General features: G+C 44.3%; 4 protein-coding genes, 2 long non-coding RNA genes and 1 pseudogene across 12 annotated transcripts; 4 read left to right on the forward strand and 3 right to left on the reverse strand.

Annotated features, from left to right (window-relative positions):
* The first annotated feature begins 3031 nt into the window (after nt 1-3031).
* On the forward strand, nt 3032-52169 carry Kdm1a (lysine demethylase 1A). 2 transcript variants are annotated; one of them, XM_048443266.3, is made up of 20 exons: nt 3034-3489; nt 8762-8927; nt 22412-22471; nt 27352-27485; nt 29102-29180; nt 29877-29969; nt 30703-30809; nt 32575-32656; nt 34348-34442; nt 41289-41431; nt 41988-42078; nt 44102-44236; nt 44875-44948; nt 45446-45557; nt 46887-47019; nt 47928-48115; nt 48457-48571; nt 50119-50246; nt 50765-50911; nt 51695-52169. In XM_048443266.3, exons 1-20 carry the CDS (start codon nt 3139-3141, stop codon nt 51878-51880), a joined length of 2619 nt encoding a protein of 872 aa, XP_048299223.2. In that variant the 5' UTR covers nt 3034-3138; the 3' UTR covers nt 51881-52169. The 2 variants fall into 2 exon arrangements, with proteins under 2 accessions (XP_085546602.1, XP_048299223.2); XM_085690476.2 differs by lacking the exon at nt 22412-22471 and having other exon boundaries at nt 3032-3489.
* Luzp1 (leucine zipper protein 1) lies at nt 34463-127113 on the reverse strand. 6 transcript variants are annotated; one of them, XM_085690474.2, is made up of 5 exons: nt 127011-127113; nt 73689-73790; nt 59198-62372; nt 57498-57662; nt 34463-35323 (listed from the first exon to the last, which is right to left on the reverse strand). In XM_085690474.2, exons 3-4 carry the CDS (start codon nt 62258-62260, stop codon nt 57507-57509), a joined length of 3219 nt encoding a protein of 1072 aa, XP_085546600.1. In that variant the 5' UTR covers nt 62261-62372; nt 73689-73790; nt 127011-127113; the 3' UTR covers nt 34463-35323; nt 57498-57506. The 6 variants fall into 6 exon arrangements, with proteins under 6 accessions (XP_085546600.1, XP_085546599.1, XP_085546597.1 ...); XM_085690473.2 differs by lacking the exon at nt 34463-35323 and adding an exon at nt 38890-41063; XM_085690471.2 differs by lacking the exon at nt 34463-35323 and adding an exon at nt 67025-67081 and having other exon boundaries at nt 56928-57662.
* Nucleotides 125704-129086, forward strand: LOC146894114 (uncharacterized). The gene is made up of 2 exons (XR_015002194.2): nt 125704-126121; nt 127248-129086. It is a non-coding gene; the product is annotated as an uncharacterized LOC146894114 (long non-coding RNA).
* Nucleotides 129087-148348: 19262 nt separating this feature from the next.
* Htr1d (5-hydroxytryptamine receptor 1D) lies at nt 148349-150318 on the reverse strand. Its single transcript, XM_048443122.2, has one exon. It carries the CDS (start codon nt 150280-150282, stop codon nt 149161-149163), a length of 1122 nt encoding a protein of 373 aa, XP_048299079.1. The 5' UTR covers nt 150283-150318; the 3' UTR covers nt 148349-149160.
* A 32028-nt stretch (nt 150319-182346) lies between these two features.
* Nucleotides 182347-202111, reverse strand: LOC146894115 (uncharacterized). Its single transcript, XM_087907013.1, has 3 exons — nt 202007-202111; nt 186397-190069; nt 182347-184114 (listed from the first exon to the last, which is right to left on the reverse strand). The coding sequence occupies exons 2-3, from the start codon at nt 186832-186834 to the stop codon at nt 183188-183190; spliced, it is 1365 nt and encodes a 454-aa protein (XP_087763139.1). The 5' UTR covers nt 186835-190069; nt 202007-202111; the 3' UTR covers nt 182347-183187.
* Nucleotides 200021-200126, forward strand: LOC148121664 (Nuclear RNase P; annotated as a pseudogene).
* Nucleotides 200247-201517, forward strand: LOC148121665 (uncharacterized). Its single transcript, XR_015738054.1, has 2 exons — nt 200247-201129; nt 201182-201517. It is a non-coding gene; the product is annotated as an uncharacterized LOC148121665 (long non-coding RNA).
* Nucleotides 202112-218596: the final 16485 nt, after the last annotated feature.

Consider the following 218596-nt stretch of genomic DNA (forward strand, 5'->3'; position numbering starts at 1 on the left):
TTACCCCCACACCACCTCCCACACTCAACTTCCCATACATCTCAACATTCCACGAATAAAACACCCACCACCATGTTAGAAAGAAGTGACTTACGTAAAAAAGGTGTTCCATGGAGGGGGCATGGTGGGGAGTGTGAATTGTAGCTTGAGGGCTGGCTTGTTGGGGTTTCTGTCCCACCCAGTACCCCAACAAGCCAGCAAGTCCCAAGGAAAATCACACGGAGTCTACATTAGGTTATAAACTGATTGGCCCATAGGGTCAGGCTTCTTGTTAACTCTTATAACTTATATTAACCCATTATTCTGATCTATGTTAGCCATAATGGCTCAGTACCTTTTCCAGCGGGGGCAGCTTACATGTTGCTTCTTCAGTGATCTGCGCAGGAGTGCCTGAGAGAGAGCTTCTGCTTCCAGAATACTCCCAGTCTCTTTGCTCCACCCCTACTTCCTGTCTGGCTTTCCCGCCTATACTGCCTGCCTGGCCAATCAGCGTTTTATTAAAATATGATTGACAGAATACAGACAATTCTCCCGCACCATTTCCCTCTTTTTTTTTTTTAAACAAAGGAAAATACCCATAATCCATTTGTTGGGAATGTGGGCGTAGTATTTCAGGCTACTTCCTGCTGGTTGGGGGCGCTGATAGTCTTAAGGGGACCTAAAGAAAATTTAGAGTTATAATCAAGTCATGACTGGAGTATCCTGTGAGTCTCGATCATCTCAGGCAGCAGTCTTGGATCAGTTCTGGATGTAGACCTCTGTCATCTGGGCCATCTGTTCCTATCGGAGATTTTTCAGGCGGCCTCCCTTGGTCAAAGGTGATTATTCTTAACTCTGAATAAATCCAGAGTCTCTCGTTTTCTGTGGAAACAAAAGCAAAATCTCTTCTCCAAAGTAACATACCTTTTGACTTCAGTTTTGAAGCCAAGGTATTTTCAAAATTCCTATCTTGGGTTAGTTCAGCAGCATTTATAAACAAAAATCTTTTAGCAGTTGTTGCTCCTTCCTCAGCAATCAAACAATTTAAAGAGAGCATAAAAGCATACAGTATGAAGATTATCTGTGCATTTTCCATCTTTATGTGGCTTTATTTTAACCTCTATTTCTTTTATTTTTACTTTTACTTTTTGAGACAGGATCTTTGTATATCTTTGTCCTGGAATAACACTGTAGACCAGGCTGTCTTTGAACTCACAGAGATCCTCCTGTCTCTGCCTCCCCAGTGCTGGGATTAAAGGTGTATGCTACCACACCTTGAACTCACAGAGATCTGTCTCTGCCTCCCAGGCATTGGGATTAAAGGCGTGTACTACCACACCTTGAGGTCACAGAGGTCAATCTACCTCTACCCCTTGAAGTCACAGAGATCAATATGCCTCTGCCTCCCAGGCATTGGGATTAAAGATGTGTACCACCACACCCAACTACTCTCTTTCTTTCCTTTTAACTTTAAGAACTTTAACTTTTAGCCTGCATATACACACTGTAAACCATTTAGAGGTTTTCTTCCTCTTTGAATCTCTCTTTACTGTATATTTTTCTTTTTCTGACCACATGAGCCATTAATTTACTAAGCAATATGGAGAGCCGTGGCTTTGACAGCTAGATCCAGCTCATTCCTTAGCATTTCAGCCTCAAGGCTGAGGTACCAGCCAGAGCTGTGTTCACTGCCACAACTCTATGGCGTTTCAAGGTCCTTGCCAGCAAGCAAGCTGCAGCATTCTGCTCACAGACCACACTCAGTTGGACTGCCTGCCTGAAAGAGTCAGAGTTTGCTCTGGCAGGACAGCCCAGAAAGACGGCATTTTAAAACAGCGCAGCTTTTTTTTTTTCCTGCTACGGCTGAAACCCGAAAAGCATGCATTCAGTTTTTCACCAACACCGTTTAAGTGTTTCGTGGCAGGACCTCTTAATGAGCTACAAAGTTTTGCAGCTAAAGCTGAGTCAGGAAGCCTCCCTTAGATGAGAGTGCTTGCTTGCTCTAGCAAACAGAGCAGTCCTGAGAAATTGCTGCTACCAACAAAACATGCTTTACTCTATTCGTTCCCAAGCTTTCTCAAGCTTTCTGTGGATTCAGTTATCCACGTTGGCGCCATATGTAGTGAGGGGCTGCAGGGCAGGCCTGCTTTTCTTCTCACCCGGCTCCCGCACGGCTAGCTTAGTCCCAGAAATAATAACACACAAGTTATATTCATTTAAGCACTGCCTGGCCCATTATCTCTTAGAGAGTTAGTTACTGACTAACTCTCATATCTTGATATTAACCCATTTCTAATAATCTGTAGCACCACGAGGTGGTGGCTTACCGGAAAAGATTTAGCATGTCTGACCTGGTGGCTGGCTCCATGGCGTCTGGCTCATAGCCCTCTTCCCAGCATTTTGTTCTGTTTACTCCGCCTACCTAATTTTCTGTCCTATCAAGGGCCCAAGGCAGTCTCTTTATTGACCAATGAAAATAACACAATAGACAGATAACCCTCCTCCATCAGTGAATGTGGACGGAGTCCTGACCCAAGAAACAAAATGAACAAGGCTTGGCGGCAAGAGAGAGTCTCACTTTGACTCAAACCAGGATTTCCTCATTTCTTCAATTTTATTACCGTGGAAATTCGTGCACTTTTCATTTTCCCCCAGTCCAAGCTGGGTGGTTATGAAGTCCCCCTGCGCTCGGGATAACCCAGGGCCATATACAAGCAAGGCAAGTGCTCTAAGGTTGAGTAACACAGCGTAGGATAATTCAGCGACCATTAATTAAGTCGTCCTTCTGGGCGTTGCCCCCGTCTCAATTAGGTGATAAACTCTCCGAAAGCCAGAACTCCATAATCCAACCCTTGCCCTGCAGTTAGATTTAATGGTATTAGCCGCCTCCCTACCGCAGGGGGCGCTCTACGTCGGCCTCACTCCGGCTCCGCTCTAGCCTCCAGGACGCCGCTCTCTGGCCGCGCGGAGGCCGGGCGGGGGCACGGCTGCGGCTTTTTGTCCTGACGCGGCGGGAGCGCGCAGGGCGCGTGCGCACGCGGAGGTGTCTGGCTTCTCCCGGAGCGTGTGAGGTGCGGAGCTGCGAGGCTAGGCGGCTGCGGACCCACGGAGCGGCAGTCCGAGCGGCCCCTGCGGCCCGCGGCGGCCAGGCGGCCCGAAATGTTGTCTGGGAAGAAGGCGGCGGCGGCGGCGGCAGCGGCAGCGGCGGCGGCGGCTGGGACGGAGGCCGGGCCCGGGGCGACGGGCGGCGCCGAGAACGGCTCTGAGGTGGCCGCGCCAACCGTGGGCCTGGCGGGCCCCACCGACGTCGCCACGGGCGCGGCGGGCGAGCGCACGCCTCGAAAGAAGGAGCCTCCGCGGGCCTCGCCGCCCGGGGGCCTGGCCGAGCCTCCGGGGTCCGCCGGGCCTCAGGCAGGGCCCACGGCCGGGCCCGGCTCCGCGACGCCCATGGAGACGGGGATAGCCGAGACCCCGGAGGGCCGACGGACCAGCCGGCGCAAGCGAGCGAAGGTGAGGCCGGACCCAGCCGCCGGTCCCCGGGGCCAGGAGTAGGGGTGGCGGGGGAGGGGAGGCCGCCTTTGTGCGGGGACCCGGCTGTCGGGCACGGGAGGGTGTGACCGTGATCGTCTGACTGGGAAAGATGGCTTCCCGACGCGCTGGTCCACCTGTGCGGCCGATGCGTATGGACAACGGGCGGCTGGTCTGGGTGCACGCGGGAGCTGGAGGTGATGCTCGAGAGTCAAGGGACATGAAAAGGAAGGGACTGTCTCTTTGTTTTTGAAAAGGTCCTGCTGTACGCCAGGTTCTTAATTTTTTTTCCACACAGTGGTCTTTTGGCATTGGTCCTTTTTAAAAAAAAAAAACCAAAAAACAAAATAACATTTAATTACTGTCTGGGCTCGAGTGGAGCTCATAGGACCGCTCGCCTGAGTCGGTTTTTGTCCCTTCCACCATGCCCAGGAATCGAACCGAGGTTCTCAGGCTCGGCGACACACGCTCTCTCGGAGCCTCGGGTAGACTTGCAGACGTTGAAGCGGATGAGGAATGCTCCTACCAGTTGGTCACCGTGCAAATGCAAAGATAAAGATTTGGCATCAAATCCAACTCTATACACAGATAACCTCTGTCTCACACCTCTGCGCCAGATGGTGCAATTGGCACGCGGCCAACGTTTTCGGTTTTTTTTTTGGTTTTTTTTTTCCCCCAAACACCACTGAACGGGTGTTGTTAGCTTCGTTTTAAGAGTGAGTAAACTGAGGTTTACAGGTGAAAAGTTTGGTGTTTTGACAAGGTGTCATTTGTGACTGAAACGAAGAACCACCTGGCGGCAGTGACATTGCCAGGCTTTGGTGTGGCTTTGTTTACTGCACAGACTTTGGCGTTTTCTGCAGAGTTCTTAATCCGATAGGGGAGACTAGGAACACGTGTGGCTATATAATGAGTACACGAAGTGGTCTAAGGATGTATCTGGATGGCACAGCACTTGCCTGGTGTGAGGCCTGGGATTTCCCTCCACAGCCTTGCCAAATAGATACTTGAGTACAAGTGTTAGAATCGTAACCTCTCCTTATATGTTGTTTTCTCCTGCTGAACTAAGGAATTGCATGTGCTAGACAGGGTCTCTACCACTGCACTATATCCCCTTTTTGTCTTGAAGCTAAGTTGCCCGAATTAGCCCTGAGTTTATTTTGTGGCCTCGACAGGGCCTGGATTTGTGATGTCCTCCGTCAACCTTCCAAGTGACTGCATGTATTTTATTTTTGTGTGGGTTTTTGTTTTGTTTTTATCAATTCAGTTGAAGGTGTGACCAGAAACAGATTTGAGGTAATTCACGTGCCAATGTTGTTTTTTAAATATGTATTCATGAGACAGAATCAGCACCACATTCAGTTTAGAATGTTTTCTCTGGTTTCTCTTGTTTCCCAAGGACAACTGTGTGGAAGCTGTCTTTTCTCACACCCTACCTCCAGCCCCTTGGCAGCCACTACTTGCTGATTATATGGAGTTGCCTGTTCTGAACATTCTGTATGGAGTCTCTGGATATGTGGCCCTTTATTTTTGCCATTAGTATGGGTTTGCCATCATTTATTCATTTGGACATTGGGGGGGTTGTCTTTTTTTTTTGCTATTCTGTATGATTTATCTATGAATAGTATGTTCAGCATGTGAGCATACGTTTTCAAGTCTTGTAACACCTGGGTTATAATTCAGGTGTGAATTCACTTTTCTTTTGTGAGGAGATGCTACCAAATGGTTTTCTAAAGTCGTGTCTACAGTTTCACCTTTTATCAGCAATGAATGTGGGTTCATTTTCTCCATTATCTTTGTCAGTATTTAGCATTGTCTTACTGTAGACATCTTTGTAGATCTGAAATGGTATCTCATTGTAGTTTGGCAAGCATTTCCTTAATGGCTAATGTTGAACATGGTTGGGGTTTGATTTTTTGTTTTTGTTTGTTTTGTTTTTCAAGACAGGGTATTTTTTGTATAGTCCTTGCTGTCCTGGAACTTACTCTGTAGACCAGGCTGGCCTCAAACTCACAAATATCTGATTGTCTCTGTTTCCCAAGCTGGTTTTTTTTTTCTTTATTTTTCTTTTTTTGCCATTTGTGAGATTTTTTTTTTTAAGAGCAGCTGAGGGTGGTCTTAAGTCTTACACTCAGTAGTTGTTGAGGATGACTTTGAGTTTCTGATCCACCTGCCTCCACCTCTTAGTACATCTGAGTCATTTCTCCATTCCCCTTAAGTGGATTTTTAAATTGTTTTATAGCCGGTTGTGGTGGCACACGCTGGTAGGATTTGCTGAAGGAGGCAGAGGCAGGAGGATCACAAATTCGAGGCCAGCCTGGACTACAAATTTGGTCTGGAGAGATGGCTCAGCAGTTAAGAGCACTGCAGGCATACATGCGGACAGAATACTGAATACTGTACACATAATAAATAAATAAATCTTAAAAAATTGTTTTATAGCAAGATTTATATTTTTAATTTCAGATGTTTTAAACTTTGATGAGGTTCAGTTTATGTATTTGCCTTGATCTTCTGCCCCCAGTGTGACCACCTTGGGAATACCTTTCTGGTCCCATCATTTTGTCCCGTTGATGTAGTTTTCTATCCGTATGCCACCAACACACTGCTCTAGTTACTGTGGTTTTGAAAAAGATTTTTGAAATCAAGATGTGTGACCTCTTCAGCTTTGTTCTTTTTCAAGATCATGTTGATTTTGTTCTTTTCATAGGAATTGTGGAACTACTTTATTAAATTCTTTAAAAAAAAACCCATAAGCACATGTGCATTCGAGTGCGTGTGCATGCTTTCGTATACACGTCTGTGCATTCGGGTGAATGTGTATGTATGTTTGTGATTATATAGAGGAAGAGGTTGACATCAGTTGTCCTTCTCAGTCATTTCTCTGAATTATTTTTAATCTTGTATCTTTCTCTGTCTTTGAGCCTATAGCTCACTGATTTGACTAGATGACTGTGAACCCCTAAGATTGTCCTGTTTCTGATTTTTACTGACTGAGCCATTGTCTTTGTAATTCTCTTGGACTCAATTCCTGTTTTCCCATCTCGATTAGCTTTTTTCTTTATGTGCATATATGTATCATGCTTGTGTGCTCATGTTTGTGTGAATGCGGAGGCTGGGGTTGATATAGAATGTCTTCCCTTTATCTCTCTCCGCTTTATTTACTAAGGCAGGGTTTCTGATTGAACCCCAAACTTTGGTGATTTGGCTCTGTCTATTTTACTGCAAAGATGTGCTGTATCTCCTGATTACTGGAATTACATGTGGGCCACCACTTCTGGTAACCTTTTATGTGAGTGCTGGGGGTCTCTGGTCTTCATTTCTGTTTACTATTTGTGCTTTTATCCCAGGAGCCATCTTCCCAGACTTGTGATATCAGATCTTAAACTTTCAAAAGAAATATGAGATTTGTGTTTATTTTGGGGACAATTAGAAGCAAGAGATGACTCAGTGGTTAAGAGCACTGACTGTTCTTCCAGAGGACCTGGATTTGATTCCCTTAACCTGCGTGGTGGCTCACAATCATCTGTAATTCCAGTTCCATGGATCCAATGCTCTTTTCTGGTCTGTGTGGACACTGTATGCATGTGGTGCACAGAAACACTTGGATGTGAAACACCCACAGCAAAAAAAAGTAGCAATAACAAAGAGGTGAGAAATTTTATGCATTCATAACCAGACTTGAGAACTAGTGTGAACCATAGCTTCAGTGGGTGGTTATCCATTTAAGGAGTAAAAGACAAGCTGATGAGTGTGGCCCTGCTGGCCAGCATTGTGGGGAAAGGTGGGAACAGGAGCTCTCTGAGGTTTATTGACTGCTAGCCAAGCTGTTGGTTTAGTGAGAGACCTTGTCTCAAGGGAACAAAGCAGAAAGTAATAGAACAGGACACCCAGTTTTCTCCTTTGGCCTTAGAATGTGCAGGAGTACATACACCTGTGTATATATACACTGCATAGAATTTTTTAAAAAGGAAGCTGAGGCTAGTGTAGAAAGGCTTTGCTTTAAGAGTTTTGAGGTATATACAGACAATATAACAGTGTTTTGTTGCTTTGATATTTGTCTAGTATGGGGGCGCCTCTTTTAAAATAGCGTGTTTTTATATAATAAAAATTAGGTTGGAGTTTTGTAAAGGTGTTACTGAAGATGGCAGGATCAATGCCTGGGCCTGACAGTAGACCTAACAAACTAGACCGTATAGCATGATTTCTAATTGTTCTTAATAATAAAAACTCAGAGTTAGATACTAGGGGTGAAAGCTGAGAGATCAGAGAAGCAGTGCAGCCAGCCACTAGAGAGACCTTTTACCTCTACCAATGCTCAAACCGAAGGAGCAATCCTGTCCTCAGATTGCCTCCTCAACTGCACCTCAGACTGCAGCTGTCTCCACCAAACCTCAGACTGCGTTGAACTCTTGTCTCCTCCTACCTTATATTTTTCTCTACCTCATGTCTCTACCTCCCTAGTGCTGGGATTAAAGGGGTGGGATCCCAAGCGCTGGGATCACCTTTGTGTGAACTCTGTCTCTCTTTTAGACAGATTCAATCTCCTGTAGCCCAGGGTGGCCTTGAACTCACAGAGATCCCTCTGCCTCTGTTTCCTGAGTCCTGGGATTAAATGTGTGTGCCACCACTTCCTGGCCATAAGTGGTTTAGCTCTGCACTCTGATCTTCAGACAAACTTTATTTGTTAAAACACAAAATATCACTACAAGGCTGGGCCATCTGTTCTCAGTACTTGTCAATTTAAAGAGGCAAATAATAGCAAAAGGCAGGAAAAAACACAGTGGGAAGAGAAACTAATGCCTAAGCTACATTCACAGTATTCTAAGACATCTTTTTGTAGGCTGCTCATGGAATAACCAACCTGTGTAGCTCAGGTTGGTTAGCCTTGAAATTAAAAGTCACCAGGGTGGTAATGTGGCACCCTATCTGGCTCACTAGTTAACTGTATTTTGGGATGAAGGCTATTTAGTTGAAACTTTAGTATGTGAGCATATAATATACACATTCAAAAAATCTTGGAAGAGAGCTTGAGTTAGATGTGTGACCAGTATAATGATGTAAGTTACAGATTGGGGTAAACCTGAACTGACACTATATTCTTTCTTGAGGCTTTTTGTCTTTAATAACTATTGTAAGTTGTGCTTGATCCTTGTGAAGTTTGAAATCAATTAATTTTCATTAATGGTTCCAAATAGAGTCCCTGATTGATTCTCATTGTATTTAGTTTTTTTCTGGTATCATTTCCACTTAGGTTGAATACAGAGAGATGGATGAAAGTTTGGCCAACCTCTCAGAAGATGAGTATTATTCGGAAGAAGAGAGAAATGCCAAAGCAGAGAAGGAAAAGAAGCTTCCCCCTCCACCTCCTCAAGCCCCACCTGAGGAAGAAAATGAAAGCGAGCCAGAGGAGCCATCTGGTGAGTTGTAGCGACCAACCATGGTTTGTTTTATCTTAGAAATAAGAATCAGTTGTTTTGTTGTTCATATCTTGCGGTGTTGTTTATGTCTTCGTCTTTGACTTATATTCCGATTCTGGGGCTCTTTGCTGTGTCTTCATGTTGTGTATACATGTATATATGTGCACATGTATGCCTAGTGTTGTTGATAATTTTTTGTGTTTATCAGAAAATGAAGGGAAGGCGATAGATAATATAGCAATGTATGTTGGTTAGAATTAGGAGAAAATAAATGGTTAGAGAAAATACAGAATGTCAAATCCACAGAGCCAGTCCTATCAGCAACAACTTGAATTCACAGCTTAAAGTTTTGGTTTTTCAGTGTTTTGTTGTTTTTGTTTTTATTTACATATACTTGTTAGTAAAAACTTTTTTTTCACTGTGAACTTATAAAAACATTCTGATTAAAAGGACCAGGCCTAAGATCTTGTAATTTTTATTATTGAGCAAAAGGAATGATATAAGATAAGACTTGTGGGGCTGGTGGAGGTTTTCAGTCAGTTAAGTGCTTGCTGGGCAAGTCCCAGGGCCTGAGTTCAATCCCCAACACCTGTGTAAAGCTAAGTGCTGAGTAGACAGAGAGAGACACGGTGATCACTGAGGTTTGTTGGCCAGCTAGCCTAGCTGAATCTGCCAGCTCCAGGTTCAGTGAGACTCAAAAAATAAGACCACATGATTAAGGAAGACAGGCACCGTTGAACTCTGGCATCTTTATACACACTAACACATGTGTGCATCTGCACAAACTCAGAAAAAAAAAAAGACAATGAAGAGAAGACTCTGATTATTGGAATTTATACTGTATAAGCTTCAGATAACCTTTAAAAAAAACTCGCAATTGTTGTCAGGCTTGAATCCTCTCTTTCTGAGGCTGTCCTAACCAGTTCTGGTTTGTTTTGGAAAGACAGTGTGAAACAAGAGTCTTAATTAGTACTTTGTGTTTTCTGCCCTGAATAACATTTCATTAGCTCATTTTGACTTTGAGAAATGACAGCATTCCTCTCTTTGAAATGACTTTTTAAATTTCTATTAGCTGCCTACCCCACATTTTACCAGTTCTTTTACTCCTATACCTTTAAAATAGGGTGCTTATTTCAGGCCCCATCTGCTTTCTCTTGTGTTACTTTCAGAGTTAACCAGATTAAAACTCAATTCTGACAACTTCTAGCTTTTGATCTAGCATCTTTTTATTTTTTATCCAGGGTGTTTCTCCTCTTTGGTGTTTTTGTAAAGCATTTTTTAAAAGTCTACTATTAATGCTGGTACTCCACTTGAGAGTATTAAAAGTCAGTTGTTAATGTAAATTTAGGTTTAGAGCTTAAATTCTGACTAAAGCTCTTAGAAATAATGTACAATTGAAATAAAATATTATAAAAATATTTTTTGAAAAAGAGAAAGATTAAATTCTAAATTAAATTCATCCCAGTATCCAGGGGTTTTCCTAAAACTTTCTTAAAATAATTTACCAGGCAACTCCTTATTTGAAGGCTTATAGTCTGTGCCTTACTTTTTTATACATGCCTCTTGAGGCAGCAGAGCCTTCGCCATACTTCAGCAACACCCTCTCATTATCACAATTTCTTCGTGTCCTTCCCAAATCTTGTATTTAGCTTTCTTTGTTCAGTCTGAGTCTCCTTCTCTTCTTTTTACTCCTAATACAGTCTTTTTGAGTCTTATCTTTTTCCTCTATTTGCTGGGCACTTGCTATTGAAATGCTTGCTATTCTCGTGAGACTACAGATCCTCAACTTAAGAGTTCTTAAGTATTGTACAGTGATGATCTGATATGTCAGAGGTTATTTTTTTTTGGTGTGATATTCTGTGGTCCCAGTAGATATGATTTATCTTAAGTACCAACTTGAGATACGCTTTCTTTGTCCTTTAAAAATGTAAACCAAGTCTTGGTTTTTATGTGTTTTTGTTTTTATAAGAGAGTTTTAGTAAATAAATATCAGGCACTGGTTCTGCAAAAATGTCTTGAAGGGTTTGGGATTTGGAGGCACTGTCTTTACTCCATTATGTTGCAGCAATCCAGTGCTTCTGTATAAATTAGGATTTGAGTTAAGAAAACAACTCGAAGTTGTCTAAAATGTTCTAAGTGTTGCTTAATTTTATTCTTACCTACTTTTAAATTTGTTTACAAAATTTTGCTTTGTTTTCTAAAGTGTTAATGGGGGGGGCTTTGTTATTTATAAAAGCCCCAAGGTGTTCCAGAGATTGATCAAATGATTTGACTGGAGAAGTTCCTTTAGATGAGAATTGAATAAGGAAACTGGAAGGCAGATTGGAGCCATACTGTAGAGAACTTGACTTGACTGATAATCTGGTTGGAGGAAGTACCTAAATTATTTTGTTTTTTACGGAATTGGGATCGAACCCAGGGCCTCCAGCTAGCCAGATGCGTATTGTACAAGTTATTCACCAGTGCTTCCCAGTCTCGCCTGGAGGTCATTTAGAGTACGAAAGTAGTACTGAGTTGTTGTAGAAAAGTCAGTCTGTGGAGGGGACTAAAAGCATAGAGAGAGATGGACATTGAATAGAGAAAAGTGTGATGAGAGTTGATTTGTAGTGGAGTGCCTTTCTCATGCTAAGTGATACTGCATTCAGCCTTCACAGTTAATTTTTTAAGATGAAAATAGAGGTGTTTTATTTGTTTCATGTTGTTGAATTAAGTTTAATTTATTGGGAGGAAGTTCTCTATTTGGATTTAAACATTGCCCGCCTCCCCAGTTTTTTGACATTGCACTGTGACATTGTAGTCCTATTAAAAGCATATGGGTAAATACAGATTTTTAAATATTAACTGTTGCTTATATTTAAACCTATATTATTTTGTTTTTTTCAAAATGTCCATGTTGTTTATATTTGGTTTAACAAATGATGGTTCTGTTTAATTTCCTAGTTTCTTTTCTGTGAAGATTAAACTGTTGATATTTTGTTTGTGTTCTGATAAATAAAGCTTGCTGAAAGGTCGGAGACAAAGGAGCAAGACACAGCCAACTCTTCCCTTCTCCTCAACCAAAAAAGGGTTGAGCTCCTGTCTCCTCTCGCCATATATTCCTCTCTCCACCCAGCCATATTGCTTCCTGTCTGTCTGTGCAGACCTCTAGACCCCTATGGTTAACTAGTGGCTAGCTCTGCCCTCTGATCTTCAGGCAAACTTTGTTAGAGCCCAAACAAAATATCACTTCATTAAACTTTGTTTTTGTTTTTTAAGTCTTGTGACCTGATTGGGAACAAAGTGCATTTGGGTTGCATGTATTGGTTAGTGGTGGAGCTTCTGTAATAGGCGACTCATTCAGTTGATCTTCAGTGGTTCAGCTCCTCGGTTGAAGGAGCTTCTTATAGAAATATACTTTATTTGGAGCTTGACTCAACTTGTCTCATGTACTTCAGATCATTCCTTGATATTCCTCAGGCCTTACCCTGTTGACTGCTCTGCTGCTGCTAAGCCTTTTGTGTACAGAAGCATCACTTGTCCCCGTCTTACTACTGCCTTACTAGTTGCTGACTTTACATTTATAGTAGAGTACTCTGCTTTAGGAACATGGTATTCTATTTTGAGTAATAAGTAGCTTTGTTGTGCATAGCTTGAGACATTTCAAAATAATAAGCAAAAGCACATTTAAAATAGACCACTAGATGCTTTTTCAAGGCTTCTTCAAGTTAATGAGTGTGTGAGCTGTTTTTGCAGGGGCTCCACTTAAACCACTGCTCAATTCTCAGGTTAGTTTTATTAGACATGATTAGTGGATTAGCAGTTATAATCTACCTGTTAAATATGAGAAGAATTATTTTATCTTGCGTACATTCTTTTTTAAGCCAGATGAAGATCTCTTTGCAGTACAGTCAGTTCTTTTGTACTTTGGGAATGTATGTGTTTGGGTGAAAAAGCTGTTAAATTAGCAAAATTAACTTATGTGATAATTGGTATAACAAAATTTTTGTGTGCTTTAAATAATTTGGGGGCCCTTGTATTAAACTGTGGGCTTAAAGGTTTCTTAAAAATTCAGTTTGGTTTGGAAGTGTAGTTCGGTGGTAGAGCACTTGCTTAACATTTTAACAAAAGGCCCTGGGTTTGTTCCCTAAAGAACAACAACAAAAAAACTAAAATAAACAAACAAACAGACAGAAAAACCCTCTAAAATAAAATGTACATAAAAGAATATCCAGGAGCTAGGCAGATGGATCAGTTAATAAAGTGCTTGCCTTGCAAACATGAGTACCTGAGTTCAGGTCCCAAACTGCCCAGGTACAATGGTTTATATCTTTATTCCAGCACTGGGGAGCAAAGACAGAATTCTTGGGGCTTGACAGCAGTGTAGATGAATCAGCAAGTTCAGGTACAGTGAGACAAAAAATACGGGGAAGACTGCTGGGCATATTAATGGATACCTTTAATCCCAACACTCTGGAAGGTGAAGCCAGGTGGATCTCAGTGAATTCAAGGCTAGTCAGGGCTGCAAAGTGATGAGCCTTATCCCCTCCACCCCCCAAAAGAAATGGAAGAAAGGAAGAACAGTTGAGGATGATACACACATACACCCAGAAAATAAATTAAAAGTATACACAACCTGTATTAGTAAAAATACTGAATAATCCAAAATAAATATAGAAAAAGTATGAATGGAAGAATTTAATTCCAGTGACATTGGATCACAAAGCTATTATAATGAAAATATATGACAAAAATTGATAAACATTTGATTGATCTGTGTAACAAAAAACTAAAAGGCATGATATTTTGTATTAGTGTGTGTTTCAGAGGACAGTTTGTGAAAGTCAGTTCTTACCTTCTACCATGTAGGTTCAGGTACTAAACTTAGGTTGTTAGGCTTGGCAGCCAGTGCCATTATCCAGTGAACCATCTCCCTGGCCCTGGAAAAGAGCTGGCAACTGATTTCCTACTTGGTTAGTAATAGGACCTCCTGTAGCCCAAGCTTGTTGTGGACTCACTTTGTTGAGTCCAAGGTTGTACTTGTGACCCTCTTGCCTGTACTACCAGGGGCTGGAATTGTAGGTATATATCATCACAGTCAACTGGTTTTCTGAAAGAGAAGACAGAGGCCAGTGAAATTGCTCATTGGATAAATATCTTGCTGTCCGTGCAAACCTGGTGTGATGACCTGCTGTTAACCTACCTGGTCTACAATAATGAGTTCTAGGACAGCCAGAACTATGTGGAAAGATCCAGTCTTTTAAAAAAAGAAAAAGAAAAGGAAACCTAAAGCAAACGAAACCCTAGAGAGACTTGAAAGAAAAATGTAGAGTGTAGGATTGGTGTACAAGTCAGAGGCAAAATTTTTAAAAAGTACAGTGGAACTGGAGGGTGGTCCACGCCTTTAATCCCAGCACTCAGAGCAAGGTGCAGGTCAGATCTCTTTGAATTCCACCCAGGCCAGCAAAACAAAAACAAAAAACATTCAAGGAGCTGGAGATAAGGGCTCCTTCTGCAGTGAATCTCTGAGTCTGAGGGCAGCCCGGTTCACAGAGCCAGTTCCGAGATGGCCAGGGACAGAAACTCTGTCTAGAAAAACAAAACAGAAAAGGTAAAATAGGGACATTCTTGCAGTATTTCCTTATTCACTTGATTTAACACACACCAACTAATTGTACAATTATAATCCTTTGTTGCAGGTGTAATTCTGGAGTCTAAGGATTCAAAAATAAGACTAGATCCTCCACTACAGTATTCAGTCCAAAGGGCTACAGATACTAGCAGCTGACTTCGCTGTAGGAGTGAAGCGGCACAATTATAAGTATTTAAGGAAAAGTGTAGTGAGAATTTAGACGCTCATTTTATTTTCTAAAGTGGTAGGTAAAATTGTATGAAATTTGTATCAGATTATGTGTATAATCTGCTTTGAAGTGATGTATATTTGTAGAGTGTCAGTCTATCAAGGTAGCCTGTGTATTACCTTGATGAATGAGATCATTTTTATGAGAATACCTAATACCTACTCTTGGCATTTTTTCAAGAATATTCAGCTTTTTTGTTATTTATTATAGTCACCATGTTGTTTAATAGATTTTTTTTTAATTTTATTTTTTTAAATCATGGCAGGATTTCTCTTTGTAGCCCTGGCTATCCTGGAACTTTCTCTCTAGTCCAGGCTGGCCTCAAGCTCAGATTTGCCTGCCTCTGCCTCCTCAGTGCTGGGATTAAAGGCGTGTGCTGTCACTGCCTGTCTGTTCCACAAATCTTTCAGAAATTGTTTGCAAGTTAATGTTTCTGCTCCAGATTGGATTTTGGAAATTTTACATTAAACATGAAGAACCACTGTTAGGCTTTTGTGAAGTAGTTTTAGATTCTTGATTCTGAACTGCTAATTGATTTTGACTGTTAAGAAGAACCATTGAATCCTGTGTTTGTCCTTAGAGAGATTGCCCTGCTTTCTTAATGAATGAGTTAATTTAATTGTCTATTTAGTTTCGATTTTTCAAAATAATGATTTAGCTAATAGTTTTAGCCGAGCAACTTTATTGTTATGATTTGAATTCTCTTTGCTACCATTATTCATTTGATCACATTGTAGTACAGCAATGGGGTAATTTGTCTATGAAGATTTTCCTCGTCTGCCAAATAAGGCTTTCAGTGAAGATTCCATTGGGAAAATGTAAACACTACTATTATGTATGAACATGTATTAAATACAAGGTTGAACTAGGAATCGGACAAACTGATATTTTAGTCAGAAAAAAAATGAGGTCAGCTATATAGATCTTTTTAGAAACTGGAAAGTGATCGCAATACCACATTGTCAAGTATGTGCGACTATGGAGTAGAGTAGTAAACATCTAGTATGGAATGTTAAAGCAGTACTTTTAGTCATGGCCAGAATAAAGTTCGGTATTGTCCATTTTAAAAACAGGTCAATAAGAAAAATGGCTTTGTTTTTTACTGCATAGACACCTAAATCTTATAGATAGCAATATAACAGAATCTGAATTAAATGTCTTCTTTGGAGCATTTTGAAACCTACACTATGAATCAAGACTTTGCACAAAAATAGGGGACAGGAAAATCCCCACTCTGGATTGTGAGTAAACAGTGTGTGGAAATAGTCTGTTGATTTCTGAGAGGTTTGCTTTCCTTAGCAGCACTGTGTATCGACTTCTTACTTTGTCTCCATGGTTCTGACTGCTGTTCTTTCTGGCATCATAAAGTTCAGACAGCTCCTGTTTCAGCAGAGCCCTTTCTTAGTTCTGGACATTATGAAGGTTTTAGTTATGTTTTAGTTAATTTTTTCAATGATGATTTAACTCTGGGATTACTATTCCGATTGAAACCCATGCATTTTATTTATATTGTTGCTCAAATACTGACCATCATTAACAGTGTTAAAAGACTTCTAGTGTGCTTGAAGATTCTGGTTATTTTTGGCTACCTCTGTGAACTAGTTTACTTTGTTTTGCATTTATTCTGGCAAGCATAGATCATTTATTCTGTACAAAATTGGGTCAAACAGGTAGTAGGAAAGAACTGTATTGAGTTTATTTAATGATGCTTAATTTTTTATTTATATGTATGAGTATGTGTCTCTCTATATATACATGTATGTTTGATTGACTGAAGACCAGAAGAGGGGGTATCAGATCCCTTGTAAGTGGAGTTACAGGCAGTTATAAGTCACTTAATGTGGGAACCCTTATCTCCGGCCTCTTGAATGTTTTTTTGTTTGTGCTTGTTTTTGTTTTTTTTGTTGTTTGGGTTTCGTGTGTGTGTGTGTGTGTGTGTGTGTGTGTGTGTGTGTGTGAGACAGGGCCTTTCTATGTAACCTTGACTGACCTGGAACTCACTATGTAGACCTGGAATTCAGCCTGCCTCTGCTGGGATTAAAGGCATGCCATCATGTCCAACTTTTGAATGGTATTTTTAAAGCCACTTCTTAAAATGGAGATAGCAGAAAGGTAGAACAAAGCAGTGATGGTTACTCTCAATTTGTATATTTTTACTTATGTGCATAGGCCTATGTGGTACAGAACAGGGTGAGTGTGCAGGAGTCAGTTCTCTGTACCCACTATGTGGGTCCCTTAGATAGAACTCGGGTCCTCACATGTAGCAGCAAGTACCTTTACTCACTCAGCTGTCTTTCTGGCCCACTTTCTTCATTTTTAACCTTTTGTTTGGTTATTGTCTCCGTTAACTGGTTTGTTTTTTAAGTATGGCTTTGCTGACTCTTCTGTAAGTTCAGACTTTCTGAACCTCTTTTTACTTCCAGGTAGTTTTAAAATCTTGAGATTCATTGTTCCTTCTGGTTTTTTTTTTATTCCTTAATTTTCAGCCATCTTTAGAATGCTTCAATTTCAGCTTTATCTCATTCCATTTTATCTATTGCATTACCATTCTCCTGAATTAAAAGAGTGCTCTTTAAAGCCCTTTTTCCTTTCTATGCCCTCATATGCACAGCCTTTTTAAGTCTTGTCCACTTACTTGTTTTGTTACAAGTTATTTCACTTCACATGTAAATAATTTTGCTTACATTTAATTGCATTTCCTTTCTCTAGGTCATTCTTCCTCCAAGACATCTGTTACAAAGTGATTATATCAGTTTAATTAAAATACAGTTTGTTTTACTGTGGGTTTTTTGTTTTTGTTTTTGCTAAAGATCAGTTTGCTTCCATTAGTGCTAAGGTCAAGTTTAGTTTTCAATGTGTCCCAAGATTTTGACATTATGATTTGATATTACTGTCTACAAAGTTTACACTGGAAAACCATATAGTTGAGTCACAAAAATAATTGTGGGAAACTCTTATAATGTTTTAAATAAGTTTTTAAATAAGTTTATCAGCTTTCTGGGACCTCATTCATAGCTCTTCTCTGCCGAATGTGATCTGTTGGCTATAAACTGGACATATCTAGAAGTTGGCCATCTCTGCTTGATATTCCCATTACTATTCTAGACCATCTCTTTAGCTAAGTGTGTGCTGTGCTGACCTCTGCACATACCTCATCTGATTTTCGCTGGCCTCTGAATGCTTTGCCCTCTCTGTCTATCCAAATGCCTTGGAACCCGTACAGAAACTCATTCCTGATCCTCAAGTCTGTTAGTTTAGTTCATTTTTTTTTAAGTTGCTTTGTGGATATTTTTTATTTTTCTCCAGACAGATTAAACTCTTTTAAAGCAGGAATTCTACCCTATCTTTGTATTGGTGCTCAGCTGTTTTGGGATAAGTATCCATTAAACATCAAATTATGAAATTATTAATCATGAAATCCCACTGATTTAAAAATTAAGTGGATGAATGTAAAAGGTAACATACAGTGTAAGAATTGATGGGAACAGCTGGGCAGTCTTTAATCTCAGCACTCCGGAGCAGAGGCAGGTGGATCTCTCTGAGTGGAGGTTTGTGAGTCCAACAAAGAGTTTTACTTTTTTGTTTTTTAACTTTTGAAATGCTTGTTTCTTATTTCCAAGCTGATTGTCACAGTCAACATGAAATGACTACATTGACAGTTGTTAATCTTTCAAAAAAGTAATTTCTTCCAAGAAGTTTAGAAGTTTATAAAGATATTTAGAATGTAATTCCAAGAAACTAGTCAGGATAGGAAGTTTTGGTAATCAGCATACTGGGGATTTTCACCTCCCTGTATTTGAATATTTGAAGGTCAGCTGACTTCTGTTTAAGATGCTGGAAAACTGGTCACTAGGGTATTTGAATCAAGGTAAGGAAGCATCTAGTCAGTGGTGGAACTGGAGCACAGCTGCTACAGAAGATACACTAAAGACTTAGTCTCGATTTCGAGAAGCTGTGCACACGTGACCTGAGTCATGAGTCTAAGTGCTTGAGGAATTCTTTTTTGCATGTTTGTGCACTTGTGTGCTCATATAGTGGTTGAGATGAAAACTGAAGGCAGTGCCATCAAAAATGCTGCTTTTGAGTACTTTCATTGTTTATCTTAAATTTGTACATATTACAGATAATTGCTTGCTTGCTTTCACATGTCAGGAGAGTCCTGAGCTGAGAATCCCAGATCAGATGAATAAGACATTTTATGTATGATTTGTTAGCTGAATGGAAAGTTAGCTCTTAGTGTTTGTATCTGTGCTGTTATGAAGAAAATGATGAGCTGCGTGTGACTGCCTATGATTATAGTTTCAACTCTGAAACTTGTAAAGTTGTATAGACCCTGACTCATAAGGAAGTTCATTCAGAATACTAATAAAGATACCTGGCAGGGCTGGGGCTGTAGCTCAATTGGCAGAGTGCTTTCTAGATGAAAGCAGGAGCAGTTCAAGGCCATCCTCAAATGTGTACCAAGTTCAAGGCCATCCTGGCATATATGAGAGCCTGTCTTAAAAAATAAAAAGGTGTCTGGGCTGGGGATATAACAGTCGGGCAGTGGTGGCACACACCTTTAATCTCAGCACTTGAGAAGCAGAGGCAGGTGGATCTCTGTGAGTTTTTGGCCAGCCTGGTCTACAGGAGCTAGCTCCAGGACAGGCTCCAAAGCCACAGAGAAACCCTGTCTCGAAAACAACAAAACAAAAACAAAAAAACCGTGATGCAATGCTTGCCTAGCATGGGTGAGGCCATAGGTTCAGGTCTGAGCACTACAAAACAAGCAAGGAAACAAAACACTTGTGGGATTAGGCATGTAGCTCAGTTGATAATTGTAGCTGTTCATTTAGTAGTGATGCAAGTATAATTCAAGCACTTGGAAGGGAGCAGCAGGTAGGTCAGAAATTCAGCAAATGGATACATGAGATCATGTCTTGTGGGGGGGGGAGGAAGATTCTCAGCTCCTTTGAGAAGTGGGTAAATATAGCACAAATAAATACATTATGGTTAGAAAATAACTACAACTTTTCACTTCTAAACAAATTAAACTTTCAGCCAAGAGATAAATCTTTCTAAAACTTATTAAACATGTTTTAGCTTTGTCTTTCATCAGTTCTATTTGTTTTTTGTTTTGTTTCAAGACAGGTTTTTCCTTGCCTGGCCTGGAAATCACTGGTCTCTAACTCAGAGATCCACCTGCCTCTGCCTTCTGAGTGCTGAGATTAAAGACTGCCCAGCATTTTCCATCGGTTCTTATCTTTTACATTCATTCTCTTAATTTTTTGCCTAAGTAAACCTTAGTATGAAAGAGCTTTTAAAAATACTTTCAGGATTTTGATAGCTTCCAAATTTCTCATATATTCTTTTTTTTAAATCTGAGTTTTCGGTTTTTTGTAAATATTTATTTATTCATTATGTATACAATATTCTGTCTGTGTGTCTGCCTGCAGGCCAGAAGAGGGCATCAGATCTCATTTCATATGGTTGTTAGCCACCATGTGGTTGCTGGGAATTAAACTCAGGACTTTTGGAAGAGCAGGCAATGCTCTTAACCGCTGAGCCATCTCTCCAGCCCTCTCCTATATATTCTTATCAATAAACAGTATCTCTTTTTAAGAATAGAATTTTCTATGTAGCCAAGGCTGGACTTGAACTTGGCATCTTCCAACTTCAGCCTTCCATGTAATTGGAGGTTATAGGCATGCACAACTTACTTTACCTAGCTCAATCAGTGTCTTTATAGGAATTTTTAAAATGAAGTTTTAAAAGCAGAAGCAAGAAAGACTGCCCTTCCTTGTTTTTTTGCTATATTATTCTTTGTAGTACAATACTCGGGAATAAAAAATATGTATCTTTTTTTGTTGAGTACCATTAATAGTAGCAAAACAAAAGACGAGCTACTTGTAGCTTAAACAGATTTGCTTATTGTATGGCATCTAGTTAGAGAAAAGGAAATGATAAGAATAGGAAGGGTGGAATAATTGAGGCTCAATGGCCAGTTGAAAGTGCTTTTGCTTTTCTATTTGATTTTTTTTTAAGTATGAAATGTCTCTACAATAAGAAACTTTATTTTTGCTAAGTTGAGAACAGATAATGTTCTACTCTTCTTTCTTCTTTCTTCTGGTATTTTGAATTTCTGAGTATTCTGAGTTTCTTTGTATAGCCCTGACTGTCCTGGAACTCACTATGTAGAAAAGACTGGTCTCAAACTAGGGGAATTCACCTGCCTCTGTCTCCTGAGGGCTGGGATTAAAGGTGTGCCCCACCACTGCCCAGCTTAAAATGTTATTCTGAAACTGTATTTTACTGTTTACTGTTATGAGCTTTTTTTCTCTTACTTTTTCTAAATATGATTTAATATTCTGATCTACGTGGTTCTGTAGGGGAAACTAACCACCACTTTTAGGAATAAAAGATCATACCAAGAGTGAACATTTCTGGTTTAAATTGTAGGACCTGTGTTCCCAAGATTAGTTTGCAGATTAGGTTTAGCATTTCGGTCTTCTCATCATGCTTCTGTGCTGTTTCCTAGGGGCTCAACATAACTAATCATATTTATCTAAGAACCTTCTAGAACCTAGTGGTTCCTTTAGATGAGCATAGGAAAATAATCTTTAAAACTGTTGTCTGCCATCAACCATCACATTCTGTTGTCAAAAGTCACTGCTTGTGTTTCATAGATCTTAAATATTTTTTGAGGACTGTAACTTTTTTACAACTCAGTGCTGGACTCTGCTGTCATGTGGGGATAGTTTAAAATAAACTGTCCATTGAAGCTTGTTTCAGTTCAGATCAGTGTGAGATTGTGTTTTCCTACTTTGAAAGACCATACTGTGATCTTCTTGCAGTGTACCAGGAGCCTGAAAGCTCATGATCATGGTGTCTGTCTTGGTGATAGATTGTACAAGACAGTTGTTGATGATATTTTCTGATTGAATTTAAAGCTTTGATTCTTGAAGTTCTCCACAGTACCATCAAGGGGATTTTTGTTTTGTTTTGTTTTTTTAAAGCTGGACTTAGTATATAACTTAAGGTAGAATTTCCCCTATCATCCTCCCACAAGCATGTCTGTCTGCAGCTTGGCCTCTTGTGTCTTCACTGAGGAAGCACTGGCATATTCAGTCCTTCCTATCTTCTGTTTATGGTTAACAAAACTACTGTTGGTGCTGAACTTTGAGTTACATCCCCTACTTTGATGAGGACAGTTTTTACTAAGATTGTCAGTCATTTGCTTGTTGTAGTTTTAGATAGAAAACCAAAGAGACTTTGGTGCTGAATTGTTGCAGTTTCAGGTCCCTGTAGTCCTTGTCAGTCCTGTAGTCTTGAACAGTCCTTCAACAGTTACTTAAAAGACATTGGAATCCATCTCCCATCCCATCCAGACTTACTTAACAAGACTGGCAGCAAGAATTTAGGAATTAGAAATACCATGTACTTTGCTCAACTACCTTTCAACAAGGATCAGCATGTGAAGTTGAAAATTCCTGACCAGAATATGAAAAATGATGTAATACCCTGGGCCTTGATTCCAGAAGGAGTGCTCTGATATGGGTTTACTAGTTGGTGGTAAATTTTTGAGTCGCCAACTATTAGGCCTTTATGTCCAGATAATATCTTAATTTATGGAGTAAGGTCCCTGAGTTCTCCTCTTTCCTTCCACAGGGCAAGCAGGAGGACTTCAAGACGACAGTTCTGGAGGGTATGGAGACGGCCAAGCATCAGGTGAGGGTGGCATTAGATGCTTGCCACTTTAGCAAGAGCCGCCAAGTCAGGGAGTAATTGATGCTTGCAAGTGTTTTTGGCTATGGTATTCTCATTGTAGCCAGAAGCACAGCAGTAATGTAACCCACAGGACAGAGTAGTATAAGTAGAGAGCTTAGCCAGAACATAGGCAGGCAGACTCTGTTGAAGTCCTCAGGCCGATCTCAGCCCTCCATTCTTCATGTTTTTGAGGAGATGGCGGGTACTTTTCTCGGGAGTCATGGGACCTTTAAAGAGAAACACAGCACTAGACACAGACAAGAAGCCATGGACTCAAGTCTTAAAGCTGATGTATTCTAGGACTAGACTCTAGGTGGCATCTTACAGGTGTGATTGTTGGTGTTGAGTACTTTTTTCAATTAATAGTATGTAATCTCTTTACAGTTGAATTATTTTGTTCTAGGGCAAAAAAAATCACCCTTTAAAAAAGCATATTCAAAGGACTTTCTCTTCTCAGATCAAACTATGGATTTTTACTTCTAGGAAAAAGTAAAGGATTTATAGGGCCATCATTTGGAACAATTAAGCTTATTCCAAGAATGGAAATAACATGTTTGTGTTTCATCCTTTTTGTCTTTAAAGAGTGTGTGTGTGTGTGTGTGTGTGTGTGTGTGTGTGTGTGTGTGTGTGTGTGCCAGGGCCCGAAGCTGATTTATTTAGACTCTTGGCTAAAATTGGAATACTTATTGCTTACTGTTGAAGGCTGTCGTCTCTCATTAAATATAGATTATTTGTCTGTTGCAGTTTGTGTCTAGCAGGCTCAGGACATATTTGTGTTTTATTTTGGATCAGGGGTAGTTCCTTGGAGATAGAGCAGTTGGTAGTTAGTGGTCAAGGAGATTTGAATTGTTGGAAGTGGAAATCTTTCCATACTGACCCAAGGACTAGAGGTTTAGAATATCCTTACTGAATGATGCAGGAGATCTTCTTTGAAACACGATTGGGGACAGCCTCTAGAGTCTTAATCTCAAGGAAACCAAGTTTTCTTGTTTTTTGTTTTTTGGTTTTTTTATGAAATGTTCTTTGCTTAAATAAACAGATAATGTATTGCTGGTATAACAACAAACTGTCAAGTGAAACTGTAGAGCAGGTTCTGGCTGTTGCCAGGAGGGAGGTGAATGTTGTGGACCCTCCAGACCCTTCCTTAGGTTAGATCTTGTCATGTTCAGAAACATGTATACACACATGATATAATCAGAATTTAAAACATGCCTAAGTCATCAGCATTCTTCTCCAAATGAAGCCAGCCACCCTTGAGGGTTTTTTTTTCTCGTCAGCATTGTGTCGTGGTTTCTTAAAATCCATGTTGCTATGTGTCTTCTAAATCTTAGAGCTGGGAGGGGCTTCCTGCCTTCAAACAGTAGTGTCCTATATCCCTGTTTACGCATAAGAGCCCGAAGGAAACCCAAAAAAGCTTAATGAGCTGGCCAGCCGTAAACCAGCAGCTATGAAAAGAACCCAGGGGCTTCTTAGAGTATAGACCCTAAAGTTAGAAAATGTAAGTATGAGAACTCATGACTGCTTTTTTCTTCCTGTCTTTACTCTTTATTTTAAAATCATTGTAGGACTTGATACACCTCTGCTGATTTTAAGAAAAGACTTTATGTAGATCCCATCAGGCTTTTGTTTTCACTTTAAGCCTGGATTCTCTTATTTAAAGAACTATCAGAGGCAAATGATACGTGGAGGCCTTCTTTCTCTAACTTCTCTGTTACTAGTCAAAATGCCATTTATATCTCATAAAAATTAGGACAAAATGATTTTGTGGCATAAAATACTCAAAGTTCTACCTCCCTCCTTTCTTCTTTTCTAGTTGACTCACCCTGCGAAATCTAGGTTGTTTAAGAAAAGAAGGTTTTGTACGTTTTCAAGGACAACATCAGATGATCAGAAAAGACATTATACTTCAGCGTGATTGCAGTCTGGAAGGAAAGCCATTCTAGAGCTTAACTGTGAGGGGTGGGAGACAGGACTGAAACTAGACAGACTGGGACTCTTTAAAAATGTAAACAGCATCTTTGTGACATTCTAAATTTCTAGAATAATAAAGTGTGTTAAGCTCACCCAAACATGTAAGTGGAAACTATTCCAGAGCCAAGTGCAAATAACTTCTGAATTCTGTGGTTACTTAAAGAAACAGGACATTATCCAAGTCAGCAGGTTTCCTATAAAGGAGCTAGATCTGTGTGAGTTGTGAGAGTTTTGATTTGTCTTGTTGGCAGTACTGAGGAGTGTGCCAAGCTTGCACGTGCCCATGGTGGGTCTGTGCTCTTGGAGAGTCACCTCAGCACTCACTGAGTGTTCCTAGAGGCTGCGTTAACTTGAGAACTTGGTATTGCAATGTCAGTTCAGGAAGATAAAACTGTTCCAGATATGTTTTTTTTTTTAAAGATTTATTTATTTTACATGCTGTGTTTTTTTTTAAATATTTATTTATTTATGATGTATACAATAGTCTGTCTGTGTGTATGCCTGCAGGCTAGAAGAGGGCACCAGACCCCATTACAGATGGTTGTGAGCCACCATGTGGTTGCTGGGAATTGAACTCAGGACCTTTGGAAGAGCAGGCAGTGCTCTTAACCTCTGAGCCACCTCTCCAGCCCTGTTCCAGATATGTTAATACCACCTTTTTAGTTTCTTTAATTGTGTTTGTATAATAATTTTGATTTCTGATTTAGAGAACTACTTTGAAATTTCCATGTCAAGTAAATAACTTAATTGTTACATACACCTCAGATGCCCAAAGGTAGCCACGTGTATAAGAATTTGTTTTGTTTTCTCTAAGAACACTTGCATCTTGGAACCAAATGTCATGAAATTTTGGGGGATTATTTTCCACATAGTTTTTCCTGCCATCATTAAAAAATTATCCATTGTAGAAATGTTAAGTAATTGGCCACTTTTTAAGCATACAGGATATAATAGTATAGCTAAGAAAGAAAATGATTTTTAGCAGGCTAGAAAAAGGTTGTGTTGATGTTTTGTTTGGGTATGTGGTGGGGTTTTGCCATAGCCCAGGTTGGCCTTAAATCTTATGATCCTCATGTCTTAGCCTCTGGAGTACTGGCATTATGACACACCGCTGTGGTCAGCTGAGAAATGGAATTTAATGAAGATTTGAGAGAAATCGTTCATTTTCATGATAATAGTATACACATGGACTAGACAGTATTTGGTTCAAGTACTAAACAGTAATGAGTAGATAACTGTTCATTATAAGGATTTAAGATATTTGTGGTTTGATTTTTTTTTTTCAGTTGTTTTGGTTTTGGGGTAGCAGTCAGGGACATCAAACTGTATAATTTTAGAAAATTTTGCCCGCTAACACTTCTTCACCTCTACCATCACCTCTTTCTCTTGTAATATCATGTGCCACCCGAAGCAGTGTAGTTCTTATTTTATCCCCTAAGGAATATTTAATTGTTCTGACAATCTTTGGTTTTAGGTTGGATTTAGTTAAATAGGATTGTTGGTTTTACTTAGTAATGTGCAACACATGATTTTTGCCTTTACCATATGGTGGTCGATAGTGCTTCTTTCTGAGGACAACTGTTTTTAATGTGTGGCCTTTGTCAGCACTGGGCAGTTTTACTTGGCCTTTTTGTTAACTGGTAGTTTAAGTAGTGATTGTCATTTGAATGTCATTATGGAAACAGATCCCTTAGAGTAGCTACAGTCTTCAAGTTAAATTTGTACCTACTGTGTTTTTTAATTCTAGTCTTTACTAATCCCTTTAATCATTGCTTCTAACTTCTTGTTTTAAGATCATAAAATATTAAATATAGGTACTTTTGTCTTGCTTTGCTTCCTACTATAGTACTTAACGATACTGAATTTAGAAACCGTGTCTTGTCCCTTTCCTGTTTTTGAAGTAGGCTGGCTGGGGATTGAACCTAGGGCTAGCTAGGCATGTGTACTACTCTTGAACTGCACCCAGGCCTATCTGGCTGTTGAAATGCCAGTTTAGTGTTTTTAAGGTGTTGGAATTGTAACCCCAGGGTGTGCCTGGCTTCCAGGAATCCCTTACAAAGATGAGTTTTCCTGCTAGCATATAAAATATTTAGAAGTCAGTTAGGATAATTTTAGAATAACTCATTTTGTGTGTAGTGTATGAGCTCACTCCATTGTATGTGTAAGCAGCTGACAGAAAAAGTAAATTCTTGGCCTTCCGACTTAACCATTATAGTTTGCTTAATTCTCCACCCTCTTGCCAACTCTCCATAATAGGGACTAATGCATCCTGCTCTTGATGAGATCGTGTATTTTTCTATTTTTGAGTTTTCAACCTTTGACTTTCCGTTCCATGCTGCAATCGTTCCATGCTGCAATCTCAAATGAAGGCTTGTGACTACATTATTTACTCCTTGCCTCTGTTAGTGTACTTTAATTTGTTTTTTTCTTTAAATTTTATTGTATGTTATCGATGATGCTCATTTTAATTAGAATATAATTTAGTATTACCTGTTCGATGAATGAAAATATTCTAAATGACTTGTTATAAAGTAATTCATTAATAAACTTTAAACTTGGAGATGTTAAGCTTGAAATAGTGCCTTAAATTTTAACCTTTGGGGCAAAATTTATTTATTTATTTATTTATTTATTTATTTGGTTTTTCGAGACAGGGTTTCAGGCTGTCCTGGAACTAGGTCTTGTACACCAGGCTGACCTCAATGAGGCAAAATTTAAAAAACAAACAAAACACTTTTAAGGTAGTATCAGTCTATGAATTAGGCAAAGCTTTACAGATCCTCTTCAGGCAGAAGAGGAGTTAGAGATCTCATCATCTCTGCTCTGTGCCCACTTGCACTGTTCTAGTGCTCCTCTGCTTCCTTTGCCAGGTGTGGAGGGTGCAGCTTTTCAAAGCAGACTTCCCCATGACCGGATGACCTCTCAGGAAGCAGCTTGCTTCCCAGACATCATTAGTGGGCCCCAGCAGACACAGAAGGTTTTTCTCTTCATCAGGAACCGCACAGTAAGTATCTATGCCTCCTTTCTTTCATTTGGATTTTGAAAATTACCTATGACTTTTATAGGGAATATAGAAACAAAAAAATAGGACAGAAAAGTTTTGTATTTTTTTTTGTCCTGTATATAACCATTGCCAGAGATAAATTGTTTTTCCTTTGGGTATTTAAGATTTATTTTTATTGTTTTTGATTTTGTGCATGTGTGCTTGTGTGAGTATTTGCATGTCCGTGGAAGCTGGAGGTATTGGATGTCCTAGAGCTGGAGCTCTAGGCGGTTGTGAGCCATCTAACATGAGGAGTTTCATTTCTATACATTGGGATTTTGTGTGCATGCATTTTTTAGGATCCTTCTCATGCCTCATTAATATATTAAGACTATACATTGAAGCATAATTTGTCTCAACTCTTGGGGTGGGTTTGGGAGGGGAGAAGTGCTGGACAAAGATTGATGTCAGTGTTGTAGTTTCTGCCTAGCAGTTGCTTTCTGCTGCAGTGATGGTGTCTATTCCTTGACTTTTGGCTACATCTGCCTTCTGACTTGAGGACTGAAGTAGAGCTCGGACCTGAGCTTTATTTATTTATCCTAGCTCAGGATGGAAAGAGGAAGGAGCTGAGGTTGAAGAACTTGAGCCATGAATACGGAGTGATTGTATTCTTCTTTGATTGTAGCCCTTCAAGAAGTGGAGTGTCTATGTAGCGCTAGCCATATCCCTTTGTAGTTGGTTTATTTATAATCTAACCAAATTAAATTCCTTGTTTAGGACTTAATTTACAGAACAGGGTTGGTTTTTTGTTTGCTTGTTTGTTTTAGCAGAATTTAAATATGGTATTCATCCTGCTGTGTATTTTGTAAATATTTGTGTGTATATGTATGTGTATGCCTGTTCACTTTGAGAATTCCTGTTAAAGCTCACTGAGAACCATTGGCTATACCATAATCATTTCATTCTTCAATCTGCAGGCTTTGAAACAATTCAGTGTTCCTATTTGCTTCTTAAACATACTACTCTCTTGACCTCACAGTGTGTTTATTTTCTCCTGTATCTCTGCCATGTAGTCATATGCTTTCCAACTGGCCATTATGTGAAGTCCTCTTCGTCCTTTTCCTCTAGGAGTCTTCTGTACATTCACTGCATTATCACACTGCAGACCTTACCTCCTCTGAGCTTCCCATCTTGTACCCCCTCTTGGTGGTCTTAGAATTAGACTCTTGGTGTGGTCTATGTTTGTTTTTCATTGGGCCCCATTCACCAACTCATTTAGCTGTACAACCCAGAACTGAGGAATCATGACCGATACTTTTGGCCCCTGAATGATTATAATGATTTTTATCTGCTCGGTATCTGGAATTACATAAATCCCAAACTTAAATCCCGGCTGCTTCCTACTGATTGATTATTAGGCATCTTTTTTCTTTAGACCAAATAGTCTCCAGCTTCTATTGAAATTCACTAATTTGGTGCGGCTTTGTATCAAACAATAGTTTCCTTGTCAGCATTGTAACCCTCGCTCTTTATATGAAAATAAGAAACTCATAGTTAAAGTCTTAAAAGGTGATTTTACAACTGATCAGGTGATTTGTCTGTGGGCATGTAATACAACTTATGTCATTTAAATACAGTTGCAGTTGTGGCTGGACAACCCAAAGATTCAACTGACATTTGAGGCTACTCTCCAACAGTTGGAAGCCCCTTACAACAGTAAGTACTGTGCTTGCTGGAGAAGCCCTTCAGGGGCCTCACAGCTTTATTTCATCTTGTGATGTGCATAAATGACCTTTATAAAGTTCCATTTTTGTTTGTTTTCCTGATTTGTAGATTATATTGGTGCAGATTTCTAAATGCTTTTCCAAATCTATTATCTCACTTGGATATGTGGAATACTTTCGTATTTGATTGGCTAGTTACCTGATTATCCTTCTGTTTACCACCAACAAAGTCTTAGGAAGTTTTTCCTAAAATATATGAACATTGTTCATGCCTTGCAAAGGTTTGTTCTCTATTTTATCTATAATGTAATATCATTTTAGAAATGTCAGTTTAGCCAGGAATGTGAGCACATGCCTATGACCTAAGCATTCAGGAGGTGGAAGCAGGAGGATCAGTATTCAGGGAAAGCCTCAGCTATGTAGCAAATTTGATACCAGCCTCAGCTTCATGAGATTCTGTCTCCAAACAGCAATTCATGCTCCTCCCTCCCAAATTTAATGTCTGTGTTGAACATTTTGTACTATGTTATAGCCTAGTAGTTCTGTGACTTAGTTTGCTAAAGGCATCACATGATCAAGGGTCACATGAGTTGTGTGTAGTGTGACTTCACATTGGAGAAAAAAGCGTTAGAAGACATTCCTGTTTAAACTGTGGGAAATATAAACATGTTTTTCATTTACTCCGCAGGTGACACTGTGCTGGTCCACCGCGTTCACAGCTACTTGGAGCGCCATGGTCTCATCAATTTTGGCATCTATAAGAGGATAAAGCCCTTACCAAGTAAGGGTTCATCCACCAAATGATCTAAGTGGTTTTTAGTAATACTTTTAGGCCTGTGTTTAGTATTCATGATGCTGTGACATTTTACTTTTATTTATAAGGTTCCACTAGTGAAAATATTCCCAATCTCATAAGTTAAATTTAAAGTTAGGTAAATCTATATTTCCTCGGATTTCCTGTTTGAAAGGTCTTAAGGAAGATATTAATTTCCAATTTTTAAAAATTGGAATTAAAAAGCTGTTAGAAATGTGAGAGGTCTGTTACGCAAGCAGGGGTTTTGAGGCTTTCCTCCTGTGAGTCTTTTCTCTTCCTAAGTATTTGCCCTTTTCATGCTGTTTGAATAATGTCTGCCAGGGATCTAAGAGACAAAGATATTCTGAAAACAAGAACTTTTCAGGAAGGAATACTAAGTTAAACAGAAGTAAACCCTTAAAGAGAATGGCTCACTAGTACAGTTGTGAGTGGGTAAGCGGGCCTTCCAGAGGTTAGACCACAGAATTTCACATTCCTGATTAATACAATTCAAGCTTGGTTATAGGCTTATAGTGTTGAATTAATTTTTACAAGTTTCAGATATTTGTTGTTTTCACAGTTTCTGCAGTTTGAAAGTAACTGAATTGTTTAAGACATTATGTTTAGAAACCAGATGTTTTCATGAGGGAGAAAATACAAACTCCAAACTACAACAAAATACTCTAAATTTTTTTTTGTTCTTTTTTCCCCTCCTTTTTAGCTAAAAAGACAGGAAAGGTGATTATTATAGGTTCAGGTGTTTCCGGCTTAGCAGCAGCTCGACAGCTACAAAGTTTTGGGATGGATGTCACACTTCTGGAAGCCAGGGTAAGAGTTAGACTTTGGGAGTAGAGGCCTGACCTAATGGAAACATGATAAGAAGTACCTGTTGCAAATTAAAGAACTGGACAATTTGTGTTTACCGAAACTGATTTCTGTGGTGTGATAGAGTATCTTTGAGTACTGCATAGTGGGTAAAGTTGCACCTGTAGCTTTTACTTACATTATGATTGTTTGGTGCTGGGAATCAAACTTATAGCCTTACACATAGTAGCTAAATAAATATTCTACCATTGATCTAAGTTTAGGTAGAGTATTTTTAACAATAAATCTTTAGAAAATGATCATTTTTTTTTTACCATTAGCACTCTTTGTCTTTTTCTCTGTTTTAAAATTTGTAATTATGTGTTTTATGCGTGTGTCTGTGTGGATGTATGCACATGTGAATGCAGCTTCCCAAGGAATACAGAAGGCAGCATCAAATCTCCTGAATTTGATTACAGTTGGTTTTGAGTAATCCAGTGTGGGTGTTGGGAACTGAACTCAGGTCCTCTACAAGAGCATCCAGTACTCTTAACCAGTAAGCTGTCTCTAGCCCCTAAAGTTAGCCTTTCAATTTGGGGTGTTTATAAACTTTTTGTAGGCAACAATACCTTTTTGGTGATAAATTATATTGTTTGATAGACAGGGAAAAGGAATTAGCTTAGGTAGAAACAGTCTTTTAGAACCTGGTAAAACCAAGAGAATTGGTTATATTGATTATTATGCCTGCATCTTGAAATGGAAATTAAAGGTAGAAAGGGTTGTTGGCACATCCCTTCAGAAAGCTGTTACAAAAATGGTTTTCATAAATAATTTTTTATATTTTATCTTCCAGTGGCTTAAAGATTTTTATTTAAAAATATGGATGAAGCCTTACTTATTAGCAACCTAAACATTTTCAAAATTTTATAAAATCCTTAGAATATTATATATTTCACTCAAAATTACTTTTCATAAAGTGTTAATTTTTTTTTACTTCTTAAATAGAGTAAAGGGATGCTTTACAGGTCATTTGTAATTGTTCCCACGTGGATTATATTTTAATTTGTTAGGTTTTGTTTTGCTTTTTTTGTTGTGTTTTTGAAGTTTTCAGAAAGTACTTTGATACTTTCCATAATTTTATCACTATAGCTTGGTAAAGATTTTCTATTCTCAAAACTTAATCGCTAGACATAAGCCTAGGCCTGTTGAGGAGCAAAAGCTAAGTTAACAGTTTATGTTCAGTACACATGGTTCCTGGGCATCAGATTGCTTGGGAGAAGGCATTTATCAGAGAAGTCATCCACCAAAAGATCCAGTTACAACAGCTAGTATACTTGTAGTACAGACAACTTGGACTTATGCGAGCCCACCGGTTTAAAACCAGCCAGTGCAACTTGGTGAAATACCCCTATTATAAGTGACTGTAGTAAAGTGCAAGCATCAGAGCGTGGTGGTAGAAAGTTGATGTTTAGTGTTAGAATTTATAAGCGTAGATTTCCACTGAGTGGGCCTTGTGCATCCTGCACAGTTAGAACAGCTGGGCAGGGTGTGTAACCTTCCCGCTGTCAGCCTTGTTTCACGTCACTTCTGGCATTCATGCAGTTTCCATCTTTCTTTCCCTCACTTCAGGTTATAATTGGTTTGTGTTTTGTGCACATAGTGCTGTTTATTGATAAATATAAACTCAATACATTTCTTCTTGTATTATGGAAAGAATAAATCCTGGTGTACTGACTTATTGTGGTTAAAACAGAGTAAATGACTGTGGTCATTTGATTTCTAAAAACAGGACCGTGTAGGTGGACGAGTTGCTACATTTCGAAAAGGAAACTATGTAGCTGATCTTGGAGCCATGGTAGTAACAGGTCTTGGTAAGTAGTTCTAGTTTGATATTGCAATACACAATCTAAGACAGATAGACCTTAAGTTTAAACCAATAGTTAGATACTGATTATGGTGTCGTGTTAGTTTTCCTCGCCAGTAACACACCACAGACTGTTATAGGGACACACACCTTAGACAGCCATAGGGAGACACCTCAGATAGTCATAGGGACACATCACAGACAGTGAGTCATAGGGACACACTATAGTCAGTCATAAGGACACATCACAGACAGTGAGTCATAATGAAAGAAATTAAGCCAGGCCTGGTGGTACCCCTTTAATCCCAGCACTCAGGAGGTAGAGGAAGGTGGATCTCTGTAAGTTTGAGGCCAGCCTGGTCTACAAAGCAAGTTCCAGGACAGTGAGGGCTCTTATACAGAGAAACCCTGTCTCAAAAAACCAGAAACGAAAGAAAGTTAATTTTCCTTATAGTTGTGGTAGGTCAAAGGGACAATGATCTGATAGACTTCTTGCAATAGCCTTGAGGTACTTTGGGTCACATGACAAGACACTGGGACTTTAGGTTTGCAGGTGCCTTTAGATTTCACTCTTCTAAGTCTGGTAAGATTCAATCAAGGGACTCAAGCTTGTCTATCTTATTGTTTATTTGTTTGTTTTTGGTTTTTGAGACAATGTTTCTCTGTGTAATCCAGCTGTCCTGGAACTCACTCTGTAGATCAGGCAGGCCTTAAAGTAGGAATTAAACTCCAGGTTGAGTTTTGAGGGGTGAAGTATATTCAGTTATAGCAGGTCCTTAGTCTCCTGTTAGTAGGAGGCAAATTGCCTAATATCCATTCTGAAGACTAAGAAATGTAAATTGTACATTTTTCCTTTGGGTGTCTTTTTTTTTTAATTCAAAGAAATTATCCTAAGGAGAAAAAGACAAGTGAACAATGTTGTGTTTGGATCATTTCTAATATGACATTGTTTATAATGACACAGCATTAGAAACCACATTAGAAGATTAAATTACTATATAGTAAAGCATGTATATATCCACCAAGAATTAGGTAGCTCAATAGCATAACATCATGTTTACAATGTATTCTAAGTTAAAACTTTAATAGAGTGGGTTATAATTCTTTTATGTGAAGTCTGTAATGTTATACTCAAATCCCAGAAGGATTAAAATGTTAATTTAGAGGATTATGAGTAATTTATTTAACACTTTAGGGTTCCTCTGTGTACCCCTGGCTATCCTGGAACTCATCCTATAGACCGGGCTGGCCTTGAAGTCACAGATAGATCTGCCTGCCTTTGCCCCCCAAGTACTGGGATTGAAGGTGTGCACCACCACTGCCCAGCTAATTTAACATTTTTCTTGTTGGTCCTAAGATTTTTTTTTACTGTGAGCTTTAAAAAAGAAGTTGTAATTGATATCCTGCGTTTTCAGCTGTTTTACTCATTTATTTTGGTAAGGCTGCTGGGGATCCAGCTCAGTGCCCTGAACATGGGAGGAGACAAGCTCTGGTACTGAGCTTGGTCCTTAGCCCTTGCTTATTCTATGGGGTGTCTCAGTACATAACCCGAGCAGGACTTGAACACTCTATTCTCCTGCCTCAAAAGTGCCACAGCACTGGTGTAGGCCACTAAGGCTGGATGTACCATTTTTTATTTTGAGTAAAAAAATTTTGACTTTTCAAGGATAGTCTAAATTTGTTTGAGTTTTCTTCTAGGAGGGAATCCCATGGCTGTTGTCAGCAAACAAGTAAATATGGAACTGGCCAAGATCAAGCAAAAATGCCCACTTTACGAAGCCAATGGACAAGCTGTAAGTTGATGACAAACAGAGCTTTTCAAAATTTCTTTTATTGATTTGGAAATAATTTCAGGGGAATCTGTTACTGAGCATGACATGAATATACAGACTGAAACAGTTGGCATTTTCCTGGCTGTTTTCTTAACTCTGAGCTATAGAGGAAGGGATGATGGTATATGTGCAAACTCACTTGCCTGCTTAGGCATTTGTCTTAAGTATTTACTGAAGGCTGGCCACGTACTTAATTGGCCCTGGCTACTTGTTTCAAGAGACTGGAATTAAACCTAACTCTTCATATTTTTGTTCTCTGCCTCCATTGTGTGCTTAAGCTCTGTGTGCTTTGTCACTTCGCTCTGTGTGTACAGGTAGACTGAGGCTCCTGACAGACCAGTAAGCAGCCAGAAGTAGAGGTCAGTTAAGGTGTTTATGGTCAGAAACCTAGGAGCTTCTTGTCCTTGGTGTGAGAGTATCAGGAACCTGGTGAATGGTCTGAGAAGTGTCAGTGGGTAAGCCATAGTCAGGCAGGCTTAGGCTGCCCTGGCAGTTCTGATTTTGCAGGCATGCATGAAATTCAAAAGTTTGTGTTTAGCAGAAGTTTGACCAACTCCCCTGTCAGGATAACAGTTCATTGTCTGAGAGAGACTGTAAATAAGCATATTGTTAACTTTGTATTTTGAGGAAGAAAAGTTTGCTATATATTGCATATGCCATGGTTTAGTTATTGTTACCAAAGGTAAATACTCCCCACTCTTTTGAGTTTTTTTGTGATGCTCTCAAGGAATATCCTTATTTATCCTAGGTACTTTGGGTTTTTATGGCTTGATGTTCAGGAAATACTTTGGGTCAGATCCACCAACATGTCCAGATTTCTTTCCAGAGCTTGGGAGAAACACCTAACAAAATAAGCAGAGTAGAATGAGAGGTGGAATATAGTAGAAGCTAACTTATTTGATATAAAATTGAGAACTGTTCTCTACTTCATTCTATTGCTACTTTTTTGGAAATAACCTCCCTCTAATTTTTATTATGGAAATTAAAAATATTACAAAAGAAGGATAGTATAATGAACTCCCATTTTTCCAGCTTGTTTAATTTGTCCTGTTTCTTCTTTGGAGAGAGAGGATCTGAAGAATCTATTACCCAAAAGCCTATCAGCAACACTATGTTGAGGCAGATTTGCTGAGGGTTAGGTAGAACCAGCTGCTCCAGAAGGGTGTGTGGAAGCGGCTAGGGCAGTGTGAAAGGGGAGGGAGCTCGTTTGTGAGGTGCAGGGTAAGACTTCAGCCTGTGGTTGTATATTGGCGCTGAGGAAGGTGAGTAGGTGCCAAGGTTTCGAGAGAAGGATGAGCTCATCCTGGTGAGGCAAGAAGACAAGCTTCACTGTCGGGCTGCCTTGCTGTAGAGGTGTAGGGAGGAGAGTTTGGAGCAGGGAAGTGACAGGATGAGATAGGTGTTTGAGGGCAATAGCAGGAAAGAGCCTGGCTGGGTTAAGGAAACAGGCAGCAATAGTAAAGAGATACCCGGAGAAGTGTTAGACAAGCTTTTTTTGTGACTGGCTCCTGAGCCTCCTACTTGAGCCACCCAAGTGCTGAGACAACAGGCCTGTGCTATGCAACACAGCTTAGCTGACATTTTTTGTTTGCTATGTTCAGGATGGGACCCAGGCCCTCAGGCTTCTAGCAGTTGCTCTGTCACTGACCCTTAATGCTCAGTGCTCTGTCTTTTGTGAGTTTGTTTATTACTGGCAATTGATTTTTGTGTTCTTAAAATAGTATACCTACTAGCAAGTTCTCCCTAAGCCTGGTCACCAATCTCTTCTGTCACAGTATAGGATAAGATAAACAGCTTGCATAAGGGCACAGATATGTGCTGCTATATTACAGAAGGTTGCTCATTATGTTCCAACTTAAGCTCCGTGTCTGAGGACCAGCCTTTTTGGTGAGCATTTGATAGTTTAAACAAGGGATATGCAAGGTTTTTTTTTACCCAATTTTGGTTTTTTTTTTTTTTTAAGATTTTTTTATTTTATGTGTTGGGGTGTTTGCCTGTATGTATGTCTATGCACATTGTGTTTCTGTTGCCGATGGAGGTCAGAAGAGGGTGTTGGATCCCCTCTTACTGTAATTACAGATGGTTGTGAACTATCATCTGGGTGCTGGATATAGAACCTGGGTCCTTCACAAAAGCACATCTCTCCAGCCCAGGGCATGTTTTTTTTTTCCCCCTCAGTCAAGGTATTTGTATTTGGTGCTATACCCAAGTGATGATTCTTTAGGCATTTTAGTTTTGGAAAGAGCTCTTCATAGCTTTTCTTCCTTTTGCCTTATACAAGAAGCCATGCTAATGTCTCTTTTCTGTCTCCAGTGGTATAGCTCAGTGAGAATGTGGAACTGTTGACTTGTAGACTAGCTAAACTTAAAGGACAGGTACAGAGAGCCTTGTTTATATGCTTATAAATACAAATGATGCTTTGTGGCTTTAGAAATATAAAGAATTAAGTGAGTAGTAGTTATTTTCTCATTTTGCAGAATGGAAAGCTGTAACTCCCTTTATTTCCCTAAAGCCACTGTGGTCAATACCTGAGAAGCATTTGTTGCTTGAAGTTATAGCTCAGATTCCCATGCCTGTTCTGTTACACCTGACTGATTTCTCAGGAAGATAGATGGGGCAGGGCAAGGGTGTGCACCACCATGATCGCCTGTGTGATTATTTCTGCTTTAAAATAGCTCCCTTAGGCTGTGAGTGGTGGCACACACCTTTAATCCTGGCACTCAGCCAGGTAGATCTATGAGTTCAAGCCAGGTTTACATAACAAGTTCCAGGACAGACAAGGCTACATAATAGAAAGACCCTGTCTCAAAACAAAAACCTAAACCTAAAATAGTTTCCCTCGGAGCCAGCAAGGCCCATCTAGAGTAGAGATTACTCAACCATTGAGATTTCTAGATTTTAAGAAATCCCATTTCTTAAAAATGAGATTCTATGTTCTTTGTGCACAACCTCAATCAAAATTGGCCCAGCACAGTGTCAGTCCTGTAATTCCAGCTGCTTCAGAGGCTGAGACAGAAAGATCCTAAGTTCAAGACCAGTCTAGGCAATTGAAGTAGACCCTGTCTCAAAATAAAAGGACAGGAATGTATTTAGCCCAGTGGTCTAGGGTTCAGTCCTTAGTACCACAAAGGAGGGTAACAATGTGATGGTTCTGTTGCTAGTACATAGCACTTAGGGGGCAGATTTAGGTGGAACGTTGTGAGTTTAAGTCCAGGACTACAAAGAGAAACTCCATCTTGAAAAACTAAAATGAAAGAGAGAGAGAGAAAGAGAGAGAGAGAGTGAGTCAGTCAGTCACAGGCAGTGTTTGCTTAAGGACACAGCTCCGTACCCAGCCTCTTTTCACTATAAGAAGAAAAAGTAATATAGGTGGTGTTTGTTACTATTTATTTTTTGTATCTGTGTGTGTACATGTCTTGGGTGTGAGTGTACATAAGAGGTTGGTGTTGTCTCCCTCTCTCACTGTCCACCTTATTTTTGAGACAGGATCTCTCCCGGAACCTGGAGCTCACTGACTGAGCTGTTTTGGCTGGCCAGCAAGCCCTAGGGATTGTCCTGTCTTTGCCTCCCCTGCACTGGATTATGTTTTTATGTGAATTCTGGGACTCTGAACTCAGGTCCTCCATTTGTGTGGCAGGCACTTTACAAAACTTAAGCAGCTTATCTCCCTAGCACCTGTTAAACTATTAAAACATAATGACAATAATCTCTAAGATAGCTCACTATTCTGTGTGGTCCTACATGGGCAGCTAGACTGTTGAGCTTCTGTCTTTGCCTTGACAGTGAAAGTTTTAATTGTTGGATATATAAAATGGAGCATTTGTAATTGGCCTTTTAACAATGAATTCAATATCTTAATGCATTAAAATCACATTTGGGTTTTCCCTGAGCAGCACTGGTTTGCCAATGGACACATATGCTATTTACCATCTTCCATATACTCATTTTCAATTGGAATGTTAAAATTAATGGAGAACAGCCCGACTTCAGCACTTCCCCCTGGTTGCACTGGCAACATTAGCATCACTGTAATTGCTCACCTGGGCAGAAATGGATGGGCCTGGTTGCTGACTGCCTCACATAATCTCATAAAGCTGAGCTTTGGGTCTAAGTGGGTACTGGGCATACAGTCTTGTCATCCGGTGTCGGTCAGACGTGGCAGTACTCCTTTGGTTTGAGTTTTATTTGTTTGATTTTGTTGTTACTGTTCTGTGTTTTCTGTTTTTTTGAGTTTTGTTTTTGTTACTCACTGCTCTCTCACCACCACACCCCCTGCCTTTTTTTAAAATTACCCCACCCCCTGACCATTTCTATGCCTTGACTTTCCCATTTTGGTCTCTGTACAGTCTGTTCCTTATTTCTCCAACGGTTGCAGCTGCTAAGCTAACAGAATGCTTCTGTCATGCTGTGTGTTTAAAGCCTTGATTTTTATTGCTGTCATACAAAACTAAACTTGACGTGGCTGTTGGGCTGTTATTTACAGTTTATTTCTCCCTCTGCTGCACTGGTTAAAAGGACACTGTCAAGGTATTTTTTTCATAATTTTTCAAATCATTTTCCTCACTGTTTACAGTAACCCATTAAAAGCTTAACACTTAAATCTTTTCCTTTCAATGATCCTCTCCATCACACATTCACACTGGTTTGTTGTTGTAGAGTTGCGCCTATATGTTGGGATGGTGCTGTTTGAGTTTTTGTCATTGAAAGCGCATGTAAAACATCAGTTTTTTTTTGTGGGGAGTGTGGGTGGGAAAGGGGGAAGTGTAATGAATCAAGCAGGCTGCTCAGAAATATAGAGGGAAGAAACAAAAGGTCAATTTGGTCCCTCTAACCTTGACAGTGTCCCTTTAAATATTTCTCTACCACTACCCTAGACCCAGTTACTGAACCTGAGTGCTGGGTATCTCTCGGTATGAATTTTCTTATGTGACTGTCACCCTAACTGCAAAGATTAAAGCTTGTCTGAAGCAAGCCATCCAGTTGGCACTAGAAGAGCTTTAATCTGTCCCATTTGCGTTCTCGTGTTTTGGCACATTCCGCCCCATAGTAGAGGCATATGTGGTCTAGTCCTTCTTGCTTGAGCATCCTCTTGTGAGCATTTTTAGAAACCTGCAGAGAAACATTCCAGGGAAAGCTGTCTTGCAGTTGACATTGCACAGTTATGTAGAGTTTGTATTGAAGTGTGATTGTCTCCTCTTTTGGAAGGAGAGCTAACTGTAGAGTACTAGAACCATCTTCTGTAGCGCATTGCAGGGTTGCATTGGGAATAGCAAGTTCCTGGGCAGGACTTCATTCTGAGTTACTCTGTACATGGCCATCACATCTCTGAGAAAAAGTAACTGATGAGAATGTGAATGAAATTCATGGCAAGAAGGTTTCTGAACAGCTCTAATCGGTGCAGTCAGAGCAAGCAGAACCATCACCAAAGAGCTCTTCTTTCACTGTGGAAATGGGTCGACCAGATAACTCTGATCACCAGCCCCTGTGACTACCGTAATGCATGTGACACCAAGCATCTAAAATCTGGTTCTCTGCCTCATTTCTCTACACAGATTGCTGGAGTTTAGATTTCTTTTAGGCTGGAAGTAGATAATTCTCTGAGAGCCTCCACTGTCCTTGAGGCATTAAGCATGACTCTGATTGTCACTTGTATCTGTTGTGTTCACGGATCCAAAGCAGGCTACTTCTGCCCTCTTCCCTTTCTCTTTTAGTAAAAGTTATCCTGTTTTGACAGGTCATCTTTGCCACACTAGTGGCCCATCTCATGGGGTTACCTGTGAGGGGTATCGTCTAGTGCTTTCCTCCTCCATGTACTTGCAAGTGCAAAGTGGAAGTGTTTGCACTGAAAGTGGCCTCTTATATGGTGATCTTGTCAGTAGTTAATTCCTACCAAACACCTCAGGCATGGTGTTTTCTAGAGCTTTGTTTTCTCATTCCCTACTTCGGTTGATTGCAAAGTCTGTATTTTAAATCCCATTTTCCAACTAGTGCCCAACCCTGGCAAAAGATGCTTATCTTAGACATGCCTTGTTGTTTCTCGCTGTTGGCATGACTCCAGCAGTGGGACTGCAGTGCAGATAGAATACTTTGAGCAAAGCTGAGATATAACAGAGGAATGACGAACTGATGCTGTCAGTAGACTGCACAGAATAGTCTAGGTCAGCCGGAGGACTGCGTCGGAGTGTGCTCCTTCCCTCTATCACAGCAAGGAGCCAGACCTTCTGGTAACTCAGTTATTCCTAGTCTAAGAGCTTTGACATTCAACTCTGAAGATGAGAATCCATTATTACTATGTAAAAGAGTAAGGTGTTCATGCGTTATTGTTAATGCCATGAATTTGACTTCTCTTTCCTTCTGTCCCTTGAAATTCTTTTCATCTTTGAACAGATAACTTGAGCCTCCTCTTCTCATTTAGCTCTTATTTTAGAAGGTCTTCAAGGTGTGTGATCATAGTCTTTGTCCTCTGGGACTCTTCTAGTGTGTCCTTGCATGTCAGCCCAGCTCAGTGTACCTGTGCTTCATGGAACTGCAGCTAGTGCCAGTGCAGGTCTTGTGGCTGTTACTATAGGTTGAGTCTTTGCTCTGAGGGAACAAGTGGGAGAGAGGGAAATATTTCAGGCCTGAAACATTTCATATCTCATTTAAATGGATTTAACCACTTCATAGAAAAAGTCAAATCATTGTCCTCAAAGGTTTTCCTTTGAAATACATATTTTGGCCTCTTAAACTGTAGAACATTTTTGTGTGTTCATGAATGACTGGGAGTAGTTTGATAAGGACCAACTCTGCTATACTTCATATTTTCAGGTTCCAAAAGAGAAAGATGAAATGGTAGAACAAGAATTTAACCGGTTGCTAGAAGCCACTTCTTACCTTAGTCACCAGTTAGACTTCAACGTCCTCAATAATAAACCTGTATCCCTTGGCCAGGCATTGGAGGTTGTCATTCAGTAAGTATTTAGAAACTGTTTATCATATTGTGAATTCCATTTACAGATTGCTGTTTATTCTTTAAGTTTTTCATAAGTCTTATTTGAGCTAATTTTTACATATATTCATATGAATGTTTAAATTCCAAAGTCAGAGCTGGAGAGATGGCTTAGTGGTTAAGAACACTGGCTGCTCCTTCAAACAATCTGGGTTCAGTTCCTAGCACCCATGTGGCAGCTCATAACAATCTGTCACTCTAGTACCAGAGGATCTGACATTCCCTTGCCTCCTGCCTCTGCAGGTACATGAGACACTCACAAAATAAAAATAAATTTTAAAAAATAAAATGAATTCCAAAATAAAACATTTAAAATAATTATGGCATCCCTAAAGCCAGTTTCAGGTCTAAAATGAATGTTATTTATCTTGTAGGTCAGGAAACAAACAACCAGCTAACTTTCTTGTCTGAATATTAGACAGTCAGTGGGCTTTGGTCCTCAGATGTTTACGACTGGGCACATGTTTGGGTGCTATAGAGCTGACTCTGCAGCTGGGCCACTTGCGTTGTCTTTACAGGCTACAGGAGAAGCATGTCAAAGATGAACAGATTGAACACTGGAAGAAGATAGTGAAAACGCAGGAGGAGTTGAAAGAGCTTCTTAATAAGGTAGAGTCTGCATTCATGGTTACTACAGCCCAAAAGGTGAAAACAGGGGCACTCCTTCCACTAAGGAATGTTAAAGGCCTTTCTGGAGTTTCTCTCCATGGAGAAGCATGGCCCGGCCGGCCCCCTTACCCTTCCTAACTACAGCTGATTGTCAGCATTTTCTACTGAGGTCTGCGGTTAGAGCAAGATCAGCTGTACTGGAGCCAAGTCACCATTGATGAAGAAGTCTCTCGAAATGTCAACATTTCTGCTTCCATTCCCTGACTGAGGTTTCTGTCATCACTTTCTGAGTTCCAGGTTCCAGATAATTCAGATACAGTTGTAGTTTTCTTATCCTACCAACTGTAAAAGATGTCAGTTTAGGGAGAAATGATTCATCAGCTGGGGAGGGGCGGGACCTCCCTCTTGTTAAGCTTCTGTCACTAGGAGCCCACCTCTGTATAGACTGTGGCAAGGATTGAAGAGTGGTTGATAACTGAGAGTTAGCAGACATCTGTGGGCCAGACTTCAACACCCTGCTGGTACCTGAAAAAACTAACGTTAGGAATGAATCACATAAAGTTCTTTGTGTGATGATCTGACCTTTTACATGTTTAAAAAAGAAGGGAATAAGGGGCTGGAGTGGTGGCTCAGTGGTCAAAAGCACTGACTGTTCTTCCAGAGAACCCAGGTTCAATTCCCAGCACCCGTGTGGCAGCTCAAGACTGTTAGTAACTCCAGTTCCAGGGGTTCTAACACCTTCACACAGACATACATGCAGGCAGACACCAGTGCACATAAAATAAAAGTAAATTTAAAAAAGGAACAAAGCTGGGCATAGTGGTGAACCTATGTTATTTCAACACATAGGAGGCTAAGGCAAGAGGGATTGTGAGTTTAAGCCGTGGGCTACATAGTGAGTTCTTGTCTCAAAAGCAAAACAATGACAACTGTTTTCCCAAAATAAACTTAAGGGGCTGAGGAGATGGCTCAGAGGTTAAGAGCACTGGCTGCTCTTCTAGAAGTCCTGAATCAATTCCCAGCAACCACATGGTGGCTCATAACCATCTGTAATAAGATCTTGCGCCCTCTTCTGGCCTTCAGGCATACTTGCAGGCAGAATACTATACATAATAAATAAATCTTTTTTTTTTTTAAAAAAAAAAAAAGGAAAAACTTTGTTTTGGGCTGGAAAGATGACTCAGAGGTAAGAGCACTGACTGCTCTTCCAGAGGTCCTGAGTTCAATTCCCAGCAACCACATGGTGGCTCACAACCATCTGTAATGAGATCTGGTGCCCTCTTCTGGTCTGCAAGCATACATGGAGGGTGAACACTGTGTACATAATAAGTAAATAAATCTTTTAAAAAAATAAATTGATGGTAGGTTGTTTTATGTATTTTTTTTCTCTTTAAAAAATATTTATTATGTATGTATGTATGTATACAATATTCTGTCTGTGTGTATGCCTGCAGGCCAGAAGAGGGCACCAGACCCCATTACAGATGGTTGTGAGCCACCATGTGGTTGCTGGGAATTGAACTCAGGACCTTTGGAAGAGCAGGCAATGCTCTTAACATCTGAGCCATCTCTCCAGTCCCTATGTATTTTTTTTTCTTAAGTGGAATACTCTTTCCCTCTCTGTTCTTTTGTAAGACAGGAATCTTAGTTATCTGATAATGTTGGTGGAAACCTCTGTTAAACTTTTTTTCCCTCCAAATAGCATGATATAGAACCAGGTATTCAGAAATTCCAAGGATCTTTTATAACATTGTATAGGGAGAGCCAATGCCAAGGGCATGTGTTGTTTGGAAATGGATTACACTGCTATCTACCCTGAAAAAATTTATCTGTCTGTCTTGGCTGTCTACCTATCTATGTGACAGATTTCTCTGTGTAGCTCTGGCTAACCTGGGAACTCTCTCTATAAACCAGTTCTTGAAATCACAAAGATCTACCTGCCTCTGCCTCCCAAGTGCTGGGATTAAAGGCGTGTGCCACCATTGACTGCCTGGTATGAAAATTTTTTACTTTTTCATCTTAGATGGTAAATTTGAAGGAGAAAATTAAAGAACTCCATCAACAATACAAAGAAGCATCGGAAGTGAAGCCTCCCAGAGATATTACAGCAGAGTTCTTAGTGAAAAGCAAGCACAGGGACCTGACCGCCCTCTGCAAGGTCAGTGCCACTCTTCCCTGAAAAGAAGTGTAGAGGTGGTAACCCTAAGAAAAGACAAAGCCTGTAGTCCATGGAGTGTGCTATGTAGAAGATGGTTTGGAACCTAAAGAGCCGTGGAGAGATAATTCCTCAGTGTGGGGTGATTCCTCAGTATGGGGTGAGATTGCTATTTCCTTCACAGTTGTTATCCTGACATGTGGAGTTTGAAGTTACACTGTGGTTTCAGTATCTCACACAGTGCCCCCTAGCACCTTGACCCTCGTAGTCCCCTCATCTACAGCGTGGAATTGGTGATACATAGCTTGGAGAATCCTTGTGAGACTTAATGAACTGTTTGTAAGGAATTCCCCACCAGGGCCACTAGAGGAGCTGAGAGCATGGTAGCTTCTGTGATTTTGCTTGCCTGTTGGGAGCACACCAGCGTGTTTACCCTTTTACCTCCTGCCCCATTTTATCCCAGATTCATAGCTTGTTTCAACAACAACAAAAAAAACCCTGAGGTTTGACCCAGCCTTCAGTTGAATCAATCACACCTTGTATATGTGATCTAAGCAGGAAGTATGTCACATATAATTTAGGTAAATACCTGACCCTGAGGCTAAATCACATTAATTTGTTTGTTTACTTATTTCTGTTAGGAATATGATGAATTAGCTGAAACACAAGGAAAGCTAGAGGAAAAACTTCAAGAATTGGAAGCAAATCCCCCAAGGTAAGGAAAGGAAACCAGACATGTAGAATGACAACTTCTCTCTCTCTCTCTCTCTCTCTCTCTCTCTCTCTCATGTTCATTTTGGAAGGAAGATGACAAAACAGTGAGGTTTTACTTACAGATATGGTGCTGTGGTCGGGCTTGTGTCAAGATGTCTCTGTCTAAAATTAACCCTTCTCTACAAAACCTGGTATTGAGATAAAGCTTTCCTGGATGGAAATTGTCTTTGGGTGTGATTTTAAGAAAGGTTACTATTTTACACTCAAAAGATTCAGGAGACTAGAACTTTATTTCTACTGGGGTTCAGGTAGTGATGACATGCTCTCTGAGCGTCAGGGACAGAGAGCAGTTAGTAACACGGGAGAGAGCCTGTTCGTTGACATATAAGGCACAATCTGAGTCCCAGCTTAGAGTCCAGATTGGCTGAGACCATCCACGTGAACTCATGGAGACTAGCAGAGATGTCTTTTTAACACTCTGCTCCCTTATTTTTTCAGTGATGTATATCTCTCATCAAGAGACAGACAGATACTTGACTGGCATTTTGCAAATCTTGAATTTGCCAACGCCACACCTCTCTCTACCCTCTCTCTTAAACACTGGGATCAGGTAAGTGCTCTTGATCATTTATTTAGTTGATATGCACATATTTGAGGACTACTGTGTGTGTGTGTGTGTGTGTGTGTGTGTGTGTGTGTGTGTGTGTGCGTGTGTGCGTGTGTGCTCATAAATAGCTTCAGTAGGAGATAGTATTTGCTCACAGTGAAATTCACACATCTTGACCAAGCAGCTTGATGATTTGTGAAGCTTGCTTTGCCATGATCTACCACCATAGTTAGGATATAGAACATTTTAGCGTGGTGTTGTAGTCCACTCCTGTCATCCCAGTGCTTTAGAGGCTAGGGCAGAAAAATTAAAGAGTTCAAGGTCAGCATGGCCTACATGGTGAGGGCTTAGTCTTTAAGAAACCAAAACAAAAGATACATTCATTATCCTGAAGTTTTCTTTTCCCCTTTTGCACATAACCCCTCCTCCCAATCGTGCTTCAGCTTGTTCTATGGTTTCATTGTATGTTGTCTTTGTGTGATTGACTCGACTCACCTTGAGGTAGTGTATCCCTTTGTTTTTTATTACAATCCCATTGTAGAGATAAACATAGATTGTTTATTCATCACTGGTGCACTGATGGGGTTATATGTGTCTTTGGGGTACTGTTAGTGAAAGGACTCTTAATGTTAAGAGTGAGCTGGGTGGTGGTGGCACACACCTTTAATCCCAGCACTAGGTAGTCAGGCCAATCTCTGTGAGTTTGAGGCTAGCCTTGTCTACAAAGTGAGTTCCAGGACATCCAGGGCTACACAGAGAAATAGAGAAACCCTTCTTTCCAGTTGAAAAACTGGAAAGAAGAAACAAAAAAAAAGGTAAATGGATCTGCTTTTGTGCTTTCTAGTTGTCTGTGTCTCTGTGGATGGCCTGGACTTGGTAGTAGAGTATTGTGCCAGTAATTATCTAGGAATGATTAAAAACTTCTTCCAGGAGATTAAAGACAGATCAGTCAGTAGTTTTTACTTAGGCTTAGGAACTGTTTAGTTGTGGTCTTAAAACATTGTTTGGGGCTGGAGAGGTGGCTCAGCAGTTAAGAGCACAGCTGCTCTTAGAGAGGACCTGGGGTTTGATTGCTAGCACCCACATGGCAGTTGTCGGTCACTCTGGTCCCAGGGTATCCAACACCCTCTTCTGGCTTCTGCAGACACTGCATGTGTATGGTACATAAGCTATTTATTTAAGCACACCCATGTGCATAAATAAACATTTTTAAAATTGACTCGTCTGCAAGCTTGTACTCTTCAATACTATCATAGAGAATTCAGTGCAAATGACATAGCGTAAATTTTATTTAAAAAGTGTGGTAATAGACCCTTTTTTTGTCCTTGTTAGGATGATGACTTTGAGTTTACTGGCAGTCACCTGACAGTAAGGAATGGCTACTCATGTGTGCCTGTGGCTTTAGCTGAAGGCTTGGACATTAAACTGAATACAGCAGTGCGACAGGTTCGCTACACAGCCTCAGGTATGTGTCTGGACTGTAGGAAGGTAGATAGAGCACAGAGCACTTTCCCTGAAAGATTAGTTTTTTACAACTTTTTTTTTTTTGTAACTTGATTGCATGGTCCATGAGTGTAAACTTTGGTAAATTGCAATACCGTCTTCATTCTGTCTCTCCAGAAAGTGGGCCTGGGTTAGCTATCATACTTAAGACATGCCATATTCTCAAAGAATTCATAATTATATTTACAATGAGTTGATCTAAAAAGATGTATGCATATATAGGTGTATGAGCATTCATATAAAAACATACTAGGGCTAATCATTAAATCCCATTCTTTTTTTTAATATTTATTTATTATGTATACAATATTCTGTGTGTATGCCCGCAGGCCAGAAGAGGGCACCAGACCCCATTACAGATGGTTGTGAGCCACCATGTGGTTGCTGGGAATTGAACTCAGGACCTTTGGAAGAGCAGGCAGTGCTCTTAACATCTGAGCCATCTCTCCAGCCCCATTACAGCCCATTCTTTTGTGGAGTGTATTCTATGTTTTACTCTCATTGTTAATAAATTTGTATTACTATTTAAAAAACAGCATTAGGTAAAATAATAGTGACATAATTCTGATGTCAACTTAGAGGTCAAGCTAAGTATTACAGTGTGTCTCCGCAGTGTAAGGTTTTGTGCCACAGTCTTTAAGTTGTCACCCTTAGTGAGCAGGTGACCACTTGAGTTCAGTATATTGCTAGTGTAGGATGGGGCCATCAAGACTTCCTTATTGACTAAGGGTTTAAATCCTGGCAGCCTTAGGCTCACTTCTGTTTTCTTGTCTTAAAAATTAAATAGCATGTTAATCCTGTTAAGCCACCATAATTAGTTCCCTCGTTGATTCCATCCGCATCGCCAGTAAACTTTCCTTCTTTCTCTAGGATGTGAAGTGATTGCTGTGAATACACGCTCCACAAGTCAAACCTTTATCTATAAGTGTGATGCAGTTCTCTGTACCCTTCCTCTGGGAGTGCTGAAGCAGCAGCCACCAGCTGTTCAGTTTGTGCCACCTCTTCCTGAGTGGAAAACATCCGCAGTCCAGAGGATGGGGTTTGGCAACCTCAACAAGGTGATGTGCTCTCCCCTTTCTGTCAGTGTTCAGCAGCATCAGTGAGGAATGGGGTCGGCATGTAGCTGTGCCTGAACCCTCAGCCGTGATTCCAGGCCAGAAGCCTGGCAGTTTATGTAACTCAGTGCCTGGTTCTATTATATAACATTCAGGTACTTAGTCTTGTTATAAGCCTGCTGAAAGTTGCAAATCCATCAGAAAATGTAATGGGGGATTCCTCTTTCGCACTGAAAGGGGATTAGGAGTGGTTAATAAGTCTAAGAATGATCTGAAAGGCCACAGCGATGCTTACAGAACGTCTTCTCTCTGAGGCTAGCTCATATGCTTCCTTTCTGTGGTAGGTGGTGTTGTGTTTTGACCGGGTATTCTGGGATCCAAGTGTCAATTTGTTCGGGCATGTTGGCAGTACGACTGCTAGCAGGGGTGAACTCTTCCTCTTCTGGAACCTATATAAAGGTAACTGTTTGCTAGTGGATTGTTTTATATATATATATATATACTCTTATAGAAACATAGAATTAGGAATAGTGGGAGGTTTTTTAATTTTTAAAACATTTTTATGTGCATTGGTGTGAAAGTGTCCAATTCACTGGAATTGGAGTCACAGACAGTTGTGAGCTGCCATGTGGGTGCAGGGAATTGAACCTAGGTCCTCTGCAAGAGCAGCCAGCTCTTAACCACTGAGCCATCTCTCCAGCCCCAGGAGTTTTCATATATATATATGCCTTATTTTTTTTCCTTAACTGAAATTCCAAATGAATGAATGAATGAATGAATGAATGAATGAAAATCCCTTCAAAGTGTTTTAAAGAAAACATGTAAAAATGAAGAAGCATCACACCCAAAAGGCACAGGCCAGGGGTTATATTCTTCATTCTGATAGCCCTCAACCTTAGATCACTTCCTTAAAATGTTTATGTTCCTATCTCCCATACTATTACTTTATAATCAGTTGATTAACTAAAGCACTAAATAAGTGTATTTAATACCCAGTGAAGAACAAACAGGTAGTTTCTATGCAGCAGTTATAGGCCACTGCTTAGCAGTACAGGCATGTTTCTGACTCAGTGTCATTCCATACACATTCATACACTGAGGTGGTACTGTTTTTTCCCCATTCTATCCAGGCTATCTGGTTCTGACAGCACCAGTCTAATGGTATTCCTCTCTGCCCCAGCATTCTTTATCCACCACCCATGACCTTGTCCAGACCACTATTACCTCCCATAGCTGTTGCTAATGATTACTGATATTCCTATTTCTGTTAATTGCTTTGCATTTGTTGATTGCTTTTTATTGCAAGAGGGAAACAGATTTACCAAGGCTACATTCCTTCCATGTATGCTTGCATGCCAGAAGAGGGCACCAGATCTCATTATAGATGGCTGTGAGCCACCATGTGGTTGCTGGGAATTGAACTCAGGAACTCTGGAAGAGCAATCAGTGCTCTTAACCTCTGAGCCATCTCTCCAGCCCCCTCCCTGTACTCTTACCTACATCCTGTATTGTCACAGCTTTATCAAAGTCATAATTCTGTGTATGCATGGTTATTTACTTGCTAACTCTAGTATAATTTGTATCTTTCAAACCCCCAGGAACTAGGTACCCCTGGGGCTGTCATGCAAGCTTATTATATAATCACCAGATGGATGACTAAGGGTAGTAGTAGGTATGAAGGGTCTGAGCTAGGTAGAAGGGATGTTGCCATTGCTGTGGAAGCACCTTAAGTGGCCAGGACTAAGAATTCTATACCTAAATACAGAAATGTATTCTTTTGATTCCTGGAAGTCATAAGCAGTGGTGTGCCCATTGGCCAGTTTCTGGGGACAGAGTTCAGAAAAGTGGCTTGTTTCCAGCTCTGTGTGGTACTACTACATGTCTTATCGACATTTTACAGCATCAAGAACAAAGCAGGGCCTGACAAGACTCTGTTCTTCTAAGAAAACACTTTCAAGTAAAGTAAGTATGGGAAAACCCTGAAATTGTCCCTTCTGTTTCCTCAGCTCCAATACTATTGGCCCTGGTGGCAGGAGAAGCTGCTGGCATCATGGAGAACATTAGTGATGATGTGATTGTTGGCCGGTGCCTGGCCATTCTCAAAGGGATTTTTGGTAGCAGTGCAGTACCACAGGTATGTGAGTGAGTAGACAAGCAGGGATTCAGCTTACAGTTGAAACTGAGGTTTGCCTTAAAGTTTGCAGCTTATGTTCTTGATATTTGTCAGTATGGAGACATGTGTGGAGTTGACCTGAATTTTAACGTTTGGAGCCTTAAGGCATTCAGAGGGACTCTACGACATGACCCAGAGAATTGCAGCTACTAGCTTTCTTTTGTATGTGCGGTCACATCACAAGCAACTGAACTCTGAATACATTGGGGAGTACTTTGAGAATTTCCTTGTAGCTTATTTTTCAAGCCAACTGCAATATGAGACCTAAGAACGTGAATTAATGCGGTGTGAATTTATGAAGAGTAAAGGTCAAGTGCTGCTTGTCCCAGAGGAAGCAATATGATCCTCTTGTCTCCAAATCCAAAGCAGTAGCATCCATCACCTGGCTCCCTCACCTTGCCTTTTACATGGGCCCTGCCTACTTTTCAGCACTGGCTGATCTGTCCTGCTATCAGCAAAACTCATGGTTCTCTCTCTAGCCCAAGGAGACTGTGGTGTCCCGCTGGCGTGCCGATCCCTGGGCCCGGGGCTCCTATTCCTACGTGGCTGCAGGATCTTCTGGAAATGACTATGATTTAATGGCTCAGCCAATCACTCCTGGCCCCTCGATTCCAGGTGCCCCACAGGTGAGAAACTACAAAGAAATTTGTGCCCGGGCCTATTTGGGGAAAGATCAAGAGCTCAAGGTAGAAATTGTATTACCAGTTCCTTTAGACATTAGTCAGTCCATTCTTAGATCCTTTCAGAATTAAGTACTATTATTTCTCATAGCTGGGCTTTGTAAGTGCAGGTAGCCTAGATTCTAAGGGTAAGAGTCCTAGAGTATGTACAAGTTAGTACATACTCTTCTTGCTCAGCTTTTCACCCTTTAAAAATCCTGTTTGAGAACTAGAGAAACAATAAGAGTGGCTGCTGCTCTATCAGAAGACTTGGGCTCAGTCCCTAGTCCCTATGTTGGATGGCTCACAGCCTCCTATAACACCAGCACCAGGGGACCCCGACACCCGGCACAGGAACTTTTTTTTAGAACCCTATTTTTTTAATTGTACCTAATTTTATGGCAGCTTGTAGGGTTGCAGAGGTCGAGTCACTAGGGCCTTGTAGAGCCTGCTTGGGAGGAGTTTTTAGGTAGAATATGCTAGACAGATCTTGTTCTGAAGTATTCTTCAGTATCACAACCCAAAGACTTGGTATCTATTCTCAAACACATTTCTGCGTTAGAAGGCCCTGCTCCCTGTGGCTCAAAGTTTAGGATGTCCTGGTAACTTAGCTAGCGTGAACTGATCGAGAGACTGAGTAAACTGACTAGTGGTAGATCAGCCTTCAAAAGTCAACAGGAATTGGGCAATTCAAACACAGTAAATTACGCCTGTAACTTGCTTGATTTCTATACCCTCCTCCCTCAATAGCCAATCCCACGACTCTTTTTTGCTGGAGAACATACAATCCGGAACTATCCAGCTACAGTCCATGGTGCTCTGCTGAGTGGGCTTCGAGAAGCAGGAAGGATTGCAGACCAGTTTTTGGGAGCCATGTACACTTTGCCTCGTCAGGCCACATCAGGTGTCCCTGCACAGCAGTCTCCAAGCATGTGAGACAGATGGTTCTGAAAAAAGAGGCCCAATGGATGTGTAATCTGCCATGTAAGCAAGTTCTTCTAGCAATACTCGATCCTACTGAGGAACTGTCATCAGCTGCAGGACTCCTAGTTTGACAGCAGAGGCTGGTTCCTTTGACTGACAGCACAGAGAGGAACTTACCGGTTCATTTGGAATGATGTCTCCATAAAGACTGAGACAAGCAAGTGCTGTGAGATATCCTCTTCGTCTATTGGTATTTGGCTTTTTTTTTAATATATTTTGAGAATAAAACTTTAAAAAATAATTTTATATGAATATTTTTTAATTATATATCTATGTTTTGTCAGTGTGGGTATGTGGACTTATGTGGGTGCCCACAGAGGCCAGTGGCATTGGATCCTAGAGCTGGTGGTCACAGGTGGTTGTGAACCTGGGTTCAGTGCTCTTAACCATGGAGCCATCTCTCTAGTCCCATTATAATTCTTCTTAAGGGCATGTTTCTCACTTTTCCTACTGGTTGGCATGGAGCCACCTTGCATTTGTGCTGTCTCTATAAGGTTACTGTAAAGTATTTAGAGCCCAAGTCTATTCTTCCTATAGTGTCCGTGAAGTCCCCTCTACCTACTATATAAGGTTATTTTTATATATCACCTAGCATGGCCATGAACTCAAGATCCTCAGCTTTCCCATGTGTTGGGATTACAGGCTTACACCACTATACTCAGTTCTAAATGAAGTTCAATTGAGGAACGTTGTATTGGGACTTTGCTAGATGAAAAATGGAGTGGGGCTTTCCCCCTAGATTCACTGAGTGACAGTACTAGAAAATAATTTGTTGAAAAAATGGTGTTAGTGATGGGAAGGTGATTTACTGCTGCAGTGGGAGGTGCTGGAAATACTCCCTGAGGGGAGTTACGAAGGGCCTGCAGTCAGTGGCTAATGTTTTTTTTTTTTTCAGACACAGTTTCTCTGTGTAGCCTTGGCTGTCCCACAGAGATCCACCTGCTTCTGCCTCCCAAGTCCTGGGGTTAAAGGCATGTGCCCACCACCCAGCTCAGTGGCTGATGCTTTTTGAAGAGAGTTGTTGGGAGCCAAGTGGTGGTGACACACACCTTTAATCTCAGGAAATTCTCCAGCCTCTGCCTCCCTATGAGTTCCAAGACAGCTAGGGCTGGCTACACATGGGACCCTGTCTTCCAAACAGGACTTTGTTTTTTGAGACAGTTTCTCTGTGTGTAGCTGTGGCTGTTCTAGAACTCAGTGTGTAGACCAGGCTGGCCTCGAACTGAGGGAGATCTACTTGCCTCTGCCTCCCAAGTGCTGGGACTAAAGGTATGCAACATCATCACCTAGCGAGACAATTACCTTTGACAAAGGATAAGCCTAAAAAGAAAACAGAGCAAAGAGGTAGCTGCTGGTTGGTTTGGTTTATTTCTAGACAGGGTTTCTCTGTGTAACAGTCATAGCAGTCCTGGAACCCACTTTGTAGACCAGGCTGGCCTCTAACTCACAGAGATCTGCCTGCCTCTGCCTCCCAAGTACTGGAATTAAAGTCATGTGCGCCACCACCTGGCTTGTAGCTGCTGGCTTTAACTCTGGTTTAGTTAGAACAGTTTTACAGCATAAATTATTAGCTAGGTATTTTACCTAAATTTTTGAGACTCCATACCAGTAGCACCAATTCAGAGATAAGAGCTGTTTCCAGAAAACTATTGACAAAATTGGCATCACTGACTCAAAGGAACATATAGAAACGAGGGAGCTTTATTGGTTACAATATTGTGCTGCAGAGCCAACAGAGAGCATTACAGCCTAAGGACACATGCAGACAGGCAGCTTCAACTATACACATGCACCCAAGGAGCCCTGAGCCACTGCCCATGGCTGTGCCCTGCTTTCCAGAGGCAGTTTCTGGCCTCTCTGGTCCCATACTTGGAGCAGGAATGTAGAAGCTGCTGCACCTAGACTCCAAGGGGCAGAGGTGAAGCCAGAGCCACCTGCCTGGACAAGCAGGTGTGGACCAACAGAGCTGAGGCCCCAGCAAAGGGCCGATCATGCGTAAATTTATTTAAGGGCTATCTTCCTAGCCCTCCCAATCTTTAAAATACAAAAAATAGACTTTATTCTCTTAAAAATACATTCCGTTCAATACATGTTCTGAGCTGTGAAGCAGCAGGAAAATAGGACCTCTTTCCTATGACCTTGTTTGAGGTGTTGAGGAGAACCCTGTTCCCCATTCAGGGTGTTCAAAAGATAATCCCTAGAAAGCAGCTCTTACAAAGCAGTCTTTGTCAGAGGAAAAAACCCATGCCGACACAGGCAGCCAGGGGCCAGCCTCTGTTCCTGCTTCTTTACTGACCCACTAAATCTAACAACTGACATTGCCCAGGACAAGAAGTCCATTACTACTCTAGGCACCGGCCCCTGCTGCATGAGAGGGATGACTGGTGTGCAAGCTTGCCTGTAGCCTTGGCCCCATGCAAATCCCTTTAACTCATAGTCTGAACTGTTTCACTGCCACAGAAACAGACCTGCCATGGCTTCCTGCCTGCCTTTTCTGTTTCAGTACCCAAGTGGCAGGGAACAGCAGCAGGTAGAGGACACCAGCTCTTCATCTTCCAGCCAAGCAGTTCTAGAACCAAGTTCTAACTCAGAACTGTCGGATACACACCTGCTGGCTTAATTCAGCCGTCTACTGAGACTACTGAAGAGAAGCACTTGTCATAAAAGTGAGCCTGTTGGTGGGGACTAAGGGAATATTTGGCTTGATTAGACAACAGTTTGACTATGGGTCTTCCTTCTATTTGGAGGTTTCCTCTAACATCCAGCTTGGGCCCAAAGGTTACATCTTGTTAATCTTTTTTTCAGAAGTGATGTGCCTTCCACCCTTGGAATTCCACAGGAAGCACAGAGGAACCAAACCCTTCAAATTTCACTTGCTTAGTATAAACGTTGTTGTCTGCAATGCTGAAGGCATTTAAAAATAAAATCTACTTTACAGCGGTTCAACAAAGTGTGCAGATTAAAGAAATAATATCCTGAAATAATTGTTACAATCAAATGCTATTGCACTCAGATTTTCAAAATGGCAGCCCGCCACTGTCCCTTTTCCACAGAACATTTCAAATAGCGGCAGATGTTGGTGCTGCTAAAACGTGGAAAGATCCAGACTTTGGCACCAGGAGCTACAGCACCAGAGTAAAGGGCTCAATACCCAAAGACAAAAATTATTGGCATTATCTTTTGAAGCAGGGCTTGGTGCCCTTCCTTGTTTCTCTGCAGAGAAGAGCCACAGACTTAGTTTCCTACACTCTTCAGTGGACCGCCACAGAGGTCTGCGTCCTTTGAACTTAGGGCTGCCAACTGGTACAGGAGAGTGGCAGGGGGACTGAAAGTGAGAGGTTGCAGCCTTGAGCGAAGGAGTTTCTGGTCAGTGACCCAGCAGCAGCAGCAGGAACAGATCTTGAAAACACTATCCTAGTTGTACATCAAGTTGGGATGTGGAGGCAAGACACATGGCAATGCCCTCAGGTTAGCAAAACTCCATTATAACAGAAATGCTAGTGAGTTGTTCCTGTCCCTGGGGATTCAAAAAACAAAAAAGCAAACAGTAGATCTCCCCACACCCTGGCAGGATGGCTGAGTCTGATGCAGACAAGGGCAGATGGTGCCAGTGTGTGTGCTGAGTAAGGGTGGAGGAGATTACTCAGTCCTCCTGAGGATGTCCTGAGTCTTCCCTGTAGCCAGGAAATTCACAGGAGAGGCACGGAAACAGGACTCAAACATCTGTGTCACAGAAAGCACCTAGCTTGAAAGCCAGGAAGCGTGGCACTTGGGGACACTGGTGCCACATAGACCTGAGACCACCCAATCTAATCCCTTCACCTCAGAGTGAAGACAGGCCTTACAGAGTTCTCTGAGCTCACCCCCATGACAGAAACATGAGGAGAAAGTATAAGACCGAGAAGACAACTGAAGGCAGAAAGACATTCCCCAGCCTCCTGTGAACATCACCTTCCAAAAGCAAGAGTCAGCTCACACAACATGGTGAAAACAAGTTTGGAACACCAAAGTTAAGGCCTTAGAGGTCATCCACTCCAAAGAACTCAGTTGAGCTGTGAAGCAGCAGTGGCAGAACACTTGCCTAGCATGCCACGTCCTAGGTTCAATACCAGCATGCACGTGTGTACACACATGCGAGAAACAAATGAAAAACAAAGAACTCATTTTAAAGATAGGGGAAACTGAGGCTCCAAGAAGACAATGACTTGCCAAAGATCACAGAGCAAGGAGTGACAAGCCAGGAGAGATGGGGAAAGTGGCTTTCCAGACTCCTGTCTAGTGATAAGACAATGACATCCATTTCACAAAGGTAGCCATGGAAGATCCCTTTGAACTGAAAGAATGCTTCAAAAACTCCAGCGACAAGCAAACGGTTCTTAACCTCCCCATATAGTTGGTATAAGGAGATAAAAGTTTTTTATTTATCTGCCTTCCTAAAAGGCTTAATGCACTTTGAACTGCATAAATCTGAGGCCCTCAACAGGCAGAGATACTGGCTTTCCTCCAATGAAATCACTGAAATAACGATCTACTCGTAGACACAAGGGCTTGCTTTTGTGGGAATGGAGCATCAGCAGTCAGCATGGTAAAGTGCGAGGCCTCCTCCATGGGGCGGAAGAGGAATGGGAGAGCAGTCAGTCCATGCCTTTCATGGAGCTATTGCTTGTGGAGTGACTAAAGGAATTCACTTGTTCTTGTTTGCTTTCCCACTTGCTGGGCACTTCCTAGAAGGCAGAGTATGCTGAGTCAGCCAGCTCAGTCTAGGGATTTTCCCCAGATGAGAATGATGAAGTCAATTGAAGTTTCCAGCCCCTGGGGAGAGCAGAGGTGATGCCAGCAGCAATGTTGGTGCCCGGGAAAGGAGATGCATGAGATCTGTTTCTGATGCTTTTGGAAGGTGAGCCAAGAGCTGGAGTTGGAGGACCGTGTCATTACATTTGGTATCATGCTCTGCCTCCCAGAAACTGGTTAGCCAAAAGCCAAGTAAGGGAAGCTTCAACATAAGGGTAATCCCATAATTACTTAGGGACAGTAGCACAAACCCTTTTTGTGTTTCCAAATTCTCAAGAACTCAGACAGGAATGTAAGCCCCCTAGATGGAAATGATGGCTGATGGTTCTTAGTGGGGGACCCCTTAGGGCAAACAAGGAGCCAACTGGATATGGTAAGGAGACAAATCGGCATCAACTACACAGCGAAAGGGGCTGGGCTTTTGATATACAACAGCTCACCAAGGAGCAGAGAAGAGAGCTTTTGGCTGCCTCTATATGGTGATGGGTTTCTATCACTTCCCATTTTGGGGTCTGAGAGTGGTCCATGCTACCTTGGGAATAGGGACAGGAGAGAGGACTACTCATGCATCAGGGAAGGCTGGGCCTGAGTGACTGGTTTGTAGTCTCTGATCCTATCCGGACAATTGGCAAAAATTACCTGAGCCACAGCCTGGCTCTCTACAGTCTCCCAGCCAAGGCCTTTGTGTCTAGCCTGATTAACTGGCCTTAGATCCTTCACAGGCCACGAAAGGGGAGGAGCTGAGAAGCAGGAGAAGGGAAGAAACAGCAGACTTCACCTAGCTGGCTCAGTCTTCCTCAGCGTAAGGCCTGGCTGGCTGTAGTCGCTCCTCAGCCCAGACTCGCTCAGGCTCTGGCAACCCCTGCTTCCCAGGCAGTTCAGAATGCTCCAAGGCGCTGGGCACTCGCCTGCTGATACCAGATGTGCTGTCTTCCCCTTCCTCCTGTGCCAATGAGTAACAAAAATAGAAAGTGAGCTACAGAGACGGTACAGGGTCTCTTCCACTCTGATAAGCTCTCCCACCTGGAATAGACACTACATTACATAGTAACTGCAAAGCCTTTTTTTTTTTTTTTTTTTTTTTTTTTTTTGGTGGTGGTGGGGCACAAGTTAGTATAAAACTCCTTGGAAGTAAAGATCTGAGGAGACCAAGAGGCCCTAACTGAACAGAAGCCTGTTCTAGGCTCTAGCCTAGACCTGGTGTATGGGAGCAGGACCCCAGGTGGCATGTGTGAGAGTCACTTCCTTGCTGCATGGCAGGAGTATGCTGAAGAGAAAGTTCTTTAGTTCCTGTGTATGATCTATGAGAAAGCCACTCGCCTTCCTCTTATACTATTCTGCCCCTTGGCTTGTAGCTCCCTGAGAACTCAGCAAATCTTTAAGACTTGAGATAGGCATCTTTCTCCCCACTCTTGGAATTCTGCCTTGCTAATATTCTTTGTCAAATAGTAATGAGCATGAGCAGAAAAGGTAGGCAGTTAGAGTAGAGAGGCATTCCACAGAGGAATCTTAGGTTCCAATCTGCACTTGGGTTTATTAATCTGGACAACCTTCAATAAGGCACCTTGTCTGTGACCTCCATCTTTACTACTCACAGGTGGAAAGTGAGAACAGTACTGTTCATAGTGCTGTTGTAAGGGACAATGGGTGAAGCCAAATGTCAACTAAAAGATTGACAAGCTTGCCCAGTTAACCCACAGTCGCCTGCCTTTTAAAAAAGTGCTAGTATGGGCTGGAGAGAAGGCTCGATGCTTAAGAACACTGACTACGCTTCCAGAAGATCTAGGTTAAATTCCCATCACCCACATGGCAACTCTAGTTCGAGGGTTTCTGATACTCTCCTAGCCTCTGTGGTACCAGGTACAGACTTGGTACACAGACATACATGCAAACAAAATAGCTATATGCACCAAATAAATAAAAATTAATGTGAATTTTTTAAAGGTATTTGTCTAGAGGCAAGACATTTTCATGGTCATGGGGTTCAGGTCCAAGACACTCCTGGGGCCTTCTCTATTCTGACACTCTGGCTCTCTGACACTTGGTTCTGGTTTCATCTGTTCTTTAATGAGCCATATGGAAGCACTCACACAGACAATACAATGGATCAGGCCCATCTGGGACAAAAGAAAGTGACACTTGGATATAAAGCTCTCACTCCCCCTATATGGCAGCTTGACCTGCTGACCAACTGAGGCAGGACAGAAAAAACCTGTTCATTGCCATCCACCGGCACCCGAGAGCCTCCTGTTTACTCTGGATCTCTCGGGCAAACCAAGGAACAAACACCACTTTGTTTGCCTCCCCTCCTCATGTGAAAGCAAAATGAAGACAAACTAGATAAGGGGAGGTGAAGTCTTGCTGCTTTCTGCCAAACCTACCCAAGACTCACTATTTCCCAGCATCCTGGGTCCCTAAATCCTAGGCTGAAAAGATGGAGGCTGAGGGAAATAGAAAAGGAAGGAAAGCGAGACTCACCATGCTTGCTGAGTGGTTCCAGGAGGCGGCAGTGATGGTGTCTCCTATCCGATTCCTCCGGGTGAGAACCTCTGATGCAGTGAGGCTACTTTGGGTCCTTCTGGAGGAAAGTTCAGGAGCATCCCCTGCATTTCCTACCTTTCGAGTGCCCTGTTCAGAAGGGAGGGACCTGGGCTGTTCAAGCTCTAAGAAGTCTGTGGAAGACCTCTGTATGTAGGCATTGGTAGATTCCATGTGCCTACCTACTCGAGTTTGAGTGTCTTCTGAACATTTCAAGTCTCGCTTACTCTTCCAGGCATTCCGCACAGTGACGTGTCTAGCGTCTGAACAGCCCACCTCTGAAGAGGCACTGTGGCTTTTCCACCTGATTGTCTCCGCTGGAGGGGCATGACTATTCCTCTCCACAGAATCGGATGGCTTAATTACAATGCTGCTCCGAGAGACCACTGTCTCTGGTTTATTCTTTGGAGAGCTATCTCCCATTCTTTCAGCTTCTGTGAGCTGTAAGGTAATGTCATGTTTATGAATAGAGAGCTCGAGGGGGGAGCTGACATGGTTGCTAGCTGCTGTGAGCTCTGGGGGCCCCACCTGGATGTTGCTGGTGGAGGTGTGCCTCTCCCTTGGGGCCTCTCCTGGGACGGCTCTAGGGCTACTGTTGTCAGTGGGGTAGATGGTGATGCTGCTTGTCACTTTGCTTGGCACAGGTTTAGAAGTGGATTTCTGCTTCTCCAAGACCACCTCAGAGCCAGATCCTCCCATGATTTTTTTCACATCCTTATCAATGATAACAGGTTTTATAATTGCTCTAGACCGTAGGGCCTCCCTAGGGCTGAAGGGCCTTTGGTTTTTTACCCCAGCACCATTGGCATCTGGCAATTCTACAGCATTGGAGGAAGCTCTGGTAGATTTTACAGATTCATTTTCTACTGCAGCATTTTTATCATTTTCAAATAGGGCAGTTCTAGGTCCCCCTCGGGACTTGACCTTTTCTCTGGAGTTTGGCTGTTGTTTGGGCTCTGGCTCTGGAGTGATAGTTGTGCTCACCAACTTGGCAGTAACAAGAGAGTCCATGTCCAAGTCATCATCTGAGTCCGGCTTCTCTCTGTCACTGGATTTGATGACACAGCACCTCAGGGCCTCGTGCTGGCTGCTGTCTTCCATTACAACTGCTACAGACTGATCAACTCCTTCTTTATTTGGCACGGAAAAGCCCTGAAGGATATTTTCTTGGCTTCTTGAACTATAAGGATACTTTGATAAAATAGGAGCTTTAGAATTTGGAAAATTGGCATCAGCCTCCAGGCCATTAGCAGCCTTTTTGCCCTTAGAAATCCCTTCCGAGGAGGCTCTTCGGGATGAGGACAGAGCTCCGGTGGTCTTAGAACAGCCAGAATCTACACCCTGAGTTACTTGACTTCCATTGCCAGGTACCTGTCCTCTCTTTCCACTGTGGGCCTCAGAGGTCTCAGAAGTCTTATCGCCTCTACCCACTGTATCATTGGGAACAGACCCATGGGTGGAGTCATTGAATGTTCGAGTTGTCTTTTCAACTTTCCCCTTAAGTCCGCTCTCAGTGCCTGGCTTGGGAGTTCCCTTCCAAACTTTATTGTGCTCCTGGGCAGCAGGGGGGTAACGGCTAAGCACTGATGGCTGCTCCCTATTCTTTTTCCCTTCACTCTGAGAGGTCCCAGGTAAAAATCGGTCTTCAGCTCTCTTTGTCTCCTGAGGTCCACTCTCTGTACCCACTCCCATGTTAGAAGATTTTGCTGCCCTTCGGTTGGTGAAAATAGGAGAAGAAGCCTGCTTGTTGCTTAGAGAATAGTTTTCATTATTGAGAGCAAACTCCCTGTTCCGGATCCTTTCCCGCTTATGCTGAGGAGACAGTTCCCGGGATGTGTGTCTGGACAGGGATGCCTCAGCCCCATGGCCTCTGAACTTAGTCCTCTCATGCCTGCCTCTGCCCAGTAAGAAAGCATCTTCCCCTTCAATGTCCCCATTTCCTAATTCTTTCTGTTTCTTGACTTGCAGTTTTATCTCCTCTAGCTGGCTAGCTAAGATTCTGTTTTTATTCAGCTCAGTTAGGTAATTATCCTGAAGGTCATTGTTTTTAGCCCTCATTTTCTTAAGCTCCTCTTCCAAAGATTCAAAGTGTTTGATTTGTGTCTTAAGTTTCTGAATCTCTTGGTTGAGATCTTTGACTTTGTTGTCCTCCTGGTTCCGGTTCTTTTCATTTTCTGATTTGTCTCTAGTTTCATTCTCAACCTGCTTTAGGTAGTCCAGACTGCCCTTCTTTCTGGATTCTTTGGATGGCAGTGTGGAGGAGATGCCATCCTCAATACGCAGGTCACTCCTCTCCAGAAGGGTAGAAGCATTCCTTGTATGATCTCGGTTCATTTTCTTGTTCTGCTCCAGTTTTTGAGTAAGCTCTCTTATTAATTTTTCATTTTCTTTCTCCTTTTCATTCAAGTATTTTCTTTCATTTACAAAGGTCAGGGTTAATGATCTTAACTTTTCTAATTCTGATACTAAACTCTGCTCAGTTTTATCCAAGCGGTCCTCTGAAGATTCCAGGTCTTTTACTTTGACTCTGAGCATTTCCAACTCAGAAGAGATTTTCTTGGTCAGATTTCTCTCTTCATTCAGGCTCAGACAAAGCTGGGAACATTCGTTCTTGCTCCTGCTCAAAGCCTCTTCTAGCTTCTCTAAATCAGCCATTCGTTTCTGAAGCCACTCAATCTCAGATTTTAGCTCTCGGGTAAGGTTTTCCTCCTCTTCAAGTTTCTCCTTCATCATATGACACAAGTCCTCTGCTCTCTTTATTTCCTCATCTTTACCTTCAATCTTCAGTACCCGCTGGCGTAGCGCCTCGATCTCAGCCAACATGCTAGAGTTGCTGCCCTCTGCCTGGATCACCTTGTCCTGGAGGTCCAGGAGCTCATCCTCAGCTTTCTGGAGGTTTTTTGTGGCTTCCTCCAACTCATCGAGGCGGCGGCTCAGGCTCTGTAACTTAAACCGCAGATGGCGACTGGAGGCAGAATCCTTGTAGCTGGCCATGTCTGCCATGTCTACAGCCAGCCAAGCTGGACTGCTAAAGGCATCCAACTGCACTGGAGAAACTGGTTACCTTTCTCTTGGCATCCACAACCTTCTTTGGCAACTGAAGACCATTATAAGTCTACAGAATGGAAGCAGAAAAGCATGTCAGCAAATTTAAAAAATACATTGTTAGTTTGACAATGAGCTAATATCTAAGCATAGCATGGCATAGGAGTTCGGGGAACCCCAATTTTCATGGCAGAGTACAAGGACATCCACCATATGCACAACCTCTACACTTTCTATATTCACTAAATAATAGAGCCTTTCTTCCTTAGCTGTAAAATGAAAATAGTCCTCTCTCCCCAGTGCCCTTGTGAGAACATGGGTGAGCTCTTGGTAACAACACACTAAATAATTTTGAAGTAGAAGAAGGGGAAGAGAGGGAGAGGGAGCAGACCAAAAGAGGGAAGAAATGATATTTGAAACAAGTTGGTGAAAGAACTTACATTTAAAAAATACTTCTCCAAACAGAACAAGGTTAAAACAGAGCAGATACAAAGATAAACCACAATTCATGAAAGCAATAGGTCTTAAGAAATTGTCTCAATAATTTGGCTGTTCTAACACTGGATCATTTATAAACACCAGATGAGGTTCTAGAAACTGTAAAATGCAAACTCAGGCCACCAGCAGGGTCTTCTATGCTAGGAACAGACCTGGTGTCCACTCCTAGGAGAGAATTTTAAATCTCTGGATTTAAATAGTGGAAGAACAAAAAAGGTTAAAGGCCTTTCTGTAAAGGTGAGAGGTCCAATCACCTCTTAAAGGCTCCACCTCTTAATTAAGTCAGGGAGGGTTAAATTTGAACTTGAATTTTGTGGGACACATAAACATTCAAATCATAGCAACAATCTTCGAGGAAACAACTGACCCTTACCTGAGTGGCAAGTAGGAGACAAAAGATTTGGTGGTGCGTAAGAAGTAAACTGTCAATCTAAGCTATGTACCCTACAACTACTAAACATGAGTTTAATTTAATGAACTCTTGAGAACCATCAATGAACGAGAGAAGGCATGTGCACAACACATCTCAATACTACCAGATGACACTCTCAAGCCCATAGTCAAGGCTATAAACAACAATTGTGATGGCTGGTATCAACTGTCAACTTGATAGACTCTAGAATCACCTGGGAGATGGGCTTCTGCACATGGGGATGGGGAGTTGATTACATTCATTGATGCCCAGTGTGGGTGGCCTTTCCTTGGCAAGGATCCTGGACTATGTAGTTGGAGAAAGGGAGCTAAGGAGCAGCATGCATTGCTCTGTCCCTGCTTGTGGATGTGCTAGGATCAGTTGCTTAAGATGCCTGCCATCTTGGTGGACTGTGCCCTTGAACTGTAAGCCAGATAAACCCTTTCTCCCTTGAGCTGTTTTTATCACATCAAAAGAAAAGTCACTAAAACACTCACCTCAGCAATTCTAAAAGAAATCTTAAGATCACAAAGGAATAAAATAAATAAGTACCAGAAGACAGCTGAAATAATACATTTTGAAATGAAAGAAAATACAGCTTTCTTAAATTTGGAGGATAAACTCGGAACAACACAAAAGAGAAGGTGGAAAGATTTTTAAGAGCCAGAGGACTGGAAGTCTGCTGTGAGATAGTGTCTTCTATGTATGACAGGGAGTTGCACTCATGGAATCTTACCATGAGGTTGCCCAAACAAAACTTAAACAATGACACCACCAGATAACATCCCAACATGGATGGGGGAAGTCTCTCAAGGCCCAACCCCTAGATGAAGAGAAACAAACAATGGGTGCTAATTCCAAGTGGTCAACCCTAAATAAGTATTTATTCAGTAGGTGTGTGTGTGTGTGTGTGTGTAAAACAGTAATAATTAAAGACGTCATGAATTTAATTATGACCACAATATGCACATAGGTGTAGAGGATGAGAGAGTGGGTGTAAGTTATGAAAATACAATATTTATGTTTAAAATTCCCTAACATAAGGGATTGTAGGATGAAAAAAAAACAAAACAAAAAAGTTGTGAGATGAAGTGAAGTAAGTGTTGCTTAGAGATCTTGATGGCACTGGGTACAGATGGTAGATGAACTTGTAGCAATCAGTAACCTTGATGATCTCATCTTAAGAAAGAAACAAAAGGCCAAGTAAACAGATGATGGTATTCCAACTGCCAGGGAAAGTACAACAAAGGTGGTCAGCCACGAGACCACTCTCTATCAGCTAATTAAGTAAATAATCTGTTAATTCATTAAAATTAAGCAAAAGAAGTACAGAAAGATGAGTGGAAATCAAACTAAAACAAGGAAATAGAGGGTATTAAAGACAAAGCTGGCTCTGTGACAAGATGATGGGGCTGGAGAGATGATTTAGCCACTAAGAACACTTGATAAGTAATTGTAGAAAACGTGAGTTTTAGTTCCCATTACCCACTTCACAACTCCAGTTCCAGGGGATCCAATGCCCTCATTTGGTTTCCACAGGCACCAGGATGCATCACACGCCTCTCTCTCTCTCTCTCTCTTTCTCTCTCTCTCTCTCTCTCTCTCACACACACACACACACGTAATGCATCCTTTAAAGAACTTTTTTTTTTAGCTGTCCCCAGGTTTGCTTAAAAAAATTACAGAGCAGAACAGATTCAAAAGACTCCACATGATGTTTTGACATTAGATATATCCTTTTACAATTGAAAAGATAATAAAATGAGGACTTTAGGAGGCTAAGAAATAATATAAAATTACTAGAATCAAAAATGAAAGAGAAAACACTACACATACACACATACATATCAGAGACATTAAAAAGATAGTAATTTATGAACAACTCTGGCTAAAATTTGGCAATTCAGATGAAATGGACTAATTACCTGATAGTCACAATCTCTAAAGAAACTGATCATCAATAATCTTGCAAAACAGATATTAAAGCCCAAATAACTTTACTGGTAAGAACTACAGACATTTAGAAAAGACTCCACCAGTTTTCCAGAAGACAGAGTCAAAGAAGCCCTTCCCAGACCAAAGACATCACAGGAAAATAAAATCCACAGACCAATACATCATTTACACAGATACATCGAAAATCTTCAACAAATGAAATCTAACAATGTATAGAAAGAATTATATGCTCAACTAATTGGATTTATCCAAGAAATGCAAGCTTCAGCTTTTTAAAACTGACATAAGTCATCACAATAGGTCAAAGAAGAAAACAGACATGATAATACATGGAGAAACTCAAGGTCTCCCTGCTAGGATGAGGGACAATGTAGGAATGTCTTTTCTCACCATCTCTTTCAACTCTGTACCAGAAGCTTAGATAATACAATTAGGAAAGAAAACAAAAGATATGCTGATTGGAAGGAAAGAAAAACCTCTGAGGATAACATGTCTATCTTTGTAGAAAATTCAGAAGAATGAGCAAAAGAAAGTCACCTTTAAAAAAATTAGTGATTACAAGATGGTTGTGGAATATAAGAATAGACAAATATATATAAAGCTCAAAGCTGGGTGGTAGTGGTGCACACCTTTACTTCCAGCACTTGGGGATGCAGAGGCAGATGGATCTCTGTGAGTTCAAGGCCAACATGGTCTACAAATCGATTTCCAGTACAACAAGGGCTACATAAAGAAATCCTATCTCAAAAAGCCAACCAACAACAAAAATTCAACCAATTCTCAATGTAATAATGAGTAAGTAAAATTGAAAATTAAAGAACAGTATCATTTTTATTTGCACTATAACAATGAAACATAGCTAAAAGCCCCAAAAGTACATACATATTTCATATAATGTTTTGCAGATTGTAAGACTTCTCACCTAAGTAAGTGGGAAGACTCTCCAGGTTCACTGGCAGGAAGACTCAATATAGTCTGGATGTCAATTTTACATGCTCAACATAACCATAATCAAAATTCCCAACAACTATTGTGTGGATACCGACCAAATGATAAAGTTTTGTTAGAGTCAAATGACCAGAAGAACTAATATAACATTAAGATGAACAAAACTGAGAGCCGTGATACCTAAACTAAGAAAATTATCAGTCAAGGTAGTATGTATAAAAAATAACAGACAGATAAAGGAACAAAACCATCCAGATAAATGCAGTCCACTGATCTCTAAGACCAAAGGCAATAAAACAGAGTAAAAATAGTCTTCTCTATATATGATGCTGAAACTAGACCCATACAGACAGATTTAAGTATATATAAAATGTAAAACTGTCAACTCCTAAAAAATTAAAAAAGAAATACCAGATGACCTTGAGTACAGTAGTAAGCTCAGGCATCGTCCCAAAGTACAATCCATGAAAGAAAGAACTAGGAACCTAAGCTTGTTAAAGTGAAAGACATCAAGACAAACCAAAGATTGGGAGAATATATATTTGATAATACCAGGATGGCAGTGCATACCTTTAATCCCAGAATTTGGGAGACAAAGGCAGATGGATCTCTGAGGGTTCAAGGCCAACCTAGTTTACAAAGTGAGTTCCAGGATAGCCAGGGCAACAAATATTATCCAAAATATACAAATGCTTACCTCGGTAGGGAAAACATGAGTGAAAGACCTGAGTAGACACGGCAGCAGAGGACATAAACAGATTGCAAATGAGCACAGATCACACTGACTTAGAACTGAGAAAGAGTGTGTGATTCAAATTCTAATCATTTTTAAAAATAAAAACTCGTAGTCAGATATTTAGGGGTGAAAGCTGAAGGATCAGAAGCAGGGCAGCCACTAGCGTTCTTACCTTAACAATGCTCAGACCAAAGGGGTGATCCTGTCCCTACAAAACCTCAGACTGCTCCTGTCTCAAAATAAATAAATAAAATAAGTGTGTGTGTGGGGGACAAAGACCCCAAATCACTACATACCAAATGCCCAAATCACGGATAACATGGAGGATATAGAGCAACAGGAATTCTCAAGTCCACGCCAACGGTAATGCAAAATGGTATAACCACTTTGAAGACGTTTCTTACTAAACTACGCATACTCTTACTATCTGACCCAGCACATTTTTACCTTGTTTTCTTACCCAAATGACTAAAAAATTATGTTCACATAAAAACCAGCATGTAACTATCTGTAGTAGCTGTATTTATAATTGCTTAAACTTATAAGCAAAGAGATCTTCTCCAGTGAGCACAGGGATAAACTGCTTTATCTAGACAATGGAATATTATTCAGTTCTAAAATGAAGCAAGTTATCAAGTTTAAAAAGATTTGCAAGGTATAACTTCTAACTAAATGACATCTGGAGAAGGCAAAACTATGGGAACAGGAAGACTGTTCCCACAGTTTTAGGAGCATGGGATTTGCGGTAGTAAAATATTCTGCATAATGCAATTATGGATACATGTCATTCTACCTCTCTCTAAACCTATAAAATATACAAGATAAAGAGTGAACCCTAAACTGGATGTGGTATCACACATGTTTAACCCTAGCACTTGGGAGGCAAAGGCAGGTGCATCCTTATGAATTTTGAGGCCAGCCTGGTCTACATAGTAAGTTGCAGGCCAGTCAGGGATACACAGTGAGATCCTGTCTCAAAAAACTCTAAAGGAAAAAACAGTGAACGTTAATATACAGATGTCGGGTGTCAGCAATTATTATGACCTAAATAAAGAACAATACAAATGTCATGGTTTTTAAAAAGATCACTGAAGAGAAGAGTGAGACTAGGAAGACCAAACAGGAAGCATTGTGGTAATCTAGGCCAAAACCATTGAGGCTGATGACAGCACTGAGAAGCGGTCAGGATTCTGGTCCTGTTAAGGTAGAACCCCATGCTTTTGTCCCTGTGCTGCATATGATGTTTGAGACAAAGAAAAAAATCAGGGATGACTCCATGGCTGCTGTCCTCCATAAAATGAAGCTGAGTGCAGATGAGCAGCATGGAGAGAAGATCAGTGGGGGACTCAGTGGCCCTCCAAAGACAACAGAGGCCACGAATGCACAAGCATGGAGGTCAATATAAATCTGCAAGTCAGTGAAAACAGATGGCTTATAAAAGCAATGACATTGTCAAGGAACTGAGTGAACACAAAGAAAACAAGAAATCAAAGGTCTGAACCCCAATATTTTATTGGTAGAGATGAAGACAAGCAAAGGGGAAAAGCACCTAGGAGACAAATGGGAAGCACAAGTGTACACAGCGTGTCATGTCATGGAAGCCTCTCAAAGTACAAGAAAAAAAGCAATGATCAGCTGTCAAGTAAGACTACCAAAGATGGAACTATCAAAGATCACCACTGGGGCTGAGGAGTCGGCTCGGTGATAAGCATTTTCTTCAGCCTCTGAGTCGCCTGGGGTTCCATCTTCAGCAGCACATTTGCAGGCAGTGAGTGTCCAGCACTAAGTAACAGGAATGGTGTTGGAAACAGTGACAGAATCACCAAGGATTTGAGTCAATGAGAATTTAAGGACAGTGACACAGAGGATGACAGCAACAATGAAGATACTGGATGATGTAGTCTGGTAAAATCAGATTCAAATCTATGGGAGAGGATGGAAGAACACAAACTGGTAAAATTAGACCTAAAGCTAGGGGAAAGGATGGAAGAACACAGCCTGAGTCGTAAGAGAAAATCCAGCATCAAAAGTAAAACTGTCTTTCAACAACCCAACAATAACTGCAGGTTAGGCTTGAAATACCAAGTGCCTTCAGGAGACTTCAGACCACTGGTTGCAATACATATCCAAAGCCACCAGATGGAGCCCATGCACAACTCTTACAGAACAACAACACTTGGGACAGACACTACCACCAAGGCTGGCTCTCTCCCTCCCATCTATCACTCTGCTTCCATCTCGATCCAGCTCTTTTCTCATCCAGGCTTTTTTTAGACTCTCTCCCATCTTTCCATAGCCTACAGGCTTCCACATTCTCCAAAACTGGAGAGGGAGGGGAGATTTTGATCGTTTGTTTAGTGGCACAGCAAAAGCCTTACCTATTTATACAAAGGAGCGGGAATTAAAGTCTCAACCCTATGTTCAGTGACACAAAGAATAAATGGTTAAAAGATTTATGCTAGCATAACAGTTACTGGAAGACAAATGACACCATGTGTCCACAAAGTGCTTTTAGGCAGTGTATCATTGTAAATATGCTTGTATAACATAAGAGATGGCTTCATCTTATATCCCAATAATGCTTTTCTTTTTTCTTTTGTTTCTTTTTTTTTCTTTTGGTTTGTTTTTCAAGACAGGGTTTCTTTGTGTAGCTCTAGTTGTCCTGGCCAGTCTCACAGAGATTTGCCTGCCTCTGCCTCAAGGTGTGGTGGGATTAAAGGCATGCGTCACCATGCCCAGTTCAATAATGTTATTTTTACAAACACACACAGTTGGGCAAGGGCGCATGGGAGTAGTAGTTCCAGCTACTCAAGACTCTAAAGCAAGAGGATCCTTTAAACTAAGCTCAGCTGGGCGGTAGTGGCATGTGCCTTTAATCCCAGCACTCAGGAGGCAGAGGCAGGCAGATCTCTGTTGAATTCAAGACCAGCCTGGTCTACAAGAGCTAGTTCCAGGACAGGCTCCAAAGCTATAGAGAAACCCTGTCTCCAAAAACCAAAACAAAACAAAAATAAAACTAAGAAGTTCAAGATAAGCCTAGGAAACTCAGTAAGGACCGCACACAAAAACAAAACAGCAACAAAAAAGCCTATCCTCAGCTAACACTCTCAATACACCCTTTTTACTAGTTTATATACTGCACTTTTCATGAACAAATTTCTTCAAAAGGAAATTATAATAGTTAATATTGTCAACTTGATACAATTTGGAATCCAGAGATGAGCTTCCAGGCAGACCAGTGAAGGACTGTCTTCTCAGGGTAACTGAAGGGGAGGCCCACACTAGAAGTGACTGGTACTATTCCTTGGGGTTGGCTTTGTGGGGTCAATGACCAGCCTCCTCAGGCTCCTGCTGCCTTGACTTCCTCACCACGATGGACAGCATCTTCAAAGTGTAAACCAGACCAATCCTTTCTCTCTTAACGTTTTTCGTCAGGATATTTTATCACGGAAACAGGAAAGTAAACAAATTTTATCACACTGTATGAAGTTCTATTACTCAGTCTATCTCTCCCTATTGCTTTCTTATTTGTAATATGAATTCTCAGTACCCAGCAGGGAGCCTGGCACACAATAAATGCTTTAAACTTGGTGACTATGAGTGGCTGAATGAACTTCCTAATGATTCAATGGCTGGCCAGACACTGGCCATTAACAGAAAACATTAAATAATGCCAGGGAACTGTTCATGGATTATAAAGAAGGAAATGGCTAGCCAAGAGTGGATCCAGACGGAACAGAATATCAGGTCCTGGGGTAATCTTCTAAAAGATCACACCCAAGCCCTGCACCACTTGCTAAGTGTCTCAGCCACCACATTTCTAGTTTACAGGTCTGTGCCTTGGAAACGGTCAAACTGACTGCTGAAGCCATTCCTCACAGGTTACCCAAATATCACTCCTGGGCCAGGTAAGAACACAAAATATTTCTGGACTTCTTCCACTCCTTAGAACCGGGTTTTAATACCTCCAACACACATTACTTTTTTTTTTTCTTTTTCTGTTTTGTTTTTTGAGACAGGCTCTCTCTAAACAGCCCTGGCTGTCCCAGAACTCACTCTGTAGACCAGGCTGGTCGGAGATCTGCCTGTCTCTGCCGCCCAAGAGCTGGGATAAACGGTGTGTACCACCATGCAGCTAAATACACATTTCTTATCTGGAGGAGGGTCAGGGAAGTGATATTTCCAGGGCTATCTTACACAGTGAAGGGGTAGATTCTTTCCTTCCTAATGTTTGTCTGTTCCATGGAGAGAATTCATTATTTACTAAATATTTATGAAACATTTGATATACCCAGGCTTTTGTGAAGTGCTAGAATAAAAAAAAAATTAAGAGCTTCCCATGGTCTTTAAGAAAGCAGACTGACAGAGCCAAAAGTCAAACAATCGTTTTTAAAAATAAAGCCTTCTCTATCAGTCACAGTGGCACTCCTGTGATCCCAGCAGCAGGAAGATCGCAGCTCAGTGAGCTCAGAGTGAAGCAACAGAGGAAGGAAAGAACGGGAGGGAGGAAGCAAAACAGCGGTAGCTTTTTCCTCAGCATCACATGTGCCATATCCACCCACCACCTTTCTCTTCTCACACTGCTTTTCTTTCGCACATCTGACCATCATCCATACACCCTGGGAGATCAGAAATAGCAATTATCTGATGACATCTGGGACAGAATTTGTTCATGCTAAACCTTAGAAAATTCACAGAAAAGTAAAGGGAAGAATGAATAGTCTCACTTATTTGTATTTTGTTTCAACAGTGTTAGCCCTATAGCCCAAGTGGCCCTGGAAGTTAGCATGGAGCCCACACTAGCCTCAATTCCCAGTGCCCCGTGTGCTAGAGTCACTCGGGCACACACCACCCAGTCAGCCCCATCTTTTAAAGTCAAAGTTTCCCACATCAATATCTACCTCAGTTCCAATTTTCTTTCATTTGGCAGACTTCTTAAAACGCTCCAAAACAAAATAAACAAACAAACAAACCAACCCAGGGTCTCTTGTATCTCATGCTTGCCTTAAACTTAGTATGTAACCAAGAACAATCTAGAATTTCTTATCCCTCTGCCTCTACTTCCCAAGTGCTCAGACAGCAGGTATGTGCCATCGCACCTGGTTTATGTGGTGCTGGGGCGGCTAAACAAGCACTCTACCTACCAACTGAGCTACATCCTCAGTCCCTACTTCTAAGTAGCTCTATCTAGTTTTTTAGAAACTGGCTCTTCTTCCTGTTCTGGCAGATCAGGAAGGTCTGAAATAGAACATAATAAATCCTGCCCTGCCCCTTCTTCCAACATAGTTGCCATGATTCATTTCCTGCTCCCAATAGTCATTTAATGCAGTGGTCAGCAAATGTCTTTGCAGTTTGATATATAACTATACAGACTTAGATTGGAAGTATTTTAGGTTTGTGGGACTCAAAGTATCTGTCCCAACAACTCTACTTTGTAATGTGAAGCAAGTCATACCAGACAAGTGAATAAACATGGCCATGTTTCAACTAAACTTTATTTACAAAATCAGGCAAGGGATCTGCAGACCAGAGTTTAGCATCTCCTGATCTATAGGAACGTCAGAGCATTGTCTTTAAACAGTATCATCTGGACCACTTCTAGTAACCCATCTTAAGGACTTAGGCCTTCCAGCAACTGTATATTACCACCATTTCCTGAGTGTATCTATTTCATTATTGGGGTTCAATGATTTTTACCCCATTATCATAAATTCATATACTTTAGATTTATGAACCTCAGGGTTAGCACCCAGGTAGCACTTAGAAGTTCTTCAAAGTGGAAAGAATTTAATGCCTAAGTTGTCTAGTAAGCATCATTCAATTCCTGCCCAAGAGCTTCTAATGACAAGGACATACACTTTCCCACCAACGCATTCCGTCTTTGGACAGTTCTAAGACACTACTTTCCAGCCTTGAATGTTTAAGACCACATTCTATGTAAACTTAATACTGACTCTTCTACCAGCACATAAGATCCACAAGATAAAGAATATGTCTGAATGCCACCCACTACCTCATGAGGAGTTCCTCTATGTCCTTATGATGTATTTTCCATGACTGTTCAACATGAGCGGTGTTACTGAGATTCTTCTCTGTATCCAGTCATTTCCATGACCACTGTCCACTTTCCAAACTTTTCTCCTAACCCTTCTCCATCCGTACCGTGCCAGCAGTGACCAAGACCACGAGGTCCCTTGGTCACTCCTGCTCACGTTCTCACTCCTCTCACCTAACTCCCTGCTGCTCTCCATGGCCCTCATGAGTACCACCAATAAAAACTGGCTCAAAAACCCAGAAAGAGCAAAAGGATCTGGTAGTTAGTCCAAGTTTCTTTCATCTGTTTGTTGGTGTGCTTCTTAACAGAACACCAGCCACCATCTCAACAGAGAAAGTAACTTTCTCAAAGGGGAATGTGATATGATGAAAAAGGTCTAATTTGAAAACTTAACTCTATTATTTGCTTCCTGAACTTGGAGACGTTATTTGGTTTCTCAAAACACTTTCCTGCAGTGATAAAAGCACTAACCTCACAGTCAGAATAGGTGTTAAGGAAGAAAATGTATGACAAACAGGCCTGACACAGTAAACAATAGGTTAGACCTTAGACCTGCTCCTTAAAGTTTTGGGCTTCAAGAGTGGATAACACCCTATCAAGGGTGGGCTTGATTAAAAGAGAAAACATGTAAGGAGCTTAGCCTGGTTAGCCTCATGTACAGTTCTCATGAGGCATCAGCCAACACTGACTGCCCTCCTTTCCCTTGCACGGATGGAAAGCTGTAGAGGTTCAGAAACCACCCATTCTACTGGTCTGCAGACGTCATGTGTGATATACTTACCATTTAGGCAATGGGAGTTTTTTGTGGTGACTTCTCGCTGCCTTCCCACTGCCTGCTGTCTTGGAAACAGTCACTATCTTTCACTGGGAGCTGCCTCTTGACCTAGACAGGAAATAAAAGAAGTAGGTAGAGCATGAGTCACACCAAGGCTGAGCTTACTCAAGGCCCTTTATATATAAATATAGTCCAGCATCAGAAAAGAGGCAAAGAGTGAGTTATGCCTATATCTTGGCTGTGAAGGAAGCTACCTATGTCTCTGAAGGGGAACTAGGCTCCACGCCACTTCCCCTTCTATCAGATCATATGAGTCCCAAGCCAGACTATCTTTACTCAAATTAATAAAGCTCCATTTCCCAATATTCTAAATATTTATGACATCTTGAAGCTGGGAAGCACCTCAGGAATCATCTAACTCCCCAGGTGAGGAAGGAAATCAGAGCCTGGAAAAGGTGAGTCATACAATGATTTAGAGGTGAAGTTGGAATTAGACTAAAATAAGATGGTTTGGAAGACAAGTAGAAAACCCACTACATCCTGGGCATTATGTTTTACATATATGATAATATCACTTACTTATAACCTAAATCTCAAGAAGTCAAGTGTCAAGTGATTTGTCCAAAGTCTTATAACTTACTCAGTAAATAAAGTCAATACAAACTCAAGTTTATCTGGGGGGGGGGAGGGAAGCAAGCTATTTCACAACACTCTCATTTTATTGACTGTCTTTTGACTCAGTCCTCAAAAGGGTCCTGGACCACCCAATACCAATTAGAGCTAAAAGTAGAGTTTCTACAAACCACTCTCTAGTTTTGAAGGGGTTGGCTTTCTAAAAGAAAGCTGAGGAGCCAATCTATCTAAAACTTACTGCTGAGATGAGAGAAAAGTTATGGGAGGTAGAGGACTTGGGTTAAATCTTCCTGTCTACCCTGGTCCTAAAGAATGAAGGTGGCTTATCAGTCAGTGCTAACCTAAGCTTTTAAACACAGTTTCACATTCAAACATCCCCTTAATTGACCCATGACTTAACCATTCCTGTAGACCACCTTCTGGCCTCCTTCTAAAACCATTGGTCCCTTTGATCTGAATTCCACATTCTAAAAATGTATGCATACCACAAAATCAACTTTCTGCCTCTATTGTCTTAGATATCATAGAGTTAGAGAAAGAGATAATTGTTTTGTTATCTATTTGTTTGTTTAAAAGAAGTACCTAAAGCTACAAACCAAAAACCTGAAGAGTGGGCTAAGGGATGTAGCTCAAGGTGGAATGCTCACCTGGCATGCACGAAGCCCAGGGTTTCAAACCCCAGTATAATCAGGGCCCAAAGAGGCAAGAAAAGGGTATCAGATCCCCTGCAACTGGGGTTACAGGTGGTTGTTAGCCACTATGTGGGTGCTAGGAATTGCACAACGGTCCTAAGACAGCCTTAGTTCTTCATTCCCGAGTCATCTCTCTAGCCTAAAAAGAATTTATTTTTAAAAGAATCCATACCAAAGAAGGACAGCATCCCAAGGATAGCCTGTAAATGGGGATTTCTCCTTCTACCATGTCGGTTCCTGTAGGCAGAGACGGCTTTTCCACTTCCCAGTCACCCAGACCCAAATAAACACAGAAACTATATTAATTACAACACTTGTTTGGCCTATTAGTGCAGGTTTCTTTATTAAGTAACTCATACATCTTAAATTAACCCATTTTTATCCATCTGTGTATTGCCATGAGGCTGTTGCCTACCTAAGGTTCCAGCATGTCCTTCTTCATCAGCTACATGGTGTCTTTCTAACTTTGCCTACTCTCAATAGATAGACAGATAGATAGGCAGGCAGGCAGGCAGGCAGGCAGGCAGGCAGACAGACAGACAGACAGACAGATTGATATTCCAGCCTGGCTATATTCTGCCCTGCTATAGGCCAAAGCAGCTTCTTTATTAACCAATGGTAATAAAACATAATCATTGCATATAGACGGGAATCCCACATCAGGTTCCAGGGATTGAACTCAGGTCATCAGACATGATAGAAAGAAAGTGTCTTTACCCACTAAGTCCTCTCACCAGCCCAAAATGAATGTAGTAAATACTATCAAACACCAGTGCTATAGCGCCTTCAGAGAGCTTTTTGTTGTCCCTGTCAGTGATATAAATGGTAAGTTCAAGTCTGTCTACAAAGCAGAGATGAAAGAAAGAGTCCTTAAACTGCCTCTTTTCCTGAGGAGTAAGGAAGTTTCAGAGAGGAAGGATATGTCTAAAGTTACAAAGCATGTTAATATGAACATAGTTATATCTTCTTTTTGTTCCCATAATTTTTCTGTAATGAATAAAAGTACCACTAGAGAATTCTGTTTCCAGCATGACTCTTCCAAAGATTATAGCTATAAACTGGATAAACAAAAACAATCATCTAAAGTGAACAGAAACTGACAGATTTAGGAAAATTCAAAAAGGGATTGGGATGGGTTCCGGCTGATGGTATCCAGCTGTAGTTCTAATTAAAAAGCAAATCTTAAGCCTCTGTAGGAACCAGGAGAGGCTGGACCAGCCAAGGATAACGGGAAATAGAAAACACAAGAGCCAGAGAAGGAGAGAGACCCAGCTGAGTGTGCAAACTTGGCCCTGCACTGGCTGACAACCTGAACTATGCAATGCGAAAGGCAGATTCTAAAGACCTCGGTTCAAGACAAAAACTACAAAAGAACAGAACTGCACCCCCACACACAGGTATGGCAAAGTTTTCAGTTTGATTAACTGTGTGCTAAAATAAAAACACCAACAGAAAATACACTTCCACCCAATGTATAAAATATAACCTCAAATTATGTAAAGAATTGAAAAAATAAAACCTAGTAATTAAAACGCAATCAACAGAGTGTAACACTAAGATGGATTTATGGTGAAATTATCAAAGACAGAAAATACAAATTTAATAAAGTAAAAAAAAATGCTGAAAACTGAAGAAATGATAAATCTGGGGAGAGAAATTGGATGTTCTTTAAAAATCAGGGACTTAAGAACAGAAATATAGTATCTAATTTTTTAAAATTCACTAAATAGAATTAAAACAGAACAGAATATTGGGGAGGGGGCTCAGTGGGTAAAGTTGCTGTGACACAAACACTAGGATCTGAGTTCATGGTTATCTTAAGTATCTTAGTGATCTCTAGCACCTATGTGCAAAAATCCAGCATGGTAATGGAACATGCTACCCTGTTCTGGGTGGTTGCTGGTCAGCCAATCTCCCAATCAGAGTTCCAGTTCAGTGAGAGACACTATTTCTTTTTGTTTGTTTGTATTGTTTTGTTTTTGTTTTTCAAGACAGGGTTTCTCTGTAGCTTTGGAGCCTGTCCTGGAACTAGCTCTTGTAGACCAGGCTAGCTTCGATCTCCCAGAGATCCACCTGCCTCTGCCTCCCGAGCGCTGGGATTAAAGGCGTGCGCCACCACCGCCCGGAGAGACACTATTTCAAAAACAAGATAGAGGTAGACACTTGAAGTTGACCTCTGACCTATACACATACATACATGCACACATGTACTTTTGCATAAGCACACACATCCATGCACATATACACCATACATAAGAAAAACAATTTAAAAAATTAAATAAATTGTCAATGATGGCTCACACCTTTAATTCTAGTACTTGGGAGACAGAGATAGGTGGATCTCTGTGAGTTTGAGGCCAGCCTGGTCTACAGAGAGAAATTCAGGATAGCCGGGGCTACACAGTGAAACCCTGTCTCAAAACCACCGTCACCCAAAAAAAGTAAGTTAAATAAATCTAAACCTTTAAAACAACAAGTAGAATAAGAATGGAGATAACAGTAAAAGTTGGTAAAACATGAAGCAAAACACAAAATCTGAAAGAAGTCCAGGTTATCTGTGGCTTCCAGAAAAGCCACCATCAGATCCTTCACCAGAGTGTACAAGTTAATTAATTTCTATTGTAAGAAAAACTGATAACAGAATATGCAATGACTTAAGATCACAGAGTTACACAAACTATTACCCAAAATTTTACTGGACCAGGTCACCTTCATCTACTCAGTAACCTCTGGGGGTCACTCAGGTAAAAGTATGAAGATGGAAAATAAAAGAGTAGGAAAAAATTAAAACAATGTCCAAAGTAGCTCCATAGTATACTGGGAAGTTAAGGACAGTCAAGTTTGATTCCTATAATTGCTGATGCAACACCCATTGTTATCAAATAGAGCTGAGACACGAAGATGCAGTCTCCTCACCAAGAGCCAGTATATGATGGGACAAGATGAATAGGTGAGCCTGAAACCTCTTGTTGCCAGATGTTTGGTGGGAGTCACTCCAGAGTCACTAGAGTTGGTGAAACACTCAACCTGAGTTTAGATTGATTTTTAAGAATTATTTTTTCCTATGTATGGTGTATATATGCATGTGCACGGGTGTGTGTGTTTATGCAAATGTGGTGTAAAAGCTAGTGGAGCAGCCAATTAAATTCCTGGCTAACTTCACATACACGCATGCTGGAGCTCAGGACACCTCAGGCACACATGGAAGAATTAAACCTAAGTTGTAAAAGGATGTCATTTTGGTAATTCTACCTTTTTCTCCAATCCTGCTCACTCTGTCACATCACAAATAGAAAAAAGAGAATCCTGAGTAAGTGGTCTTCTCTGAAGGAAGTGGTAACTAAGAGTAACACACACCTTCACTGGCAAAAACACAAATGTCAATCCATGTTCTGTTGCTAACATACTATGGGGCTCTGAAGTCTCAGGTCTCTAGGTCTCAGTTTACCCATCCAACAAAAGGTCCCACTAACTAATATGTAGCAATGACCTAACACGCTCTTCTGATCTCCAAGGGTACCAGGCATGCTCCTGGGGCACATACATGCACAAGCAAAAACACTCATTTTTTAAAAGACAATTAAGTAAAATGTAGTACAAAATTTTTGTTTGCTTGTTTTTCGAGACAGGGTTTCTCTGTGTAACAGTCCTAACTGTCCTAGAACTCACTTTGTAGACTAGGCTGGCCTTGAACTGCCTCCCTCTGGAGCTGGAGAGATGGTCCAGCAATGAATTAAAAATGCACACTGCTCAGCCCGGGCAGTGGTGGTGCATACCTTTAATCCCAGCACTTGGGAGGTAGAGGCAGGTGGATCTCTATGAGTTTGAGGCCAGTCTGGTCTATAAGAGCTAGTTCCAGCTAGGACTGTTACCTTATCTAGAAAGGGGGAGGGACGACCACAAATAAATAAATAAAAATAAAGAATGCATACTGTTCTTACAAAGAACCCAAGCCCTCAACACCCACATGAGGCAGTTCCAGCTCCAGGCGATCTGGCACCCCTGGCCTCCAAGGATACCTACATTCATACGCACATATTCATACAGATGTACAAGTATACACATAACTAAAAATAATAAAAATAATTTTTTAATAAAACAAACAAAATGAGCTGGGTGGTAGTGGCACAAGCCTTTAATTCCAGCGCTCGGAATTAATCTGCAGAGGCAGATGGATCTCTGTAAGTTCGAGGCCAGCCTGGTCTACAAGAGCATGAAATCTGTTTCCATATGTGAGATCCCAGGCTCATTCTTGGCATCTCCCAGCAGTCACTAGCATTTTGGGCCAGTCAGATGGCTCAGCAGGTTAAAAGTAAATGTCAAACCTTATGACCTGAGCTCTGTCCCTGGAGCCCACATAATGGAGAGAACTAACTCCTAGAGACTGTCCTCTGACTTTCACATATGCACTGTGCACATATACACAAAATAAAATATATATTTAAAAAAATTTTTTTTTAATCTGAAGAGCAAGCTGGGACCCTTAACCTGTCTCTGTAAGTCTGATTATCAAGGATTTCAGCAAGAACGGCAAAAGCAGTTAAAGAGTAAATCCTAAATACCCTAAGGAGGTAGGGGAGAAATCACAACTGCTTTTCATTACCATCAATCTTCATGGTAACTGTAATCAGATAAATACAGATAAAAAAGAGAATATGTAATCATACTTCTCTTTTAACAAAGAAGCAAGGGCTCAACTCACATGGCTGATGAATGACTCTCACACAGGTTATTTTGCTTCTCCTCTGGGAAGTTATTTCAAATTTTGACCACAGAAGACAGTCCTGATCCACAGTTCAAACATTACAGAGCCATGCAGCTGACAAGTAGTTATTGCATTCATTTGTTTATTCATTCAAATAGCAACTAACTTCCTACAGTTCAAGGAGCTCTGAGGTCAGTACTGAAGATGAACAGTGAATACAAACAGTCCTTGTCTTCACAGTACTGAAAGTAGACTGAAATAAACAAACAAAAAAATGAATCTTAAAGTACATAAACCATAGGCACTGTGATTGAATAGAAATTATTGCCAGGTGGTGGCAAAGCCTTTAATTTCAGCATTTGGGAGGCAGAGATAGGTGGATCTCAGTGAGTTCCAGGCCAGCCTGGTCTACAAAGCAAATTCCAGGACTACAGAGAGAGACCCTACACAACCCCCCATTCCAAAGAAGAAGAAGCAGCAAAAAGGAAGCTGCAGAGGCATGTATGGAATCACACCATGCACACATGAAAACCTTGGAGGATAAATGATCAGCTTGAACCTGTATCAGAAGAGTTACAGGAAGTTCCTTAAGTATTAAGAAAAGGTAAGACATGCTCTGAAAAGATCACTTTGACTTCAGTATTGAAGGTGAGAGGAAGAATGGTCAAAAAGAGATCAGCTGGATGCTAGTTTTGAAGTGCTGGAGAAATGGTGTAAGAGATGCATGTTGGGCTTCATATACTAGGTAACCATTTTCTCTTTTTTCTTAACATGCATGGTATTTTTCTAGCATGTATATCTGTGAAGCACATGCATGCTTGGTGCCACGAGGCCCAAAGAGTGTTAAATTCCCCTGGAACTGGAGTTACAGATGGTTTATGAGCTTCCATGTGGGTGTGGGAATTGAACCCTGGTGCTCTGAAATTGCTATGCTCTGAGACACCTCTTCAGGCTCTGGTAACCATTCGTTATCAGCACTTTGTATCAAACAATTTAATCCTAACAATGGCTCTATGTGACAGACACTATTATCAGTCTTACAAAAGATAGAGAGAGAGCTAGATAACTTTACCTACCTGTCCTTCATGCTGCTTCCCTCATAACCAGTACCTGGTAAGGACTTTTAATCTACATGCCCTTTAAAATATCAAGCAAGCCTCTCTAGGCCTACAGAAAAGCAACTAGACACCCGAGAAAATAGCCACTGGAACCATGCACCAGTGTCATTGCAAATGTATCACCACAGCCTTTCAACACACATCTCCACAGTACCAGCAACCATTCCATGCTTTTCTTAGTATGCTGATTTTCATTCCTCCAATCACTCTTTCATACCTCCCAATAAACCTCTAATAAATGCCATCTGATAACATCTCTAATGAATGCCATCAGCTGATAACACTGTCACTTAGAAGCAACATCCAGACCCTTATTTTCCTACCTCCAAATCTACCACCACACCATTCTGCTTCCTTGTTACAATAGATCCAGGCCCCTTCCTTCTTTGTGTATGCATTACCCTCACTCTTTTCTCACATTGCTACTTTCTTCCCTGCACCCATCAGCATACAACATGCACCAGACGGTGCTATTTGGATTGAACTGCACAGCCCCACACTGGCCTTGCCAACAGAAGCAAAAGAAGTGAGAGTTAGCATTTAGACACCTGTGCGACAAGTTGGCACCTGATGTAACATCCAAATCCATGACTAGTGTATTCATCTTAAACAGGGTCCAGCCACAAGGGTGCTAATGAACGCACTGAGAGCATATGGAGTGAGCATATACACAGTGCAAATGACACCATGTAGTGCTCTCTGGCAGCTTAGAAAAAAAATAATAAACTGGTCTCAATTCACAGATAATTTGAGAAGTCATGTTCTTAGAACAGAATAATGTGATACAAGATGGCTAAAGAGTCTCACTTAGGGTTGCAGAGATAGCTCAGCAATTAAGAGCAATGACTGCTCTTCCAGAGGTTCTGAGTTCAATTCCCGGCAAACACATGGTGGCTCACAACCATCTATAATGAGATCTGGTGCCTTCTTCTGGCCTGCAGGCATAATGCAGACAGAACATTGCATACATAATAATAAATAAATTTTTTTAAAAAGTTTCATTAAAATCTCATTAAAATGAGATTATGGGGAATCAGAAAGATTGCTCAGCAACTGAGAATACTTGTTCTTACAGAGGACACGGGTTTGGTTCCCGAATCCATATGGAGGTCCACAATGTCCATAACTACAGTTTCAGGGGATCCAAAACCCTCTTCTGACTTACAAGGGCACAAAGCACACACACATAGTGTGCAGACATACATGCAGGCTAAACAGTCATATACATAAAGTGAGATAATCTGTAAAAATAAAAACAATAAAATGAGATTCTAGGTTTCTATCAGGCTCTCATGTTGATCCAGAGAATTTCCTATTTAGAAAAAAAAAAGAAACAAAGAAACTCTCCTTTGCTCTCTACCTAAAAAATCTAATGGACAATGAACTTCACACACTCATGCACACTTTGATAATCGTCATAAACCCACTCCTCTTCAGTGTCCCCCACCTCAGTGACAGCACCACAGCTCACCCAGCTGTGCGGGTCAAGCACCTAGACTCACGCTGGACTTTTCTTTGCCTCAAGAAAATGTCAAACCAGCAGGTCTTGTCAATCCTACTTCCCAATTTTCTTGGTTCTGTACCTCTGCTTCCCACATTCCTCACCGCACTGTCATACAAGATGCTGGACTCTCACCTTACCTACTCTAATAGCATCATTAAGCGTCTCTTCTTCCAGTTGTCCCCATATAAACCACCCTCCAAACAGATTACATTTCCAAAATTTTGAAGAGAACAAAACTCTATCATGTCAAGCAAACAAACCTCCAGGTGCTTCCATCTCACCTAGTCTAGTTCTCAGCCACAGCCCGCGGGGGCAGAGCGAGCTCAAGCTCTAACTCCTTCTGATCTCGGCACATGTCTCGTGTATGTTCTGTATTCGTTTCTACCTAGAGCCTTTGCACTAACTGTCCCCTCTTCCCTCAGTACAGCAGGATCCATCTAGTCAGCCAAAGGTCAGTAGGATTTTAACACCTAGGTAAAGTTTGGATCCGCCAAAATAAAACAGTTCACCCTCTAATATACTACCATGCGTTGTAAACGTTCATGTTAACACTTAACCCTGCCTGCTATTTTGTTTATTATTCATCTCTCCCTCTATAAATAACCTCTACTTCTGTCTAGCTCAGCACTATATCCCCAGTGCCTAGAACAGGGTCTGGTAGATAACAGATGGGTCTATATCCCAGAGGAGTAGTGTGGATTGGAGACATAAAGGTATAACTCATATCCATAAAGCCAATGGGGGCAGACAGAGAGGGAGAATGTCTCCTATGTGAAGAGAGGAGGGTCTGGGCCACAGAAAGGAGGATGACCCTGTAAAACAGCAGAGGAACAGGAGGAAGATTAGGGCACCCGGAGGGGAAAGTCGAGTCCTTCTAGAAGGAAGGAGTGGTAGCAGCTCACAAGGCTGAGAAAAAAAAGGATAAAATGTCTATAATGTTCAGCTTGGTAGAAGATACTGGTGACCTCAGTAAGAATTGTTACTATGAAATTTAAGGGACAAAAACCAGACTGGACCGAGTCGAGAGGCAGTGAGTAGAGACAGCTCTGTGGAAGCATTTACCTGTGTAACAATAAAGGAGATAAAAGGTGAGGAGGGGCTTCTGTTTGGCTTTGTTTAAAACCAAGGGAGTCCACAGGGCCTATCCCACCAGTCACAATATGAAACTTTACAAGTATTAGCCATCCAAAGGTTTCAAATTGTCTTTACTCACACTCAACTTAGAATGTGACTTTCTTTGGATTAATTCCTAAATGCCTAAAAATCGATGTTTAAGTTTTTTGCTTACACAAACATCGCATCTCTCTTATTACAACGTAAGATTTAAAAAAGCAACAATCAAAAACAAAACCAAAAACACTTTTATCTAATACCTTGGTGCTATTAGGAGTGAGCTAGAATATATGCTCAGGGTATAAACAAAAAGGTTTTCTGCTTTTCCCCTTTTAGTATGATGACATACTTTTTTATGATCACTGCTGTTGCCCAGCAACAACTGTCTTTCATTTTATAGTCTCTAAAGAACAACCCTTTGTCTCTATTCCACACTTTCTCCACCCTGTTTGCTACTCAGGCAACATACTCCAGTCAAAAGTCAGAGGAAATTGGTTCCAACTTTAATTCAGTTATATAGTAATGTTGATGATTAAACTTTACCACCTCTAGTTATTCAAGTGTATATTGAAATTACACCTAGATTTCATAAAACTGCTATAAGGTTTGTATAAAAATAGACATACCACTATGCCACACAGCTGAAATGGTTTTCTTTACATATGAAATGTCATGTCTTAAGTCAGACAATAACTTCTTTCTTAGTATTATGTTCACATACACAACTGTGTTCTCTCTCTCTCTCTCTCTCTCTCTCTCTCTCTCTCTCTCTCACACACACACAAACACACACACACCTATAACTCCAGAACTAGATGTCTCTTTCGACCTCTGTGGATACTAGGCACACACACAGAGCACAAACATATATGCAAGCAAAACACTCATACACATACAATATAAATAATAAATCCTTTTTAAAAAAAGAAAGAAAGAAAGAACAATTGGTACAACATAGCAAGACCTAGAAAAGTGGTTCTGAGATACACACACTGTTAGAGAGGTTTGGCCTGACCTCATCTCTGCAGTAGGTTCATGACAGGGTAAAAAGGGCAAAGCATCAAAAAAGCGCAGCTCTGGATGAAAAAAACCTAGTGCACTGGAAAGATTGGACTGAGCCCCTATTTGAATTAACTGTAAAGATATTTTGAGATAGCAAAGAAATATGATTATGAATTAAGGATTTGCTAATGTAGCTAAAAGTGATAACAGTACCACAGTCACATTAAGAAAATGCCCATATTTGCAGATGGATATGGAAAAGCAGAAGATGGCACTGACATGAGAGCTGAGATTTGCTTTGAATTTTCTCAAAAAGAGAAAAGGCATGTGTGAAATTAGTACGGCACAAACCTTTACAACTAATTGTCTAGATGTATGCAGACTCACGACATTTGCCTTTCTACTTTTGTTTTTGTTTGTTTGTTTGAGACAAGGTTTCTCTGTGTAACAGCCCTGGCTGTCCTGGAACCCACTATGTCTCAAACTCACTGAGATTCCACCTGCCTCTGCCTCCTGAGTGCTAGGATTAAAGGAGTGCACCACCACCTGACAAAGTTCTATTAAACTATTACAATCACAAAAATCTTTAGCAATATCTATCAAGGTAGAATAAATAACCTACTAATTCTATTCTTTTGCATATAAAACCAAGATAAATAAGGACATACATCCACCAAGATATATACTAGAGCAAAAATGTTCATGGCAGCTTTCTCATATAGCCATACAATTCAATATCCAATAGGATGCTGGGGGATGGTGAGCCAGAACCAAAAGAACGCATACTGTCTGAGTCTATGTTAAATTAAACAGACAAAGCAGCCAAGCCTACTGAAGTACATCTATAAACTTATCCATTCAAGAGGCTGAGGTAAGATCTCTAGTACAAGGGTCCCCAGGCTACAGAGGAGTTCAAGGTTAACCTAGGCAATTTTGTGATCTTTCATCAAAAGCAGCAAAAAGTGACCAAAAGGCTGGCTAGCATGTTCAAGGCCATAAACTCAATCCTAGTACTGCCGACAAAGACAAAGCTAGTTAACAAGACAGTACAACCGCCAATGTAGGGACACAGCTGGGCTACAAACATACCAAGACCCTGTTTCAAACAAAACAAAGCCAGACACAGTGGTAACCCCAGCACTTAGGAAGCAAGCACGAGAAGTACACGTTCAAGGATAGTGAGCTGGAAGGCCAGCCTGGCTACAAGAGACCGTCCTTGAAAAAAACACAAAAATGATCAATTAAGGGGCTGGACAGACGGCTCAGCAGTTGGGAACATTGCCTGCTTTTCCAGAGGTCATAAGTTCAATTTCCAGCAACCACATGGTGGCTCACAACCATCTGTAGTAAGATCTGGCACCCTCTTCTGGTCTGCAGGCATACATGCAGACAGATCAGTGTATATATAATAAATAAATTTAAAAATGATCAATTAGTTAATGAATTAATAGTAAGTTGTTACTTGGGAGCCAGTAATGATAAAGAAGAAGTATGAGGGAATGAACATTCTGGAGTTGGAAATATTCTGTGTTTTAATATGCTATATATCTTAATATAAGTCGTTTTTACATGACTACATAATAAAAATTTATTGAGCAATTTGGGTATATTACTTTAGATATAATGTAATCATGAAAAAATATGAAATAAAATCAAAATCTTAAGTATCAGTATTTTTTTTAAGTCACTTAGCTATTCAGGACTTAAACTCTAATGTATAGTTAATACTAGGAAATTTTCATGTCAATGAACTCAAACTTATGATTCCCTGGTCTTCCACTGCAATATAATAGAAGATGAAAAGATCAGAGGGCAGAATGAAAAGGGAAGACTTAATTGAAAAAGAAAAAGATCCAGGGCAAGGAGAAAAAGCAAAGGTCAGTTCTGAAAGGGCTAAGAACACGGCAAACAGCAGCAGTGGGTGAGGCAAATCCCATCTTAGCTCAGCTTTGTAACTAACAGAGGCTCTGACGCTTAGGCAAACGGCTCCATAATTCTTACAGCTTTAAAAAAAAAAAAAGTCGAGAGGTAGTTAACAAGGAATTCAGTAGGAACCAGATCTCCTGACAGATCCCTAGATTTGCTAGCACAGCACTTACTCAGCACTGTAATTGTCTACTTGTTTATCTCCTGTACCAAACCCTAGTCTTACTCTCTGAACAACATACCTCTAAGCTATTCAGGAAATTGAGGCAAAAGGATCACTTGAGCCAAGAATTCAAAACTTGCCTTGCCAACATACCAAGACCCCATCTCAGAAACAAAAGAAATCATATGCCTCCTATTGCTCAGTGCTTACACTGTATTTCATGGTTCAGATGTCCAACTTCAGTCACACTCACACACATACATTCTCAGTCCTCAAAACAATCTTCTCGGATTCCAAGATTATCAAATCCATTTTATATAAGAGAAAACTGTGGTTCAACTTTTACATTTCCTTTATCAAGCTAACCACAACTGAAGCAGGGCTTTCACTGTAGCTCTTCTGGGCCAGAAGAGAGAGAAACGCATCAGCGCCTCCCCCTCCCTCTGACTTCCCCAATGAAACAGAGTAGGCCTCTAGCTGTGACTGCAAGCTCTTCTTGTCCTCATAAGAATCAGCTTTATAGGTTATTTTATTATAGTTTTGTTAGGTTGTTTTTATTTCTTTTGGTGATAAGAGATATTGATTGTAGGACTGTGCACAGACTAGGCAAATGTTGTCAATGAGCCACAATCCCAGTCTTCATTTTTACTGTTTTAAGGAAAATATAAGGCCACTTCGGGGAGGCGGGGGGAACCCTCCAAGACTTCAAACAGCCATACTCATAAACTTCTATTATGTATAAAGCTAGAGAAATTAGGGCAAGACATGTTCCAGCAGGAAGGTACACTCCCACCAGCCCTCAGCAAGTCAGCTGGTTTAGAGGACACTAGAGTTTTACTTATGCCTGTTGTTTTCTCCACACCATTCTAAATTCTTCAGAGTTGAAGTGACATCCTCATGAGTCTACATCCCCTTCTGTACAATGACCATAAAGTACCTAAATTAAAACTAAGCAAAAAATCATGTTTTCTGACTTAGTAATTTATATAGTCTTTTCCAATTTTTAAAATTAAAATTGTTTACTTAGCCGTATATTTTTCAATGAGTAACATAAAAAAAAGTTAAAAAAAATACCAAGAACACTAACACCTATAATGGGCATACACTTAAATAGCACTCAAAGGAGGTGTGCTACATGAATGATAAATAAGAACTTAAAATCTATTAAACAAACAAACAAAAACACGAGAGAAGTAAAATATTTAGGACAAAAACCAAGAGTGTGGGCAAATGTGTCAAGCAAACTAGGTTCTAAAGCAGTTTCACCAAAACATGCTGAGTACGCACAGGTTTTAAGTACCATCTCCAGCACCTCCAGCAGTCAGCTGCAGCCCAGGTGAACACACTGGAGCAGAGCACAGCATGTGCGCTCTTCCTCCTCAGACCAGCATCTAAACCAGCAGTAGTTCACCCCCGCCTTCCCTGACACCCCCTAACAATGCCCTGCAGCCCAGTCAAAGGAAAGCAGGAGTTAAGTCAAATAGTACTAAAACTTAGGAGGAAATGAGCATGCCACCTGACACTTTTCTGGCATATAAGCCGATTAGTTTGAGTTACAGACATGACTGCAAGATTCCAGTATGATGATGAAACTACTCTCTTTTCCTACAAACTAAAAATAACTACTTTATCAAAACAGAAGCATTCCCCAAGTATTTCTGCCCTGTCAGCAACCTAAAATTCTATTTTCCCAAATAATTCATGTAATCTATATATAGTGTCTTACTAGATCCAAGAATCCACATTTCCCCTACATTGCCATTCTTCATCCTAATGCTGCCCTGTGAACCAAACTCCTTCCTACCTCGTGCATTCTAAGTTTCTATTCCAATAATCAACTATACACCAATGGCTCATGCCTTGTTTTGAGCAGCAACTGGAAGAAGAACTGAGTTGCAGCAAGCCAAAATGAAATGCAAAGAAAAATGAAAGACAAGACAGGACATGACTGGAAGTTGGCTAAATGCTTTTTACTCAGGCAGGAATGGAAAACACTCCACCCACCTAGAGTACAAAAGCAAATAGTGTCCAGCACAGAACTAGACTGTGCTGTATAACCTTAGAACACTGCCGTCTAGTTTGTTCTAGAGACAGATGTACCCAACTAGCTCTGAGTGCTCTACAAGAATCATGAAGCTACCCTGAGCTGAAGTGACTTTTACATTGAAAATAAACTGCCATAGTTAAGGCTAAACAAATTAAATCTGAATTGCAGATTTTTTCAGTCATACAAAGCTAAGAGCGAGGCTCTACTGAGAAGTAGCAATTACAAAGAACCAGAAAGCTATAAGTCACCACTCCTTTTCCCAAAGAAAAAGCTGACTAGACTTTGAACTTCCTTGTTCTTTGCAACTGGCATCAGAATTGCAACTGGCAATGCTGTGCCACCCTAAAAAGGCCCAACAAGGCATGTTATTAGAACAGTCACTTGGAACACACATTAATGCACTTCCTACAGATCCAAGTTTCAAGTACTATTCTCTAGTCCTTTCATTGCTTTTTGGGGTTTAGTGTGTGTGTGTGTGTGTGTGTGTGTGTGTGTTTCTTGTTGTTGTTGTTTTGAGACAGGGTCTCACACAGTCCAAGGTGGCCTCAAACTCACTATGAAGGTGAGAATGACCTAATGCCTCTTTCCTGAGTGCTGGAATCACACTGTGCATCGCCATACTGTTTACATGTATTGGGATAAATCCAGGGCCATGTGCATTAGGCACACTCTCTACCAACTGAGCTACAATTTCAGCTCCTGTGACTTTCAGCCCCTGTGGCTTTTTTAACATTTTACTATCTCAAACAAAATTAAAACTAGGTTAGCTATAAAACCTATACTCTCAGAAACACTTCTCCAAAATCAAAACAAACAACAACAAAAATAATAGCCTCAGATCACCCAAGAAGCATCATGTGGCCTCCCAGTTTATAGTCTATCCACCACACTGCAGAACCATGGAGGCCAGAGAATGGTATAAAAGCTGAAAGGGGAAAAAGATCCCAGTGTGACCCAACAGAAGAAAAGGGCACACAAAGGCAAGGTGAAACCACTGGAAGTGTGATGTGGGATTCCCCTCTGTATGCGATGAATACCATTGGTTAATAAAGAAACTGTCTTGGGCCTGTGCAGGGAATAAAGGTAGGTGGGGAAAAGTAAACTGAATGCTGGGAGAAAAGAGGCAGAGTCAAGGAGAGGTCATGTGGTCCTGCCAGAGACAGAAGCTGGGAGCTTTGCCCAGTGAGCCACAGCCGCGTGGCAATGCAGATTGATGGAGATGGGTTAAATTGGTATGTGGGAGTTAGCCAGTGGGATGCTGGAGCTAATGGGCCAAGCAGTGATTTAAATAGTTTGGTTTCTGTGTGATTATTTCGGGAGGCTGAGCAGCAGGGAACCAACAAGCCCCTCCAACAACAAAAGTGGGGTGGGCAAGGAGAGGTGACACTGCACGGTGAGTGTGCCTGGACACCCCGCGGAAAGTCACAAAGAAGCATCCAGAACACACAAGGAGGATACAAAGGACTTCAAAGCACCTCAATCCATTCAGAGCACTACCACATCTGCTGATACAGGATCAGCTGCTCCACAGGGTACAGCTGTGGGGGAGGGGCAGGAGAAGACACAGGATTGCATTGGATACCTCTGGTTTTCTACAGAATACTTCGGAATTCAAGACCTGCCCCCCCACCTTTTTTTTTTTTGGTTTTTCAAGACAGGGTTTCTCTGTGTTAACAGTCCTAGCTGTTCTGGAACTCACTTTGTAGACCAGGTTGGTCTTGAACTCACTGAGATCCACCTACCTCTACCTCCCAAGTGCTGGTATTGAAGGCGTGCACCACTACTGCCCAGCTAAGATATGCTTTTTGAAAAGGAAAAAAAAGGTTTATGTGTATGGGTGTTTAGCCTGCTATACACATCTGTGTACCATGTACATGCAGTGCCCATAGAGGCCTGAAGAAGGCATCTGTTCCCCTGGAATTGGAATTAAACAGTTGTAAGGTGCCATATTGGTGCTGGGCACTAAGCCCGAGTCTTCTGCAGAAACACCAAGTGCTCTTAACCACTGTGCCATTCTTCCAGCCCTATATATACCTGTTTTTATCTTCTGCTGAGTCTGTACTTTTCAAAACTCTCCCTCATTCTGGAACCTGATTAAAGTACAACTGTTCTTGCTGCACTTAATATTGGTTTCTAGGTCACACTAGAAGATAATGTTCTAATTTGTAAAGAAAAAATTCCGGAGTTATCCTGAAGCAAGACTATTTTTACTCCTGAGTTACACCTAACACTGCAGGGCCAACCAGCCACCTTCACCTGGATAACAGAGAAGTGGATTCCAGAGGATAAGTTTACACCAACATGCTTACAACATGCACAGCCCTGGCAGACCCTCTGCAGAATTACCTGCCAAGCCTCTTCTCTCCCTTGGAACTTAGTGATGTTCCATGTAGGCCCTAGGGAAGTCACTTACAGCTCTGGGGCCTTCAGACTGCCTCTTGATCACCTGGTGGTGAGGTCACACAGACTGAGCAACAGAATAGCCACCCAAGGAAAAGATAAATCTAGTCCCTTTTCAATCTCTGGCTGATATGCAGCGCCTCTCTTCAGTAGATGCTGCTAATCAAACACAATTTAATAATGGAATCCAAGCACAATAAACTTCACAAATCCTTAACCCAAGGCACCAAAGCTTTATAGTTAGTATTGTCATATCACATGAAGCCTGTTGGCATCCTTGACCTAAGGACCTGGGCAGAGATAATGTGTAATGAAAAGGGAGGACCATGGACAGTGCTGGAAAGCTGGGGTGTTTGGAGGCCAGGATGTAAAGTAAACATGAGATCTACTGTACATTATACATAAATGGGTATTAAATAACCAGATACTTGCTTGCCCACCCATTAAGATCAAAAATGATTTCTATCAACTAGCCAGAGCTATTACACAGAGAAACCCTGTCTTGGAAAACACACACACACACACACACACACACACACACACACACCCCAAAAAACAAACAAACATTATGCAGTAGGGCAAATATCTCTGGGACTCATAACACCTAAATACACATCATCTGCATCATATAGTCTATAATGTGATATGTGTTCAAAAGTTGGCATACAGGCTGATTTCAACAGTACCAGATCTACTCCCTCATTTTAGTAGTCAATTTTGAGAATAAATACTGGCTGATTTGAACAGTGGTTCTCAACCTGTGGGTCACAACCTCAGGGGTCGCTTAAGACCATCAGAAAACACAGATACTTACATTTCATAATAGTTCACAACAGCAGCAAAATTACAGTTATGAAGTAGTAACCAAAAAATTTTTTATGATTGGAGAGTCACCACAACATGAGAAACTGTATTAGGAATGTTAGAAACTACTGGTTTAAAGTAATCACTCTCTCTTTTTTCTATTAAAGTAACTTCTGGCCGGGTGGCATTGGCACACTTTAATCCCAACACTTAGGAGGCAGAGGCAGGCAGATCTCTGTGAGTTCGAGGCCAGCCTGGTCTACAGAAGCTAGTTCCAGGACAGTTAGGACTGTTGCACAGAGAAACCCTACCTTGAAAAATCAAAAAAAAAAAAAAAAAGGTAACTTCTGAAGTCAATTGTTCCTAGTCCTCACTCCAAGGATCTTCCTTTTGGTGACTGAGTGGATTCTTTTCTTTGAGTGCAACTTATTAGCTTCATCCTGGGTTCTGTTCATAAACTGAGAATTCTTTCAAATAATTCTATTTAAAACAAGATTCTAATTAAAATTAGCACCCTACTGTGCATGGTGGTACACACTTGTGATCCTAGCCCTCAGGATATTGAGATAGGAGGATAGTAAGTCTGAGATCAGCCTAGGCTGTTACTGATCTGAATGGATACCCCACACACACAAACTTGTTCAGTACCCTCTGTCCCAGCTGCTGGCACTGTTTTGTGGAGCTATGAACATTTGAGAGGTGGGGCACTAACAATGGGTCTTTAGAGGTTATAATACAGCCTACCCTATGCTTCATAATCAGCCAAGATATGAGTGTCACATCAGTTCCAGCCATCACAGGTAGAAACGTTTATGGCCACATAGTACTCTATCATCTGAAATCATGGGCCAAAAGAGACCTTTTCTCCTTTAAGTTGATCTGTCAGATAGTTTATCATAATGACAAGATAAGTAAAAATTAATTCCAAGCCAGTCTGGGCTATAGCAAGGTTCTTCTCAAAGTATTAGTAATCATAGTAATAATAAAAAGCCTCTTTCTTTAACTTGATGCTTGTTCTTCTGCATGGTTCTTAGTATTTCCTAAGATTTAATATTTACTTGCTTCCCTCACTAGACTGTACCTCCACTAGGAAAGGGGCATCCCCACCACTACTGTACCCTGAGGACCTCAAACAGTCCTGGCATGTAACAGGTACTCTTTATAAATGTTTATAAACATGGGACCATTTCAGAAAACGAACTATGGTCTTAATCTTTCATGCTCTTTGCTTTACTGGTCTCATTCACTTGTTAGGTAAATTCTAGGGAGCCACCTGCCTGCTTTTGATGGTGGCAATGTTCAGCAAAGTGAATCTAGGGACTACTCCAGAAAGGGACCTGATTTTCACTACTCTAAGGTGATACAATTTCCTCTCCAGCTGAACTACAACAGAGGTTTAAGTCCTATAGAAGTTTCCAAAGGACTTACTTACACTCCACAGGAATGCCTTGTCTCCTACTGTAAGAGACGGCAAATGCGATTCTGGGAACACTAATGTGAGAGCTCCAAGTCTCAACAAAAGCAAGACAGCACACTGTAGCAGAGACTGCTGCATTCTGTTCTTAAGTGGGTCAGCCAGACATTTCCGGCCCAGACTTAACTAACATTCACACATGTCCTAGTTAGTGCTAATATTAAGCAACATGGGGATGGGATTTATTTCACTTACACTTCCAGGTAACAGTCCATCACTAAGGGAAGTCAGGGCAGGAACTTATAACAGGGCAGCAATCTGGAGGCAGGAGCTGATGCAGGGGGCATGGAGGGGTGCTGCTTACTGGCTTGTTCCTCATGGATTGCTTAGCCTGCTTTCTTATAGCCAGGACCACCAGCCCAGGATGGCCCTTTTCCATCAATCACTAATTAATAAAAAGGCTTATAGCCTATCTCCATTTTCTCCATTGAGGTTCCCTCCTTTCAGATAACTCTAGCTTGTGTCAAGTTGACATAAAACTAGCCAGCACAGCACGTATGTATCTATATTCACCTGTGGTCAGAAATGCCTTGTGGAGCACATATTAAGGTCTTTCTAGGCATTACCTTATTCCTCAAAACAATCCTGGGGCTCGAAAGATAGCTCAGTAATTAAGAACATGCACTACTCTCCCAGAGTCCAGCTCACAGTCAACTGTTAACTCCAGTTCCAAGAGGTGATACCCTCTTTTGGCCTCCATGGGCACTTAGGTTCACATGCACATAGCCACCCACAGACAGGCAGGCAAGCAGACGTGTGCATACGTACACATAGACATTTTTTTTTTAAATTCTGGCAGGTGTAGTGATACATACTTTAAATTGCAGCATTCAGGAAGCAGAGGTAGGTGGATTTCTGTAAGTTTGAGGCCAGCATGGGCAACTTACTGAGTTTGAGGCTAGTCTAAGATACATAGAGCCCTGCCTCGGGGAAAAAAAAAAAAAAGTTGACAATACCAATATTATCCTCATTTTAAAGACCAGAAAATTCAATCTTTTTTATCATTTGTTTTGGTTTTTCGAGACAGGGTTTCTCTGTAGCTTTCGAGCCTGTCCTGGAACTAGCTCTTGTAGACCAGGCTGGCCTCAAACTCACAAAGATCCACCTGCCTCTGCCTCCCAAGTGCTGGGATTGAAGGCATGCACCACCACCGTCCGGCCAGAAAATCGAATATCTAAGGTTTAGCAATTTGCAACTAATAACATGGCTGAGATTTGAGTCCAGATTGGAACATAAATTCTTATTTCTTTTCACTTAAATATTTTAACTCCTAAGCTACCCTTTTTCCCATTCTCCATACTGTTAAAAAGAACATTTAATAAATGTTTATTGAATCTATGAGAGCTAAACATGACCACTTTAATTCAAACTTCAGAGTGCTATTTAGGATCAGATTCTTCAGTTCTAATCTTACTTTGGGGTGGTGAGGTGTAAGGATCAAGCCAGGCAGCCTGGGTTGCATAGTGAAATCTCTCCCATCAGAAACAAGAAAGGAAAGGGAAGTGGACAAGATAAGACCCAAACTCATAAAATCCCCTTTGAATAGTAAGAAGAAATGGAAAACAGCTTTTTCCATTTAAAAAGAAAAGACCGGACCTTATTACAAAATTGGACTCAATATAATCCATTATTACAAAAGTTGGGAGTGTTTTTTGATAGGTTTTGTTGATTGAGATGCAGTCTGGAAGATGGGAAATAAAATCTAAATTTAAATTATCAAATTTAATTTTAAGCTTAAAATAGCGATAAATTCTCTTGCTCCTCCATGTAACAATGGTACCCTAAAGTTCAAATTTGACAATACCTATAAACATCATTACAGTGTTATGCAAAATTACCAAATATGCACCAAACCTTGATGATAGAGCAAAAGTTGTAGTTGTCTACTAAGACAACTCAGTCCACGAGGGCCAGCATTACAGCTCCACCAAATCTAAAGCACTGACATAACTATCTTAAATTTCAACTAGGCTGTCCTTCAGAAAGAATGTGGTTTAAGCTTCAACTTTTCTCCCTCAGTGTTATCTCTTCAACAGCACCAGAGGGTCTCTCAAAAGTCAACACTGGGATTCATACATCTATTCAGATACTGCTTTACTGAGGAGGATTTTCAGCAATAGCCTACTGGGGATGGAAGCTGATGGGGACTGCACTCCTCTATATCCAAATAATAATTCCCTCCTTTCATGTTATAGCTGTTACCCACTTGAGACATCTATTGTTATATCTATTAAATCAAATTCAGGGGAAGGAGAAAGGACATGACAACTCCAGATGACTTCAGAAACTCTTCTTAAGGGAAGACAATAAACACTATCAGCATATGCCTAATGTTGAGCTTATTCTTTTATAAACAAATAAATAAAAAAGCAAGTCAGTCAGTCATAAAAAAACATTCAATAAACTCAATTTTAAGAAAGCATCAAGAAAGTGCCTTCTACCAGCCCAGTTATCTCTTTACCACATGTTCTCCCTTCTCTAGATGAATAGGACTTAAAATGGATTCCACCAATGTGCCCCAGCTGGTGGCTCCTGTACCTGCATGGGCTCCAACAGAAGCAAGAGCACAAATATACCTCTCCTGCAGGAGGAGCTGCCGCTCCTATAGCCCATGTGTCCAGGGCTGCATCTGCAAGGATGCATCCAATAAGTGCAGCCTGTACCTGATATAGGAAAGCCCTGCTCCAGCACATCCCACAGTAACATTTACAAAGCTGGATTTGTTTTCAACATAATTCTAAACACTCATTTGTCTATAAAGTATGTGGATAACAGTCACTGACATGAAAAAAAATCAATTCTAATTAATGCCTCAAAGTATTTATTCCTATGGAAACACTACTGAGATTGATATCAAGCAATAAAATGTTTTTAAAGCCAGAAGCTTAGTTGGGTGAAAGAAAAATTGTTTAGAAATTACTAGGATTATGTGTTATATGTGTGTAACATGAGGGCCTGCTTTGTTGGGGTTTCTGTCCTGCCCAGTTCCCACAGCTGTTTATCCCCAAAGAATCACACAGAAGTCTACATTAGATGTAAATTGATTGGCCCATTAGCTCAGGCTTCGTATTAGCTCTTATAACGTATACCAGTCCATTATTCTAGTATATGTTAGTCACATGACTCAGTACATTTTTGGCAGGGTAGGTTACCTCTTGCTTCTTCTGTGATCTGGGCAGGTATGCGGAAAGAGCTTCCTTCTTCCCAGAATACTTCTGTTCTCATTGCCCCACCTTTACTTCCTGTTTGGTTTTCCCACCTATACTTTCTGCCTGGCCACCAGTCAATCAGCATTTATTTAAAATATAATTGACAGAATATAGAATTGTCCCGCACCATATGTGTGATTATATTTTAAATAAAGACTAAGACTTAAAATATCATTAAGCCCACCATTCTCATTTCCAGACTGCAAACATAAAGACCACTTTTCTATCAAAACTCAAATTACAGTAAGGATAGTAAATCTTGCAGTATATTCCAACAACCACCTTCAAATTTCCCCATCTATCTCTAAATACCAAAACCCCAACTACTAAGCACCTACTAATAACATGAATTCTATTCTAATTAAGAATTCTTTCCTAAAGATACATGACTCAAAAACTCCTTCCCACTGGGTGACGGTGGCACACACTTTTAATCCCAGCACTCAGGGAGGCAAAGACATGTGAATCTCTGAGTTTGAGGCCAGCCTGGTCTACAGAGTGAGTTCCAGAATACCCAGAGATACATAGAGAAACTTTGTCTTGAAAAAAAAAATCCTTCCCATTCATCTTCAGAATGTGTTTCTGTATCTATGTATAAACCATGTAACATGTATCAATGTATAATCCAATTAGTTTTATATCGGCAAGTGATCTAGGCTGTAAGTTTCAAAGAACTCAAGTATATACCGTAGGCAATAATATTAACTGAATAAGCAGATTTAACACACACAAGGTACAACATACAAGTAAGTTATAAAGAAGCATCCACAAAAATACAGAATAAGGTCTAAATTGCTTAGCTTGTCACTTAAGTCCTGACATGTTGACCATTATCTTCTTCCTTGGACAGACTGATCTCATTAGGACAAATTTCTTCATGTTACACCTTTGCCCAGACATTTCCCTTGCCTGAAATGATTTATTCCATCGTAAATCTATCCAAGAAACAAATCAATGTTATCTCTTCTTTAGTAGAACTTTCCATTCTCATTAACTGCTCATTAACTCTTTTCTTGTTGAGCATTTGCTGTCATTTGACAGATAAACACACACACACATACACTGTTCTTCATACACTGTTCTTCCTCCAAGACATTTGTGTTTACACCACAATTTTAGCACTCGACAACCCAAACTTAAAACTACAGACCTATAATTTCTTTGTAATTCTACAAATAAGACATTATGAACATAATATTATTCAGTAAAGATATATTGAAAGAAAAAGGTGAAAAGCAGTGAAACAGGAGGCTCTTCAGGATTCACCAAGTTAAAGGTTTTTGATTTGTCTCCTGGTTTGATTTCATTTGGTTTTCTTTGAAACAGCCATCACCCGATTTAACCCAGGCTAGCTTCTAACTGGCCTCCTCCTGCCTCAATCTCCTAAGTGCTAACATAGGCGTGATGGTATATCCCAGCACTTGGGAAGCTGAGGAAAGAGGATCTTGAAATCAAGACCATCTAAATCATCACCATCAAAAACAGCAACCTATATCAACGAACTGAATCCTTCCTTTGTTTTATGGAATACAACCTGGACCTCCATGTCTTCCCATCACATACAGTAACACTACTGGTTTATTGCTTTCTCCTACCTCGTGACCTATACCATGTCCCACCACTTCTCTGATCCATTTCACTCTCTGCTCCTACACACCTTCAGCTAAACCTTAGTGTCTTCCTAATATCACTTCCTACAGTTCCTATTGCCTTGTAATTCAAGCCACAGGTCAAATGTCATTTCCTCGGATTTGCCTTAGCTGCTGATTATCCCAGCTAAAGCTCCTCTCCTAACATGTCTAAGTAGGTTAAAATTTTTAGTATCTATATCCAAAATTATACTAATATGTTGGGGAGGGGTTGTTTGAGGTAGGGTTTCTCTGGGTAGCCCTGGCTGTCCTGGAGCTTGCTCTGTAGACCAGGCTGGCCTGGAACTCAGAGATCTGCCTGCCTCTACCTCCTGAGGGACTAAATTGAGTGCGCCACCAACCACCTAGCCTACTGGTATATTTTCCTACTGCTTTCTCTCCCCCAAAATTTATTAACTATACAAAGATAAATACTGTGTTGGTGTGGTTTACCACTGTATCCAATGCCTAGAATACTGTGTGGCATGCAAAAGGTAGTCAATAAATATTAACCATACAAAGAATGCATTTGTTCACTCTTACCCAACCTGCAATTCTCCTCAAGAACATTAGAACTGTTTTCTACTTGTCTATTTCCCACATTTCTCACAGCACTTAACAGATTAAATGTATGAGAGTGACTAAATTCTTTAACTGCTGAGCCGAGTAAAGACTTTTCTTTCCTGTTATAGGCCTCCGACCTGTTGGCATCTTTAAATCAACAAATACTCATTAAGTACCTACTATAAGCGAGGCATTATTCACTATCTACCATAAGGCAAGTCAGGCTGCATTCTAGTTTTGTTGTTGTTGTCTTAAGATTTATTTGTTTTTGTGTGTATTGGTGTTTTGCCTGTATGTATGTCTATATGAGACTGTCAGGTCCCCTGAAACAGACAGTTGTGAGCTGCTATGTGGTTGCTGGGAATTGAACCCAGGTCCTCTTGCAGAGCTGCCAGTGTTCTTACCTCCAAAGCCATCTCTCAAGTCCTCTGTTTAATTGGTTTTTTTTTATTTTTAATTCATCTCCCTCATTGATTTTTGTTTGTCTGTTTGTTTAGATTTTACACAGCTGGGAATCAAACAGAGAGCTTCATGTTTGATAGGAAAATGCTCTACCACTCAGCTCTCAGCCCTGGTATTCTAAAAGATCTAATACTTGAACGTAAGACAAGGAAGCCCTGAACCTTCCCCTAGTCCCAGACTAGTGATTTCACATTTTACTGACCAATGGAATGTAAATTGCTATTGCTACCTGCAGGGCACCACTTAAACACAGTGGTATTTTTTATGTCAAGAGACCACAGTGAGTACTTTATAGTCTAATTACACCAGTATCTCTTTAGTTGCTGTACTTCCTTTCTTATTAAAGATTTATTTTATGTGTATGAGTGTTTGGCCTACCGTGCATGTCTATGCACCATGTGCATTCAGTGAAAACAGAGGACAGAGAAAGGAATCTGATCACCTGGAACTGGAGTTACAGATGTTGTGAGCTGCCAGGTGGGTGCTGGGAACTGAAAGAGTAGCAAATGCTGAGGCTATCCTCCAGCGCCTAATTATTGTACTTTCAAAGAATACTTCTTAAAAAGTCAAAACTGACATTCCTAAGAAATCTGGAGGCATTTGGACTGAGGATTTTTTTTTCTTTTCTTTTGAGACACGGTTTCTCTGTGTAGGCCTGTAACTCACTCACTTTGTAGACCAGGCTGGCCTTGAACTCAGAGATCACCTGCTAGAATTAAAAGTGTGCACCGCTATGCCTGACACTCTTTTTCTAAGTGTGTTAATATAGTAGTTGTTGTAGATGGCCTTCATACTAGAGGTTACACATCTAAAGTTGTTCAGAACAACAACAAAATTTCTAGATTTTCCCAGTGAGGGTGACTTTCAATACAGGTTTAATATATAACTAGACTATAACTGATTCAGAGAATACTAAGAGGACTCAGAAAACATTAAAACAGAAGAAATATTGACAAAAGGAGTAAGGAATAGGAAAACCTTCTCAAGGCCAAAAACAACTAACAGGACCAAGTTCATTCTTCCTGAGCAAAAAACCTAAACCACAGAACTGCAATGACAACGTATCTGAAAGAGATTTTGTAAACGCATAAAGATTTGAAAGTACAACTCAGTTACTACTGCATGTGTTAACAACTTTAATTAGAGCTATCAAAGTAATAAATAACTCATTTAGGCAAAGACTATCAAAGGTCAATAAAGGCATTTGGTTAGGAACAGAATATTCACATTGTCTCCAAGTCATTCCAGATTTCTTACTAAAGGGAGTAGGCACCTTTACAAAGCAGGGATCAAACAGACTGACGCAGCCTGCCTTTATATGACAAAAAACGTGTGGTGGTGCACACCTTTAATACCAGCACTAGGGAGGCAGAGGCAGGTGGATCTCTGTGAGTTTGAGGCCAGCCTGGTTTTCAAAGAGAGCTCCAGGACAGGCAGTACTGTTACAGAGAAACCCTGCTTCAAAAAAATCAAAAAAAAGGGAAGGGAGGGGGAGGGGAGGGAGGGGAAGAGGGAAGGGGAGGGGAGGGAAAAGGGAAAGGAAAGGAAAAAGGAAAAAGGAAAAGGAAAGAAAAGGAAAAAGGAAAAAGGAAAAGGAAAAGGAAAAGGAAAGGAAAGGAAAGGAAAACGCACAGCAACATCATAATTTCCTCACCCAAAGTTTCCCTGTTATCTAAATGTGAGAAAACAATAAGCTAAATCCAGTTTATGGGACAACTGACCTGGACTCTTAAAAACAAAATGCTGGTAAAGAGACACACAAAAGTTTGCAAAGGCTGTTTGAGATCAGGGATCTAAAAGCTCAAGTTTTATTGGAGCACAGCGACACAAAGTTAAAAATCTTTATATTTTTAGACAATTTTGCCGACTCCAATTCTAGACCTATCTTAAAGATTTCATGTTACATTTGATTGTTATGATGTAGGTGGGCCTTCTGTCTATGTGTTATTTTCATTGGTTAATAAAGAGACTGCCTTGGCCCTTTGATAGGACAGAAAATTAGGTAGGCGGAGTAAACAGAACAGAATGCTGGGAAGAGGGCAATGTGGTCAGACATGCTGAATCTTTCCCGGTAAGCCACCACCTCGTGGTGCTACACAGATTATTAGAAATGGGTTAATCAAGATGTGAGAGTTAGCCAGTAACTAACTCTCTAGAGATAATGGGCCAGGCAGTGTTTAAATGAATACAATTTGTGTGTTGTTATTTCCAGGGCTAAGCTAGCCGTGCGGGAGCCAGGCGGGATGGAAAAGCAGGCCTGCCCACAGCTCCTCACTACATTGTTACATCTCTATTAATCTAGAATTGAAGTTGGCAATCAAATGTAACATAAAATCTTTAAGGTAGGTCTTGTACCATCAGAAGTCCTAAAGGACATTTAGAGAACAAGGGGTAAGTTAGACATGAACAAAAATTAAATAGTAGATGAATGCTAATAATGTATGCAACTCTCTTCCAAATGTTTCAGATGAGAAAATGTGTTTATAAAAAAAATAAAGCCAACATGTATTAACAGGCGTGAAATCTAGGTCAGTGATTCCCAAATTTTTAGATCTCATGTCTCCTTTACTTTAAATCATTAATGAAGGTCTCAACAGGCTTTTTTTTAGGTTAATCTATCTACATTATATAAAAATTAAAACAGAAAACCTTAAAAACATACACTAAAACTAAAACACTATACCCAGTGAAAAAGATAAAACATTATCATGTCTGAATTAACAAGAAGGGGAAAAGCAGATATTATATAAAATGTCCAGTACAGGCAAATCCATAGAGACAGAAAGAGATCCAAAGTTTAAGACTGAGACACAGAGAAGAACATAAAGCGGTTGCTTCTGGACACCTTTCTGAGGTGATAGAGATATTCTGAAAATTAGATAGCAATAATAGGTGCACAACTCAGAGAATATATTTTAAAAGACCACTGCATCAGGCCTGCTCTAGCTACTGGGGAGGTTCAGCCAGGAAGATTCCAAGTTCAGGTCTTGCTTGGACTATAGAATAAGTCTGTGGCCAGCTTAGGTAACCTAACAAGATCCTATCTCAAAAAGAAAAAAATTGGATGTAGTTCAATGACAAAACACTTGCCTAGCATGAGGCCCTGGATTTGATCCCTAGCACAAGAGGACTAGAAGAGCAGAGAAGAAAAAAGTGGAGCACGAAGGATAAGGAAAGAGCTGGGCACAGTGACAAATACCTTTAATCTCAGAACTCAGGTGAGTCTCTGTGAGTTAGAGGCCAGCCTGGTCTACATAGCCAGGACTGCCAGAACCACATAGTGAAACCTGATATGCTGTCTCAAAAGAAAAGAAAAGAAAAGAAAAGAAAAGAAAAGAAAAGAAAAGAAAAGAAAAGAAAAGAAAAGAAAAGAAAAGAAAAGAAAAGAGGGAAAAAAAAGACAGTCATTGTGGTACAGGTGGCACACATCTTTAATCCCAGCACTTGAAAAGCAGAGACATGAGGACCCTAAATTCCAAGACAGCTAGGTCTACATAGAGAGATGCTGTTAAAAAAAAAAGAAGAAAGAAAAGAAAAAAAAGAAAAAAGGAGAGGAAGAAAGGGAAAGAAAGGAAAAAAGGGGGCTGGAGAGATGGCTCAGCAGATAAGAGCACTGACTCTTCTTCCAGAGGTTCTGAGTTCAAGTCCCAGCAACCACATGGTGGCTCACAACCATCCATAATGAAATCTGGTGCCCTCTTCTGGGGTGCAGGTACACATGCAGGCAGAATACTGTATACATAATAAATAAATCAAAAAAAAAAGGGGAAGACAGACTACTGAACTGGACCTTTAAAATTATGAATTTTATGGTGTGGGAATTGTGTTACATACCATACATATAGACGAGAGTTAGTTATTATTTTGAGACAAATCTTTCTCTGTTACCCAGGCTGGTCTCCAACTCCTAGACTCTTAACAATTCAGCCTCTTGAGCAGCTGAACTACAAGCACAGGCCATACTACCTAGCTCTGTTCTTTCTCTTTATGCATACACAAAAACTCCAAGGTATAGTTCTTACTCATTAATTCTAAGATTGAAAAAATAAAAATATCAACACAAAGTGAAAGCATCAGCCATGCACTGTAAAGTGGGAACACAGAGGTAAACACTCTGCTCCTCTGACCCTTGTGGTCTATTATAAAGACACAATTAAGCAGCTAAGTACAACACGTGTTAAGTACAACGAAAAGAGATGAATGACAAGTACAGAAGAAATTTACTACAGACCAGTACAGGTTATACGCAGATGATATCTAAGCGAAATGTTTTGGGGAGATAGACGTTACCACCAGGAAGATAATGGAAGGGAAAGTGCAGTATGTCAGTCGTCTATGGACTAGTGCCATGCAACTTTTACAAGGTTTTATATAAAACTTTCAGATGAAGCTTAAGCTAATTTTTTTTAGAATAAATGGAACCTAACCTTTTATTTATTTATTTTATTTATTTATTTATTTATTTATTTATTTATTTATTTTGGAGACAGGGTTTCTCTGTGTAGCTTTGAAGCCTGTCCTGGAACTCATTCCAGGCTGGCCTTGAACTCACAGAGATCTGCCTGGCTCTGTCTGCCTCTGCCTCTCAAATGCTGGGATTAAAGGCCTGCACCACCACAACCCAGCCCAAACCTATTTTTAAAAGCAAAGAAGACTAGGTAAATGGCTCACTGGATCCCCAGAACCCAGATAAAAGCCAGATGCAGCAGTGCAAGCAGCTATAATCCCAGGGTGCACCTACCAGGAGAATCTTTGAACATTGGGGCCAACTGGCCTGGCTTACTCAAAATGAAAGAGATCCTGTTCCAAACAAGGTGGAAAGGCAGATTTACACCCAAAGGTCATCCTCTGACCTTCAAACATGAGTCACAGCACTCGCACACCCACATATGTTCTCAAGCATACACACAAAAAAGCACACACATACACACCACACCAATAAGCACACAAATACACTCTAGCCACACACATGTATACACACACTGAAGTTCGTAGGGACTAGACTTGAGATAAAACTAAAGAAATGATGAGAAGCAAGCAAAATATAACTGGAAATTCAAGTACTTACTTCAGGAAAACTACAGTAGCCCAAACATATTGTTGAAGTAGTACTGACTAATTGCTCGCAATGATATGTCTTGGAAATGCTGGCTAACTTTGTGTCAACTTGACACAAACTGGAGTCATCTGAGAGGAGGTAGTTTCAATTGAGAAAACGACCCTACAAGACCAGGATAGAAAAAAGTTTGTAGGGCACTTTCTTAGTGATTTGAAGGGGGAGTGCCCAGCCCACTGTAGGTATGGCCATCTCTGAGCTGCTGATCCTGGATTCTACAAGAAAGCAGGCTGAGAAAGTCATCAGGAGCAAGTCAGTAAGCAGCAGCCCTCCATGGTATCTGGATCAACTCCTACCTCCAGGTTCCTGCCTAGTTTGAGTTCCTGCTTTGACTTCCCTCTGTGGACTGTGATTCAAGACATATAAGCAGAAAACAAAACAAAACCCTTTCAACCTCAAGTTACTTTTGATTATGGTGTTTCATCACAGAAACAGCAAGCAACTTTAAACAAGACGCTTGGGTAGCATTTTGTTTCTTCCAAAACTTCTATCTATACTATTCCTATTGTTTCAGCTAGGTGCTAAGTATATTATTTTACCATAAAAAAAATGCCATGGTCTGACGCGTGAACTCACAAAGGTATAGAGAACCAATTTATTAAGAGGTGCAATAAAAGTACAAACTCAGGACACAGAGTAAGACTGAAGCCTCCACCTCTGATCCTGCACTGATCCCCCCCCCAATTTGGATCTCCAACCACCAAGCAAAGACCCCTACTCTTCCTTATAAGAGACCAGAGGCAGAAGCCATGCCTTAAGGCAGGTACCCCAAAACTAATGGCAGAATGAATTCCCACAACAGTGGTAGATAAAAACCCGTGTGCCAAACAATCTACTTGTCTATCTATCCTCATTTAAATTTTATAATATACATGAAATAAATACAAATACCCTAATTATAACATGGAATTCAACATCAAAAAGGTTACTAAAACTCAGTAACAACTCACATGACTACTTCCATGCATGCTGATGGAGATTGTAAACTTATTATCACATTGAATTCTGCCAACAACCATAAGAACTATGTATGGTTAGAATTCTAATTTACAGATCAAAAACGCAGGTTCAAGAAAGCTAAATTATCCTTAGAATTTAGCATTAAAAATCAGATCTGAGATTAAATCCAGGACTCAGCACTAAAGCTCTCTCTTCCATCTTTCACCTGCCCTCAATCATTGTCCACCTAATCCAATGTGCTTTGATTCTTACACATCCTGCACACCCAGTGAATGATTCAGGAGTGGCCTCTCACATAGACTACTATAAACACATCATCTCCCGAAGACACTCACCGTACAGAAAACAAGAGAAGGCTACAGCTGGACAAACCGTATAGCTGAATTCTTTACAAGGGTCATAGGCCCCCAATTCTATAGTCCAGAGTGTGGAAGAGACACAGTGAAAAGTCTCAGTGAAAAAGAAATCTAGTTACAGCCCTGCAGAGATCATGCAGTGCATACTGCAGCAAAGTCACGCTGAGAGGGAAAATATATAAATAGAGCTCTGAGCATATAGGCAGGCAAGCAGTATTTAGGGGATGGTGTGTAGCTCATATTTGTATTTGTGTAACCTTATGAAGCAGAAAACTGACAAAACACAGAAGAGTAGAATTCAGTTCAAAAATTAAAGCTAGGAAACAAAACAACAGGATACTAGTGGTAGATCGCACACGTCTCCCATTCATTACCTTTTTCTCCAGGTAAGCTGTTTTCCCAGTTCTCAGAAAATTCAACAATCTTTCAAATGCTATTTCCCCGAGTGCTAAAATAGGGTATCAGAATGGCACAGCAACATCCTCCCCAGACCTACTATGAAAGTAGGGAAAGAATCAAATAGCAGGACTAGCTAGGAATGATCTTCTCTCTGACTCAAAATAGCACAAGTTTAACCTAGGGACGTAGCTCTGCTGGTGGAGTGTTGACCTAGCATGCATGCAGCCCTGGGTTCCATTCCCCACAGCACATACACAGAGCATAGTGGCACACACTGTGCTGTGTACAGAAGAGGTAGAGGTAGAAGGATCAGAAGTTCAAGGTCATCCTCTGCCAGCCTGAAGGGGCGGGGACAGTAACATAGATTACTCTCACTTATACAAGAGAGCTATCTACTACAGAACTCATTGCAAACCTCCCCCACCCCACTTTCAGGTTAGGATTTAAGAATCATTTAAATTTTAGTCCTTTTCATTTTGTTCTTCTGTACTTAGGTAAGTTCCTTCTTGGATTTACTTTGTGAAAAATAGGACTAAATAGACTCCAGACCCTATCTCTTTCACAGGAAGGCCATCTGAAGGAAATACTACAGTACTGTGAAAGCTCAAAACAATGGAATAACCAATATTTACTGTATGACATTCTAAACCCTTTGCATAAACTTGCTAATTCCTCACATAAGCCTATGAAAGTAGATACTGGTGTCCTCCTTTTCCTAGTAAGTAAACTAAGGCTAAGAGAAATAGAGTACCTTTCCCAAGTTTACACAAACATTGCTTGGCAGAGCTTGAATTCAAACTCAACCCATCAGGTGAATACATTTGCTACTAAATTAATATATATGTACTGTAAACCATGTTAGAATGTTTTGGCACATGGATTAGGACTCAATAACCTAATTAATCATACAGCCAATACTTGAATTCTATAATTTATTTTCTAAGTTACAAGGTCTCATTCTGCAGCCCAGGCTGATCTAGAATTCAAAATGTAGCTTAGACTGACTCCAAACTCACTGCTATCCTCCTGTATCAGCTTCCCAAGTACTGGTTTACAGGGATAAGCCACCACGCCCAGCTGGATTCAACTTTATCCCCACTACACTATACCATCATTTTATTTCTTAAGTATGAAATGAAAATGAGACAGATAAATTACATAGCTCGAGGCTCTGGAGTCACAGAAAGCCAGACACATAGTATGTCATTTAGTAACAATATGTTGAAGTTACTTGACTGTGCTTCAGTGTCCTCATATATAAAATAGAAATAATACCTAAACCACACAGATTTAAGAACTAAGTTCATGACACACTCAGCACAGAGGCTAGCACACGGTAAGTGCTAAGCAAATATCTCTAGTAATTGTTGTTCTACTCTTGGCCCTCTTACCCATCTGCCATGTAAACAAGATCTAAAAACTTTTGCTCCAAAGCAATCAAGTCATCACTGAGCTACACACCACCCCCTTAAATACTGCCTGCCTGCTTATATACTAAGAACTATTTATATATTTTCTAGTGGTGTTACAATATATACAATACTGCTGCTTGTATTTGCATCTTCCACTCACAGCTTTTTTTATATCTTTTTAACTTTTTTAAGATTTACTTTAGATTACTTACATGAGTGTTTGTCTACATGAATATCTGTATATCATGTGCATGCCTGGTTCTCAAAGAGGCCAGAAGAGGGAGTTAGATCCCCAGGAACTATGAGTTGTCATACAGATGCTGGGAACTGAGCCTGGATTATTCCAAGATCAGTAAGTGCTCTTAAACACTAAATCATCTCTCCAGCCCCTTTCATATATTTCTTACATGTAAAAATACTGCAAACTCATCTCTTACAACAGTGGTTCTCAACCTATGTGTTGCAACCTCTTTGGGCTCACATATCAGATACCCTGCATATCAGACATTTATATTACAATTCATAACAACAGCAAAATTATAGTTATGAAGTAGCCATGAAATAAGTTTATAGTTGGCTGTTACCACATAAGGAACTGTATTAAAGGTCACGGCATTAGGAAGGTTGAGAACCACTACCTTAGAACAAACTCAGTTTTTAATTTTTTTAAGATTTATTTATTTAGTATGTATACAGTGTTCTGGTTGCATGTATTCCTGCATGCCAGAAGAGGGCACCAGATCTCACTGTAGATGGGAACTGAACTCAGAACCTCTGGAAGAAGCAGTCAGTGCTCTTAACCTCTGAGCTATCTATCTCTCCAGCCCAGATTTTATTTTGTACATAATTTTTTACTGATTCTTTGGGAATTTCACATCTTGTACCCCAACCCCACTTATTTTCAAGTTCTTCCATATTCACCCTCCACTCTTGTAACACCCAAAAGAAAATAAAAATTTTAAATTTGTATTTTAAAAAAAGAAGCAAGAAATGTCTCAGACCTGCTCCTCTATCCATCATAGCCTTCTCTCACATCAGCCACAGCTGTCATGTCTCCAGTTCCGCTGCACTTGTACCAATCCTTCATCTTGCCCACCTCTCCACCACAAAGTCCTTCACGAACAGCTTTACTTGCAAATGTTCACTGCAATGAGTCATTGGTTTGGTTCAAAGCCTCTGCCTTCTGCTACACCATCAATACTGAACTCTCACCAAAACTCCTCGAGGATGTTCTGCTGTTGCCTTGTGGCTGTGGCTCCACAGGACTGGCTCCATCAGCAGCTCACAGATGGGGTAGATACTGGGGTGGGGGCTACTCAAGGCCCTGAATCTGGGCCTGAGTTGGTCAGCCCAGGTCCTCACCAGAGCTGCCACCCTCCCCAGAGGGGTGGAGTCAGCTCTCCCAAGCTCAGCCCTGCAGCTGCTGTGGGCGGGAGGGCAGGGCCGGTTCGGCACAACACTTGGCCATCAACATGGATTTAGGTCGCAGCCCAGACCATGGACATCCACACGGCCTTTGCTGGTAACACAGGCCATAACATCAACACAGACCCTGGCCTCAGTAGGACCATGGAGCCAGACATGGCCTTTGGCAGCAGCCCGCGCAGGACATCACCATGGCCTCAGGTGGCCGTGCAGGATCCTCATATTGGCCTGTTCCTCACTGCCATCACATCTCCAATTCCACCTCTCTCCAGCACACGAACTTCTACGATTCTCTTTCTCTCCCATCTCTCCATCACATGTTTGTTCATCGTAGTGATGCTCACAGGGCTAGGGATTGGTTTTGAATTTATTATTTACTTTTGGGGTACTGGGGACCCAATTTAATTCCTAACATATGCTAGAGAAGGATTAGACCACTGAGCTCATAGCCCCAGTCAAATTCACATTTCTGATTTGATTAGTACAGTAACCATGCAAGTCACTATATTCAGCTCAAGAAGACATCTACAAGATGTTATCTCTTAGAAATCATTTACTCAGCCGGGTTCGGTAGGAAGGCCTTTGATCCCAGCACTCAGAAAGAAGACGCTTATTCATCCAGAAAAAGACTCACTTTGCATGTGAGTGAGAATACACAAGAAATGTTGGAAAGAAAGATTAAGAATCTGGGATTTGAGGCTGGAGACATGGCTCAACAGTTAAAAGCACCAGCTGGTGGACCAGAGTTCAATTCCCAGCACACCAGGTGGGAACTGTACTCCAGTGGATTCTGACTCTTCTGCCTTCTCTGGACACCTGTATTCATGTGCATACCTACATATCCCACACATGCACACACCACATACATTCACTTTAAAATAATAAAAAATGAAGTGTAAAGAAGTAGGACTGAGCTTTCTAACATTAAGCCAATTTCAGTAAACAGAATTTGTGAGTAATTTTCAGTTATAAAAATGAAGATAGGTAAGTTGGAAGAACCGTGTAACTGCAGAGTACAGCCTGAATGGAAAGACATAACAAGCAAATTTTGGACACCACAAACATTACGTCTTCAGCACTACACAGCCCATTGTTTCCAAGGGGAATGATCTTCAAAAACCACTTTCCCAGGAACTGGACCCTGAAACAGTCTTTAATTTATTTGCCAAGAGTAGGAATTTGCTGAACTATCAACAGTTTGTTTATGTCTGCTTGTTTGTTTGTTGAACTAGACATTTGTTTTTAATCAAGATTTGTTCAAAGTCCCACAAAAAGACAGAAGGAACATTATCTAAAAGATAAACAAAAGCCATATGACTAAAAATTAGAGTTTCAGATTATATTTTTGTAAGCCTCCCTTTCATACACAAACAGAAGTGGTCCTCAACCTTCCTAATGCTACGACCCCTTAATACAGTTCTTTGTGTTGTAATGAGTCAACTATAAAATTATTTTCATTGCTACTTCATAACTGTAATTTTGCTACTATTATGAATCATAATGTAGATATCTGATATGGAGACGGTCTTGAGCGACCCCTGTGAATGGGACATTAGAGTCCCCAAATGGATTGTGACCCACAGGTTGAGAATCACAAACAATGCTAGCTAGTATTTGAATAGAATGCTACCAATTTGAAACACTGTCTAATCAGTTATCTCAGCTGATCCACTCTTTATTCCTATTTATATATGCCTAATCCAAAGTTGGTTAAAAAAAAAAAAGAATATGGACTTTGAAATAGAATGATCTCAATGCCAAACTCTAACACTTTCTCCACAGGCATTTTTTTCTGTTGTTTCTTTTTTTGGTTTTTTGTTTTTTTTGTTTTTTTTTTTTTGAGACAGGGTTTCTCTGTAGTTTTGAAGCTTTTCCTGGAACTAGCTCTTGTAGACCAGGCTGGCCTCCCATCCACAGAGATCCACCTGCTTCTGCCTACCAAGTGCTGGGATTAAAGGCATGTGTCACCACCACCTGGCTTAAAATATGTAGCCCAGACTGGTCTCGAACTCCTGATCCTCTTGCCTCCGCCTCCTTCAGTAAATCTTACCAGCATGCTCCACCACAACCAGCTTACAGGCATTTCTTAAACCTCTACCAGCTTCACTTTTCTCATCTGTAAAACAGGGACAATGGGCCTATGTAATGAGGCAGTTTTAAGATTCAAGTCTTAAACATGCTGAGTAGCCATCACACAGTAGGTTCTAAAGAAATGGTAGATATATAACATACTGCAGTGGCAAAAGTGGAGACTGATTTAATAAATATCATAAACTAAGTAATCAAGCTGAACCCAAATTTCATTGCTATACTACTGCTAACAGACACAGGACAAATTCTGGGAAATGAACAGAGAGGAGAGAGAAACCAGCCCACCCAGGTCAGCCATTAACCATGCTTGCTGTTCTTTCCAGAGGACCTGTGCTTGATTCCCAGCACCTACATGGAAGCTCACAGCAGTCTATAGCTTCAGTTCCAGAGAATCTGACACCCTCTTCTAGCTTCCATGGGTACTGGGTATGTATATGGTGCACAGACATACATTCAGGCAAAACATCTATATACATAAGTAAAATGTATATTTAAAAAATTCTAAAATAAAAAATGCATCCCCAGAGACCCACAGCCAAACATTAGGCTGAGCTCAGGGAATCCTGTAGAAGGAGAGGAAGAATTGTAAGAGTCAGAGGGGCCAAGATACCATAAGAAAATAGCCACAGAATCAACTAAGCAGGGCTCATAGGGACTCAGAGACTGAGCCGACAACCAGGGAGCCTGTATGGATATGACCTACCTCCTTTGCAAACATATTATGGTTGTGTAGCTTGGGGTTCCTGTGGAACTACTAACAATGAAAGCAGGGGCTGTCTCTGAATCTTTTGCCTGCTTTGGGACCCTTTTCCTCTTACTGGGTTGCCTCGTCCAACCTTACTATGTGGGGATTGTGCCTAGTTTTATTATAACTTGGTATGTCATGTTTTCTTGACATCCCTGGAGGCCTGCCTTTTCTCTGAAGGGAAAGGAGGAAGAGTGGCTCTGGGAAAGAGGGGATGTGGAAGGGAGGGACTGGGAGAAGAGGGAGGGAAGGGAAACTGCAGTTGGGATGTAATACATGAGAGAAAAATTATTCTAAAAAAATGCATCCACAAAATTCCTCTCTATTTGACAATCTAACAATAATTGATAGCCGGGCGGTGGTGGCGCATGCCTTTAATCCCAGCACTCAGAAGGCAGAGGCAGGCAGATCTCTGTGAGTTCAAGGCCAGCCTGGTCTACAAGAGCTAGTTCCAGGACAGGCTCCAAAGCCACAGAGAAACCCTGTCTCGGGGGAAAAAAAAATCATTGAGGTATAAGTTCCATAACTAAACACAGAGTTTAGAAATTTGAAATGTACTTTTAGGCCAAGTGGTAGTGGTACAAGTCTTCAATCCCAGCAGAGGCAGAGGCAGGCTCTGAATCCAAGGTCTACAGAGTGAGTCCCAGGACAGCCAGGGCTACACAGAGAAATCCCATCGCAAAAAACAAAATGAGAAATGTATTTTCCTAAATATAACCCCAGAGCACAGACACTGAGAGAAACAATTAATAAATGGGACCTCCTGAAACTGAAAAGCTTCTGGAAAGCAAAGGACACGGTCAACAAGACAAAATGAAAGCCTACAGAATGGGAAAAGATCTTCACTAACCCCACATCAGACAGAGGTCTAATCTCCAAAATATACAAAGAACTCAAGAAATTGTACACCAAAAGATCATCACATAATCCAATTTAAAAAAAAAATGGAGTACAGATCTAAACAGAAAACTCTCAACAGAGGAATCTAAAATGACTGAAAGACACTTAAGGAAATGTTCAACATTCTTAGTCATCAGAGAAATGCAAATCAAAACAACTCTGAGATTCCATCTTACACCTGTAAGAATGGCCAAGATCAAAAGAACTGATGACATCTTATGCTGGAGAGGTTGTAGGGAAAAGGGAACACTTCCGCATTGCTGGTGGGAATGCAAGCTGGTACAACCCCTTTAGATGCCAGTGTGGCGATTTCTCAGAAAATTAGGAAACAACCTTGCTCAAGACCCAGTAATACCACTTTTGGTATATATCCAAAGGATGCTCAATCATGCCACAAGGACATGTGCTCAACTATGTTCATAGCAGCTTTGTTTGTCATAGCCAGAACCTGGAAACAACCTAAATGCCCCTCGACCGAAGAATGGATAAGGAAAATGTGGTACATCTACACAATGGAGTACTACACAGCAGAAAAAATGACAGCTTGAATTTTGCAGGAAAATGGATGGAGCTAGAAAACATTATTTTGAGTAAGGTAACCCAGACACAGAAAGACAATTATCACATGTACTCACTCATAGGTGGTTTTTAAACATAAAGCAAAGAAAGCTAGGCTACAAACCACAATCTCAGAGAACTTAGACAATATGGACACTAAGAGAGACATATATAGATCTAATCTACATGGGAAGTAGAAAGTATAAAAAGACAAGATCTCCTGAGTAAATTGGGAGCATGGGGACCTTGGAGGAGGATTGAAGGTAGAAGGGGAGAGGCAGGGAGGGGATCAGAGAAAAATGTAGAGCTCAATAAATATCAATAAAAAATGTATTAAAAGAAGAAATGTATTTATCAAAAATAAACAAAGCTGCCCAGACCTGGTAGCCATAGTCCTTTTGTAATATTAGCTAGTTGAGAGGCCGAGGCAGGAGGATTCACAGGTTCAAGACCTTGCCCAGCTAAAAAGAGCCCAAAGACAGCCCAGTCAGCTTAATAAGACAAAATTTCAAAATAAAAAAAACAAAAACAAAAAAACGTGTCTTAAGCATGGTGGATCATTCCTATAATCCCAGCACAAAGGAAGCTGAGGCAGGAGGATTGAAAACTGAAAAACCAACCTCATAGGTTGTCCTCTAACCTCCACTCACACACTACAATATTGACACAGACATACACATATACAAAATATTTACAATTAAAAAAAAATAAAGGGGGAAAGGCTGGAGCGAGAACTCAGCTGTTAAGAGCACATACTGCTCTTACAGAGAACCTGAGTTTGGGTCTCAAAACCCACAGCAGAAGGCTCTAACTCCAGCTCCAGGGATTCAATGCCTTCTTCTGATTTCCAAGGTTATATTCCTTCATGTGTACACACTGACACATAGACACATAAAATTTAAAAATAAATCTTTTTATTAAGCTGGGTATATAGCTCAGTGGTGGAGTACCTCCTACTAGCATTCGTGAGCCCGAAGTTCAATCTCTAATATCACAAAAAACAATAAAATGTTTCCAGATTAATCCCAGGGCAATTTTAAAGAACCTAAACATTCTTAAGTGGAGTTAAGGGCAGTGCGGGGGAATAGGGGGGAAGCACAAGAATCTAGGTGTGGTGGCTCTACCTACAATACCAGCCCTTAGGAAAGGGAGGCAGACACACAGTGAGAACCCTGGCAAATGAAGTAAAAACTTCAGTTAATAATCACAATTAATTCTTAGTTTTACCAATCTCAGATCTTTCTTTCCCTTTTTCATTTATGCCATTTAGTCCTATCTCTACCCTTAACAAAGTTATCTCCAATATATTCGTGTTTATGTGTTCTTACTCATAAGGACACATGTATACATATATGAGCAAGTCAGTGACATACAGAGACCAGAACATGTTGGGTGCCCTGCTCTGTCACCTGCTGCCTTAATACACTGTCTCTCACTGAACCTGGAGCTTGCTGTTTGTCTGCTAAGCTTCGTGTCTTCTGCTCTCTGTGCTGGGGTTACAGATGCCCATGGACACACTCGGTTCTTTTCTTCACATGGGCGCACACTTAGGTCCTCTACCCACTGAGTCCTCCAATATATCCCTTTATTTTTCCACTCAACCCTTAAGCTCATGTCTCAGTAGTATTCACACTTAAATTTTTCAATTAAAATTACATCATTTTCCACTATTCCCTTTCCTTCCTCTAATTCCTCCTGTGGCCTGCTCCCTCCACACCTTGCTCTCTTACATTCCATTCTTTAAAAAAATAAAAAATAAAAAGCTTTAACTTGAACTGGGCATGGGCGCACATGCTTATAATCCCAGCACTGAGGAGGTTAAAGCAGGAATGTTTGCTACAAGTTTGAGGCCAGCCTGTGCTACACTGAAAATAGCAGGCCACAAAGAGCTACACAGTGAAGACCCCGTCTCAAAAAACAAAACAAACAAACAAAAAAACAACAAAAAACAAAACAAAACAAAAAAAAACAACCCAAGGGACTGGAGAGGTGGCTCCAGAGGACTCAGGTTTGGTTCCCAGCACCTATATGATGGCTCACAACCATCTTTCACTCTAATTCCAGGGGATCCTATGCCCTTTTCTTACTACAAGGTACATATGTGATGCATAGACATACATGCAGGCAAAGCACCCATACACATAAAATAAAAACAGTATGATTTGCTTTTTTCTAAAGAAACAAATTTTAAAAGTCCTATTAACTACATTTAACACCTAATAACAGTCATAATTTCAAGTAGATCATATCACTGCCTAATTTATAAACTTTCAATGGCTCCCAAAAGTTGACAAGATCAAGCCTAAATTCCTCAATATGACTACTGATGGTGTTCACTGCCAGACTGGTTATTAATCTTACCTCCTCACAGTCCATAACTATATCAAACAGGTCTTCTCAGGCCCACAATCAGACACGTTTACCCCAATCTCAGTATCTTTGGTTTGTACTGCCCTAGTCTGAAAAACATCCTCTTTCTTCCCACCAGCTCAAATTCCACGCCTTTAATCCCAGCACTTGGAGGCAAAGACAGGAGAAGACAGGAGAATCTCTGTGAGTTCAAGCCCAGCCTGGTCTACAGAGTGAGTTCCAGGACAGGTTCCAAAGCTACAGAGAAACCTAACCAAAAAAAAAAAAAAAAAAAAAAAAAACTTGGTCTTGGTCTAACTGCCTTGGTGAAGTTCTCAGACAACGCTGAGTAAACCACAGACTCGCTTCCAGACAAATCCGCGGCACACAGGCTTCACTGGACACTCAATGAACTGCCAAAGGACTCAAATGTACATTTTTCCATAAGGGAAATTATGCAGTATTTAAAACTGTTTTCCTCTAAGATATCTTTTTCTCTTATCTGCCTTTAATGTTCCATCTTTTATAGTGATATTAGATGTTTCTCATCCTCATGTCCTTATTTGGAAAAAAAAGAACTCTTAAAACGAGGCTGGTTTTTGAGCCACTCGTCTATATACCTCATTTCGGGTTTATACACAGCTCACTACAGTTAAGGAACTGTTTCAAAACTAAACACTGTCTCCCCAGTTAGAATTTTAACAGCCATGTGTGGCACTTCTTTGGTCTTTTGTTTGTCCTATATTAACTGTCCCTGGGTTGAACACAAAACCAGTACTATAAATGAAACAAATATATGTAAATCCTGGCTTTAAAATCTGATGTGACACTAACCAAAACCAGAAGTGAAGTCAGTTCAGTGTCCTCATCTTCTCTCCTCCCCGAACACAAACTGCACATTTCCAGATTATTCCTGTCACCTCACAAGATCACTAACTTCACTCCACTAACTTTTATTTATGAACTAAAATTTTATCTTGGTTTCTTCAGCATCTCCTCAGTCTCTCTCCCTGACCCTTTAACTGTCTCACTACTTCTCATCTATTTTTTTAAATATTCCTTTTCATATTGGGGACTGAAGCTCAGTCAGACAGGCACACACTCCACACCCCAGCACCATATCGCGCGCGTGTCTTAGCTAGGGTTACCTCTGCTGTGACGAAACACCATGACCAAAGGTAACTTGAGGAGGAAAGGGTTTATTTCTCTTATATACCCTAAACCATAGTCCACTGAGGAAAACTAAGACAGGAATTTAAACCTTGTGGGAACCTAGAGGCATGAGCCATCCAAGAGTGCTGCTTATCGACTTGCTCCTTCCTCAGGGCTTGCTCAGCCTGCTTTCTTATAGAAGCCGAGACCACCAGCTCAAGGGTGCTGCACCTACAACAGGCTGGGCCCTCCCCATTAAATCACTAAGAAACCACTCTACAGACTGACCTACAGCCTGATCTTATGGAGGAATTTCTCGGTTAAGATTCCCTCCCCTCAGGTAACTATAGCATGTGTCAAGCTGGCATAAAACTAGCCAGAACAGTACGTGTATGTGTGTGCTCTTGAGAAATCTGACCAAGCATAGGCCCCCAGCATGCTAAGAAAGCACTCTACTACTGACTGAGCTGCACCCAGTCTCTCAAAATTTTTTATGGTTACTTTCAATTGACTTTAGAATCTAACCTCAAAAGTGTTAGCTAATTATCAGTCAAGTTCCTACAGAAAAGACTTTGAAAATGTCCAATCTTATGGAATTATATTAAGAATATTTCATGCTGCACTACTGTACAGCTATGGCAGAAAGCACAAAAATTAACTGCCTTTAATCTCAGCACTGAGGAGGCAGAGGCAGGCAAATCTTCTTGAGTTCGAGGTCAGACTGGTCTATAGAGCAAGTTCCAGTACAGCCAGGATTACACAGAGAAACCCTGTCTCAAAAATCAAAAAAGACTTAACCATCAGTAGACTATAATGTTTCTTTTTGATTTTTGTTTGAGAAAGGGTCTCCCTGCATAGACCTCTAACTCACAAACCACCTGCCCTAGCCTCCTGTTGGGATTACAGTCCTATGTCACCAGGCTGTCTTAAAACAGATTTCTATTTATCACTCAATTATAAAATGTCTACTAGCTTATGTGCACTCAGACTCAAAGAATGTACACATTAGTACGCCTTTCATACAGAAAGGAAGAATAACTGTCAATAAAGTTTACCTACAGTCTATAGCTTTAAGACTTATTTTTATGTGTATTGATGTTTTGCCTGCATTTATGTGTGTGATGGTGCCAGGCTCCCTAGAAATAGAAGTACAAACGGTTGTGAGCCGCCAAGTGTGTGCTGGAAATCAAACCCGGGTCCTCTAGAAGTGCTCTCAAACAGTGAACAGTGAACCATCTCTCCATTCCCCTCGCTTTAAATAGATGTGACTGGTTGAAGATTTTCGTTCTCTTTTTGGGGAGAGTTGGTATGGGAATATGTATTTGTTTGTGTGGACATGTGCAAATGTTTGTGCAAGTGGAGGTCAGAAGCCAGCACTGTCTTTCTGCGATTGCTCAACTTTCTCTCTTTTTGGAGACAGTCTATGATTATGTAGCTCTTAGCTGGTCTGGAATTCAGTACACAAACCAAGCTGACCTCGATCTCAGAGATTAGCTTGCCTCTGCCTCCCAGTTTACTAGGATTCTTAACAGTGTGTATCACATGTCCAGTTTACTTCATTATTTTGACACAGGGTTTCTCACTGAATTTGCAACTCATACATGCAGCTGGCCAATAAACTTCAAGGATCCCACCGATCTCCACCATCCCTGTGCTGGGGTTAACTACACATACTGGGCTTTTACACTGGTGTTGGGGATCCTCAAATCCTTATGCTTGTATGGCTGGCACTTTACCAACTAAGTTGTCTCTTCAGCTCCTATTTTGTTTTTTGTTTTATTTGTATATGAGTTCTTGTGTATGTCGGATATACACATGCCACAGCATGTATGTGGAGGTCAGAGCGCAACCTCGGATGTAGGATCTTTTACCCTGTTTGAAACACAGTCTCATTTGCTCATACAGAATCTGCTGGCAAGCATCTGGGGACTCTCCTATCTCTGCCTCCTATCTTGTACAGGCTTTATACAGGTTCTGGAGATCTGAACTCAGGTCCTCACACTTGTGTGACAAGTGCCTTACCCATTGAGATGTCTCCTAGTCCTATTTTTTTTGTTTGAGACATGGCCTTGTCATATAGCCCAAGCTAGCCTTTAAACTATGATCCCCATTTCAGCCTCCACTCTAATCCCAGTTTTGAGATTACAGGCATATATCACAACATCCAAGGGCTCAGAAAAAAAAAATCAAATAATAATGATAATCTAAATAGGATAATACCTGGAATCTCATTTTAGTTATCCAATCAGAACATTTTATACAAGCACAGACCAACCACCTTTCCCAGTAGAAACTCTGCTTAGTTCTTCACCTGTAATGGGTTTCTTTTTTTCTTTCTTTTTTTTTTTTTTTTTTTTTTTTTGGTTTTTTGAGACAAGGTTCCTCTGTAGCTTTGGAGCCTATCCTGGAACTAGCTCTTGTAGACCAGGCTGGCCTCAAACTCACAGAGATCTGCCTGCCTTTGCCTCCTGAGTGCTGGGATTAAAGGCATGCGCCACCACCACCTGGCTGCAATGGATTTCAAAGGAGCTTGTGCCTTATGGTACCATGACTGAACTTTCAAACTTTCATACAAGAACAGTCTATTATTTGATGCACTTGGTGCATTCCTACCTTTTGGATTAAAGAAAATATTATGTAGAATTCTAGTTTTAAAAAGGGATCCATATTAATAAGCCTAAAATATTAAAATTGCTACCTATGTATAAGCAGTTTTGATGATGCTCAATTACCAAAGACTCTACTGAGAGCAAATGTGGTGACGGATGTAGTAAAGCATGCCTGTGACCCCAGCATTTAGAAAGCGGGGGCACACTGGAGTACAGCCTGGGTTAAGAAAAAAAAAGAAGCAGGGGCTACTGAGATGTTTTAGTGGGGTGGGTAAAGCTGCTGCTGTATGAGTATGGGTTCCTCAGCACCCACATTAACGTTGAGAAGGTTACCCCAGCCCAAGCAGAAGAGAGAGACTAGCAGATCCCAAAAGCTGCTGACCAGTCTAGACAATCACTGAGCACCATCTTCAGTAAGAGAACTTGTCTCAAAACTAAGGTGGATTATGGAGGAAGATATCCTAGGCTGCGCATGACAAATGCACACACACAAAAACACCCCCTCTACTGAGACCCTACTATGTATGGTGCTCACTGAAATAATCAGAGGGTATTAAACAACACAACTTCTGAACACAAATTTCCTATCAAATCAGACAACTAAGTTATAGGCTAGCATGGGCGTTAAAACAATGGCTCAGCAGCTAAGAACGCTAGCTGCTCTTCCAGAAGATCAAAGTGTGGCTACCAGTTCTCATGACAGGAAACTCAAAACTGCCTATAATTCCAGCTCCAAAGGATTCCATACTCTCTTCCAACCTCCAAGATCACTTGAACATATGTTACAACACTGGCACACAGAAACAAAAAATAAAATAAAAATAAAAATTTTAAAAAGATACAAACTAGCAGTGGTAGCACAGGTCTTTAATCCCACAACTCAGGAGGCAGAGGCAGGCAGAAAAACCCTGTCTCAGAAAAATTAAAAAGTGTGTGTGTACGTGTGAGAGAGAGAGAGAGAGAGAGAGAGAGAGAGAGAGAGAGAGAGAGAGAGAGCGAGCATAAATTAACCAAAAATATGACAAGTATTATAAGCTGTAAGTTTTTTGAAAGGGCCAGCAAGATGACTACATGGGTAAAGGTGCCTGCTGCCAAGCCTGGTGACCTGAATTAGAACCCCCAAATCCACATAAAGGTGGAAGGAGAGAGCTGTCTCTGCACCTCCACAAAGCTGCCCTTTGACCACTACATATGCACTGTAACATTCCTACATACATCACATGATCATAGGAGCATACGAGACATACATAAAAAATAAGTGGTTTGGATTTTTTTTTTAAAGAGGAACAGCAAATGGGTACAGAGAGTTTCTACTAAGTCTGAGTTTGGTCCCCAGAACTCAAGGACATAAATATACCTCCAAGTTGTTCTCTGGTCTCCATACATATACTGTGATATGCAAATGTGTGCATACACACACACACAATATATGTAATGTTTTTTATTTTGTTTTTTGAGACAGAGTATCACTATGTAACTCTGGCCATCCTGGAACTACTATGCAGACCAGGCTGTACTTGAACTCACAAGATTCACCTGCCTCTGCCTCCCAAGTATTGCAATTAAAGGTGTGTACTACCCAGTTAATAAATGCAATCTTTAAAAAGGAAGCAGGGGGAAAGCACTGGTGGTGCATGCCTTTAATTCCAGCAATCAGGAGGCAGAAACAGGCAGATTTCTGAGTTCGAAGCTAGCCTCTTCTATGAGTTTTCCAGGACAGTCAGGGCTATACAGATAAATGGGGGGGGGGTATTTTTGAGAAAGAAGCTTTTGATCCAACAAGATATTAGCATTAAGACAAGCCAATATGATTTACCAAGAACATAAGGAATATCAATAATACCATACAGAAAGGCATTTTTTTACTTTTATTACATTTTTATTTATTTACTTTGTATATATGTATGTGTGTTCATACATGTATATCTGTGCATGTTATAGCATACATGTGGAGGTCAAAGGACAACTTGTAAGAATCATTTCTCGCCTTCCACCACATGGGTCTCAGAGACCAAACTTGGCTGTTAGGCTTGGTGGTAAACACTACCTGTTGAACCATCTCACCAGCACAGGAGACAAGAAATTTACAAAAGCAAAGTCAAGATAACATCAATTAGAAGAAACAGCTGATTAACCCTACCCCACTCCCCCAGATAGGGTTGCACTGTGTAGCTTAGCCCTGACTATCCTGGAACTCACTCTGTAGACCAGGCTGGGCTCGAATTCAGAGATCCACCTGCCCCTGCCTCCCGAGTGCTAGAATTAAAGGTGTACGTCACCATTGCCTGGTGATACAGCTGATTCTTAATGGATGAAAAATATCTAAAGAATAAAACAACGTGAGAGAAAAAAAACACAAAAGATGACACAAACAAAGGTGCTAACTTTGGAATATAATCATTAAATATTTATTAAATACCTGCTACATGTCACACTGTGCTAGGTATTAGGGATGCACATATTCGAGAAAACAAATGACGTCTTTGCTCCTATGGAGTGTAGTAGGAAAACAGATACTAATCATGCAAGCAGGTATATCATTATAAATCATAATAGGTCCAATGAAAAAAAAGCAACAGAAGCCAATAATAGGGAATAACGGGAAGGGACTAGCAAGACAGGGTGATGAGAAGTATCTCTGATACTCAACGTAAGCTTAGGCACTTGGGAGGCAAAAGCAGGTGGATCTGTGAGTTTTATGCCAGCAAAGAAAATTCCAGGATAGCCAGAGTAACAGGGTGACTCTCTCAGAGAAGAGAGGGGATAAAGTCCATGTAATAATAATTTAAGAGGATAAAAAGAGCTGCAGCTAGATAATCATGAGGACCAGAGTTCAGATCCCAGTACTAACTTAAAAAGGTTTCATACACACCTGTAACTCGAGCCCCAAGAGACCAACACCTCCTTTTGGCCTTTGTACAATTCGTATGGACACACACACACACACACACACTCACAAAATTTTCTTTCTCAAACATACAAAGATAAACAAATCTTTAAAAAGAAGAGTGCAAGGTCAGCCTGGTTGACAGAGTAAGTTTAAGTTTAAAGCCTGGCAATTTAAACACTGTTTCAAAATACAAGGTGAGGTCATGTTCAATCCCGAGCACAAACAAAACCAAAAAGGAAAAGGAATGGTAGGTTTTTTTAAGTTTTGTGCAAGTTTTTAATAACACACGTTTAAAAACATGACTTGTCCAGGGCATGGTGGTACATACATATCTATAGTTCTATAATTCTAGTACTCAGGCAACTGAAGCAGGAGGATAGTCATTAGTTCAAGGCCAGTATGGGATACACAGCAAGTTCAAGGCTAGCTGGAGCTGGGGTGGGGGGGAGAAAAAGAGAGACAGACAGAAACAGGGGGGGGGGGAATTGGCAGAGCATTTACCTAGCACATGTAAGGCCCTGAATTCAATCCCCTGCAACACACACACACACACTAATAAGTATTTCCTCAGCTATACAGGGAGTCTGAGGCCTGGGCTATATGAGACCCTGTCTCAAAACTCAAATAAATAAGACTGTCCAGAAAAAAAAAAAAAAAAACACAAAGAGAAGTGCACAGACCAAGTATGAAGTTCTTAAATAACAAACTAAAGTGACAGTAACTTTGGATCACATACAAAGAGGAGTGGCCCAAACAGTAAACAAATACAAAATATTATACTTAAAAAAAATAAATAAATGCTAAGTATGGAAGGAAAATGTGCAAAAAAAAAAAATGAGCTACTAATTCTTTGGCATTGAGGCAGCGTCTCTGGGAACTACGAGAATAAATGGAAACAGCAGCAGCATGCCTACCTGCTCACTGCAACTCCGATTTTGATATGGTATGTTCAAGTTTGTTCTTTTAAGATGTCCCCAATACACCAAAGTGTAATGAAATAAAGATTCAACCTGCCTGACCTCAAATATACAGTCTGCCCCTCACAGGGTCTGGTTCTGAGCTCAGCTCCCTCATATATAAAATGAGGATAATAACTACTTCATAACCATGAAGTAAGCTACTATAATTTTCTCCCTACAGTCACCCAAAATGTTGAGTAGTCTGGAGGGTATTTTAATTTAATTATTATTTCCTAATAGTATATGGAGGGAGGACCAACGATTGATGCTAACAGAAGTTTCTATTCTCAGAGAAATTCACAGATGGAAATGGAAAATTGTACAACAGAAATAAAATGGGGGGGGGTGAAGTAGAAATGTGGCTTCTTCTAAATTCTAGAAGCTCTGCGAGGAAGGCTTCAGCATTTCCTAATACAGAGAAACCTGAGCTAAAAGCAATTTGAGTCAAATTCGGTGACTCAAGAAAGTGTAAGAAAAAAAAATCAAATCACCAGATATCTTCCTAGCAAGTCACAGTTTCTAGCCAATGTATCCTCCTTTTTGTGTGATGCTGGCTAAAATAAATCAGAGATCGGCAAGGAGGATAAATTGGCTACAGGTGGGAAGGGAACGCAACATTTCACAGCATCCCTACCCTTAAGTATTTGCGGACATGGTATGCTAATTATAACATTTTAAGCATGTATTATGTATACAAGCTACATTTCAAAGGAAAACAAAAAGTTAGCAAAAAAGAAATCCTTTTGCCTAGAACTAAAATCTACTTCCTCCCAAATGTAGTCATCACTTCCTCTCTTATGTGCACTATTAACTATGTAAAATTTCCTTATTTCCTACCAAGTTGGCATACGGACTCTCTAGCATTCATTTTGATCTCCCAGCACAAAATCTAAGCACAGAAACCTCCCAATCTTCCTCGGAGTCAATCTGTTATCAATTCCTTAAAGAAAAGTTTAATAAAGGTAGTAGTGACTTCACAACTATACAACACTGTACCTCTGCCAAAGCTCAAACTATATACCTAACACTGGCCAATTTTATCACATACAAATTATATATCAATAACATATACATTCATTCATTCAGCAAATGAATTTATTGAGTGTCTAATATGTGCACCAAAATTTATAACAAACTCTTCAGGTTGGATTATCTGAGTCCTACAAGTAGCATACTTTACTTAGTTGATACTGTCCCAAAACTGCTACATGAAAATGTTTCAATTTCTGGATCCTGAATGTCACCCTCAATGGTGGCCTCCTCAATGGTGGCCTCTACTGCAGGATCATTACCACCTTTCTACCAGCTCCCATTATAGAGATGAAATGTATGACCGACTTAATCCAACCATTGTTTTAATACAAATGTTTCCAACATAAGCAAAGCATTAAGCACCTACTGTATACAGTACATATTTTTATGTAGTCTTTGTACCAATGTTTTGGATTTTTGTTTTTTGTTTTGTTTTTTGAGACAGGATTTCTCTGTAGCTTTTGGAGCCTGTTCTGGAACTAGCTCTTGTAGACCAGGCTGGCCTCAAACTTACAGAGATCCACCTGTCTCTGCGTCCTCCCGAGTGCTGGGATTAAAGGCTTGTGCCACCACTGCCTAGCTTGTACTAAAATATTATCACACCTCCAGCGCATACTAACATTACTCTAGGGTCCAACTGTGTGTGACCCAGTGGCTGACTCAAAGATCTAGAAATCAAGTTTTTTGTTTCCCAAGAGAGCATACAATTGGAAGTAAATGTGGAGCAAACATGGTTTCAAATTCCAGAGCCTCCACTTACTGGTTATATGCATGGGCTTAGAATAATAGTCACTTGTGAGTTCTGACCTTCAGTTTGCTCAACTAGCACTTCACTGACTTGTAGAGTCTATATAATATACTCTCCGCCTAGCAAGATTACTGAATAGCAGCTCAACATTATTTGCTACCTTTCTTGGTCTTCAGGCTTAAAATAAAAAAAAAAACAATCAGGAAGGCTAATTAACAATCCATGTTATAGGAGATAAAGTAGAGAGGGCAAAACGGTTTAAGAGCCTTTCTTGCTCTTCCAGTAGACCAAAGTTCAGCTTCCAGCACATATGTCAGGCAGTTCAGAACCATAACTGCCTATATCTCTAACTCCAGGGGAATCTGGCCTTAGAGAGCACTTGAACTCATATGAGCATTCCCATGCACAGGCACACAATTAAAAACAAATAAATCTTTTTAAAATCCATGTTATTAATGGATGGTCAGCTGTGAACCTATACTTCCTGCCTTCACAGTCCAATTCATCTCTTACCCATCCCACTATTTCTAGTTTTTCAAACTTTAGTTGCTATGTTTAGAAAAGTGATTTAATTTTAGAAACCTGGAAAATTCTTCTGAGTAAATTGAGCAAAACCTTAATCTGCCCCAGGGGGAAAAGTCTGTGCAAAACAATTATTTCTAACAAGAGAAGAATTTTCTATGGGGGTTATAGACTTTAACCACACAAATGCCACCAAAACTGCACACACAGTGACAGAAAGCAATCTGGAACACACTGCAGATTTTCCAAAAGGAAATACCCTCCCCTCATCTAGGGTTGCTAAATCTTCTAGGTGATCTGAATTCTTCCCGGCTCCGTCACTAGTCCAGATCCTTAAACCAGAACCACAGCAGTTGGTAAGACGAAATACCCTGGACAAACCCCACTTCTCAAAAAATATCCCCCGGCTCGGCAGGGAGGTCCAGAGAGTATTTGCTCCTCGATGAACAGAAAAGCCACCACGAGGCGCTCAGAAGCCCAATTCTTTCCCCCAAGGTCATTCAAGTCAGTGAAGACGGGGCGACGGAGAATCTGCAAGCTTCCCGATGAAGAACACTGCGGAGATTTTTTTTTTTTTTTGGAGGTGTGTGAAGGGGGATGGGGGGTGCCTGCTCTCTTCCCCTCTCCCACCCCGAAGTGTGAGCACCCGCCTCGGCATTTCCGAAACAAGCCACAACAAGCTCTGCAGTGTTAGGAAAGGGGCTGACGCGATGAAGAAACAGATGCTCCGAAGCAAGATGGGTCTCTCTCGGGCCGCGGAGGCTCCGGCGAGGTAATTAGCCGAAACCGCAGGCACCTCGGAGAGGTCTCTACCGGGCTCCGGGCTGCGGAACCCCCCAGTCCCGCCATGTCCGGGACGCCGGCTTTCCCCTCTCTCGTCGCCTCGCCAGCCGCAGGCCAAAAGCGGCTCCCGAAACCGCACTTCATTCCTGCGCTTCGGGAAGCCATGGCTCCCTTCCCCGGCGGGCCGCGCTGCGGAAAAAGTTCACCGCGGCGGCGGGAGGGGGCCGGCGGCTGCCCGAGTGCCCCTGCAGATTCCACCATTAATTAGTCCCCGGGACTGCCGACTGGCAACTTAAACAAAGCGAATGCCTCGAATTCCTTCCCGGGCCGCGGCGGTCTGGCCGCGAGCGAGACGGAGCAGCGCGTCCCGCCGGCGGGAGCCGCGCGGGCCGCAGTCCCGGCCGACAGCTGCGGACGCCCCGGGGCCGCCGCGGGCCTCTCTTGCCGCGTCCCCCGCGCGCCCGCCGCGTCCCGCACACCGGCCGCGGCCCTTCCTGTCCGCTCACTTCCTTCCTTCCCTCCCGCCGCCCCGCCGAGCCCGGCGAGGACCCCGACGCCTCCCCGGGCCGCCACGGCCGCGCTCGCCCTCACCCGGCGTCTCCTCAGTCTCCTCAGAAACGTCCCTCCCCCTCCTCGGGAGAGGGAAAAAAAACCCTCCGGAGTCTGTCTCTCTCCCTCTCTCTCTCTCCCTCTCTCTCTCTCCAACTCCGGCCACACTCTCCCGGGCTGGCCCACCGGAGACCTCCCCTTCCCGGCTCCGCTTCCACAAGCCGCGCGCACTCCCCACCGCCCCCGGGACACCCCGGCCGAGCACCCACACACACACACCCAAGCCGAGCCCTCGGGCCGCCCGCCTGGCCGCGCTCCCGCCGCCTCACCTCTGCAGCTCCGGCCCGCGCTCCCCGCCGCCGAAAGATCCGGCGCTCCGCTCCCGGCGGCCGGCGCCTGCTCCGGCTCCCCGAGACTGACAATGAGGGGCGGGGCCTGGTGTGGCGTCAGCGTTCCGGGGGCGGGGCTGAGTCTGTGTCACGCCCTCTAGGCCTTCCTTTGGGCCCTCCCACTTCCAAACCCAGAGGGTTTGAATCCAGCCAAGTTTTCCTTGCTTTCCTCGGTAGGTACTGGGCTCCGAGGGAAACCTGACGTGGAAGGCAAGACTGGATTCAAGAGGAACGCTCTCAGAGACGTTCGGAGTGTGCCGTGAGACCATCCATACAAAGAGATTAGCCCAGAGCCTGAAATGGAGTAATCGCTCAACAACCACCACTCCTACTTAGGGAGTGTGGAGAAGGAACTGGGCGTGGCTCAGAGGTCGTGAGTTCTAGTCTCACTAATTCTACATTCATTCCTCGTGAGCTGCCAGGAAAAGTCCTTTTCTATCTATAGTCCCTATTTTCACCTTCTTTCAAATGGGAATCGGCAGTGGCCAGATGGTCTCAGAAAGTCCCACCAACGCCTTCCAAGTGCAAAGAACGAAGGCCCAGAGAAGGGTCAAAGGACTTCGAAGGTAGCCCAGGACCCACAGCCAGCAGAGTACAGGCCTACAGTCAGAGACGTTCTCTCTGTGGACGCCCTCCCACGCGCTGGCACCCAGCAGCCTGCACAAGCCGGGACACAGATGGACTAGAGGCTGCTTCCGCTCTGACTGCCGCAGTATGGTTGGTCTCTGGAGACGCCTCTTGTGTAAGCTCTTTATTGCCTATGGAACAAAGGCCAAATCCATGGCCTGGTATGCTCGCTTCCTACCTTCATACACACACTCCCTAAGGTTTACCAAAACTTCCCTCGGGCACACCCACTGCTTTCCCACATCTGGCCTTTTTTGTTCATGCTCTCTCCTTGTCACCTCGTCTTATGTGCCTGTCCTCCTGGCTTCCTCCAGGCAAAAGCCTGATGGCATTGGCTTGAGCTCTCACAGGACCACGGATACATCATAACTTGTATCCTGTTGACCTCCAGCTGGGTGTGGTGGTGGTGGCACATGCCTACAGTCCCAACACTCAGGAAGCAGGTGCATTACTAGTTTGAGACAAGCTGGGCTAAGACTAAGAAAATGAGCCTAAAAAAAAAAAAAAAAAAAAAAAAGATGCCCGTCATGGCCAATGCCCACTAATAGACAAACGCTGAAGCAGACGTAACAGGAGGATCATGAGTCTGAGTCTGAGGCCAGCCTGGACTACCCTTTGGTGTTGGGGCCGGAACTCCGTGGGTACAGTGTTTGTCTAGAATGCCCAATGCTCTGGCTAAAATCACGGGCACCGCATAGACTGATGTGGTAACACGCACCTGTCATTCCAGCACTCAGGAAGTAGAGACAGGGAAAGCAGAAATTCAAATTCAAAGCTGGGCATAGTGGCCAATGCCTTTAATTCCAGCACTTGGGAAGCAGAGGCAGGCGGATCTCTGTGAGTTTGAAGCCAGCTTGATCTAGATAGTGAGTTCCAGGACAGCCAGAGCTACGTAGTTAAAACCCGTCCAAAAAAAATTTTAAGTTCAGAACTGGAGAGGTTGCCCAGTGGTTAGAGCATTTTGCAGAGGACCCAGGTTCAGTTCCCAGCACCTACATGGCAGCTGACAACAATCTGTAACTCCAGTTCCAGGGGAATCTAATGCCCTTTTCTGGTCTTTGCAAGCACCAGGCACTTACATACATGGTACGCATACATACATGTAAGCGAAACATTCATTCACATAAAGAAAATAAATAATTTTTTGTGTTGTTTTGGGGGTTTTTGAGACAGGATTTCTCTGTGTAGCCATGACTGTCCTGGAACTTGATCTGTAGACCAGATTGGAACTCAGATAACTGTCCACCTCTGCACCCAGAGTGCTGGGATTGAAAGTAATAAAATTTCTAAATTAAAATTAAGGCCATCCTCAGCAACATAGTGAGGTTGATGTCATTCTGGGCTACCAAACATCCTGTCTTTAAATAAAAATAAATAAATAAAATTTCCTATTTGTTTCTTAGTTATTTCTGGCCATGAGAACCTAGGCATGTTTGTGGAACTCAGGTTGTGATGCCATAAACCCATTTCCCAGCTCTTAGGAGTTTACTAAAGCCTCAGTCCCTTCACCCATGAAGTGAGAATAATTACAAGGTCCTGGTGCTATTTGTTTAATCTGGATTTAGCAAACCAGCTCAGTGGTGGAGCACTTGCCTAGCAAGCACAAAGTCCTGGGTTCAGTTCCTAGCACCAAAAGCTTAATTCATCAATTAAATGTGGTAAGTCGAGCAGAGTGACATTACATGCCTGTAATGTCAACACTTGGGAAGGACTGTTTGTGTCTCTCCTGGGCCACACAGCGAGATGCTGTTTCAGGAAATGAGCAAGCAAAATAAATGTGATATTACATAGAAAACAGCAAGCAAAATAGATGTGATATTACATAGAAAACACCAGGCGCGGCATGGGTTATAATTCTTATTTTCAAAATGACCACTGTCAGTGGTATTTTCCAGCTTCTAACATCACATCCTTGTGATGATTCACCCAGTCACCAGATGTGTGGTACAGGCCGGTAACCCCAGGAGTTCAAGGCCAGACTGGGCCATGTGACATTATTAAGACCCTGCCTCAAAAAAGAAAAGAGAGAGAATGAAGAGAGGAGAGAAGAAGAGAAAAAAATCCGTCCGATCATTTCACAGGAGAAGACCTCAAGGGTTTGACATAGGAAGAGGTTTACTGAAAGTGGCCATTGGAACAGACACCAGTTCCCCAATCACCAGACCCCAGGTGGATTCTGCAGGCCCCAGGTGGCATGCCTCTCCGTTGACAGTTGCAAGTTCTCTCTGCAGGTTCTTGCAGCAGAGAGACCTGTTTCTGCTCCATGCCTACTCACAGAGAGATGGATATGTATTAGGCTGCCCTTGGCTGCCCTCCTTCCCAAAGAACCACAGCAAGGCCCCAGGCATTTCCAAAACACCAGCCTGTGGGAAGAGGGGGAAGAGCTTTGGACTTCTGATTAATTTCCTGTGTTGCAGAAAGGCAAATAACTGTCCTGAAATGCCTGGGCTAATCCCCAAGGACCCCTAAAAATTGTGCTTTATTTTTAGAACTAGGAGATTCAAAACTGTTACTTCCCATAAAAGTAAGCATGATCACAGAATTGTTTCAGGCACAGAGAGGGCCTTTCCTGTGTCCCTCTATCTGCTAACACTGACTTAAGACACAGATGATAGTCATTCAGAAAGGAAAACCAAGCATAAACAGGGAAGGGTCTGGAGGGTCTCTGAAGTGTGTATGACCCTATCAATCACTAGCTCATTCAAGGCAAAAGCTTTGGAATGAGATAGTTCAGGAGTCAAATTATAACACCACTAGTTATTGGTTATAAAACCTCAGACCTGCAAATCTCTGCACCCCAGTTTCTCATCTGCAAAATGAAAACAATAATAATACCTACCTCCCACCATGGCTGTGACAGATTGAATGAAATAATGTGTGGAAGAACTCAAAAGCTCAGTGCTCAGTTCATGCATGAAAATGGTGGTTGGTTGCGTGTGTGCATGTGCACATGTCATGAATGTTATTGGTAACGGAACCCAGGGCTTCATGCATGCTAGGCAAGGGCTCTACTATTGAGCTACATCCCTAACCTGCTGCTACTGTTTCACCAAGTCCTTCCAATAAATCTCCCATGTACTGGTCTCTGAGCTGGAAAGACTCAACAACAGTCCTGCCCTCAAGGAACCCTTAGTAGAATGAACAGGGTGGATTTCCATGAATAGGCAGGGTAGATGTCTGCTGAGTGTTCTCAACTATGAATCACAAGTCATGGAATCGCAGGTGTACGTGAGGCCTGCGCTTTATAGTATATGCTTAGTCTACATATAGGGGAAAATCCGGAGGCAAGAAGAAAACACTAGAAGGACTTTCCCCCTTGTTTTCATTCTTTTGCTTTTCCTGTGTTCATGTAGGAACTTTCCCAAAAAGACCCAACTAAATGCCAAGGGGGAGGAAAGAGGGTGAAAATACAGCAGCAAGACACATCTGTGGAGGGAATCTGTGCTAGGTGTGTATAGTGCCACAGAAAGTCTCAAAGGTAGCTGGGTGTGGTACCACACGCCTATAATTCCAGCACTCCAGAGGCAGAGGCAGAGGCAGGAGGATCAACTCAAAGCCAGCTTAGGTACAAAAGACCCCTTTCCTAAAACAAGAAATAAAAAGTTCTGCAAACGCCATCTCATTTTCTGTGGGGTTTCGGTAAACATTTCTAAAGTTGGAATTCTTTGTCCAAGACCCAAGATCCCAGCAACCATATATTCATTCATTCACAATATAAAACTTCAACCCAGAGAAAAACTAAGATTTGAATTTTAGGAGCTGGGACCACACCTCCACTGCAGAGCAAAGACTGAGCCTTTGCAGGGCCTGCCTAGGATTTGATGCATGACAGATATACAAGTGTTGGGGGGTGCGCATGGCTAGGGAAGGGCACAAATCCTCAGCTTACCAACCTCAGTCTCGACTCAGTCCATCAATTCAAATATTAGTCCCTTCTGGAAACATCCTCAAAGGCACACCTAGAAAAGATCTGGGCCTCCAGTACCCCTCCCTTTTGGAAACATCCTCAAAGGCACACCTAGAAAAGATCTGGGCCTCCAGTACCTCAGACACACTGACACATAAAAATTAACCCTTACACTGTGGGGTGTCCTTCCTCCCTCCCAAAGACTAGCAAGCTGTCCGCTCTTGTGTCTGGTGTGCCTAAACTTGCACTTTCGTTTTCCCTCAGTGATATCTTCCTGCCATTTAATTTTTTTTTACAAGCAGCACGTATTCCTCTGTCATCAGAAAATAAGGCAATAAAAGCATATATAAAAAGAATGTTATCCAAGATAGAGTTGGCTCACCTTTGTTGGTTCACAAACAGTAAATTATAACGCAATAATGAATGGGGCCGGGAGCAAAGTCTCACAGGAATCGTGGAAAGTGAGAGTGGGGAGGAATAAAATCACCCTCCGTCTGCCTGCCAGCCTCCAAATCGCATGGTTTATGTCCTCACGTCCTAGGGCCCCCACCGCTACACTCATTTCTCTCATTGTTCTACCTACAAGCACCTTATGGACCCTTTACTCATAAACTAAATCGCCATGAGCGATGAGGGCTCTAGCCCAACTATCTCACAAGGCTATAGGAAGCCTTTATTGCTCTTTTTAAGAAAACCAGGCTTAGAGGTAGGGCAGGTCAGAGAGGCAGAGTTAGTTATCTAAAATCACACATTTACTTGGACCGAAACCAAGAGCGGAGCTAAACCAATGGCTGGGTCCTTGAGGTTGAGGACATAGCTCGATGGTAGATGGCTAGTGTACACAAGGTTTTGGAATCCATTCTCAGCACAACTCTCCGCCTTCAAACGGGCAGGAGAGCTTGAAAAAGTCACTAAATTCTTCATCAATTCCCCCACCTCCTTAGGATAAAAACATACAACGACACTTTATGCAAATTAAGTATTTTGTATGTTGGAGTGGAAAAGAAATCCATTATCCCAGCCCTCTAGGGACTGGGTGTCACTCATCTCTGGCTCTCCCGCTGCCCCCTCCTCCATCAGCGGTTATCTCCAGGACTGTTTAACCCCTGTTAGCACATACTTAGGACCATCTTCCTTGCACAAACCCGTTTCATTCCCCTCCCCACCCAGTCTGGGACCTCCTTGAAGACAGGAACGATGCTGATTCATCCCTGGTGCTTTTCTACCCTTAATGCAGCATCTGGCACGCACGTCTCCATTCCTTCGCTCTTTATTTCACAACAAATGGCTGAGTGTTTAACATGTGTCAAGGCTACACAGTCTGCCCTTTAGCAAAAGTCCCTATCTTCCTGAACTTTGGGACTTCTGAGGTGGAGAGACAGGGCAACGAATATAATTGTTTAATGATATTAGAGCTAAGTATCACACAAGGAATCAGGCCATATGCTATGAGGGATAGAGGGACACCAAGTGGGGTCCCAACGGAGTCTTGGAGAGCTGGAAGACTCCTTTAAGAGGACATGGGTTGGAAGCGCAGAGAAGTTAAGGAACTTACTTGAGATCACACAGCCGGTAAGGGGGAAAGCTGGGACATAAGCTGGAGAATGACTGATTCCAATGACAGTGTTATACTAGAAAGCACCTCCCTTTTGTGTCCTCCATTTTTTTTTTCTTCCTTGCAATTAGTGAAAAGGGATCGTGGTCTGCCCATCGCAGTAACCTCCAGGTTCAGAACTGCTTTTGAGGTCTCCGCCATCAAGAAACTAAATCTCTGGGTGCCAAGAACAAAGTTAAGACTCGAAAAGACACCCGGAGTCTAACGTCAGCAGGTCCAGCAATTTCCTAGCGGTGTTTCAGACCACTCACATACACACCCTCAGCATGTCGCCCCCTCCACGAGAGCGCTAGGCCGGAGCCCTCCCTCCCTGAGACCCGGCAGGCGCAGTGGCGCCTGCAGGATCCCGGCCACGCGGCTGCCGCACTGGCGCAGGGCTGGGGCTGCGGCAAGGGCGCGCAGCGGCGGTGACAGCTCGCTGCAGCCTGGGACACCGCGCTGCAGCAGCTCCGGCTTTTCCCACCCACGGGCAGGGCGTTCCCGCCAGCCAGCTTCCTGCAGCCGAAGGCCGGGGCGGAGGGCCCCGGGGCCTGGCAGGCCGGGTTCCTGGCTTTCTCTGCGTTTCCTGAGCCGGACGACCGGGGGTTGGGACCCGCGGCGCAAAGCTCCTTCCCCGGAACGCGGCCAGGAAGCCGCGTCCTTGTGAACTCCGGGTCCTCCTCTGCCAGGAACGCGCGGGGAGGGGGGTGGTGTGCGGTGACGGTCCTTGCACCGGGGCGGGAGGCCACACACTTATCCCAAGGAGGCAGGGCCCACAGTGCGGCCAGATTCCAACCCCCTGATGTCAGCCTGTTAACTCCATCCTTCGGATGAGAACACCGAGGCTGACAAACGAAGGGCAAGCGCCAGGTTGCGCGTGAAGATCCGAGAACTACTTAGAGGATGTACTCTACCTCAAGTCGTCCTGTTTATCACAATAGACTTTACCCACTGGGCCGGGAATCGAACAAGCAGAGGTCACGTGGGCTCTTCATCACACGCCTGGCTAGGAATTTGACTTGAGGCTCCCGTTTCCAGACCTCAGGCCATTCCATTCATTACACTGCCTCCTCGGTCTAGTTCAGTAACCCAGAAAGCTAGCGCCTTATGTCTTTTCTTACGAGTTCACAGAACTCGGCACAAAGCAGTTAACTCGAAGAAGATTCTGGACCCTGGCACCCAAGCTAAAACTTGGGGCATCAGTCTGACTCTTTCCACAACCTTAAGAACTAGTAAAACTCAACTGCTCGGACTTTTTCTGATCATGGTGTTCTCCATATTTCCTTTCCTTGTGACCAAAAGTCTGGTTCAAACATCAAATGTAAAGTTAGTAGATGGCTCGTCCTTAAAATGTCTGCCACGCAATCAAAAGGACCTGACTTTCTCACTTTAGTACCCCTCCAAAAAAGTGGGTGTGGCTGGGCTTGGTAGCATATGCCTTGAATTCGAGGCCAGCCTGGCTTATAGTCCCAGGACAGCCAGGGTTACACAGAGAAAACCTGTCTAAAAAAAAAATTCCACAAACAACACTGACAACAAAAAGCTGGGTGTGACTACCCAAGCCTAAACAGCTATCACTAGGAGGTAGAGACAAACAGATCCCTGGGGCTCATTGGCTGATCTGATTAGCTAAACCAATGAGCTTCAGTCTCATTGAGAGACCCTATCTCTAAAAGTACAGGTGGCGAGTGACTGAGGAGGGATGTTGACTTTTGGCCTCCATGTGTATGTGCACATAACAAACACGATTTTTTAAAAATATAAATGCTGAAATGCTGCATGCGCATATATGTGTCAGAGAGGCTACAATGTACACACGCTGTGGAGGCCGGAGGTCAACATCCTCAGTTGCTCTCACCTGAGTGTAAGTGTCTTTGGAAGCCAGCAGAGGGCGTCAGATCCCCTGGAGCTATAATTACAGATTTTTGTGAGCTGCCCTGTGGATACTGGGAACTGAACCCAGCTCTTCCTCGCGAGCAGCCAGAGCTTAACCACTAAACCAACTCTCCAAACTCTCCCCTCCCCCCTCATTCCTTCGAGACAGGCTCTTTCAGGGACCCTAGCGCTCACTGAATCAGATAGGCTGGCTGGGCAATGAGCTCCAAAGACTCATTTCCCCAGTACCAAGATTACAGTGACGCAAACTTTTACCTCCCAAGCCTTCTACTCAGCCCTAAATGCTCCCTTTTACCCATGGCTCCTTGCAAGTAAGACAAGCCCAGTTTCCTTTTTGTGGCCAGTCTGCATCTATATAGACATGAACTGGACGTGTGTCAGCTATTCAGTACAGATGCCTCCCCTCCATGCGTTGAGCTGTTTCAGAGAAAAGCAGCCCAGACTACATTTTTTCCAGCCCTTCTTGCAATTACTATGTGACTTCTTTCTACCAATGGGACAGTGGCAAGGATGACGTGGCACCACATTCAGGCCAACGTGGTTAAGAAGTATGCCTGTGTGCTCCCATCTGCCATTTGAATGCCAACACCAGGGTGACCTTGGAAGCCACACATTGAACTTGGCAGAGCCTGAGTCGATCTGAGTTTTACTCCATCCCGACACTGGCCAGGGAATACGTTGGAAGGTCTTCATTTTTCTCTACTTTTTCTACCTTTGTTTGTGTGTGTGTATGTGTATGTGGTGTGTTCACGTGTGTACAGACACAGGCGAGTGGGAAGTGCATGTGTGGGTGTTCGTATAGAGTCCTAAGATTGACGTCATGCATCTTTCTCCGTCATTCTCCACCTTCGGTACTGAGGCAGGGTCCCCCACTGAACCCAGGGCTCATTGGTTTTGCTACTCTAGCTCGCTGGCTTGCTCCAGAGATCCCATCTCCACTTCCATCCCTGGGAGTCTAGGTGGGATGGGCTTGGGGAGGATCCAAACTCCAATCCTCAGGCATGTGACAAGCGCTTTATCCACTGAGTCGCTGGAAAAAAACTTTCTTTTAGTTAGGCACCGAGATGTCGGGGTTGCTCTGTGTCTCTGGCATAATTTTATGAACGCAGAGTTAACACGGTTCCACTGTTCTAGCCACTGGAAGCTGTTCGGAGACATTCATCCTGCAGACTGTGACTGGCTGCCTCAGCCAGTCAGAAGGTCTCTATTCATCTCATAAATGTCTTATGCCCTGCTGATTCCAAAAAGGGTTTGGAGGTGGTTTCCGCTGCAGCCTAAAGACCATTTGATCAATAATTAAAGAGTAGAAATCAAGGAGTAATGAAAGCCTGGGCAGAACGCCAGGGGAGAAGGAAGGAAGAAGCATGAAAATCTGACTACAGCGGCAAGGTGATGGAAAGTTTTCTAAGGACAGGGACTGTGGTATAACCCAGACCGTGGCTCGGAGTTTCCTGGCAGTCAAAGCAAAGAAGGAAACAGGATGTGCTTCAAATTGTATAGGAAGTAGTAAACGTGATTAAGTGCACAGACCCTGGAGACAATGTTATGTTAATTAACTAACTTTTTTTTCCCCTGGTGCTGAAGATTGAATTTAGAGCCAGACAAGTTCCCCATCATTAAGCTATGTTATTTTGAAACCCAACTCTTCTACGTAAGTCACATGACCCTAAGCCATTCCGGAACTTCTCTGTTCTCTGGGGGCATTTGGGAAGATTAAACAAGCCAAGCAAACGGTGTGGGGGCTCTTACAGCAGGCCTGGCACGAGGTAAATGGTGCATGAGAATTCACTACGTGGTTGGTAACATGCATCTGACGCTTGCATGTGAGACTCTGGGTTCCATTTCCAGGACCTCCTCTCCCTCCCTAAAGAAGTTTTGCTTTGATTTGACTGGAAGAATCCAGGCCAGCATTTTGAGAGAAGCTCATGTTTCCCTGAACTAAATTCTTCCTGGCGGATGTCACACAAATACAGTGGTTGGTACTGCCAAGCTGACTGCTGTACCTTGTGTTGAGTGTGTCCCTTAGTGGCTTGTGGCCCAGTTCTGCTTACTGGATAATTCTAGGTACTGGGGGAACCATGAGCTCTAAGTGCACTGACCTATCCATAGGCCAAGCAAATGTAGATTCTTATACATGTGTTGACTTGCTCAGCCTTGCTTTCCCCACCCATACAATGGGTGAATAACAAGAAGGACCTACCTACCTACCTACCTACCTAACTCACACAGTGTCTGTAAGGACACCTGAAAGAGTGTATACTCATAAAGGGCTGAGTGTTACTCGGTGGGAAAGTACTTCCCTAACATGTGTGAAGCCTCAGGCCCAATTTTCCAGTATTCCAGAAAAAAAAGAAAATAATAATAATAATAACAATAATGTAGGGGCTGGAGAGATGTGGTTAAAAGCCCTTGGTGAGTTGGCATGAGAACCTGAGTTCAGAACCCAGCGCTCATATTTTTTTTAAAAAAAATGGCTGGGGTTTTCTGTTTTCAGGCTAGCTCCAGGTTCAGTGAGAGATCTTGTCTAAAAGAAATAAGGCAGAGGAAACTGACAGGGACATTCTGTCAGCCCTCTGTGCAAGCACAGACATGTGCGCGGACGCTCACTCACACACTCGCACACAGGCATACACAACTTACTCACATACAAAAACAAAGGGAAAAAAAGTCAAAGAAAGCAGGGATATATGTGAGACATTTATCGCAGTCATTGGGGTTAGAGGCCACCTTCACAGCACAAGCACCAAAACAGGAACGCGAAAAACAAAATAGAACAGAGGTTCTCTTCTTAGACCTGGCCCAGGAAAATCGTTCTGAATGTTTAAACAAGGGAACAGACGAAGCACCTTCTCCAGAAGGAGGCCCTGGACTGGCCAGCATTGTTTCTTTGCCTCTGGCTAGAATTCTCTTGGCCTAATTCCATGTGGTGTCAGCCTGGGGCTGACCTGGTTTGAAACCCACCCTGGCTTGGAAAGGTACTTCTAGGCCAGAGAGCCGAGTGCCCATCTCCAGAAGCCACAGTCTCTCAGAGTGATAGACAACCTGAGAGTCCCCTTTCCTGGGTCCCCCACCCCAGAACTGTGTTGAGCCCTACACACACTGCCTATTCCAACTCCTAAGACAGTCTGAAAGGTTGATTCTGTCCATAACCACATTTGATTTTTATGTTTTACCTATTGTTATTGTGTGTGTGTATGTTGGGGATGCTGCACATGTGTGGAACTTTGTGAACCTGGTTCTCTCCACTTTTCTGTTTTGTTTTGTTTTGTTTTGTTTTTTTGAGACAGAGTTTCTCTGTGTGACAGCCCTAGCTGTCCTGGAACTCTCTCTGTAAACCAGGCTGGCCTTGAACTCACAGAGGTCCACCTGCCTCTGCTTCCCAAGTACTGGGATTAAAGGTATGTGCCACCACCGCCAGGTCAGTTCTCCCCACTTTCGTGTGGGTTCTGAGGATCCAACCCAGGTCCCTAGCTACCCGCTGAGCAATCCCCATTGTCCCATAACCACATTTCACAGATGTAGGAGCTGAGGTTTAGATTGCCAAAGTGACTTGGCTGTGGTAACACAGCCAATAATTAGCAGAATTGGCACCTGAAAGAGAGGCATACCACAGGTGTGTGTCCAAGCAGCCCACCCTGCCTCTCCCTCGTACCCACCACCCCCATGATTTGGCTTTTCTCTTAGCCAGTCCCTCTCCCTAGATGTCCACTGATATCAAGGACCTCCTAGATTGTATCAGGTGAAGAAACGACCTCCTCGGCCCAGGGAAGCCCCCTACCCTGTGAGGACAGTCACCTGACCAAGACAAACAATTTCACTAAGGTGCTGAGGGGGCCCATGGGAAGGTCTTGGTGACTGTATGGAAAATTAACCCCAGCTGTCATCACGCCCGTCCAGCCTGCGCTCTTATTTGCTCAGCCTCTTAGTCGGCCTCTCTGTCTCCAGACTCCTCCACCTCCCTTCTTGTGTCTACACACCGCTCTCAGCTCCGATCTTACTGCGCCATCCTCTCGCTGAATAATCTCCCTGTTCCTCCCAGGATAAAGTTCAGGGCAGATAGCTGCTCGAGTCCCCAGTCCCCGAGGTCCAACCTACTTCTCATCCAAGCCTCCCCTTCTTCTAGGCCTCCCTCAGTTCTGTTCCCCTCCCCCGCTCCGGCTCCCCAACCCATTCGAAGTTTCTGGCCTTCCAGCCTTTGCACTTACAGTTCCCTGTGTGATGTGAGATGGCAGAAGTCTGACCGAACCGCAGGGCCTAAGCTGAGCTATGGAGCTGTCAGACCCGTTGATGGCCCCTAGAGTGATGGCAGCGACTTCTGCCATCTGGTAGACTGTCACCAGTGGTGACCACCACCCACCTAAGAAAAGCACCAACAACCGGCCTCCAGCTCTGCGCACAGCCCGGGAAATAGGGAAATGAGGACTTCATCTTGCACCAGGACAGACCTCTGAGTCAGATGCCGAGAAGATTCCCAGCGGCAAAGATTTCCTACCGCGTCTGTTGGACTCTATCTCCCAGCTTTCACCATCGTCTTCTGCTACCTCCGTGGTCAGGCTGAATGCACCTCTGTGTCTGCAATGTGTACTGGGACCTAGTGTTGTTCCAGAGCGGCAGAGGCTTGCACCTGCTTGTTGGAGAAAACTTGTGCCCGCGGAAGGGGGTTGCCCACCCTTCTTTCTGCGCTTTTCCCTGATGCCTCTGCGCCACCTGGTGGACAGATATGGACTGGACCAGGATTTCAGAGGAGGCCAATGCCGTTCTCAAACTCCATGAGGGCAAGATGTTCCCTATGGGATCCTAGCCTACGATGGGGTCTCAGATCTGTGACAGCCCCTCTCGGGATTAGGTTCCTCTTTCAGAAAAAAGGACAAGAAAGGAATGGGTTCTTCCAGCTCCGACACAGCCAAGTCTCAGATCTAAAGTTACTCTGTCTAGAACTCGGTGGTTAAGAGCCCTGGCTGCTTCTTAAGAGGACCAGGGTTTGATTCCCAGAGCCTACATGGCAGCTCACCACCATTGGTGTCTCCAGTCCCAGGGAATTTGACTCTTCTTCTGGCCTCCTTGGTCACTATATATACAGGCAAAACACCCATCTACATTAAAAAAAAAAAACTTTAAAAACAAATTAAAATCAAAGCCCAATGTGGTAGCACATATCTTTAATTCAGCACTCAGGAGGCAAAGACAGGCAGATATCCATGAGTTTGAGGCCAGTTTTATCTACACAGCAAGTTCCAAGCCAGCTAGGACTGCACAGTGAGACCCCGTCTTAAGACAACAAGGACAAGCAAACTAACAAAAATATCAAAGCGTTTGATCCCAACCTGCCCTTAAAGCTAGGCTTGTCCCCTTGCCCAGCTCCTTCTCGGCTCTAAGCCTGTCTGGTTAAGCACATGATTGGCACAGTATGGTGACAGAACGTGATGACTGTTGCTGGGGAGAAATGATACAGCCAGGCTATGGTGGTGCACGCCTTTAATCCCAGGACTCAAGGAGGCAGAGGCAGGCCTGAGGGCAGCCTGGTCTACAGGGCTAACTCAAGGACTCAAGAACAGTCAGGGCTATACAGAGAAACTCTGTCTCGAGAAGACAGAAAGAAAGGAAGGAAGGAAGGAAGGAAGGAAGGAAGGAAGGAAGGAAGGAAATAATATAAGTTCTTTGAAGACTACTAATGAAAACCACAGTCTGCTTGGCTAGAGCTGGGTTAGGGGCATAGTTGGGGTGAACACCCGGTCCCTGAATCTGTTCAAGGGTCCTTGGTGGGCACACTAAGGTGTCAAGTAAATGAACTGTCCAAGTGTGGTTCAAGGAAGCAGGTGCTTGCCTTTAATCCTAGCACTCGGGAGGCAGAGGTAGAAGGATCCCTGTGAGTTTGAGGTCAGCCTGGTCTACAGAGTGAGTTCCAGGAGAGGCAGGACTATATAGCAGAGGGATCCCGTCTCAAAAAGCAAAATGAAAATTAGAATGTATCAAGGAGTGGGATAAAACTGGGAGCTAGTGATGCTGTGAATGTAAGCCCCAGTCTATCTATCTGCAAAATGGGGGTGACAATGGTGTCCTCTTCACCAAGTTACTGGGGGTCACTGAGGTAAAGCAACCCATGGGCATGAGCTGCTGCTGCTGTGACATGGGTGACCTGACTGAGGGTGTCCTACATGATCTTAAAATCCTCTTTCTCTAGGTCCGGGATCCCTGCTTCTGCCTTAGAAAGCAAAATATGGGATTAACAGAGCAATTCTGCCACGGTGACACGGGACAAAAGATTTTGTTTCTTGGGACTTTAGCTCTTAATCTGCAGTTTAACAACAGGCCTGGCCTCACTGGGCTAAGTGGTTAACGTTCACAAGGCCCTTAAAGCATACCTGGGCACACAGTCAGAGCTCAATAAATGCTAGCTATTGTCATTAACCACTTGCTGTCTGGCTGTCTGCCAGGTGCTAAGAGGACAAAGTTGGCTAAGTGTCCCTGCAGGCTCAGAGTCTGATGGGGATCACAGGGTGAGGGATGTGGGGTGGAAGGGGCCTGACCCTGAAAACAGAGGGGCTGAGGTCACCTGTACCCACGGAGCTCACATATTTGCACAACCTCCAGGATTCATACCCTGGAGGCCAGAAGGCTGTGGCCAATTAGACTGTGGGGAAGGGATGGCTGAGAATGGAGCCCAACGGGAAGCGATTGCCTAGCATGCATGAAGCCCTGGGTTATGCTTCCAGCTCTGGGGAAAAAAATGAATAACTAATAAACAAACAAACTGGCCTGGGAGGCCGGGATGTAAAGTTGTGTCCTTGCAGTTCCAGGTACTCAGAAGCCTGAGGCAGGAGGATCATCTGAATCCAGGAGTTCAAAGCCAGCCGGCCTTGGTGGCATACAGGGATCAGGCCTTTTTAAAAGGAGAAAAAAAGGTAAATAAAGATGTATTTTTAAATTTTTCTTTTAGTTTATGTAGTGGTTGGTGTTTTGTGTGCGTATCTGTCTGTGTGAGGGTGTTAGATCTTGGAGCTACAGACAGTTGTAAACTGCCGTGTGGATGCTGGGAACTGAACCTGGGTCCTCAGGAAGAATGGCCAGTGCTCTTAACTGCTGAGGCAATTCTCCAACCTATTTGGTTTGTTTGTTTGGTTTGGTTTGGTTTGGTATTGGTTTTGGTTTTAGACAGGGTTTCTCTGTGTAGCCCTGGCTGTCCTGGAATTCACTCTGTAGACCAGATTGGTCTCGAACACACAAGAGATCTGTCTATCTCTACCTCTGCCTCTTGAGTGCTGGAATTAAAGGCTTATGCTACTATTGCCCAGTCAAAAGATGTATTTTGTTTTGTTTTGTTTTTGTCTTTTGTTTTTTGTTTTTTAAGATCGGTTTCTCTGTAGCTTTGGAACCTATTCTGGAACTAACTCTTGTAGACCAAGCTGGCCCTGAACTCACAGAGATCCACCTGACTCTGCCTCCCAAGTGCTAGGATTAAAAGCATGTACCTCCACCGCCCAGCTAAAAATATATCTTTTATTTTTATTTATTTATTTATTTAGGTTTTTTGAGACACAGTTTCTCCACGTAACAGCCCTAACTGTCCTGAAACTAGCTCTTGTAAACCAGGCTGGTCTCAATCTCACAGAGATCTGCCTGTCTCTACCTCCCAAGTGCTGGAATTAAAGGTATGTGCCACCACTGCCTGAAAGGTGTATTTTTAAAAATAAAATAAATTGGAAAAAAATAAATAAAGCCAGGAATGGGGATACACACCTGTGGTTCCTGCACTTGGGAAGTGGAGGCCAAAGTTCAAGGCTAGCCTGAGCTATATGAGGCCCTGTCTCAAAACCAAAAATAAACCTAATAAATACTTTTAAATAACAAATGAAGGTTATTGTGAGGAAGGATTGGGGGAAGCAGGTATATTTATTTGCTGTATATGTTTTTTTGTTTTGATTTGTATTTTAGTTTTGTGAGATAGGGTCTAACTATATCCTCTTGGATAGCCTAGACTCAAAAGGTCCTCTTAATTTCTGCCATTCCATGCCCACAGGAAGAGTGTTGCTTTTAAAAAATAAACATGGGTTTCTCTGAGCAAGGTACAGGACTGGCGCCGTAAACCTCCGCCAGGGCTCAGCAGTGTCTCTTGCTGGTTGAGGCCCTGCCCTCCCCCAGAGTCTTCTCTGTCACAGTGGGTGTGTGTCTGTGACTAAGTGTGGAAGAATGAAAAGCACGTCCAGGATGGGAGGTGGGAGGAAAGAGGATTGGGAGGAGAAAGGTCCTCGGCACTGGCTGTCTCTGTAGTCATAAGAAACCGGTTGGTTGGTTGATTGGATTTTTGTTTGTATTAATGGACATTGCACCCAGGGCCTTATGCACGCTAAGTAAGCACCTACCCACCGAACCATATCCTGGCAGTTGAGTTCTCCTAATTAATTAATTAGTTAATTATAGATAGGCTCTCATGTACCCCAGGCTGGCCTCGAACTCACTATGTAGCCCAGGATGACTTTAAACTTTTGGTTTTCCTGCCTCTGCTTCGCTAGTGCTAAGGTGACTGGTGGGCTGCTCTGCTTGATGTATATCGTGTTTGGGATCGAACCCACGGTTTCTGGCACAGAAAGCAATCGCTCCCTTGCCCGAGCTGTTAGCCCCATCTCACGTTAGCTTTAACTTCATCTTCTGTAGCAGAGTCTCATTGCATAGTTCAGGCTGGCCTCGAAATCCTTCTGCTTCAACCTCCCAAACTGCACTTCCAAGTCCACAAGTGTTTTGCTTTATTTTATTTTTGATTTTTTTTGAGACAGATTTTTTTTTTCTGTGTATCTCTGGCTGGCCTGGAACTCTCTTGGTAGATCAAGATGGCTTTAAATTCACAGAGATCCTCTTGCCTCTGCCCCCCAAGTGTTGGGGCTAAAGGGGTGCACCATCACATCTGGCTTGGTTTATGTTATCTTAACTAATTAATTTTTAAAAAAATATTTATTCATTATGTATACAATATTCTGTCTGTGTGTATGCCTGAAAGCCAGAAGAGGGTACCAGACCTCATTACAGATGGTTGTGAGCTACCATGTGGTTGCTGGGAATTGAACTCAGGACCTTTGGAAGAGCAGGCAATGCTCTTAACCTCTGAGCCATCTCTCCAGTCCCAACTAATTAATTTTTGAGACAAGGTGTCAACACATATCCCTGACTAGGTCTCGCATTGGTATGTAATATCGGTTAGCTACTCAGACTATGGATTCTCCTACCTTAGCCTCTCAAAGTCACAGGCCTGCGCTAGACAAGTTTATTTTCCGTGTGTCCTTCACATGGCCTAACGAGTGCAGCTGTGGGCGGAGCGTGGGCAGTCTTCAGATGATAACAAGGGCTAGCTAGCCTGGGATAGAGGAGACCTTGTGTAAAAAACTAAAGGTTGGGAGATGGCTCAGCGATTAAGAGCACTGGCTGTTCTTCTAGAGGACCCATGTTCAATTCCCAGTGCCCACATGACAGCTCACAACTGTCTGTAACTGCCCCAGGGGGTCTGACACCCACACACGGGCAAAAATACCACACACACCAGGCACACACACACATACCATGCACCTACACACAAAAATACCAATATACATAAGATAAAAAATATTATATATAAAAAAAGCCCAGCACACCTCTCCTGGGATAGCTGACCCTTTAACTTTCACAGTGCAGTAATTGCTGGGGGGGGGGGTTGTCTAGAGAATGAGGGTGAGAGGGGGGAAGGGCAGGGGGGGCTTGTACTAAGACAAGCTAAGTCACCAGATCTAACTTGACCCCTTGGAGACTCCTTGGTAAATCTGGCATGCTTCCTAGCCATTTCTTCTCAGCATGGCCTCCCATCTGACCCGGTTCCACCTACCACCGATCCTCACACTGGGTGAGGTTCCTAATCGGGGAGCAGTTGCCATCTCTCAATAATTTAAAGACGAGACATTGAGCAGAAGGCATGTGGGAACAGGATTCCATGTATCCATCAGCTGCTCACTCATTCAAACACGCATGTTTTTGAACGCAGGCCTATGGCATGCTGGTGATCAAAGGGGGAACACGGCAAATAAGACCATCACCTTCCAACTGACACTTCAGAGGAGGGACAGGCAACGAACAAGGACTACTTGCTTAAGTGTAGTCATTGGAAACAAGCGTAATAAAAACATAATACCAGGAGTTGGGCGTGGCAGCCTAGGTTTGTAATCCCAGCACTGGGAAGACTGAGGCAGGAGGGTCTCAAGTTCAAGTCCCGTCTGAGCTATGTAGGAAGGAGAGCCTCTTTCAAAAGTCTAATAACGGGACCAGAGGAATTGTCTCCGAGTTTAAGAATACTTGCTGCTCTTCCAAACCCTGGGTTCAGTTCCCAGCATCCTCACGATGGCTCCCAACTGTCTGTGCTCTCAGTTCTGGGGCTCAGCTGCCTCTTCTGAGCTCCATAGGCGCTGTGCACACACGGTGCCCATACATACACACAGGCAAACACTCATACACATAGAGCAAAGTAAAACTTAAAAAAAAAGTCAATAACAGAAGTTGGTAAGAAAAAAGGTAGCCTGGTAAAGGCAGAAGCCTTGGGGACCTGAGTTCAATTCCTGAAGCCCACATAAAGGTGAAGAAACAAAGCCAACTCTAGGAAAATGTCCACTGACTTTTCATATGTACACTATAGCACACACACATTATACACATACACACACGCACACACCCACCATGCACACACACAACTACCATGCACATAACACACGTGCACACACACAAGCACACACACACCATACACATACATACAATAATAATAACAATTTTTAGAGCTGATAATAGCAATGCCCAAAGAAGGGGCAGAGACGGGTTGGGCAGAATCTGCAGACTCTGGGTCTTGAGCTGCCTGCTCCTGTTGGTAAATAATGGAGATTGTTTACATGCCATCCAGGCTGTGTTCATGCCTCAGTGGCAGAGACAGAGTGACTCAGAGAGCTGGAAATATTCACTCTCTGCTCCCTTTACAAAGCTTAGCCGCACAGCAAGGAAACACCACGTCACTCCCACTAGAATGGCGCCAATAAAAAAAAGACAGACAATAACAGGAGCCACAGCATGTGGACAGACTGGAATGCTTACGTACTGCCACTGGGAAGGAAAACCGGTGTGGCCACTCTGGAAAACAGTGTGGCCATTCTGCAGGAGGCCAAACACAGCTGTCCTCTGGCCGGTCGAGTCAACTCCCAAGGCTCGAAACCTATGTCCACACCAAAACTTGGACTTGGATATTCCCAACCTCGTTTGCAATAGTTGAAAGTGGAAGTAATTCAAATGCCCCTCGACTGATGAATAGAATGTGATGTAGCCGCACGGTCTGGCAGTAATAAGAAATATACCAAGCTGGGCGGTGGTGGCTCACGCCTTTAATCCCAGCACTCAGGAGGCAGAGATAGGCAGTTCTCTGAGTGTGAGGCCAGTAAGAGGGATTGGGGACATGGCTCAAGGGGTAAAACGGACTTACCGTACAAGCGTAAAAACCCCAGTTTAATTCCTGTTTCAGGGGATCGGATGCCTTATACAGACACACCTGCAGGCAAGACACCAATTGTACATAAAATAAAAATAAATGATAAAAAAATCCAAGTTCAAATCCTCAACACCCGCACAAAACCCAGACACGGCCATACATGATTTTAATCCGAGCACTGTGGGGCTGAGACAGGCCGGTTACTGGGCAGTCAGCCTAGCCAAAGTAGTGATGTTCAGTAAGAGATCCCGTGTTAGGGAATAAGATGGAGAGGATCAGAGGAAGACAGCTGATGTCCTTCTGCGGCCTCTGCATTTGTAGGCATGCGCATAGGCACTTGTGCACACATTCATACACACGCACACACCACAAACACTAAAGGGAAGAGGGAAGGAAGCTTTTCGAGACAAGGTTTCTGTAGCTTTGGAGCCTGTCCTGAAACTAGCTCTTGTAGACCAGGTTGGCCTCGAACTCACAGAGATCCACCTGCCTCTGCCTCTTGAGAGCTGGAATTAGAGGCATGCAGCACTGCTGCCCAGCTTATGAAGATGTCTCTTAGTGAAGCCTTCTTCTAACCACAGGCACATTTCTTTCTTGCCCGTGCAAGGTGAGTAGGAAGAGAAAATGAGGAAAGGGACACAGACCACATGAGGGTACTTTAGAGGGGCTGTCATTATTATTATTATTATTATTATTATTATTATTATTATTTTATGCTGCCTGTGCTTAAGTAGATCAATTCCTGGCTTTCCAAAATGATAAGCCCTTTTTGTGTCAAGGGCTGTGTTAACTTATGACACAGTTAGTTTTGTCTCCATTTTACATGTGAGGAAAGAGAAATGAAGAAGGATTTAGAACAGACAGCTGGGAACTGACAGCACTTGGATTTGAACTGAAGCCTCGGGGTCTCAGATTCATTTTTATTGTTGTTTGGCGTTTGTTTTTGTTTAGTGCTGGGATCCAAACCCAAGAAGAATTCGAACATGCAAGTACTCTATCACAGAGCTGCGCTCCAAGACCCCAGGCCCAGGTCTTGAGGGTGTTTTTGCTTTTTCCTAACATTTTTGAAGTTTACTTTTTGTGAACATATAAGTGTGTGCATGTGTGCTCGCCTGTGTGCTCGCCTGTGTGCTCGCCTGTGTGCTTGCGCAGAAGTCAGAGGACAGCTTGCGGGAGACGGGTCTCTCTACCATGTGGCCCTGGGAATCACACTCAGGTCACCAGGTAAGTTATCTTTATCCACTGAGTCATCTTGCCCTGGGCCCAGTTTCTCCATTTCTAATTGTCACGTTATCCTAGCATCCAGAGTCACAAGGCTCACGGTCCTAACAAATGCTAAGAAGTTGGGCACAGGGCCCGGCGTGAGGTGGGTGCTCAGTGGATGTGCAAATTGAGGTAAGTAGAAAGTCTAGGCATCTGGGCAGAAGGGGGAAAGACATGCAAAGATTTTACATTTCCTGGAAGGCTGGCGGGGGGGTGGCTCAGAGTGTCTGTTTGGCCCTCCAAGTTTGACAACCCAAGTTCCATCCCTGGAACCCGTGTAAAAAGCCAGACGCAGTCATGCCTGACTGTAATCCTCACACACTGCAATGAGACAGGAGGTGGAGATGGAAGGCTATCCCAGGAGCTCATGAGCGCGGAATATGCAAGGCAGAGGTGGAAACAAGGGACACCCGGCCTCAAACAAGGCTTAAGGCAAGGACCTGAGTGCACTGTGGCTGCCACACCCTTACACACACATGTACAAAGCAATCATGTAAAGACGTCACTACTCACTATGTCTCATGCTTTTTATTTGATAAGACTCAACATCTTAGGAACTCTGATGACAATGAGCTGTAAAAAAATAATTCAGAAAAAAAAATCAGACTGGGCAGAACGGGGTGACCCATTAAGGTTGGTGGATCCAGTACTTGTCAGTCTTTTTGAGTAGCATGGTGATGGGCTTTAACTTCCAAACAGTATATCTATCTCTAGATAGAAGGAAGGATGAAGGATGCAGGGTGGTTGGTCTGCTCCCAAGTATCCCTCTCCCTGATGCCACCTTCTCAGTTTCTTTCCTTGTCACTCCGTGTCACTGGTACCACCTACTTTATGGACAACCAGGACCCAGTGGAAGTAATTTGGTGTTATTTTCTAATTAAGGAGCTATAGGAGATGGTGACTCCACCATTCTGACTCCAAATTCTCTCTAATTTAAGTCATTAATCTCACCCACTCTCCACAGCCCCATATAAAAATCCCAGGTAGATCAGAAGGCCTTCCTGCTGAGCCTGCTAGAGAATAAGACAGTTCCTCACCTCAGTCCTGTAGCTTATATTTCTTCCAATCCAGAGAACCATGAGAATGTTATGTTAAGGGACATCTTCAGTTCTGTCCCCTTTCACACAATGGCCTAGCTTTAGGTGACTCAGGAGTCTAGAAGATGCTGGCAGTTGAATACAGAACAAGTCTATTGATTAATCCAAGAACCCAAGACAGCACACATCAACCCAAGTCTCTGACAAACAACAATAATTTAAAAAGGCAACCTTAGTCGGGTTACAAGACAGAACAGATAAACAAGCGTCACCCCCAAATCCGACTAGGGGGCCTTCCGGAAATGGACAACTCGTTGAAATGCTTGTCGAAAGTCTTCATTGAACACAGTGTAGATGACGGGGTTGATGAGGGAGTTTAAATAACCTAGCCAAGTGAAGAAGTCAAAGAGGGCCGGGTGGATCCAGCAGGAGTCCCTGCAGATGGGGAGGACCAGGGACACCACGAAGAAAGGCAACCAGCAGATGATAAAGGCCCCCAGAATGATGCCCAAGGTCTTAGTGGCTTTCCTCTCCCGAGCCGCGGAGATCCTCTTGCGTTCCAGGATGCTATCTGCAAGCTTGATTTTCACCTGGTTGAAAAAGAGAGGGGAGCCGGCAGTATGTGAGTGGCTCTCGTGGAGGCTGGGGTTGAGCGAACAGAGTGAAGAACCCGCAGAGCCCGTGATGAGCTGGGCCGTGGTGAAGCGCTTCCCATAGAGGGAGGGTGGGTTCAGGATACGGCTCCGGGCGGCCACGTATATGCGGCCATACAGGATGATGAGCAGGACGGATGGGATGTAGAAGGCCCCACAGGTGGAGTAGATGGTGTATGAGATCTGGGACGTGTTCACCAGGCAGTCGGACATCTCCTGAGCTGTGGCCTGCCGCCAGAACAGCGGGGGGATGGAGATGCAGATGGAGATGACCCAGACTGCCGTGATCATGGCTGCTGCGTGGCCTGCTGTCCGGCGTTTGCTGTACTCCAGGGCGTCCGTGATGGCCCAGTACCTGTCCAGAGCAATGACACAGAGATGCAGGATGGAGGCCGTGCAGCATGTGATGTCAGAAGACACCCAGATGTCACACAGAATTTGGCCGAAGTTCCAGGTGCGGGTGGTGGTGTAGGCTATGCTGATGGGCATGACCAAGATAGAAACCAAGAGGTCGGTGGTGGCCAAGGAGCCAATGAGATAATTGGCCGGGGTGTGGAGCTTCTTGGTGAGTAAGATGGTGGTAAGAACAAAGGCATTGGAGAGGACAGTGGCCAGCGTGATGACAGAAAGGACCACCACAAGGGAGATTTGGAGCGCCTGTAGGACCTGTGGGTCCCAAGCCCCTGTAGCATTCAGCGATCTGTTGAAGGCCTCCTGGGGAAGGCCTTCTATGGTCTGGTTTGCCAGAGACATGCTCAGTGTTCCTCTCTTCCCACAGACTCGTATACACACGTCTGCGTCCTTCACCGTCGTCCCTCCCAAAGGGCAAGGTCATCCTTCGGCTGCACAGTTGTGAAGGCCATACATCAGAACAGAGCACAGCAAGAAGGCTTCAAGACATGGACAGGAAAGACCACCAGGACCACTGCTAGCTGCTTCTCGAGGCAGACGAACCCCAAGGCATCTTAGGGTTCTGGGATTTTTCTCAGCAGATGCTCCAGCCCAGGGAACACAAGACAGACTTGTTGGACAATTACCAGGGTCTCACAGGAGGCTGGGCAGAGTGCTGGGGTTCTTGCCTTTGGCATTCTAGCTCTGTTCAAAGCATAAGACCTCGACATACTTAACAAAACGTCAACATTTCCTCATTCATACTTAGAGAAGATTCTGGATCTTAGGTCACTTTCAGAGAGCTTTACAAACTGAAGACAAGGCGTAGCGACTGATTCAGAGGTGTGCCCTCCACAGCTCCGTTTTCCCAGGATCCTCCCGACAGCATCATGAGCACTCAGCGCTGGTGCTATCCTGCTGACGGCTTTGAGTCCGATCAGACAAAACATTCCCGTTACCAAGACTCAAAGAATGCATGAGCTAGGAGAAGGCAAAACAAATGGGTCACTGCTGGCTCACAGAGATGGAGACATGTTCAGACACTCTAAGGTTTGAGAGAGAAAAAGGAAAAAAAAAAAAAGGAGAATTAGATTCTCAAAAGAGAATTCTGAAAGCGGAGTTAGTAAGATGAAAGGGGAATGGACGACTTTACGCTGCCCCCGGTGCTGTGGACTTGACTTTCTCAAGATGGAGAACACGGCAGCGGTGTGCCCCACCCACACAATTCCCAGGGGGGACAGAGTGTCCTAGCTGTTGGAAGTATCACAGTTTTGTTCCAAGACCATGAAGTCAGCGCTATAAAGTGAATCAGAAAGCGTCACTCTATTTATGCAGCAATGGAAGCTAAACAAAACCCAGCTGGGCCTGGGGGAAAGAAGGCTTCCAGGGAGAACACCGTATTGTCACCACACATTGCCTGAGCGCGGAGGGTAACATACTTCCACTCATCTGACTTTCCAGACTTCCTAGAGTCAGCACAAATGGTTTTGTGGGGGAGGGAGGAAGGGGACAGTGGTACTTCTTTTGAGACGTGGTCTCATGTAGCCCAAGGAGGCTTTAAATTCACTCTGTTGCCTAGGTTCCCACGATCATGCCTGGTTCCGGAATGATTCTTTTTTTCAAGACAGGGTTTCTCTGTAGCTTTGGAAGCTGTCCTGGAACTAGCTCTTGTAGACCAGGCTGGCCTCGAACTCACAGAGAGCCGCCTGCCTCTGTGCTAGAATTAAAGGTGTGCACCACCACTGCCCGGCATTCCTGAATAATTCTTAGAACAAAGGAAAATCTATGACTGGCCATGTATAGTGGCATATGCCTTTAATCCCAGCACTCAAGAGGTAGAGACAGGTGGATTTTTGTGAGTTAGAGGCCAGCCTGATAGCAGCAAGTTCCAAGTCAACAAGGGCTACATAGCCACAACCTGTCTCAGAGACAAAACAAAACAATAACATCAACAAAAAACATACAACAAGGGGGCTGGAGAGATGGCTCAATGATTAAGAGCACTGGCTGCTCTTCCAGAGGACTCAGGTTCAATTCCCAGTACCCACATGGCAGCTCACAACTGCCTGTAGCTTTAGCTCCCTGGGAGCTGACACCCTAACACCAATGCATATAAAACAAAGTTAAAGTAAATTATTTTTAAAAACTACAACAAACTACTTCATGTTAAGTAAAGAAGTTAATTGCTGGTTGTAGTGATATTTCATTTGTGTTTTAATAAATAAAGTTTGCCTGAATGTCAGAAAAGCAAAAAACCAGCTACTGACTCTTACCTCTACCTCAATCTGAAACGATGACCCTCCCTCCAGGAATCCTCAGAATGAGACTATGCATGAGAGCTGTCTCCTCTCATTTTATATTTCTCTCTAGGGCTGGGATTAAAGGTGTGCACAACCACCGCCCAGTTTCTGTGGCAAACTAGTATGGTTACTGGGATTAAAGGTGTGTGACACCACTGCCTAGTCTGTAAGGCTGACCAGTGGGGCTGTTTTACTCTCTGATCTTCAGGTAAGCTTTATTTATTTAAATGAAATATCACTACAGTGGGTATCTGGGTTTCCTGAGGCAGGCCCACAGTAAGAGCACCAGGGTCGAAGAAGCTACTATCATCTGAATAATGGCTTCACTGAGAACCCCGTGCCCGTGGCTGGAACGCTGCTATGCCAAGTGTGAACTTTGTCTGGAGCAAGGACTTCCGGAACTATCTCACGAGTACGAACTCCTGGGACCCAGTTACCAACTGGGGTCTCCCCAACTTCTGCTATCAACGACATGAAGTCTCCAGAGATTATCAGCAGGTGGATGATTTTAACTCCCTGCCGTTATTCAATGACATTCATGACATTCAGGACTACAAGGTCCGACCTGGAATCTGGCTTCTTTGCAGACCGTGTAACAAATGAAGTAGATCAGCTCATTCAGGTGGGCGGCTTATCAACTATAAAACAATAAGCAGGCATCTGTGAGACAGTGCAAGGAACAGCTCCTGAAAGGGGCAGCACCTGCCGGCCAGCGGCAGCGCATGCCTTTCATCCCAGCGCTCAGGAGGCAGAGGCAGATGGATCTCTGTGAGTTGAGGATAGCCAGGTCTACAGAGCAAATTCCAGGACAGCTGGCTGTATACAGAGAAACCCTGCCTTGAAAAACCAAAAAGAAAAAGACAGGGACAGCACCCCAGACCTGCTGTAAGTCACAGATCGTCTTGCTGAGGGGAAAACACAGGATGCTATCCTAAATAACCATGCAACATACAGACAGAATGGGAGAGAGTCCCCAGGCTAACTCTCTGCTGGTTTTTCAATGCTAAAATTTGTCTTCAGCAAGTAGTTCAAAATACATTACTAATTTAATAAGTTTAATGACGGCTTTATCTAATCTGTATGTTATCTATTGGAATTTGTGTAATAAAAATTCAAGGGAACAATTTTTTTCAGTTTATCTATTTTTTTTGTTTTCCAAAAAAAGAAAACAAACTATCTTTTTTCATTTTACATACCAATCCCAGTTCCTACTAATAGTGGGAACAAAATTTTATAGCTATAATCACTTACGTACTCAAAATTCTTGACTTTTCCTTTAATGACGGTAATATATTCTTCAGTTGGCCTGTCTACACATAATTCCCAGTGGTAGCAAGTATCAGTATTTTCCATAGTGTGTAGATGCATGTCTGTAACTAAAATGGCAATAAATGATTTAAATATTTAACTAAGTTAACTGCTAAATTTTAGACCCTTGAGCATTTTTTTTCATGATAGAAATTCACTCCAGAAAAAGAATTCAACTTTATAAATGGAAACTGGATGTTTGGCCCCATGGGTTAGTTGCCTTATTTTTTTATGTGTGTGTGTGTATGCAGTGCCCTCAGAGGCCAGAGAGGGCATCAGATCCCATGAAGCTGGAGTTAAGGGCAGTTGTGAGCCCATATATTGGCGCTGGGAACCAAACTCAGGTCTTTTACAAGAGCAGCAAGTGCTCTTAAAGGTGAGTCATCTCTCCAGCTCTCTTATTTTTTGAGATAATAAGGTCTCGTGTATCTGAGGTTGGCCTTGAACTCGTTGTGTAGCTGAGGCTGACCTTTAATTTCCGATCCTCCTGCCTCCACCTCCAGAGTGCTGGGATTTCAGTCACATCCAGTTTATACGATGCTTGGGAAGGACCCAAGGACTTCGTGTATGCTAGACAAGCACGCTACCATCTCCATTGCATTCTCAGGTCTGACCCTCCCTAGCTGTTGTTTTGGAGACAGGGTCATGCTATGTTACCTGGGATGGACTAGAACCTGAAATCATCCTGCCTCTGCCTCCTGACAAGAGTGTCCCAGCATACCTCTGACCTCACCCACCCCCACTCCTACACACAAACCCTGAAAACCGTTTCATGTCTCTTCCATGTGCTTCTGGATTCTGGGCTTCTGCATTTCAGATGTTGAGCAAATGGTTGGTTTTGGAAGGTCTTCAGGCCTAGGCATGAATGATGAGGGTCAGGTGAAGGACCATCAACACAAGGCCATCTCTGTCATAATCCCAGCAGAAACCTATAGGCATGAGCCCTAAATGCTGTGGGGATAAGGGGGAGCCAAGTAGTGTGGGAGATACTCAGCCTCATAGGAATCCTTTCTCTTTTCTTTTTCCTGATCTGTCTCTGCTTTTGTTGTGAGTCAGAGTCTCACTGTGTAGGAAACTCTGACCTCCAGATCTTCATATCTCCACCTCCCGTGTGCTAGAATTACAGATGTGCGCCACCATGCCCAGTTTGTGTGTGTGTGTGTGTGTGTGTGTGTGTGTGAGTGAGTGAGAGAGAGAGAGAGAGAGAGAGAGAGATGTGTACTCCATGTTTGTACGCATCTGTGTGAGAATTCAGGTACATCTGTGCCACAGTGTGTGTGAGGGTCTGAGGACAACCTCAGGTGCCACCAACTTCCTCCTTGGTTTTTGAGACAGCATCTCATCTCAAGCTGGACAGACTAGCTTGTCCACAAGCTTCGGAGGATTTGCCTCTTTTCATCTCCCATATCACGGTAGAAGCTACTATACCTGGTTTTATGTGTGTTCTGACATTGTGCCCGGTCTACATAGTGAGTCCCAGGCCAGTTAGGGCCACATAGTGAGATTCTGTCTCAAAAAACAAAAGAACAGGGCTGGAGAGATGGCTCAGTGGTTAAGAGCACTGCCTGATCTTTCAAAGGTCCTGAGTTCAATTCCCAGCAACCACATGGTGGCTCACAACCACCTGTAATGAGATCTGGTGCCCTCTTCTGGCCTGCAGGCATACATGCGGACAGAGTACTGAGAATACTGTATACATAATAAATAAATTTTAAAAAAAGAACAACAATAACAAAGAGCAGCCAGGTATGATGGCACATGCCTATAATCCCAGTAGTTTACAGGTGGCGGTAGAAAGATTAGGTGTTCGAGGCCAGCCTCAGTTATATTTATTGCAAGTTTGAGGTCAGCCTAGGTTATATGAGACTCTGTCTCAAAGAAGGAAGGAAGGAAGGGGAAAAATAACCATCCACCCAAACAACCCTAAACTCTAAACTCCAAAATATAGCCCCAAATTTGAAAGACATTTTTATTATTACTGGTATCATTACTATTATTTGGAGGCAGGGTCTCACTATGTATCCCTGGCTAGCCTAGAATTCATAATATAAACCAAGTTGAGCTGAACTCACAGAGATGAGCCAGCTTCTGCCTCCCTGGTGCTGGGTTAAAGGCATACCCAGCCTGTTTATTATTATTATTACTATTATTATTGGTTGGCATTCTTGCTATGTTACAGGCACTGAGCCAGTCCAGGGCATGAGTCACCCAACCTGTTCACTAGGCAATCTATCTCCCAACTTACAAACTGGCCAATGGGTGTTCAGAGAGGTGATGTCACCGAGCTGGAAGTAGAAGGACTGGCTCCAGAGCTCTCCAAATCTCTACCTGTCTTTAAATTTTGCAATCCAGGAAGAAAGCCTCAAGGCACAGGTATGGCCCCAGGGTAATAGGTGACAAAACAGTCTTCCTGCCTCCTCCTGCCCTGGGCTCCATTCCAAGCCCACAGCTGCTTTCCCTTCCTAGGCTCACATGGAAGATGCAAATTCAGATTGGATCCTTAGGAATTTTCTTGCCTGCAGACAGCCAGGGTGGACTTGCTGCTGTCATGGCCCACAGCAGACTGGTGTGACTGCCCCATACACTCAGGAGGCTCCAGACGGCCCAGAGACTCCCTGCAGGAAGAATTGTGGGCTGGTAGGTAGGCAAGCCCTCAGTGCTATCTTGGGAAGAGGGACAGTGACAAAGGAGGTGGCCTCGATTGGGGGTTTGCACTGGAACTTTTCAAGGAAGTGACATCATCCGAGAGTCTTCAGCTTTTCCTTTTACCTTGCTGAACCATGTTGGGAGACTTATCCCTAATCCTTTCATCTTTGGAGGCACAGACCACAGATCCACAGACAACGGCCTTTCTCCATCACAGCTCAACAACACAGACACACAAATAAGCATGGCTGTTAGATGCTGTTTCTACCTAGCAGGTGAGGGAACAAAATATATATATATTGAGTCAGGGTTCCTTTGTGTAGTCCTGGCTCTTCTGGAACTCACTCTGTAGACCAGGCTGGCCTCGAACTCAGAGACCTGCCTGCCTCTGCCTCCCGAGTGATAGGATTAAAGGTGTCCACCACCACCTCCTGACTGACCTGATCAAGCCAGTGTGTGAGCAAGTGAGACCATATGAAGTATCACAACCTGAAAATAAAGCAAAAGTTGGACATAGACGCAGCATTTGTATCGTCTCAAGACATGAACGATGTGATGACCACCCAAGGACCCATGCTCCCATTTCTGTACATGCTTGCTCAATGGACAGACAGACAAACTTCCATGTCCACAAGCTGATGGGAACATGAATGATGCTGGTGACCCCATCTGTAAGAGCGAACAACCAGAAACAAAGAAATTGACCCTCCGGGGGCTGGAGACATGGCTCAGTGGTTAAGAGCATTGCCTGCTCTTCCAAAGGTCCTGAGTTCAATTCCCAGCAACCACATGGTGGCTCACAACCATCTGTAATGAGGTCTGATGCCCTCTTCCGGCCTGCAGGCATACACACAGACAGAATATTGTATACATAATAAATAAATAAATATTAAAAAAAAAAGAAATTGACCCTCAATGGGGAGTCCTGCATAACCCCAACACAGAGGTCTATAGTGCCCTATTTTTCTTTTCATTTTATTTGTGGTGCGTGTGTTTAGACAAAATATCACTGTGTTGCCAGGGCTTTGTGTATGATAGGCAAGCATCTACCAATTGACTTGCACCTGAGCCCTCTTTATTCCTTAATCTGCACACACACATATGTGTGTGTGTGTGTATACATACATACATATACATATATATATGCGTACATATATATACACACATACTACTTTGTAGGAAATAATATATTTGTAAACAAAAGTCTGAAGAGAGTAGAGTCAACAGAGAAATAAGCTGAGTGAGAGAGAGAGAGGGAGAGAGAATTGCCTGGGGAGAGAAGTAGGAAGGCCTGGGTGACTCCCACTAGGACCTTCACGTCTGCCAGTTCAGTCTTCTCCCAGCTGAGCCAATTCAAACGGTCCTAGCAGGCCCTGGAAAGTCACACAAGCCAGACTTTCAGTTCCTCCCATCACCAATCCCCAGGGTGGAACCTGAAGTCCATTTACCTCCTGGCCTCTCCTCATCTGCCAACTAGAACAACACCACTTTCCTCCCAGAATCTTCCTGTGGCTGCAGCAAAGTCAGGACACCCTTGGCAGAGGGACCAGCACACAGCAGGGGTCCTCCCTCAACCCTTAGCCTAAGCTTCCTGCCTGAGGCTCCCAGGTAGATCAATCCCCTTTCTTTTCTGAAGGGTCTTTAGCTGAGTCCTAAAATCTGCCAGAAACAAAGCCTAAGTGTGGCTCTGTTGGAGCTGTAGCAGCCAGTCCCGGCCTTTAGAGGCGAGGGGGGACATCTAGGGCTTTCTGATCAAAGATTTGTTGCAGTAGAACAAATCCCCCACAGAGGAATTCATGTCTGCTTTCTCTGTTGTACGGATGAGCGAGCCCTGGACAGGGAAATAGCTCTCCACGAATCTGAGAATGCTCCCTTTTTCAAAAGGCCTCCACAGCTGTTATCTGATTCTGCTCCCCATCCTGTGTGGGCCCGCCAGCAGTCAGAACCCTTCCCGGAAAATCAAGGTATCACACATGCTTCCCAGAGACGGAGTCAAGGGTAAATGTAATGTATGTGACTGAGACAGGAAAATCTTCCCATGGCTGTGCATGTGTGCGTATGTGTGTGTGAAAGTACTAGCTTTAAATTTTAATCAGTATTTTGAGGTACAAATATACCAGTTTCGAGGTTCAATCTCTTAAATTATAAAATCTGGGAAATGGAGCTGGAGAGATGGCTCAACAGTTAAGAGCATTTGCTGCTCTTGCAGAAGGCTCCACTTGGATCCCAGCACCCACATCAGGGTAGCTCACAACTCAGGCCTCCTCCGGCACCTGTGCTCATACATGTGAACACACACGCGTGCGCACGCACACACACACACATACACACACACACACTTAAAGAATAAAAATCTGGAAAATGGTTGGACATGCTGACCTTTAGCCTTAACAATTGGGAGGCAGAGGCAGGCAGATTTCTGAGAGTTTGAGGTCAGCCTGCTGTATAGAGTGAGTTCTAAGATAGCCAGACTCTGTAGAGGGATCTCATCTCAAAAAAAAAAAAAATATGGAAAATGTAAAAGGGAAAGATAGTCATATTCTTTTCTTTCCTTTCTCCCTTCCTTCTGTCCTTCCTTCCTTCCTTCCTTCCTTCCTTCCTTCCTTCCTTCCAGGAGGGTTGGGGCTGAAACTCAGAAGTAGAGCACTTGCCTGGTGTCCAGCAGGTCTGGAGGATGATCCCCAGCACCGAGAAATAAAAAGCATGCATGAATATCCACCAAAAGATGCAGGATGGATGCAAAAGTGGCTCGCAGGAACTCGCTCTTTGTAACAACCCCAAATGGAATCACCTAAACAGACAGTAGCGGAAGTGACAAGCAACTGTGGCATATTCACACAGCATACGGCACGTCAGAGAACGACCCCAGACACTCTTCCAACCACATGAGGCCAAGAAGCAGCCAGACACCAGCTTTATATAGTTCATAGCCTACAAAATGATCCCCTCGGTAAGGACAGGATCCAGTGCGACTTCCAGTGTTTTGTGTTGAGATGTTTGTTGCCTTGCTACGGAGCCAAGGCTAGTCTCGAACTAACCTGTGTTGATCTTCCTGCCTCAGACGGCCAAGTGCTGTCGTGACAGAGAGACACCATGGCTGGGTTTAGGAAGTGAATCTTAAAAGGGGAGGGAGCCTCTGGGGGCAACACATGTTTTGTTTCAGCAGCTGTGAAAGTTCACCAGGCCACACACTTGGGTTTGGCAACTGTTTGCTTTTAATCTCCTGAAATTAGGGAGTGTTGGTTAGATGCCAATACTGGCCGAAAGAGTGCCCAAGGTACCAGTTCTATAGGTCGCAGGCGGAATCAGGCTCATCAGCTGAATTTCTATGCTGTTTCTTCAAGTAGAAAATGAAGACAATAGAGACCCCGGCACCGCCCAGCTAGCTGCTGAGTGTGACTGGACTATGTGAGGTGAGAAGTGTCAGGTGTCTAACAAAGGCTTCATCAGTCGTAGCTACCGTGGCCCGCAAGCTACCCGCTGCTTTCTGTGCTTGCCTTACCCAGCGTCAGCGCTGGTGGAAAAGGCTGACACGGAAGAGTCTCAGAACCAAACAATCCCTAGGCTGTAAGTAATGCCCCACTCTGAGCGGTTGATAAAAATCCTGCACAGTCCTGTTCAGACCGGCCCAGAGGTGAGTCATCCTTCGCTGGCGTAGCCATGCTGCACACGTGTGTGAGCTCACCCAGGAGTGTTCGGCTCTCCTAGCGCCTGTGTGCAGGCGTCCCTTATGTGGCTGGCGCTTAACACAACGCTGCTGTCTCCGTCATTCACCTGGCTCCTTCTCATCGCTTAGGTATTATATTATATATCTTGCATCATCACAAAAAGATGAATGGATTGGGGGGGGCGTGACAGTCACATAACTTAGAAAAAAAAATTTTTTTTTTTTTTGAGACAAGGTCTCACTATGTAGCTCTGGCCGTCTTGGGACTGGGTCTCTAAACCAGGTAGTCCTTGGACTCATAGAGATCACCTGCCTCTCCAGAATCTTCTTTTCAACTAAACATCTGGCCACGTCACTCCCCTGGGGCACTCTCACCCGCTGTGAGGAGTCCCTTCCACCTCTAACACCTTCTGATGCAGTTTGCTGCCCTCCTCGTACTCCAGCAAGGCACAGCTGCCTAGTTTTCTGTTTGTTTTGGTTTGGTTTTGTTTTTTTCAAGACAAGAATTCTCTATAGCTTTGGTACCTGTCCTGGAACAAGCTCTTGCAGACCACACTGGCCTCAAACTCACAGGATCTGCCTGCCTCAGCCTCCTGAGAGCTGGGATTAAAGGCGTGCGCCACACCTGTTTTCGTGGGAGGGCTACCTCCTGCTCTGACTCTGGGTCCTCCTATGCTTGGAAAGTCTCATGTCTTCTGCCCCCTGGTTGTCTCACTAGGCTGAGACATCCTTGTGATATCTTTCCTAACCTGCCTGTCCTAACCTGCCTGCCCTAGGCAGTCCAGGTGCCCCTCCCCTGAGGGCCCACCACCATCCCTAACTCCGTGGGAACTCCTGGAGGACAGGGGCCTGGCCTGTTCCACCTAAGACTCTGAAAAGAGACAAACACATGTTTATGTTGGCAGGGGAGGGGAGCGCCTAGAGACATGGCTCAGTGGTTAAAAACCTTTGCTGTTCTTGCAGAGGACCCAGGTTGGGTTCCCAGCATCCATGATAGACAACTCATCAATGCCCGTAACTCCAGTTTCAGGGCACCCAATGCCACTGCACCTCCTTGGGCACCTGCATTCACAAACACATATCCACACACAAACACAATAAAAATTAACCTTTAAATGTTTTTGTCAAGACAATGACCAGATGGGGAATGCCCTGAGGAACAGGACTGGGTAGAGGCAGGAGTCCTATAGGGGCCTTAGCTCTGCCACTAATTCTATGTAACTGTAAGTCACTTCCTTCTTTGACTCTGTTTCTCAAACTTCAAAAAGAGTGTTGGGTCAAATTAAAGACTCCCCTGGGGATCATTAGAAGTACCTAGGGAGCCTTTGTAAAACAGATATGGCTGGGCCTGACAACACAGGCCTGTATAACCCCAACTACTCAGGAGGCTGAGGCAGGGAGATCAAAAAAGTTCAAGGGCCAGCAGTGGTAGCGTGATGCAGGCCTTTATTCCCAGTACTGGGGGGTCAGGGGAGTGGCAGAGACAGGCAGGTCTCGTAGTTCGAGGCCAGCCAGGGCTATACAAAGAAACCCTGTCTCGAAAAACAAACAAACAAAAAAACAAAACAAAAAAATGTTTGGATGAGACAGTGAGTTTAAAGCCAGTGGGCTGAAGAGATGGTTAAGCAGTTAAGAGCATTGCCTGCTCTTCCAAAGGTCCTGAGTTTAATTCCCAGTAACCACGTGGTGGCTAACAACCATCTGAAATGAGATCTGATGCCCTCTTCTGGCCTGCAGGCAGACACACAGACAGAATATTGTATACATAATAAATAAATAAATAAATATTTTTTTTAAAAAAGAAAAAACAGCTTGGGCAACTGAGCAAAAGAGACAGTGTTTCAAAACAAAAAAGGAAAAAGAGTGATGGAGATGTAATTCAGTGGTAAATGCTTGTTTTAGAGAAGTCTAGGGTTCGAATTCCAGTATGGGGGAGGGCTGAAACAAAACAAAACAAACAAACAAAAACCAAAACCCACAATTATTTAGGCCTCACCCCCTGGGGGAGAGCCCAGACACTGTAGTTTCTAAAAAATTCCTCAAGTGTTTCTACAGTGTGGCCCGGCTGGGGTGACGTCGAGATACCGTCACTGATGGCTGAAGATTGATAAAATGTCACATACAGGAGAGACCTGTTTTCAGGGCCTTTGAACCAGTTAGCGAATCACCACTTAAGCATTTCTTTTCTTGGTTTTGGACTGGGATGTTACACGCCCTCAGCACCCAGAGGCCACTGTGAACAAGCCACAGCGTTGCTTAGAAGCAAGAGCCTTTGTCCCTGGTGGTTAGGTGAATGCCTATGCGTGTCCGCCCCTAGTACTGCCCTTGAGGCAGATCAGTACACCATTGACAGATGAAGGAACGGAGCAGGGAGATGAACAGCTCAAGTCTAGCGGACTCAGTACTGAGGTACCGAGACCATATAGACACTGAGACAGTGCTTGTGTGTAAAGAGAACATCTGGAATCCAGCACATGTGAGGATGAGGCAGGAAAATACAGTGTCTGAGGCTAGCCTAGGCAACATAGTGTGATCTACACACACACACACACACACACACACACACACACACACACCCCATGGACTGAACAGTGCAGCACCAGAACCAGTAATTATCAACAGGGCACTATCACCCCCTAGGGGTCATTTGGGGATTTTATCATCTGAGAACTGCATTTCTGGCCAGTGGGATGGAGAAGTGGGACTTGCGGGTGGTCAGCCTTAAGGAGAGCTTGCCAGGCATTGGGACTCTTGTTATCGCAACCCTTTCTATTGTTTTCCATGGGAGGAAAGTAGCTCAGAGCTCTGTTCTGATGAAATTTTAGGAGTAGGATTTGGGTTTGCCTGACTCCATGCTGCGCCCCGCCTACCAGGCGTGAAAGCCTGTGCAGTTGTCTTTTCTCTTCACACAAACTGCTGCTCAGTACAGGCGTGCACAAGTGCAAGGCCTCAGCCAGGCCTACTGTCACTCCAGGGCTTGGGAGGCTGAGGCAGCTTGAAGCCAGCCTGGGCTACACAGCAAGACCTTTGCCTAAGAAAAGGAAGAAAGTGGAAAGGGAAGGGGAAGAGAAGAGAAGGGAAGAGGAAGGAGGGGAAAGAAGGGAAGTGAGGGGAAGGAAGGAGAGGGGATGAGAAAGGAAAGGAGGGAAAGGAGCTGCTGGTCTCTCCTGACAGGGCCTTCTCCCACCAGGCCTATATGGTAAATGGTTAACACCTTCCTTCACCTCTTGGCACAGCCCAGAGGAAAAGGGGAAGTGGCGCCCAAGCCTGTCTCACACTTGGCTGTGCTTGGAGCGGGCCTAGAGCCTGCCTGGCTTGTGGCAGGTGAGAGGCTGGGACCAGGCCACACAGTTCACACTGAGCAGTTCACACCAGGCAGTTCACACTGAGCAGTTCACAGTGAACAGTTCACACCGAGCAGTGTGCACCGGTGAGGGAGAGCTGGGGGTCGTGGGAGGGGTGGACACAACACAGATACGTCAGCCCTGGCATTTGTAAAAGACCTAGGTGTCAGAGTGGGCTTTTGGGACTCACCCGGTCCAGCTCCCTGTGGCGCTAACAAGGGGGCAGGCTCAGAACAGGTGAGGCACCTCAGCAAGTCACACAGTGAGTTACAGGTACAGATCCAGTCTCTCACTTGCAGAGGGAACCTGAGATGCAGGGTGGAAGTACTCAAGGCCCCCCCACCCAGCAGGGGCAACTCTAACAGCAGACAGACAGGCCGGCCTGGCAGACCTTTTGAACTACACCCCTTGGTCTGGAGCCTAGCCTGTCTTGTCTCCTCTCCCCAGATGCTGTACCTCTGGATCTCTAGAGAGCAGCTGGGCTCATGGAGTGAGTCTATTCTTCCCTTCGGGTCTGAAGAGACGCTGCCTTCTCCAACACGGGTAAATGAAATACTAACAGCAGGGATAGATTTCCTGGAAGCCAAACAGGGAATTGTGGAGTTTAAAGGATTCAAACCCACTAGCTGCCATCTGCATTCCCTGCTGGGAGGCACAGGGCAGCAGCAATTAGGAGTTAACACACGCTTTGGAGGGAGGTCGCCCATGGAATCTGGCCATTTGCTTCCCAGCTCCATTTATGAGCTCTGTGATCTTGGAGAAGTCACTCAGCCTCACTGAGCCCGTTCCCGTCCAATTAACTCCTGAGGGTGTGGACGACACAGATCGGGCACTGATCTAGGAGGCTCAGTGTGACCCCTGTAAAAATACTTTCAGTACATGGGATGGCAGTCGGGAGAGGTTGCCAGGACGCGTGCCAGGGACAGCAGCGGGCACAGACAACATGCTGTCACGCTGAGACGCCACTCTGCTGGCTTTGAAGCACAGGACTGAAGCCTGGAGAACACTTGCCTGTAGTCCACACAAATCCTTTTTACTTCCTGCCATTTACCTTTGCAAAGACCACATGGTCCACCTCCTTCCCCTCACTCCCTACCATGTGTGGACTCACGGAAGCCCTGCCTCTCAGCTGAGGCCTGTACTTGTGAAGACAGTAGTTCTTTTGCTTCTTTGAGTGTTCCCAGGGAACACTCCCACTACCCAGAATGCTTTCTGGTTTATTGTTTAAAATCTTTATTGTACGCGTGTGATGTGTGTAGCGGGTGTATGTGCACACGTGTGTGTACCAGCCAAATGAGGACATTCTCTTCCTCATTTCCTTGAGACAGGGTCTTTAGAGGTCACCATTTAGGTTAGACAGGCTGACCTGAGAGCTCCCAGGATCTACCTGTCTCTGCTTCCCAAATTCTGGGATTACAGGTGTGCACAGCCATGCCCAGCTTTTTGACACGGGTGCTGGGAACTTGAACTCAGGCCTTCAGGCTTGTACAGCAGTCCTTCCTACGCACTGAGCCATCTCCCTTTCCTCCAAAGAATGCTTTCTGGAAGTTTCCCTGGACCCCAGAGTAGAACTGATCATCCCTGTTCTCTATTGTACTAAGTTTCTTCTTTTTTTTTTTAAAATTTATTTAGTATACAGTATTCTGCCTACATATACGCCTGCAGGCCAGAAAAGGGGACCAGATCTTATTACGGATGGTTGTGAACCACCATGTGGTTGCTGGGAATTGAACTCAGAACCTCTGGAAGAGCAATCAGTGCTCTTAACCGCTGAGCCATCTCTCCAGCCCTGTACTAAGTTTCTTATGTAAGCATTACCTTTGGCCTCCCCAACACTCCTCACTTGCTGACTTCCTGTGTCCTGGCCAGACCGGAATTCTGGAAGTGACTGACACTTGTGTGGTGGAGCCCATTGTCCTTCCCATCGCCACCTTCAGGACTAGCTGCTCTATCTCCCCTTTATATAACTTCCTCTTTCCTCTATGCCAGCCCATCCCATACACAGTCTGTCTCACTGTGCAGCGCCCAGTCCGTCCTTAACACGGAGCCCGTCCACTCTGCAGTGCACAGCCCATCTCTTACACGGAGCCCGTCCACTCTGCAGTGCACAGCCCATCTCTTAAACAGAGCCCGTCCACTCTGCAGTGCAGAGCTTCCATGTCTCCCTTCTCCCCACAAGATAGAGCAGGAACTTGGCTTTGTTTATAGCTGAGCTTTTTGGAGTTGATACAGGTGATCAAAAGAAATTTACTCAAAGAATAGATGAAAGAATAAGACAATTTTACCCTTTTTAAACCTGTTACCTCATCTCGCATAATCCAAATACATTTTGGTGACTCTATCTGAAGGCCCTATAGGAGTTCCAAACTCAATCAAGTCCTCTCACCCAGACTGTGAATTGGCTGTCCTTCATATTGCTGATCAAACCCAGGGCCTTGTGGAGGCAAGATAACCACTTTACTATGGAGGCATAAGGTCTCAATAGACCTGGATTAGCCTTGAACTGGACGTCCTCATGCCCCTGCCTCCTGAGTGGTGTGTTTGCAGGTATGCACCACTAGGACCACCTTTTTAATTAAATGGGGTTTTTGTTTGTTTTGGTCAGAGGACAGCTTGTGGGTGTCACTTTTCTCCTTCCACCGTGGGGTTCCTGGGGATCTCACTCAGGTCAGCAGACTTGGCAGCCATAGCCTTTGACCGCAGAGCTATCTTGACAGCCCCTCTTGATATTTTTTTTTTCTGAAAGCAGACATAACCCGGTGTTTCATGCACACTAGGCAAACACTCTGCCACTGAGCCCCTGCCCAGCACCCAAAATGAGACTTCTTCCTCCTGTTTTCCCTGGCATCTAACCCGCTGTCTCACAAAAAAGAGGAAGCTGAGGCACAATGGAGAGCCTTAGTCTTAACAGCCCAGGTATCTCATATCCTTACAGGTTCTGTGTCCTCTCTCCACATATTTGGGACATTCATTTGCCTAAGATAGGGCTGCTCTGTCTGTCTGGAGGCATGATATCATCTCCTCTACAAAAGCCACCTCCTCTAGGAAGCCCTTCCCTGGTCACCTGGCATGGAATGTCACCCACACTCAGCAGGGTAGCATGTAGCACAGACTGGCTTCCAACTAGCTATGTAGTCAGGAATGATCGTGAACTCCTGCCTCGACCTCCTGAGTGCTGGGATTACAGATGTGCGCCATCATGCCCAGTTGTATGCACCGCTGGGGAGCAAACCCAGAGCCCTGTGCACACTAGGTAAACAGTTTACCAACTGAGCTACACCCCAGCCTCCAAATTTCTCTCCTTCAATCCCTCCCCCCCACTCCAAGTTTTCTTGTGCATCCTCCTGCCTGTGGCTAGAAACTCCTTGAAGATAAACCTAGTCCCTCGTCCCTCCCCACCCCAGTGCCTAGACCACTTGCAACCAATCTAGAATAAGTCTTTCTTTGTTTTGTTTTGTTTTGTTTTGTTTTTTTGAGACAGGGTTTCTCTGTAGCTTTGGAGCCTGTCCTAGAACTAGTTCTTGTAGACCAGGCTGACCTTGAACTCACAGAGATCTGCCTGTCTCTGCCTCCTGAGTGCTGGGATTAAAGGCGTGCGCCACCACCGCCCAGCTAGAATAAGTCTTTTTATAAGGCTTAAATGCACCCAGAAGAAATCGGCAGTATTGGGACAGGGACTGATTAGAGTGCTGGCCTAGCATTCACAGACTCTGGTCCCCCCCGCCCCATTCTCACCCCCATATGATGATGACAATGATAATTACAGCAACAGAAAAGCATCAGTCTTCCTTCTCCCTTATTTTTCTACTTTTTTCCTTTTTTTTTTTTTTTTTGAGACAGGGCAGCCCTAGTTGTCCTGGAACTCATTACTCTGTAGACCAAGCTGGCCTCGAACTCAGAGATCCACCTGCCTGTTTCCTGAGTGCTGGGGTTAAAGGTCTGTGCTACCATCACTTGCTTTTTTTTTTTTTTTTTTTTTTTGACAAGAGTCTTATTATATAGCTCAAGCTGGCCTCAAAGTCAAGATCCAACCGCCTCTGCCTCCTGAGTGCTGGAGTTCCAGGTCTGAGGCACCATTCCTGGCTTCTGCACTCTATAATACTTGGTGGCCCCTTATCATTCAGGACAAAGTCCCAAACCCTCACCGTGATCTACAAGTTCCTCCCCATCTGCACTGAACCCCATCATCTCTTTGGCCTCACCTCCTACCTGTGCCCTCCCTCCCTCCCACCCCCAGTCTGTACCACCACTTCTACCCCCATTTATCAGCTCTCATCCACGTCACCCGGTGCTCATTTGGGACTTAACACCGGCTGCCGCCCTCCACTTATCTGTTCGCTGGCCATCTCTCCACTCCACACCCCCGCCGTACCCACTTAACACACAGCTCCGTCTAGCTCATCGCTGTATCCCCAGGGCCTGACTAGTGGCTGGCTGACAATAAATGGATGGATTGCTAGCCCGAGAGAGCTCTAGGCTGGAGATGTTCACCTATGAGTCACATGCACAGAGGTGGTAACAAGAGCCCGAGGGAAGGTGAGATCACCTAGGGAGAGGGTCTCCCATAGATGAGCCTGCAAAAGCAAAAGTAAAATAAAAAACCAATAACAACAGCAAAAGAAGAAGAAAATAGCGTTAAGTCAAAGGAGCCCCAAGAATCCCGCTTCAGAGGGAAAGTGTGGCCGACAGTGTTAACTGCTGGGGAGAGAGAGAAAGTTAAAGCAAATTTGGCTTCCTGGATGCTGCTGCTGGCTGAGCTTGGGCAGGATGGGAGCTGTTCTGCAGTGAGGGCATCCTCTCAGGGTTGGGGATGCCAGGCTCTGAGGATCTATATTTCTGTTCATGCTCACTTTACCCTTGCCAAAGAGAACCGGTATCCGTGCCAGGAGAGAAGGGATCACAGCAGCCCCACTCGCCATCAGGCAGCTGGCAAACCCCAAGGAGGCATCTTTGTATTTCTGGCCTTATAATTACATGGGCAAGAGGGGAGGTCTGGGGCTCTGCTGCTTACACCTTCTGCCCTAGATTCCAGCTTCCCATGGAGTCCTGGTCTCTTAGACAAAGCATACCATCTGCCAAGCAGTCTAGCTGCCCACATGACAGGTTTGCTGTTGTCATAAGAGGTGCCTTAAAGGGGGGGGGGTGACACTCTAGCCAGTGTCGCTGGGGTCCAGAGGAAAGCACAGACACGCACACCACTAGAAAACACCGTGAGTGATTCTCAACCTTCCTAATGCTGCGGCCCTCAGATTGTGGTGACCCCTCCCCAAGCATAGAACTGCTTTCGTTGCTACTTCACAACTGTAATTTTGCTACTGTTATGAGCTGTAATGTAAATATCTGTGGTTTTGGTGGTCTTGGGCAATCCCAGTGGGTTGTGACCCACAGGTTGAGAACCTCTGCCAGGAAGTGATTCCAAAGAGATCCATGTCGGATACTACAAAACAGGGCAAGGAGGGCAGAGCTCCTGCTCCGGGTCAGATGTTATCCTAGGCAATGATCCATTTGATTTTGCAAAGCGAACCTGCAGTGTGGACGTTGTCATCCTCATTTCCTATAGGAGGGAACCAGTTCCCAAGAAGGTCAACAGCTTTCCAGCGATTGCACAGCAAAGTGCCCAGGGCTAGTTTAGTAACGCAGTCAGTCTGAGAGTATCAGGATCTTAATCCCTGAACGACCCCAAACCTAGCGAGTCAAGGGGTTTGAGTCTCATATTCTACAAGTACTGAGACTTTGGGTAAAGATTTCTTCCCCATTCCTATCACCTGCAATAAGACTAATCTAGAGCGTGGCAATTCTGATGTTCCTCGAACAGCTAGGGTTTGCAGTGAACTTTAGCGAGTATAAAAAGACATCCACGGCCTCTCACTCATTCCCCCAGCCCGCAGTGAAAGAGAAGCGTCCTCTCCATTGGACAGATGCGCTTACTGAGGCTGAGAGAAGCAGTGACCCATCCAAGGTCACTAGCAAGTCAGGGCCCTTCCCAAACACCAGCTCCGACCTGGACCCTCCTTTAAATCTTCTTCCAAATCGGCGTCACCCCGAGACCTGGCCGGTAGAGGGCTCCCCGCTTCCCTCGGCCGCAACCGGGGCCACCTGAGGGAGGTGTCTCAGATTTGGCCTGGGGGTGCAACACCCACCCCGCAGAATCTCCCCCAGAGCGCCGGACACTGAGGGTGTGCTCCCGGGGTCTCGCGGCCACCTTCGGGGGCTCCCTCGGTCCACTCTCAGGCCTGGGCTCCGGACAGCTACCCGGCATGCTCCCTTTGGTCCCGATGGTCTTTTGGGACCTTCTATCCCTGCGCTTCCCTCACGTCCCAGAAGCGTACAGAGTGTTGGGATCCGCTCTGTTGCGACCCGCCCGGCCAGGCTTAGTCCCGCGAGGGTGCGACGCCCGGCTGCCCCGGGGCCCCATCGCTTACCGGCTCTCCACTGGCAGGCACCAGCCGACCCTGCAAACGCTCTGCATCCCCGCGGGCAGTAGCCGGGCCTCCTCCACGACCCTGCTGAGCTTCGGGCGCCGCCGCCCTCCGTGCCGGCAGCTCAGGCTCCGCGCTCCTGCCTGCGCCCGCCGGTGCTCCACGCTCTGCTCTGGGGCTCCTCCCCCGCTGGGCTCTCTCCCCACTTGGCCTCCCGCCCACAGCAGGAGAGGCCCGCCCGAAGAGCCCCTGCCCTATCCCCACCATGGGAGGACGCTAGGGACGCTGGTAGAGGAGGCCCACCTGTAGGAAGGAACAGACTGTCCGGGGAAAGTGGACGGTGCCTAGACTCCATCTATACCTCTCTGCAAGTTCTTCACAAGCTGGGTCTCCCGCCCCCTACCTTTAATTAGCAAATATTTATTGATCTGCTCCATGTCTGCATGGACTATGCACTGGGGTTAGAATCATTGCGCACCCCCCGCCTCCGCGCCTCTTGGGGCTCACATTCTACTGGGGCGGATGTAATGCACTTAATGAGATGTCAGATATTTCAGGAGGGAAATAAAGCAAGAAAGGCGGTAGGGAGTTGTAGGGGGTGAGGGGGCGCCTGGGGTGGGAGATCTCACCAGGAAAGTAGCCTCCCAGGATAGAGGGGAGGTAGCAAGCCTCCCCGCCACACACTAGAGGTGAAATGGGTACAGTCGGCTTCTTGTAGGGTGATCGCAGAATTAGGGTATCAGATCTGAATGCCAGCTCCGCTGTGCAGCGTTTAGCAGGTACAGAGAGCCAAGAGAGGGAGGGTTGGGTTCAGAGACAGGAACAGTAAAAACTCCTGCAGAAGTCCGGGCTTCGAGTGGGTACTGACCAGGAGCCACATCGCTTGGGTGGGCCTGGCCTTCTGTGTCCCTGCCCACCGTGCCTCCTTATTGCTTGTATATTCTCAGGTCATATCATCATCAGCATCCTTCCCTACGCTGGCTATGCGTTCTTGATAAATTGACCTTACGAGCATTATGAAGTGACCCTGACCCTCCATTCCTGGTAACAGTCTTCTTGGTGTGTGTGTGTGTGTAGGGGGTGCATAGAGAGACTCCAGAAGCACCCCCCAGCACCCACAGCTGTTTGACATCTGACACACCAGCACACTGAGAGCTCAGCAGCTATTTCACGTTTTGCTTTCCATGTCCTTCTATGTCCTTCTGTTTGCACCAAATTTTCTGCCCACTTGGGCCTTCCCTCCCCTCCCCTCCCATTGCTCTCCTGGTCTATCATTTGTGATTGGCTTGGAGCCTCCATCTCTTACAATCTCTTTTTTGGAAGGCTGTGATCAATGGTCATTAATAATGCAGAGGTTCTTTTTGTCTTAGCGCAGATCTCAGGCAAATAAATCACTGGCATGAATAGACAGGAGCCATCGGCAACCACACCTCTGCCTTCTCTTCTCTCTTTAGGCCCTTGGCTCTTTTCCCACAGAGGGGATGGGAAGATCGAGCAATGCCAAATGTAGGTGGCTCTTAATAAAGGCTGTGCTACCAGTGTCCTGGTTGAGCCATTACAGAGGAGCAGAGGGTCTTGATGCACAGCCCAGCATAGCAGCTGCCAGGGGTCCTTCCCCCAAGGTCTTGGCAGTGGGAAAACACACACTGCAGAATAGACAGAGACAAGTCATAGGTGTGGGGCTTCTATGAAAAGTCCCTAAAGTTGCTCTCAAAAGAGATGTGAGCAACAGCTCAGTTGGTAAAATGCTTGCCTAGCATGCTCAGATCTCTGAGTTCAACATCCAACATCAAATAAACCAATAGTAGTAGCACATGCCTGTAATTCCAGCACTGGGGAGGAGGAAGAAGGATTAGGAGTTCAAGGTCACTGGCTACAGAAGCAGTAAATCTGAGGCCAGTCTGGACCCCGTGAAACTCTGCCTCAATATAATGATGATGATGACAATGACGATGAAGACGACGAAAGGAGAGAAGGACACAACTGAGGAAATGCCTTCTAGTAGCATCTGCTTACAAAACAGCCCAGGAAGGGGACACTGGAGCGCTGGTTGACAGAAGTGGCTAGGTCTATGAAGAGGGTTCCCTTCGGATTCTGTAGTCCTTCAGGGATCAGCAAATATGCAAAGTGCCATCTCCGTCCCCATGGAAGGAAACCCACACACGCTTGGGCACAGTGTGGGGAGGCTAGAGAGGGCATAAGGTGCTTGGGCACAAGCCCAAGGTGTGGACACATGGGAAGAGTCCCCCTGGGCTTGAGCCTTGAGGCAGGAGCAGGAGGCATCTCAGCAAAGACCAGGCAAGGGCCACAGAGAGGGTTCCTGGGAGCAGAGGCCCTAAAGAATGAATGCGGGCAGGGCACTTGCTATAGGAGTTCTGGGTGTGGTGGAGCTGTAGAGAGTGGGTGACACAGGCTGGAGGGACAAGGACGCTTGGCTTACAGAGTCTTGAAGGCCAGATGATAGGCTTTTCCTCTCACTATTGAGCCTCAAGAACTGGGAAGCAGTACGAGCAAGGGTTATGGCGTGACTGCACAGGGCTCACTGGCAGTCCTGGCGTCCTGAACGGTGAAACCCCAGGTGGGCATTGCCAGCAGGACCTTTGTAGTCCCCATCCTTGCCACCACAATAAAAAGAAGGGAAGAGAGAAAGTGAGAGAGGACCCTCAGGGAGGGGGTGCAAATTCCCATTTAGTCTCCTGCCTTCTCCAAGCTGTCCTCTGGCTTCCCTAAACCAGCTTCCTGAGCCCAGGGCTCTGAGCCTCTGGCTAAAGTGTTGGCGTCTTCAGCTTCTTCTACTGCCTCCTGGAAGGCCCTGTTTCACTTGTCCTGGCTTCCTGAGGCTTCTCAGCCTGTTCTGTTTCCTGTACCCACTGCTCGTTCACAGCCGACCTGGCTCATGTTTTCCTGGCATCTGGAACGTACTCCTTCCCACCCTGCCGGCAGAATCTCCTCGTTGACAGACTCTTTTCTACCTTCTCCGTGTGCCGGCCGGCCTCACCCTGCAGCCCCGGCTTAGACACCCCTTCTGCATGTGGCTCTCACACTCCTCATGCACAGGAAAGTGGGTCCCTCCTGGGCAGTCCATACCAGAGTGTGGCTAAGTGTGCAAGTGACGATCCCTCTGACTTTGACTCTTGACTTTAGTGTTCTAGGGTAGAACAAATCTGTATACGTCTTCCCAGTTCTGGAACCTTGGTGAGATTGTCTGCACCATGACCGTGGTGAAGATTGCAGTACCTGCCAGCAGGGAGTCTCAGCAATGTCTCCTGTCACTGTCATGGCAGTCCATCGTCCACAATGTGAAGAGCCCCTGGCAGGGTGGGTTGAGCCTAAGTCATCTTAGAACACCCAATGCCTAGTCCTGCTCTGGCACACTATAGCCATTCACTCAACGCTGCATGCGGATGGCTAGCTGAATAATGGAAGAAGAGGGCTGGGAATGCAGTTCAGCTGATAGAGCACTTGGCTAGCATACACCAAGTCCTGGATTTGACTCCCCAGTACCACGTAAACCATTCATGATAATACATGACCATAATCCCAGCACTCAGGAGTGGGAGGCAGGAGGATCAGGAGTTCAAGGTCATTCTCTGCTACATCCTGAGGTCAAGGCTAGCTTGGGCTGTGTGAGGCCTGCCTCAAGGACGCAGAGAAAGAAAAGAAGGAAGTAAAGAAAGAAGGGGGGGGGAGAAGAGGAGGAAGGAAATGTAAGGGAGAAGGCAGAGGAGGGGAAGGAAGGGAAAAGGGGGAGGAGGGGAAACAGGGGAAGAGGAGGGAAAGGGAGGAAGGGAGGAGAGAGAGGAAGGGAGAAAGAGGGGAAAGCAAGAGGAGAGGGGAAGGAGGAGAGATTGAAATGAGGGGAGAGAGAAAGCACTATTTCTATTCACTAATGTCTCTCTACTTTAGAGGTGGCAGCCTGACTTACCCTTTTTTGAAGACTGCGGAATGAATCTGGTGTCAGGAGCGTGTGTCTGGGGCAGGCTTTGTCACGAGACAAGCTGTGCTTTGCCGAGTCTTCAGAAGGGAGCTGTCTAGACAGAAGGGACATGTCTGCCAGGGAGAAATGGGGACTGCATGGGAATCAGAGCCCAGGGAAAAGCTGTCCAGAGAGCCAGACTTTCCTTCCCTCAGCTCTGGGAACCCAGACCTGCCCCCATGGCCTTGCTCACTGCCCCCAGCAGGTGAAGTGATTTAACATGCCTTTTCCCTGGGGACAGCAGAATACTTTGGTATAGCCCATCGTGCCGTCCACTCCCCCTTCCTCTCCAGAACCCTGTTAATGGCTGTTCCGGCCCATGGATGAAGAGAGAGCACAGGAAGCACACGGCCTCTCTTACAAGGCCAGAGTTAGGACTTCGGTTAGATCTGTTCCCCCAGGAATCGGCTGAGCCAAATAGCTTTTCCTTTTCAGTATACATTGCTGTGGTAATTGGTGTCAGGTCGTCCAGGAGAATTGAGGTCTGCTATCTACTCCTGGGGAGTTCACAACCCGAGAACAAGAGTGAAGTCTTGCTAATCTTTGTATTCCCAGCTCTGCCTGGCAATGTAGTGAATAAATCACAGACTGTCAAAACTGGAAGGTTCCAGTCTTTGCAGTTCAAGTGTGACAGTCCCAATAGCTTAGGAGCTTTGGATCTCAGAGTCAGACTTCTTGATTTGTTTCTCAACTTTCCCATTTCCCAGCTGTGTGACTGTGGATTGGTCACTTACCCTCTCTGGACCTCAGGTTGTCTAAAAGAAGGCGAAAGTTGGGGGAATGAGCTGAGATCACCCATGCACGAGATAATTCGCTCAGTTTGCCTGATGGTTATCCATAACTGACCTGGTTACTCATCTGGGATGCACTCATGGCTTCCCAGTTCTCTGCCCCTGCCCTTTTCAGCTTCCCATGGCTTCTATGTTTACCAGAGTGTGCTCAAGGGAGAATGGAAATGCCTGTGATTTGCTGTCATTGGCAAGTGTCTCCCCGATGCCTCCACTTCTCTCCTCTTCAGCCTGGAGTTCAAAGACTCCTGACTGGAACAGCACAGAGGCTCCCGATAACCAACCAGCCAGAGCGCCCCCGCCCCACAAGGCAATTTCCTCTGGGCCAGACAGAGTGGGCTGAGCTGGCCAGAGCCAACAGGAAATTCCAGGAACCCAGAGAGGGGGCATGGAGTCACAAAGATGGCTATCACCTCTAGCCAAGCACGAGGCTTGGCCAGCAAGAGGCACCCGCAGAGCGGATTGCTGTTTGTTTTCCTCTGCCTCCACTTTTAACAAGAGAATTTAATTAAGAGTTCCATGGCCTCTCCTGAGGAATAAAGATCCCAGGGGCCAGTAGTGATGAGACTGGTGCCTTCGAGGAAGGCAGGGAGAAAAAAAAATCTCTTGACTCAGATTTGCCGTGGGCTTAAGCTCAAGAGGAGGAACACATAAGAGAGCAATGAGTCTGACCCCAGGACACAGTAACTGCAGGAGTGTTAGACTGATTGACGACTGATAGAGTGATTGATTGGAGACAGGGTCTCATGTAGTACAGGCTGACTTCAAATCCCCTCAGGAGCAAGGATGACCTTGAACATCCTTGATTCTGCTTCTGGAGTTCTGGGATTATAGGCCCACCCTATCTGGTTTTGTGTGATGTAGGGGATTGAACCCAGGGCCTCATGTATGCTAGGCAATCACCCACCCAACTGAACCATATCCCCAGGACTGTTAGATTCCATGGCACAAATCTTTAAAATTTTAAATCAGCGGAGCTTGCTGTCCCAAGTGTCTCCACTCACACCTTGCCGGAGAAAACATCTCCACAATATTCATTAAGACACAGCAAAGCAGACTTGGATCAGGGCCGTTTTCATAGACCAAGTCCCCATCGCAAGGGATTATTACAGCAGGGAGAGACACCTTCATACCAAATATATTGGGGACAAGTGGAGTTATAACCAAGGGGCAGGTGAGGAGGATGCTGGCCAAATCTACGCAGCAGAATTCTTGCTGGAGACAGGCCAGGATGACACCCCCAGGGGAGATGAGGGAGGGAATAAGAACCAGATAGCAAGGATGACCAAGATCAGGTAGGAGAGTGAGGATCCTGCTGAAGGGACTGTCTGAGTCAGGGTTTCTATTGCTGAGATGAAACACCATGACCAAAAAGCAAGCTGGGGAGGAAAGGGTTTATTTGGCTTATACTTCAGCATCGCTGTTCATCACTGAAGGAAGTCAGGACAGGAACTCAGATAAGGCAGGATCCCGGAGTCAGGAGCTGATGTAGAGGCCATGGAGGGGTGCTGCTTTCTGGCTTGCTTTCCATGGCTTGCTCAACCCACCTTCTTACAGTACTTAGGGCCAGGAGCCCAAGGAAGGCACCACCCACCATGGGCTGGGCCCTCCCGCATTGATCACTAAATGAGAAAATACCTGACAGCTGGATCTCATGGAGACAGTTCCTCAACTGAGGCTCCTTCCTCCCTGATGACTCCAGCTTGTGTCAAGTTGATACACAAGCAGCCAGTCCAGGGACCTCGCCAGACCCTTCGCTAAAGGAAGTGTATGGATGAGGCTGGGATGGGCTCCCAACACCTGAGGAAACTCCGGTCAAGCGGAGACTCTCGTTTTAACAAGTAGTATTGAGTAACGTTTCTTCTTCAACAGTACTGTTCCAGACCGGGTAGCATACACCTGTAATCGCAGCATCCAGGTTGTTGAGGCAGGAGGATGGAGAAAAGAGTCAAGGCCAGCCTGGGCCTGAAGAGTGAAACCTTGTCACAGAACAGAAGAAAACCGTGTCCTCCCTGGGGTTACTGGGCACGGAGGAAGTCAGGAGGAAGTCAGGGAATCTGGCTCTGATTCTGACGATCCCCCCCTTTATCTTGATATCCTAATCTGCAAAGCGGAGAGAGCTTCGCCACCCCATATGGTCCACTTGCACAAGAGCAGTAATACCTTCGCACGGAATCATGGGAAGGAATATGTGAGTCAGGGCCAGGAAGGTGCCTCTCAGAGCCACAGCTTTTCATCTGAAAACGGGCGATGTTAAAATCTGTTGTTAACACTTGGGTGCTGTGAGAAGTCAGTGAACCAGGAAATAGGAATGTCCCCAGATGGGCCACCCATGGAGGGTCTGGCGTGGGGGCAGAGCAGAGTCTTACATTGCCCCGGCTGGTCTTCAACTTGCTGTGTAACCAAGGATGATCTTGAACTTCTGATTCTCTCACTTCTACCTCCTAAGTGCTAGGATTACAGACATGTACATGCACATTATACAGTGCTACAGTGCCAGGGATTGGACCCATCCATGGCCTCCTGCATGATAAGCAAGCATTCTACCAGCTGAGTTACATACATACATGCATATATACATACATACATACAATGCCAAATTAGAGCCAGGCATGGTGGTATGTGCCTGTAATACCAGTCCTTGGGAGGCTGAAGCAGGAGAATCACAGGTTTAAACCCAACCAGAACTTCATGTTGAGATCCTGTCTAACAAACAAAAAGTCAGGGGCCAGCAAGATGACTCATCAGGTAAAGGGCCCTGCCATCAATCCTGCCAACCCTAATGATCTGAGTTTAATCCCCAGGTCCCACATGGTAGAAGAAGAAAACCAACTCCCAAAAATTGTACTCTACCTCCACATACATGCAATGATGTTGGGTGCAATAAAATTAAGAAAAAAAAAACAGGTATTTAAGGGGCTGTGAGTATAGGGGTGTAGATTGTTGGCATGTGCAATGACCTTAGTCAATTCCTAGTACCAAGCAAACAAAGCAAACAGATGGGGGCACATGGAGACAGCACCGGCATGGTGGCCTGAGTTCAACCCCAGATCCACATAAAATCAGCCAAGCAGTGGGGTGCACGCCTGAAAGACTCCCGTGGGCGTCTTCCCTCGGGAGAGACCCCGTGCCCAAAGATCAGTCGAAAACACGCAGCCGGATGCAAACAGCAAGAGGTTTATTGGATATGCAGGTACCTGGGGCGACAGAGTCTCTCGGAGGACTTGCGCACCGCAGGTTGGGGGTGAGGGGTTTTTATAGGAGAGCAAAAAGCGAGGTTTACAGAAGCAAGATGCAGGGTGGTAAATTCTTAACCTAAATAACAATGAGGGGACTACTCAGCGGTTTACTGTTCCTCTTATCCTGTCCCCCCCTTTCCTGGCTGGCGACCAGATGTCTGATTGCACAGCCCCTGACTCGTGACGAGCCCCGCTTTATACGTGACTCGGGCCTCGCAATCCTCTCTTTCTTTGTTTCTATGACCAATCCAAAAATCTCCTGTCTTGCAGCCAGATAAGGCTGTCCTTGCTCTAACCTCAGGTATCTTTGCTCAGCATTCCGGAGGCCCTGAATTCCGGAGGCCCTTAATTAAGCCTGTTATTTGCTCAGCATTCTGGAAGTCCTGAGCTAGTTATCTGTGAACCTTTGCAAAACGGTATAACTGTGGTTAAAACGAGGGGTCCTTCACGCCTTTAATCCCAGCACTCAGGAGGCAGAGGCAGGTGGATTTCTGAGTTCGAGACCAGCCTGGTCTACAGAGTGAGTTCCAGGACAGCCAGGGCTACACAGAGAAACCCTGTCTCAAAACAAACAGACAAAAAGCAGCTGGATGTAGTGGTGTGTCAGAAACAAAAGAGATCCTAAACAAAACCTTTTAAATGTTTGTTTTAAAAGATCTGATATTTAGGACCAGATATGGCGGCGCATGTTTTTAATCCCAGCACTCAGGAAGCACAGGTAGTCAGATCTCTGTGAGTTTGAAGCCAGCCTGGTCTACATAGTGAGTTCCAGGAGAGTTGGAGATACATAGAGAGACCTTGTCTCTAACACACACAAACAACAAATGATTCCATATTTAGAAGGCAGTGGTTAGATGGGCCTTTGTGTGCGGTGGAGGGTATGGGATGGATAAAAACAAAGATCTGTCATGAGGGGATCAGGCAGGAAGGGCAGGGTCTGACAGAGATGAGGAGCGTTGTTGAGATGCCTCTAGGTCTTCACAGGTCCATCCGAACCTTCCACAGAGGCCCAGAGGCCATCCCAGTGTCCTGGTCCTAGATCTCCTGGGATGCTGGGGCCTTCAAAGTCAATCCTTCCCTCTGGCTTTTCTATGGGCTGAGCTCATTCAGTGCAACAGATGATATCAGGAAGGTAACAAGGCTTGCCCTCTCTCACACTGTCCTGTGAGACAGCATGTCACTCCTTAGTTAAGCCAGGCATGGTGGCACACCCCGCCATCCGCCATCCTCGAGTCAGGCATGGCGCACACCCCGCCATCTGCGCACTCAGGAGTTCAGTGTCAACCCTCAGTTACACAGAGAGTCTGCGGCCAGCCTGTGCTACATGAGGTCCTCATTCAAAAAGCTAAACTTCACCAAATAAATAATAAACAAATAACTATAAAAGGCCTTCCTCCATCTTAGCATCACCTACTCAAAAGATTTATTGGATGTATGGCACTGCCTTGAGGAATATTTTCTTTCTCTCTCTCTCTCTTTCTTTCTTTCTTTTTTTCCTTTCTTCCTTTCTTTCTTTCTTTCTTTCTTTCTTTCTTCCTTTCTTTCTTTCTTTGTTTTGTTTGTTTTTTTGAGGCACGATTTCTCTGTGTAGCAGCCCTGGCTGTCCTGGAACTCAGTCTGTAGACTAGGCTGGCCTCGAACTTACAGAGATACACCTGCCTCTGCCTCCCAAATTCTGTAATTAAAGTTGTGCACCACACCACCCAGCATATTTCTCCTATTTTAAAGGTGAAGAAACAGCCCAAAGTCTCACAGCTAAGAAATGGGCAGCTAGCTCTGTGGGCCTGGTTTCTTGGTCTGGGTGGGTTTCTCCCTCTAGAAGATAGATCGGTCACATTCAACAGGTGCAGCTGTGGGAACAGATGAGGTCAAAGCCTGCATAAAGCGTTATGAGAGGGCAGGCATGAAGGTTGGGGTTGAGACCACAGGGCCAGACCACAGGAGATTCGAGGAGTTTGTCCCTTTTCCTCCTGCTGCTCCCTAAGGCTGGGACTCCTTGAGGGCGGCAGCCCTTCGGCTGTGTGCATACATGTGCGATCTCTTTACAGGGAGGCGTGTTCTTCAGAGCAGTCTCTTTCTCAGGTGCCAGGGGACAGAGAGGAGCAGGGCTGATTCCATCACCCACACGCCTCCCAGCTTCATCCCTTAGTCCCATCTTACCGCTCCACAGGGACGAGGCTGAGTGGAAGGGCAGGACTTGATTCTCAAGAAAGGCACAGGGAAAAATAATAATAATGCATGAGTCCTACTTCCAAATTTAACCTTCAGACACCCAGGAAAGAGCCCACTTCGTTGAACTTATTATGCAGCCAAGACTGACCTTGAACTCCTGACCCTCGGCCTCCTCCTCCTAGGTACTAAGATTACAGTGCAGGCCACGTGCCTTGTGCCGTGCCTCGTGCCATGTGCCTAGGGTAATGTTAGGTTTGACTTTCACTGGAGAGATTTAATAAGTTTAGTGATACCCAGCATTGGGAATCCTGTGGGGAGATGCCCTGGGCACTACCAGGACAAGTACATGTTGGGGCAGTCGTTTTTGTTTGTTTTGCCACACAAACTGACAGCATCTATCAAAATCTTAAACAAGAAAGGCTTTTTAACAATTCTGCTGCAAAGCATCATCTTACAAAAATACCACCACACGTACCCAAAGGTCACTTATCCTTGTGGGGAAAGATGAAGAGGACCTTGAGGCCTCTGGTTTCCTGTTGGTTACAGGAGCAGGATGTCTACATTATTACTACTGTAAAGCAATAAACAACTCAATAGGGCCAGGGATGCAGCTCATGTGCATGCCTAGGATGTGTGAGGCTCTGGGGTCTATTCCTACGACTACAGAAAACAGAGAGTCGGTGGGTCTGTGTGTATTGATAGGCAGAGAATAAATTAAGTGTTGGAGGCAGGAGTGTAGTGCAGCTAGAGCACCTGCTCAGCACACACAAGGTTCTGGGTTCAATGCCCAGTACTGGAAAGTAAAAATAAAAAAAAAAATAAAATAAAGGAGGAAGCTGGGGAGATGGCTCAGTGGTTAAGAGCACTGACTGCTTCTCCAGAGGTCCTGAGTTCAATTCCCAGCACACACATGGTGTCTCATAACCATCTGTAATGAGATCTGGTGCCCTCTTTTGGTGTGCAGGCATACATGCAGGCAGAATATTGTATACATAAAAAATAAATTAATTAAAAAAGAAGAAAGGAAATTATATGGGCTATGATTCCACTCTAGGCCCATAAGTGTATATATGGATGAATCTAAAAAAAAATAAGTAAGCAAATAAATAAAAATTAAATAGAGAGCATCCAAATGGAGGCATCCTTGGGGGACTTTCAAATCAGTGGTTACCCGGCGAGGGAGGCACCTGAGGGTACACAACACTTTTAACTTTTAGCATATGTTTGTTTGATTTTGAGACAGGGCCTCACTGTGTGACCCCGCCTAGCCTGGAACTCACTGTGTAGATCAACACCAGCGTATTTTCTAACATGAATGAATTAAATATAAAAGAAAAACTGATTATGAAGCTACTTTATGTCAGCAATCTTCACACAACCTATTATGTTTCACATGACCAGAAATTACTGCTGGACACAGGAGGCTGGAGGCTCACGCCCTTAATCCCAGTACTCAGGAGGCAAAATCAGGTGTCTCTCTGGGAGTTGAAGGCCAGTCAGGGCTACGTAGTAAGACCCTGACTCAAAAACAACAACAAAACTAATTATTAAGTCTCTGCGACCTCTAAGATTTTACAAACATGTAATATCTTAGTTAGGGTTTCCTATTGCTGTGAAGAGACACCACAACCATGGCAACTCTGTGTGTGTGTGTGTGTGTGTGTGTGTGTGTGTGTGTGTGTGTGTGATTTTTTGAGATAAAGTTTCTCTGTGTAAACAGTCCTGGCTGTCTTAGCACCTGTTTTGTAGACCAGGCTGGCCTTGAACTCACAGAGAACCGCCTGCCTCTGCCTCCAGAGTGCTAGCCTTAAAGGTGTGCACTACCACTGCCCAGCCATGACAACTCTTATAAAGGAAAACATTTAACTATCGTGGCTCGCTTACAGTTTCAGAGATTCAGTCCATTATCATCATGGTGGGGAGCATGGCAATGTGTGCAGGCAAATAGGGTGCTGGAGCTGAGAGTCCTATATCTTGCAGGCAATAGGAAGTCGACTAAGACACTGGGCGGTATCCTGAGCATAGGAAACCTCAAACCCACCAAACCCACCCCCACAGTGACACACTTTCTCCAACAAGGCCACACCTCCTAATAGTGCCACTCCCTTTGGGATGATGTGGGCCAATTACATTCAAAGTACTACACTTAACAAAATAAAGTGTTCATTTACTTTCCAGTGCTCAGACTGAATCCAGAGTCTCACACCACAGACAAGCGCTTGGCCACTGTGCTCCAGCAACGGTGTTAATTCTGACATCCTGTCACTAAGCTTCCAGACCCTTAAACTCCCCCACAGCCCAGGGAGGCCTTGAACTTGACATGTCCCTCCCTCTTTGGCCTTCTGAATTCCTAGGATTCCAGGCCAGCCACACCAGGCATTTAAAACAAAGTCTCAGCCTTGCTCTCCTCGCTCACCAGGGAGCTTGCTCAGCATCTCCTAAGACTCAGAATCCACAAGCTGCTGGATTGGATGATGTGACTGTATGATAGAGTCATACCAGTACTGGAGATGCAGCTCCGTGTAGGACTCTTCTTGCCTAGCTTACCGGAGGCTCCGCCCCCCCCCCCCCCCCCCCGCACTTCAAGAAGCATAGAACAAAAGTGATCACTGAATCTCACAAAGTGAAAGAGACTTCCTCAAAATCATAATGCCAATGGTTCCCTCTCCTGAGTCCATAGCTTTTCCCTTCCTGTCCCAGGGTCTAGGAATACAAAAAAGAAAAAGCCTTTCCCCTTCCCACTCAGCCTCTGCCAGAGTGCACCAGCTGCGGGCACCACAGAATGAAACCTCAAACATTCTAAAGCCGATCCAAACACATTTCCTCTCTTGCGGAGGAAGAGCATCCTTGAAGGAAGATGCTAAATTGCCTTAATTATATTTCTTTCAAAGGCACAACGTACCCATCTGCTTTCTTGGTAGGGGGTGAGGATGCATACTGAGCACAAATATAAATCAGCCCAAATACAAACACAATTAGCAGGCCCGGCCTGCCCTGCTGTCTTGAAGAAGGGTGTAGGGTGCCGTTCAGTTTAGCTGAGCTGCTCGTCAGGGTTCCAGCTGGCTGACTTTTTTTTCTAACTGCATTCATTTAGTATGTGAAGGGGTGTATGAGCATGAGTGTGTGTGTGTGTGTGTGTGGTGTGTGTCCGAGTGTGGGGGTAAGGATGCATGTGTATGTGAGGGTAGGCATGCATGACCGTGTATGTGAGGGTAGGTATGAGCATGTGTGTGTATGTGTGTGTGTGTGTATTGTGTGTGGGGTGTATATGTGGGTGAGTGGGTGGGTGTGAATTAGTGCAACTGTGTGGGTACCATGGCGCATGTGAGGAGGCCAAAGAACAAGCCACAGGAGTTAGCTCTGTCCTTCCACCATGTGGGACCAGGAGATCGACCTCAGATAATCAAACTTAGAGGCAAAGGTCTGACCCACAGAGCCATCTTGCAGAACATGGAGCTGACTTTAGACAAGAAGTGAGGCATGGGTGCGGATCCCCATGCTGGGTCCGGGAGAGGTGACGAGAGCAGGGCCCTGGCCAGGGCAACAACAAGACGGGACAGTCATGGAGCCACTGGAACTCCAGGAAGACGGAAAATTCTAGAAGAGACTTTGAAATGGCAAAGTAGAAAAAGCACAGAAGACAGCTCAAACCCTGCCCCAGCCACTTCTTAGCTATGTGACCTTGGACACGATATATAAGTTTTCCCAGGTTTTCTGGGGACAGAGTGATAGATTGAAATGAGGAGTAGAGAGGGAATATGTACACAGTCCTTAACACCACGAGTGATTCTGGGTTTGGTTTGTTAATTATCCTCATCGACTTCTCGGCCCCTTCATGATCTTCCCCGGGCCTGAGCACACATTGACAGGTAGGGACCCCACCACAGGGCTGCACCACAGCCATCACTGACTCCCTGACCCTTAGGTGAGAAGGGAGGAGGCAATGTGGGACAAGCAAAGCAGCTGAAAGCAGCTGTGTCCCGGAAGGAAATATGCGCGACCTCGAGTAAGGGCCTCCATCTCCTCGGGACTCAGTTTCTCCATTTAGAATGAAAAGTCCAAAAGACGCTTCAGTTCCGGCCGCTGGTGCTACCTCAAGCTCCGATGCACGCAGTAGGGAGACAAGGCCCAGTATTCGCGTATGACTTAGAGCACGGGCGCTGGGACCAGGAAGAGATGGGCGGCGCAGCTGATGAGAGTGAGCCTCGGAACAACGTCTTTCCCTGCAGGCAGCGATGGGACTCTCCACGGCGATAGTGGCTTCTATTGTTTGAAACCCACTCTGCACTGTGTGGGGGATTTCACACATGTAAGATCTCCTATCCTTGTCGTGCCGCTGGAAATAAATGACCTCATTTTATACAAGAAGAAGCCTATTTGGAGAGGTTAAGTCTCTTGACATCGAGTCAAATAGTGAAAATGGAATTTGTATCCAGGTAGGTCTGGCTTTAAATCCCTGTGCTTGATGGAGATTGGATAAGTCTGAATTGGACCAATGTCATTTGCTGCAGTGGATTGAGATGTTACACTGGACCCCATCCATATGCACACTGACTACATGTTTATCAAGACTTCCTAGGGCTGGAGATGTAGCTTAGCTGGGAGAGCACTTGCCTAGCATGCATAAAGCCCTGGGTTCAACTCTCAGCACCTCATAAACCAGGTGTGCCTAGTATTCAGGCATCTGCACTAGCCTGCCCTTGAGGTCCTGTCAGGATGCCACCGTCCTCAGTTGCAGCCACTAAGACCAGCCCCTGTGCACATTCACTGCGTTCCCTTTTAACAGCTGAGCCTTTTCCACCTCTCATCTTTTCCTTCCCCCATCTGTTCCTTTCTCTCTCTCTGCTTCTCTGCCTGTCTCTTTCTCTCCCCCTCTCCCTCTCCCCCTCCCCCCCCCCCCCCCCTCTCTCTCTCTCTCTCTCTCTCGTGTCGTCCCCCCCCACATTTTCTCTCTCTGCTGCTCCTGTCTCTAGGACTCCCCAGGTCCCTTCCCCTTCCCCCTTTCTATGTCCCGTTCCCCTAATAAAAACCCTTCCATGTGAACTCTGTTCCATGGCGTCTTTCTCTAGCCTGCCACTTTTTAAAATTGCCACAGTGGTGGCGCATGCCTGTCACCAAGAACTCATAAAGTGGAGGCAGGAGGATCAAAAATGCAAGACCATCCTTGGCTACTTAGAGAGCTGGGAGCCAGCCTGGGCTGTTATGAGACCCCATCTCAATGTGTTTGTAACTCTGGCTGTCCTGGAATTGGCTGTGTAGATCAGCCTAGCCTTGGACGCAGAGATCCTTTCTTCCTACCTCCCAGCTGCTGGGATTAAAGGAGTACACTACCACACCCAGTAGGACAAATAAAACTTTTAATTAAAAATTTTATTTTTCCTTTTTTCCTTTTCAGAGGTTTTATTCATTCTAGTAACAGCATGGGGTTTAATGGGAATAAACAGGACAAGCATTTAAGATCATCTCTAGACACCTGGGCTCTCTTTGAAGTTATTTGCTTTTCCAGCCAGACGGATGGCTCAGCAGGTAAGGGCGCCTGCTGCCAAGTCTGACACCCTGAGTTTGATACCCAGGACCCACGTGGTGGAGGGCGAGACCATACACCCATAAATGTCCTCTAACCTCCACACACACCCATGCTCGAATCCACGCACGCACATAAAAATATGTGACATGTAATTTCAAAAAAAAAATTATTTGTTTTTCAGTAAAAATCACAGGATGCACTCTTTTGGAAGCTATGGGCACAGCAGTGAGTGCCAGCCCCCACAGACCGGGCATTCTTGTGAAACCACCCCGTGTCGTGATCCTCACCCCCTTCTTTGACTCTCACCCCCCCTTCAGGGTCTGCATCTGCTTCCGGTTTACTGTTTCACAGACGCCAGTGAAACTGTTAAAGATGGCGAAGCAATGAACACTCGCCACAGGGATGGGATCACACCAGCCTCCGCCATAACACAGTCTCTAAGACTTGGTGCAGTCGAAGGCCCAGGTCAGTGGTTACCTTCTCAGTGGCCCCTCCCAGGTCTACAAGAGATGCTTGCCTGTTGAGGTCTGGGCTGAAGGAACCATTTACTCAAGAGGGAGCTGGCAAAACTCTCTTTTGTTTGTGGGTTGGACTGAGGCACTTAATCGTTTGCTAGCTGGGAGACAGACTGGGGTCTTGCCATGTGAGCCTCTTTTAAAACATGGCTACTCCGTCATAGCATGCAAACTGAAAGGCGACAGGGCTTTTTCTTCATTTTTCCTAAAGCTGAGCTATGTCTTCTTCAGTCCTGTTAGACTACATAGTCAGGGCTGGAGGAGAATTGCCTAGCACGCAGGAAGCCTGTGGTCCACCCCAGCCCAGAATAAACTGGGTGTGATGGTCCATGCAAGCAACCCCAGCGCTCCGGAGGCAGCGGTAGGTGGATCTCTGAGATTGAGGCTAGCCTGGTTTGTGGAGTGTGTTCCAAGATAGTCAGGGCTACACAGAGAAACCTTCTCTTGAAATAATAATAATAATAATAATAATAATAATAATAATAATAATAATAATAATAAAGGAATTCAAGGTCATCCTCATTTCAGGTCATTGTGGATGGCATCCACGACACAGATAAACTGAGAATCACTCACCTTGCTTAATGTCTTACAGTCTCCGTGGCTAGCCAGCCTCAAAGATGCTCTTGGAAACTCAGTTGCTGCTTCTGACTGAAGGAGATGTTGTTTCCACTCACTGACGTTTGGTGAAAGTTTCACAGAGTCTCTGTGGAGAGCAGGGCTGACCTCACAGCAGTGGTGGAAGGGCTTGAGAGAGCAGGCCTGGGCCTCGGGCAGCACCGTCCGTTTGTGAAATGCTTGCGATAAAGGGAAAGAGAGGCTGATGAAGTGACTCAGCATGTAAAGGCCCTTGCCTGGAAAGCTGGGTGACCCGAATCTCATTCCCCGGATACAAGTAAAGGTGGAAGGAGAGGACGGACTCCACAGGGTGTGCTCTGATCTCCACAGGTATAGTGGGCATGGGTGGGCACACACTGATGATGGTGACAGTGACAGCAGATGGTCCAGCTTCATTCTGCAGCTAGGATAAAAATATTCTGACTAAAAGCAACTCAGGGGAGGACAGTATTTATCTGGCTTAGACTTCCAGGTCAGTCTAGCACTGAAGGAAGTCAGGGCAGGAGCTCAGGAGGCACCTGAATCTCTGTGGTTCACGCTTAACTACCTTTCTTGTACACGTAAGGACCACCTTCCTACCTAGGGAATGCTCCTGCCCACAGTGGGCTAGGAGCTTCCTACAGCAACTAATAATCAACACAATTCCCGACAGACATACCAGAGGCCAGTTCCTCTGATCTCGTCAGTTCCTCAATCGAGGCTTACCTCTCAGATGGTGTCTGTCATGTTGACTTTTAAAGCTCCTGGCAACAATAAATAAAATTTACAAAATAGCTCAAGGTATCTGCAAGAAGCATACACTGACGCAAAAATATCTGACATCTGATTTCATTTAAGCCCCAGGAACGGTAGCCGTCTGCTGGCTGTGGCCTTCATGAGTAACCGGCTTTTAGTGAGGTGACAGACAGCAGGCGGTGGACCCGGGTGACACTCCCACCTAGACTCTAGTGAGTCACGAGATTGAGCTGTATGAGAAGTGAAACCTCGGAGTGCTCTGAGAATCCCCAACGGCTCAGCGCGTTGAATAGGGCCAGATGTTTGGCCAAATGCGTGATGTCCTCCAGTGTGCACCCAGGAAAGGAAATCTTGTTTTCAAAGGAGCAGGAGGAGAGGAGGCACCGAAGGCACCAGAAGACCGCGCTCTCTGGTTCTTGGCAGCTTCAGGGGTAGCTTGAGCACGTGAAGCATGCAGCCTAAGTAATTTGCTTCTAAACTATTGTAGACTTCTTAGCTGCACCTTTCTGTGCCTTCACAGATGGCTTGTTCTCAGACTGGGGCTTCAGTAAGGAAGACAGCTGCCTGAGTGCTGCAAGCATGGGGAATGCGTTAGCCATGCAATTGTATTTATTGAGTGTATTGAGATTGATAGGCAAAACTTTTTGGGGGGAGGGTTCCAAACAGAAGGTTTCTCTGTCGCTTTGGACCTTGTCCTGGAACTAGCTCTTGTAGGCCAGACTGGCCTTGAACTCACAGAGATCCGCCTGCCTCTGCCTCCCGAGTGCTGGGATTAAAGGCTGTCCCACCACTGCCCAGCAGAGAGACGAGACTCTTAAGGGGAAAGAAAGAAGCAGGGACAGAGGGGGAGCCGTTGGCTCCCAGAAATGAGTCTAGGAACAGAGGATTTCAGGTGCCACTGGGCCCAGAGGCTGAGATTCTGTTTTCTCTACTTGAGTCATAAGACCTGAGTGAGAGATGGAGGTAGAGGAAGATGTTCCCAAAGGGAGACTAGGTCACTCATCAGAGGCAAGGGGGACAGACGCAAATGACAGCTGCCCCTTACTCACTTGTTCCCCTCGGTGCTGGGGTCACCTGAAATGGTACAAGAGGGTGAACACATGGACAGATGAAATTCAACAACAGTTTACTAACCAGACAACAGTCCCCAAGGGTTTTATTTGTTTGGGTTCCCCCAACTCCACCACTCACTTACCCACTGGATTACTGACCAAGTCTAGAATATTCCCAATTTGGCCCTCTGCATAACAGTTTTCTGGGTCTTGGTCTAAAAGAATGACTCTCATTGAGAGGTTCCACCTCAAGAATTTAGTTTAAGTTCAAATTTAGATCAGGCTGTGTGGTCCTGGTCAGGTGGCTTCCCGAGCCTCAGTTTCCTCATCTATATAATGGACGTGACAACAGTCTGTACCACAGGTTTTCTTTTGGGGATAATAAAAATGTTCTCAATCTCAAGAGTGGTAACAGTTATACAATTTTGCAAAAACAACCTTAAAAATCACTGAGTGGGGGCCTGGAGAGATGGTTCAATGGATAAGAGCACTGGCTACTCTCCCGAAGGTCCTGGGTTGAGTTCCCAGCACCCACATGGCAGCTCACTCCTGACTATAACTCCAGTTCCAGGGCTTCTGACACTCCCATACAGACACACATACAGGCAAAACACCAATGAACATAAAATTAAAGTAAATTATTTATGTTTAAAAAAAATCACTGAATCGTATACCTCAAGAGGCTAAATTCAGGGCTGCAGGCTATGGATGCAGCCCAGTGGCAAAGCGCTTATCTAGAATATCTGAGGCCCTGGGTTTGATCCCCAGCACCATTTTTGTTTTTTAATGAGGGCTAGTGAGGTAGCTTAGCAGGTTAGAGGTGTTTGTCACTGGGGTTCATGGCCCCAGACTCACATGGCGGAAGCAACAGTTGGCCTCTGACCGCCTTGCTTTGCTGCGTGTCTACCCTCAATAATAAGCAAATAAAAGCCATTTCTTTTGAAAAGTGAGAAAGAGTGGGTGCATTGTGAATTTTATGGCTTATTATCTCTCCTTTTCTCCCTTCTTCTAGGTGTCTTGATGGAGGTTCTCATGCTGCCCAATCTGGCCTTGGACCCCTGGTTCTCTTCCCTCACCTTCTGAGCGCCAGGAATAGGTGTGTGACCATGCCCAACCCATAAACCAATTAAAAGAAGAGAGAACTGGGACTGGAGAAATGGCTCAGCAGTTAAAAGCATGTGTTGTTCTTACAGCAGACCCACCTGGTGGTTCAGGACTCCCAATCCAGGGGAGCTGATGCTCTCTTCAGATCTCCTTGGGCATCAGACACACACATGGGTCACACATATACAGGTAGACAAAACATTCATACATAGAAAATAAAATATATAAATCTAAAAGAAAATGTTTTAAAAAGCCAGGAGTGGTGGCAAGTATCTGTCATCTCAGCACTAAGGAGACTGAGGCAGGAGGATTGCCACAAATTCAAGGCTGACCTGGGCTACAGGCCAGCCGGGGCCATACAGTAAGACTGTCTCAGGAAAAGCAGTAAGGCAATTGTAAGGGTAGAGGAGGCACCATGAAGAGAGTGATCGAGCCGCTGGCATAGAGCAGAAGCGTTCTTCATCCTCATTATCCCGTTGTTCTCATTACCATCATTATTAATTATTTCCCTTATCACCATGACAATCGTCTCTATCGTCCCCTCCGTCTTCACCATCATCATCACCTTCGTCATCATTGCTGTCATCCTTGTATCTTTCTCTCCATCATCATCTTTGTCTCCATCGTTATCGGCACTGTCTGGGGCAGGGGACACATCTGGACCAAGCTGTGAAGAGGAGCTGGGGCTGCTTCAGTGATACAGCTCTTGCCGGGCATATGTGAAGGCTTGGATTCCAGATCTAGTGTTGGGGGAAAAATAAAACTGCATGTATTAATTGACCTGTTATTTTATTTTCTCACATTACTTAGAATAGATGACATCTGGTGAGGAAGCGAAGTGAGGCTTCGTGCTGAAACTGCGCTATCTAAATAAAAATGTGGTACTTAAAAATAAACTTTATTTTCTTAAAATATTATCATGGCTGACAGGTTTGACTACACAAAAATAAGTGCTTCTGTATGGCAAATGACACCATAAACAGAGTCAAAACGACAAGATTAGGGGAGATACTTCTACATAAAACAAGGGGTGTAGAGCTGGGAAGCACACACCTTTAATCCCACCCAGCACTCTGGAGGGAGAGGCAGGAGGATCTCTGTGAGTTAGGGTCCAGCCTGGTCTACAGAACTAGTTCCAGTGCAGAGTGGTGGGAGAGATGGTCATCTTTGAACACTCTTGTGTTCTTCTGCAATTTTGAACTATGTTCAGTGTTTTTTGTTGTTGTTGTTTTGTTTTTGGTTTAGTTTGGTTTTGTGGTGCAGGGTTTCTCTATGTAGCCATGTCTGTCCTGGAACTCACTCCGTAGACCAGACTGACCTCAAACTCCACCTGCCTCTGCCTCCTGAGTGCTGGGATTAAAGGCGTGTGCTACCACCACCTGGCTCAATGTATTTTTTTATGATTTATTTTATTTAAGTGTATGTGTGTGGATGGACACACACATGTGCAGGTGCTCACGGGGGCCAGAAAAGGGTAACCGAGTACCTGAGTGGGAGTTACAGGCAGTGGAAGACAGCATGTGGGAGCTGGGAACAGAACTGGGGTCCCCCAGCAAGAACCCTTCAAATTCTCCAAATGCAAGGAGCCATTCTCTCCAGCCTGCAGTGGTTAGTTTGTTAGTTTGCTTTCTAAATACAAGAGTAGGAGCTGGGGAAATGACCCAGTTGGGAAGGTGCTTTCTGTGTAAGCATGAAGGCCCGAGTTCAATACCTAGCACTCAGGTAAAGGCTGGGACACACCTGTGATCACAACCCTGTGATCACAACGGGAGGACCCCTGGAGTTAACTGGCCAGCCAGCTTAGCTGAGTCGGCCAGCTCCAGGTTCAGAGAGAACCTGTCTCCAAGGATGGAATGTGGGAGAACAACGGAAAAAAAACCACTAAATATCAACCTCTGGCGCCAGCTACTGCAAGCACACACACACATGTGCACTTGCACATGCACATACATGCACACACACACACACATACACACAAAGTCTAAGATACATTCCCTGTCTGGTGTGTGAGAGGCGCTGGGTTCAGTCTTCAACACTCTGTTCACACTTGCGTGTACATGTGCACATGCGCACGTGCACGCACACACACACATTGTAGACTAAATAGGTAGATCTAACTATATCAGAAAGAGATCCATAATATATTGTTAAATGGAAAAGTACACCTTTCATAACAATAGGAATAGGTTTTTGTTTTTAGAGAGAGAAAGAAAAGCAAGGTGGATGTGGTTGTGCATACCTTCAATCCCATCACTCAGGAGGCAGAAACAGCAGGCAGAAATAGGCAAGTCTGTTTTACATAGAGAGCCCTAAGCCAGCCAGAGCTACACTGAAAAACCCCATCTCAAACAATGAAACAAAGCAAAAGAAAAAGCAGCAACAAAAATCCTGACGCCACACACACACATGCCTGCACACACATACACTTGTTTAGGCATTAACTTCTGTACCTGAAAAGATAGTTTTAAAAAATAAATTATTGAGGATGGAGAGATGGCTCAATGGTTTAGAGGACCCAGAAGACCTAGAAGAGAACCAAGGTTCAATTCCCAGCACCCACATGGCTCACACCCATCTGTTACTTCAGTTCCAGGGAATCCCACCTCCTTTTTGGCCTTGGAGAGCACAAGGTTTGCAGGTGACGCATACACATACATGCAGGCAAAACACTCACACATATAAAGTTTCAAAATCTAAAAATAACTCAATAAAATAAGCAAATAAATAAATTGCTGGGGCTGAAGATGTAGCCCAGTTGATAGAGTACTTTCTCAGCATGCACAAAGCCTTCAACAAACAAGGTGTAGCAATTCACGCCTATAATTCTAGCCCAGGATGAGGGAAGAGAGGCAAAAGGGCTAAGAGTCTGAGGTCATCTTCATCTACACAGCAAGTTTCAGGCTAGCCTGGGCTGCATGAGACCTTGTCTCAAAATTAATTATTGGTTTGGGGCTCGCTTTTGTTTTGTCTCAGTGCTGCATTGATTTTGAGGTAGCTCTGGTCTAGAGACTCCACGTCAACTCTCAGCCTCGGCTGTGGTAGGGAGAGTGTCTCATCTTCCTGTGGTAGGAAGAGTGTCTCATCTTCCTGATACCTACTGCGGCAGGATGAACACTTCAGGTTCTGTGACTTTGGCTACCAGACTTGGCCCCTCCTCACACGGGGAAATGGGCACAGACTGTGGAGGGATCTTCCCTTCGCGGGGGGACGACTCTACTGGCTCCCTCAGCTGAGCCACAAGCAGGAGTCTGCCATCTTGAAGCTCAAAAGCCGCAGCCAATGCTCCAGGCCCAGCTGATAAAAATAACCCTCTGAGTCCCCAGGGGGCACAGGCAGCACCCCGTCCTGCTCTTCGCACCTCAGGTGGGATCCGCCAGGCACAGTCACTAATTATTTCAGAAAGAACTGCGACTGCACTCGCCACCCTGACAGCTGAGGCTACAAATGCCCAGTTGGCTGATTTTAATTATTTTTTTTCATGGGAACTGTTGTACCTGTCAATCACAGGCTATTCTGCACGTTGTCTAGTGGTGAGTCTATCTCCGGGAGAGAGGACTGTACCTCGTCCTGGCCCTCAGGTCGCTCCCAGGGACAGTCTGGAGGAAGGAGGATCGCCCAGAACAAGCCGCTCCTCAGCTCTGGTTCGCCAACTCATGGAAGAGTTGACAGGCGGGGAGGAGGGAGGGCCTGGGCTTGCACCCGGGCTCTGTACTTCTTGGTCCATGCTGTGGAGCGAGGTCATGAGACCTGCTTCCAATTAATTCATCCTGGCCACTAGTCGTGAATTGGAAACATCATCCTGTAGCCTCAGAGGGAATAGTCAGGAGAAACTGAGACTCGGGGAGCCGCAGCCACTTCTGGAAGGTACACAGCAAGTCTCTGCCAAATGAGACCTTAAAGACTATGGCAAAGGGTGTCACCTCTGTGCTCTCCTCTCAGGTGCCAGAGACACCCGGAGGCTGCTGTCCTCCAGTGACACTCGAAGCAGGCCTGACTGGTGCCCGGCTAACCTGTGGTTCCCTGAGCCTCCAGCACTTCCTCCCCAGTGCATGAGGTCTGTGGGTCAGCCTCACTATTCGAGGTTCACAAGACGAGTCTGAAAGTCAGCTCTGCTGGAAAAAGAGGGATGAGATGTGAAGTCCAGAGCTAGGGAGCAGAAGGAATTTTCTTTTTGCCCAGTGTGTTGATTAAGCTACTGCCTTGACACAGCCTAGAGTCACCTGGAAAGCTAATGGAAGTTAATGGAAGGATCAGCTAGGTCAGGTTGACTTGTGGGCGTCTCTCTGTGGGACTGTCTTGGTTGTGAACGGAAGTGGGAAGACCCAGGCACTGTGGGTGGCACCACTCCCTAGGCTGGAAGCAGAAGGGTGTCGTGTGCATGTGTCTTGATATGTACAGGAAAGGAGAAGAGAAGCAAGCAGAGATGCAAGATGCATTTCGTTCTGCTCCGAACTGTGTGTGGTGTGATTAACGACTTCGTGCTCCTGCCACTGTGACAGACACTCTAGCCAGGAGCGATACGCTGAAGAAGCCTGTCTTAGGATTTCTATTGCTGTGAAGAGACACCATGATCATGGCAACTCTTCTAAAGAAAAATATTCAATTGAAGGGACTCATTTACAGTTCAGATGTTCAGTCCATTATCATCATGGCAGGGACATGGCGGCATGGCGGCATGCGGGCAGATGTGGTGCTGAAGGAGTAGCTGAGAGTCCTACATCTTGCAGGCAACAGGAAATCAACTGAGACACTGGGCAGTATCCTGAGCATAGGAAACCTCAAAGCCCACCCCACAGTGACACACTTCCTCCCACATGGCCATACCCACTCCAACAAAGACGCACCTCCTAATATGAGATTATGGGGGTCAGTTACATTCAGACATCCACAACGCCCTTTCTCCCTGAAGTTGCTTCTCATCTGGGCATTTTATCACAGCAGCGGAACGAAACTGGAACCCAGGAACGACTCTGAGCCCTCAGGAGCTCCACTTCAAAATCCGGTCATTCTCAAAGCCCCATCATCAGATGGTTCCCAACTCCTGTGAAGCAGCTTCAGTCCAAGGCGGGCCCGTAGGCAGCTCATGCAGCTTGTCTGAGAACACAGAGAGGCTGGGGAACTAGACCCACTAGCCTCACTGTTGGGAGTAAAGTCCCCGCTCTGCTCTGTGACCTTGAACTGGCTGCTTTACAAATCAGTAATTCCATTTCCTACATGAAAACTGAGATGACAGAATCTACCGACAGGCTGCTGATTTAAGTGAGAGAGTGTACGTCCGTGATCTACCAGGTTCCAGGCCCACCCTGGGCCTCTGTGACCTTGCCAGCTGATGACAGAGAACCACTGGTTATTTTCATGTTTCCCTACCTAGAATGCAAACTCATTGTAGGGAAGGATCGTGTCTGTTTTATGCTTTGCACAAAACAGACACTAAAATAAAGATATAAATTAAAGCATAGGGCTGTGCTTGTAGCTCAGTTGGTAGCATGCGTAAGACTCTGGGTTTGAACCAAGCATTAAAATTCCTGGAAACTATCTGATCATCTCTGAGGACGTGGAAGTCCCTTAATAACAAAAACAGCTACAGGTAGTTTTGCTTAGTAGCCACTGGCACCTCGTAGGTGCCTACTAGCCATAAGGACTTGTGTGTGTGTGTGTGTGTGTGTGTGTGTGTGTGTGCACTTGTGTGTTGGGGATAGAACCCAGGGTCTCTTCATGAGTTATGTTCCTGGCACAGGAGACTGAACTTTCAGCTAGGAATGTTAATATCCTTGCTCATGACTCTTCTCCCTCCACCTTTAGCTTTCTCTTTACTGTTGTGTATCAGACTGAGTCCCACTATGACCTGGAACTTACTATGTAGCCCAGGTTAGCCTCAAACTCACAGCTATCCTCCTGTGACACTTCCAAATGCTTTTTTTCCAGGCATGAGCCATCACAACTCCTAGCTCTCTCTCTCTCTCTCTCTGACTTCCGCCTGGTGTTTTAACCCAGACAGAAAAGAAAAAAGAAAAAGCACATCTGAGTCCTGAGACTCCTGCCTTCAGAGCACAAGCTGTCTTCTAACTCTTTCCCTGAGCAGACAGGAAAGCTTTCTCCTTACCACCTGCTGGCCTTTCCTAACTAGTATAGCTTTTCATTTCCTCCTTCCTTCCTTCTTTCCTTCCTTTCTTGCTTCCTTGCTTCCTTCCTTCCTTCTTCCTTCCTTCCTTCCTTCCTCCTTTCTTCCTTCCCTTCTTCCTTTTTTCCTTCCTTCCTTCCCTCCTTTTTTTTCCTCCTTCCTTCTCCTCCTGCCACACATACCAGAAGAAATTGTTTCTAGCAATGTCTTTCTTTCCCTCCTGACCAATTACTTAGCTGGGCATCCTATAAAACAAAGTTTACAGTGCTAAATCGTTTCCATGGCAACCGCACACCCAGAATCTCTGCCTTTAAAGCAATCATATCTTCTTCTTGTTTTTTTTTTAACCATTACAAAGTCAAGCTTGCTAAAAAGTAACTCTTATTTAAAGTACTGAGACAGACAGAACCTAACAAGGTTTGCAAAGGGGGATAAAATGATTGCACCAGCCAAGGATCCCTGGGTAGAGCAGAGAAGATTCCTGGAGGAAAAACAAAAGTCCTCTGTACATCAGTCACAGCTATTCACATTTTGCTGAAGCCATTTCAGTCTGCATAAGAAACCCAGTGAATTGTAAATATGATGGGGAGCCCTCCTTTTAGGAGCACTGCCCCCCCCCCCCGCATTCTGGACACAGTCTCGTCTCAGCACTTCGTGTCCACAGACCGCCTCACCTCCTTTAACCCTGATTGCATCCTTACAGCCGCTGAGGGCCTGTGCGCCTGAGAAAACTGATTTGGTCCTCAATTAGCTCCTCTGAGCTGTAGCATTCAGGCCAGGCTCCTAACAGCAGCACCAGCTGTCCCTGCTGCAAGGAGGAGGCCACAGTCTGTTGGGCCGATCATTAACTCAAGCTTCGGAGGCTGGCCCATCCCTCCCTCACATATCACTGAGGACCAGGAGGGAAGCTAGTGCCCTTAGGAAATTGCAAGGGTAAGATTTGAACCCATGAAGATACTCCTTTCTCTTAGTCCATTTAATCTTCTGTAACAACATGCCATAGGCTGGATGGATTATAAATAACAGAGATGTAAGCCCCACAGCTCCTAGTCTGCAAAGTCCAAGACCAAGGCCTTGGCAGACTGGCTGTCTGGGGCTACCTGGCTTCCTAGTCCACAGACGGCCTTTCTGGCCTTTCTGACTGTGTCCTCGAATGGGGGAGGGACAAGGGAGTTTCTGTCAAGCCTCTTTTACAAAGTTTTTTGTTTATTTTTAATATATTCTATTTGTTTTAAATTATTTGTTTATTTTATTAGTGCTGTGTGAGACTGTCAGGTCCCCTGGAACTAGAGTCACAGACAGTTGTGAGCTGCCACGTGGTTGCTGGGAACTGAACCCGGGTCCTCTGGAAGAGCAGACAGTGCTCTTAACTGATGAGCCATCTCTCCGGGCCTCTGTCAAGTCTCTTTTACAAAAGGCAACAATTCCACTCATGAGGGCCCTATCCCTACAAGGTAATCACTTCCCAAAGACCACATCTCATGCCTGAGGCTCTAGGCTCCATCTCCAGCACTATGGATGCACTATGGATAACCCCCAGCATGCACAGGTAAGGGCGGGTGTGGAGGTCAGAGGACAACACAGCCAGTTCCCTCCTTCTACCATGGGACCCAGGGATTGAACTCAGGTCTTCGGATTTGTGTGAGAAATTCTTTTACCTGCTCAGCCATCTCACCAGCCTGAGAACAAAGTCTGACCTAAGAATTTAGGGGGCACACAAACATTCTAATGGAAGCAGCCCCAAAGCATTCAGTTGGCACACTGCCTTCAAGAAATGCTACCAGAGGGAATGGAGGAAGGCAGTCTCTTTCCTCACTGGGCGTCTGGCAGGCTCTGTGCTGGGCCGGGGACCCACGTACATGGCTACCAGGCCCATTGTAGTGCGTTCCTAAATCGAGCTGGCACATCTTTCGAACAGTTGAGGGCAGCACCTTTATTTTCTCTCCCATATCCCTGGTCCTGGCAACAGGGTATGTTTGTTGGATGTGCACAAGGTCATCTAAGGAACTGTGCCCCAGAAAGAGTGGGGCCTGGGGAGCCCCAGGTTTTTCAAATTTAAAAAGTCTATAGACTAGTCAATGTTCAGATGGCCTGGGTTGTGTACGGTGGGGAAGGGTGGCGTGAGCCTGGGAAAGGAGATGCCATCCTGGAGGCAGAAAAATAGAAATGCGACTGAATGTGTTCTGTGTATGTGCATGTGGGCATGCGTGTGAAGGACATTCGTCGGTGTCTCCCTCAATTGCTCTCTGCCTTATTTTGGAGACAGGCTTTCTCACTGAGCCTGGAGTTTGGTAATTCAGTTAGCCTGACTAGCCAGCAAGCCCCGAGCCCCTCCTGTCTCCATCCATCAGCACTGGGGGTTACAGGTGTCTTGGGGTTACTGGGGTTATGCTGCCTTGCTGGGCTGGGGATCAACTCAGGCCTTCCTGTGTTTCTTTGTTTGTTTTATTGTGGTAAGAACTTTACCAACTCTCTCACCCCCATGCATCTCTCTCTCTTTTTCAAATTACATTTAGTGTTTGTGCACATGTGTCCATGACTCACATGGGCCTTTGTACCAGGGCATGCTTGTGGAGATCAAAAGACAACTTGCAGGAGTCAGTTCCATCCACCGTGTAAGTTTCAAGGGCTGAACTTGGCTTGGCAGCAAGCACTGTTACCCACTGAGCCCTCTCTGGATCCCGCACGTGTTTATCATTGGCCATACAATGATGTCATAATCTCCAAGACTGGTCCATTACGGGGATGTGGGATTACAGAAGGGACACACAGCTCTGCTGTAGCAGTTTCAAGGCCTCCCTGCAAGGATACAGGCCTTCATCAGCTCAACCTCCCTCCTCTTGTGTCCCTGGCTACTTCAGGGACCCAAGTAAACCAAGTAAAGTTGCTCTCTGAGCAGGTAATCTGCTCGCCCACGAGGGCCACAGAGTGACAGCCTGTCTCAAAAGCCAAGCAGGAAAACAAAAAAGGAAAGAGAAGGAGAAAATGGGTGTGTTTCTGTGACACCTCAGTGAGAACAGTGAAGTGTCGGCCTCCACCCAGAACGACTGAGCAGAAGGCTGGCAGCAGCGGCAATGACACCCTCCCCTTCTCACAGAAATCAAATGTGAGTCAGGCAGAGGTGGGGATGCACACTTTTAATTCCGGAATCCCAGCACTTGGGAATCAGAGGCAGGAGGATCTCTAAGTTTGAGCCCAGATTGGTCTATAGAGAGAGTTCTAGGATGGCCAAAGCTATACAGAGAAACCTGTTGGGAGCCACCTGGAGGCACAGGTGGTCCTGCAGTTTGGAGGTAGCCATGTGGGGCTGAGCAACCCTGCCTGCACCCTTGCCTGCACATGCTCAGACCAGCAGAATGGCATTAACCAATCAGGACAGCGTTCAAGCCGCTCCACCGTTTAAAAGCAGCTGCCTCGGGGCCCAACGCTCTCTCTAAGCTTTCTCTCGTCCCTGCTCTATCGTCCCTTCCCCCAATTTTCCTCAAGGGAATGCTCCAAATAAAGATGTGACCAGAGAAGGAATTCTCGTTTTTGGTGGGGTTCATTCCTGCTGGACAGGATGGCGCCCCGCAACTGGTGCTCGAAACTCCGGGACGCTGAGGGACCCTGACAACTACGCCGGGGGACCCTGAGAAAGCCCGGGAGAAAAAGCCAAGATCAGACACCAGCACAGAGAGCCTTGAATTTCAGAACTCTGAGAACATGGAGCGGTGAGTGACGTCGGTTGAAATCCCCAGAAAGGGGAGGAAAAGAAATGTAAAAAGGAATTTCAAAGGATAGGCCTAAATAGAAAAGAAAATACAAAAAAAAAAATCAAAGTTAAGGTATCTGAAAGAAGGTACAAAAAGCAACGGGGAAGAAAAATCCCTTAAGTTCAGTGCAGGTGGAGCTGAGAAAAAGCGAGGTTTACGGTTGGGAGATCCGCGGCTTCCTCCGTGCGTACTCGCTGATAGAGACTGGAGGCAACAGTCTCGTAGGGAGGCAAACTTGATCACTGCCTTCCCTGTTCTTAAAGAGCCACAGAGCTTTTGGAGGTGATTTTCGCCTAATTTTGATAAGAGAGCTCAGTCTCTGGCTCTCACGTACAAAAAACTTTAATTTTTGACTGAGAAAGACAAGCTGCTTGATCGTGCTGAGAGTGCTGGCGGCAGCCGGCCCGCCTTTGAGCGGTAATGCCTGATTAAAAACACGGAAGTGGGCCAGGCACGGTGGTGCACACCTGTAATCCCAGCTACTCAGGAGGGAGACGCAAAATTGCACTCTCCAGTGCTAGCTCGTTCGGGAGGCATGGCCATGCTAACCAGTTGCTGGCGGGAAATTTGCTGGAGTCCTCAGAGGCCTGCGAATAGCCAGGTCGCGGGCAGGCTAAAGTCCGTGTGACATCAGAGGCTATATGTCCCGGCCTTCTGGCGGGGCTATGGTTTTTGGAAGGCTTTTTCAGCACCTGAGCGGACTCGCCTGACTGAGGCGGAAGCTGCGTGGTGAGCAGCGGCGCCATAGAAGGCAAAGAGGAGCTGAATCGGCTCTGCGGAAAAACTGTGTTTCCATAGCAACATGGGCGAGCGGGGAGGTGAGTTCCCAGAGAACGGGGCTCTGCGCGCGGGCGGACCGGGCAGGAGAAGCCCCTCCACGGGTGGGCGGATGCCCCCCCTCGCCGGAGCTTGGAAAAGGCTCACAGCGGTGCGAGTTCATTGCCTGAGGTGAAACGGCGAGCCCGCCCACGGCCCGGGGCGGAGCCATGCCTTCGGGCCATGCGGAGCGCGCCATAATGGGCTTCAGAGGCGGAGCCGCCTCCGCTGCTGCCGCCCTCAGCCAAGGTCGCCAAGAATTTAGTCAGATAAAAACATTTATCCCCCAAACATCGCCCCTTTGTCAGCAGGAAGTAGCCAGATGATCGACGTCCATTCTCCCTTAAAGAACTGGTCGTGATTATCATAATAAAGGCATGTTTACCTGGTTACCGTATCCTAGGTAACAAAGAAAGGCGGACCTTTTGCCTGAGGCACCTGGTGAGATAAACAATGCTACCTAGAGGTTTTTCCATCTGAATAGGGGAGCTGGAGAGATGGCTCAATGGTTAAGAGCATTGCCTGCTCTTCCAAAGGTCATGAGTTCAATTCCCAGTGACAACTGCTTTGGTTTTTAAACAATAGAGGGGGACTACACTACCAGTGACAGCTTCCCCCAGAGAAAGGATTTCTCTTGCATTCTTTACACTTAATTTTTAATTCAAAATTTTGCTGGTACAGGCAAACAAGATTTGCTTTTTGAAACAGAGACCTGCAGATCTCTAAGTTCAAAACCAGCCTACTTCCAGTACTGATTGTGCTGAATTTTTACACTGAGAGTTTTTAATACTCTTAAATGTTAATTTGGGAGGAGAGTTTTGTTTATGTTTTTCTAGGAATGCTGACATACATCTGGATGCCAGCGAGACCGACCAGAGAGATAAAGAAGACGACCCAGTGGATGCTGAGTGTCCTGCTGTGGAAGATTCATGCGGAGACAGCAGAGATGACCTTCTGGGCGGTGCCAAGAGCAGCTGTTTCACACCATCGACTTGAGCAACACCCTGTGCAACCTCTTATCTCTTAACAATTTTCTGACTGACTCTATTCTGCCTTTCTCCCTCCTTGGGGATGGGTGGGAGCAGAGATATCCTTGGCATGCTGCGTCCAGGTGGAAGTGCGGTATGTCTTTGATTGGTGTGCTACCTGCTAGCCCAAGTGAGGTGGGGACCAGATTGGAAAATAGTTTTGCCTTATTGCTCTTAAAGACAATAATTAGGGGGAGATGTTGGGAGCCACCTGGAGGCACAGGTGGTCCTGCAGTTTGGAGGTAGCCATGTGGGGCTGAGCAACCCTGCCTGCACCCTTGCCTGCACATGCTCAGACCAGCAGAATGGCATTAACCAATCAGGACAGCGTTCAAGCCGCTCCACCGTTTAAAAGCAGCTGCCTCGGGGCCCAACGCTCTCTCTAAGCTTTCTCTCGTCCCTGCTCTATCGTCCCTTCCCCCAATTTTCCTCAAGGGAATGCTCCAAATAAAGATGTGACCAGAGAAGGAATTCTCGTTTTTGGTGGGGTTCATTCCTGCTGGACAGGATGGCGCCCCGCAGAAACCCTCTCTAAGGGGGAAGAAAGAAAGAAAGAAAGAAAGGAAGGAAGGAAGGAAGGAAGGAAGGAAGGAAGAAAGGAAGAAAGGAAGAAAGGAAGAAAGGAAGAAAGGAAGAAAGGAAGAAAGGAAGAAAGGCCAGGTACACACCTTCAATCCCACTTGGGAAGCAGAGACTGGCTATGAGTTCAAGGTCAGCCAGATCTACAGAGTGAGTTCCAGGACAACTTTAAAAAAAGAAAGAAAAAGAGAAAAAAATAAAAAGAAATCAAATGTGGGGACTTAACTGAGTTAGAAGAAAAACTCCTAGATTCCTGAAGTTGGGTGGCTAAGATGACATTGAGAACTGAAATGAGGGTGTCTTAGAGTTTCTATGCTGTGAAGAGACACCATGACCATGACAACTCTTACAAAGGAAAACATTTAATTGGGGCTCACTTACAGTTCAGAGGTTTAGTCCATTATCATCATGGTAGGAAGTAAGGCAGGATGCATGCAGACATGGTGCTGGAGAAGGAGCTGAGAGTTCTACATCTTGAGCCTGCAAGTACCAGGAAGTGGTTGAGACACTGGGTGTGACTTGAGCATATATGAGCCCTCAAAGTTCACCTCCACAGTGACATACTTCCTCCAACAAGGCCACAACTACTCCAATAAAACCACACCTCCTAATAATGCCATTCCTCCTAATAATACTACTCCCTATAAGTTTATGGGGGTCAACTGCAGCTAGCACTGTCCCCAAGGAAAGGATTTGAGTTGAAATTATCAGTCTAAAGGAAAGGCATAATGGCTCATGCATTTAATCCCAGCAATCAAGAGACAGAAAGGCAGGAGGATCTCTGTGACTTTGAGGCCAGTTTGGACTATGTAGTGAGTTCCAAGACAGTCAGTGTTATGTAGAGAGACCCTATCTCAAATAAAATAAAAATTTAGGGGGCTGGAGAGATGGCTCAGAGGTTAAGAGCATTGCCTGCTCTTCCAAAGGTCCTGAGTTCAATTCCCAGCAACCGCATGGTGGCTCACAACCATCTGTAATGAGGTCTGGTGCCCTCTTCTGGACTGAAGAAAGAATACTGTATATATAATAAGCAAATAAATAAATATTTAAAAAATAAAATAAAAATTTAACAACAAAAAAAAATTATCGATCTATCTGTGTGGTTATATGTATGTAGGAGTGTACATACCATGGTGCATGTGTGCCCATCAAAGAGCAACTTTCAAGAGAAAGTTGGTTCTCTCCCTCCATCATGTAGGTCCCAGGTATTGAATTCATGTTGTCAGGATTGATAGAAAGCACCCTCGCCTTCTAAGCTATTGACCCAGTGCAAGAGCTAGCTTTACAATGATGCTGGGATAATGGAACTTAAAGCCAATGCTCAACACCGGAGAAAATGAAGAAGGGGAGATTCTGGGTGGTTTTATGTCAACATAAGCTGGAGTCACCTGATAGTAGGGAACCTCAGTTGTCTCTACAAAATCAAACTATGGCATTTTCTTAATTAGTGATTGATGGGGGTGGGTCAGGCCCATTGTGGGTGGTGCCATCCCTGGGCTGGTGGTCCTGGGTTCTATAAGAAGGCAATAGGGGCAAGCCAGTAAGCAGCGCTCCTCCATGGCCTCTGCATCAGCACCTGCCTCCAGGTTCCTACCCTGCCTGACTTCCTGACCAGACTTCCTACAATGTGGAAGTATAAGCCAAATAAACTCTTTCCTCCCCAACTTGCTTGTGAATATAGTGTTTCATCGCAGCAACAGAAACCCTAAGACAGGGAGTCACGAATTCCTTTCTGTCACGAATCCCTCCTAAAGTTCACTCTGTCCAGTGGACTGCTGACCCACTGAAGACCACAGTTTAAACAGATGTGGTACTGGGTGTGAAGAATCACACCGGTAACCCCAGCCCTTGGGAGGCTGAGGCAGGAGGATTGCTTTGAACTTGAGGGTAGCCTAGAGAATTCCCGGTCACCTTGAACTATAAAATTTGATCTTGTCTACGAATAGATTGAGACTTCACGGTGGCAGTACTCATACCCTGTTCTCCCCTAGGCGGTAGGTTCAGGGTTCTACTAGTGTGCTCTAAACAGTAATGGGCAGTCATATGCACTTCTCTTGTGTGACAGTGTATTTTACAATTATCTCAAGTTGAAAAAAATCAAATAGCCAGGTGTAGTGACAAATACCTTTAGTCCCAGCATTTGGAAAGCAGAGGCAAGTAAATCTCTGTGAGTTTGGCAGCCTGGTCTACACAGCTTGGTCCAGGCCAGCCAGGGCCACATAGTAAGGCCCTGTCTTAAAAGAAAATGGCAGGGCCGGACCATGGTGGCGCACGCCTTTAATCCCAGCACTCGGGAGGCAAAGGTAGGCGGATCTCTGTGAGTTTAAGGCCAGCCTGGTCTACAGAGCAAGTTCCAGGACACAGGACAGCTACGGCTGTTGCACAGAGAAGAATCCCTGTCTCAAAAAAACAAAAAAAGAAAAAGAAAAGGAAAGAAAAGAAAAAAGAAAGGAAAATGGCAGGGGTCAGGGGAAGTCGGCTCAATGGGGAGATGAATCGATGGTTACAAACAATTGCTGAGTTTGGGTCCCAGCTCCATGAATATTCCACATCTTGAACCTCTGAGAGCACAGGTACAGGGTTCGGTCCCCGGACCTTCCTTCTAAAGACCCAGCAAACAGATGCAGCATGGGGCTGTCCCCACCCCGGCTCATGGTCCCCTCCCAGATCTGTTTCTATTTATGTGAAATGGGCCTCTCCACGGTCCCTTCTGGTTGTAAAAGCGAGGAAATCTGTAGAAGTCTTTGCCACAGCAAGGAGAATAAGAATCCGGGTCTGACAGCCCGTGGGAACACCTCCCCACTCAGCAGCAGAAATGTATTTCTGTCTTGACATCTACAATGGAAACTTAATTGCTGATAAGTGGCTGACAACTGGTAGATGTGATTTGGGAGCTAAATCTATAACAGGCTCCGGGAGCTCCTACAGAATGTCAGGCTCCCAGGAAGGGAAGGGGGAACCTACATTTTAGGGCACAGGGCATCAGCTTGATTAGGGCATCTTGGGACCAGGGATGGCAGACCAGCTCTCTACATCCCCTCAGCAAGAAGTGGGAGCAGAGACAACAAGTGCCGCTTGCAGGCCACTTCTAGCCAGGCACTGTACTGATTGCTCTCAAGGTCGTGTAGTAACGCAGACAGCACTGTGGTGAGACTCAGCGAGGGCCGCGGCTTGTTGAGGGCTTACCGTGTGGCGGGCTCTCTCCTGAGCATGTGATGGAAAACCCGGCTCTAGTTCTCATGACTGAGTAACACAGATATGATCATACCGATTGCAGCAGAGAAACCAAAGCACCGTTGATTGCCCAAGTCAAATAGTTGTGGCTGGAGAGATGGCTCCAGAGTTAACAGGGCGTGCTGCTCTTACAGGGGGTCAAGGTTCAATCTCTAGCACCCACATTGGGTGCCTCACAATGCCTGTGACTTGAACCCCAGGGGATCAGAAGCTCTCTAGCTCTCTTCTGACCTCCACAGATATATTCACATACATGGCTAGCCGTGTGCGCGCATGTGCGCACACACACACACACACTAGCACATATATATAAATAAAAATAAATCTTTTTTTTAAAATAAATCTTTTTAAAAATGATTAATGTGTGGTGGATCTGGGACCCAACCAAGCAGTTTGGTCCCAGAGTCCACACTCTCGCCTCCACCAGTTCACGCTCTCACCTCCTCCACTCCACGCTCTCGCCTCCTCCACTCCACGCTCTCATCTCACGGGGTCACCCTGAGAGGCTGTTATTTCATCTTAATGATGGTGACCAAGACTCGGGTATCAAACGATGTCCTTAAAGGTTGCATAGCATGGATGCGGCAGAGACAGGATCCAGCTGAAGGTTTATGCATGCTCAAAGCCCCTGCTGCCCACCGTCAGTCCAGACTGCCTCCTTTTGTGGATCTGTGGCCAGCTCTGCAAGGAGCCACTGACACAGAACTGAAAGATGTCCTCTCAGGCAGGATACATCTGTCCTAGCAGTGGAGCTGTCCCTGATTCCCTGTTACCTCAGGCAAGTGCTCCCCAGTCCCCTTTGTGAACAAGATGTTAGGTGAGCCCTCTGGTCATGGCCAGGCCACACTCAGCGACACAGGATGAGGACAGAAGGCCTTGATTGCTTCTGGCTCCAAGGACAGAGGTCTCCAGGATGGAGTTGCCTGGAAGCTTAGATTCAAACCCCTGCTTGGGGCTGGAGGGATAGGGTGATTGCCTTGAATGCACAGCACCCCAAGTACAATCTCCAGGGCTGCAAACCAAACCACAAAAACCTAAAACACCCCCTTTCCATATCTGATCCCCTCACCTTTTTTTGGAGACAGGATCTCAAGTAGCTCAGGCTGGCCTTGGACTACTCTGATCTTCCTGGTTCTACCTCTCGAGTGCTGGGACTGTAGGTGTGCACTACTACACCTGGCAAGGACAGGGACGCTGTGGGGGTGGGGGGCTTTCACTAGTGTCTGTGGCACAATGACTACTACAGGTGTGCAGTCATGACAGAGGACAGAAGAGTTTTTTGTTGTTGTTTTTTTTTCTCACAATTCTACTAGAGGCCAGAAGCCCTCCTGCGTGGAGTTAAGGAACGGTACGTAGACTTCCCACAAGTGTCTGTTTCCCAGTCTGTTCACCTACACAAACTCACCAGACCAGACTGTGAGCACCCCCCAAGGGCATAAGAGCCAGGATTGTGATCGCCTGACTTCAAATCCCAGCTCAGACCTTGTCCATGTGAGCAACTTCCTTTCTCTTCTTGGGCCCCCCTCTTTCCCTCATCTGTGAAATGGGAACAAAAATAACACCTACTCCCTCCACTATGTGGTCATAGTTCATGTACTGTTGCCTGCAAAGTGCTTAGAACAGTGGCTGGGGCGGGGAGGCAACAGAATAAATCTGGCTGCTGTCCTTCACAGACCTTGTGTCCCCCACACGTGACACAGAAAATGCTGGCAGGAACAGGTGACTTGCACAGTCTCCCTGTTGTCCCCTTTGGGATGGTGAGAGGCTGGAGCAGAGGAAGCCAGGGAACAGAAGTGCAGGGGCCAGCAGCACAAGCTCATTGACCTCTGCCAGAGACCTGGCCGGCACTGTGTGACCCTGCCTCTTCCCAGCAGCAGGTCGGCCCCTCTGTCCAGCCTCAGCTGTCCCCTCTGGGTGTTCCCTAATTAGCTTTTGTCTAAAAGCAGAGAACTTACAGCAGTCCTCCTGCCTCAGCCTCCTGAATGCTGGGATTAGAAACATGAGTCTCCACACCTGGGTCTTTTTTTTTTTTCAAATTAGGAAATGGAGACCTAAAGAAAATTTAAAATCTTAAATAAATTAGGAGACAGACAGAGCCAAGATCTGAACACAGGCTGGCCTCGCTCTAGAAGTTAGGTCTGAGTATCGTGGAGCCTGAGGCTGTTTGGAGACTATGTTAACCAGCTTCTGCCACTATAATAAAACACGTGATGCAAAAAAGAGATTTCCTTATTGTTGTTTTTAAGACAGGGTTTCTCTGTGTAGCCTGGGCTGTTCTGGAACTCCCTCTGTAGATCAGGCTGGCCTCAAACTCAAGAGATCTGCCTGCCTCTGCCTCCTGAGTGCTGGAATTAAGGGCGTGTGCCACCACCGCCATGCCTGGCTGAAAGAGATTTCTTCAGCTCCCAGTTTTGAAGATTCAAAATTCAAGATGAGATGATTCCATTTGGTCTCTGGAGAAGGTACCACGGAATATCAAGGCAGAATAAGTGGTCACCCTGGGAACCAAGGAACCGAGTGGGGCAGGAGCCAGGTTTGCCCCTTCGGAGAGAACCTCCCAGCAGAGGCATTCTCATCCTTTCCCAAAGCAAAGACCCACCGAGCCCGCCACCGCCCCACCTTACCTGCTCTTACTCAAGAACTCTGTCATTCTTCAATGGTCCCAACCTTGATCATCTTTAAGAGAGGCAGGGGCTCCAGCCCTCGAGAATCTGAGGCAGGAGGATTGCTGTGTCTCTGAGGCCAGCCTAGAGTGTAAAACGCTATTTCAAAACAAAACAAGAGAGCAGGAAGGAAAGGGAAAGGAATTGAGGGGGAGGAAGGAGGGAGGGAGACAGAGAGCGTGCCAGCTAATAGAGCACTGGCTTAGCATGTATAAGGTTCTGCATTCAAACTGCAGCACCAAAAATTATTTTGAAGTGATACATATACATATACATATACATACATGCATACACACACACACACACACACACACACACACAGATAGATTTGGAGGCTAGAGAGAAGGCTCATTCAGTAAAACGCTTGCTACACTAGCTTACGGACCAGAGTTTGAGTCCCCAGGACCCATTTGAAAAGCTAGACAGGGTAGTGTACCCCAGCCCGGGTTAGGGCAGACAGTGAGCCCTGGTTAGCTGATGGGGAGGAGAGAGGCAGAAACGCCACCCCAAACTGAACTCTGGTCTGAAAGCCAACACTCCTCCTCGGGAACTGCTTTCCTCCTCTCAAAGGTCAGTCCTTCTGCAGGAAGAAATTGGTATTCTGCATGTGTGTGCCTGTGTCCCCGCTCACTACCGCTTTCAGCCCTATTTGCTGGGAGATAACAGCTCCTGTCTTGCTGTGCCAAAGCAGCTTTGCCCTCCTCTCCCTGTACTGCATTACAAAGCTCCCTTAATGAGGAGACATAAAAAGGTGCCCTGCCACAAGCTCTGTTTCCACTTCACCTTGTCTGCCTAGAGCTGTGTGTCAGGCTGCCTTGTCCCTTCCCTGCCTGCCACTGTCTGCCGAGCGTGACAGTACAGGAAGCGCGATGAGGTTCTGTACGGGTTTTCGTGAGGAAGCCCCTGCCGCACCGAGGATGCAATCACGATGCTCCAAAGATGGATCTGCCCTGCTCCAGCACTGAAGGAAGCCAAGGCCACTGAAAGCCGTGCCCCTGCTGCAGGCAACTTACAGGTGACAAGGAAGGAAGAGTAGGTGGACAAGCCGCTGATTTGCTAACTTGACACACAACAAGGCGCATCAACAGGTGCAAATTAACCTGATTCCCAAGCCACCACCCTCAAAGCCACCGTGAGACAGAACCGATACAGTCAGGCTAGGTGGTGAGGAGCTGGCCATAACCTCTCTTTGATCTGCCTCTTTGGAGCTGCCAGCATAGGGAAGGATCTGGAAACTAAACCCACCATGTTTTACAACTTTCCACTTTGGCTAACATTTCTGGCCCAGCCCTCCCAGAGGAGAAAGGAGCTGGGTTGCTGAGGACTGTCTAGACTTCCAGCCTTTAGGCTGAAAAATCACACGTCTCAAATGCAAGTCCTACATTTAGTTTGGGGGTAATGCAATTTAGGGGCTAGCAAGATGACTCAGTGGGTAAAGTCTTGCCGCCAAGATTAATGACACCAAGACCCCAAGACCGGGCTCAGTTCTGAGATCCACGTGGCACGAAGGAAAGAACCAAGTCCTGGAGAGAATCCTCCCCACGCATGCCATGGTGTGTGCCCCCGACACACGCATACAGACAAATGTTAAGAGAAGTTTTAAGACAATACAGGTCAGGAGTTGGTGAGACGGTTCAGCAGGTAAAAGCACTTGCTATGCAAACCGGAGCCCAGTCCGCAGGCACTACCCTGAGTTCAGTCTCCAGAATCCATGGAAGGCATCAACCAACTGCCCCAGATACACACTCTGCCTCATCACACACACATACACAGGCACGCCCCCCTCTGCATTACAAACTTTCCACACCAATAATAATAATAAATGAATAAATTTAAGGAGACCAGAAAGGTGACTCAGCAGTTAAGAGACTGGCTGCTTTTCTGGAAGACCAGGATTTGATTCTCATCCCCCACATGGCTGCTCACCTTACTCTCTAACTATAGTTCCAGAGGATGCAACACCCTCTTCTGGACTGCACGTGTGTGACATGCACATGCGTGACATGCTGCAGACAAAACACCCACACACACAAAAACAAAATACAGTTTTTGAAAAGTTTAATTTAAGCAAGGTGGTAGTGGTGCATGCTTTTAACCCCAGCAATTGGGGAGTCAGAAACCAGTGCACTGATCTCTGAGTTTGAGGCCAATCTGGTCTACAAAGCAAGTTCGAGGACAGCCCGGGGTATACAGAGAATCCTTGTCTCAAAAAAAAAAAAAAATTGAAAACAAAATCCCACCATCAAAATTCCTTAGCTCCCCTATCTGCAAAGAGAACAGAACAAGACAAAGAATATGAGCATTCCCATCCGTATCGTCCCATCCACCCGCTCGCCCGCCATGCAGTAGACACCATCATACTTCCATGAACCCGACTGGCTAAAAAGCCTGTCCTATTGCCAGCCTGACCTCCCCCCTCCTCTGAACCTCTGCTGTGGGATAGAGCAGATAGAATTTAAGACATTTCAAAGAAAGGCTCCCAGTTAGGGGCAGATCATCCTGAAAGGATGGGACAGATATAAAATGGTAATCCTAGCACTTGTGAGATAGGGGTGGAAGGAGCAGGCCATCCTAGGTTACATAGAAAGTTCCAGGCTAGCCTGGGCTACATGAAAAGCTTTCTAAGTGTGGTAGTCTGAATGTAATTGTCTCCCATAAGCTCATAGGGAGTGGCTCTATTAGGAGGTGTGGCCTTGTTGAAGTAGGTGTGGCCTTTTTGGAAAAAGTGTGTCACTATGGAGGCGGGCTCTGAGGTCTCCTTTGCTCAAGTTTCACTCAGCACGACTTTCAAATCACTTCTGTCACCAGCAGACTGAGATGTAGGACTCTCAGCTCCTTCCCCAGCCCCATGTCTGCCTAGACACCACCGTGCTGCACCATGACGATAATGGACTAAACCTCTGAAAATGTAAGCCGCCTTTTCCTTCTAAGAGTTGGGGTGGTCATGGTGTCTCTTCACAGCCCTGAGGGGAGAAAGGAAAGAGGGATGACAAGATGGCTCAGTGGGTAAAGACAGTTGCTGTCAAGCCTGAGTCTGATCACCCGAGTCTGACCCTCAGGGAGCACGTGGTAGAAAGAGAGAATCAGCTCCTGAATCAGTCCCCTGACCACCACACAAGCCTTGTGAGCCGCCTCTCACCCCCCACAGATAAGTGCGGTGGATGTATTAAGCTGAAGCACCTCAGGGAGTGTGGTTTCTATCCAGGATGAGGGGAGCTCCTCTCCCTCCTCCCTCCACTACATGCTCAGGGCTCTGCTTGGATGCTGACTGTCACCACTGACGTTGGCACTGGTTTGTCTCCTAGTGGCAGGAGTACAGAGACTTTTGATCTAGCCGGTGAGTTCTGTGGTTTTGACAAACATTCCCCAAGGCCCATGTGTTGAGATTTCAGATACTTGTGAGACATGTGACCCATGGCGTTGTACAAAAGGTTGCATATAACATGCTCGGAAAACCTCGTGCTATGCAAATGAGCCCGGCAGCCCCATGTGGTGTAGAAGTGCTAACCCTTTGCACAGCGAGGCTGTGGGAGATCCTGGACTCCTGTGCTCTTGTCACTTGCCCCCCACTGGAAACGCACGACTTCTTCATAAATGGCCCTTGTTTTTTCAGCAGTGGTGTTATCTCTGCCCAAGTCTTTGCTCAGAGACACAAGAACCAGTCCCATAAGGGATGAAGTTGGGCATTAAAACTGGACAGATTGTAGAAGCAGGCTCAGGGTCCTCAGGAACCATCGCAGAGGACCTGAACCATCACAGAGGACCTGAACCTCACAGAGGAATCTGAACCATCATAGAGGACCTGAACCATCACAGAGGACCTGAACCTCACAGAGGACCTGAACCTCACAGAGGACCTGAACCTCACAGAGGACCTGAACCTCACAGAGGACCTGAACCTCACAGAGGACCTGAACCTCACAGAGGAATCTGAACCATCACAGAGGAATCTGAACCATCACAGAAGACCTGAACATCACAGAGGGCCTGAACCTCACAGAGGAATCTGAACCATCATAGAGGACCTGAACCTCACAGAGGACCTGAACCTCACAGAGGATCTGAACCTCACAGAGGAATCTGAACCTCACAGAGGAATCTGAACCATCACAGAGGACCTGAACGTCACAGAGGACCTGAACGTCACAGAGGACCTGAACCTCACAGAGGACCTGAACATCACAGAGGGCCTGAACCTCACAGAGGACCTGAATGTCACAGAGGACCTGAACGTCACAGAGGACCTGAACGTCACAGAGGACCATGCCAAGCTCTAATAGTAGTAAGTGCTGGGTAAGAGAGACACACCTGGCCACTCAGGGAGGGCACCATGGGGAAATTGTTCTGCTGGGGCTCAGAGAGGCAAGGGGGGAGCCAAGACTTGAAGGAGAGGTAGGAATTAAGTAGGCAAAGAACCAGGAGGCTTTAATGGAAGTGAAAAAAAGCATTTGGGCAGAGAGGATTGCATATGCAAGCCCTCTAGGGCCTTGAGAGAAGGCCAGAGTGGCTGAAATACCAAATTCAGGAAGAGAGCAGGGCCCAGGGAAGATGGAGAGGGAGGCAAAGCATTGGGGGGGGGGGTCAGCCTGGGTGGGGCTTCAGAAGCCAGAGTAAGAGCTTTTCCTTTGGCCTGAGCTACCATGTGTTTAAGCAGGGTGTGATTTCTTGGCAGTAGGTCCATGCCCAAACTGCAGCGGCTCTCGGCCTCTGCCTCTGGCACAGTAACGCTGTAGCCTCTTGGCCCCTTTAATCCATTTTTGCCCGTCTATAACCTACATTCACACTGGTGCGTGAGGCGTAACGTGTGAGCTTCCCGTTATCATAACTAGCTAAGATGGAATAAAAGAGCCTGCGAATCAGGACTATTCGGTAAACAGTGACCAGCAAAACTGACGTGGCTATGGTCAGTCAATAAATTAAAAAGATCTGATACAGCAGAAAGACATAGATGTTGCCCGCCTATGTTCCCAGCATAGCACACCCATAGCAGGGATTCCTATACAACACATAAATCCCATCCTTGGTGTCACCCCAAATCTGCACAGCCTCTGCTTACATACCGTGTCATGGTGCTCTGTCTTGTCTTGGTACCCTCCCTCCTCTGCCTCCTGAGTGCTTAGATTCCAGGATTGCAACACCACATTTTTTTTAAAGTTCTGCAGGGCATGTGGGGGGGGGGAACTGGAGAGAGATGATTCTACCTTAAGAATATTTGCTGCTTGTGCAGAAGACCCAGGTTCAGTCCCTTGCACCCATATTGGAGGCAGGGGCTTACCACCACTTGTAACTCCAACTTCAGGTGATCTGCTGCCCTCTTCTGGCCTCTGTGGACACTGCACAAAGTGCACATAAAGAAACTCGTGCACATAAAGTAACTCTCGCACATGTAACTAAAACAAAAATAAATAGATCTTTAAGGTCTTCTCTTTCACTAGATATACATTTCTCAGCAATCCCCACCAGCTGAGGTTAGTTTAGACTTTGGGAATAGTCAGAATAAGTCAGACTCTTCCCCCCAACAGCAGTGACCAGTGAATGTTGGCATGTACTAGCAGTGCCTGTGTCTAAAAAACACAGGCCTCCGAGCCAAGAAAGACTCAGTGGATGTTAGCGATGACAGGTGGCATTTAGAAAGAGTGTGCCATGTCAACCTTTGATGCCTGTGCTGGCGATAAGAGCTGCCAGCATTTCCTGAAGGCTCACCACATGAGACGTCTTTACCACGTGATTGCCTTTGTACAATTGTTGGATGTGTAATTGTTTGATGTCTGTCCGAGGAGAAGATGTGTCAGTTGCCCAAGATGGCATTCTGGTAGAAGGAGGGCAGGAACTCAGAGCCCTGTGTGTGCACTGCCGTCCCCCCAGGGTACTGTTTGTTTCCAGATGGTTCCAGCCTGTCACTGTTCTACTGTGCGAGTCCTCTCTCCAGGCCGTTGGGCCCTGTGGTTGGCTAAATGTCCACTCCAACAGGCCGACTGCAGGATCACTTCAGCTGGGTCTCTAGAAGCTTTGGAAACTTCAAAGCAGAGCCGACTCTAAACGGACAGCATGGTCTCAGCCTCTCTGAGCGCCCCGGGGACAGCTGTGTAGTCTGAGCTTGAGCGTTCACTTAACTGGAATGAGAGATGCTTAGGACACGAGGAAAGCAGATTCTAGGTGTGAGGGCATCCCCGGAGACAGAATGTGGGTGGCAGCTGCCGAGAGGCTGAGGGCTGGGATGAAATACAGGGGAAGAAGCCACTAGCACAGGCAGGCGCTCTCTCTCTCTCTCTCTCTCTCTCTCTCTCTCTCTCTCTCTTTCTCTCTCTCTCTCTCCTAACCAAATGTCATGAAGTCAGCAGCTTTTCTCAACCAACCCCTCTCTGATGCATAAAACAGCAGGGCCAGCCTCTGAAACCCAGAATCAAGGTAATCTTTCTCCCATATTATTAATTATTCTCATCACAGCGATGAAATCCCTGCAGAAGTGACTAACGGGAGAAGCAGCTAGCGGCTCATTTGGGCTCACAGTTCAGAAGGCACAGTGCACCATAGCAAGGAAGGCATAATGGCTGAAGGGGTTCAGTCCGTAGCAGCAGGGGCTTGTATCATGGCCTGTTCACATCTGGTAGATCAGGAAACAGAATGAGTCAACAGTACAACCATGCTATCCCGCTCAGATGCCTGCCTTCAGTGACCTACTTCTGCCAGCTGTCCCTCCAACCCCATATTTTCCACATCCTGTGTCTTTGGGGCTGGGAAGATGGGTCAGTTAATGAGGACCTGAGCTTGGACCCCCGGCACACATATAAAAAGCTGGAAACGGCAGCACATACCTGTGATCTCAGCACGGGGGAGGCAGAGACAGCAGGAACACTAGGGCTGGCAGGCCAGCAAGCCTATGGAGCTCTGGGTTTAGTGAAAGACCTCATTTCTAAAGATAAAGTAGAGCAGGATCGAGGTGGACACCTGACAATGATCTCTTCCCCAGCCTCTGCACAAGCACGTGTACACGGATACACACACGTGAAAATCTACACACACATAAAACAAGCAGTGACAAAGAAAAATGGTGCCACCAGCTGATGACCAAATAAATGTTCAAATACAATGTGTGTGGTGGGGGGTGTCTTAGTCAGGGTTTCTATTGCTGTGAAGAGACACCATAACCACAGCAACTGGGTTTTTTTTTTTCAAGACAGGATTTCTCTGTAGTTTTTGAAGCCTGTCCTGGAACTACCTCTTGTAGACCAGGCTGGCCTCGAACTCACAGAGATCCACCTGCCTCTGCCTCCCGAGTGCTGGGATTAAAGACATGTGCCACCACTGTCCGGCAGACCACTGCAATTCTTACAAAGCAAAACATTTAATTGGGGTGACTCACTTATAGTTCAGAGGTTCAGCCCATTATCATCATGGTGGAACATGGTGGTGTGCAAGTAGACATGGTGCTGGAGAAGTAGCTGAGAGTCCTACATCTTGCAGGCAACAGGAAGTGGTCTGAGACACTGGGTGGTATCTTGAGCATATGTGGGCCCTCAAAGCCCACCTCCACAGTGACACACTTCCTCCAACAAGACCACACCTACTCCAACAAGACCAGATCTCCCAGCCACTTCCTTTGGGAGTCATTTCCTTTCAAACCATCAAAGGGGGCAAGGACATCTCTCATTTAAAACATAATATCTGGTTTAGGGGCTAGGGAAAAGGCTCAGTGGTTAAGAGCACTGGCTGCTCTTCCCAAGGACCTAGGTTCAATTCCCAACATCCACATGGCAGTTCACAACTATCTGTAACTCCAGTTCTAGGGTATCCAACACTTTCATACAGACATACATGCAGGCAAAACCACAAATGCACACAAAATAAATAATTAAGTGGGGCCATGGTGGCACATGCCTTCAGTCCCAGCATTCAGAAGGAAGAGGCAGGTGAATCTCTGTGAGTTCGAGGCCAGCCTGGTCTACAGAGTGAGTTTCAGGAAAGGCTCTAAAGCTTCAAAGAAACCCTGTCTCGCAAAAACAAAAAAAAATAAATTTTTAAAATCTAGTTTAACTGTTTCTCTCAGGCATTTCCCATGCTACAGAAAGTCAGACCAACACAGTAGCCCATGTTCAAGGATAGATTTTACAAAAGGGTAAAATCATGGTTCCTATTCAGATATAAATCAGACACATCTTAAATATCCTTCTTAATTCATTATTGAGAAAAGCAGAAGAGGTTAAAACTAAAACAAAGAAAAATCCAAATAACAGACACTATGTATCATAAATATTGACATAAATGGAAGACAAGCCGGGGTCTTCTGCAGTCAGGGGACGCTAACAGCATCTCTGCCAGACAGAGTCTGCGTGTGAAGACAGGAGCTATTTCTCTTTATCAGTACACTACCGTTGATAGATTTGGGGCTGGATGTAACCCAATGGAGTTTCTGCATACACAAGGCCCTGTTTAGACCCTTGCGTTACAAAAAAAAACAAAAATGAAAACCAAAAGTAGTTTAGACAGCACTTGGGAGACTGAGGCATGAGGGTCATGAGTTTGAAGTCAGCCTGATCTAAATAGTGGGTTTAAAGACAGTTTGGCAACAGAGTACAACCCTGCCTCCAAAAACAACACAAAATGAACAAACAAAACAAAACTGGGGACTGGAGAGATGGCTTTGCCAGTTCAAACCTCTAGCACCCATGATTACCTGGGTGTGCATGTGTACTCCCAGCGCTGAGGAGGAGACAGATAGGTTCCTGGAGTTTGCAGGTCAGTGGCTTGACTGAACTGTCAAGTTCCACATTCAGTGAGAGGACCCCTGAAACAGAGAGGCAGAAGAATAAAGTGAGCAGCATCGGCCTCCTTACACACGCCACTGTGATTGAACATATGACAAGAAGCAGCTGAGGGGAGCAAAGACTGACTTTGCACCTTGTTGGAACAGAGTCCATTATGGGAGGGGGGGAAGGTCAGTAAAAGGAGCAGGCCCCAGCTGTATGGGCAGAGACTGGCTCATATTAGACATCAGGAAGCAGAGAGCAGGTAATGTGGAGAATGGCTTTCTCCTTTGTTCCCCAGTCTGGGATTGAGATGGATCCTTCACATTCAGGGCCTCCCCTCAGCTAATCCTCTCTAGAAAGCCCCCATAGACACACTTGTTAATGTCCCAGGTGCTTATTAATGCAATCCAAAATTAACCATCACTCTATCCATCAATGGCTTGAGGCTAGAAGAGGCCACAAACCAGGGATGCTGTGGTCTCTAGGTGCTGGAAGAGGCAAGGAAATGATCTTCCCTGGAGCCGCTAGGAGCAGAGTTCTACCAGAACCTAGACTCAGGGAGATGCACTTTGGACTTCTGATTTCTAGAGCTTAGATGTGTGTGTGTGTGTGTGTGTGTGTGTGTGTGTGTGTGTGTGTGTGTGTGCGCGCGCGCGCTTGTGTCTGTGTATGTGTCTCTGCGTATGTGTCCTGGAAGTCACACTCAGGGCCTTGCATCATGTATGCTAAGCACATAATCTACCCCTGAACATATGCATTCTTCTAGTAAACTATACCCCAGCCCAGTTTGTGTTATTTTCAGTCACTGGGTTATTACAGTGACAATGGAAAATGATACACCCCCACTGATCAAAAAATAATCTTGCAACCAGGCATGGTAGGTAGCACACATCTTTAATCCCAGCACTTGAGAGGCAGAGGCAGGTAGATCTCTGTGAGTTTGAGGCCAACCTAGTCTACAAAGCAAGTTCCAGGACAGCCAGGGCTACACAGAGAAACCCTATCTTGGAAAACAAAACAAAACAAAAAACCTTGCAGGAAGGTTATTCTTGCCTACAAAATAAGACTACACTTTAGGTTTGGAGAATGGTACGAAGAGAATGTAAATGTACAGACACATATTGCTGCAGATTTGAATAAGGGATCTCAGTTCGGGTGGATTCCTATCTTTCTATGTAATCCTAGACTGACACCAAGTGGCCTTCCTAACCCACGTATTAGACCAGAAGGTTGTAAGAGAGTCTTGAAGGAAGAGACACCATGAAAGCCCAACTTGTTTCCTTGGGATCAGTCAGAGCTGATTAAATCAGCAGCATTTTGAACAGGACAAGGCAAGGCCATGGCTGCAAACACAATTTCCCCAATTAGAATATAGCAAAGAGGAGGCCAATGGTAATAAACTTATTTAAGTCAACTATAAGTAAAGACTTAGTAAAAGTTGCTGGGGAAGGAAGAGAAAAAAGTAGACCAATGAGAATAAGACTTTTTTTTTTCTCCAGTACTGGAAGCCAAACCAAGGTTATTTTACCTAATCCCAGCCCAATGTATGGCTTTTCATTTCATTTTACAGAGTGTACTAAAACAAAACAAAAACACTTCTTTATGTGCCCAGGAAAAAGTTTTAAAGATGTCGGTAATATTTCAAACTGCCTCCTTCCCACATCCGTTCACTCAGTCCTGTGTGATTCTTTTGGTTGGGGAAGGGTTTGAGACAAGGCCACAGGTATCCCACCTAACAAATGCCGGGATGACAGGTGTTGCCCTGTACCTGAATCACATGTAATTACTTCTTGATTCTGGCTCTTGAGTTAGAAACCAGATGACGTCACCTGCTTCCAGTCTGAGGACCTCACTCTCCATGCTGGTAGAGTCTGGAGGTTGTCGAAGCGATACCAACTGAGCCTTTTGTTTGTCAACAGAAAATCCTGAGGGTAAAGTAAGATCTCTCTGGGGATGATGTCACTGTAGGATGCACCCGACTTGAACTTGCTCCCAGCGTGTGTCAATCACAGTGCTTTGATTTCGACTTTACGGGAAGAAACAAAATTAATTAAGGAGACCTAGAGCCCATGATCCATTCTTTTTCTGGATTTTGCAGTCCTGGGGACCAAACAGAGTTGTGCATCCCAAACACATGCTCTACCCCAAAGATACAGCCTGAGTCATCTGTCTGAGTTCCCTGACTTTGTACCTGACATTGTGTGTGCTTTCTAAAGAGAAACGGCTTGCAGCTTCCATCTAGTCCTCTGAGAAAGCTATGTCCTTAACAAGACTAGCAAAGGAAGGGCCCTGGAAACTCCTCCTACCGATTTGAGAACAACCCCCCC

The sequence above is a fragment of the Myodes glareolus genome, chromosome 6, assembly GCF_982192425.1.
Source record: "Myodes glareolus chromosome 6, mMyoGla1.1, whole genome shotgun sequence".
In the NCBI taxonomy this organism is placed as follows: domain Eukaryota; kingdom Metazoa; phylum Chordata; class Mammalia; order Rodentia; family Cricetidae; genus Myodes; species Myodes glareolus.

What these genes read in the sequence shown, in the direction of transcription:
- LOC146894115 (XM_087907013.1), bottom strand. Translation starts at nt 186,834, where the DNA reads ATGAAGCTGGACCATCTGCTGTCACTGTCACCATCATCAGTGTGTGCC. An exon ending in ACTGTAAGACATTAAGCAAG is followed by an intron (nt 184,115 to 186,396) that starts GTGAGTGATTCT and finishes ATTTATTTCCAG; the next exon opens with CGGCACGACAAGGATAGGAG.
- Kdm1a (XM_048443266.3), top strand. Translation starts at nt 3,139, where the DNA reads ATGTTGTCTGGGAAGAAGGCGGCGGCGGCGGCGGCAGCGGCAGCGGCG. An exon ending in CATGGTAGTAACAGGTCTTG is followed by an intron (nt 32,657 to 34,347) that starts GTAAGTAGTTCT and finishes GTTTTCTTCTAG; the next exon opens with GAGGGAATCCCATGGCTGTT. An exon ending in TGAAAGAGCTTCTTAATAAG is followed by an intron (nt 42,079 to 44,101) that starts GTAGAGTCTGCA and finishes TTTTCATCTTAG; the next exon opens with ATGGTAAATTTGAAGGAGAA.
- Htr1d (XM_048443122.2), bottom strand. Translation starts at nt 150,282, where the DNA reads ATGTCTCTGGCAAACCAGACCATAGAAGGCCTTCCCCAGGAGGCCTTC.
- Luzp1 (XM_085690474.2), bottom strand. Translation starts at nt 62,260, where the DNA reads ATGGCAGACATGGCCAGCTACAAGGATTCTGCCTCCAGTCGCCATCTG. An exon ending in GGAACCACTCAGCAAGCATG is followed by an intron (nt 57,663 to 59,197) that starts GTGAGTCTCGCT and finishes TCATTGGCACAG; the next exon opens with GAGGAAGGGGAAGACAGCAC.